Source organism: Mauremys reevesii, linkage group 4 (genome assembly GCF_016161935.1).
Source record: "Mauremys reevesii isolate NIE-2019 linkage group 4, ASM1616193v1, whole genome shotgun sequence".
NCBI classification, from domain to species: domain Eukaryota; kingdom Metazoa; phylum Chordata; order Testudines; family Geoemydidae; genus Mauremys; species Mauremys reevesii.
This window is the reverse complement of record NC_052626.1, coordinates 26,614,474-26,895,472: the sequence shown is the minus strand read 5'-3', so window position 1 is coordinate 26,895,472 and position 280,999 is coordinate 26,614,474. Positions and strand designations below refer to the sequence as shown.

The 280,999-nt window shown below is 40.7% G+C and overlaps 5 protein-coding genes and 2 long non-coding RNA genes across 12 annotated transcripts; 4 read left to right on the top strand and 3 right to left on the bottom strand.

Annotated features, from left to right (window-relative positions):
• Window positions 1–7,861: 7,861 nt before the first annotated feature.
• BDKRB1 (bradykinin receptor B1) lies at window positions 7,862–8,748 on the top strand (the record flags this gene model as incomplete). The annotated part of the gene is given in 6 exon segments (XM_039534116.1): window positions 7,862–7,950; window positions 7,952–8,082; window positions 8,085–8,191; window positions 8,194–8,285; window positions 8,287–8,462; window positions 8,465–8,748. Coding segments are annotated over 6 exon segments (879 nt in total), but the record flags the coding sequence as incomplete, so codon positions are not given.
• Window positions 8,749–17,613: 8,865 nt separating this feature from the next.
• On the bottom strand, window positions 17,614–24,806 carry LOC120405223. Its single transcript, XR_005598446.1, has 3 exons — window positions 24,679–24,806; window positions 23,639–23,700; window positions 17,614–17,931 (listed from the first exon to the last, which is right to left on the bottom strand). It is a non-coding gene; the product is annotated as an uncharacterized LOC120405223 (long non-coding RNA).
• A 22,805-nt stretch (window positions 24,807–47,611) lies between these two features.
• ATG2B (autophagy related 2B) lies at window positions 47,612–125,710 on the bottom strand. 3 transcript variants are annotated; one of them, XM_039534227.1, is made up of 42 exons: window positions 125,203–125,710; window positions 120,058–120,220; window positions 114,627–114,779; window positions 113,773–113,875; window positions 111,880–112,042; window positions 111,165–111,344; window positions 106,715–106,811; window positions 105,397–105,579; window positions 104,279–104,433; window positions 103,334–103,448; window positions 102,531–102,792; window positions 98,155–98,305; window positions 97,334–97,426; window positions 96,951–97,139; window positions 96,062–96,335; window positions 95,389–95,491; window positions 93,730–93,922; window positions 93,457–93,599; window positions 90,190–90,347; window positions 89,741–89,913; window positions 89,199–89,349; window positions 88,150–88,349; window positions 82,623–82,703; window positions 80,631–80,737; window positions 80,311–80,403; window positions 75,682–75,752; window positions 73,261–73,337; window positions 72,753–72,923; window positions 71,988–72,129; window positions 70,925–71,127; window positions 69,160–69,386; window positions 68,434–68,542; window positions 66,204–66,398; window positions 65,490–65,591; window positions 63,811–63,889; window positions 58,701–58,905; window positions 57,643–57,712; window positions 56,930–57,012; window positions 55,214–55,335; window positions 54,928–55,082; window positions 53,137–53,286; window positions 47,612–51,731 (listed from the first exon to the last, which is right to left on the bottom strand). In XM_039534227.1, exons 1-42 carry the CDS (start codon window positions 125,362–125,364, stop codon window positions 51,501–51,503), a joined length of 6,237 nt encoding a protein of 2,078 aa, XP_039390161.1. In that variant the 5' UTR covers window positions 125,365–125,710; the 3' UTR covers window positions 47,612–51,500. The 3 variants fall into 3 exon arrangements, with proteins under 3 accessions (XP_039390161.1, XP_039390163.1, XP_039390162.1); XM_039534229.1 differs by having other exon boundaries at window positions 58,701–58,815; XM_039534228.1 differs by having other exon boundaries at window positions 89,199–89,346.
• A 49-nt stretch (window positions 125,711–125,759) lies between these two features.
• On the top strand, window positions 125,760–131,190 carry LOC120403294 (GSK3B interacting protein). 2 transcript variants are annotated; one of them, XM_039534233.1, is made up of 3 exons: window positions 125,760–125,910; window positions 126,868–127,126; window positions 128,924–131,190. In XM_039534233.1, exons 2-3 carry the CDS (start codon window positions 126,869–126,871, stop codon window positions 129,083–129,085), a joined length of 420 nt encoding a protein of 139 aa, XP_039390167.1. In that variant the 5' UTR covers window positions 125,760–125,910; window position 126,868; the 3' UTR covers window positions 129,086–131,190. The 2 variants fall into 2 exon arrangements, with proteins under 2 accessions (XP_039390167.1, XP_039390168.1); XM_039534234.1 differs by lacking the exon at window positions 125,760–125,910 and adding an exon at window positions 125,956–126,232.
• A 3,092-nt stretch (window positions 131,191–134,282) lies between these two features.
• On the top strand, window positions 134,283–182,282 carry AK7 (adenylate kinase 7). 2 transcript variants are annotated; one of them, XM_039534231.1, is made up of 18 exons: window positions 134,283–134,427; window positions 136,044–136,232; window positions 138,335–138,443; window positions 140,137–140,231; window positions 140,867–140,977; window positions 150,083–150,166; window positions 154,357–154,445; window positions 155,030–155,120; window positions 155,944–156,021; window positions 157,186–157,335; window positions 160,373–160,501; window positions 162,309–162,453; window positions 164,113–164,241; window positions 166,574–166,642; window positions 168,378–168,575; window positions 173,982–174,202; window positions 178,625–178,783; window positions 181,200–182,282. In XM_039534231.1, exons 1-18 carry the CDS (start codon window positions 134,320–134,322, stop codon window positions 181,236–181,238), a joined length of 2,193 nt encoding a protein of 730 aa, XP_039390165.1. In that variant the 5' UTR covers window positions 134,283–134,319; the 3' UTR covers window positions 181,239–182,282. The 2 variants fall into 2 exon arrangements, with proteins under 2 accessions (XP_039390165.1, XP_039390166.1); XM_039534232.1 differs by having other exon boundaries at window positions 134,317–134,427; window positions 136,016–136,232.
• A 5,857-nt stretch (window positions 182,283–188,139) lies between these two features.
• Window positions 188,140–273,190, top strand: PAPOLA (poly(A) polymerase alpha). Of its 2 annotated transcripts, none has more exons than XM_039535221.1 (22): window positions 188,140–188,673; window positions 214,341–214,514; window positions 216,667–216,733; window positions 218,205–218,286; window positions 218,837–218,946; window positions 219,341–219,394; window positions 220,959–221,070; window positions 224,544–224,633; window positions 224,737–224,875; window positions 227,021–227,093; window positions 228,724–228,844; window positions 229,819–229,903; window positions 235,017–235,070; window positions 235,956–236,075; window positions 249,393–249,502; window positions 255,468–255,589; window positions 258,000–258,142; window positions 259,267–259,364; window positions 260,383–260,603; window positions 264,325–264,387; window positions 265,954–266,031; window positions 271,011–273,190. In XM_039535221.1, the coding sequence occupies exons 1-22, from the start codon at window positions 188,666–188,668 to the stop codon at window positions 271,104–271,106; spliced, it is 2,220 nt and encodes a 739-aa protein (XP_039391155.1). In that variant the 5' UTR covers window positions 188,140–188,665; the 3' UTR covers window positions 271,107–273,190. The 2 variants fall into 2 exon arrangements, with proteins under 2 accessions (XP_039391155.1, XP_039391154.1); XM_039535220.1 differs by having other exon boundaries at window positions 188,148–188,673; window positions 259,264–259,364.
• LOC120403709 lies at window positions 232,974–233,492 on the bottom strand. Its single transcript, XR_005597688.1, has 3 exons — window positions 233,458–233,492; window positions 233,274–233,341; window positions 232,974–233,047 (listed from the first exon to the last, which is right to left on the bottom strand). It is a non-coding gene; the product is annotated as an uncharacterized LOC120403709 (long non-coding RNA).
• Window positions 273,191–280,999: the final 7,809 nt, after the last annotated feature.

Sequence of the window (280,999 nt, the reverse complement as noted above, 5' to 3'; positions counted from 1 at the left end):
AATCTCTGCCTCAGTCTCTGATTACAGACAATTCTTGAGCCAAAGCTGCTCCATGGGAACGAAGCATTGGTGTTGGGCTGGGGTCCCTGAAAGAAGGCATTGCCTGCATGCTATTTGACCACCTCTGTTCCAGGACTTGGGGATGTATTATAAATAAAGCAAATTACATTTAGAATACATCCAGCCTCCATGTCACTGATTTCTTCTCCAGTAGGAAGCTAACCTATAAGGCCCTCACATCTGCTAAAGATTAGCAGAGGAGTGATACTGGTGTCAGAACAGGACCAGGATTTAAATAGAAGGAGCATGTCACAGGCACTTCATCAACTACCCACTGACCAGTAATGTCTAGTCTGCTTTCGTGGTCCCCAGCCACCAACAAATACAGTCTATTTCTTTTCCACCACATGTATCTTTAATCCTCTGTTTTCAAACAGGGCAGGGCATAGTACATATACACAGGAGAAGCCACCTTCCACCCAGCTTCTCTCTCCACCCGGCTCAACCTCTGAGCTCTCTGTTCTTCCCAAATATATATCCGCCCAGTTACTGAACCAATTACCTCATTAATCCAACAGTTACCACCAAGGATTAGTAATCCCCACTAGAAACAGGTTAATTGGCTCCAGTTGTGCCTGTAGCCTTCTCCATGCTACAGCTAGCTCTCTGTCACAGCGTAACACGCTGAATGTTTCCATTGAGGGAGAAAGAGGTTAAAGGGGGCTTGGTTTGCCACTCCTGCCCATGCACAGGAAGATGAGGGACTTGTCCCACTGAAAGGGCAGGATCACTGAGCCCCCCTGGGCTCCCTTTACACTGTACCGCTGTGACCAGTCTGCACTTTAACCAGCACACATACAGGTAGGGACACACCCAGCTGCAGTTACATACACACAGGTTCTTTACACAGCCCCTGCATGGAAAGGCACAGCTAAGGCACCTCCCAGTTCCTAAGCATGCACCCCGCTCTGGAGTATAAACCCCAAATTATACCATCTTGTGCTGCACAGAAAACTGTACAGCGTAAGCTATGAAATTTGCCCCCTCCCTCAATGTGGAGAAAGATATGCAACAGCTTTCCACTGCAAGTTATGATTTCCATAGTCACTGGCTTTAGACAAAGCAAAAAAATGTATTAACTACAAAAGATGGATGTTAAGTGATTATAAGGGATAGCAAACAGATCAAAGCAGATTACCTGCAAATAAACAAAACACACAAACTAAGCTTAATATACTGAAAAGATTGAATATGAGTAGCAAATTCTCACCCTGAATGATGATTCAAGCAGGCTGCAGAGATTCTTAAGGGCCAAGCTTCAGTAATTTACAGGTTGGAATCCCCAGGTGTTTCATTCACAGTCTAAAAGTCCCTTTAGCCTGGGTCCAGCACTTCCCCCTAGTACAATCTTTGTTCCTCGGGTGTTTTTAGGAATCTCTTTGGGCAAGGAGTCAGTGACGAACCTTTGCATATGGTGGGAACCATTTGTTTCCAAGCTTGGTTCCCATGCCAGTCAGTGGAAAAACACAGGTATCCCAAGATGGAATCCAGCACCAGGTGACCTGATCACATGGCCCTGTAGTGTCATAGCAGCCATGAGACAGAGACTGTTTCTAGCATCTTCAGGAAGGCTCCCCAGTGGGAGATAAACTTCTAAGGCCTGTAGTTTTTTTCCTAATGGCTCATTAATCTGAATGGGCCCTTCCCAGACAGCCATCTAGATTGACAGTCTTTTGCCTAGTGGGTGTTCTTTATCAATAACTCCAAATCTTGGGCCATAATTATTCTGTGGGGTGCGCTGCTATCAAAGCAGAATTTTCCTCATCCTTGAGCCCCAGCTTCCCTCCACAAGTGGACACGGATTGTCCCCCTCAGCCAATGCAAGCAAAGCTTCACTGTTTGTGCACTAGCATTGAAGAGGTGATTTGGAGTTTTCCGATGGAGTCTCACATCATTGCAGATATGTAGATGACCCACACAGCTGAATGTCCATGACAAGTTAGAATTGCCAGAGAGCTGTATAGATGCTCTCAATGCTCTTACACTGTGAACTGCTAAAGCACAAGCCTTATATCTTCACTAAGAGAATGGAGCTGAGGAAAAGAAAAATCCCTTAATTCCAGAGCAATTTTTCTGAATGTGCATAGCCTATGTCCAGTGAAATTGACAACAGAGAAACTGGCTCATCACAAGAACGGTTTGAACTTTCTCTAGCTGCTGTCTTCATAGGTCATTTTACCAACTATTTTCAGATTTGAAACCTCAACTAAGGTAACATGAAGGACAAGGTCCAATATGTCTATTCATTTCAAAATCTTGTCTTCTATATACTTATGGTTAATTTCTTTGATCTGTAAAAACTTGGTAGTTCATGATCGGAAATGTATATATAGGCCTTGTGTGCTTGGGTTGATCTGCAAATCTTTACTCTCAAGGGTATATCTTATTTCTGAGTTTACGTTCAGATTGTGAGTATCTCAGAGATCAGACCCTATTTGGGTATTTCCAAGCACCCAGCCCAAAATGGGCACTACCCCAATAACTACTTGTGACATTCTATGCCTTGGGGGAGCATCCTGGAACCCCCATATTCCTCATTTTATATAATTGTGATCTTACATAAAAAGCATGTCTTGTAAGGTATCAGGAGAAAGGTTATGATTGGATGAAAGTCATTTCTCTATCCATGTGTGTATATCACCAATGCATGTGAAGTTATGAGAATTGTGCAACTTGCAGCATGTTGCACTAAAACATGCTGCAAGTTGGGGAATCAAACAGCTCCCCAGGGATCACAGCAAGGAAAGTAGCCAACACCCAGGTGGGGTATCAATCAACCCATCAACAGCCATTGTCCAGCAAGGGAGCTATGATGCAGTGACTCACCTGCATGAGGCCACACCAGAGGAATTGCTCAGCCTTGCCTAGAGACTCAGCAAGGCCCACCCAGACATGCCTGGACTGGTGTTTTCCAAGCACACGTCTATAAAACAGACAGAGTGAACACATACTGGGCCCGTCTCCTGCCCCCACCTATGCTGCAAGCAACTAAGACACTGAGAAGAAGAAAAGACTCCAACAGAGGAGATTTCACCCTTGAAATCTGGGCCACTCTGTATACTAAGGACTGCAGCATCCAGTGGCTGAGAAAAACTGCTTAATCTAGTTGTTGCCCAGTCTACTAGGGTTGAGAGTTTAGACTGCACAGCTATATTTTTTTTCTTTTGGTAACTAACACTGACTTTTTGTCTATCACTTAATATCAATTAAAATCTGTCTTTTATAGTCAATAAATTTGTTTAACTCTTTATCTTTACCAGTGAGTTTGTATGAAGTGTGTGGCAAATCTCAGGTCTTGCAAAGGCTGGTGTACGTCCACTTTCCATCGCTGAAGTGGTGAACCGATTAATAAATCTGCATTGCTTGTCTTAAGCAGTGCAAGACGGTATATTCCTGAGGTACAATGCTGGGAGGATTTGACTCTGGTGCCTTTCTCTGTGTGATTCATGAGTGGCTCTGGGAGCATTCATGCAATCTAGCTGGGTGTGGGGCTCCCCATGCTGTTGTGCTGAGTGATCACAGTGCTTGGTGGGGTTTGCTGCTGGTCACTAGCCAGGCTGGAGAGAGTTCAGGGGGCACAGCGGTCTCACAGTCCCAGGCTACACGCCGGGGGAATCCTGTCACAATATTAACTTCACTGTATATGGAATTTCACTAGAACTGAGATCACAATAGGCAGATTCCACTGTAACATGATGCACAAAGGAGGCAGTTATGGAATGTGTTCAACTCACTGATTAAAAACTACTCCTCTGATCTGTGGTCAGCCAGTGATAAATATTTAAAATTACTCACAGAAGAAAGAAAAACTGCCTTGGGCGAAATAAAATAAAAAGGAATTTAGCTGAAAATGTATTTCATTTTCAGTGAAACATATGGAGTTTTAAACCTTATACTGTATAAATGCTGTAGCAGTGCTAATCCTAGGAGCTGTTTGCAGGCTCTGGGGAATCTGAGGTGCTTTCCTTGATTCCACAGAGCCTTTAGAAAGTGCATAGGCCTCCAATTGATAGTGGGATAGGACATCAATTGTAGCTGTGGTTCAAACTCAGGTTGTAACAGAAAATTACTTTCCTGCAGTTATTTTCAGTAGTCCATAGTAAATGAATGTGAGGTTTCAGCTCACGTGTAAAAGACACTAGCATGATTAGCACTAATTGGTACCAACCACTGGTCAGAAAACAAGGGAGGAGGGAAAACGAGCAAATGATTTTTATCTATTTTTTAGTCAAATTGTTTCAGTGAAAATTTTGCAACTTTTTGTGAGCTTTTCCACAATTCTCCCCTACTCAATTTTTCTTATAAATTCATTTTGACAAATTTTCAGACCATCTCTGTGGTACCCTTGTTTGCTGTCATGAAAGGAAGAATGGCCAGTGGTTAGGCTGGGGAAAACCCAGGTTCAGTTCAGTGCCACAAGTGGCCTGCCTCTGTGCCACAGTCTCTCTGACCCTCATTTCCCCATCTATTAGCACTTCCCCACCTCACAGGGTGTTGTGGGAACAACTACATTAGAGATTGTGAGGATGACAGGGGGCCATATAAATATCTTAGATGTACAATAGCCCCTCAATACCATCTCTCTGTGGTTTAAAGATGAGCCCCCAGGCAGAAGGGACATCGCTAAAACAATAGCAGCAGAAAGCTTATATTAAGATTGGCTGACTGTGACAGGTTTTTGGTTTTTTTTTTGGAGATCATATGCTGTGACTGTGTAGGAAGCAGACAAATATTTCTTTGCCTCACCATAAAATCTGCAAACTCTTGTCCTATAGAACAGTTCTGAGGCTAGATTGCTGTAATAGGACTTTGAGATTAGATAACTATAATAAGACTCCTAGAAAACGAATGACAACACAATGGAGCTGCCTGGTTATGAAGCAAAATTTCATGAGGGGTGCACGTAGCACCCCTGCTCTAGGTTCTACACTGGCTGTCAGTAAGTTGCTAGGTGGAGATAAAGGTATTGCCACTGGTAAAAGGGCTAAATGGTTTGGAACTCAATTACTTGAGAGATTGCCTCTCTCCCAGTGTCATACCACCAGAGCTGAGATTAGAGCCCTGCAACCCAACCCAAACCCCATGAGATGAGACTGCAAGTGTCAGGTCGAGGTGGGAAAACAACAGGACCCTCTCACAATGAATCAACTCTCCAAGTCCTGCCCGTGGGGGTGGCACCATAGGGGCTGTATGCCCTGCTTCCCCTGCCAGCAGCACCTCACTGTGCTGTGTGCGCAGCAGAGTGAGTGTGCCAAGCAGTACCAGATTTACAACTGTTCCAGTGGCTCCATGGAGCCAGGCCCATGTTCAGAAGGACCCCCTGCCTGCTTCACTTGCACTGCGTCCCGAGACCCCACTGGCTCCCCCTGCCCACCACTTGCTCTTCTCGGCCTGCCCGCTGGCTGGCCAAGGGCTCCTGTCCACTCCCTGGCACCTCTGGCTCCTGGCAGTCTCTGCTTCTCACCACCTGTGGGACCCCACCTGTCTCCCCAGAGCTGAGCCACCTGGGACTGGTGCAGAAGCCTGGCCAGTCTCAGGCAGGTGGGGGCGGGAGGGGGGAGACTGTGGCAAGCTTGCTGGGCTCCTCCAGGCAAGTGCGTCTTGAGGGAGTCCGGCTGGGGCAGGTCCTGGCCTGGCTGATCGCACCACTTCCGAGGGGCTGGAGAGATTCCTGGCCCTGGGACCAGCCCTGGCTGCATTGCCAGCTCAGCCCAGCACACACAGTCACCTCCCAGCAGGGCTAGTGAGTGTGGCCGGGAGACAGGGCTTGGGGGAGTGGGTCTGTGCGGAGTATGGGGGGTGCTGGGTTGTGGAGGGGTGGAGAGGATCTGTGTGTGTTGAGGCATTAGGGAGAGGGGGTTCTGTGTGGTGGGGCTGTGGCAGGGATGGTGTGAAGGGCGCTGTGCATTTGTGGGTGGGTCTGGGGGGGCCTCTGGCCATAGGGAGTCAGGGGGCATTCGGCGGAGCTGCATAGTGTGGCATGGGCCTGTCCCCAAGGGGAAGGGACATCCTGGCAGCACAGTGCCAGGCAGGCCCCTGTGTGTCTGGCAACTCCCAGTTTGTAAATAGTGCCCCTGCACTGGGCAGAGCAGGACTTGCCATGCCATGTCATGCCATGGCCCACTGCCTCTGGCTGGCCCCTTGCTCTGGGGACTGACCTCCCTACACCATGCTCCATTGCTTCCATGGGGGCCCACAAATATGTTTGGTGCCGGGCCCACAAAAGGTTAATCCAGCCCTGGTGCCAAGGAGTCGCAGCATGCACCTGGCATGGCAGGAGGTGATGGACAGCAGGAGTGGGGCATGCAGCCAGGCTGATCCCATGGGCAGAAGGAGACATCAGCACTAACTCAGGTTCAAGGGGAAGGGTCGAGATCAGGTCAGTTACTGACTCTATCCTCTTGGATTCAAGGTGGATGGGCTTGGGTCTGGGTTGGGCCTAAAAATTAGAGCAGATCGAGATGACCAGAGGCCCTTGAGCAGCAGGTGCCTCTACATAAATGGGAGGAGCCTGCTGGCAAACAATCTGCATGGGATCATATCCTGTCTCTTGCTCCTTGGTCCTCCAGAGCTTATAGACATGGTGCACAGTCCATCATCCTAAGTTCCGACTGTTTGAGGAGGGAGTAGGAAGGAGTTTGGAGGGAGAGTTATGATGTCACTAAACCTAGCAGAGATATCCTGCCCAAAATATGTTCAGCACAGGAATGGATCAGGGTAAGGGAAGCAGAAAAGGGTGGCTGTAGGTCATTATAGCGCATCCCTATCTCCTGGGAAAAATTGGGAGGTCTACCTGGCCCGTAGAGTAAATTACTGCAGCTTTAGGGCTGCTCTAGCATACACTTGGCTACTATTGCAACTAAGACCAGCCTGAATGCAGTTGTCAACTGACCACTCCCCCATCTCCCTGGACCATGCTGGTGGTTGTGGGGGCAATACAGAACCAGTTGCACTGGCTCATCCAAGGAATCCCCTTTGCATGTGACATTCCCTGATGGGGAGATCTGCTGTTTTCAGGGCCCCTTGGCACTTCTAAAGTGGCTGCATCTCAGCAAGATGCAAAATTGTGCCCACTTTCCAGAGCAGGATGAGGCACATTGGTAGGGCAAGGTGGGTTGGGCTTAACTCCAGGAAACTTGTGTGGGGAAGCCCAGTACTGTAGTTAGAGCTTAGGCTCCAGGGTCACCAAGCTAGCTCCTTCCTTATTAAAAATTTAAAAAAAGAAGCCCATCTGTATATATCTGTCAGCACAGAGACAGACTCTGCTAAACCTCAGCACGGTTTGTAGCAATTAGGCATCTACTAATGGCATTCATTGAGCCCCCCTTACGTCCTAATCAGGGGGTGGATATTTCTGTGGTTCATTGCCACATCTATTCCTGCCCTCAGCCTGGGAGGGCTGTGTGTTATGACACATACTAAATGGGCCCTTTCCTTCTGTTGGGTGCTTGGAAACAATGTCAGTTTAAAGAGGAAATAGCAGAGACTGGGGAGGGAGTTTAGCTTGTGTTAGTACTAGGCATATGATCTCTGACTCACACAGATGTAGCTTATAAAAACTGGATGACCTGGAAGGAATTTTTAGTAGAAAATAAGCCATCACGAATCACTACTTGGAGAACATTTTCAGAGTTCCCTGCCTGTAGGTGACCCCATCCCTTTTTCTTCTTTCAAAGCACAGTTCTACTCAAGTATGTCAATGACATTCATATTTACTTCAGAGTAATACAAATGGCACAAGTGCTCCATCAGACCTTCATTTCCTCAAGCCAGAGTGAAAATGAGAGCAATTTAACACTGTCCAGATTTAGAGTGGTGGGATGTTGTGTATTGTATAGTATCACCGTACATTGACACAGTCTGTCGTGCAGGTGTTCTTTAAATGTTGTGGCATTTCTGTGTATTTGCTTCATAAGGGTGCTAAAATCTACCTTCTAAATCTAGCAGCTGCTGATGTGGTCTTCCTTGTGAACCTCCCTTTCTGGGATCAGACCATCAGAAATAAATACAACCGGCCATGTGGTACTTCCTTTGTCATAGCACCAAACATCTATTAAGATGAACACATACACCAGCATCTTCATTAGTGGCAATCAGCATGGATTGCTATTTAGTTTTCGTTCAGACCCTGATAAGCAGAGGGAAACTAAAAGTAATGCTCAGGCTAAAGCAATCTGTCTGCTGGCCTGGGTCTCTAGAAGTCTGAGCATCCCAACATTTATGTTTTGGTCTGAAATATCCACAAGACTTGAATATCTTCTCTTGCACCCTAGTCTTCCCCAGCAAACTGTGGAAAACAACTGCTCACCTGACATTAAACCTCATGGGGTTTGCTTTGCCATCTATAGCAATCATCTTTAACTGCCACATCGTTCATCCTCTATGAGAAAACACAAGAGGTCAAGGGACCGCAAGGACACAACAGCCACCATGTTGATCTTCACAGTTGTGCTTACATTTCTTTTCTGCTGGACCATCACATTTTTGTTTTCTTATTGAGGAATGGAAGCTGACAAGGGCTGTTCCTGAGACAAGTTGTTCAATTTTGGCTCCTAATTTTCTCCTGCTTCCACCAAGAGTTGCCTTAAACCTGTGATTTATGTATTTGTTGGGAAGTACTGCAGGGAGAAGGTTTTAAAAAAGTTTCTATATAATTTATTCCCACCTGATGTCCTTGAAAAGGCCTAGCACCTCGAGAGAAATCTTCATATTTTACATCCAGCTTGAAATAAGTTATCTTAACACAAGAATTCTGTTTCATTTTGATGTCACATTTCTCAGATATTAAAGAGATTAACATTAATTACTCAGGATTAGCTCAGCCTGTAAATACTTAATGCATATTTAACTAGAATAAATCCTGTTGGTTAATTATTTCTCCATGGTTTTTCAACTGCTATGCTATGTGTCCAAATGAACAAACACCGAATTTTCACCCACTATAGATGATTAACACAGTGTCATCCAAGAGAAACTCTTATGCCACAGCTATTGGAAGGATGCTTTAAAATCTGCTCTGGTTACGAAACCCAGCACAGCCTCTGCAACTGAGTAGTTAGCTCACAGGAAGACAAAAATTACAGAATTTAGCTATCAAACACAGGTAGATAGCAAAGAGGGAAGTTTCAAGAGTTGATGAGGAGCCCATCAAGTTGTCATGCATGAAAGTTAAGATGCCATTTACACTGTACCACAGCAAAAAAAAGTAGTTCGTCCTTATGTCACATTCTGCTTGGATAGCTTCTTATAGAGACCTTGGAAAAACACCATTGATCTAAACTGGTTCATTTATCAGTAATAGGAAAGGAAAATCCCTCAAATTGGAAATCAGAACAATAGTCTCCCTATGAAAAATTACCAAAGGGTTAAAAACCGTACTGCATCATGTCTATTGACCATTTGGTAGAGTTCAGTGTTAACCACTGTATACACCTGAACTGCAGTGTGTGAAACTGTACAATGCTTACAAACAGGTAGATGTAAATATGGAGTCGATCCACAGATGGTATATATCTGTGTAGCTCCAAGGAATTATGACAGTTTACACCAGCTAAGGATGTGGCTCTGTTATTTTTAATCTTTGCTATTTTTACTAATAGTCTTAGTGATGTAATGTTTGACAGTTGTTTCTAATATCTTTGATACATAAATATTGTACACTACAGGAAAGTGTTCCATAAGGGGAGCACACCTGACTTGTTTAAAGAAAAAACCACACACACACAAATGGCCTTTTTGGGGGCCAATCTTACACAGATGTAGGCTGAGATTTTCAAAGTGAACTCAATGGGCTGGGAACCTAATTCACTTAGACTCTCTTGGAAATCCTAGCCTTAAACATTTGATTATGTAACTTGACTCCAGTAGCTGAATAACTCTACTCCAGCAAGTAGTCACACTTGCTTCATTGGGGCTACTCAGGTGAGTAGTTTTTTACATTATTTGCAATGTTGCAAAGATGAACTGTGCTGTTAAAGAGAATCTCTGACCAGATCCTCAGCTGATGTAAATCAGGGGAACTCATGCTGGTCCATGGAGCTATGTTTCTATGCACCAGCTGAAGATCACACTCTAGTACTTTGCTAATATGACCAAGAACTCCATTCAAAGGCTTGGCAGCTAGACAAGGATTCTTTTGATTTTTCTCCAAAGTCTAGATGAAGTAATCTGTACCTGTTGCCTGTGTTTCCATAATAGTTTACTGTATTCTTAATATCTGGTAAAGACACCCAGAGCTCTGGATACGCACTTTTATTTTTGTTGGTGTGAATCAAAATTAAAATTTATTTTGTCTCATTCTTTCTCTATGCTCCCTGTCTATTGCATTTGTTATGTCATATACTTTGACTGTTGGTTCTGTGGGGGAAAAGGGCAGTTTTGTGTTTGTACAGCACCTAGTACAATAGGGCCCTAGTCTACAATTGGAGTCCCTAGCTGTTACCACACTAAATAGTAATTATATCCCAAATCGGCACTGGGCAGCAGGGAAATTTCTCTTCAGTCATGTACCCCTGTAGGACAGGCATAAGCTGACAAATATAAATGGTTTTATACAGTACTTAGTGGAGTCTCAGACCAATAAATTTAATCCCCAATACCAATGAGAGCAAAGCAAAGCATTTATTTATAAATGCATAAAGCAGATGTAAAAGTCTCTGGCTTCTGGCTCCTATTTCTGCTTGCATTACAGATCATAGAATATTATGGTTGGAAGGGAGCTCAGGAGGTCATCTAATCCAACCCCCTGCTCAAAGCAGGACCAATCCCCAACTAAATCATCCCAGCCAGGGCTTTGTCAAGCCTGACCTTAAAAACCTTTAAGGAAGGAGATTCCACCACCTCCCCAGGTAACCCATTCCAGTGCTTCACCACCCACCTAGTGAAATAGTCGTCCCCCCCGCCCCCCAATATCCAACCTAAACCTCCCCCACTGCAACTTGAGACCATTACTCCTTGTTCTGTCATCTACTGAGAACAGTCTAGATACATCCTCTTTGGAACCCCCCTCTTGTAGTTGAAAGCAGCTATCAAATCCCCCCTCATTCTTCTCTTCTGCAGACTAAACAATCCCAGTTCCCTCAGCCTCTCCTCATAAGTCATGTGCTCCAGCCCCCTGATCATTTTTGTTGCTCTCCGCTGGACTCTTTCCAATTTTTCCATCCTTCTTGTAGTGTGGGGCCCCAAACTGGACACAGTACTCCAGAGGAGGCCTCACCAATGTTGAATAATGGGGAATGATCACGTCCCTCGATCTGCTGACAATGCCCCTACTTATACAGGGCAAAATGCCATTAGCCTTTTTGGCAACAAGGGCACACTGTTGACTCATATCCAGCTTCTCATCCACTGTAACCCCTAGGTACTTTTCCGCAGAACTGCTCCCTAGCCACTCGGTCCCTAGTCTGTAGCAGCGCATGGGATTCTTCCATCCTAAGTACAGGACTCTGATGAGGTTCAAAAAGGCCAAGTGCAGATTTCTTTTGGCCCAATCCTCTAATTTGTCTAGGTCCCTCTGTATGCTATCCCTACCTTCCAGCGTATCTACCACTCCTCCCAGTTTAGTGTCATCTGCAAAGTTGCTGAGGGTGCAGTCCACACCATCCTCCAGATCATGAATGAAGATATTGAACAAGACTGGCCCCAGGACCCACCCTTGGGGCACTCCGTTTGATACTGGCTCCCAACTACACATGGAGCCATTGATCACTAGCCATTGAGCCCAACGATCTAGCCAGCTTTTTATCCACCTTTAGTCCATTCATCCAGCTCATACTCCTTTAACTTGCTGGCAAGAATACTGTGGAAAACTGTATCAAAAGCTTTGCTAAAGTCAAGGAATAACACATCCACTGCTTTCCCCTCATCCACAGAGCCAGTTATCTTGTCATAGCAGGCAGTTAGGTTAGTCAGGCATGACTTGCCCTTGGTGAATCCATGCTGACTGTTCCTGATCACTTTCCTCTCCTCTAAGTGCTTCAGAATTGATTCCTTGAGGACCTGCTCCATGATTTTTCTAGGGACTGAGACTGACTGGCCTGTAGTTCCCTGGATCCTTCTCCTTTTTTAAAGATGGGCACTACATTAGCCTTTTTCCAGTCATCTGGGACCTCCCTGGATCGCCATGAGTTTTCCACAATAATGGCCAATGGCTCTGCAATCACATCCGCCAACTCCTTTGGCACCCTCGGATGCAGCGCATCTGGCCCCATAGATTTGTGTTCGTCCAGCATTTCTAAATAGTTCTGAACCACTTCTTTCTCCACAGAGGGCTGGTCACCTCCTCCCCATGCTGTGCTGCCCAGTGCAGTATTCTGGGAGCTGACCTTGTTCATGAAGACAGAGGCAAAAAAGCACTGAGTACATTAGCTTTTTCCACATCCTCTGTCACTAGGTTAGCATCCTCATTCAGTAAGGGGCCCACACTTTCCTTGACTGTCTTCTTATTGCTAACATACCTGAAGAAACTCTTCTTGTTACTCTTAACATCCCTTGCTAGCTGCAACTCCAAGTATGATTTGGCTTTCCTGATTTCACTCCTGCATGCCTGAGCAATATTTTTATACTCCTCCCTGGTCGTTTGTCCAAGCTTTCACTTCTTGTAAGCTTTTTGTGTGTTTAAGAACAGCAAGGATTTCACTGTTAAGCCAGCTGGTCTCCTGTCATATTTACTATTCTTTCTACACATCAGGATAGTTTGTTCCTGCAACCTCAATAAGGATTCTTTAAAATACAGCCAGCTCTCCTGGACTCCTTTCCCCCTCATGTTATTCTCCCAGGGGATCCTGCCCATCAGTTCCCTGAGGGAGTCAAAGTCTCCTTTTCTGAAGTCCAGGGTCCATATTCTGCTGCTCTTCTTTCTTCCTTGTGCCAGCAGGGCTGGCTTTAGGCCAATTCCCGGGAATCAGGGCCCCCACGCTCGCATCTAAGAGGGCTCCACGCCTTAGGTACCTTTTTATTTTCTTTTTTAAACTCACCCAGCACCCGTGGTGGGGGGTCTGGGTCTTCAGCAGCATTTTGGTGGTGGGGGATCCTTCAGTGACGAAGACCCAGAGTAGATCCCCCCCCGCCCCAGAAGTGCCGCTGAAGCCCTGGACTGCCACCAGGTATTCGAATTGGGCCCTGCAGTTCATAAAGCCAGCCCTGTGTGTCAGGATCCTGAACTTGACCATCTCATGGACACTGCCTCCCAGGTTCCCATCCACTTTTGCTTCCCTTACTAATTCTTCCCTGTTTGTAAGCAGGTCAAGAAGAGCTCTGCCACTAGTTGGTTCCTCCAGCACTCGTGCCAGGAAATTGTCCCCTACACTTTCCACTTGCACTGTAATAGCATAGATTACAGAAACTTTGATGATTAGCCTTGAAGAACTCAGTTAAATATTTTAACAACGTTAAGTTCTATGATAGGAAAGGCATGGAAAATAAATATGAAAGTGTGATAGGCTGCCTGTAATAGTGCCATCATGGGAAGGAGTCTTTACTTGAAATGTGCATGTGTGGGGAACAGCACAGGAGTAAAGAAAGAAGGTGGGAGGAGATTGTTGTGCTCTGTGCAAGACCTATAGAAATCACAAGCCTTAAGACACAGATCTTTGAGAACCACCAATGTTTAGAGGATATTACTGTAAATCTACAGCATCTGTTCCATCAGTCACCAGGTCATCCCATCATCTCCAGAGCTAAATTCTTGGTCTGGAAGAAGCTCATAAGTACTGCCAGCCATGAACGTTCAAAGATGAGGCGTTAGGTCCAAAAATAATTTTAAAATGGGATTTGGCACTGGCTGACCACAAATCAGAGGAGTAGTTTTTAAATCAGTGAGTTGAACACATTCCATAAACTACCTCCTTTGCACATCTCTGTCCCATGAATATTTGAGATGTCAAAAATTTTCCCTAATCCCAAAATGGGGATGAAAAGTCAAAATCTCATTAATATCCATGAACCAAAAAAAATAAAAATTAAAAAAAAAAGGAGGTCTAATTTGCCTTAAATTTCTAAACAAGAAGTCATGTTCAACTTCCAGAAAACTGGAAGATTTTATTTTGAAAAACATCAAAACAAAAGGTTTCTGGAATTCTGAAACTTTTGACATTGTTTCAAGTTGGGAAATTCATTGAACCCGAGACTGCTCCACAACAGATTTTGTTTTGACAAATTGGCATTTTTTCCAACAAAAGAACGATTGGTCAAAAGATTCCTGACCAGCTCTAGTGATGAGCAGAAATGAGCTGAAAGTACCCCTCATCCTCCTACCCAAAATTGCTCTCTTGATAAAAGACTAAAGACCAGATCCTCAGCTGATATAAATCAAGTTGAAGTTAGTTGACCTATAGCTATATGCAATCAATCAAGGACCTGGCCCTTACAGCAGAGATAATGGACATGATTTCCACTCCATTGTACGATTTTTTTAGATTGACTTCAATGGAGTCAATAGAGTTGCAACAACATAAACCTGGTGTAACAGAATGGAGAATCAGGGCCTGTGTATTTTGCTAGGCTTATTTAACTATAAAGGGCCTAGATAAAAATGGCCTTCTGGGAACAGTACTGTTGACACAGAGCATAAAAATGCCAGTGAGTGATATGTTTTCACTAAAACTATAAAGAAATAGAACCTTTATTCATTTTCTGTTGGGAAAGGGAAAAAATTCAATTAGCATAAGTTTTGAAAAGAGCTGTTGGAAAAGAACTCAAGATCTGATACTTGACTCAAAAAGCCTGGGATGTCTAAGACCAAGACAGGTGTAAAAATCAATGGAGAGAACTTCAGACTCTGTGGTTAGACCCCTGACCTTGAACATCGTGGCATAGCCTCAGAAAACCACACTGTTGCCAGCACTGTTTTAGCCTTATCTTTTGGTTCAATGCCAGCATGCAGAAGCCCATTCCAGGAAGGTCTGTTGCAAAATACACGTGTATGTATACAAAATATTATAATGTTGAGAATATGACCTGCCAAGGCCAACTTTGGTGTGGCCAGTGGGAACTAATACAATTTTGTCACAGGGGTCCCGGAAGTCATGGATTCAGTGACTTCCAAAGACCTCCATGACTACAGCCTGCAGCAGCTGGGAACTGCAGGGTGCCACTGCCTCCCACGGTGTCAGGGAGCTATGGTGTACCCACCGCGCGCACACACACACACACACCCCCACACACAAACACCCCCCACCCGAGGCAGGGAACTGGGGGAGCCCCGCGGCTCTGAGCCATGGGTGGATTGGCACCCTGGATTCCAAGCCAGCCCCACAGCTGCCCAATGGCTTCCCACTTTGTCATGGATATATTTTTAGTAAAATTCAGGGACATGTCATGGACTTCTGTGAATTTCTCTTTATTGCCCAGGACCTGTCCCTGACTTTTAATAAAATATCACTGACAAAATCTTAGTCAATTATAAATTAAAATCTCCACTATGTTTTAAGCACCGCTGAGTGTAAAAAGGGAGGAAATCTATTCAAATGGCCAAAATTATTTTGGAGGAAAAGGAGCTGAGCTTAAGGGGGATCATTCCTCTCCCTCTTGCCCCACACATTTGGGACTGAATGGATGCAGAGGAACACACAGAGGCAAAATGGGGAACCATATGATTGGAGGAGAGCCACTTTGCATAGCACCATCAAGGAGATACCCATGCAAGTCAATATTCTCCTTGTCAGCATTAATTCCTTTGGGTGATTGCTCTGCATCTTCTTCTTGGGCACACTGGGAGCAGGAAGATGGGCTGGGCAGCAGATGGCGACCATACTGCCAACAAGAATATTACCATGGAGTGAGGTGAGAGATTGGCCATCTGCATGAATCTCCTAGCACTCTGCAGAAGGCCTGAGCTCCATTATGTTTACCTGCAGATCTCAGAATATACACAAAGTTGACGAGTCAAGCTCGGTGGGAAGGCAAACCCCACAGCTCTAGCTGCTATGTGCCTTAGACGGTTGAAGTTATTTTAGGATTTTTCCATAGTAAGCCATGACCTGGTCCTAAATGAACACTAGCCAACAACTCACCAGGCAAGAGCAGAGCAGATCAGTTCAAAGCATGGCTTTGCACTGGCATGTGGTAGAGCAGAAGTTCAGAACAAATTCCTCCTATGTAAGATTATGGAGGAAAAAAAGGGGGACCATCTTTGGTTTAGCAGCTACTGCCACAGCAGTCAGACAGAGAAAGGTCTCTTATCTAGCCATACTTCCTGGCAAGAACAGTCAAGGCTTTCTGCCAGTATGACAGATAAGGGAATTGCCTGGAGCAGAAAATTATTAACAGCAAAAGATTTAGTAGTGATACGAAAGGATTTTGAGCTGTTCTATTTTGTTTCTTAAGAGAAACACTGAGGATATTGCTTTGCCATCAACTGAAAATAGGGGAAGAACTGAAATAAATACATTGCTAAGAAATGGAGTAGCAATATTAAGGCACATAAGTTCATAAGCATAAAGAAATAAGGAAATTGTTTATAGTTTAAAAAGTTTGGTAATTTAAGTGTGTGTACACAATGTGGGCACACAGCCAAGGACAGTGAGAGAGCAGTTTTAAGCAGTTTGGCCAATGGCTAGGGTATTGGTAGCAGATATGGACAGAGGCCAGGTAAAAGTCACTCCAAAACTGAAGGAAGGGGTCAGTCAGGCACGTTCAGTCCAAAACTAGGTGAGGGTCTCCATACCATACTAGTAAACATCCCCTAATACTAAAACTTGTTGTGTAACAGATTTAACTGACAGCCAGAGTTAGCAGTTGTGATTCTGGTCCATACTTATAGACCAGAGGGTGGAAAGATGGTTGGAGGATAGATATGCTAATGATCTGATAGGATTGGGAAACAAGCCAAACAGGACAAAAACTGTATAAAAGGCAGACAGACAAGTTAGGAGCAGGAGACGGAGAAGTCAGAAGAAGGAAGCAGAAGCACTGTTGGGACAGAGCAGAAGGATTCTTAAGGCTAGTCTACACTACTGTGCTACACCTATGCAGCCGCACCAATGTGGCTGCGCCACTGTCGTGCGTCTGGTGAAGATGCACAATTACTCCACCTCAACAAGTGGTGGAAGCTATGCTGGAAGGAAAGTGTTTCCTGCAAATATAGTGCAGTGTAGACCCTGCTCTAAGTCTATTTAGCCAACGTTGCTCAAGGGGGGGTGGCTTTTTCACACCCCTGATCGAGGTAGCTTGCATCAACTTAAGCAGTAGTGTAGACAACCCCTTACACAGAGCCAAAGAAAAGGTGAATACGGAGAGTAAGCATGCTAGTTATGGTATATAGAATATAGGATAGAAATAGAGTTAATAAATGTGTGTGCCTGGATCAACAAAGATGAGTGTCTGTGGTGTGTATGTACAAAGTGTAGAGTTTATTAAGATGGCTGTCAGTGTCCTGCACATGATGGATCACCATGTGCAGAACCTAACCACTTAAGCCATTCATCCGTGTGACATTACAGTATTGAGTACTTTAGCTTGTATGCCTGTGCTAAGGGATTTATGGTTTGTTTTTGTTTTGTTTTTTTAATTGAGGTTTAGATTAATTGGGTTCAGAAAGACTGGATACACTACGTAAAGAGAACACTGTTTTGGAAAAGTGTCAATCCTTTGAGCAGAAGGCTGGATCTGCGTTCTCCCAGGGGTGAACAGATCTAATCTGTTCTGGGGGAATTTCCTGAAGGGCATAGGGAAGTCCTGGGTAAACTCTGGCAATTCTACTAGGGCCGGCCCCCTCCTTTCACCTTACAGGAACAGCTTATTGTGTCAACACCTTGGGAACCTGGGATCCCCAAGTCTGTTCTTGGGTTAACAGTGTGGGGGGGTGCGCGCACGTAGACAGGGGCAGATGGCAGCAGAATCCCTACAGCCAGTCCTGAGGATGCTCTTCATGACCTGAAATCAAAAGGAGCTGATGAAGTAAAGCAAGATTAATAAAGGAAGGGGATCCTCAGGGCTTCCATTAGACACAGAGGAAGCCCTGGGAGCAGGAGGGAAACCTCTGTCCTCTAATCAATGCATTTTACTATAAAGGTGTATGGTAGATTGGGAGTTTCCTCTCAACCCAAAATTCAGGGCACTTCTTCACTAAACTGTCTCTGTGAATCAAGATTAACAGTGCAAGTGCCCAGTCATGCATGAAAGATGCACATTTCACTTGCATTCATGACCTTGTTCACCAAGGCTTAATATTCTTTTCTTATGCATACATGTGATGCATCCAGCTCATCAACCTGAGGGGACAGAGTAGTGGTCTAACCATCAATTGTATAACACAATAGCCAGAGTTCCTTGAGTCAGAAGCTCAAATCCTAGCAGTACCAATTCAGCTCTTCAGCCTTCTGAGTTAAATTGAGAACTGTTGTATTTGTACCAAGCAGAGATGAAAATAGACACAAGGGAAGTGGATTTAAAACACAGCTGTCCCTGTGCTGCCTTTATTGCTCTGGCAGCCAAATAGAAACCAAAATCAAAGTGGGAATTTGCACTGAGGAGGGCAAATACAGATATTTAAAGGGACAGGACATCACAGGAACCATCCTGTTTAGAGGAGCCTCTTCTGGGTGAAAGGAGAAAGGATAGTCTGGTGATTAGGGCACTACCTGGGACTTGGGAGTTTAAGTTCTCTGCTCATCTAGAGTTTCCTGTGTGACCTTAGACAAGCCATTAGTCTCTCCTGCCTCATCTGTGAAATGGGGATAACAGCCCTTTCCTACCTCACCGGGTTATGACACTAAATTCATTAAAGCCTTGAGGTGCTCAGATACAACAGCAGTGGGGAGGAGAGAGGTCATGTAAGGACCTCAGATCTAAAATGCAGAGCTGGTTGGAACATTCAACAAACTGAATTTTTTTTCTTCAAATTATGCTGTTTCAGAAGCCTTTGTTGAAGTGGATTTTGGGTCCATGCAAAGAGTTGCAAAACAGATCCTCCCGTGGTGGCTCGGGCACTAGCCTGATACATGATGAAATTCAGGTTCAAGTCCCTGCTCTGTCTGAATCAGTGATCTGGGATGAAAACTCTGAACCAGATAGAGGAGGGACTTCAGTTTGGGTTTCCCAAGGCCCAGTGCCACACATGCCCACTCTGGCATTTTGACACTTCTCCCTGAATTGAAAACCTCATGTTTCAATTCAAAAACAGGCATTGACAATTTCATGTTGGTGAAAATATTTGAAGGGTTTTGCTTGCATTCCAATTTGGAATGAAAACAAGTCTCAAGACTTCAGAAGTTTCCACCAAACAGAGCTGTTGTCCCCTGGTCAGCACTACTCCTTGGCTAAGATTTCCCTTCACTGTCATACAACATACAGACTACACTGGTTTGCTGTTGCCTCCTCCGAGAAAGAGGCTGCATTTCCATTGGTGATGAATGTATATAGATTGTGAAGCACTGCAGATGGCATACAGGCAAAAATATGAGCCATACCAAAGTGTTCCTGAGTTGGTACTCACAGAATAATCATCTACTTGGATCAGCACATCCATCTTTTTAATCTCAGGCTGATGACTAGGATCTGAGTAGAGGGTAGGTAGAGTTATTGAGGTATGGTTCCAATCTCTGATCCTGGTGGCACAGTCCCCTGTGTATATTCTGTTTGGTTTATAACTGTGGTGTTTAATTATTGGTAAAGTAACCGTATGCCCTAGTTTTATCAGGTCTCTGAATCCTGTAGCAGGATTCAGATGTTTGAATGCACTTGTCAATCTTAATGAAGGTAGAAGAGAAATTAGGTCATTTTCATATTCTTTGTTTGCTGAAAACTTTCTGATCCTTCTATCATTTTAGAAATTCTCATTTTAATGAAAACTGGTAGATTGTACTCAAGACAAACTGATTAATTAGTTTTTCAGTCTCCTCTGAAACTGAAAGATAGCAAGATGCAGCATGTGCTTAAGTGAATAAATACAGTTAGACATACTTGGCTCTTTCATCCAGAAGATAAACAATCATCAGCTTTGTGGAACCATCATACCACAATTTATTACTGTGTTTTTTTATCATTAGTTACTATATTGCTTGCCATAGGATAACAACCCACAGTACTGAGTGCTAAATCACTGCTTTCCCTTTCCTTACCTAATTGACAAATGTATACCACTTTTAGGTTTGCTAATCCGACAGTTTGTATTGGAGAGAGGCTTTTTAGTACTCAGCTCATCCTTGTTAATGAGTCACTATCACACTTCCACATGTGACAGAACAAGCCACAGACCGAGAAATTCTCTGGTGCAACAAGATTGTTATTTTATCATGCAAGCCAAAAATAAAGCAGGTCCTGCTAATATGCTAACTAGCTCTAGCAATCTTCTCACTATGTGTTCCTAGTTTTACACAGAATCCAAAGATTTCACATTCTAGACGTGCAAAGAATTAAGTCACTCAATCAAAAGCTCCCACAAAGGGGGAGGCTTTTCCTTTGTAATGTGATTGTGTACGACAGCTTGTTCAATGGGGTGGAGCCGATTAGTTAGGCATGGGTTATGAATTACTGCAAGCAGCTATGAAATGAACTGTAAATCATGATATCCCAAGTACTGTTCAAGGGATTTTGACAGGTTTACGACACTTTGGAATATTAAAAGTATTTTTTTAAAAAAACCTTGTATTGAATTTCACAATTTATGCAGCTTTTTTACTTTTTGCATTTTACTCAGCTGGTTCTGTTTCACTTTGGTTATAGTTCTCATGCACTGGCAAAAAGCTGCCATGTTTGGGTTGCAGAAACTGCACATTGAAATCAAGTCTTTCACTGAAGCTTCAAGCAAATGCAATAAAATCATTTACCAAAACTTCACGTTATAAGATCCTGTTGTCACTTGCTTAGAACTTTACCAAACTGTTTCACATGGAAAGTTTCAGCCCAAGAGTTTGCCTCAGGCTGAATTTTACTGGAACACTTCAAACAGAAATGATTTATCTGTTTCCAAGAATGAGACTATAGACAAATATGTTTTGCACATGTTGAAAAGGTCACCAAGTTTTTGTTTTTTTAAGAACCTCTAGATTCATAGATTCCAAGGCCAAAAGGGACCATTGTGATCATCTAGTCTAATACAGACCATAGAACTTCCCCAAAACAATTCCTAGAGCATAGCTTCTAGAAAAACACATCCAATATGGATTTAAATTGTCAGTGATAAAGAATCTAGTTCCCTGTGCTTCGGAGCAGTGACGGGAAATTTGTCATGGGATGGCGTTTGTTTCAGGGATGTGTCTTTTGCCATCCTCATGGAAAACTGCCTAAAGTTAGTGGGGGACAAGGGGGAATCAGTTTGCACATGGGCAATAGAAACTTGCTAGAGCTTCACAGCTAAATTTCTTTAAGAGTCATCTGTAGTGAGCATACTGCAGCCCTGGCTGTGCAGGATTTTCCCTGCAACTGCAGCCCTGTGGGTTGCTGTGGGCCAGGCCTGCATGAGGCACTGAAATTGAGAATAGGGAGCTAATTTCCTGCATGTTCTCAGTGACCATCCAGACACCGTAGGGGAGGGAAGCTGCCTGATTTGAGTGCAGAGGTGACAAAAGCTGAACCTGGCAAAGGAGTAGATTCAGAGAAAGAGAAAACAGAAACTCTGACTGGAGGTTGGCACGCATAGGGAGAAAGGGACTGGAGCTGGGGTAGAGTGGGACTGGTAACTGAGGCAGAGACCTGGACATGTCAACTGGAAGCTGGGGAGGGAGACTGAGATGAGAAGCCTGAGGAGTGCAGTCTGGGACTAGCTAGGTGAAAAGAATGGGACTAGGGCAAGGAGCCAGAGCTGGGGAAGAAATAAGATTAGGACATGTTAGAGAGGATAGAGCAGAAGGGGTCAAGCTTGGGGGGAAATGAACGGAAGAATCCCAACCCAGGCAACCTCAGTGTTGACATTTCCCAACTTTGAACACCTGTTTTTTTTCAAAGCTTAATATGTTATTTAAATGTAGTTAGTATGCTTAGATACAAGTTTGGGGGACTAAACTGCAGTGCTTGTTGGTGTCCCATTAACAATCTCTGGTTTTTCTTGTAGAAAGAGAAACTGCAGCATTATTTAGGGCAAATGTTTTCAGAGTCAAATATGTCAAGTTCACATTTGCAACATTCTGAGCTTGAAGTCTTCTGCCCTTTACATTATGAACTGATATTAAATCCATCTATTTTCAGTAATTACATTACACATCAATTCTAGAAAATGTGCTTACAGTTACTTACACCAATTCCAGACCAATATTGAGCTATACCAAGCTAGATGGGATCATTCACAGTCACACCATTTATTTCACAAATAGAGCCGCTTTGTCTGTTTATCTACAAGCAGACTCTAGCATAAGAATTTGTTCTCTGTTTGAACTTATCAGTGAATGTTTTCTATAAACATTTGCAGCCTACTGCCTGCTGATGAATGACTAACCTAAGACAGTTGCTTTGAGTATTTGCAGTTGACAATTTATACTGTGTTTAGTCACCTAAGGCACATGGTTTCATTTTGTTCACTGGTTGGGTGACTCAGATCCACAAAGAGTTTGCTGACTGGCTACATGAACACTTTTAAAGTGAATATGTATCCTCATGTATAATTGTACAAGGCACTGGTAAGATTGTGCACAATCCTAGTCACGCATGTTCAAGAAAGATGAATTCAAACTGGAACAGGCACAGAGAAAAGTTACCAAAAATGACCAGGGGAACAGAGAACCTGTCTTACAAGAGGAGACAAAGATTTTGGCTTGGTTAGCCTAGAAAAACAAAAATTGAGAGGCACTATGATTGTTTCCTGTAACTCTATTATATGGGTAAACACAAGGGATGGTGAAAAGTTATTTAAACTAAAGGACGATACTGGCACAAGAACAAATGCGTATAAACTGGCCATGAACAAATTCAAGTGGGAAATCAGAAGAAGGTGTCTAACCATGAAAGGGGTGAGGTTCTGGAAAAGCTTTCCAATGGGAGTTTGTGGGGCGGGGGCTAACAACTTAATTAGTTTTAAGAAAGTGGAACAAATTTATGGGTGGGATTGTATGATGGGGTTACTTGGTGTGGGGGCTGGGCTTGATAGCCCTGAGGGATCCTACTGGTGTATTATGTTCCTAAAATCTCATGCTTCAAAGTATCAACCAGTCAACTGCAGGGGGTGGGAAATTCCCCCTTCCCTGCCCCCCACCAGGGTCAAAGAGAGGTAGTTTCTCAGGTTCTGCTAGCTATCATGGGCTTACTACCAGTAATGTTTATCCCATTGCATCTTCAAACATGTCTTGGAAGAAAATGATGTTGTTCCATATGGGGTTTTGCCACAATATCCTTTCGCTATTCATCTCTAATTTATAGCATCTGGTTTTCTGGCCTTCTGTGAGCAGAAGAGAAAACACTTGGTGACAAGTGATGGCTCAATGTCCCATTAATATCAGCTCTAAGCCTTATTAAAAAACCCAAATACTGCTGTTTTGGACAGCTCTAGAAGTCATACTACAATAGCCCTGTTGTGATAAGATATGGACCATTACCACTTTTGATAATATAGTATTCTGTAACATGGATTCCAATCTGATCCAGCTCCATAAGGAATGAATATTATTCCCATCTTTGGTGATCTATGTGAAATGATGTGATTACTACTTACTGTGTGTAGAGAACTCAGATGAATAGTCCCTGCCCCAACGATCATATAACCTGGATTAGAAACTACAGATAAAACACACCACAAGGTCAAATGACCAAGCAGTTCTCAGGCCAGGTATATACAATACCAATCACTGTGGTGGCTTTTGTGGTCTCAGCAGTGAAGTCAAGTACGGAATAGGTGCAGAAGACACCACTAGAGATTGTCCCTCTGGGTCAGGATTAATACACATTGGCAGAGCACCATAGGGAAGCTTTTAGGGCCAGTTCAAGTACATCGGGAATCCTGGAGACCTACTCAGCTGAAGGCCCCTCTCACATGTAATCAGTCACTTAGAATAGGTCTATACAGCAATCAGGTGTGATTCAAGTTCACACAGAGGACTCAAAATAGCTTGAGCAATGATAGTGTAGCTGCAACACCACCATGGACTAACTGCCGGACTACAACTCTACACAGGACCCTCAAACACCTGTGCTGCCACCGACACACTGCTATTGTTACCCTAAGTAGCTTTGGCCTAGGGCAGGAGTTGGCAACCTTTCAGAAGTGGTGTGCCAAGTCTTCATTTATTCACTCTAATTTAAGGTTTCATGTGCCAGTCATACATTTTAACATTTTTAGAAGGTCTCTTTGTAAAGTCTATAATATATAACTAAACTATTGTTGTATGTAAAGTAACTAAGGTTTTTAAAATGTTTAAGAAGCTTCATTTAAAATTAAATTAAAATGCAGAACCCCCCGGACCAGTGGTCAGGACCTGGGCAGCGTGAGTGCCACTGAAAATCAGCTCGTGTGCTGCCTTCGGTGCACGTGCCATAGGTTGCCTACCCCTGGCCTAGAGTGACCAGATGTCCCATTTTGGGGGATTTTCTCTTATTGATGCCTCTTACCCTTCATCCCCCATCCCATTTTTTCCCCACAGTTGCTATCTGGTAACCCTACTTTGACCTAGCTAGATCAAAGCTAGCTCAGGGTACGACTACATGAGCTGCAATCACACCTCTGATACCCTTAGTTATCCCTCAAACCATACTTACAATTAAGATAGAGGGGTGCAAAGGCTCAGACAGGCAGCAGCATCCATGCAGTGGCCAAAGAGCTGAACAGACAATCAGGGGCAGCAGTACCATATAGGTTACAGTATCTGGGTCCTGGAAGCCTGCTAGAGGCAGACTAGAGAGGAGAGGACTAAGGTTGCCACTTGTCCAAGTTTTCCCAGGATCATTCTTTTTTGAGGTAGCTGTTGCAGGAGATCTGTAAGTGTGCTTGTGGCACACAAGCTCCTTAGCAAAGGATCCCCTATTCTTTGCAGGCAACTCACCTCAGACCTGACTAACTCACTACACTAAACTAAAGATCTTAGAATATTTATCCACAAAGAGCAACATATCAGGTAGCTACAGAAAACTTGCAACTTGTCAAGAGTCATAATCTTTGTGAGGTGTGTGTATATGGGTAATATTTATAGAATAGTGTCTCTCTCTATATATATAGAAAGTACACTTTATGGACTTGGTGTAAAAGTTAGTCACCAGGGATTAATGTTTCTCAGCAATGGCCCATGCAGGCAGGGGGGAATTACCACCCTGCTGGGTTTAGCCAGTGATACAACCCAAGGATCAATTGTATAGCCTTTCACAATACCAAGACTTCCAATGGGAAACCATCGGAGACAACTGCAAACAATCAAAGCTATCTGAAGATTAAAAAGGAACATTACAGCAAGACAGGGGTTAGCTTTGTCTGCGACTAGAAACAAAAGGCTGTTTTCAGTATAACGAAGAGGGAGAGAAGCCACACTGCATCCATTCATTAAGGAAACCCTTTGTGGAGCTGGAGTGTTTTGATGAACATTTGTATCCTGGTTCTTGGGAAGCCAGTTAGCTCTGCAACAGATTGAGTTTCGGGGGAGGAAACTTATATTAACTAGGAAAGATAGCTATTGATAAATGTAGACCCAGGTTCACATTTTGTAATTTTGTTTTGTATTGTAACCATTTGTGTCCATCACTTTCTCTCATTTCTAATTAAATCTACTGGATTTATTATAAGTACTCACAAGTGGTGTGTGGTCTGCAGGAATGGAGGTGTCACAGAGCACACCACTCATCTGGTGCTTCCTCTTGCTCACTCTGGTGGATTTGCTTTTGATGTTAACACTCCTTCCTGTGGTTGCACATTGTCACACCATCTTACTCTCTCTCAGGTCTGCAGCTTCCAGGAACCCCAGCAGCCTTTTCATGACTCAGCTCTCTGGATAAGTCACTCAGTGTTTTCCCCCTTCTGGGGTATATCAAAGTCTTTCCTTCAGCAGCATTAGGTAATCTTCCCATTCACTGCCTCAGTGGCTGATAAGGGAACCCAGGCCTCCCCTCTGCTCTAGACACCAGTCCAGGGACCCTACTCCCAGCAGTTCTAGGCTTTCCTCTCCCACCCCTTACTGCTCCTTCCCTGGACTGCTAACTATAACTCCTGGTTTCCCCCCTTACTCTGGGTGTACTAGCTCCAAACCCTCCTCCTCCAAGGTGATGGCAACCTCCATACCCCTACAGCCTACAAACAGGCCTGCCTTTTTTCCAATGAGAAGTTACCTTTTCCCAGGAGCAGCAGCCCCTGGGTATTGCCAGATTCCCAGTTTTATGGACCCTGTTTACTCCTGCACAGCTGAATCTGCTTGCAATTAATTCCCTGCTCCCTGGCTCTTCCTCCAGGTGCAGCATGTGGAGTTAATAGAGTACTTGGCCACCACAACCTCTTCTAGCCCTGTGTGGAGGTTTAAGGTAAAACTGGGGTATGCTGCACCTTTAGGGACAGAAGATCTGGAATTTCTGATTAGCTAGGGTCAGGGGCTGGATATCATAGGATGAAAACTTCAAAGGGACTCTGGGATCACGCTGCACTTATTGTTAACCTGCAAGGTGAAGCCAGGGCTGGTATAGCCCAGAGGAGAATGCTTGAGTGGATGAAAGGCTGGTGGTGTTAGAGAGAAGACACACAGCTGGCACAGGCAGGGGGTTGCACAGTGACTCACAACCCTGGGTACCCTGAGACCCATCACAGTGTTCAGTGCATACTACCAGCTGCCCAGTTTGATGGGCTTGGGATCAGCCCAGATGTCCTGTTTTTTTTCTACCTCAGAGGTATCAGTCTTGGAACCTGACACCCCCTTCCACTCACCAACACTGCCCTGGCAGTCCTGTCTCAGCAAGAATTATGAGGGAGGAGAAAAGAACAACATGACTTTGCTGGGCCAGGACCGAGTATCTCCCCTGATCAACAGGCACAACTTGTTTGCCCCCCTTCTTGTTTGCTTTGGAGGAGTGAGGAGCAGAGCTGGAAAGTTTCCCCTGACAGTCAGGCTTTACAGTCCTGAAGAAGCTGGGGGATGGATAGGGTGAAGCACAGATTCTCTTCTTCTGCTGAAAGAAGAGGGACAACTCCTCTTCCTCATCCCTGGGTGGCTTGGCAACCCTCTCCTGTTCCAGTCTACTTTAACCACACCTGACAGCTTCATGCCAGAGGACTAGGCTTAGTAAGCCAGGTGGGGAATACCTGCATTGCCACCTTCTCTCCCAAAAGACACCCACCTCTTTCCACCCTTGAAGCCATGAATATACAACTCCCATTGGCCACCTCTGCATTTCCCACAATAAATCAAATTATTTCGATTCCCAATCACTTCTGTCCATTCAAGCCAATCCCTGTTGTCTCCCCAGAAGAGATTCCAGCCTCCCTCAGTTCTGGCCCCAAACCTAATCCATTATTCCCACCCCTACTACATCACACTTTTTTTGTAGGACATGGCTGCTGCTACCTTCTTCTGCATTCCAGGGGCCCTCTATCTCCAAAACCCCCATTCTGAGCTAGATCCCCCTCCTTATCATTCCCTCAACCTGTGTCAATGGTGGTGGCTTCACTTACTTCACTCTTCCTTCTCCTGCTGAGAAACAGCTGGCGATGCTTGAGCTGACCAGCTCAGTCCCTCCCTCTATGCCTGTTAAAGGAGCAGCAGGGTTTGCCTGCTCCCCTTTCCCCACAACCTAGGTCTGCCTTCTTGTGGGCTACTTCTCAACTAAGGGTCTCCTGCCACCACCGGCCTCATGGTCTCCTTGACTTGGGCCCGGGAGCTTGCCCTGCACCCAGCAGCACTGTTGTTGCTCTGTGAAGAAAGGGCTCCAGGCCTAGCAGGCAGCACTAACTCTATTTCCTGAATTGTTAAAACATAGAAACATAAAATGAAATATCAAAGCAGCAGCAGCTGCTGCCGACTAGCATTCAGATGCAGAGAGCTAATTGTCTCACAGATGGCTAGAGCAGCAGCAAATGTTTGTGCTTGTGTGTCAGCTGTGTCTGCCTCCCCCACTGGGCAGGAATCTGCCAGTTCCTCTTCACACTATCAGAAAGCCTCAATACTGAATTGTACAATGCTGATAGGCTTTGAGGGGAGGGATAGCTCAGTGGTTTGAGCATTGGCCTGCTAAACCCAGGCTTGTGAGCTCAATCCTTGAGGGGGCCACTTAGGGATCTGGGGTAAAAATCAGTACTTGGTCCTGCTAATGAAGGCAGGGGGCTGGACTCAATGACCTTTCAGGGTTATTCCAGCTCTGTGAGATAGGTGTATCTCCATCTACTTATATTTTATTATTTTGGTGCCATTTGCATTGCTGCCAGGAGGTATTTGGACCAGGTTCATTGTACTAGTGCTTATCCAGTGACAATATTTATTCCCATGCAGTTGATGGCATTCTGCACCCATGGTCTGGAATTCACACATTAGTATGCAATAGCTGTGATGTGACCCACAGGGACAGGATAGCATAGTATTCAAGTGCTGAAACACCACAGGGTAGGACAAGAGGATGTAAGTGCAACTAAAATAACAAAGATATTGTCTTCCCTAGGTGCAAACAAAGAAGAGGTAACACTCTCAGTCACTAGGGAAAGGAGAAACACAGCAATGTTCCAACCACTTCAGCGGTGACCCTGACCTGCTCCAAATGGAGCTCTGCATAGGGCCAGTCTTGAAATATGGTAGATGAGATGTAAGGCCCCAAAAAGTAGCGAGATGGAACATAAAAACAACCATAGTGGGTCAGACCAAAGGTCCATCTAACCCAGTATCCTGTCTTCCGACAGTGGCCAATACCAGGTTCCCCAGAGGGAATGAACAGAACAGGCAATCGTCAAGTGGTCCATTCCCTGTCACCCATTCCCAGCTTGTGGCAAACAGGCTAGGGACACCATCCATGCCCATCCTGGCTAATAGCCATTGATGAACCTGTCTTCCATGAATTTATCTAGGTCTTTTCTGAACCATGTTATAGTCTTGGCCTTCACAACATCCTCTGGCAGAGTTCCACAGGTTGACTGTGCATTGTGTGAAGAAATACTTCCTTTTGTTCGTTTTAAACCTGCTTCCTATTAGTTTCATTTGGTGATCCTTAGTTCCTGTGTTATGAGGAGTAAATAACACTTCCTTATTTACTTTCTCCACACCAGTCATGATTTTATAGACCTTTATCATACACTTAGTCATCTCTTTTCCAAGCTGAAATGTCCCAGTCTTATTAATATCTCCTCATATGGAAGCTGTTCCATACCCTTCATCATTTTTGTTGCACTTCTTTGCCTTTTCCAATTGTAATATGTCTTTTTGAGATGGGGCGACCACATCTGTGTGCAGTGTTCAAGATGTGGGCATACCATGGATTTATATAGAGGTAATACGATATTTTCTATCTTATTATCTGTCCCTTTCTTAACGATTCCCAACATTCTGGTCGCTTTTTTTCCCTGCCACTGCACATTGAGTGGATGTTTTCAGAGAACTATCCGCAATGACTCCAAGATCCCTTCCTTGAGTGGTAGCAGCTAATTTAGACCCTTCATTTTATATGTATAGTTGGGATTATGTTTTCCAATGTGCATTACTTTGCAATTATCAAAATTGAATTTCATCTGCCATTTTGTTGCCCAGTCACCCAGTTTGGTGAGATCCCTTTGTAACTCTTCATAATTTGCTTTGGACTTAACTATCTTGAGTAGTTTTGTATCTACTCATTACACAAATTTTGCCACCTCAAAAGGTGGAGGTGCAGGGGGAATGGAGGTATGGGGGGAAGAGGTACAGTGTGTGCATGCTGATGTAGGAGAATGAAAGCTATCTACACAATTCTGTGAAGGATGGGGACAAGCTCAGACAGTAACAAAACTAAAGGATCTATTTCCCCCTCCCCAACACATGTTTGAAATACCATTGATGTGAGTGGTAGGAATGCAGTTTTATCAAGGATATTTATGCAGAGCTTTGTGGTCACTGAATTCACTTGAAACTATTTTGTGTTACTATTACTAAATAGATAGCATGTCTGAGGGCAATATTTTAGTTACTTAACTTACATTTTTATATCAAAGGATATATATTGTTCCACAATCTCTGTTCCCAGCCAAATGGTAGGGGAATATATTAGCAAATGCTTATTCAATGGTAATCACCTGAGATCGACATAATGATTCTTCAGTTTCTTGCAGCTTGCTGTTAAGTGATGGGCTCCTGGGTCTGTTCCCCTCTAAGTGTACATCTACACTGCAATGAAAAACACATGGCACCAAGTCTCAGAGCCCAGGTCAATTGACTCAGGCTGATAGGGCTTGGGTTGTAGAACTAAAAATTGCAGTGAAGATGGTCAGATTTGGGCTGGAGCCCAGGGTCTGAGAGCTCCTCTTCGCCTCTCCCATCAACCGCAGTGTGGTGTTTCAGATTCAGAGCCCCGGCTTCAGCCAGAGCCCCAATGTCCACACTGCAAATTTTTAGCCCCGCAGCCCAAGCCTTGCAAGCCCAAGTCAGCTGACCTGGGCCAGCCACAGCAACAGGTCTTTTCTTGCAGTGTAGATGTACCTTTGAGGGAAATGCTAGGGTTGAAGAATGCTCAGGAAAGGAAAGATGGTTCAGTGGTTAGGGCAGTAGTATAAGACTGGGGAGACCTGGTTTCAAGTCCCTGTGCTACCGCGGGCATCCTGTGATAGAATCCTTGTGGAATTCATGTAGCATCTCAGATCCCCAGCTGTAAAACTGAGATAACAGCACTGCTGGGGTGTTGAGGGTACATCTATCAAAAATTGTGATGTGCTCTCATAATGTACTGGGGGCCATAGACAGTACAGACAGCAGTGTAATGCAAAAAAAAAAGGCAGAGCCATGTGCAGAGATGACAATAAAATGGCCACGGTGACTGATATGAGAGTAAGCCAATGAGCAGGGGCAGCTCTAGACATTTCGCCGCCCCAAGCACGGCGGCATGCCGCGGGGGGCGCTCTGCCAGTCGCCGGTCCCGTGGCTCCGGTGGACCTCCCACAGGCGTGCCTGCAGAGGGTCCGCTGGTCCCGCGGCTCCACCAAAGCTGCGGGACCAGCAGACGCTCCACAGGCACACCTGCGGGAGGTCCACCGGAGCCGCGGGACCAGCGGACCCTCCGCAGGCAAGCCGCCGAAAGCTGCCTGCCTGCCACCCTCCCGGTGACCGGCAGAGCACACCCCCCGCAGCATGCTGCCCTAAGCACGCGCTTGGCGTGCTGGGGCCTGGAGCCGCCCCTGCCAATGAGGTTGCTTCAATTGCAGCAGCTCCCTGTTGAAGCACTGGCTAAAGCCTATTCCTTTTAACAGCATTTGGAACCAAAAGGGCCCAATCCTCAGCTGCTGTCAATCAATCTAGCTGAACTGACTTCACTGGAGCTATGCTCACTTACACCAGCGAGGAGCTAGCCCAACACATTTGCTCTTAACCAGGGCTGAATGTCAGTCCATCTTTAAATCAACTGATCAGCAACACCCTTGGAAAGTAAAGTGATTTAATTTCAGCCCTAGGCCCTCTTCCCACCGATTATTTTCCACAACGTGCCTTCTCTGAGGTAGGCTCTTCTACAGCCTAAACTGCAGTTACTGGTGCTGCAAGCCCAGCACAGAAAGTGCTATAAATGCTTAGGGCCCAAGTTTCCCCTCACCCTGGTTTCCCACAAGTGTGACTCCATAGCCTGTAATGAAGCTACTCCAGATGTACACGGGTGCAAGCAATTGAAGAATCAGGCCCATTGCACTGATCTCAGCTGCAGAAGTGTTTTCACTTTGCCATTTTTTTTATACATTGAGTTTGTTACCTGGCTGCTTCCCAGCCTTCCAGGGTAGTTAAAAAACTAGACACACTTTTTGCTGCCTTGCCTGCGAAAGAAGAAAGGTGAGGTCTCTACACATTGAAATATATCACCCAATAGTGCTTGACAATGAAGGGCTCGTTGTCAGATCTATCCAACTCCAAACAAAACTGGCTGACCAGTCCACCATTTTTAACTCTCCCCACACCTAAGGCTCCACTGCTGCATCTCCTCCATAAGACTAGAAGGCAGGTTATAAAGCCTTGCTGTGATGAATAAAAGAGAGTACATGGCAGCAGTCACAGATTGTGTCTCATGATGAAAGAGCAATCATATTTATATTCTCTGTATTGTTGCATCTCACTAAGCAAAGGGAAACAAGACTTGCTTTACTCAAGTGGATTCACTTTGATGAGAATGGAACTGTCCTCAAAATGCACTCAAAGTGAGGACTCACAGGCACCTGGCTGAATTGTGTTGGGACACTCTTGGGAACCAAAAATTGAAGCATAGGGACCTTCTATTGGCACAAGAGTTTCAACTGCTTTGTGGAGGACTTCCACACAGACAGCAACAATATATCTTCAATGAAGACATGGCAAGTGGCGGTGCGAGTCTATAGCACACCGGTTTGCTGCGTGCTGACTGGCCCTGGGGACTCTGCTACCACACACACTAGAAGTTCCACAGTGCACTTTGAAACAATAGTATGTCAAAGAATATTATGGAACATTTAGTGGATGGTAGCAGGGCCTCAAGGCCGCTTCACGTACGGCAAGCTGGTGTGCTGTAGAGTCAGAGCCCAGATTGCTGTAGAGTAAGCCTCCATGTAGACAAGCCCTTATCTTGGATTAAAGGAAAATAATAAAACCAAGACAGAACTAAGCTGAAGTCTCTATGAAAGAGCACAGTGAGAGTCTAACACATCAACATTACCTTTTACTGGCATGATTGTACAATTTTGTGTAGACCCTGTGCAAAGGGTGGATCAAGTGTTTGTGCTGCAGTTACTCTAGAATTTACAACAGGGTCATCTGACTCCAAAACAAAAAGGTGCAGGACATGGGGAAAAAGTCATAATAGTTTCATACATGATATGGGATTTGGCTAAGAAAAGGGAGTGTCGCTTTCCTCATTTGGGGTCAAAGACTAGAATACACCATGCAGCAGATCCATCAGAAAGCTGTTAGGCACAAAACTGCGTGGCACAAATAGGCAGGTTCTTTTCACACATCTGTTCTTCTACTTTGTGCTCATAAAGGAAAGTTCTGTTCACTCATTCAATATCTCAGTTATTAAACATGGCATATGGACATCCAGGACCCCTCATCAGCATAGTTGGAAATCATCTCCTCCCAGGAGCATGTCTGTAAGGTTAATGTTTGAGAAGTCTGATGGCTTCATAGTTTCAGGAGCTCAAAGCTCCATCCTGGTGGGCGTGGAGGATGAAAAGCTGTTGCTATTCCAGCCCATACCTGTGTAAAATTTGGGAGGGGGGCAGTATTCACATTTATTTGTACTGTGTTAGTGCCTAGGACTCAGGAAACCAAGATTTAATTTCCTATTCTGCCACATACTTCTTGTGGGACCTTGGGCAAGCCATTTACTCGGTGTCTCAGTTCCCCATCTTTGAATGGGGATAATAGCACTGCCCTACCTCAAAGATATTCCAGTAATGAAGGCCATGAAACTAAGTACCTAAGATATGCCAAACTCCCCTCTATCCCCCACCCCACCCCGCTCCCCCACTGAAGTGAGAAATTCATTATGGTGGGCACTATATGCAGGCATAGTAAGAAGTAGTCCCTGCTACCAAGAGCAGGTAAAATTTGTCTAAAACCGACAATCCAGAGAAAAAGGAGGGAGGAAGGATGGTCCAGTGGTTAGCGCATTAGCTTGAGACTTGCGAGACCTGGGTTTTACACCCTCTTCTACCACACAGGGCCGGCTCCAGGCACCAGCATCCCAAGCAGGTGCTTGGGGCGGCAATCTGCAAGGGGCGGCAGTCCCTGTGTTTTTGCCCCCAAGCAGCACGCTGAATTGCCGCCGCGGACGGCAGGGGGCACATGCGTTTCCACGGCGGTGGCAATTCAGTTGCAGCTTCAGCTGCTGAAGACAGATGCTGCCTCCGAATTGCTGCCACCGCAGAAACGCGCGTGCCACCCTAACGGCACACAGACTGCCCCTGCCTTCTGCGGCAGCAATTCGGCGCGCTGCTTGGGGCAGCAAAAACAGTACAGCCGGCCCTGCTACCACAGAACTCCTGTGTGACCTTGGGCAAATAACTTAGTCTCTTTGTGTCTCAGCTCCCCTCTATGAAATGGAAACAATGGAACTTCCCTACCCCCTCACATGGGTGCTATGAGGATAGATGTATTAATAATAATTAACAATGTTAATAATTAAGGGACTCTGGCTTTGTGTGGGGACAGACGATTTTCACTCTACTGTTTAGGTTTCTGCCAGTAGTGAGTGATATATACTTCTCCACTCTTTGGTGTCTTACTGGCATAGATGTTCTCTGCCTGCGATACTGAGGTGCCTAGTGTTCTAGCAATATCTAAGCAGATGTACCCCAAAATTCAGACTGATCTATAAACCTATTTTGTGAACAAATCTGATCTCCCATGCAACATACAGAATGTATTAATATGGTGCATTTGGCTATGGGGTAGGAGACTAAAAGCTAGTTAACATTTCTGCCAGGGGATTTATTTAGATCATTCGTCCAAATTATGCAGGGTTCTAACTAAGCAGCTGAAACACCAGGTTGAGGCCACCAGTACTGTGGAAAGGGATTGGGAATTGGACACCTTCATAGCCTGTATGGCTGCTCTTGTGCCACCCTGGGAGCACATACCAGCTGTACTGCCAATAGAGGGGGACTCCCTGAATGGCATGCAGGACTGTGGATCCTGTGCTGCAACTGCATGGTCCCCAGTGTAGAGAACATGCCTGGAAGAAACAGGAAGTGTCTGGGGCATGGCTATGCCCATGTAATCCCTCACTGGTGGAGTATCCCCTTGGGAAACTGCGAGTAAATTATAGCAGACTTGAGGCTGCTCTAACTTTTGCTAGGGGATGGCCCACTCCCTGATGAGCCTCTGAATCTGGGGTGACATGGGACTCGGGATGCCAGTTAGACAAGCAGTAGCTATAACTAGACACATCTAATGATGGATTCAGAGTTTCCATGATTTTAAACAAAACACAGTCTCAGTGTTGCCAGTTCTTCAAGGCTCATGCTATTTGGTTCTTAAAGCCTGGACTGCTGGAATCAGGAGGTTGCATGAGAACCAGCTTTCATTCAGACAAAGAATTTTCTAAATCTCATGGTTGTGAAGAGAAACTTGAGAATGTGAGATGAGCGCAGCCTGAAGGCTCAGAAATCAGAAGGGAGTAAAAGAAAACACAACTGTTATTTAAAAATAAAAACACACAATGTTTAAGTTCATCTCATGATTTGGGGGCCCTGATTTGTGAGTTTTGAATGTTTGGGATGGAAAATACTGAAGTCTGGATGCATTTTGTTTGATATAAGGAAGTTGTACAGAAGCATATAAGGTCTTTCAGAATGGTGCAACTATTTGACCAAGAAACAGTAACTGATCGCCCTCTACTGGAAAACTTGAATTACTTCTCTTTAATAGTACATCTTAATGCCTAAGCCACCATAATATCCTTCTAAGATCACTTTAGTAGGTTTTCCTCTCTTATACTTATGCTGTCAATACAAACATTGCTGAGTTTATACCAGGCGTTGTGCAATTAGTCATCTATTAAATCAATTGATAGATATGGTAACATTCTCTTTACATGAAAAAAAGCTGAGAAGATTAATCTCATTTCTTAAAGCAGCCCATGTCCTAGAATACCTTATTAGGTTGAAACATCAACACTGCAGTGAATTCCATGCATTAGCTGCAGTTCGTTAAGGCCTCGGTTAGGCAATCCTTCCCTATTCAGAAAAGCAGTTCAGTGTATTCATCATCATCGGAAATCCCTTGAAGTCAAGGATGATTTTCTTTCATGGATTGCCCATTTCAAAGTATCTGTGGGGCTGCTGATGGATGATAAGGCCTATTCTGGAGCTACAGACTCCACCACATTGCAGAGGTGTGTTTCCAAACAGAGCAGGTGACCCTGGGGTATTGGTTCAGGCCATAGCATGCTCTTTCTGTCGCTTCTGTTTTTCCATTACATGTAGTTGCATCTGATTCTCAAAGTGCTGAGTTCTCTGCCTCAGCCTCCATTGTTGTCGGTCCTGGGTTATACAATCTCATGTTGATTTCAATGTTGCATTTCCTCATATTAGCCTTGAGGACATCTCTGTAGTGTTTTCTGCTCTCCTCTGGCGCATTTGCCTTGGCTGAGTTGGGAGTAGAAGACTTGTTTTGGCAGTCTGGAATCATCTGGACAGCATGGCCTGCCCAGCAAAGTTGACAAAAAATAATCATTGCCTTGATGCTCATAATACTGGCTTGTGAGAGGATGCTGATGTTAGTGCATCCATCATCCCATTTGTGTAAAAGAATCTTACGTGTACTACACTGATGATACTTCTCCTGCGCCTTAAGCTTTCTCCTATATGTTGTCCACCTTTCAGCCCCATACAGTAGGGTGGGGATCACAACAGCTTTATAGACCATGAGTTTGGTTTTGATCCTGATGTTACTATCTTAAAACACCCTCTTTCTCAGAAGACCAAAAGCTCCGTTTGTACATTTGAGCTGGTACTGGATTTTTTCCATCAATATCAACTGTCTGTGAGAGGTGGCTTCCAACATATGGGAAGTGAGCAACATTTTCTAGTGGGTTATCATGGATCTGTATTGCTGGTGCTGAGAATTGTGCACCAGGACCTTTGCCTTCTGGATGTTAAGTGTCAGTTCTGTTTTCTGGTCTGCTTCAGCAAAGATGTTGATGATTGCCTGAAGATCTGTTTCTGAGTGAGCACATGCTACAGCGTCATCAGCATACTGGAGCTCAATGACTGAAGTTGGCGATGCTTTGATTCTGGCTTAGAAGCAGCCAAGGTTGAACAGCTTGACATGCATTCAGTAGATTAGCTGAACTCCTATCAGGATCTTAGGGCTTGTCTACACTACAAGCCAGATCGACAGACAACGATCGATCCAGCAGGGGTAGATTTATCATGTTTAGTATAGACATAATAAATCGACCGCCAATCGCTCTAGCGTCAACTCTGGTACTCCATCTCAATGAGAAGCGTAAGGGGAATCGACGGGAGAGCATCTCCCATCAACATGCCGCAGTGAAGACACCGCGGTTGTGACGTTATTGATATAAATTGGGACCATATAGAACATGGGTTGCAACCAAGGTCCTGCAGTGGCACCAAATCTTAGATAAAGGGGGTCATCTAAGGTGTCTAAGACCAGATTATGGATTGCTGATTATAATTATGCTGTCTATATGTCTGTATCATTTTTAGTTGAAGTTATGAATGTTGGCTCTATGCTGTCAGTATTTCAAGTTGGTGCTGTGCTTCTGGGGGAAGCCTCCCAGACAAGCTGGTGTTAGCTCTGCCTAGCCTGTTTGATGGCCCATTAAAGGCCATCGGCTACACAATGGACCCATGGAGAGAAGGCAGACACGCCTTGTGACTCAGCAAAGTATGCAGGGACTGGCTCATGTGACTCCAGGCTCCATTTTGCTGTAAAATTCCACAGTGAAGACAAAGGGATTCTTACACCTGGAAAAGTCTATATAAGCCTAATGCCTCATCTCCATCTTGTCTTCAATCCTGCTTCTGACCTCTGGAGGAACTTTGCTACAAACTGAAGCTCTACACCAGGGACTGAGGACCCATCCCAGCGGGGGATGCATTCCAGAGACTTAAATTGAACCTGCAGTTTACTCCAGCACTGCTGCAAGCCTGAACTAAGAACTTTGCCATTACTGTATGTAATTGATTCCATTTAACCAATTCTACCTCTCTTCTCTACCTTTTTCCCTTTGTAAATAAACCTTTAGATTTTAGATTCTAAAGGATTGGCAACAGCGTGATTTGTGGGTAAGATCTGATGTGTATATTGACCTGGGTCTGGGGCTTGGTCCTTTGGGATCAAGGGAACCTTTTTCTTTTATTGGGGTGTTGGTTTTCATAACCATTTATCCCCAGGACGAGTGCACTGGTGGTGATACTGGGAGACTGGAGTGTCTAAGGAAATTGCTTGTGTGACTTGTGGTTAGCCAGTGGGGTGAGACCAAAGTCCGTTTTGTCTGGCTGGTTTGGTTTGCCTTAGAGGTGGAAAAACCCCAGCCTAGGGCTGTGACTGCCCTGTTTGAGCAATTGGTCCTGATTTGGCACTCTCAGTTGGGTCCCGCCAGAATCGCTCCGTCACAGCGGTAAATAGATCTAAGTACGTCGACTTCAACTACGTTATTCATGTAGCTGAGGTTGCGTAACTTAGATCGACATCCCCCCCCCCACCGTAGTGTAGACTGTCCCTTAGTGATCAAATAGAGCATCACAGCAAGGGAGACAAAGATGAGCATGCAACAATGACACAGCCCTCCTTGACACCTGTCTTAATCTTAAAAGGGGCCGCAGTAGATCTATTACAGAGGATTACCACTTGCATATCATCATGAAGAAGACAAAGAATGGTAACAAATTTCAGTGGACATTCATACTTCAGAAGGATTCTCCACAACACTTCCCTGTTAATGGAGTCAAAGTCTTTTGTCAGATCAATGAATGCCAGGTATAGTGGTCTGTGTTGTTGACTACATTTTTCCTGCAGATGGTGAGCAGTGAAGATCATGTCAATAGTGCCTCTAGATTAGTGTTTCCCAAACTTGGAATGCCGCTTGTGTACGGAAAGCCCCTGGCAGGCTGGGCCAGTTTGTTTACCTGCCCTGTCCGCAGGTCTAGCTGATCGCGGCTTCCACTGGCCGCGGTTCGCTGCTCTAGGCCAATCTGAGCTGCTGGAAGCGGTGCGGGTCGAGAGATGTACTGGCCGCCACTTCCAGAAGCTCCCATTGGCCTTGAGCAGCGAACCGTGGCCAGTGGGATAGAATCATAGAAATGATCATAGAATCATAGAAATGTAGGGCTGGAAGGAATCTTGAGAAGTCATCAAGTCCAGTCCCCTAAGATGTGGAAAGACCAAGTAAACCTAGACTATCCCTGACAGGTGTTTGTCCAACCTGTTTTTAAAAACTTCCAATAATGGGGATTCCCCACCATCCCTTGGAAGCCTCTCCAGTGCTTAACTACCCTTATAATTAGAAAGTTTTTCCTAATATCTAACCTAAATCCCCCTTGCTGCAGAATAAGCCCATTACTTCTTATCCTACCATCAGTGGACATTGAGAACAGTTGATCAGTCCTCTTTATAGCAGCCCTCAATGTATTTGAAGACTGTTATGTCCTCCCAGTCTCCTTTTCTCAAGACTAAACCTGCTCAGTTATTTTAACTTTTCCCCATAAATCAGGTTTTCTAAACTTTTATCTTTTGGGGTGGGGGGGGTCTCCTCTGGACTCTCTCTAATTTGTCCACATCTTTCCTAAAGTGTGGCATCTAGAACTAGACACAGTACTCCAGCTGAGGCCACACCAGTGCTGAGTAGAGTCAGACAATTACCTCCTGATTCTTACATACAACACTCCTAATACACCCAGGAAAGATGCATCACATTCTTGACTCATATTCAATCTGTGATCCATTATAACCCCCAGATTCTTTGGGGGGAGAAAACAAAAAGACTGTTCATCTGTATTCATCAGACTTACTGGCCATTTTGGTAACTACCTAAATATGTTTTAACAGCTATTCTTAGGACTTCACACTTCATAGAAGGAAGCATCAATAAAAATCCTGGCAGAGGACAGTGAGAGAAAGGGTTATGATGAAAACAGCATTTGAAAACCTTCTCTTTTTATGTCAGTATGGATCTTCACATTAAATGGTACAAGAGGCTTTAGGGGATGATGTAAAGGCAGTAATGGTTAATGTAGGGGGACGTGCTCCTCTGTAATTGCCTCCTGTCACTTCTGTAGTGTGCTGAGGGATAGTCCAAAGAGACAGGGCCCAGTTTATATTTCCATGTCCGCAGAGTTCCTCAAACTTTGGGGACATTTTTTTGAAAGAATTGTCAAAGAGCATTGCATGAACACAGAATGTCCTCAGAGGCGCATCGCCTCTGGTATTGAGAAAAGGATCTACCTGGTACTAAATTACAGGTCTGAGGCAAGAACAGTAACAAAATAAAGCAACGCTCCGGGATGACGTTAGCCACAGATAGCCAGATTCAGCCCTAGAGTAAAAGGGTGCAGCTCGATTTATTATTGATGGTATTGCCAAGGTGCCTAAGTGGCATGGACCAGGACCCCATTGTGCAAGATGCTGTACAGGCGTAGAACAAAAAGACAGGTCTTGTGCCAAAGACCGTACAATCTAAGTAATGAAGTCAATGTAGTTGCACATCTCTTTACATCAGATGCATTTGGCCCATTGACTTCTTGATCCTAAGGAGGCTGTAGTATTAGCACTCAGAGATAGCAGTAGCGAATAGCAAATGAGAAAAGGTTCAGCATCACTTACAAAGTATTAAAGAACAGTGAAAAGCCCAGCAGAAATTGAGCTAATAGCACCTATTGGAGGCCTTGAGCTAAAAAATGATTTGAGGTCATGAGATGAACTGATTATTTTAGTCCTCGAAATTATGCCATTGGGTAGATAGGGACGTGCCATGTTAGTGCTGAAGCATTTTGTATTGTTCAGTAGTTCCAGGAAATCCTGGCCCATGTATGGAAGAGTTAAACATTACCAAAAAGGTACATGACACTAGGAGCTACATTTCCTAATAAAGCAGGAAGTATGTATAAAAGAAACAGGGCTTTTGAATATGCATGAAGTCTCTTTAAATAGTATTTATTACTCATGGATCGCCATCCTCAGGCATGGCCCTGTACTACTATTATTATTTATTGTGTATTCTGGTAGCACCTAGGAGCCCTAATAATGGACCAGGACCCCACTGTGCTAGGTGCTGTACAAACAGAACACAAAGATGATCGCTGCCCCAAAGAGCTTGAAAAAAGTGGTCTGAAAAAAGTGGGGGGAGGGGTCTATCATAACCTGGGAGCAGGAGCAGCAGCAGCAGGTAAGGCCATGCTTAAAGAGTGCTTCTCAGTGACCTGGCTTATTTATTTATTTATTGCTGAATCTGCAACCCCTTGCAGACTCTTCTCTTTGCACCCTGGAGCTAATGATTTAAGTATAAACACAAGGCTGGTACAATTAGTCACTACATTTCTCCTTACAACTTTGCCATGTCTAATAGATTGTTGATCAGTCCCCTGTCCCTTCCATTCAGATTACCTGGTGCTCAGCTTTTCCTGACTTTTTACCAGCTGGGGTCCAGTCCATTACATAAAGTACTGGCCATGCCAGAACACAGATGTAGCAATCCCCTCGTTTGTCCATCCCATCACTTTATAAACACAGCCTTGACACACACCATTTCTCTGTGGGTCACTGTTTTCCCTCCAAATGTTCAGTCTCCTCTTTGGCACAGCATGTTCAGAACATACCAAGTTTCTGCTGCTCAAGGGCCTTAAAGCACTGGAGTCAGTATGATGCAGTGGATAGAGCACTAGCTTGGAAAGAGAACTGGCTTCTATTCCCAGCTCTGCAACTGGCCTGCTGGTTGGACAAGTCACTTACCTTCATTTTTTCCCCATCTGTAAAATGGGGACAATGATATTTATCTCATTTGTGAAGTGCTTTGAGATCTACAGGTGAAAAGTGCTATATGAGAGCTAGGTGTTATTGTTATAAGAATGGATCTAGGTACAGAATAAGCTTCACACACACTTTCTTCACCATGCCTTCTGTAGTTTGTCAAAATCAGAGTTAAAATAAAGCATCTCTTCATCACCTTGTCCAATCTTTTTTCACTCTTAATTAAAGTAGACAACCCGCCAACCTTAAGCATATTCTCACCAGCAACCACACACTACACCATAGCAACTCTAACTCAGCAACCAATTCATGCAACAATCCTTGGTGCCAACTCTGTCCACATATCTACACCAGCAACACCATCACAGGACCTAACCAGATCAGCTACATCACTGGTTCATTCACCTGCACTTCCACCAATGTTATATACGTCATCATGTGCCAGGAATGCCCCTCTGCTATGTACATCGGCCAAACTGGACAGTCCCTATGTAAAAGGATAAATGGACACAAGTTGGACATTAGGAATGGCAATATACAAAAACCTGTAGGAGAACACTTCAACCTTCCTGGCCACACAATAGCAGATTTTAAGGTAGCTATCCTACAGCAAAAAAAATTTCAGGACCAGACTTCAAAGAGAAACTGCTGAGCTTCAGCTCATTTGACTGTGGATGGCTAGCCAGCCAATTACAAAAGCAGTTTCTCCTCCCTTGGTGTTCACACTTCAACTGCTAGAAGAGGGCCTCATCCTCCCTGATTGAACTAACCTCGTTATCTCCAGACTGATTCTGGCCTGCATATTTATATCTGCCTCTGGAAATTTCCATTACATGTGTCTGATGAAGTGGGCATTCACCCACAAAAGCTTGTGCTCCAATACGTCTGTTAGTCTATAAGGTGCCACAGGACTCTTTGTTGCTTTTTACAGATCCAGACTCACATGGCTACCCCTCTGATACTCTTCACAACTTGCTTCTTACCATCAGTGTGCACCCTGCTCACTAACCTCTGGGCTACTGTACACTTCCACATAATACAAACATAATCAGCCTTTGGAAAATGGAGTGTGAATTTTTATTTCTTTTCTGCAACAATCTGCTCGCTCGTTCATGACTTAGGAAGAGACCAATATCAGAAGTCTTTTACAGGGGGTATATCCAACACTCTGACACTCACTGGGATACAGTAGTTTGGCTAATTTTTATTTGCTATGCAGTCTGCATGTGTGAGTGTACATACACTTATTGCTTGATGAAATATTCCTGATGAAATCTTCATAGACTGTACACTTGTCAAGGCAGTCAGGATGGGTAAATTTTTTCAAAACAGCCCCTATGACTTAGGAGTCTAAGTCTCATTGACACTTAGTGGGGCTCCTAAGTGACTTAGGGCCAGATTTTCAAAAGTATTTAAGTAACTAAAGATGTGGATAGGTGTCTAATGGGATTTTCAAAATCCCCCCAAGGCAACCCCCCAGACGCCTACATAGCTTTGAAAATCTTGCCAATACTACTAGGCCCCTTAAGGTACTATCATTGTTCAGGACATATTTATAAGCTCAGGAGCAGCTAGAGGTTTTTTGGAAGGCTTCTATACTCACCATTCTCCACCAGATGCAGAAGTATCATATAAAATGATGGGAATCCTTTAAAAAAATAGTCTTAGTGATTTGCTCACAACAGAGGCAAAGGCTAAGGCAGTGGTGCCCAAACTTTTCCTGTCGCGCCCCTCTTGCCACTAATGGAATCTGTCCACACCACCCCCTCTGTTACAGCACAGCCAAGTTTCTTCAGCAGGGGAGCTTGGGCTGAAGGCAGAGCTGGGGGCAGAACTGGGGATGGGGGAAAGAGATGGGGCTAGTGGTGGAGCTGGCCTGGGAGTGGAGATGGAATGAGGGCAGAACTGGGCTGGGGGCAGAGCAGAGGCGAAGTGGAGCAGGTCCACGCTGAGATCGCTGTCGGTGCCAAGGTTAAAAGAGTCGCCGGTGCTGAGGCTGGTACTGGCAATGGTGCTGCAGCTGATGGCGTTGGCGTGTGGGTAGGCGCCGAGGCGAACTGTGAGGTTGACAGCGGGACAAATGTGGCTGAGGCCACGAAAACTCTGCAGAGTGGTGCCCTTGGATCTCTCCCTGGCACTGGTGAAAGGCCCCGGGGGTTCAAAATGGTCACTGTGACAGATTCTGCCACTGACATGGCCACACCTGGAGCTCTCATGTGTCTCGCCTTGACCTCGCTCATTGGCTCCTACTCCTCCAAGAGCGGTAAGAGTCAGACTCTGACTCCTAGATCTCCAAGACTGAAAAACATGGAGGAGCCGAGCTTCAGGGCATCGAGTGTTGAGAGCTTGGGGAGCGACTAGGCTCTCTGTCCAAGTGGGCTGGTGCCGTAGGATGTGGAGAGGATACCTGGACATCTTTGCTGGCTTCCCTCTTGACTGCACCTGGGAGTGGAGTGGGACTGCCAGCGCCAGAGGTTCCTCCCTCATGGGGAGTGAGAACGGTGCCATAAGGCGCAGCAGATCCCAAGCAGCTTTGAAAGCTTCCAGCATCGAAGGAAGCGGCAGCTGCTGGCCTGTAGGGACCAGTGAACATGGTGGCCCCGGACTCAACTGCCTCGCCTGGGCAGGAGTCGACGCGGTCCTAACGGGATCTTGAGCTATGGCCTGCCTGGGGTCTCATGTCTCTAGATTTAGCTGGAGATCACCAACTGTCCGGCTTCTTTTTCTTCTGAGGCACTGGTGAGTGAGACCGCTGCCTGCTCTCCGATGGGCCTTGGGAGGTGCCGTGCCAGTACTGAGCATCCTAGGATGAGTCCTTTCTCGGCACTTAGCTTGATGATGGTGCCAGGGCACTCCGCATTGACGAGGAAGTGCTAGGAGCTGGGTCCCCTGAGCCCAGGTCCGAATGGGGGTGTAGAGCTACCTCCATGAGGATCACTTTAAGCTGCTGCTCCCTTTCTTTAAGAGTTCTAGGGCAGAACTCACAGCAGATCTCACAGCGAGCCTTTTGATGACCCTCCCCAAGTCATCATAAACACAAGGAGTGTGGATCGCTCTTTGGCATGTGCTTCACACAGACCACACAGTTTTTAAACCCTAGAGACCATGGTATACCATGGCTCCAGGGAGTCAGAAGGAGGGTAGAGACCCTCAACAACTCTAATTACTAACTACTAAGATAAACTAACTATGTACAAACAACTGGAGTTGAACGCGCTTGCTAAAGTTCCAGCCTACCGTCACTGGCGATAAGAAGGAACGGAGGGTGTGGCGGGTTGGTAGGGCTCTATATTGAGCGCCATGAAGGTGCGACTCCTGGGGGTGCCCGGACTGACCTGACAGATGCTGCTATGGGAAAAATCTTCAAGCTACTGTGCACATGCGTGTGCACACACCTGATTGGAATCAACATGAACAAGCATTCAAAGAAGAACTAGACCTACTAAAAAAGTGGAATTAGTATAAACACCCCCACTAGCCTCCCTCTGAAACGGGTTGGGCTTCTTTTGAAAGACAGTGCCACTTTTTTTTTTTCCTCATGAGACTTGGCAACACTCCCAACGTACTGGTCATAGGCTGAACCGCTTAAAACTGCCGTATCAGTCCTTGGGTGTGTGCCAACGTTGCACGCACACTTAAATTACCAAACGTTTAAACTATAAACCACCACCTTACTTCTTTAGTATATGCTTAATTGTTATGCATCTTAATGTTATGGTCTACTGCTGCCACCCCATTTCTTACCACTTTAGTTAATTTTATTCTGGTTTTTCCCCCTATTTTCAACTAATGGTGGCAAAGCAATGTTCTCGGTGCTGTGCTTAACAAAAGAGAGCAGCTCAAAACCCTTCGTATCAGTGGAAGGCTGAGTTATTTTATGATTATTACTATTTACATTATAAAGCGCCAATCCCCAAAGTGGACCCAAGCCTGGGCAAAGGCACCTCCCCTATGGATCAGCACCTTGGGAGAAACCGCAACGATGCCAGAGGGGTAGGTCACCATCAGGTAGGTGGAGAGCTCCAGGAATGGCTCAAGAAGGCCCCCGGTGAATGGGATTCTACACTAATCATGAGAGGCAGGGATAAGTGCCACACCATGAACTGCTCACTGAGATGTATAAACAGGAAAAAGAAAAGGAAGCAAGGCCATTCAAGGTTTCCCAACAAAAACGCCAAGATAATCTGCAGCCCATTGAGGGCTGCTTCATGAGAACCAGGATGGGCATCTGCAGCCCCCTGAATGCTCCTTTGCGAGAATCTGGGTGGATATTTGCAGTCCACCATGGGCTGCTCTGCTAGATCCTGGCTAGACACTCCTTTCTCTGAGCCTCAGATTTTGCGCCTTGGGCAGCTGGACATTACTGACAGTCATATTTTGATGCAACGTGTTTAAAGAGTGATTTTTCTCAATATGTTGGCGTTTGATAGGTGCATCAAATGCACTGAAATCACCCAATCAACAAGTCTATGATGTGGTCTGAAATGGGGGTCACTTCCAAGTCATATAAATGTAAATACATGTTTAAACTCACTTCTCTTTATTTCATTGCGCAAAACCTTTCATTAAAAGGCACCGTCAACTCCATGTCACTATTTTAGAATAACATCTATCTAGATTTCCTGATTTGGAGCCATCTTCTTCTCTGTATAGCTTGAACTTGTCACTTGGCTCAACTTGCAATGGAGGTTGGGGGATAGCATCCTGACTTCCTCCAAGTTCCACAAGGATCAGGTCTTTGGAAAGCCTGACACCTGGAGCTCTCTCCCTGGCAAACAGAGTTCAATCCATAGCATTTACAAATAAGATAATACCACTATTCTCCGTGTGCTATAGACAGAATTAATAGCAAAGCATACAATTAAAGTTACTTACCACTTTCCAAGTGCAAGACCATGTCTTCAGTCACCTCTGCCTTTGCCAAACTAACCATTTGAGCTGAAATTTGTCATGCTGGGTGTCTGCCACAGGTAGATTAAAAAAAAAAAACTTTCAGAAAAACAGCTCAGCTATTTCTGAGAGTGAAAATATGGGGGGGGAGAATATGTTTTGCTCACATTACAAAAAAAGTCTTACATCTGTTTAATTACCTGTGAAACCTTAATTCAGCCCCTTTGTGTATTTGCATTTTGATACAGTCTTTAATGACATGATCTCATACTATTTTTCCATAGGACCCTTGCTGAATGCATCTGGTCTGGGGATAAATCAGGGTTTGTAGTGAAGGAGGCTGTTGTCTGCAGGACCCCACCTCATTTGTTGCACTAGTTGGAAGGTGTGTAGTGAAAGATAGGAGATTGCAGGAAGAGAAAAGGTTGTCTCCTGGATAAGAAAGTTGAATGCCAGCTTGCAGAATTGGATTCTGCCGAAGAGTTCCTGTGTGAAGCTGGGCGAGTCACTTGAATAAAGCTTTTCAGAGCTGGCCACTAACTGCATGAGACAGCTGGGCCAGATTTGCAGAAGTGGTGAGCACTCAGGACTGCAAGTGAGCTGTGCTTTGAACATATGAAGTGCTATAAAAATGCAAAGTACTCTGCGCCTCAGTTCACTAGCTACACAGTGAGGATAATAATACCACAGTGAGGATAATAATACCTCCTACTCACAGTGGTGTGGAGAAGATTAATGTTTGTGAAGCACTTAGATGTTATGGTGAGAGCACTATTAATACAGCCATCAGAAAATTAATAATTTTGTATTCATTCCGTGCAGGATTTGAATGGTGTGTAATAACAAAAACCTGGGGCCAGACATTGAATGTGGAGGATAAAAGTAGTACTGAGTAACTTCCCATTCACCAAATGAGGCAGGAGTTCTATGGGAAAAACAGTATATGGTAAGGTAAGGCTGGTTCATAATGCGTATGTAGAAGAGGGCTGAATTAAGAGGCACAGGCAACCTTAATTCTGACATTTTCTAATTTTTGCTTGACTTTGCAACATTAATACTCGTTTAACACAGATATGCAGCATTAGATTTAAAAAACAACAAAACCAACTTAAGTCAGGTGAAAGGCTAATTGCTTTTACATTTTCTTATAGTTACTTTTAAAAAAAAAAGAGGTCATTTTCTATATTAAATTTATACAGTAGGATTAAAAAACTGACTTGAGGCAGAGTAAGACGTTTATTAAGTATTGATTCCAATCCACAGCTTTTTCCATTAAATATATTTAACAGAACAGCCTATTTGTATGAGGCTTTTACCATTTTAATATACTAAAATATACATCAAGATTGGTGCAGATAAGTTATGATCTAAAAATAGTTCTCAAATATATATGGAGGGCACAAGTACTTTAAGCAAAATAAAGGAAGATTAAATATTTTAATTCCTTTCAAGAGTGGTATTTAACTTCGTAAGATTCGACTGTTTTTACACTAACAAATTATATACAAACAATGCCACAAAACTACTTTACCAGCAAATATGTAAAAAATATACACATACATATACACACAGTTCCTTTTGTGTCTAAGCTGCATTAGGGTGGTTTTTTTAAAGGAAATACAGTGTAAATACATGATAATATTTACATACTAACTGCAATTGTTTTTTTTTAAATTTGTAAACAAGATTCATAGCAAGTTAAAATAGTTGAGAGAAGCATACACTGTGAAGGCTGGAAATGGATGGGACTAGATGAAAAGATGGGTGTAAAATGATTTAATATATACATGTTGAAAAAGCTTGTATTGCTGTGAGAGCTGGGATGGTTTGGAATATACACTTAATCTAAATTAATTGCTGGATTTCACTGCTATTTTACAACAAAAAAAAACAAACAAAATACCCAAAAAACATTTGAATGTATTTAAAATTTGGGTATCACATTTTCAGGGGTCGGGATCAACGCCAGTAACAAAGGAATTTAACTTGTTGATGTCATCCTGCCATTAAATAGCATTTTGCTTTATCAAGAAAACCCATCTCACTAGTGACATTAAACACTGATAAACTGTACAATAGCAAATAACAGATGCAAAAAAAACCCAAAAAAACAAACAAAAAACCCCACCCCACTGTAACTGATCTTTTTAAGTGATGAAAAAAATTAAACATGGACATCCACCAAGTATGTAGTCATTGGCGACATGACTACATGTCCCTAATCTATGTGCAAGTAATTAAAATTGTGTTCTGCTCTGCAGTTTAACAACTGCCAACTAATACCTGAAAGGAAATGAAAGCTGCTTCTGAATGGAGCCAGTTATAGGCTCCTCTTAGTCACAGAAGAGATGTTTATGAAGAAATTTTTAAGAATGATGGAAGTGATCTCTACACCAGGTACTTCCAGGGCACTTGCCACTACAGTGTTAAGAGCCAAGATGCTTAAGGAAATCAAGATAACAGTTTTGAGCCTGTCTCCCTGGATAGCATCAGATTAATCAGTATTGGTTGGTTTTTACACCTTTGTGAATGTGTATAGGGAAGAAAGCAAAATAGAATTGTCTATTTTTTTACACATCTGGACATTATACAGTGTGTTCAGATCTGTTTAAGCTTATTAGGAGTTATGAAAAGCGTTAATAACTATAACAGAATTTGTTACAATGAAGAGCTCAAGTACAATAACTTTATCACAAACCTCATTATGCTAATGGAGATATACAGCACTGGATTTGGAAGTTTGAGTGCCAATTACATACACACAGATGTATAACCCACTATAATCAAAGTTTTAGTTAAACCTTATCCTATGTATTTTGTAAAGTACCCCCCCCCACACACACACACATACACTTGTACTAACAAACAGCACATGTGGTGAATCCCTTTTTCTATCCCCTATACAATTTTCTGATTAAGATCATAGAGTATGCACATCTGCAACACATTTTAAAGAAAGTGTCCTGGTTTAAAGGTTGAATTTATTTATTTATTTTTTATTTAAATTTAAACCTTTCTGTGCAGCTTTTGCAACCTAAACAAAATTCTTCTAGCCTATGAGAACCAAGAAGCTAACCATAAACAGATCAGTTTTACTGAGCAAGTTGAATGAGTTGCAAGCAGTAAACAGACAGCACAAATGGTGAAAAGTGAAGTTTGAAAATTTGAATTATTAAGAGACAATGAAAAAAGGAGCTTATAAAAATATAATAATATACCTTGACAGTGTGGATCTGTGTAGAAATAATATATTCTAAGGGCATCTCCCTGTACACTTTGATTGTGGGGAATCTGTAAATGAAGTAAAACTAAATAGCCATTTCTTTAAATTCAACTGTCAAAAATAGTTTATGTATATGATAAATAGACAGAGCTACACTGTCTATTACAGTATATGCCAATTAACTTGGACATACCTTTACCAGCATGGCTGATATATTGGTATACTAGCCTAATAGTAGCAAATGGTAATGACTGCAGCTACAATATACTACTATAACATAATTCCACTTACGGGGATTCATTCAATCGGTGTCAAGTGATTATGATGCATTTACCCAAGTGTGAAATGCTCACCTGTGATCTTTTAATATAGAAATTACCAAATAATTAGACAAGGAAAAAAATAAACACAACCTCCCGCCCCCCGCCCCAAAAAAAAAACAAAAACAAAAACCAAAGAAAGATGAAGTGAAGCAATTATTCTATTTCAGTACAATAGTTCATGTCATTAAATCTTCACCTTTGGGGGGTGGGGGAGTTAAATGGCACATCCTCTCAGCTATGACAAGATACTTAATTGATACAACCAGTCAGTGACAGGGGTACCCCAATTAAGTGGATTCTAGTATATCTAACAAACCTAGCAGTAAAATGTGCCATTTTTAAAACCATGAACTTGTTTGTAAATAAAATTTTGCTTAAAAAAAAAAAAAGGCAGAATCTGAATTGCTGCTCATGACATTCAGTTAATCAATATTGTATTAAAGGAGTCTGAAATATACCATGCTGTGAGAATGGCAAAAACAATAGTTTGTAACAATGTAATCTTTAAATAAAGGGAAGATTATTAAAATATATTCTGCATATCATTTTAAACTAAATTATGAAATTGTATTTTTTGTACTCTACTTAGGGTACCTCTTACCTACATCAGTTCTGTAACTGCTTTATATTTAAAATATAATTATTTCATGATAGGCATCAGTACATCAGAAGACAAAGAAACTAGTATTTTTCATTTAAAAGGTAGTTTAAACAAAGGTAAGACACACTGCATTTTGTTTTTCTTCCCTTAAAAATTTTCATTAAATGTTGTCCCTTTCAATAATTTGCATAAATTTCTAAATCATAAAGGATAATGCACATTACTGTTTATTCACACTATAAAAAAGCACAATATACAGGCCATATCCTTTAAAGTGCAACACAACAGAACATGTCTGCAACATTCAGGTTCTTCAAACACCCACAGAAGTAGGAATTTGATATTTAGGAGGGACAATTATTGTTCGCAAGCATATGAACACTGAGTGTAATTTCTGAACAGTTACCAAGAGACCGTCTTTGTTTTAAGTGCCACACTAAAAACAATGCTCATGACCCATAAAATTATAACATTCCGTCTGACTTCTTGTCATATAGCTTCCATGTCTGATGTCCAAAACGAAACTCTTTAGTTACTGAAGAGCATCTATGGAGCCCTTTATTGAAGACAGTTCTTTGAGCATGCTCAAGAAAACTTTTAAAATACACACAGTGTCACAAAGGGACTGCTGATTCTAATGGCAAATCAAATGAACCAAGAAAAATATGGTAATTGAAATACAGCAAGCATGTTTCTGACTTGGCAGCAAATGCTCCACTGTGTTTGACACTAGCCACCATATGTTTTGGTAACATGCAGCATGTCCACAAGCAAGTATCAATTTGCTTTTCACTTCTGAACTTTTTGGTTGGATGTTTTGAAATTAAATGGTTTGAAAACCTCCTCGTTCCTGAGATGAGCACAATAAAATGAAATGAGTTCCATCTAAAGCTGCCACTGGGACATAATGCTATGTATTTCCAACATCGTTATGCTCTTGCTGAGTCATATTTAAAATATCAATCCTCCCCAAGGCGCCATTTCTGTGACTCTTCTTGACGCACATCTGGCCGGATTTGGTTTCTCATTCCACCTAAAACATTTGAGGTCGCCTCTGTTGCGACAATGAGCGGTTTCACCACAGCTGGTGGAATTTGGCGGAGGACTCCTCCTACTGCTCCCGTTACCCCTCTGTTCTCATGCTCTCGAGCAGCAGTTTCATATATGGTCTGGGCAGTGTCTGTAATTCCCTTGAGAAATTAAACAAAAAAAAATCAGTTACCTAAGAAGAAAATCCATCCTCTTCACGTTAGGGCTTGTCTACGTGGTGGGGCAATGCACTCTATGGGAGTGTGATTTCTAAAGCACACTAATATGCTGCGCATAAATTGGTCTGTGTAGCCTTGCTGTTGTGCACTAATGGTTCCCTAGTGCACTTTAATGTAGAACTGTTTCAAACAGCACTATGTAAAAGTGCACCAGCAGAGTCTACATGGACCAATTAATATGCACCACATTAGTGTGCTTTAGAACTGAAACCCCCATAGAGTGCATTACCCATTGCGTAGACAAGCCCTAGCTCAGCAGAAAACTATTTGTGTGTATTACATCAACATTTTTACTGTAACTAGACAAGTTTAATGTGGTTGTTTTGATATTTTTCTTATTAAAATCTGATAAACATAGGAAGACTGATTTATATAATTGCTGAGGGGGAACTTCTTGGGCAGTGAAGGTAGCAGGTTTGGGCTATTCCAAAATGATGGAACTCACTGAAACTTCCTCACCTCTATTAGACTCATCTGTCCTCCAACTATTGTTGTCACACAAATGTAACCCCAAATAATGACCAGAATAAAAAAAAAAAAAAGATGGACATTTTTACTAACACACAATAGGTGAAACAAACAACTGAACCGCAATATAACTAACTACAACACAGCTAATAATTCAACCTTTTAACATGCTGCTATGGTAGAGAAAGACAAATTTCACTCGTTTCATTCACAGGCTGCTGCTTAAATCATAAATACCTGAAATTTAATTTTAGATTGTTTTAGATGCCACAAAATAAGAATAACCCCTACGTCCTTCTAAGGTTGTTGATTTTCCACTAGGACAAATCAGCAGAACAATATCAAGGGAGATTAGGCTGGATATTAGGAAAAGGTTTCTAACTATAAGGATAGTTAAACACGGGAACAAGTTACATACTGAGGCTGTGGAATCCTCATCATTGGAGATTTCTAAGAACAGGTTAGACAAACACCTGTCAGGGATGGTTTAGGTATACTTAAATCCTGCCTCAGCTCAGAGAAAAGGAGCAGATGACCTGCTGAGGTCCCTTTCAGCCTCACATTTCTATGATTCCATGAATGCAAATCTGTAGAACACAGATTTTCTATTGACTCAGGTTATAATTCATCTTGTTTGCAAGTTGCCTTGGCCTAATTCTGTTTCTCAGATTTTCCCTGTGTGTGAGGCTTTTATAGGGTTTGGTCTAATGAATTAGATTGTATGTTTCAAACGATCTGACATTTCTCTCCAGCTGAAATTTCAAAATAAGAACTTTTTAATACCATCTTACGTATTTCATATTTTGCTTTAACACGGTTTAATTCCAGTTTGGTCAAAAATAACAGCATTTTTGCATACCTCTTTTACCACACTGTATGCTTTGGCCACACCTTCCCGTAGGTCTACTGGCTGATGAGCTAAGCGATGCTGAGAGAATCGTTTGACCTTTTTTGTCTCAATAAAACTAGGACCTGGGGAGACCATGTCATAAGCAGTTTCTGCAGCTGCCTAGGGATCAGTTCAAATGAAAAAATAAATTAATACATTCTTAATATAGCATTTGATCACATACTTAGCCAAAACAATTTACAAAAATTACAATGATAATCCAGCAGGTACATTTTTTTTAAAGCTATAAAAATGCATTTTACATGCATTCCTCCCTCCTTCAGTTGTTACTACAATACTAGCTAAATACGAGTTAAAAAAGGGCAGACAAACATGGCGTCAGAAGGTTTATATTACACTCCACGTTACATATTAGTAAAACAGTCTCATCACTTTTACACACTGAACCACAACACAAGTAATCAGAAATAACATAATTTATGTTCTGCCTCCTTCCCTCTATCTCAATGTACAGAGATACCATAACATTAAAACCCCTTTTTTATTTTGTTTCACAGTGGAATAATTTTAAATCAAGGTGATTTTAATCACTGACTTAAATGATCATTTAAATAACTTTAAAAAAATGATTTAAATCAGGTTGGGGCTTTGTAAAAATATCTTGAGAATTTATGCCACTGCAATTTTAAATTATCTTATAATAAAAAGCAGCATTTATAATTGAGTTTAATTGTCGCTACTGGTAAGGTTTATATCTTACTTGAATCTTACAAAATGGCAGTAGTTGAAAATTGAAAATTAAGGCTCTGTTCCTAAAACACACAAGCAGGTATGTACCTTTACTCATATGAATAATATCATTGACTTCAATGGGAAATCTCATATGCATAAAGTTAAAAATGTGCGCAGTAAGTATTTGCAGCTTCAGGGGCTAAAATTGTAATTTTAATAAACTCTTTTCTCTTAGGGCATAGAACTGTTTTCATTTCAAAACAAAATTACTTCAGTGTTAACAGCAGAAAGTTATTCTGAGTTTGAAAACATTAATAAAGTTAATGCAAACTTTTATATACACAGGCCAAAATTTTCAGAAGTAGAAGCCCAAAGCTAGGCTTCTAAGCCCATATTTAGGTGCCTACACCGGGATATTCAAAAGCACCTGAGTAACTCAAGAGCACAAGTCCCACTGATTTCAAAACTACAAATCCTAGTGGAAGAGTACAGCTTTGTCCAAGAATTTTGGCTTTTCTGACTCTTGGATGTTCAATAGATCAGAAGAGGGTGTTGGTTGCAAATACAGCATAAGCTGTTTCCTTACAATTCTGTGCTGATTTCACAGTAGGGATGAGCCCCTGGGCTTGTCTCTCTCAGCATGGATGAGCATTTTAAGAATAGAACTTCTTAGTGGAAAAAAATTCCTATGTGACATCTAAAATATGTAATTCTACTAACAAGGACAAAATATCCACTTTCACAATTAAAGACTATAAAATGGGAGGAGGATGGTAAAAAAAAAAGCAACATACATTACAAATCATAACAGAAATTAAAAAATTATTTTTAACTTTTTAAAGCATGATTTTTATCTACCCTGATTTGTTTGCTGTCAATGTTTCCATATTGCAAGTGTTTCAAGTGAAATCAAATAAGACCTGAGTAGAGACCATCTGTTTTCCATTTTTGTACAGCACCCATCACTGTGAGGCCTTGATTCTCAGTGGCGCCTTTGGGGACTACCATAATAATTATTACTAAAAAACCTGTTCTCTTGTCTAACCTCAGATATAATGTAAAATGTACCTGTATGGTTTGAACCATTCTGTTTGTTAGCTCTAAAGCTGCCATTGCAGTGGAAGTACCAAAGGAAGCTGCTCCTCTTTGAAAGCCTCTTACAATACGACCATCCTTTCGGTACTGTTCTATTGGTAACCATACTAAGTCCTTCAGACCTTGAACTGAAATTACAGCCAGAATGCAAAAACACATAACTTGTTATATAAACCTTTATACCTTGGAAAGCTGCTAAATGCTATATTCAGATTATTTTACCAGTGTGATATTTGAACAGCAACAGAACTGAACTCACCTAATTGCACTAATGAATGCATAGGTCCTACTCCTCCCAGGATTCCTGGTAGCTGGTTTTTCTTTATGTCATTAAGCCATTCAGTGATGGCATAAGAGAATAGCTTATCCACACCTAACAAACTGTAACAGACAGAGTTATTAGTACTAATGAAAAGCAATGAGTGGGGTCCCGCAGGGATCAGTTCCGGGTCTGGTTCTGTTAAATATCTTCATCAATGATTTAGATAATGGCATAGAGAGTACACTTATAAAGTTTATGGATGATACCACGCTGGGAGGGGTTGCAAGTGGAGGATAGGATTAAAATTCAAAATGATCTGGACAAACTGGAGAAATGGTCTGAAGTAAACAGGATGAAATTCAATAAGGACAAATACGAAGTACTCCAATTAGGAAGGAACAATCAGATGCACACATACAAAATGGGAAATGACTGCCTATGTAGGAGTACTGCGGAAAAGGGGTCATAGTGGACCACAAGCTAAATATGAATCAACAGCGTAATGCTGTTTCGAAAAAAGCGAACATCATTCTGGGATGTATTAGCAGGAGTGTTGTAAGCAAGACGTGAGAAGTAATTCTTCCACTCTATTCTGTGCTGATTAGGCCTCAACTGGAATATTTTGTCTAGTTCTGGGCACCACGTTTCAGGAAAGATGTGAACAAATTGGAGAAAGTCCAGAGAAGAGCAACAAAAATGATTAAAGGTCTAGAAAACATGACCTCTGAGGGAAGATTGAAAAAATTGGGTTTGTTTAGTCTGGAAAAGAGAAGACAGAGGGGACATGATACCAGTTTTCAAGTACGTAAAAGGTTGTTAGAAGGAGGTGGGAGAAAAATTGTTTTTCTTAACGTCTGAGGATAGGACAAGAAACAACGTGCTTAAATTGCAGCAAGGGAAGTTTAGGTTGGACATTAGGAAAAAATTCCTAACTGTCAGGGTGGTTAAGCACTGAAATAAATTGCCTAGGGAGGTTGTGGAATCTCCATCATTGGAGATTTTTAAGAGCAGGTTAGACAAACACCTGTCAGAAATTATCTAGATAATACTTAGTCCTACCATAAGTGCAGGGGCCTGGACTAGATGACCTCTCAAGGTCCCTTCCAGTCCTATGATTCTATGGCTTAAGGGATGTTTTTTTCTAGTGAATGAGAACAAGAAAAGACATTTAAACACTAAAATAAGGGGGAAAGTGAAGTCTCAAATGCCATACTCACTTACCCCTGGCGAACTGAGGTATTTGATCTTTGTGCTCCCCCCAGTAAAAAAAATATATCTACAATTGCATTCTGGGGTATATTAGTGGAAGAAAACTTGTGGGGAAAATTGATAAAGAAGAAGCACAGCTTCATGTTATTCCCATAGGCTCTGAATCAGGAAAGAACTTAAGTATGTGTTTAATTTTAAAATTTTATGGTCAAATTCAGTACATGGTTAAGAGTTGTTTTGAACAGAGACACTTTCCTGAACTGGAGCCATATTAGACAATTCTCAGTCCTAGTTTGCATGATATTCACACCACAAATGTTTATAAACAAACAGTTTAAGTGCATTAAAAATGAAGTTTCTCCTTATAAAAATCATTGCAGTGTGCTCTGAATTTTAAAAATGCTTAATATGAGAATTTGCTTTTTGCTTGGCATACCCAAGTACTTGCAACATCCACATCCAATTTCCAGAAAAAAAAATCGTATTAAAATTTTGTAAACTCACCCATGTCGATAGCAAAGTCTCTTCAACTTTAACTCTGAGCAGTTTAATTGTGCAAGACCAATCAAAATCCCAGCTAACGTACCCTGAAAATTAAATACTTAGTCAATCTAAAAGTCTATCTGCAATACGCAATCTGAAGTTGGGAAATAAATACTTAAGAACCTTGGATCAAACACAAATTTTATTGAATATATTTTAAATTGCATACACGGAAATAAAACCTACCCCCATAACCCCTATTTATTTTATTACAGCATTTTGAACTATGCTGGATGAAACCTGACATAAGGTGCTTTGGATAAAGAAGCCGCAATACCAACTTAGCAAACTAGTGTAAGGGAAATCTTTGGATGGCACAGCAGTATGGAGGTGTATCAAGGGGTGCACCCAACGGCATAGCTGGAGCTCTAACGCACTTCAAGCATCCTCAGATGGTGGCATGGTCCCTTGAGAGCCATTCCTACTAGGTGAAAGTGGCTGAATAACACTTCCTGTGCTGAATAATGGTGAACCAGACCCAAGGATCTACCCCACTGCTCTCACATAATAGTTCCACGTTATTTAGTTTCACTGAAAGTTTAAATAAGTAATACTCGAGAATTTTCAAGACTACACTGCAGACAGGTAGGTAACACAAAGTATAGTTCCATTCATAGAAAGAAAACACACAAAAACATCAGTTTAATCAGATAGTCTCTGTGTTGTAAACAAACCTGATCCATTGAGACATGTTTGCCATGGTAATCAAGACGTATTGGAACTTCTGATATAAATCGAAATTCTCTGAAATATACAAAGGAAACAATTTATTACAGTGAGAGAAACTGAAACAGGAAATAAATGAAGCCACTCAAAAGGAAAACCAAAGTATGAACCCACAAATAGGTGCATGTCACATTATAATATGATTCTCTTCAGTTTTTTTGTAAGGCATATATCACTATAGTGCACCTTAGACTGTTGTTCTACTCCAAAATGTGAGCATAAAAAGCAATGTAGGGTTCCAAGTTCACTATTTCAATGACTTCCAGATCAAATCTGCTTATTGTAAAAGTTTATGTCATCTTTTTCTAACTATCAGCCCAGCAAATTCATCTTGAGATCAGAAAGTCAAGCTGTATTTCTTCTGAATACCATATCAGCACAATCTTTTCCATGGGCCAATTCTGCCCTTAGTTACACTGGGGCAACTCTACTGTTTTCAATGGCTTTGCACACATGAAAATGAGAGCAGAATTTGGCTCAGGAATCAGAATGTAGTTAACCATTCTGTTGGTGATGCACGTGCTGGAACAGAATCTAGCTCACTCTCCCACAGCTTGGTTCTGCAGTGCTAAAGAAAGTGAAAAGTTAATTGTTGTAAGTAGATATAACTCAATACATAAGGCAGAACTGTTAAATAAGAAGGTGCAATTTCTTCAGTCACTTTTTAGGGCAAAACTACTTTAAAGCTCATCTCATGATATTTTACTATTGTAACCCTCTTCTCTCAGACCCTCCCTTAATTCACAGTCATCCTTGATTGTGTTAATTTTAATTTAGACTCAGCTCTTCAGTGCAGGGACCATTCATACACATGACAGTTTGAAAAAGCTAACAGCAAATTCAATAAATGGTTATTTTTCAATGATACATCATAGTATTATATTTAAGCTCTGGAAGAAAAAAATAATGCCCATTGAGGCTGCACAGAAATTATTGTAATGCCATATTTTATAAAAAGCAATAAAAATGGTAGAATACGTGCACACCTCTTGCAACCAAAATTTACCTGAAAAAGACTGGTTGATCGCTGAAAGATGTCTCTTCATGTGAAAAATGATGGTCCTCTCCATTAACCATATCCACAGAATCAACACTATCATTTTGGCTTGTTTGCTTGTGTACTGAGAAAGAAATGACCGGGCTTGGGTCCTTGAAACTGCTGACATGCTTGGGCAAACTACAGGTTACATCAGCACCAGGAGACTTTTTAACTGAGATAATAAAAATTTACATACAGTAAACAAATAATTCATAGTCTTACACAGTAATTTCAAGCAGCCTGTTAAATAAGTGTTTTGGTTTGGTTTTTTTTGTCTAATGAAACAAATCCATGCTGTTACAGTTAAATGAACTGTGGTGTATAAAAAACGGTTACTCACCTTCTCATAACTGTTGTTCTTTGAGATGTGTTGTTCACGTCCATTCCAATCAGGTGTGCGTGCCACGTGCACTTAGCAGCTCCCGTCGGGTTGGCTTTGGAGCCCCCTGGAGTGGCTCCTTCATGGCACTCAATATATGATCCTGCTGACCTGACCCCTCTTCAGTTCCTTCTTACCAGCTACTCCGACAGAAGGGAAGGAGGGTGGGTATTGGAATGGACGTGAACACCACATCTCGAAGAACAACAGTTATGAGAAGGTGAGTAACCGTTTTTTCTTCTTCAAGTGCTTGTTCACGTCCATTCCAATCAGGTGACTCAAGTGCTACCCTGGAGGTGGGGTCAGAGTTAAGGAATCGCTGACTGGAGCACCACCCTGCCGAATGCTGCATCATCTCTGGCTTGTTGGGTGATAGCATAGCGAGAGGTAAACGTATGCACCAATGACCAAGCTGCTGCCCCGCAGATCTCTTGTATCAGGATCTGGGCCAGGAACACAGCTGACGAGGCTTGTGCCCTTGTTCTTGTGTGGCACTGGAGAAGTCAAGCGGTGCCGTGGGTATGGAGCCAGGGAGCACCAGTGCCGAGGGTCTCTTGTGGTAGAGTCCTTCCTCAGCACTGTGTGGCGTATGGATGCAGAGCACTCCGTATGGATGTGCCCCGTGCCGGGTGCTGGCGGTCCGCAGCCAGCTGTGGGCAGACAGCGGATTCCATTAACAGTTGGTTTAGTCGGAAATCACACTCCTATTTGGTTCTTGGCCGAAAAGCCCGGCAGATTTTGCACTTTTCCATTTGGTGCGCTTCCCCCAGACACTTTAGACAAGAGTCATGGGGGTCACTGCTGGGCATAGGCTTATTACAAGCACTGCAGGGAGCCAGACAGGGGTTAGGGATTGGGAAGAGACCCCCACTCCCAACCTATCTATCTATCTATACTAAATTACTATAATACTAACTATAACTGTAATGGCTAATAGAAGAACACTAAGGGAGCACTTGCTGAGCAAGTGAGCACTGTTCCAATGGTAAGAAGGAACTGAAAGGGGGGTCGGGTTGGCTGGGTCATATATTGAGCGCCATGAAGGCACCACTCCAGGGGGCTCCAGAGCCCTCCGACAACCATGCATGCAGCGCGCACACACCTGATTGGAATTGACGTGAACAAGCATTCGAAGAAGAACACTGGATTTTCACAAGAATAGTAATATTTGTAAAATGTTCCCAATATGTAAAGTTATAAATAATTCTATAGGTAGCTAAAGCTAACAAATAAATCATTAAAAAAAAGTCAGGAGTAAAGATTTATGGTAAAAAGCTCTTGATGAGAGACTGAGTAAAATTCTCAGAATTTCAAGTAAACCTTTGTAATTTCTAAGTATTCGTAGGCTTGCAATAGCATTCATGGAATTTTAAAAGAAACCCTACTGAGAATTACACAGTCTGTATATTTCTGCAAGTTGCACCACAGAAAGTAGGTGATCTAAGATTGTTTACATACTTAGAAGAGAATACAATATAGTCAAAGGTAGAATAATTCTTAATTAAAAAAAATTTATTCTCTCATTTTTGGCCAGGTTTACAATGGATGGAAAGACTACTTTAACTTAATACTAACATTTTACTACTTGTATATAAATTTAGGATATGATTCCTTCTGCAAGAGCTGCATTTAACTTTAAATTAGTAACTATACATACCCTCAGTTTATCCATAGCTCCAACACTTTACACATATATGCTCACAACCTTTCAGAAGCGTTCACTAATATGCTTCAATTTTTGGGTGCCCAACTCGAGAGACATCTTGTGATTGGTTTTCAGAGGTGCTGAGGACCTATGTAGGTATCCAAAAACTGATGAAGAAACAGTTACTTCCTACAACTGTGGTTCTTTGAGATGTGATGCAGATGTGTATTCCACTTAGGTGTGTGCATTCCCAGCACACTGAAGCCAGACACTTTTCCCTAGAAGTACCCATAGAGAGGCAGTGCTCGTGCCTCCCCTGGCTATATGAAGCAGCGCTGCCCCAACCCTCCTCAGTTCCTTCCAACCGAAAGCCCACAGAAGGAGACTCCGATGCAAAGGGGATGGAGGGTGGGTCATGGAATATATGCCCGAATCATATCTCACAGAAACACAGTTACAGTAAGTAATAACTTCTTCTTCGAGTAGATCCAGATGTGCTTTCCACTTAGGTGACTCACAAGCAGTACCCCAATCTGGAGGTGGGGCTCTGAGTCTAAGAAATAGGGACTGTAGGACCACCCTTTGGAGGCCTGCATCCACTCTGGAAGATACAGCAATAGTATAATGGTCCTTAAACAAACATATAGATGACCACCTAGCTGACATACAAATGACCAGTATGGAAACGTTACTGAAGAACACTTTTGCTGTCACTTGCACTCTTGTGGATTGAGCCCATAGCCGCGGAGGAGGTGTAGCCGAAGCTATCTCATACTCAGTCTTGATATAGGATGTTATCCATCTAGAGATGGTCTGTGCAGAGACCACTCACTCTTTCATGCTGTCTGCGTTGATACGAACAGGTGAAGTGAAACACAAAATGGCTTAGGACAGCCTAGATATAAGGCTAGACATCACCTGACATCCAGAGCATGGAGACACTGTTCTTCTGGGTAAGAGCGCAGCTTAGGGAAAAGCCCAGGTAAATACACTGCCTGATTCAGAAGAAACTGACAGATCACCTTGGATAAAACCTTTGGGTGTGGTTGCGCCGTTAACTTGTCCTTAGAGAACTGAGTGTAAGGCAGTTCAGCCATTAGGCCCTGCCCTCTCATACCCTTCTTGCCAAAGTGATGGCTATCAGGAAAGTGGTTTTCTAAGACAGGAGGGGCAGCAGACAGGACACAAGGGGCTCAAATGGAGGGTCCATCAGAGCCACCAAAACAATGTTTAGGTCCCACAAGGGAACCGAATCTGAGACCAGAGAATGCAAGCAGATAAGCCCTTTCAGAAATCTCCTCACCATGGTACTGGAAAAAAATGAATTCCCCTGAATAGGGGGATGAAACACAGATATAGTTGCCAAATAGACTCTCAGCAATCTGAGTGAAAGGTCCAATTTCTGAAGATGTAGCAGATACTCGAGTCTAAGATGTCCTGGATGGCAGCCCTTCTCACTTGGGTCCCATGGGCCAAGGATCACAGTGAGAATCTCTTCCACTTTGCTAAGTAGGCCATCCTAATGGAGGACTTTGTATTGTTGAGTAAGACTTGTTGGATAGCTGCCGAACATTGCTGGAGCACCAACAGAAAAAAATTAGTGGGTGCTTAGCACTCACGGGCAGCCAGCTCCCCGACTCCCATCTCCAGTGCCTCCCACCTGCTGGCAGCCTGCTGATCAACCCCTCCCCCTCCCTACCAGTACCTCCCGCCCACGGCGATCAGCAGGAGGCACTGTGCGGGGAGGAGCGGGGACAGGGCGTGCTCAGGAGTGGGGGCAGAACTGGGCAGGAAGAGGAGGGGCAGGGGTGGACCTGGGGTGGGAAGAGGCAGGGAGGGAGTGGGGGCTTGGAAGAAGGGGCGGGGTCTGGGATGGAGCAGGGGGTTGAACATCCCAGACCCCGCCCCTTCTCCCATCCCAATAGGGCCTGGGCCCTAGTTCCCAGCTTCGGGGCACATGCCAACCCTGGGAGCCATATTGGTCCATTGGCGGCCCTCGGCGCTTGTCAGGTGATGTGGAGTGGGAAGATGGCAATCCCCAACTCGGAATCAGAAGAGCCCTGTGATCTTGGGAACATGGAAGGAGCGATGCCCGAGAGAGTCAATATATGGCCCGATTCATCCAGAACGAGGCAGGAATCGGTGCCCCCAATGAAGGCAGTCCCGTCGGTACCGAGCATGCCAGTGCCATAGGCAGCATCAGTCCTGGTGCAAACAGTGATACTGGAGCACCTGAGTGCATTGACGTTGAGGGTGGTGAAGGCAGGGGAGCCGAAGAGGGTCCCTATACTGATTCCAGTACTGGTTTCATCCCGGATGTGGGAGGGGAGTAACTGGATGTGGTGCTGACAGACACAAAGGTTCAGCAGCTGGCTCCATTGGAGGGGCTATAGGTGGCACACCCCTGGCCATTGGTAAGGGCAGGACTGAAAGGGAGAGGAGATCTGTTGCTGCCTGGTACATTGACACAGCTGGGACCAGCATCTCCGTCATCAGTACTGGACTCAATGGAGGTCAGAACGAGAGTTTCTGCCCTTCCCATTCAGTACCAGAGAAGGGTCCAGAAGTACCCGTACAATCCTGAACACTGGATTCAGTCCCAATCTGGTTTGCACTTTTTCTGGGGGAGGCAGGGGCATCGTCCTGCAACCTGGAGCAGTCCCGATTGATCTTATGAGACCTCTTCCTCAGCACCGATGGAGGAGAACAGCTCAAATAGCTAGGGGAAGGGCCACAGCCATGTGGCACAAGCACCACCCTCTATGGGGACTGGTAGGCAAACATCTCTAACTCCAGCACGCTGAGCGCGCATACACCTAATTGGAATACAACTCTGCATCTACTCGAAGAACACCACAGAATTAGAGAACTCTTCTGAAAGCTTTAGGCTTAATAAATTATGTCTAATATAGTTCTTTAGCAAACAGAATAAATTACGTGTGTGTGTGTGTGTGTATGTGCGCGCGCGCGCGCACACACACACACACACAGAGAAAAAGAAGAAGAGAGAGGGGTAGAGGTGTATTTCCAGCTTACTACACCAATGATAGTACCTTCTGGATCCGGAGTCATTAAAACTTCCACTTCTGTAGAAAGGTTAGTAAAAAAATCCTTCAGGAAAAACAAGGCATCCTAAAATAAAGGAATAACGCAATTACATCAAAGGAAAGAAACAAATCACCTCAACCTAGAGTTCTCTGAAGAAACCATCCTCAATCCTAGATGTTGTGTTTCTGTGGGTACTTGCACATCAATCAAAGGAACAAGAGAATACATTTTAGCATCCAGAGCTCAAGTCCTTTTTTCAGTTGCAACCTAAACCAAACAATACATTGGCCCATATTGTGCAATGGAGAGCCACGGGCAGAAATGTGGGAATCCCCCTTGCATTGCACAGCACGTGGGGCAGCTGCTTTTGCAGTACTGTCCCAATCCCTTTCCTGGGACCCTTCAGAATGTGGTAAAATCATGGTATAGGAATGTTTCAAATGGGGGTCAGGGGGGAGGGATAGCTCAGTGGTTTGAGCATTGGCCTGCTAAACCCAGGGATGTGAGTTCAATCCTTGAGGGGGCCACTTAGGGATCTGGGGCAAAAATCAGTACTTGGTCCTGCTAGTGAAGGCAGGGGGCTGGACTCAATGACTTTTCAAGGTCCCTTTCAGTTCTAGGAGATAGGTATATCTCCAATTATATATATATTTTTAAAAAGCACTTCCATGCTATATTTCTGTTCTTGGTGGATATAGCATGAAACTATTACAGACTATGGCAGGGCAGATTTTAAGAGGCACAAATGTCAGTAAGTTAGGTGTTTATCATCCACTGAAAGCCAATGGAAGGTAGACACCTAAATATCATTTGTACTTTTGAAACTCTCCCCCTCCATAGTCTGCAGAAGTCAGTCAAGGAGAGAATTTCAAAGCCATATTGCTCATTTTTATCAAAACCATGTCATTACACTTCTAAACTTTTAGAACTTCTGGGTTTGGGAGGCCTCACATACAGTGGATACGAAACAAATAAACATCCTGCCTAACGAATAAAAAACATCCTGATAGAACAAATTTCTATCATCTCTTTTCAGTGCTCTCTGCCATTAATGTCCCAAATAGGTGTTAAGGGTAACAAATGGCAAAGAGCTTGTGGTACAGCAGTCTTACTATGTCATGTGCTTCTAACTAAAATATTATTGACTTCTCTTCTTCACATTAGAATTCAACATTATTGGACTTACTTTCAAGCCAATGATAATTTACTGGGATGACAAGCTATACAAGTGTTGCCAAAACCTAAGTGTACTCAAGTCTTTAAAAATTCACTGTTTCAAAAATCACTGAATTTTTCAGAAGTCTCACTGAATGAAGTGCCATCTTTGAGAGCACAGCCATTTCTGCAGATATTACTAGTCTTTAAATTAAAAAGTCTAGTCACTATGTTGGCTGGAGCACTAGATAAGTTCAATTGTTAAAAAGGAGATTTTTCATATAAAACGGACATAGACAAATGTACAAGGAGATACATTTACAGCTGCAGGGAATCCAAAGCTACATAACAGAAGGCAATCAAACCCACAAAAGAATTGCATAAGATGTGTATTCGGAGGTTATGAGTGTAAAAGTTATAGTACTCATATTAAATTTCTCCACACAAGCATTTAGAAATTGTACATTGCCACAATCCAAAGGGCACAATGATGCTTCAACTAACGGACAGTGTCTCTAGCATCACCAACCTGGTCGATATTGAGGCGAAGTGGCATTAGTGATACACGTAAACAACATTCCTGTGGGGATCTGCCAGACTCTGGACGGACATGTAATGCTTTAACTGTTAGCTGCAGAACAAGAATGAGAAAGAAAAACTCAATATATAAAACTCAAACCAAAAACACTGACCAATGAAAAGTGTTCACCTTTCATTCATACTTTGAAATTATTACAACTTCTGTCTTTGTAACATATCTCAATTTGCCAATTACATAGCTAACACAGGATGAGTAACTTATCATGGATTGATGTATGTCTGAAAGTTCACTGGAAAAGGAAAGCTACAAATGAAACAGGTCTCCAAAGCCTCTGACATGAATATACTAGGTGTACATGCCTCCATATGCAGCTGAAATTCAAAGTGTACACATACAAGGTGATGCATACTCAAAACTGAAGATACAGTACAGGTTCAGTAAGCCTGTGTGTGCTAGATCTATTTTAAAATTGCTATAACCTTGAAAAATAGAATAGATAGAATATTATTTGAGATGACCTTTTATACCAAACTCTACCCACAAGAAATTAAGAAAATAGCCTACATTGATATAAAGCTTATGCTATTACAACATTCCATTATCTCATACTTGCTCTTCCGCAATACCAAAGAACCCACACCATTCTCACAATTAAAAGGTTTGGTTACTATAATACCCTATGAATAAGTTTCACAACCTTACCATATTAGAATGTGCTTTTCTGGGCATCTCCTTACTACAGTAGAGATAGAGAAATTTATTCATCTGTGATGTAGCCAAGCGATCTCTGATCTCAAGGTCTTGAACAATAAAAACCTGCCGGGACACTGGCTGCTCCAACAGACTGGATTCACATTCCGGCCCTCCTGGAGGGTATACCTCATGCTGGAATTTCACCTTCGAACAGAAAGGCAAAAGGGGATATTAAGGTTCAATGCATACAAGCCTTTACAATATAACAGTACTGATAAATCTAGGACTTTAAAAATCATGGGTCAGGCTTTAAAATCATGAGATTTTAAAATAACTAAATAAATGGTGGAGGATTGGGGGTCTGATGTCTGCACTCAACAGAAAAGCCTCCTAACCCTGCTTTGTTTGCACATTCATATTTTAGGATGAAGATTCAATCTGAAGCAAATGGAAAATACAAACACAAAAAGAGAGGGAGAGAGAAGAGGTGTTTTCCACCTATTCATCTTGCCAGACTATTATTTTCCTCTCAGTCCTAGGGTGACATTTCCCTCACTGACCGACTGTTCCCCATGTGGTCTCCAGTGACGTTCTGCTTCTGCCCTATCCCAGGAAACTCATGCTCCTGATCCAGTCAACCTCATCCAGCAACTTTCCTTGTCTCTACATACACCCAATTCCTCCATGACTCCAGGTATTATCCCCCCGCAACACTTCGCTAATCTGTTTCCCCCTTACCTGCTGGCAGCCTCCCCTTATTCCTCTCCTCTACTCCTATGATTCGTTAACCCTCAAGTCATCCTCCTCCTTTCCCCCTTGCACACTCAGCAACCTCCCCTCTCTACTATTTAGTGTAGAATAGGACTGCAAGAACAGCAAATGGAACAGTGACCTCTGGTGACCAGCAAGGAGACTGCAGGCAGCTGAGGCCAAATTCCTGAGGTTGCCTGCAGATAGAGCATGATTGTGAGAATATTTAAAAGTGGCCCCAATCCATGACATTCATAATAATATTGTGAGTGTTGGCAATGCAGATATCAGCAAATCATCAACTTCTAAGTCAGGTCATCTGACATTTGAGCACTGTTCAGAATCCTTATATTTTTCACATTATGATCCCATTATTTTCAGATGAATATCTTTGCATCAGCATAGCAACTGATTTATGTCTTTACACTGCACTAAAGAGAGAGGAAAGCCTTAATATGCTGTTAGGATTAATACGTAAAGCATCCACAACAATCTAGAAGTAGCCATTACACTTTGACAGAATCACTGAAATATTCAAGTGGAATCTTTTCTTTTTCCCCTCTTTTTACCATGGCAATGGGTCCCTAGAAAAGGATAAAATAGAAAACCATCATACATTTTGCTGCACATTAACAGTTAATGGGCTGAATTACTTTAAGCAATACAAAATGTACACGGAATTTGAAGGATAGAAGTAATTTGGCTTTACATAAGAGCTTTCATACTCAAGAGGCTTTCCAAAACACTGTAAGAGTGAGAAAATGAAAAATGGTTCCGGCTAGTTTAAAAAATATCCATCCATTTACTTTAAACTTACTTAACCAGTAGCTGTTTGTTAATGATATTTTAATAGTCTCACATTCACCTTTCTAAGTTCCATACTAAAGCTGTGTATATTATTCAAAATAATTAAATTAAATGTAACTTAGCATAATTTGGTTATAGCAGTAATAGACTGTCATGGCAAATGGTATTAATGATGCTGTGAGGTGAGCAAATATTACTGAATATCAAGTTACGGAGTAACCCCAGGCATCTCAGAGCTAATTCCGAGGGAAATATCTGCAATGTCTTGATAACAGCAATTTCAATTTGGAGTAAACAGAAAGAAAAGTTATATCATGATAAAGATAGCAAAAGTGGTGGGAAAAAAGGATTCTGTCAAAATAAAAACACTTTAAGGACTAAAAGCAAATGTTTTAATAACTGTTCAGCCTCCCTCGTTTCAAATATGGCTGCTAAACAAACAAAGTTGCACCATGCCAACCATACAGCCCTGTAAACTCATTTGGTAAAGAAATTCTAAGTCCATCACTCAGCATAACTGTGTTAATGGACTTCTGCATCTAAGTGAGATTAATGCTCATTTTTCCTGGTAAGCCTTCTAGCTTCATGGAGTCAATAGCTCATCATTAGGGTTTATAAAGTCTTTAGAATATGTATTATATATGCCCTTGTGTGTCTGCAGATTTTTCTGTTACTATCTCACCTTGCTTAACTGTATTTCCATTAAGAAGTCTGGGTTCCTTCCTCTTCCCCCACATGTCATACTACGTCCATGTCTTGTTGGTGTGTGAGAAGGAGAACTATGAGGACTACTAAAAGTGGGAGAAAAGGAATATTTTTTCTGAGTTTAAATTGAAAGTCAGCCCATACCATCTCTAACCACACAATCATGCATATTTTACTGGGTTTTACTAAATATTTTCATGGTCAAAAAAAGAAAATTAACACTGAAAAATTGCTGCATTAATGTAAACTAAAAATATTTCTCTCATTTTCACTGTAATAGTTATGCAGCGCTTTAGGCACTGTAAAATATTATAAAACATATACACTGTTTCCACTGAATTACCATTAATAAAATAACTCCTATTGTTATCCAAAAATAATATTCATTCTCCTCCAACCTGCTTAATATCTGCAAAACAGACTCAATTCTCCACAACCACCTTCAACACACTCATCCCCAATTAAACCCACTCCCCGCAGGGAAAGCTTGGGAGAATACATTTGACTTTCAATGTACTCTGTAGGTCAACAAATTTGAACTCATTCAGATCAAGGGGTGGGAGAAATACATTCCAGAATTAAATTGAACAGGATATTCATTATAAAAAGAAAGTACATTAAGTTCATCTAACTCTTCGTTTTGAAATCAAATGCAGTATGTGTGGATCTGAAAAAGAAATACTTAGTTACCTAAAGCACTTACATAAAACTTTTAGCTGGAGAAGTAGTAGGTGCAGTCCCAAAATCCTTTCCTCCATAAAGGTGCCAAATAAGAGAGATTTCCTTCACAACATAGCGAACCAAAGGAATAGGAAAATGTAGCGGGGCTTTGCTCATATCTGTCTTTTTTACAGGCAGGCTGAAATGATTGTCTTTTATCAGGATTGCATCATCAACCATTATTTTCACTACTGGCTCCTCCTCTTTCTCCTAAAAACGTTACACAGGAAAGTGAGTGCAATTCTTAATTTCTTCATTCAGTTGTTTAATTTCTTCAAGATAAACACAGATCAGTGTCCTCTTTGCTTCTATACTATGAAAAATATGGAATACAGCCCCAATAACTGTTCTTGTTTTGGTAGTAACAGGTTATATAGAGAAGCTGTGGAATCCATGCATTTGGGGGATTTTAAAAACAGGTTAAACAAAACACCAATCAGTGGGGGGGAGGGATAGCTCAGTGGTTTGAGCATTAACCTGCTAAACCCAGGATTGTGAGTTCAATCCTTGAGGAGGCCACTTAGGGATCTGGGGCAAAAATTGGTCCTGCTAGTGAAGGCAGGGGGCTGGACTCAATGACCTTTCAAGGTCCCTTCCAGTTCTAGGAGATTGGTATATCTCCAATTATTAAAATTAAATCAGGGATGGTCTAGGTATACTTAATCCTGCCTCAGCACAGAGAGGGTGAGGGGTGGACTAGATCTCCTGAAATCCCTTCTAGTCCTACATTGCTATAAATTATAAAATTGCATGGCCTCAAGACTAAGAACAGCTCTCTCTTGAAAGTTGGCCCCAGTGAGATTACTTTATCTCTCATAGGAGATATCAGGTTAACTGGAAATTGAAAGGAAATAAAATACGACTCTTCATCCAAACTGAAAAAATAAGTCTTAAAACATAAAGAAGTGCTACTATTATGCTAGTACTGCTGGAGATGGGACTTCTGAGGGTTAGCCAAGTGAATGTGGGGCTCAATATCAGAAATCTAGAGTTGACTCTGGTCTGCCTAGATAAAGGCAATCTATCAGTAATAGTTTAGTGGTGATACTATGAGGGAAGAGAAGACCTATTTTTAAGTGTCAATGCTCTGTCTCATAATTTTTTGTGCAGTGGTGAGACAGACACTGGGAGTTAAGAACTGATGTTTTTGCTGCTGCTGTTGCTGTTTACCCACAGAAACTTTTGTGCAAAGTTTGGTATTAGGGTCTATAACAGCAATGGAAAAAGGCTGGCATTCTTTTAAAATTAAACCTTGGATTTTCTGATGAATGGATACAAGACAAATGCTTGCAAGGATAAAATATCTTGGTAAATACTGTACTTTTCTTATAAGCCTTTTCAACTACACTACATGTTATAATTAAAGATTTGTTGAAATGCCAACACAGGAAAAATGCAAATTTGCTACTAGGTGACAATCATAATAGAAGAGGACTAAATACTGTTTATATATATTCTAGTATATCTGTTGTCACTCCTGGGAGGAACAATGCATGACATGAATTCTCAGGTTTATTCTAAAAAATTGCCACATATCTTTTATATGAATGGTGGGACTTCCTCCAAAATGGCAACATTTCAATTATAACAAAATATAAGGAATATTCTCCTCTCCGTATCCCTACTGACCACCCATCAATGTCAGCAGACAGTTGGTAGAAAGTTACAAAATCTAAAGGGACAGGTCTCAAATGTACTTTCCTCAATCTATCTTCCGTCTAGATTTCTTAATATTACGAACTTCTTACAGAAACAACAGCTTTGGGTGCAAAAAGAATGCAGAAGTCATCATTTTCAGTAGGTACGTCTCCCATCGCCTCTTTAATCAGGTGGTGAGTGAATGAAGTGTATGTGGGACTTGGCTCTTGTGAGATGTTCCCACTTTCATCTGGAAACAGGAAGAGATCTGAGCAAGCTGGTTCCTGGGTTTGAGATTTTTCATCCAAGATTCCTGATATAACAAAAAGTCATTTCAATGGAAATATCTTTATAAGATACACACAAGATTAAATGACTGAAATTGTGATATTTAGAATAGTTCAAAAATTAAGTGTTAAAAGAATCGGAAATAAAATATGCATATTATATGGCTAATACATTCCTAACATAAAACAAACCCATCTTTCTAAAATTAATCTACTATTAAGACTCAAAACAATCACAGCACTGATCATCAGCAAAGACTGTATTAATTTTATTATTTTAGTTCACCTTGGTTAAAGAACTCATAGAAACTGTCTGTCTTTACTACCTAATCAAATAACTCGACATGACAGCAATCAATGTCTAATCTTCCATTCCTTAGCAACAGACTTGAGAACATAGCCTCTCATCTTAGCCTCTCATCTTTCCCATCGCATCTTACAATACAATATTCTTAACCAATTTCAAATTGGTATTTAGTTCTTACCATGAAAAAAAGAAAAGAAAAAAAAATCATAGTCCTCTTACATAATCAATTACCTTGTTTTTTCTCCTAATGGTTTCTCCCTAGATGACTCTCTTGAATCTAAATTCTTCCTTTGATACTGTAGACTACTACGCCCATCCTCCTGGACTGCCTCAACTGCTATGAATGACTCTGGTTTCTTACTTGATGTAGTATGTCTTATCCCTTTATGTCTGCCCAGCCCCCTAATGCACTAAGTCCCAAAGAGTTAAATTTGCTGCCTACTGTTCTAACTACCTGCTCTTACTCCATTACATATGTCTGAATTTAACCTTAAGTTGCCACTTCTGCAATATTGGCATTAAGACTGAAATCTGATATAAAATTTTGAAGTGTTAAATGTGATTCTAGGCTTCTTCTACCGTTAGATTGTGGCCTAATGGGGGAAGCAGCTTGATGGGTCTCAATTTCCTCCATAGCATCACTCATCAAATCTCGTAAAATCTGTTGTTCCGCTTCAGCAAGGACTAGTCCTTGGGAAGATGGTTGGCTAGAGGCATCTGCCTACAAACAGAAGAACTATATAAAGTTACAATTATAAAAAAACTGAAGCACTGTGCTTAACAAGTATTTATGAATATGATTTTTGCTTTCATGGTTTGGTATTCCAGTGTAAAACCACAGTGTGGAAGATAATTGCATTTTAAAATAGACATTAAGCTGGGACTATACTCTAGATTACCCAGGCAAAAAGGTTTTAGCAAACTTTTTGAAGGTCTTTAACATCATTGTTGAGCGTGAATATACACTGTATTAGAGAAATGCCTAGGCATCGCAGAGTTTGAAATATATATGCCTGTCCGCCTATGGCTATGTCCTAGAATCTTGTCTTCAAAATGAGAATTAATTATATCAGGATGGTATTTAAAGGATTTTGTACCGTTGAGCTTAAATGTTATGAGTGCCAAGAGGAAAGGAAAAATTATTGCCAAACGCAATTACTGTGAGAACTGCTTCAGAGACATTAAGCCCACACAGTAAGTTAAGTATTTGTGGGAAAAACTCTATAAAAAGTATATATTAATTATTATTACTATAATTATTATTGTGGAAAACACAGCTAATGTGTCAGATTAGGAAATGTGATGGTGGTAATGTTATGTGAGTATTACTTTGCCATTTCATACCTTGGTTTTCCGCTTGACGACCCCAGGTTTAATCTCTGTCTTGCTAGGTGGATGCAAATCGCCATAACTCGCAATATACTGTATAAGATTCATTAGCGCAGCACAAGAGTCTGAGCATGTTCGGATATGGATTACATCACTGGAACTGTGTAGCTCAAAGCGTGGCTTAATCTAGGAAGCAATAACAGATAATGACAGAAATCTATCCAAGATCAATTTAACGTTCCATATGAATAGTATACACAGATTTATTGTTAACTAGATTACTTAGGTGTCTGATCATTCAATATAAAAGCTTTAGAAACAGAGCAATAGTTTATAAACTACTTCGGAACCTGAAATCTCACAATCTGATGATGAGAGAAGGGATGTTTTTAAATTGTTAAGTAGGATTTGACTAAATGCGATTTAAGCTTTTCAAAATGTTTTAAAATCAAAATGCAAAAGATGTATTTTTATCATTTAGGTTTAACATTATTATTTTATTCTTTTTATTTTAAGTACTTACTCTCTCCCCATCAGAACCAGGTTTTACTGCTGTTATGGTCAGTTCCAAGAGTCCCATATCCATAACACGAATATAATCTGAAAGTTAAAATAACTATTTTAAACACTGCCCAACATCAAATGTCATATTAAATTTTGTTGGTTTTTTTAAATCACCAATTATTAATCTCTGTTAAGAAGCACAATGAACTAAATTTTGTTGATTTTGGTCTTGTCAACACATTTTATACTTCTATGTTGCCTTACATCAGAGGAGCTCTCTGGGCTCAATCCTCAGCTGTTTCTAGTTTAAACTTGGTGCAGCAGGGAGAAGAGGAGAATGGTGGCTTTAAGCCACCTTTCCATTTCCCCAGTTCTTGGCCAGATGGGACCAAAACAGGGATTACTCTGCCAGCTAAGAATCAAGTAGAGTACTGCACACCCTGCCTGATCCTGGCCCTTGCCCGTGCGTTATGGAGTAGGGTGCCAACAGGTGGCATAAAACAGTGAGCTGATGGAGCTGAACTGGCTTATCAGTTCTAGGCTAGTGCCCTAACCACTTCCTCAGAAACAGCCCTTTAAAAATCTTAACCCACAAGCAAGGCTCTTCATTTCTGCTTTTTATTTTGTTTAAAATTTCCTGTGAATTTATTGATGTTTATTACAAACTTTCAAAAAATATGGGTGAAAAATCAGCGGAAAATTTTAACTTGTTTTCTGGGTAAATATCAGCATTAATATTGGGGGATAGGAGGACAGAAAAAAAGCAACAAATAGAGAAAAATAAGAATACTTCTGACTTAGATTCCTGCTCCAGAAGGAGAGATGGTGGCTCAGTAACTTGGGTGGCCCAGGTTACTGAGCTGCCACATCTCCTTCCAGAATGGCCCAAAGTGGAAGAGGTGAAGGAGGCAAGGACACCATCTGCTCACCCCTCTTCTGCTTCTGGGCCTGCTCTGAAAGGAGAGATGGTATCACAGTTAACAGGGACGCCCATGTTACCAAGTCACCATCTCTCCTTCTGGAGCAGGAAGCCAGGTATGAAGGGACAAGAGGGTGTCTCCCTTGTTCTGCCCAGGTTACTCAGCTGCCATCTCTCTTTCTGGACTGGGAAGCTGGGTCTGGGGAACTCTGGCACTTCTTTTTTTAGGAATCTAACACTGATGTATACATATGCATGTTCATGCACACGTGTATCTTCCACTACATTACCTTACTTTAACAGAGAGTTTCACATTTATGCTTAGATGTACAGTGTTGTAGCTATGGTGGTCTTAGGATATTTGAGGTGGTGGGGGGGTAATATCTTTTATTGAACCAACTTCAGTTGGAGAGAGAGACAAGCTTTCAAGTTACACAGAGCTCTTCTTTCAGCCAGGGAAAGGTACTAAGAGTGTCACAGCTAAATGCAAGATTGAACTACAGAAGTAGTTAGCATATATTGTAAGAGACCATTCAAGGTGCAGTGGCCAGTTAACACCCGTGTAGTCATTAGACAAAAAGGGGCTTAGTGGGTTATAGACTGCTGTAATAAGCCATAAATCCAATGTCTTGATTACGACCGTGACTTTTAGTGTCTAGCAAAGTTATGAATTTAAGCTGCCAGGCTTGACTTTTGAATATGTTGTGCAGGATGAGGACTGATAGGTCAGATAGAAAGTGATCTCTTTGAGAAAAAAATTCACCCACAGGTGATAGGGTATTTCTGTCTTTTATCATTTTCCTGTGTAAGTTCATTTGAGATTGTAGTGATTATCTAGTTTCACCCACATAATTGTTATTGGGGCATTTAGTGCACTGGATGAGGTATACCACACATAGAAGCCATGGATCTTGAAAGGCATGTTGTGGGGGGATGCTGATCATTGTAGCAACGGAGATATGTCTGTAGGTTTTGTATGTGTACTTGTAGGGTCTGGTGCTGCTTTGAGTTGGTGTCCCCTTGTCTGTGGAGAGCTTGCTTCTGATAATGAACTTGGAGAGGCTGGGGGGGGGGCGTTTGAAGGCCAGAAGAGGGGGTTCAAGAAAGATTTCTTTCAGGATGGGGCCCCTTTGAGTATGGATTTTAGTTGTTTGATGATACCCCATATGGGTTCCAGTGTGGAGTGGTAGGTGACAACTAGCAGTGTGTGGATGGAGGGGGTTTTATTTCTGTATTGAACCAGGTTCCATGGAATAGGCCACCCAAATGCTCCAAGAGAATGTTCTAGAGCATATAAAAAACAACTTTTATTTCCTTGTTCTGTGACATGACCCTGCACATACATTCTTCTGCTATACTACATTACACACTCAAGTCTAACTTGCTGCTCACTGTAAACCCAGCTCTCTTCTCCAGTAGCCTATTGGACTGTTTTTAATATTTCTGTAGATTTCTTTAAATTCTGAAGGCTATATTTATAAGGTTAGCATATGGTTACCATTGCTTCTAAAACACCCTTACCTCTCTGCAGATTCACTGTAACAGCGTTGCACTTGTCAGACAAATGCAAAGCAGCCTCATCCAAGATTATTCTACAGGAGAAAAATAGGGGAAAAAAATGGCCGGTTAAAAACTGTGCACTTCACACTCAAAGTAAATTATATGACATTATGTAAAAAGCCAGAACATATTTAAATCCTAAAGTTTTTACTCTCTATTGTAACAGTTTTTAATAATTATCCTTTCATCTAGCTGTAAGGGCATGGAGATGATTATTGGAGAATAAAATAATTTAATTTTTTACTACCATCAGTTTAACCTTTTGTGCGGTTGTCAATTATCCAGGGCTACATGTAGTCTCCCTAGATCAGAGGTCCCCAAACTGTGGGGCTGGCCCTGTCACCAGCCTCAGCTCAGCTCTGCTCCCGGCTCCGCGCCAGCCCCCAGCCTTGGCCACTGGCTGCAGATCCGTTCCCAGCCTGGGGCTGAGGCCAGGGGCAGAGCTGCACCTGGCCACAGGCCGGCTGCTGGCCCCCACCAGAGGCCCACTCCCGCCTCAAGGCTCACCCCCCACTGCGGCCCCAGCCTCAGCCCCAGTGTCTCTGTCCATGTCAGTCCTGCACCCCACCCCACCCGGAGGGGAGCAACCCTCAAAAGTTTGGGGACTGCTGCCCTAGATCCTTCTGGGAATGATGAGTAGATTCCTTGGAAGGCAGTACAGCTTTCCTTTACCATATGACAGAGGTTTAAAATATTTTTTAACAACATAACATAAAATTTATTTCCAGAATATAGCACTATTACAAGACCATTTAAAAGGATACCACAATAGGAACAGGCTTTAAATCCAATAAAAATACTAAAGAACCAATACTCAAGTAAAAATAGGCGAATAACAATATTAATTTAGGATGAGCTATAATCATTATGTATTTCTTTATCTACTATCCAGCCTGACCTAAACAAATCCTTGTTCTAGAGATCTGAAGATGCCATCACTCAGCAGCCCACACACAAACTCCTGATTTTACAATATTTTTCAAGCGTATTTAAAGGTATCACAACAACAATTAGCAGTGGGACAAACAATCCACTCAAGAACAATGGATTTAAGCCAGGGGTGTCCAAAGGACAACCGCTAACTATCACCGCCAGTGGGGCTTATTTGGGCCCAGCGAGCTATTTAATTGAATAATTCCAAATAAAATATACAAATGGCTGAGCCGCACAACGCTGAGGCTTCACTCAAAAAGCAAAAGCTTCAAAAATTCAAGATGATCACAGTCACAAAAAAAAAAAAAAAAAAAAAAAAAAAAAATTCACACAAAAAAAAAGCCAATGGCAAAAATGGCAGCAAGCAAAGAACGCAAGATGAGTAGAGGAGTGCAAAAGGGGGCCAGGCCCTGCAGGACCAGCTCCGACCACCGCCTGCTGAGCCCTGAGCTTTCCTGCCCCTAGCGCGAGACCGGGGCCCTCCCCCACCCCTCCCCCCGCCCAGCACAGCCTCGCCTCGGCGCCCTCCACTGCCGGAGCCGCACAAGGGGCTGCTGTGAGCTCCTTGGGCAGTGCAGCTGCAGAGGATTTAAGCAAACCCAGGGATTATATCCTGGCAAAGTATAATACATAGCCTGGAATAAATGTAATTCTCCACTCAAGGAGAATATTTTCTCCATAAAAGACAGAAAAAATAGTTACTCACCTTTCTGTAACTGTTGTTCTTTGAGATGTGTTGCTCACATCCATTCCATGTTAGGTGGCGTGCACACGCTGAGTGCACAGTTGATGGAAATTTTTCCCTCAGTGGTATCTGTTGGCCAGGCTCTAGCACCCTCTGGTGCTGAGCATGCATGTGCCGGTATAAGGGGCCTGGCCAGCTCCACACCTTCTCAGTTCCTTCTTACTGGCTAACTCCAAAAGAAGGGGAGGACGATGGGTTGTGGAATGGACACGAGCAACACAACTCGAAGAAAAACACAGAAAAGTTAGTAACCGCTTTTTCTTCAAGTGCTTGCTCGTGTCCATTCCACGTTAGGTGACGCCCAAGCAGTACCTTAAGAGGTGGGCTCAGAGTTCATGGCTATGAGGATTGCAACACTGCTCTACCAAACCCGGAATCATCTTTAGCCTTCTGGGTGATGGCGTAGTGGGATGAAAAAAATATGCACCGACAACCAGGTCGCTGCTCTGCAAATACCTGGATTGGGACCTGGGCCAGAAACGCTGCTGAAGAAGTTTGAGCTCTCGTCGAGTGGGCAGTGCAGATGGCAGGAGATGGAGCACCCACCTGCTCATAGCACAAGCGAATGCAGGAAGTGATCCACGATGAAATTATTTGGGCCAAAACTGGCAGAGCTTTCATTCTGTCTCCTATTGCCACAAAGAACTGCATGGATGTATGGAACGGTTTGGTCCTTTCTATATAGAAGGTCAGGGCATGCCTAATGTCCAATGTGTGGAGACACTGCTCCTCCCTATTCTTATACAGTTTCGGGAAGAATACTGGCAGAAAGATAGCCTGATTACTGTGAAACTGCAATACCTTCAGAAGGAATGCGTGGTGAAGTTGAACCTTGTCCTTAAAGAACACTATATACAGGGTTTCTGACATAAGGGCCCTGATCTCTGAGACCCTCCTGACCAAGGTAATCGCTACCAGGAAGGCAACCTTCCAGGAGAGGTACGACAAGGGGAATGATGCCAACAGCTCAAAGGGAGGGCCTGTGAATCTTGACAGGACCAGGTTTAGGTCTCATGGGGGAATGGGTTCACGAATCTGCAGGTATAGTCTCTCTAAGCCCCTGAGGAAGTGAATGGACATTTTGTGAGAAAAAAAAATGACCTACCATCCACCGGAGGGTGGAAGACTGAGACGGCCGCTAGATGCACCTTAACTCAGTGGTCCCCAACGCGGTGCCCGCGGGTGCCATGGCGCCCGTGGGGGCATCTTAATGCGCCCGCGTCCTGGCCCCCGGGAGAGCACCCGCCGAAATGCCGCCGAATTTCAGCAGCATTTCGGTGGGGACACCTCTCAAGGACGACTCTTGTCGCCGACAAGTGATGTCATCGAGAGGCGTCGCCCCTGAATTTCAGCGGGGACGCCTCCCGCTGACGCCGCTTGCCGTCGACAAGTGACGTCATTGAGAGGCGTCACCCCTGAATTTCGGCGGGGACGCCTCTCGCTGACGCCGCTTGCCGTCCACAAGTGATGTCATCGAGAGGTGTCGCTCCCGAATTTTGGCAGGGATGCCTCTCGATGACGTTGCTTGTCGACGGCAAGTGATGTCATCGAGAGGCGTCGCCGCCGAAATGCTGCCAAAATTTGGCGGCATTTCGGTGGGTGCTCCACCGCCGCAGTGGTCCTTCGGCTGGTGCCCGCCAGCCAAAAAGGTTGGGGATCACTGCCTTAACTGATGAGATGAGTAGGTCCCGATGTTTCAGATGAAGCAGATACTCCAGCACAAACTGGAGAGGTGACCTAGAAGGTGAGAAGCCTCACTGGGACGACCACACGGAGAAATGCTTCCACTTGGCTAGGTAAGTCACTTTAATAGATGGTTTCCTACTACCTAGGAATGCCTGGCAGATTTGCTCCAAACAGGCCAGCTCTGCTGGGTTTAACCATGGAGCTTCCAGGGAGTCAGGTGGAGGGCCTTGAGGTTCGGGTAGAGCAATCAGACATAATCACGCAAGATCAGGTCTGAAGGGGAGGGAGTGGCACTGAGGTCACTATTGACAGGTCTAATAACATTTCGAACCAGTGCTGGCATGACCATGCTAGGGCCACAAGAATAACCTTCTTTCTGTCATGCTTGACTTTGAGTAAGACTGTGCATGAGAGGAATGGGGAGAAAACACATAGAACAGGTGCTTTGTCCAGGGGAGCAGGCATCTGTGAGCAAGCCCGGGCTGCGCCTGCATAGAGATCAAAACTACTGACACTTCCTGTTTTGCCTGGTTGCAAACAGGTCTCTGCAAGCAGGGGAGTCACCTGCTGCTGGAAGATGGTCCTGACTATATCAGGATGAAGGGACCACTCATTGTGAGAGGAGAAAGATTTGCTGAGGTGATCTGCCAGATTGTTCTGAGCTCCTGGAAGGTGAGATTGAGTGCTTTACGCAGAATTCCCATAAGCAAATGGCCTCTTGACACAGGGGGAAGAACATGCCCCTCCCTGCCTGTTGATGTAAAACATGGCTGCCATGTAAGGATTTGCATAACCTTGCCTGCAATCTGGGATAAAAAACATGCTAGGCGGACCCCACCAAGCTCTCTGACATTTATATATAAGGAGAGTTCCTCCTGGGACCACAGACCTTGATTCCTGAGGTGCTCAAGGTGAACCCCCCAACCTAGCTTGGATGTATCCAAGATTAGGGATACTGAGGCATAGGGTTTGACAAAGGCAATCCCAAGCCTACCAACCAGGAGTCCCCTCCATTGATCAAGGGAGGCGAGGAATTGTAAGCACCAACTACAAGGGGCACTAGAGCCAGCCCAATGAACACCATTGAAGGAAAAATCTCCGGCAACTGTGCATGTGGTGTGCCATACCACCTAACATGGAATGGACATGAGCAAGCACTCGAAGAAGAAATAAAGGCTACAATGGTTATGTGAGCTTCCATATTTTAAGAACACTCTAATTTATACCTGAGAGTAGAAGAGGACTTATCCAGTGCAACGTTACTGGAAATGCTGAAAGTTTCAACAGTAAGTAGAGATCTGGTTGGCAAAAACAAAGGCCTAACAACAAAAAAGGAGAAAACATTTTAATACATCCTACATATTTAGAAATGCAACAATGCAATCTTAAAGACTGATCAAGAGAACTATTTTTAGTTATAAATTTTTCTTCAAAACAAGCCTGGACAAATGTGCATTCTGATACGTAAACTGGAGCATTCCTGAAGAGTATCTTATTAAACAGTTACAGTACCATAAGGAGACAAACACACATTCATTTTATTTACCTGTAATCAAGAGCACAACTCCAGAGGTGTATATGAAAAGTTGTAATGGAAGCTGGAGGATTATATCCCAAAACAGGCTCATCAGAAATATTCAAAAAATATAAAATCTACAATCACAAAAATATGATTATGATCTTTCAGTATATGTTATGTTAGTAAACAACATGGATTTTTAAAAGAGATAATCCTTAATACATACTATAACAAAATGTTTGAGAGAGAGGTGAGGGGGAGAAACCCAAAATATTAAGGGGGCATTTACTAAGTAATTGAAAGGAAGGGAGAGTGTTCTATGTAAAAAGGGGAGAATGCGTGAGAAGGAAACCCTCAAACTGTTGAGAATTAGACAGTAGAAATGGAAACCTTTTAATCCAACCCAACAACTACAGAAGTTCATGTTAGTTCCTACATAAGGATTAAGAATTTAAGAACAACCACACTGGATCAGACTAATGGTCCATCTAGTCTAGTAACCTGTCTTCCAACAGTGGCCAATGCCAGATGCTTCAAAAACTATTCAACAGAACAAAGAAATCATCAAGTGATCCATCCCGTCGTTCAGTCCTAGCATCTGGCAGCCAGAGGCTTAGGGACACCCAGAGGATACGGTTGCGTCCCTGACCACCTTGGCTAATAGCCATTTGTGGACCTATCCTCCATGAACTTACGTAATTCTTTTTTGAATCCAGTTATAGTTTGGGCTGCCACAACAGCCCCTGGCAAAGACTTCCACAAGTTCACTGTGCATACTGTGCAGAAGTACTTCTTTTTGTTTGTTTTAAACCTGCTACCTATTAATTTCATTGGGTGACCCCTGGTTCTTGTGTTATGTGAAGGGGTAAATAACACTTCCTTATTCACTTTCTCCACATCATTCATGATTTTATAGACCTCTACCATATCCCCAGAGTAATCTACATTATTCCCTAGAGTCTATTTTTCCCCCCACTAATTTGGTCTGAACCCACTCCTGACAAGTTTTTACTATTAGCAAAATTTTCTCTCTCATCTGATCTTGCCCATCTTTAGTTGAAAGGTCAACATTTCTTGTAATACTATTTGAGTTTACTCCTCTACATGTATTGCTTTCAAGTATTTGTTCTCTCCCTTAATTTAAGCTACAAATGTTACATTTCTTCTAACCTCCCTCATGTATGATACAGTCCATCATTTTCTTTGCAGCTCTTGCCCCCTAGTTTATTGCTATCCTTTTTATAAAGAGGTACTACCCAAAGGTGTTCCAGATAAGGCTCTCACCTCAGTTCTGGGTACTCAGGAATTTTCTCTCTAGTCATGTGTGCTATATCCTGAACCTCTATATTCACACATTTCAATATAGCCTTTTATTCTACTGCAGTCTGGCATTACAGGCTTATATTTAATCAGTCATTCACTCTTGCTCCAAAGTTTTTTATTCCAACTACTACTATTCAAACTAGTTGTGGGAAAGAGATAGGAGAGAAGTGATTTAAGAAATTAAATGAGCAGATGGAAATGAAGACAGTTATAGGGTTGAAGATCTGAAGTGGAGAGAGTCCCTTAATAGCCTTTTTTGTCAGTTGAGAATTATTTATATTATAGGATTCAGAGGTGGACATGAAAGTGGTGAACATAATCAAGCATTGGTGTATTAAGATCTTCTACCTAATAGTGAGAGAGCAGTTTGAGGTCAACATTCTGGATTTCCTAAAGTTGAAAGGGTAGGATTCAGAATGATCATAATAGGGGGAATTGTTGCAAGTGAGATGAGAAATAATGACACAGATAAGGATTTCACAACAAGATCAAACTCTAGCAATGCTCTGGAGGCAAGAGGGGAAAGAATGTCAAAAGGACAGCAATAACACTTCTGAGAACACCGTAAGATAGTGATATTGAGTTAAACACAAAGCCAAAAGAAAGATTTTTCATGAAGGATCAGTTCAAACTTTAAAACAATCAGTAGTAAAACTGAAATTAAGCATGAAATCAAGAAAATTACATTAACCTGACCTGTTCATGCCAGCTTAGACCTGAAGGCAATACTCTGTGCTGGAGAGTGGCTCCTCTCATCCCAACAGCAACTAGAAATTCCTGCATAGAAAAGTTATGCAAATTAGTGTACATTAAATTAGTGTGTATGTTTTGAGATTTGGAACTCTGAACTGTGGGTTTTATCTTGTTCCCACTTAAGTCAACAGCAGGACTCCCACCACCTTCAAGGGGGATGTGATTGGGTCATAAGTCTGAATTCAGAAAGGTACTATTTCAAGAAGATAAACACTATGCATCAATAGTCATGTCCCTGAAATCATGGTTAACACAGTCTAACCCTTTTTGTAAAATAATATTTTATGAATATAATTCAGGGGTGCTGTTCTAAACAGTAATGTGAAGACCAAAATAGGCCAAGAAGCTACACTGTAATGAACAAACAAAACACACAATATTATTTAAAAGGAATAGATTTTTCTAGTTTTAAGTAATAATATAACCACCTATCTGTAAGTACACATAGCATCTTTTGCCCTGAAATATCCCAAGGCACTTTACAGATTATATTCACAGGGATCACTCAAAAACAACTGACATGCAACCACATTTGGGTGGAATCTGGCAGCCATTCTAAGAGGAGAAGCCACGAAGTGACTGACTAACTTTTTGTTTTTGTTTTTTTAATAATGTTCTGCAGTCCTGCCTCTTCTGTTTTGTTGATCATAGGGTCTTTCTGTCTTTTGCTTCAAAAAAGAACTCCTTTGTGCACTGCTTCATCAAAGAGCTTGTTCTCAAAATACTTAGAGAGACAATTAAGTGTTCAGTTTGGCTTTCTAGTCTACAATCCACAAACATCTAGCTATAGTACTGCATGCTGTGGTCTATGCCACAAATCTTTAAAAGTCCAAAGATGCATATGACACGAAAGTTACAGACAGTGAGACCTTATGAAGGATCAATTTTACATCTGATAGCTGTGTCTGAAAAAATAAAATAACCTATCCAGGCCCAGATACAATATGGCTACTATTACCATTAGAGAGGCATATGCTGCCTCATTTTAAACCATACAGCAATTTCTACCCCAAACTCCATGGGCTCCTTGGACAACAGGTCTACTACTTTTGAAGAAATCCATCATTTCAATAACTAAATAGGCAACAACAAAATCACAGGCTGATTTTAACTTGGGCATCAGGTAGAATGTTTTTTATTATCTCTACAATTCTCTTATTTGCTCCCACCCTGACTTAACCATATTTCCTATAACTGGATGGACAGAATTCAGACTTTTTTCTTAGAGGCTGATGGAAAGTACTCACTGTTGTCTCACTTTCCATTTCACCAGCCACTTACTTCAGAAGTCTCTGAATTGCCCTAGGGCAACAGAGCATGAGCTCATACTGGTACAGAGGAAAGAGCTTTTCCTGGTTTCTTCGTCTCCAGGGCTGGAGGCTCAGACTCCTCTACAGATAAGATGATCTGAGGGTACTACATTTTCCCTTTTTTATGAGTGACACAACTTTTCCTCCTTCAGAGAGAGATTAGGTTTATGCAAGCTTTTTGCTAGTTCCCATTTATTCTTAGATTTTGCTGATTCACTGCGGACTGAGAACTGAAGTCAAGTTCTGACCTGAATTTTCCCTTTTCCTCCTTTCTTGTGCTTAATGTTGAACTGGGGAGGGCATAGTGCTCATCGAGCCTGACAACGAGAGGTCACTCCCTACTCTGTGTTGAGAAGATAACCGATTTTTTTTTAAATAACGGAAAGATCTAAATACTTCAACTTCAGTAAAGTATTTGACATGCTATTACAAGGGAAATTATTCGTCAAACTACAGAAGATGGAGATTAGTACAAGAATTCTGAGGTGGGGTGAGGAACTGGCAATGGGTTGTGCTGAAAGGTGAATTCTTCAACTAGAGGGAGTCTACTAATGGGAGTTCCTCAATGAACACTTGGGACCAATCTTATTCAATATTTTTATTAATGGTGATACATAAAATAGTAGTATGCTAGTGAAATTTTCTAATTCAAAAGTTGGGAACCATCATCATTACAGAGAAGGATTAGATTATTATACAGGAAGATCTGGACGACCTTGAAGACTGAAAGGAACAGATATGGGTTGAAATTCAATAGTACAAAGTTCAAGGTCATGTACCTAGAGCCTAATAATAAGAATTTCAGCTATAAATTGGGGGGTTAACAGTTGGAAGTGGCAGAGGAAGAGAGCTGGTTGATCACAGGATGACTCAATGTGCTGTGGCTATGAAAAAAACAAATACTATCCTAAGACTTATCAGGAGAGGCATTTCCAGTAGAAATAAAGTATTAATGCCATTTTATAAGGCACTGGTAAGATCTCATTTGGAATACGGTGTACAATTTTGGCTACCCATGTTCAAGAAAGATTAATTCAATTTACAACAGGTGCAGAGAAGAGCTACTATGATGATCAGAGGAATGGAACACCTATCTTACGAGAGGGGACAAAAAGAGCTTGGCTTGTTTAGCCTAGCAAAATGAAGGCTGGGAAGGGATATGATTGGAGAAGGGGCGGGAGGAGTAAACACCAGCGAGTGTGAATAGCTATTTAAACTAAAGGAGAATCTTGGCACAAGAAGAAATGGATATAAACTGGCCATGAACAAATTCAGGCTGGAAATTAGAAGAGGGCTTCTAACCATCAGAGTGAGGTTCTGGAACAGCCTCCAAATAGCAGTTGTGGGGGTAAACAATTAGTTAATTTAGTTTTCAGAGACAGCTGGATAAATTTCTGAATGAGACTATATGACAGGGTTGCTTGTGATGGGTGGGCGGGGGAGAGGGGGCAACTTTATGTCTGATGTTTCTAAAAATCTCATGCCTCAGGGCTTCAGCTCGTTGCCTGAAGTGGGTCTGGATGGATTCTCTTTTTCCACCAACATATTCTGTGTTTGTGCTCTGAGGGGCACTAAGCATTCTTGTTCTCTCTCTTGGGAGCCTAGTTGGCTGGCTCTTGCTCAGAGTCTAACTGACTGCCATATGTGGGATTGGGAAGGAATTTTTACTCCTTGTCAGATTGGCAATGACCTTGGAGGGTTTTCTCCTTCCACTGCAGTGTAGAGTGTGGGTCACTTAATGGGATTATCTGGGTAATCAACTGCCTGCCATCATAGTGTCCTTGGACATTGGTGCACCTTGGTCCTACTTATTGTCTTCCTGTGGCACATAATAGTTTAGTCTCCTGAGAGCTGTAATACTTTGGTCTAATTTTGGTTTTTAGTTTTAGTGTGCGGGTACTAGGTGGAGTCGGTGGCTTGTGATATACGGGAGGTCAGTGCGACTGGCTGTACCTCATGTTCACCATTTTTACAAGACTATGATAAATGTTGTACAGAGTATGCCTTGTGAGGTATCATTTGGAAACTCATAATATACTGAACATTACTGTCCTGGTAAAATATGTGTATTAACGTTGTATGTAAAGTTAGAAGATTCTACTGTATAACATAACTGTAACATGTTCCAAGTTTAAGAAAAGCAAGCCAAAACCAGTTTTTCAAAAACAAAAGATACCTGGCTGGGGCTCCAGTGTATCAGCATAACCAGATGAACTACATTATAGATCAACACCTAGTTAAATGGCCATTCTTCAGCAGAAGGAAGAGTGTAAGCAAGAACTTTGCATACTGATAATAGAACTGGGGGTTCCAGTGTAAACAGAGTGGCGGTTGCCTGAATCTGAGCTAGAGGTAATCCTCAAAAAGGGGAGAATGGAATAAGAATGGAGGACACACACAACACAAATTACCTCTCGCCCTTCATCTATACTCACGACAGCTACAACATTTGAAAGCCAAAGGAAGCATCATTGAACTGGAGGAGGTGGTGGTCCTGGCTGAAGCAATCCTGCCAGCCTGCTGTAAGCCTTTGATGAAAAAAACTCTTTTTGCTTTTAAGTTCACTTAGCTTGTTAAGTATTAGTTTGCGTCTTATCTTTTTATTTTCTTTGTAACCAATTCTGACTTCTATGCCTTATTACTTGTAATCGCTTAAAATCTTTCTGCAGTTAATAAGCTTGCTTTATTGTTTTATCTAAACCAGTGTGTGTTTGGACTGAAGAGTTGGGAACCTCCACTTGAGATAACAGGGACTGTGCATATCATTTTCTATTGATGAAATGACGGACTTTATAGAAGCTTGAATTGTCCAGTGGGTGCTGGGCAGTACAAGAGGTACATTTCTGGAGGAAGGTCTGGGACTGGGAATTTGCTGCTGTCACCATGTATGTAATTCATGAGTGGCTGGCCAGAGCATTTATGTAATATAGCTGGGAGTGATTTTGCATGCTAGAAGCTGTGTGTGAACTGGCTAGGAGTGGTGGTTCTCACAGCAAAACAGTGTAAAAGGCACTCCAGGCTGGAGTATTGAGAAGACACAGCTGTCCAGCAGTCCAGATTGTACCCCGTAGAATGTTACAATCAGATTAGATGATCTTGTGGCCCATTCTGGCCTTAAACTCTATCTTATGGCTTGCCTTTTCCAGGCAGTGCCCAGTTGAATCTGGAAGAGGGAGACCCCCTATCCCGGTCAGAAGCCACTGTAGCACTTCCAGAAATACGGCTTGGTTGTAGTGGATATCACTAAGGAAAGGCACTTACCCCAGCTGAGGAAGATCAATGGTGGCTAGTGGAGATGCCCTGTAGTTAGAGGCAGTGGCTAAAGGGCATTAGGAAGGTGCACAATGATCTGTTGCATCATTCTGGGGTCCATGAAGAATGGAACTACAGGTCTAGTGGTATCCCTGTTCTGCAGGTTGCCAATGCCCTGGCAAAGCTTGAAGCCATTGAGCTGTTGAGCCCTTGTGATGGTCTGAAGTTGGCTCCCAATGGAGACTCCCTCTTTTTCCATCCCACCTGTGTGCCACTATAAGAGCTGTTGGATTCTGGGTTGGGGGAGCAAAGCAGAGCCAGAGCTCTCATCTTCTGCCCATACCAATGAATGCAGGAGCCAAAGCCAAATGAACTCGTACCAATGCAGACAGTGAGACTGGAAGTAGGCAGGAAAAGGCTGCTCTTTAGGGTAAAAGATAAAATATTTCCCTACCAGGCAAAGCTGCCAATGAACTGAACGCTAAGCTTATAGCTCTTTGTATTTATCCCTGCCTGAGGTGGAGAATCACCTCCACAAATGCATAGCAGAGGTAAAACGGAGCAAAAATTGGGCAAGAAGGCTAACTGGCCAAAAAATACAGATCCTTTAGATAAAAGCAATAGTGATCAGCACAAGGAAGCACATGAAATGTTAGGCTGTTATGTTGGTAAATAACAGACATAACCACAAGTAATACTAAAGTAGTTTTAAAATCTAGTAAAGCATTCAGATTTCAATAGTTATGAGTTTAATAGTTTAAAAATGGACATGGTTCAAAGTTTGTAGTTATTTGTGTTTATCTATGACCTTTAGAAGAAAGTTTGAATTCTTGTAAATGCTTTCAGGTAAATTAGGTGTCTGAAATAATCTAGACAATGCATGAAAGCTCAAAGTTGGAAACACAAACCTTTGTGTTGCTCTCCGATTTATTTGACTGGATTTTCACTGCAACAGACAGCATACTTAAACAGTCCACTCCCACACCATCTGAAGAAGTCCTACTGAGACCATCTTCTTCGGAAAAATAAATGGTAGGTTCTAACCAATGTGGACGCGTTGTGGTAGGCAGTCGTATTTCAGATGGAGGGACAACTCCATCCACCACACCTGTACGGAGATTGTAGCTACGGTTATCCGGTGCAGCAGAGATGTTTGTGATTTAGGTAAAACCATTGGAAATCTGTCTACCCTTACCTGGTGATAAGATAATTTTAAGTCTCCAGCTAATTACCAGCAATTAACTTTGCCATATTATTAGCAAAAACAGAAACGAGAGCTCAGACATGAGTGATAGGAAAGTTTCTGCTGTTGTACATCCTCCGTCCCTAGAAGTTAGTGATTGGGAGGCTGGTGAAGATCATGAGAGACAGTGCCAGATGTATGTCATTCCCCCAACTTAACAGAAGCCCTCACACTGAAATTCCCTTAACCTCATTGCCGCTCATTTGAAGTTATATGAACAGGAAACCTTAAAACTGACAGATACCACTCTCTTCTCCTTGGCTACAATGGAGCTGTCATCCATGGAGACTGTTTGGTCCCTTTAAAATACTTTGCAGTCAGCCAGTAATTTAGCCAGTCAGGAAAGGACCTAAACCTACATTAGGATTTCAAGGAGTGCACGCAGAATTGTACCATGTTGGAATTACATGGAAATTAACAAATGAGAATGACACTTTTTGAAAAAGAGACAATTCCTGCAGATTTGAGAGTTTTGCAGGCCAGCAGTTGCAGAGGTCATTTTAAGCTAGATTGATCCCAAAGCAAACATATTAATTATTGTTGTTTATTATTTGTATTACTATAGTGCCTAGGGACCCTAGTCATGGACCAGAACCCCATTATGCTAAATGCTGTACATAGAATAAAACGACTGTTCCTGCCCCAAAGAGCCTGTATTTAACAATTAATTAATCTTTACCCAAATTTACATCCATTGACATTTTAAGTTCCTACCTTGATGATATAAACTGAGGCTGCTAGAATGAAGACAGATGTAATGTTTGTCTTCAAAACCTTCATATTTAGTCACACAGAATAATGAACCACTGTTGAACTCAAACCAGAATTCACCACGCTTGCCTTCCAGGATATTCCCACCATCCTGCTGAAGAAAGAATCAAGAAACATATCGCCGCTTGTGGAATTATTGTTGCTTAGGACAGTATAATATAACGTGCCACTTGCTACCATATAGCTCTCCTCTCCTTGTATTTAATTTTCCTAACATCAAATTATGAAGTAATAAAAAATGTTTAAACATAGAATCACAGTCAGATGAACCCTTAACCATATCATTAAGACAGTGATACTCTAATATCTGAAAGACACTCATATGACTACTTGTGGAGTCATATTTGCTGTTTGTACAACAAAACTGCTAATAAAGCAATAATACAACAGATAGCACCAAGAGCTCCTGTCAGCTTAACAAGATACATTATGCCTGTAAGTAAACCTAAGACTCAGCACAATATTTTCCATTCCTGATACCTCACCTTTACATCTGTGAATATTGACACTAATCCATGATTAACGTTTAGAAGAACAGAGAGAGAGCTCTGTGTGTTCTTGTTTTGCAATTCAAGCTTTTTCTTCCGGCGTGACCGATAGTTTGGATCAACTGTGGAATAATATTGTAGAGTTTCCTCCTCAGATCCACTCTCATCATCTACAAGAAACAACAACAAAATAACTTCATGTAACAAATACAAAAGTTATCAAAGAAAATTACAAGTTTTTCACCTTTAACAACATTAAATTTCATAGCACTATTTTGGCTAACATTCTAGCCATATCAAAACATTCATTTACACGTTTCTTTGTGGTATATATATAATCACTTTATTTTATATCTTCAAGTCTTCCCTTTTTAAACTTAATAGTCTCAGGCAACTGTATCCATCTTATGCCACTGTTGTTTAAGAGGATTTATAAAATACATTACCATAATGAATTGTAGATTTGAATTGACTAAAGCTGTCTTTACTGAAAGTATTGATCATTTGGCTGGCCACTGACAGTCCAACACCATATGAAATATTCTCAAATGTTTCTACAGGAGATGGAGCTGTGGGTTCCCACAATAATAAATCATTGCTGATCCTAGAAAGAAAAAAAACATTATTGTTGCATTATTAAACATCTGATTATATTCCCACTTGAATTAAAGCTAATTAATGTGCAACAGTCCTGCATGCATCCAATGAAGTGAGTATTCACCCACGAAAGCTCATGCTCCAATAGGTCTGTTAGTCTATAAGGTGCCACAGGACTCTTTGTTGCTTTTACAGATCCAGACTAACATGGCTTTTACAAAAGCAACAAAGAATCCTGTGGCACCTTATAGACTAACAGACGTTTTGCAGCATGAGCTTTCGTGGGTGAATACCCACTTCTTCAGATGCAAGTGGCTTTTACAGATCCAGACTAACATGGCTACCCCTCTGATACCAGTCCTCTAATAGATTTCATACAAAATAGTCTGCAAAAGGATAAGATGAGCTCAAGAGCACAAATCACAGTAACATATATTAGTGAGCAAAGAGATTCTAATAATCTGTTCTTTAGATTTTTTTTACAAAAATATGACTATTATTAATTACATGTCAGGCATTTGATTGTGCAGCACAAATCCTTTACATATGCTAATTCAATGGATATGTCAAAGATAGTTACTCTGGTTGCCTCATGGATGTTAAAGAAATTCACAGGATGCACATTCTAGATTTCTTTGCTTAAGACAGTCTTTTGGGCAATCTGAGTTTAAGTTTTGCTTGAAGTGGAAGTGACTTCCCAAGACTTGTCTTATGAGAGGACTGAAGGGGCATGGAGTGCTTAATTAATGGCTGAGGTGTCATCCAGAGCGCAAAGTCAGGCTTCTGAGGGATAGCTGAGGCTATAAAAAGGACAGGATTTCATATTTTTCGAGGGTAGGGTTAGAGTAATTTAGTGTAAGTACCTGCATATTGATTAGATATTTAATAAAATTTTGGTTTGTGATTTCACTATGTACTTAAGTGTCAATTTCTATATCAACTTCTCTATTCTTTCAAGACGGGTTCAATTTTCCTTGATAATTTTTGTATGTTTTTATATTGTACATTACTGATGCTAAGATTGTAAATAGTGATTTTTTTTTCTCTGCCTTATCAAATCTGTTTTATTTAAAACTAGGGCTGTCAAGCCATTAAAAAAATAAATTGTGATTAATCGCACTGTTCAATAATAATATACCATTTATTTAAATATTTTTGGATGTTTTCTACATTTTCAAATATACTGATTTCAATTACAACACAGAATAACAAAGTGTACATTGCTCACTTTATATTTATTTTTTATTACAACTATTTGCACTGGGAAAAAAGAAATAGTATTTTTCAATTCACCTAATACAATTGTACTTCAATCTCTTTATTATGAAAGTTGAACTTAAAAATGTACAATTATATTAAAAAAAACCCTGCATTCAAAAATAAACCCATGTAAAACTTTAGAGCCTGCAAGTCCACTCAGTCTTACTTCTTGTTCAGCCAATCGCTCAAACAAGTTTGTTTACATTTGCAGGAGATAATACTGCCTGCTTCTTGTTTACAATGTCACCTGAAAGTGAGAATAGGCGTTCTCCTAGCACTGTTGTAACTGGCATCGCAAGATATTTACATGCCAGATGCACTGAAGAGTCATATGTCCCTTCATGCTTCAACCACCATTCCAGGGGACATGCATCCATGCTGATGACGGGTTTTGCTCGATAACAATCCAAAGCAGTGCAGACTGACGCACGTTCATTTTCATTATCTGAGTCAGATGCCACCAGCAGAAAGTTGATTTTCTTTTTTGGTGGTTCGGGTTCTGTAGTTTCCGCATCGGAGTGTTGCTCTTTTAAGACTTCTGAAAGCATGCTTCACACCTTGTTCCTCTCGGATTTTGGAAGGCATTTCACATTCTTAAACCTTAGGTTGAGTGCTGAAGCTATCTTTAGAAATCTCACATTGGTATCGTCTTTGCGTTTTGTCAAAAAGTGTTCTTAAAATGAACAACATGTGCTGGGTCATCATCCAAGACTGCTATAACATAAAATATATGGCAGAATGCAGGTAAAACAGAGCAGGGGATGTACAATTCTCCCCCCAAGGAGTTCAGTTACAAATTTAATTAACATATTTTTTTAATGAGCATCATCAGCATGGAAGCATGTCCTCTGGAATGGTGGCCGAAGCCTGAAGGGTCATACGAATGTTTAGCATATCTGACACGTAAATACCTTGCAATGCCAGCTGCAAAAGTGCCATGCAAACACCTATTCTCACTTTCTGGTGAGGTTGTAAATCAGAAGAGGGCAGCATTATCTCCCATAAATGTAAACAAACTTGTTTGTCTTAGCGATTAGCTGAGTAAGAAGTAGGACTGAGTGGACTTGAAGGCTCTGAAGTTTTGCATATTTTTTTTTACTTCAGTTACATAAACAAACAAACAATCTACATTTGTAAGTTGCACTTTCATGAAAAAGAGATTGCACTACAGTGCTTGTATGAATCAAATTGAAAAATACTATTTCTCTTGTTTATGATTTTTACAGTGCAAATATGTGTAATCAAAAATAATATACACTTTGATTTCAATTACAACTCAGAATACAATGTACGTGAAAATATAGAAAAACATCCAAAATATTTAATACATTTCAATGGGTATTCTATTGTTTAACAGTTTGATTGAAACTGTGATTAATTGTGATTTCTTTAAATTTAATCATATGAGTTAACTGCGATTAATCAACAGCCCTATTTAAAACTACACACACACACACACACACACACAGAGGGAAGGGAAAATAATGTAATTCAACAATTTTTTAAGCGGAATTTGAAGAGGAGTTCAAGTAGACTGTGGCAACTGTAAGATCTTAAAACAAATGTTCATTTGGTGGAAGCAAAAACTTATTTATTTTATTCTAAATAGAAAAGACCTACCAAACTGTTTTGAGTGGCTGGCTGCTCAAATAGGGTCCTGAGAGGAGACTTCATTGAACTTCTGATAATAACTTAGAATAGCATTTATATAGCACTTTACATTGTTATAGAGCTGTTCAAATATTACAGGACAAATTAATTACTGCTGTAGCTACTGACTTAGTTGTTCCTATGACCAATGAATACACTGACCAGAAGTACAGATCATAACCAAGCAAACTAATGCTTATACTCACCTATTGTAAAGTTTCTCATAAAAGCTCTTGTTTGGCAGCGTTAAGTGAACTTTTGGTAACATGAGTTCCAGTACATAATGAGAATTGCTGATTGCTTTATCCTGAAATTCGGTCATCTCAACTGCATCACCTGGCATCACCATCTGAAAATAAAACAAAACATACAATCTCAAATTGTTGAGGGTTACCTGGAACACAAGATGCATATAAACCAGAAAGGCAATATTCATTTGTATCTACAATGATTCTGTAAACAGAAAGATTTTGTTTTACCTCTTCATTTTCAAACATGACCCTACGAGAGGAAAAAGGAGAAGGCTCTGGTCTTCTAAGATCACAGACATCCTTAAGAGAATGAGATCCTCCTTCCTCTTCCTCTTGAAAGTTTCCATCACCCTCTTCTTCTTCAGCTGCTATCCTTTCCAGAATGGAGTGTATAGCCAGTGGGTTTATTTTCAGTACAATCCTGATATTGAAAAAAGCAAGCAAAATAAATTATTAGTGATATATGCTGAGAAATTTTACAGTAGATATCCACTGGAGAGGTATATGTGCCTTTTTTATGAGTTAGCCTGTGAAAATGCATTAATACATATAATATGTATAAACTAATACATTAGATGTTCAAATTAATTGTTACATTGCCTACATGTACTATTGTACATAGAAAGTCATCACATTGTAAACTTTCATCCAAAAAAAGTGTGAGAATCCGTTACATTGTCTGGCATAAATCAATGAAAAACAGGACATTCAGAGTGTGGATTGAAATTGCCTCTTTAATTTATGTAGCTACATAGGTTGGGCCTTTATATTATAGATCGTAGGAACATCTAACCAGGGGTCTCCCAAACATTAAACATCCTTTTATGTGACAGGAACTACAATATCCAGGCTCAAGAAGAGGCGCAGTATTAGCTCAAATTTTCTGGTTTTGCACCAGCATCTTAACAGTTAAAAATTAATTTTGTGTTAGATTTTCACTTGAAGAGTATAATAAATTCAGAGGTATGAGAAAAAGTAAAATGAACATGAACAGTGTAAAGATGGAAGAATTCTTTAAACTTTTACTCAAATCAAAAATTAAAATCAATCATACTGCCAAACATCACACACCTGGCAGTGCCATCATGCATTCCCACAGCTCATCAGGATCCTCACATGTTCAGCTGAGCCAGGGAAAGACAGCAATTATTTGTTATTCAGTTATACAGTTGTGCCTTCTTGCCACATGGGGCTGCTGTGGTACCTGCTGACAAGCAAGCCTCTCTGCCTCCCACTCCCACTGCCCTCTGTGCTGAATCCCAGCCAGGAAGAGACAGTAGCACTGTACCAGCAGCACAAGGCAAGGGGCTCAATACTGACTCCATCTAGCTTGCTAAATCAGGGTGTCTCTTCCCTTCCCCATCACTCACACCTCATGCACCTCAGCAGCCCCAGGCACCACAGTACATACCCATCTCATATGAGTTCTGGTGAAAATGCTCCATGCATCCGAGTAGTGAGTCATCCATCCGCTAGCACCTCCAGTCACCCCATTACCTCCAGGCAACTCCACCAGCAAATCACCCCCACATAACATCTTTGGACTCTCTCACCACCCAGCTTCCTTTTCCCAGACAGCCCCCAGCTTTCTTCCCTTATAATTCTCCATTCACCTAGCTTTTCCCCACCAAAAGTGTAGGAGTTTAGTTATAATTGGCTCATTCCATCCAGAAGTCATATTATCCACTAATAAAGATCTGTGTTATTTCTGCATGTAAGATTTCTTCATCTCTAGGTTCTATTCAATTATAGGGTTCAATAATTACAAACTCTTACTTTGTGCTTGATGTTTAAAGTAGCAGTCTCCCAGACTGTTTGTTTATATTAGTTATTAAAGAAAGTGTTGATTTTTAAAAGAATTATGATGAAAAATTAAAGATATTTTACCGTGGCCAATCAAAGTTGTCAGATGATATCATATCTCCATCTATGCCACTGGACACTTGAAAGAACTTTATTGAAGATTCTGTTTTATCTTCTTCAAATAAGCCTTAAATAAGAGAAAAGTTTGTAGAAAGATCAAAAATACAAGGGCCGGAGTCTGCCTGCAGGTACAGCTGAGCAGAACCCTGCTCCACGATTTTAACAATTTTGAAGCTATTGCTTTTACAGTCTTGATATCTAGCAACACCAGTAAAACACGTCACATTTTAAGTCTCTCTTTTTGTCCTAACAACAACTACAAACTGTATTACCCAGAAAGACTTTACTTTAACTTCAGTAAGCTTTTGCCTGTATTTACTGGTACATTTCAGCTAGAACCAGAAACTTTAATTATATAATGGAACTAAAAACATTAAACACCAAGCTTAATTATCTGGTATTATGATTCAGTTTTGTATCATGCTAAGACATATACGTCGACTTGGGTTGAGGTTCTATCATAGAAATACAGGAAACTGAAGTAACACAGCTAAAATACTCCAAAGTGCAAAATGAAAGTTGTATTCTCAAGAGGGCAAAAGTTCTATTTAAAGTTGCAAGACCTCTTTGTTAACCAAATGATTGTTTGACAATTGAAAAGCATAGTTAGCATTAATATAACATTTGTACTTCTTACCAGCTAGCTCTTTGAAGGTAAGCTCCAGTTTAACTTGTTCTGGAGTTGAACCTCCTATAAACTCAGTCTTGAATTCCATATCTGTAAATTCAAGATGAAGGATTTCTTTCTGAAGTGATTTTTTAAACCATGGTCCTCTTTCCTGATCTGATCGTAGGTCAGGTATAGGGAAGCGAACAGAAAGATCTAATGCTGGTGAAGTGACTTGCACAGAAATTCTACAGTTTGCTGGTGTACGTGAATCATCCAGAAAAACTTCGGTAAACGCTTTGTGCTAGAAAATACAAGGTGAAACGCAAACTAGAGAAGCAGCATTAAAAAAAAAACTTTACTGACTTGATACAATGGTTATAATAGGTAAAGCTGCATTTTTTTATACAATTTCATACAGTCCTATACATGAACTATAAGAGAATCTGGATCAAACATACTTTTTTTTGCTAAGCTATTAGAACAGGTACTGTCAAGCTTCTATATTTAATCAGGATTGAAAAAAATAAAATATTCAGGACAGAGCTATATAGGTATAAAATTTGAACCAGCGGTGCAGGGCTGCTTCTAGATTCCCATTATTGGAAGTTCAAATGGGTATTTTGGGGCCCCGCATTTAAAAAACAAAACAACCTTCCAAGAGGCTAGGGGGTAGTTAGATCCCTGGAAAATCTTGGATTTTAAGAGTTTAAAAAAGTAAAATTTGGCTAATGTGTCGGTATTGATCATTTATAAAAAAAGATGACAACTCTTCAATCTGCCGCTGCTCCACTACTTTACATTGGATGGCTTTGTACATATTCTGGCCAGACAATAATTTTGAGCCCCTTTAAAATGTTCCCTTTGCCTCCTGGTAGCTCCAGGCCTGGCAGCACGCACACAAATTAATTTCACTCACCAGACTAATGTGTTTGTTGTAAGATGTGTACATGTGAGATGCCATCATCTCCACTGTGGTTAGTTTCTGTGGCTGAAGTAAAGAATTTAGTCTGTCCACAATACTGATATCCAGTTCACAAAATACTGGACTTAGCTTGATTTGTAATTCTGCTTTCTGTGGAACAGAGCTCAGTCTTCCTTGACTACCCTACAAAAATAAGTACATCAATATTCTCAATGAAATACTGAAAAATAAGTTACAAAAACAAAGGATGCTTGCAATATACATCTTTCTATGCAACTATCAAGATTAATAAAGTTACCTTTAAAGATTAGAGAAAAAATATTATGCTACAGCATAATGCAACAATGCAGTCAGGTTGTTTTTTTTTTCAACCTTACCTGAGGTCCTCTGTTATCTGAGTGCTTATAATGGAGCTGAAGGCATGAAACGGGATGTGTATCATTTCCTTTTTCAGAATGAAATGTTAGCAGCTTGAAAATAAAAAAATATAATAATTAATAGATGTAAAACAAACAAAAGAACTAGAGAGCAGGAAAAAGCACAGTCCACCTGCCCCAAGCTGCCAGCCAATCCAGTATTCAGCTGCTTGTTTGACAGCCACAGGCCCAATAAAGAACCACAACTTCTGATTCAGACTGGGGAGACTGCCCAGAAAGCCCTGAGCCTCACATACCACATTTGAGGAGACAGATAGGAAATGATCAACAAGCACAGGCGCAGCTGGGAGCAGATGGACTATAGCACCTGAATGACAGCAACTAGGGCCACCATCATGAATCCAGTATCATAGACTCATCTCAATCTGAGTATGAGCAAGGAGGAGTTGGGCCAAGAGCAATCACCTAAGAAAACCTGCCCACTGCCCAATTGGATAGGGTGACAAGCAGCACTTCCTTTGAAATGTTTCAACCTCATTTTCAAAACAGAGTTCCTTTTGCTTCACACACACAAAACATTAGAGAACTCTACAGGCTTGATCCTTTGGTGGCAGGGAAGAGGACACTGTTGATCACTATCTGAGTTTTCAATTAAAATTTAAGACATGTCTTAATGTTACCCAATCACTACAAAAATACAATAAATTAGTAATCTTAACTTTTCCAATTCTAAGAGTAGTGTAGGATTTCCCTTCTGAAAACCTCTCCAGTTAACATTTAAATTGCCCTGGTGCTTGGCTAAGAACAGTATTTTTACTTACCTCTGTATAGTGAGGTTGAATGGAGCAGGAGTCGGTAGAGAAAAGACATTCCAGTAGTTCCATATGCCCAATGGACAAATCTGTGCTGAAGCATCGAGAAGCAGACCTTTGTCTTTGTTCATAAGAGACTTTGATACCAGTACCTATAAATCTGTTATGAGAAATAAAGGTATAAATATGTATAAAATGGATTGCTGTAATCATTTTGAAAATTCAGAAACATCTAGTGTATATATGTGTGTGTGTGTACATATATATTAGGGTTGTCAAGAGATTAAAAAATTAATTATGATTAATCACTCTGTTAAACAATAATAGAATACCATTTATTTAAATATTTTGATGTTTTCCACATTTTCAAATATACTGATTTCAATTACAACAGAGAGTACAAAGTGTACAGTGCTCACTTTATATTTATTTTTATTATAAATATTTGCACTGTAAAAAATGAAAAATCATATTTTTCAATTCACCTAATACAACTACTGTAGTGCAATTTCTAACGTGAAAATTGAATTTACAAATGTAGAATTAGGTGCCAAAAAAAACCTGCATTCAAAAATAAAGCAATGTAAAACTTAACAAGGCCACTCAGTCCTACTTCTTGTACAGCCAATCGCTCAGACAAACAAGTTTGTTTACATTTGCAGGAGATAATACTGCCTGCCTCTTGTTTACGTCGTCACCTGAAAGAGAGAATAGGTGTTCTCCTGGCACTGTTGTAGGTGGCATCGCAAGATATTTACGTGCCAGATGCACTGAAGAGTCGTATGTCCCTTCATGCTTCAACCACCATTGCAGAGGACATATGTCCATGCTGATGACGGGTTCTGCTCGATAACAATCCAAAGCAGTAGAGACTGATGCATGTTCATTTTCATTATCTGAGTCAGATGCCACCAGCAGAAAGCTGATTTTCTTTTTTGGTGGTTCAGGTTCTGTAGTTTCCGCATCGGAGTGTTGCTCTTTTAAGACTTCTGAAAGCATGCTTCACACCTTGTTCCTCTCGGATTTTGGAAAGCACTTCACATTCTTAAACCTTGGGTCAAGTGCTGTAGCTATCTTTAGAAATCTAACATTGGTACCTTCTTTGCATTTTGTCAGATCTGTAGTGAAAGTGTTCTTAAAATGATCAACATGTGCTGGGCCATCATCCAAGACTGATATAACATGAAATATATGGCGGAATGTGCGTAAAACAGAGCAGGGGACATACAATTCTCCCCCCAAGGAGTTCAGTCACAAATTTAATTGACACATTTTTTTTTAACGAGCATCACCAGTATGGAAGCACATCCTCTGGAATGCTGGGCAAGCACTGAAGGGGCATACGAATGTTTAGCATATCTGGCATGTAAATACCTTGCAATGCCAGCTACAAAAGTGCCATGCAAACATCTGTTCTCACTTTCTGGTGACATTGTAAATAAAAAGCGGGCAGCATTATCTCCCATAAATGTAAACAAACTTGTTTGTCTTAGCGATTGGATGAACAAGAAGTAAGACTCAGTGAACCTGTAGGCTCTGAAGTTTTGCACTGTTTTTGTTTTTGAGTGCAGTTATGTAACAAAAAAAAAATCTACATTTGTAAGTTGCACTGTCACAATAAAGAGATTGCACTACAGTACTTGTATGAGGTGAACTGAAAAATACTATTTTTTAATAGTGCAAATATTTGTAATCAATAATAATATAAAGTGACCACTGTACACTTTGTACTCTCTGTTGTAATTGAAATCAATATATTTGAAAATATAGGAATACATCCAAAAATGTTTAATAATTTTCAATCGGTATTCTATTGTTTAACATTGTGATTAAATTTTTTTTTGAGTTAATTGCGATTAATTACTCCTTGGGGAATGCTGCGCAAAAAAATCCTAAATTCTGCACCAAAAAATTCAAAATTCTGCATATTTTATTTGTCAAAATAATGCAATATAATCAAACCAGTTTCATTTATTTTGGTAATTTATTTGAACTACCATACAGGGGGGGAAAAAAAAAAACCACAATAACTGCTCAGCATTTCCTAAACACACAAAAGTTAAGCTGCAAATACCTGGTAGCCAATACACTGCATTCCAGTTATAATCCTGGATTTTCATTTAAATTACATTACTTTTACTGCGGTGTTCTGTAAAGTAAAATGTCGCTTTAAATTACTCAGACTTTCACACAGTTTTGCTAATCATTGTCCTGCTTTTTTTTTTTAAATGGATAAGTAAAATAGATCCTGAGCTGTAATCTAACCACACTCTGCCTCTCTGGCACAGGAAAAAAAGCGAGAAAGCACACAGACCTTCCTAGCTGAGGATTCGGTTACTGTCATTTACAATAAGGCTCTTTTACACCACTCTGGAAAGATAAAAGAGCCTTAATTGACTAAGAATGGGAACTAACTAACAGTGGGAACATTAGCAGCCTACCTTCTTAGTTGTTACATCTCTGCCTCAGGAACAGAGCCTGCTTCATACAGCCCTATGCCTCCAAGCCTGGGATGCAGCAACAGTGAGCGAGAGGGACTGAGTGAGTCTCTCACTCTTTCACACGCAGGCACGTGCCCAGCCCCAGCCCCTTAACATAGGGTTGCCAACTTTCTAAACACAGGAAACCGAACGCCCCTGCCCTGCCCCTTTCTCCAAGGCCCTGCCCCCCGCTCGCTCCATTCCCCCCACCCAGGTCGCTCACTTTTCCGGGCTCTTGGATGAGGCCAGGGATGAAGGGTTTGGGAGGGGACTCCAGGGCTGGGGCCAAAGGCTTGGGGTGCGGGGTCCCAGTGGTGCCTACCGTGGCTCCAAGGAAGTGGCCACCAGAGCCCTGCAGCCTCTAGGCATATGGACGACCATGCGGCTCTGTGCAGTGCTTGCTGCCTTCACAGCGGAAGGCACCGCCCCCCACAGCTCCCACTGGTTGTGGTTCCCGGTCAATGGGAGCTGTGGAGCTCGCACTCGGGGCGGGGGTCCTGGCCGCTCCAGTGCCTAGGGGCTGAAGGGACCTGATGGCTGCTTCCAGTAGCAGTGCGGTGCCAGGGCAGATAGGTAGCCTGCCTCAGCCCTCGCCACACCGCCAACCGGAGCCACCAGGCTCCCTTTTGACTGGGCGTTCAGGTAAAAAAACGGATGCCTGGCAAGCCTACCTTAACGTCTATCCACAGACACATGCACACACACCCAGCCTCCCTTCTCCCCCGAGCAGTGATCTGCTCTTTGCTGCCAGTTGCTCCCAGCAGATGCACCCAGGCTGCCGAGGAAGGGGCATGTGTTCCCCACAGATGTCTTTGCTCCCCCATTTTTCTGCAGGGGAGCCAAGAAATCTGCATAAAATATGAATTCTGTGCCCCTGCAGGGGCGCAGAATTCTCCCAGGAGTAACTTAATCAACAGCCCTAATATGTACATGTATGCTATAAAGAAATAAATTAGTACAGTGATACCCAGACTGAGGCTCAAGAGCTGCAAGTGGCTCTTTAATGTGTCTACTGGGGCTCTTTGCAGCACATGGTATTAAAGCTCTGTGTGATTTAATTATTAATCAATCAAAGATATTAACTAATCAGGATGTTTTTACTACGTTATTAACCAACTGTAGAATACTTGGTCAGGACAGTCATTTTCTTGTGAGAATAATATATATATAATAGTAAATGAAACCATGAATTCACACTACTGTGGCTCTTTTCGGTATCATTAATTGCTAATTTGGCTCTTGAACCACTGAGGTCTGAGTATCACTCCATTAGTACTTATAATAGAATCTGACATTAGGAATCTAGGATAATGGAATCCACCAATTCTGCCTTCAACAGTGACCAATGCCCAATGCTTCAGAGGAACACATAAAACCTCTACAACGCACATACTGTAATTTAGCAATATTATGCCATGGAAAAATTGGTTCCTGACTTCTGGATGATTGTGTTCACTTTTTTATTGTGCCCCAACTGACATCTTATTTTGATTACAAAGAAGAACAAACTCACTCAAAACCACAGACCGCTTGTGTAATAAGGCTGCTCTATAAACTATACCTATTTCTTAAAGACGCTGTATAAAACAGAGAAACATCCTGATTTATGCTCCAGACTGTGTGTGTTTGGCTACAGAACCTGCATCTGTCTTGATCGATCTCGGCATTAAGAGCTTTAGGCTGAGTTGTGCGCACACGGTTCTTTTTATCCTGAGATTTTCCATTTTGGAACTCAAACTGTCCAAAACTATTTTAAACATTTAATGAAAAAACAAACTTCTAGTACTTCAAATAAAGTATGATTTGATTCCAAATATTTATGGACATAAACCTAAGTTGTCAACGCTTATTTAAAAGAACATTTGGTTCTTTATTTGTTGTATTAGTTAATAGGCAAAGTTGTACCTAAGGTGGTCATGAGAACAAGCCTCTGCAAATACTTCTCGGAAGGACAGAAAATCTTCTGTTGAAAACTTAACTGGATCAATCTTTTCTATTCGGGTAAAGAAATCCAGTGCCATTGGTGTCAGCGGGTTAAGGTTCAGTGATGTTTCAGGTGGTGGTAGAGGGTCAATGTGAAGTACAGATACTGAGAAAGTGCCCAGTGCCAGTCTAAAAAGAAGTTCAGGCCTGGATTCATCCACTGAAACAGATCTGGATGGAAGGGCTGAAATACAAAATTAAATTAAATTTCTTACTAAAAGTTAGTTTTTAATAGCAACTTGCACATCTATTACACTTACCAACATAGCCTTAAGAAATGCATAAATGTCAAACTATGAAAACTACGCAAATCACAATAAGGCGAATTTTATACACTGTAATATATTGAGTCTTTGTTTAATTATAGAAGATTTACACTTTGTGTAGAACTACTTTTGTTGACCTTACCTTCCCTTACCTCATTTCTAAATTTGGCCAAATCCCCCACATAAATTAAGAACATCCATGTAAACCTCTCACTTTAAGAGAAAGCAGCTAAGCAGGAATCTGGACAATAGACATGTCATGAAGTGCACCACTCAGCATAACCTTTATAAACTGTACTGTCTAGAGGAAAAGACTACACACTAATTGAAGAAGCAATTAGGGAAAGGTCACATTTTGGTCTTCTGGATTTTGATGCCCTTTTGCCAAGTTTCAGAACAACAATGAAAAATGTCTAACAGTATAAAATGATTAGGAGGTAAATACACGTTTTTACTTACAAGTCCTTCTTAAAGGAGTTTGGTGAACAATACTGGGTGTAAATGATGAACTTCTTGGTGGTAGTGGTGGTTCTTGTTTATTAGGGTCATGAAAATCACCCCACGTTGGCTGAAGCTAAAACACAAATATATCTGATCTCTCATCTGCATAACACAACAGTTCTCAATCTAATGCAAGCAGTAACGTATGACCAAAAGACAGTATGCAAGACCCTTGTATGTATATGCTATCAAAAGTAGTTTTCCAGCTTGTCATTTTCATGGTATATTAATCAATAGTTTGTCTATTGTTTATCTGGATGTCAAGCTACATTCTTTTGCTCTCATGATGATCTTCCCCTTGTATTTCTGAAAGGGAGATAACATTGCCCTCACAACTAACACATGTTCTTCTGTTACCCAAAGGAAACTAGAACTGCTCTCTATGACCTCCATTCAGCAAAGTAATTAAAAGCCTGTGCATAAGAACTGAGTAGGGATGAACATAAACCACAGTAATACTTTGCTGAATTACAGGCTATGACCTTAACTTAGGCAATACCACAACTTTGTGTGCTTTTATTGTGTTCCTGGCCTTCTATATTAAACATTGAAATGTAGCACAAGGGTGTGTCACAAATACTCCACATAAACTTATATACATAGTCTATTTCCTGGTCTTCAAGCCAAACAAATTCATAACTTATGGAAATCCCAGGTTTCATAGCTGCAGCTTGCTGTGGAAATTACCACTGAAAATCTACTTAACTCCTTAATAAAGGAAAGCCAGAAAGTGATTTATGCATTAAGGAACCATACAAATTTGCTAGTTGATAATGCCACTGGAACAGTAGGCTTAATATGTTTCTATTATCTGAGAATTTTTCAATAGGAAGTAGCAATGAGGAATCAGTATGAAAAAAAACTTTTACTCTATGAAGATATTAACTATAAACAATACTATACCACTGTAGCACTCAATGGAGAACCTGCTGGTGTAGTAGTGTATGTACTAGTTAAAGACAGGTCTAGATCCATAGTTGGTGGGTCTCCAAGAGGTGGAAGAGAGGAGAGACTGTGAGACATGTCCATGTCAGCCATTGAGAAGAAAACTTCTTCTTCTAAGGAGAAATTATGTATTATCAATAGGGTTTTTTTCTAATGACAAACATTAACTTTAGTTATAATACACCAAATTAAGCATAGCTGCAGAAACAAAATAGTCGGGATATGACATTAACTAGCTAAAAGTTTATTCACAGCATTTCCTAGTTCACTTATACTGAAGCCCAATAATAACCAAGGGAAAAACATATTTTTCCAAAGAGTGCATGACCAAGGCAACACAAAACACCAAATTCCAGCAATGTTATGAGTATACACATAATAAAAAATGTTTCCATTTATTTTCATGTTCAGGTTAAGACTGCTACAGGTTGCAGTGATTAATTCACACTTCCCATGCTGAATCAGATATGAATAGGCACCTAAAAAAACCAGTAACAAATTATCCATGGGCTCAAAATTAAAAGTAAAGCAGTTCACATTTAATATAAACAATCATAAAATAAATTATATAAGAACAGATAAAATAATAGACTGCTGTAAACCTTTGTTAATGGAGCTGTACTAATCTAAGTATTGGCATCTTTCAGATTCCAGGTTTCTTCTCCATGAAATTCATGTCTTAAATCCAAATACATTCCGCCAGTACATGCATGTTTAAACTACGTTTTATAATAGAAAAACCAAAAGAAAGTTTTATAGTATTCTATATTTCACTTAGTTCCTTCAAACATTAGTTCTGAAAGGGATTTTACAGACCTAGGGTCTGTTTCATTGTGTATTAGCGTCCAGACTATTAAATGCCCCAAATGAACGACTTCAGTCTGGGCTAGTAACGTGAATAGGCCTTGTATCCTGATTTAAGGGTATAATTAGTGGTAGACAATAAATCTATAAAGGTTACTGTTATTTTGCCCTTCTGAAAGATCAAGAGTACTTTAGCACTGTACATTAAAAATTATTTTGCATGATGTTGATACTAGGCTGTCTGACATACTGGCATCATGTCTCATACTCACCACGGCTAGAAGGTGTTCTGGTGGTCTCTGTCTCATAAAAGCTCTGCTCAGATGATGCTACTGCTGACAAAGATTCTTTTCTTAAGTAACGTTTCAGCTCCATCTGAATCCGATACTCGTCCTCCTGTTGCATTGGTCTGCTCTTTCTATCTTTATTTGATAATTCTATCCTGCTGGGGCTCTCTGTATTCAAATAGAGGAAATGGAAACATAATTTGTATTTCCTTTCCATTCCGCAATGGAAAACTACAACAACTAGTCAGAAAACTGGCTGACATTTTATGAACTTATCTTCCATTTTCACTTCTCCAAATACAAACCAGCATGGAAAACTAACTCCTTTTCCTTCTGTATTATTATGCCCAAAACTAAGAGGAAGATTTTGAGGTTATGTAGTCAGAATAGTTACAGATTCTGTTTTTAAAAGTTCTAGTCCATGTTGGCTTTAGAGAATTATGGATCATCTATAAATGACATTATAACACGAATTGGCCCTATTTAATCAATGGAATAGGAAAATATTTTCAACATTCTTCCAAGGATCTTAATATCATTACCTAAATTGACATAGTAATTAAATTTGCAGCATTGGGAATATATCTAGTTATATACTTGATCCAGTAAAATAAGTTTTATTATTTTATACACTAGGATTCCAAAAAGGACTGTACATTTATATGAACAATGGGAGCATCCATAGTTATATTAAGTCTGGTCTACACTACAGGCCTATATCAACATGAAAAATCCACAGCACTAAACTCCCTCCTCCTGTGTAGACAGCGTTATGTTGGCAGAAGAGCTTCTCCCGTTGACATAGCTACCACCTCTTGGGGAGATGGATTAAGCACGCCGAGAGGAGAGCTCTCTCCCATTGGTGTAGAGTGTCTTCATTAAAGCATTACTGTGGTGCAGCTGCATCAGTGCAGCTGGACTTGATGGATCCCACTCTGGTCCAAATCATACCAAACAAAACTGTTTCACTGTTATGTTGTCCTTTTCTCTCTCCACCACTCCTTTTCCCCAGGCATTTGATTGTATTCTCCACCTGTTAGCGCAGCACAAACTAAGATTTCAAGCTCTTTTAAAGAGGCTATTACATATGTGTACACCATATAGAACAATGAAGACTGGAGACCTGATTGGGGCCACTAGGTCTTATCTTTATGCAAATAAATAGATAATTAATATTAATCATTAATCATTAATATTAATTAATGATAATTAATAATCTGGGGACTTATTTATTGTGCAAGCTCTCTTTACTGCTTTCTATCTCATCAAATACACATTTAATATTAACATAACGTTTACTTGCCTGGCCCAGCAATGGCTGCTAACATGTCCAATAGAAGATGTACCTGCCTTGGTGACAGGAATAGGTGTATAGAGTCTATCTCCCCATCTACATCCAACTTTAAAAAAAAAAAATTATAAATTCTTAGAATAAAGACATGCCCATTAAGCTTCCCCAATCAACTATAAGTCACTAGATAGTGTACCGCATCACTCTATAGCAGTGGCTCTCAACCTTTCCAGACTATTGTACCCCTTTCAGAAATCTGATTTGTCTGGCATACCTTCAAGTTTTAACTCACTTAAAAACTATTTGCTTACAAAATCAGACATAAAAATACAAAACACAAAAGCATCAGAGTACACTATTACTGAAAAATGGCTTACTTTCTTATTTTTACCATATAATTATAAAATAAATCAACTGGAATATAAATATTGTACTTACATTTCAGTGTATAATATATAGAGCAGTACTGACTTTGCTAGTGCTTTTTATGTAGCCTGTTGTAAAACTAGGCAAATATCTAGATGCGTTGATGTACACCCAGAAGACCTCTGTGTACCCCCGGGGTACACGTACTCCGGTTGAGAACTACTGCTTTGTAGGGCAAATGAACTAAAGTCCTTATTCTCCTCCTTTCACTCTCTCCTCTGCCACCGCCTCCATGCTGCTTTTAAGTGAAGGTTATATCTGGAAGCTTTGAAGGATATAGTCTTCCTGCAATATCTGGGATTGAACCTTCATATTATTCCAATTGGAAACAGCTTGAAATTTAACTGTACAATTGCTTCCAACTTTGGGTTTCATAGCAGTTCTACGAAACATTGCTACTGTGCCAATGACTATTTATTTTGTTATGCTATACACAAAACAAACAAAACCACTCAAAAGCCATGCACCTTTGGAGGAAAATCCAGGATCATTATTAAGCAGTTAGCAATTTTGTTTCTTTAATACTCTTGCATGTAATTAATGGTATCAAGGCTTATTTTATATACAACATACAGAACAGTAAAACTTGCACCTTATGTGGTACATTTCCTTAAAAATTCAAATACTTTTCACATAAATACTAGCCTATCTATATTATACAAAATTACTTAAATAATGTTGGGTTATATCTAAGATTTATTATAAATTGTAACAGTAACAAAACAAGGAAATTAAACTAGTTCTCTCCAGACCACTAGATAGCACCACAAACTGAGCTTGTTCCCAATGTTTGCTGTAGGATTACCTACAGATTTAGGATCCAATTCTAAAACTCCTTACACTTTCACTTGTTGCTCTACTGTCAAGTGTCATATGTTGGAGAGAAGATTTGCTTCATAAAATCCCTGAGTGCTCTCCTGTTGACTCCTGTACTCCAGCTCAGCGAGAGGCACAGGCAGAGTCGACGGGAGAGCGGCAGCAGTCAACTCACTATAGTGAAGACATCCCGGTAAGTAGAGCTAAGTATGTCACTTAGATCGACCCCACCCCCTCCCAGTGTAGACCAGGCCTAAGGTGTCACAAGGATTCCTCCTTGTTTTTGTGGGGAGTGTGTGCACCAAAGATGTCGGGAGGGGTGGGGGGCTGGATTTCACACCTTCGGAGCTGAAGAACCATAGAGGAAAAGTCTGAAGGTCTGATAGTTACAAACTCACAGTGGATGAATTTAGGGAGACCTGGGACTCAAAGGGCTGTTGGGGTCACCCTGCAAGGAGTAACTAGGCTGGTGAAAGCCAGAACTTTATGCTTGTGGGCAGGCTGCTAGTATTAGGGCTCTGAACCAAAGCAGCACAGCATAAATCAGCTAAGGTAACAAAGCAGGCAGTGACCAAACCCCTTACTGGTCTAGGGGACCCCCAAAACGTTACAACTGGCTCCTACTGCCTTTTCCTTTCCTTGAAAAAACTGGAAAGAAGATTCAAATTATTAAATTGTGCTAGCACTTGAAATTAAATTAAATTCTATTCATTCCTGAGAGGGTTAAAATCTGGATAGATTTAATTTAAACATCTTATTTAATCCTGTATTTAAATAAAGAAGCCAGACAGTACATCAGGAGGAAATCTTGGACTAGACTGTATGTTTTGAAGAAGAAAACCAACTGCACATTCTGTACACTTTTTTCTCTATTTTATCTCTATTAGAAATAGAGAAAAAAGTGTACAGAATGTTCAGTTGGTTTTAATGAATTAATCGATTAATTAATTAAATAATTAATCAAATATTTAATGAATTAATCAAAATCAAAACTGAGCTCACTTTTTAATTTTGCACACCATATACAGGGCTGGCTCCAGCGTTTTTGCCGCCCCAAGCGGCGAAAAAAAATATTAAAAAAATAAAAGCCGCGATCAGCGGCAGCTCTACCACCGCCATTTCGTTCTTCGGCGGCAATTTGGTGGCAGGTCCTTCCATCCGAGAGGAACTGAGGAGTCTGCCGCAAACTGCTGCCGAAGAGCCGGACATGCCACCCCTCTCCGTTGTCCGCCCCAAGCACCTGCTTGCTGCGCTGGTGCCTGGAGCTGGCCCTGACCATGTAACATGTATAGTGTTCACTGACTGGTGTTAAACAAAATGTATTTTGTATACAGTTAATGCAAAAAGATGAAGTTAATATTCCAAGTCAGTAACAGAATGTGATTAGACTTAAAAAATCACAATACCGTTTACCACACCAACTGATTTGCTCAGTGTTTCTCCTACTACAATGCCCAACACTGCACAAAACATGCCAGAAATGTTGCTCTGTGTTCTATTTAAGGCATTGGACAGGTCATCAAACAGAAGTGCAACATAGAGTCCTCTACTCAGATCTTGAACTAAAGAGGTGTTTTTCCTGCCACCTTTAAATAAACGTAATGATTGACAGTAGGAAATTTTTTGATCTTTAAAAGGGTTGCAGAAAAGCACTTAGCTATTAGTAAATCTAGAACTGATAACCATAGAGCTTTTAATATTTTATAATAGTTTGTTTCTGTATTTCACACACTGCATTTTCATGGTTATCTTCCTTTTCAGCAAATGTTGCCACAAGGACTTTATGTCAAGAATTTTTCTTGAATGAAAAAATAGAAAAAAGTTCTAAAAAAACAGCCACCAGCAACTGCAAGATATGTAACAAAGTTCCCCACTGTAGTAGAAACCATATTGAGTAATTTCTGATCTCTGTATTTTATATGTATTCTTTGTTTCAATTAATTGTATTTTCAATTTAAATTTTAAAATAATTTCTATCATTTACCTTGTGCGTCAGGTATCAGAGCACATTATAAACCACAAATGTGAGTACACTTCATTGAAGATGATTTCAGAACCAATTTTATTATTGAAGTTAATAGGAATATTCATGTGAGTAAAGTTTATATTTGCCTAAGTGCTTGTAGGATCAGGGCCTTATATTTTCAATACTTCTGTTTTATCTACAGAAGTTTAGAAAATTCAAATAAAATACCCTACCAGTAGTAGTATTTTCTTTTAAAAAACAGCATTATAATTTAATTCACTGTAAATTTTAATCTAAAATTTCAATAGCATAAATTTTCAAATTAGTTTTACAAAGCAAGCCTCAACCTGATTTAAATCGATAATTTTTTTAAGTCACATTTTTTTTTATTTCAAAATGAGGAGGCTACAATACACAGAGCAAAAAAATAATGGGTAGCAACAGGACTTTTAATGAAAACAAAGCAATTCTCTCAGGAATTACTGCAATACATAGAATTCAAGCTGTCTCTAAGATACACTGCACCTTGTTTAAGAAACAGACATCACTGTATTGTCTGTACTTTGGAAAGTAATTTAAATGAGATCACCAAATGATTTATCATAGCTTCTTTTACATTTTGCTTTGCAAGAATTTGTGAGTAGGGCATGAAAATGGTCAACATGCCTGTCTACCAAAGGCAGCGGGGAGGGATAGCTCAGTGATTTGAGCATTGGCCTGCTAAAACCAGGGTTGTGAGTTCAATCCTTGAGGGGGCCACTTAGAGATCTGGGGCAAAAATCAGTACTTGGTCCTGCTAGTGAAGGCAGGGGGCTGAACTCAATGACCTTTCAGGGTCCCTTCCAGTTCTGAGATAGGTATATCTCCATATGTTATTATTTTAAAATAAGACACCAGCCCCCTCCCCCCCCCAAGCATATTGGGACAAATTCTGCACTAAGTTATGAGTGTGCAGCTCCCCTGATACATGTGCACTTGTGAACAGAGCAAATCTGCCCATGGTGTTTAGACATGCATTTCCATGCATTCCACAATGTATTCTCAGCACTCTAGGACCTTGTTGGTTAAAGAAAAGATGTTCTAACAAGGGATACTGGTTACCTTTAAATGCAGATAATTTAAAATAAAATTAGCAAAAACCAAACCAATTATTTTTCTTTAAAACTCTCAAAATTTTTGCAGTAGGCAAAAACCAAAACCAAATAGCTACTTGACTGTGTCCAGGTAGTTAAAGAATATAAAACTACAGCTAACCTTAGCTCCAGGAAGTACTTCATGTTGCTTTAATGTAAGGCTCAACTTCATTTTACCAATCAGCCTACTAATCTGCACAGGGTCAGAAGGAGCAACTTCTGGCAAGTTTCTGGTTAACTGTGGATGTGGCTCATACACAATTTTTGGGTTCCAGCTAGGGGAAAGCTTTGGTTCCACTGCCTTTAAAATGCAAGGGGAAAAAGAGGCGATTAGCATGCACCATAGTATGTGTCACAAAGTATACATATACAAGTCTGATAAATCTACACTACATCTAAATGACAAACAGTTTCACATAAAAGCAAATTTGACATCTGTATTAACAAACATATTTACTAGCAAATTTTAAATAAACAGGTGTCGAACGGCACTCAGAATCTTAACGCATCAGGAAGTGATGGAATTTTTCTTTGAATAGTAAATTATGGAGAGAAGTCTCTCTCCACAGATTAAGGTTGCTCTTCAGACCTCACCATCTCCACTCTTACATAATATAATATAAGTGTTTGACAAAAAATTCACAAGGGTTGCTGGGCTCAGACGTTTGAGAACCACTAATATAAATGAGTTAAGAGTACAATGAGCTACCTAAACATTGCTCCAAGAAGAGGTTCGAGTCCTTTATACTTCAATATTAGGCTTATATGTATGTAACAATACAATACATTTTATCCTTCATCAACTCTACATATTTATATGATTTATTTATTTTTACCAACTGTGTAGCTGAACACACGGGAGACGACTTTGCTGATGCTGGAAACTCATCCCAGAAGAGAGAAACACCTGAGAGCTGAAGTAACTTGTGAGCAAAAGCTGTGGGCTGATGTACATTAATTCCAGAGCATTCATCAGCAGTTTCATCACAGTACATAGTTCTGGGAGACAAAAACAGGGAAATAAGCATGGTAGGGATGGCATGCACACTTTTACCTTCTATTGTGCCATTTAACCTATAGTTCATGTTTATATATGCTTTCTCTACATAAATTATTTACAAGGACATTGACTGATGTGAAAGGAGAAACCACCACTTTCTGCAAATGGGTGGAAATCTTGAGGTTCTTGCAGGACACTATTAATAACAGTAGAGCTATATGTTTGAAGTCAATGTGTCCTATTATGAGATCCTACTATTTACTGTTTAGTCTTATCTCAAAGTGAAGAAGTTTGCCCTATATTACTGTTTTTGTTTGTTTACATTAAGACATCTGTAACTGCGCTCTAGTCTCATGACTAAAGTATGGTTTTGGAATGGATAAATCTACAACATATGTATTTTATATATAGTCTTAAAGCACTACTTGGATGGAACACTTTCCTTTATGTCAGTCATTTCTGTTTAATAAATTAACAGAACTTAAGTTATGCCTAGGACATGCCCAAAATTCACCCTTCTAAATTTTCTGAAATGAAATTTTATCTATTAAAATACCGCTAAATTGTAAAAATAGAAGAACAGTAGAAATTTTAAGAGATCTAATTTACAATGGGAACACACACATAATTTTATCTTAACTAAAATAACTCAAACAGTACCACTCTGTTATAACACTTGAATTAGATGTTCTCTCTTCAAACAGTTTGTGTAAGGGTAGCTTTTAACGTACAGGGGATTTTTAAGAGGGGACGGGTGGAGTGCAGGGGTTCAGATAGGCATGTCTACTGACAAGTTCTCTCTTGAACTGAACTCAGCAACTGCAACAATGATTTTTTTGTTGTTATTTGTTTAAGAACAAATTATAGTTCATCCACATTTTTGTGTATGTAAAAACATTATTTTGTAGTGATTTTAATATTCTGCAAGATACTTTTGTTTTCATCATGGCACCAACTAAAATGAGCTTATTAGTCAAATAAGCTAAATAAATACCTTAAGAACATCCACAATTCACAAATTTCAATTATTTATACAATTTGCTTTACACTGTATGTGGGTTCTTCTAGCAGGTCATGCAAAAGCTAGAATTCTGCTGATCTGGTACATTAGTACTTTTGCAGGATTAAGGTTTCTTTCCTAAATATAGAATTGTGAGGTCAGGTTTTCAAAAGTGCTCAGCATCCACAACTGGGGCCAGATTTTCTAAAGGATTAAGCTCCAATTCAGTCACCTAAATGGAGTGGCCAATTTAACAATGAGAGTTGTTGGGTGTTGACCATTTAAGAAAATCTAGTCACTCATTTAGGGCATGTCTACACGGAAAAACAAACAAACACACACACACACAAACACACACACACCCTGCAGCAGCAAGTCTCGGAGCCCAGGTCAACTGATTCAGGTTCACAGTGCTCACGCTGCAGTGTTAAAAATTGCAGTATAGATATTTGGACTTGGGTTGAAGCCTGGGTTCTGACACACTGCCCCCTCGCTGGGTTTCAGAACCCAAGCTCCAACCCAAGCCTGAAATCTACAGTGCTATTTTTAACCCTGAAGCACAAGCCTGAAAATTCACTTAAGGCATCAAAAGTTAACCGCATGAATGATTTGGACTTCAGAGCTATACTATGTGAGGGGATGTGTGCCTGTGTGTAAATCTGTGGATATAAAGATAAGAGCCATCCAGTTTCTTTTTTTTTTTAAATGTTGATTTTAAGCAACACTTACTTCTCAATTCGGATTTCAAGTGCAGACCCACTTTTAGAATTTTCCAGCACATGTTCAATTCTCAAAACAGTATCTAAAAAGGTAACTTTCACTCTTCTTAGAACTGAAGCAAGGAAACCAGAAGACAATACAGTTACACCATGACCATTTTAAATCAATAAGACACACTGATGACTTAATATATAAATAAAAAGATCAACTCTTCTTTGTTGACTGAAAGCTAATATTTATTTCATTAGGATTATAAATAACTTTCAATACAATATCACAATTCCAAATGAGAATCTAGTTTTCTATCAGTAAGTCTTAGCTTCTTCCAGTTGGACATTCAAAAATGTAAAGCAATCTGAAGAAGATGCAGTTTTGGCATCCAATGCCGCCCTATGCTAAGTCTGATTCTTCAAATAAAAACATGAACTGTACAGAAGACTGTGCTATCAGGTTTTTCCTCCTGGGGCTACTAACACCAATGCTGATCCAACTGTCACATGATGTGCTAAACCAGCACTGCTAGAACCAAGACATTCTGCCAGTCAGTCCTGTCAATGAAAGGAATTATCCAAATTTATACTGGTATGATTGAGAGAATTTGGCTCTAATGAAGAGCTGAATCAGCACACAGCAGGAACAGTTTTTTGGGGTTTTTTTTTTTGTTTTTTTTTTTACTACTGTGGTTTTACTTCCTGGCTCTCTCCTCCTGTTTTAACTGTTAGAAGGTAGAGTCACTGATAAAAAGTTGAGAGAGAAGAGAAGAAGTTGCAAGGGAGCTCTCATTTTGTAATATCATGACATGGTGTAGACTAACATAATGTAACTTAAGATGTTAATTCACAAGGTGCATAGTAGAGTCATACCTGTTTCAATAGTTTCTGCAAACTTCTCAAGCCCTTCGAAAGGTTGAGACCCTTCTCCTTGTTCATCTGTCAGTTTTTGGCTAAGACATTCTTTTGCAAGTTGCATACTACTGGTCATAAAACTTGACCAATACATAGGCTCTGAACCAGACGCTGTAGAATAAGACAAAATTCTTAAATCCAAAAACCAACAAAACCAAAGCAAACAAATTATATGTTTTGTATATCTAGACAAAGGTCTGGTCTACACAGAAGCTGCACCAGTTTAACTAAAAGTCAAATTTTAAACCAGTAGTTAAAGTGGTGCAAACCCCTGCATGGACACACTCAAATCAATTTAAAAATGGGTTCTTTCTTTTTAGCTTCTATTGGTAAGTTTATAGGTACAAGATAAATCAATACAACCAGTTTAAAACCAGTGTAAGTGGGACCACAGAAGGTTTGGCACTGGTTGAACTAAATCAGTTTTTAAAACAGATTTTTAATTACACTGGTGTGACTTCTGTAGGCAAGACTAGGCCTAGACAAGGCCTAAGAAAAAATGTTGTTCTTTAAATGGAGTTAGCTTCCTTAAGGTAGCTGTAATTGAAGATGACTTCCGGGTATTAGGGAAGAGCATCAATTATTAGTTTGGTTGCTATCATAATGTAAAACGTACTAGACTCTGTCCACATCTATAGGAAGACCATCTCTACCTTGAGGCAGCTAACCAGATTTGAAACATCACTCAACCACTCAGTCCCCATCTAGCCTAGGATTTAAGGTATGATTTTAGCACATTAGCTAGTACATGCTAATAGCATGTTTAAAAAGTCTAGCTAGACCAGGCACAGTGCCCTCAACATGTGCAAAACTGGTCAAGTTAAACACTAAGGGGGAGCCTAGAATTTGACTCGACCAGTTTAGCATGTATTAAAAGCAATGTGTCTCATCTACACTAGACTTTTTAAATGTGCTAACATAACATCTTTAAATCCTAGTCTAGACAAGGCCTTAGACTCTGTTTGACACCTTTACAATCATGTTAGTTGATAGAGGTCAATCCTAGGCCTACTAGCTGCCAGAAAACACAATTGATGGTCATCTCTAACAGCTAACTTGATAATACTCTGACGTTTGCTCATATTAAAAGTGTAGTGTAGACAAGGCACACCAATTAATTAGAGGTAAAAGCTCCACTGCAGACAAGCCCAACTGAGGCTAACACGACAGTAAAGATACTAAACTGCATCCGTGTTAGAACCTCAGTGGTGTTTCAGATGGGATTAGCTACCTCAAGGTAGCTAGTTCTGTTTTTTAAAAATCCCTACACCAGGTATTAATCTTGTGGCTGCAGCTACTTGGTGACAATAGTTCTTTCCTACATGCTCCATTTTTAAACAATTTGTGACAGCAAAGGACAACCATACATTCATGCAAAAAAGTAAAATAAAGCACACTGACAACCGGGGAAAGGAAAAGCATTACCAGTGAAAAATTCCTTCCTGAACCCCACAAAAACAGTGATCAGCTATTTATAAGTAAAGAGCTAGTACAAAGAACTAATTAATAATGTATTACTTTTCACATACTCATTCATAATATTAGACTCCAGCACCAAACTGAAGGCCATTCTTCCTATTTATTACTGCCTATTATTACCATTCTTTTTAAGATAATATCTTCTTAGATGGACATTAGCAAGTAAAATTAGCCTAAGATTTAAGTTCAATTACAATAAGTTAGAATGAAACATAGAACAACAAAAATATATGTGATTTTAAAAGAAACCTATTCATAGGGTAATGGTTCTCAACCAGGGGCATGTGTACCCTGGGGGTACACATAGGTCATCCAGGGGGTACATTAACTCATCTAGATAGTTGCTTAGTTTTACAATAGGCTACATAAAAAGCACTAGTGAAGTCAGTACAAACTAAAATTTCATACAGATAATGACTTGTTTTTACGGTTCTATATACTATACACTGAAATGTAAATACAATTTTTATATTCCAATTAATTTATTTTATAATTATATGGTAAAAAAGAGAAAGTATGCAATTTTTCAGTAATAGTATGCGGTGAGTCTTTTCCATTTTTGTCTGATTTTGTAAGCAAGTATTTCTTAAGTGAACTGAAACTTGGAGGTGCACAAGACAAATCAGACTTCTGAAATGGGTACACTAGTCTGGAAAGTTGAGAGCCACTGTACTAGGGCACAGCACCAAAGGGCTGGTCTACGTGAACACTTAGTTCACAGCAAGCTGGGGTGTAAATCTATCCCGCACTAGGCAACCACGAATTAAGTGTCCTCGCAGACCCTGTTGTCAAGCACTAAAAGCTCCCTAGTGCATACTGATCTACTCCAATTTCAAAGCAGGACAGATCAAACCCACTAGGGAACCTTTGGTGCACAGCAGCAGGCTCCACATGGACAGTGAGCATGTAGCAAATTAGAGTGGAGTAGATTTACACTCAGCTAGTTGCAAACTAAGTGTGTGTGGTAGCCACCAAAATGTGCTTTGTATGCTGGCAGGCCAGATGCCAGGCATTAGCCTAGAACTGACAACCCTGGGGAAACAAGAAACAAGTCACCTGTACGTTAGTTTTGCTCAAAACAGGTGTTAGTCTTATCAGAATGTATTTTGTGTGTTTAGACTATGAAATACTTGTAAGTTGCTACATGCATTAATCTTACTTGCAATGTCTGTATTCCATGCTATAAGAAAATATGTAAGTTTTGCTTTATAACTTTGAAAATGCTTGCTCTGAACTTGTGAATTCAGGCATGGGAATTGTCCAGCTGCCTCCTAGGTCCACCCTGAAAGACACTTAGAATTGGCAGATCACTACAACTCTGTCACTCTAAGGGTTTAGATACTAACTTATTTGTGTGTATATGTTTGCTCGCTCTAACCTGTAAATAATTCATTTCTGTTTCTTAGGGCTTGGCTACACTTGAAAGTTGCAGCGCTGGTGGAGGCTTTCCAGAGCTGCAATTAGTAACCGTCCACACCTGCAAGGCACATCCAGCGCTGCAACTCCCTGGCTGCAGCGCTGGCTGTACACCTGGTCTGCTTGGGGTATAACGAGTGCAGCGCTGGTGATCCAGTGCTGCTCGTCAAGTGTGGCCACACACCAGCGCTGTTATTGGTCTCCAGGGTATAAGGAGATATCCCAGAATGCTTTTAACTAAATTACTCTCTTTGTTTTGTTATGCAGTCTCTCTTTGTTTTGTTGTGAACTCAGAGCTCCGCGGCGCTCCGGAGCACAGGGAGCTGCTTATCTAAAAAACAAACACAGCTCCTGTTTGCTGTGATCAATCTGTACCTGACTGTGAACAATCAAATGAGAAAACCCCCTGCCTGTCTCATTCACAGGGGCTGAGTGTTTGCTTGACGAGGAACAGCAGAGGCAGAGGGGAGAACGGGAGTCCATTGGATGCAGGCTGTTTGCAGTTAAGAGTTAAGATTAAGGGGTCGGGAACATTTTCTGATTTTGCAAGTCAGGAAGCTAACATACAGTGTTGGCTCCAAAAATCCACTCTCTCTCTCTCTCTCCCCCGCTCCCTGTCACACTACACACCACACCACCCCCCCTCTTTGAAAAGCACGTTGCTGCCACTTGAATGCTGGGATAGCTGCCCATAATGCACTGCTCCCAACAGCGCTGCAAATGTAGCCACACTGCAGCGCTGGTAGCTTTGAGTGTGGCCACACACCAGCGCTGTCCCTACACAGCTGCACGACCAGCGCTGTAACTCCCAGCGCTGCAACTTTCAAGTGTAGCCAAGCCCTTAGTTAATAAATCTTGAGAGTTTATTACAGGATTGGCTACAGGCTGTGTCTTTGGTGTAAAATCTAGGGTACCAATTGATCCGGGTAGGTGACTGGTCTCGTGGGACTGGAATCAACCTGAATGTGGTGTGATTTTTGGTGTAAGTGACCATTTATCCATTTATTAAGTCCAGTTTGGCTGGGATGCAAGATAGACTGGAGAGTCTAAGGGGCCTGTCTGTGACTCCATGGTAAGATGGTTATAGATATCCGGAATTCACATTTGTTACTGACTTGGTGAAATTTAATTATAGATCACAGTTTGGGGTGTTTGCCCTGAGGTAAGCACTTATGGTTGTGAGCCACTCTAGACAGCATGACAGTGCTTTTCCGCAAAGAGCTTTAAAGAACGCTGTAGCAGGATGGCTCACCCCTTTAAAGGTTGGAGGCCAGGGGGCAGCCAACCCTAGTTACTAAGGAGGCACATCTGAGCAGGGATCAGCTGATTTCCCTAAAGAGCAGCAAGAAGCTGCAGAGAGGGGATTCTCAGGGAGACCAAAGGTGGAGTACAGAAGCTGCTGGGAGCAAATAGACTCCAGTAGAGAAAGTTGGGGAGTGATACTACAGGCAAGAAAGGCCTGGGAGTGACCTGATAAGGGGTAAACAAATGGACTTGCAAACTTTATTTTAAATGTTTGCTAACTTAAACCAGAACCCAAGAAGGGGTGAAAATGGATACAAGGGTTTGTGAAAAGAACAGGAGTACTTGTGGCACCTTAGAGACTAACAAATTTATTTGAGCATAAGCCTTCGTGGGCTTTGTGAGTTACTGAAGACCTATGAAGGGGGAAACTGAGAGAGAGTGGGGAGCCCACTTGCAGGGCCACCCAGATGCCTCAAGAGGACATATGTGAAGCAGCCACCCAATGACAAACCCATGGGAAACAGTATCACTCTCTCTCCTCATAATAAGTCCATGCCATTGCAGCATCCTCCAGCCATGAGCAGTAATCAGTTCCCATCCAGTCAAGTTCAGCTATCTACTCAAACTGGCCAGTAGGAGCTATTGTATAATCGATAACTAATAAAGCACTCTCTTCCATCCACAATTTAAAGGGCCACCTATACAATACAGCTTGCCCAAATAGCACAAATGAAACAAAATGCAAACTTGCGGTCCTCACATGGCAGCATATCACATTATGAGTAGATCAGTCCCAATTAAGGTCTCTAGAGAATTTTCCTATGACTCAAAAATAAGCAGAAGCAAAAATATGGGAGCATGGCTGTTTGATTATAAAATGTTAGGGACTAAACAGACACTTATGAGGAAACATTTCTTTATTAGTTTCTAAAATTACATCTATGTAAATGTGGAAGCAAAGACACAGAAGTTCAAAATATTATAGACTTAAATGAAGTAAAGTGCTGACCTACTGAAGAATACTTGATAATTATTGTATTCTCTTTTTCTAAGATAGATATGTTAAACAAATAGTGCCCAGGCACAAATTTTTATCCCGTACGTGTAATGTTATAATAAAAATTAAATAAAAAACACAGAACCAGTTGAAGCAAAACTGCCAGTATAATCTCAAACATTTGAACATTAGAATTCACCTAATTTATCAACATAAAACACTGAGCCAAATAAGATAATGCAGTAAACCTACCAAGACGAGGCCTTGGCCTGAAGACCATCTCTAATCCTTTCACTTCTAGTGCACAGTTATCCTGTAGCAATGTCCCCCATGGAACAGACAGAGAAATTGACTGGATAAACCCTTCAGTGACTTCCAGGGGTGCATCTGCTGATTCCAGAATCTCATTAAGACACTAAAAGTAGAGAATCCAAAATTATGTTCATATTAACAGAAGCAAAACATTTAAGATATGTTAAAAGGAATTAAATTAATATATTTAAAAACCTGGAAGTTATCCTCTACTTTGGTTCTGTCAATGATGCATGCTAATTAAACACTAAACTTTTAATCTAATACAGTTCCAGCTGTGGTTTTTCTTATGATCTATACTACTGAACTGTTTGCATAAATTTCCATATGTTGCTAACAGAAATATTATAGTACCGGAGCTTAAAGTGTTACCACAAAAGTAAAAATTAATTACAGTTATAGGAAAGCCCAGAATAGTAAATGGATAAAAACAGTTTGTTCATTGTGACAGGAATCTTTGAATAGGACACAAACCAAACAACTAAATTTGATGTAATGCTCATTGTATACTTGTCTGACTGTGACAACTGAGCCAAAAAGAATTATTTCTATTATACTGCATGTAAAGAGTCTCACTTTAAGATTCAACTTTAACAAGAGTTGAATCAGACCCTGAAACAGTTCTGGAAAGAAACAATTTGATTTATCATATGTATATGACTGATTATAGTTCAATGCAGTTAAACCTGTTTCTCTAATAAAAAATAATGCAGTAACTGTAGACATCAATCAACAATGCAAAATGTTTCAAGCAGCAGAAGTATCAGCAGAAAAATATTAATGTACATTAGTTAAAACTTCTTGCTACCACAAAAATGAGCTATACATTCAAACAGTGCTATTTCACATGTATTTGAGTGATATGTATGGACATTTCTATATATGAATATTAATAAAATCTAGCATATCAAAACAAATTTTGAATAAGTCTGGCCTCAGATCTCTTTTTACAAACTACATATAGGGAAACAGAAAGAAAAATTTATCATCATCTTTCCAACTATTTTAAGCAAACTATAAGAAAAAATACAAGTGTATGTTTATTACAGTTAAACAGCATTAAGAAAAGATAAATATCTGTTTAGCAAGTGATTAAAAAGTATTTAAAATAAAATTGTAAAATTCCACACATCTACAACAACTGCTGGCTTGATCCTACATCACTGAGGAATTTCCACTAGAGTCAATGAAAATTCAGGACATGGAAAGGCTTTGCAGGGTTAACATCAGAAGCAGCAGAGAAATCAATTATTAAGCATATTTATCTATTCAATCACAAATATTGTGGGCTAAATTCTGACCTGCATTAGACAGTGCAACCCTCTTGAGGTCAAAGGAGTTGAACAAGTATAGTGGAGGCCAGAACTTGTCCCTCTGTATACAGTAAACACCAAGACAATGGCGTATATATTATGTATATTAAAATATTTTAAAAAGTTAAATGAAACTAGTAGATGAAAAACAAACAGTTCAAAACAGAACAAAAATGAGAAAATAATTAAGGTTAAAACTACAGCCTCCTTGAGGACATGTAGACAGCAGGTTTAAAGTAACGAAAAAAAAAAAGCAGCTGTAGTACTTTTGCAACACCTGTTTTTGCATTCTTTCTGTCATGCATGAGTGAACCATATCTAAAGAGCATTAGCTACTCACTAATTTATAGGCCAGAAAATACCGCCCAGAAAAAAAAATGTTTCTCCAGACTGGAAAATGAACATTATATGTAGAGTTTACTAACTTTCTTTAGTACAACAAGCACTTTACTAAATTGCAAGGGTTCCTAATGTTTATCTTTCAAGTCTAGTGAAACTAGCAAAGGTTGTTTTAATATCCACTACAGGGCACTGAAATCTTATTAAAACAAAGTCTGCCCACCTATTACACAAAAACAGCTGCCCCACAGGACTAAATGAAGAAATTAATATTTTGCATTTACAGAGTGTCTTTTATCTAGGGCATCTGAAAAGTCCTTTACATAAAACACTTACAACACTCCTTCCATAATATCTATTTTACAGAATAAGACCCCAAGTCTGCAAACACTAACATGCCTGCTTAACTTTACTATTAGCAAAGTTTAGTGGTAGTTTACTAGTAGTAAAGCTAAGCACACATGTTTACAGGATTGAAGGCTTAAACAAACAAACAAACCAAGGCCTACAACCCAGATTTCACATAAAAGAATTCTGGAATCATGGCATCACATTGAAGCCCATGAGACTGACCCATGGCCTTCCTCGCAGTTGAAGGGCAGTTAAGAGTTCTGGGGCCACATATTTACAGATCTCAACAACTCCCTTGAAGAGAGAAGCTTACGACCTTTGTAACAACTAAAAAAGGCATATTCGGATCTGTAATTTGACGCAATATACCACCCAATGTCTAATTTCCCATTCCTGTGCAAAGTGATTGAATAGCTTGCAAAACATCAACTCCAAGAACACCTGACCTCTACTGCTATTTTGGAACCTGCTCAGCTGGACTTTATACCAGAATATGGTACAGAAACAATTTATGTTTTGTTGGTAGTTGGGCAGTCTGTTCATAGCCATGGACAGCTAGCAAACAGTCATATTCATGCTACTAGACCTCCCTAGTATTTCATAGTCAGTCACAAGATATTAGTGACTTGCCTTAGAGGCCATTCAGAGTTATGCAGAGTTACATTAATTAAGATCGCTCCTCAGACTAGACCTAGATAGTTCTGACAGGCAAGCTCCTATGCCTTCCAAACTCTCACCTACGGCATTCCACAGTCCTTTACCCTCTCCTCCACCTAACTCAACGTTTGTATAAACACATATTAAAAGATTGACACTATGCTAACACCATCCAAAGTTACATCTCCATCATAAAAAGTGCAAAAAATGACAAACTACCTATCCTACACATTCTACCTATTCTACACATCCGAAGAAGTGGGTATTCACCCACGAAAGCTCATGCTGCAAAACGTCTGTTAGTCTATAAGGTGCCACCGGATTCTTTGTTGCTTTTACCTATCCTAGTGTCTCAAAGAAATCAGCACATAGATGAAGACCAGGTGACTAAATCCTAATACAGGGGAAACAAATGATGCTATTGAAAAGAGGAAAGTGTCATAGAATAATAGAATATCAGGGTTAGAAGGAACCTCAGGATGTCATCTAGTCCAACTCCATGCTCAAAGCAGGACCAATCCCCAATTAAATCATCTCAGACAGGGCTTTGTCAAGCCTGACCTTAAAAACCTCTAAGGAAGTAGATTCCACTACCTCCCTAGGTAACCCATTCCAGTGCTTCACCACCCTCCTACTGAAAAAGTTTTTCCTAATATCCAACCTAAGCCTCCCCCACTGCAACTTGAGACCATTACTCCTTGTTCTGTCATCTGGTACCACTGAGAACAGTCTAGATCCATCCTCTTTGGAACCCCCTTTCAGTTAGTTGAAAGCAACTATCAAATCCCCTCTCATTCTTCTCTTCTGCAGACTAAACAACCCCAGTTCCCTCAGCCTCTCGTCGTAAGACATATGCTTCAGCCTCCTAATCATTTTTGTTGCCCTCCTCTGGACTCTTTCCAATTTTTCCACATCCTTTTTGTAGTGTGGGGCCCAAAACTGCACACAGTACTCCAGAGGAGGCCTCACCAATGTTGAATACAGGGGAATGATCACATCCCTCGATCTGCTGGCAATGCCCCTACTTATACAGCCCAAAATGCTGTTAGCCTTCTTGGCGACAAGGGCACACTATCGACTCATATCCCGTTTCCTGTCCTCTGTAACCCCTACGTCCTTCTCTGCAGAACTGCTGCCTAACCATTCGGTCTGTAACAGTGCATGGGATTCTTCCGTACTAAGTGCAGGACTCTGCACTTGTCCTTGTTGAACCTCATCAGATTTCTTTTGGCCCAATCCTCTAATTTGTCTAGGTCCCTCTGTATCCTATCCCTACCCTCCAGCGTATCTACCACTCCTCCCAGTTTAGTGTTATCTGCAAACTTGCTGAGGGTGCAGTCCATGCCATTCTCCAGATCATTAATGAAGATATTGAACAAAACCAGCTCCAGGACCGACCTTTGGGGCACTCCGCTTGATGCCAGCTGCCAACTAGACATGAAGCCATTGATCACTCATGGAATGCCATTGAGCCTGACGATCTAGCGAGCTTTCTATCCACCTTGTTCAGTGAAGGTGGATAGAAAACAGTGAACTTGTTTGTTCAGTGAAGAATTGACATCCTATCAGTCAAGCCACATATAGTCAAAATAAAGCTCAGCCTTAAAATCCTCACTGATAATGGAGACCCAAATGTCAACAGCTCCTAGAAATACCTTCTTTTTCTGACAGCTGGCCAAGAGACTGCCAAATATTAATAGATACAGACCCAGCCATAAAGATTCATGTTGTTGTGACTGCCAGGCTGGATTACTGCAAAACTATATCTGGGAATGAATATGCAAGGCCTGAAAAAAATCAATTTGGTTCAGAATGTGGCAGTCCATGGGCTAAACAACACCAGCAGAGCAAGATCCTCCCACTCCCACTGCTTCTGTCATTGACTCACTACCAAATACTGGATCCATTTCTAGGCCAGGGAGCTATTTATTAAAGCTCTCAGTGGTCTGGGTTTGAGCTACCACTTCCCTCTCCACTACCAGGTCCTTCCATGACAGCAGAGCTTCCTCTATTCAAGAACAGTGGAGCTGTCCATAAAGCCACAAAAGAGTTGGAGATGGAACATTTTTATCAATCAGCCCACTGAAAGATGGATCTCCCTTCCGAAGAACTGATTGACCAGCCATGCTCAAGATCCATCTCTTTGCCTTTGCTTTCAAACAACATTTTTAAAAGCACCCAAACCCCACTCAGTGTTACTGCACATGGGGAGGGCAGGAAAACCAACTGCACCAAACTGCCTATTTATTTTATTGCAAGGTGTTCAGACGCTATGGTGACAAGTACAATAGTTCACTAGATAAAATATTAGATTTGACTCTTATTTTTTAAGGCAAAAATGTTATTTAAAAATAAAACAGGTGGCACCGGAGGGAGGGGCTTGGGACTGATCCCTCAGGAGCCGCAGGGGCAGCACCTCTCTTACCCATTTATCCAGAGGGACCTGCGTCAGAGAGCCGGTGCCCTGGTACAGATCCAGGCTGAGCTGCTCCAGACTGAGCTTCTCCTGCAGGAAGTGGCCCAGGTACCTCTGCAGCAGGTACCTGCAGGCCCTTTTCTTGATGGACTCTGAGAAAGGCCAAGGCATGATGGCGGGGGGTTGTCACTAGGCTGGAGCTGCTGGGCTGGAAAGTGGGGGCTAATCGGCTGGGGCGATGGGGGGTGGGGAGCTGCCGGGCTCGAGTCAGCTCTGCTAGGGAAAGGGCTCCCTACGGTCCCCCGACCCCCCACTCGCACCCCGTGGGGCCGGACCCCGCACCCTCAGGGGGAGAAAACAATGACAGGTAGCTCCATCCTCACTGAGCCGTCGCCGCCATCTTCTCGGCGACCTGGGATGCGGGGGGGCGGCTGGTGAGTTCGGGGCTCCACCGCAGGAGCGCGCGCGCGCGCTCTGCCACCTGGCTTCGATCCCCTCAGCGGACCCGCCACCTCCTACGTGCCTCTACTCTCCCCCTTACACCAGAACCGAGCGACAGTGACGCCAGCTGACGTTCAAGCGGAAGTGAAGTCACAGAGAGGGGGCGGAAGTGAAGGGGCGGGCATGAGGCGGAATCGGAGTGGGTGGCTGGCCGGCCCCAAAGTTCCTTCTCAGCGGTCGTAGAAGACGGGCGGGAGGCGCGCTTGTGGTGGACAGGTGACTAGGCTGGTGGGGGAAGGGGTCCTGGCCTGCGGCACGGGGGAGTAGCGGAAGAGGTGGCGGCGGCTCTGGGGCCCGTCCCGCCGCGGTGTTAGGGTTTTTTCCCCGTATTAAGCCCAGGGTGGAGCTAACGAGGCTTCGCTGCACGATTCTCCTGCGCGCCGTGCGGCTGTCACCGTGGTGACTGCGCTGCAGGCCCTTCTCCAGGGAGCGGCGGGGCTGCCTGCTGCGAGCTGCTCTTCTGGGACCGGCCCCTTCTCGTCTCTGCCTCCAGCCCCAGGGAGTTACCAGGGGGAGCGGGGTCGTTCTCGAGCGTGAGGTGCCTTGTGGCACGGGGCGTGCGCGGGTGGTCCCAAGCCCTCTCGGCTGTGGGGTGGGTTACGGTGCTCTGGGAGCTCCCTGCCCCGAGGACAGAATGGGGTTTGCAAAGGGATTCTGCGTTGCTTTTCGTCTTGCATGACTTGCATTTTAGGACTAACGCAGAAAACGTGTCCGTGTGTTCAGCCTTTTTGTGTGTCACCCCATGCTACTGACCTTGGTATTAACAAACAGATACAGAGAGGGGCTGAACGAATTGACTTTCATTACAGGCAAACAGCCAGGTTTAATAAATAGCTCCCTTAAATATTAGTAAAAAGAACAGGAGTACTTGTGGCACCTTAAAGACTAACAAATTTGTTTTAGCATAAGCTTTCGTGAGCTACAGCTCACTTCTTCGGATGCACAGAATGGAACACACAGAGACTTCTCCAATAAAAAAAAAAATCCTGGTTGGTCTGCTAGTAGCCCTACAGGGCCCATATCTTCCTTTGTTTTGCATGACATTGAATATATCTTGAAATAGTTCTTTCTGTTGGAAAAAATCTATTGTTTTATACCATTGATCTTGCATAATAAGCATTTGTGGTCATATAAAATTGACCACAAATAAAACAATGGTGTTTCTGTACACAGAATGGAGACTGATTACAATCCCATGGAGTTGTCCAGTAACACAGGGTTTGAAGAAGATTCTGAATATAAGGACATTGAAGGAACAGATGTGAAGGATATGAGACTAGAGGCAGAAGCTGTTGTGAATGATGTTCTGTTTGCTGTCAGCAACATGTTTGTCTCAAAAAATCTTCCATGTGCAGAGGATGTGGCATATATCAATGTGGAGACAAGGGAGAGAAACAGATATTGCCTGGAGCTCACAGAAGCAGGACTTAGGGTAACTTGTTTATCCTTTATAAAGCTTCTTTGTTTACAATAAATATTAATTGAAAGATATCTAGTAAAAATTTTCAGTTGTCATCAAAGCAGCATAGGCTCTTTTCTTTATTGAATACTTTTAAAACTCTATTTCATACTTCAAAGTTCAGCTTTTTAGGGAACTACTAGTATGCCATTTCAATTAAACACAAAAGGGGAGGATTTTACACACTTGTCTTGCCAAAGTGCATCTTACATGCATGGAAAAATGTTAAATTAGAACTGATGCAGTGACCACTATTTGAAGTAAAGCTCTGTATGTTGTAACACTGTTTATGCCCTGCATAACTGGGGTATAGTATACAATTTTTATTTTTCTGTGCATGGTTTTATCTTGATTCTATGTTTCACTAACACAGGCTGATAACAGTAACTGGTGCTAAAGTTAGGCATTATATAAAGATAAGAAATTTTGGAACTTCTAAAAAAATAAATTTCTGACAATTGGCACAACCCTGGAAACTAAGAAATGAGGTTTGTGGTATCCTTGACATGCGCTCTTAGCGAAAGTAAAGGGTACATTTTTGGCACCCTGTTTAACAAAGTGAGGTAATGCCCATCTTCATCTGTTTTCTCCAATGCCTTTAGTCTAATAACACAACAGAGTTAACCTAGATTATGAAAGCAGAAACATTTACAGAATGATAAAGATAGAAGTAGATAATTGAAATGTTTGGTGTTACAGGTGACTTTTTTTTTTAACTACAGTTCTTCAATCTTATAGTCCACAGTTGTCTGAGAAAAGTGCACTACAATTGCAAAGGCTTTTAAAAAAGTAGATGATATAGTATTGTGCCCACATCAGACTACATTTTATAAAACAGACTACTGTAATCTTTACCTTGTCTATGTCTATAAGAAACTAACTATTGATTTCTATGCATGCATCTCCCTTTCATACTATTTGAATTGCTTGTGCAAATACTTGTGTGGTGAAATGAGAACTTCCAGCCAAATTCAAAAGTAAGCCTCTATATTTAATGTCTTTGGTGCTCAGTTTTATGAGAAAATAATATTGGAAACTCCTTTAGATGATGATGAATTGTTACTAACGTCTTGAATAGGGAAGACAAAGTATAGGCTTTATTGAACCAACTTCTCTTGGTAAAAGAGACAAGCTTTCGAGCTTTCACAGAGCTCTTCTCTTCTTCAGGGCTTGTCTACACTTGAAGTGCTACAGTGGCACCGCTATAGGGTTTCAAATGTAGATACTACCTATGTTGATGGGAGGGGTTCTCCGTCAACATAAGTGATCCACCTCTCTGAGAGGTTGTAATTAGGTTGACAGAAGAATCCTTCTGTCAACCTAGTACTTTCTACATCGGGGCTAGGTCAGCTTAACTACATTTTTCACACCCCTGAGAGACATAGATTTGTCAACCTAACTTTTTAGTGTAGACCAGGCCTGAGTGTCAGTTAAATACACTTCACCTTGAATGGTCTCCTATGTGTTAACTATTTATGCCAGACGGTCTGTTCCATCTTGTATTTAGCTGTGACACTGAGTACCTTTTGAGACCTGAAGGGGAGCTTTGTGTAAGCTCAAAAGCTTGTCTCTTTCACCAACAAAAGATATTACTTCATCACCTTGACTGTGATATCCTGGGACCAACATGATTACAACAACACTACAAAGTATAGGTTTGTTGTGTCTGGAAATACTTCTGTGTAGTGTACTAATGTGACTAATTTTGTGATTTTTATGGTTCCCATGATGAAATGACTAACCACAAAAAAATTGATCTCTTTGCAACAGGTGGTGGGTTATGCTTTTGACCAGGCTGATGATGGCTTACAAACTGCGTATCATGAGACTGTCTACTCTTTATTGGACTCTCTTAGCCCAGCATATCGTGAAGCTTTTGGAAATGCACTGCTACAGAGACTGGAAGCTTTGAAAAGGGATGGGCAATCATGATTCAGTCTGCAGGAACAAGCACATGTTGGGAAATGATTAATGATAGTGGGAATTCTTAGTATGAGTTACTGAGATCTTGCTTTCAGATGTAGTCAAAAACATACATCGAGCTTCATTTCTTGCCTGAACATCTAGGTTCCTTACAATAGTACTGACTCGTAAAATAACAGTGTTGCTATGGCTCTGCTTTGTCCACAAGGCTACTTTAAGCTATCTTGGTGGACTATAGAAGTAGTACCTTTTTTGTTTAACTCTGCTATAGATCATCAGTTGAAAGTGACTTGCTTTCTACAGCATTTGAAGAAATTTGATCTCTTTGCAAAGCAATATGATCCAATATTTTATTCTAAGAAATATCTTAATTGGTACTGTGGAAATCTTGAATGACATGTATGGAAGTAGTAATACTTTCTTAATGTGTCTATCTGTAAATTTTAACTCTGCTCCTTAAAACCAAATTTTAACTACTTGCTCTAGCTAAATTAATGGGAACTACTTTAGTCCACTTAGAGGATATCTTTTTCAGCTCAATTTTTTTGTATGCAATCCTGAAAACTCTCTGCTTCATTCACAAAATATGCACCTCACAATATCGTATATCATTTGAACATTGCTTATTCCGGGCTTGTCGGTACTTAAAATTCTCCAGCCGTGCTGATGTAGCTGTGCCCCTGTAGCACTTCAGAATCTCCTGCTGGAAATCCACCTCCCCAAGAGGTGACAGCTAAGTTGCCGGAAGAATTCGTCCATTGATCTAGCGTTGTCTACACAGGGACTTAGGTCAGCTTTAATGTGCTACTCAGGGGTGTAGATTTTTTCATAGCCCTGACCAACATAGTTAAATTGACCTGATTTCTAGTTTAGACCAGACCTTAGTGTCCTTGTTGAGTTAAAAGCAATGTTCAGTATTATTCAACATACCCTTGTCTGCAGCAACCAGTAAACAAAAGATAACCGTTGGCATATGAATGTATCATCTAAATTTGCAAACGCGCTAAGCACAGAAGTAAAGTAGGAAGAACAGGTGACATTTTTTTCTTAAATATAGACCATACTAATATAACTTTGGGAGGGTGAGGAAGACATTTTAGCCTGTTTACTATTCTAAATGTTTGTTTACATGATGTACAGAATATACTCAAGTATTTTTGCTTCAGTCTTTACTTTTTACAGTGCAGTGCTTAGGTATTCCTGTAAGGCTGCCCTTTTCCTCAATTGTACAGTGTCCTGTCCTAAAGAACAGTAAGTATATAATGTCAATGCAGTGTATTGGTTTGAAACCCAAGGCTGTAGGAAACATTCAGAGATTGATATTGAATTGGGAGACAGTTATGTATTTTCTATTTTATAAAAAAATACAAAGCGCTTTATAAATTTATTGTGCTACTTTAAGTTTTCAAATGTGTGGAAGAGACTTTTTGAAAAGTATTCAGTTGGTTTAAAGCACCAGTACTATTGAACTAACATTATATGATCAAACACTTTTTTGCATTCTTATACCATTCAATATTTATGCATCCTTGTTTATGTAATTCTGCCTTTATTCTCCTAAGTTTCATGCTAGAAACAAAGTAAATGTGAATCCAAAGAGAAGGCTAGATCATCAGCTGTTGTAAATAAACATGATCCACTGACATCAACAGAGCTAGACTAATTGACACCAGCTGAGGATCAGTTGCATTAATTTGTGGGACCAGTTAACAAGTTGAGCATTTATTATAGTTTTGTGGCAATGATGCTGTAATTATGACTGAGAAGGCACATACAGTCAAAACTTCTGTTTTCAAGTGTAATATTTTTGTTTTATTATCTTCTTAGGTTGAAACATTTCATGTTAATCTTCTGTCCTAAAGTTTAATATATTTTGGTTAAAAGTATTTTCATGCTCTAAGAAAATTGTTCAACCCCTCCCCGCCCCCAGTTTTGTGGCGTGTGCTTTAATCCTCTATGAGGAAAATGTACTTTGCCAAGCTTATATCTGAATATCTACCCCTGTAACAATGCACCTGTTATTTCAATGACTAGACACTTGAATAAATGCACAAACTTATGTATGATCAGCTTTTTATTCTCATCCCCCAAAATAAATTGAAAATGTATACCTATATCTTTCCAAACTTGCAAGTCTCAGACACACAAGTCACGTAAACACATGGTAGCTTAAACAATACTTTTGGCTGCAGTATACAAATATATAAGAACATTTAAAATTGGCATGTTGAATAGTAATACAGATCAATGTAAAAAAGGGATGGAGATTAAGTACTTAAGAAACATTAGTGAACAACTTCAAGGGTAGTTATTACATTATAGTAACTTTTCACTTAACTTGAATATGCCTGTGGCTGACAAAGAATATTTTGAAGCACTTAAAGCTTTACAACAGAAATTAAGAAGCCTTTAACAGAAGGCATAAACTTGGGGGAAGGCTGCATAAGCCACAGATCTCACTTGCTTCCCTAGAAATAATTGACTACACTATAACTTGAAAATGAAAAGGGATTCCAGTAATGCACTTAGTGGGGTTGGGTATGCTTGTAACATGTGGGAATGCTCTTAAATAGTTATACTAGAAAATACTGCTTGTGTGAAAAGGCTCAGTTGAAATGCCAATTAACAGTAGACCTTTTCAGTGCAATTCCTTACTTGGTTGCTTTATATCACATACCTGTCTGAATCCTTGATCCTGTGCTGCTGGGCATCTGAGAAGGCCATAGATCTGTGAATGGATATACATTTCATAAGGATGAGAATGGATAGGCTTTCAATTAAATAAAAATGGGAAGGGACAGCAAAACACAACCTTGGACAGTATGAAAAGTCTCAAAGATTAGCACTGTTTAATCACTTCGTATTCTCTTAATAAGAGTCTCAAACAGCTGCCTGCTCTAAGGATGTCTGGTAACATTTTGAAGAATGGAGTTGACCTCAATTCTGCCAAAGATTTTGTGTCATGCTGAAGAAAGTTCTATGTACTTAGAGCTCTGAATTGGGGATATATCAGGAAGAGAGCCTGCTCCTGTTCAGAGTACTGTTGGAATGCAAATGTAAAATAGGATAAGATGAATTCATCTTTGTCTAAACAACAGTATCAGTCTTTATCTGCTATTGCTGACTATCACTGTGCTTATATCTACTGCATGATCTAAAAGTTACTATGCATACCTGAAGGTTGTCTTTCAGGTATTAGCTTGCATACTACAATTTAAAAAATACTAAATGCTTTTTTAAACAGTATTTCTCAAGATTCAGCTGCAACCGCCTAATAAGATCAATGGAAGTTGTATGCTAAAGCTCATATCATACATTAACAGTGCAGTCAAGTGTTTGCATTGTTAAGTTAGGTATATACCATATCATTTTGCTTAGCTCAGCAAATGAAACTGCAAAAAGGTCAGATGCTGTTCTCATTGTAAAAATACAGGGGTTAGTGCTGGGACATTTTAGGGACATTGATCCTTCTTAAAAAAATGGCTGTCTCTATAGCAACTTTTTGCTATAAATTGAGGATGGCTCAGTTTGAAGGGGGGAGCATAGATCAGCATTTATGTTGCATTCCCCCTCAGTACCTTGTCCGAGCTCGGAAAGCTAATGATCCAACCAGCAGACTAAATTTTTGGTGATGAATCCTGGTCACATGCCACTAGAGGCACGTGCATGTGCCAAGAAGAAGTTTGGAAGTGACAAAGAGAAAGACCTGGATGGATTGGTTGCTCACAGAACTATGAGCTGCAGCTGTGAAAAAGGCTAATGCATTTAGCATGCTTTAGGTGAGGTATTTCCAGCAGAGAGAGGGAAGTGATGGTACCATTATACAAGATAGGGGTGAGATGTCCTCTGGAATACTGTGTGCAATTCTGGTCTCCAATGTTTCAGAAAGATTAATTCAGACTGGAACAGGTACAGAGGAGGGCTACTATGATGATGTGAGGAATGGAAAACCTACCTTATGAAAGGAGACTCAAAGAGCTTGGCTTGTTTAGCCCAACCAAAAGAAATTTGAGGGGAGAGATGATAGGGGTTAATTAACATAAATGCTCAATATGTTCTTGTTTCTTCTCAAAGTGTTGGTACATATATACAGTGATAACTATTGCTCAGTGGTGCATGAAGGTGCAGATCATGCACTATAGAGAATGTGAACCATGAACAAATCAACAACTGTAAAATGTCTCTCTTGGACATACATATTTATGATTTTAAGGTTGAAGGGACCTCAAGCGGTCGCATAGACCATCCCCTGTCCTAAAGGAGGACCACATATTCGTCTGACCATTACTTCTGAAAGGTAATGGTAGTAACCAATTGTCTGGTAGGTAAAGCTGCTCTGGGCTTATCACTGTTCCTCTTCTCCCCTTTTTTCTTAGGATGGAGGTGTGTAAAAAGTGCAGGGCTGAGGAACTTCTGGCCAGCCTTTATCTTTCACTTAATTCATCTGCAAATTTGCACATGCTAGAACCTTAATTTTTCAAACATTAGTCTTATGAGCAACTAGTTTTATGAACTGTTTTCCCCAACTTGAAAAAAAAATCATATAATAAAAGTGATAACCTAATGCTTTCAGTGTAATGGAAACTGCTTTCCAGTTTGAGGATAAGCAGCAAGCAATATAGTGCCCTATACTGCAACTCTGGTACTGTAATCTACTGTAACTGTGAGATACTCAATTTTATGAACTTCACGCCCCAGCTATTTCATAAAATAGGGGTGCTACCATATTAGTGAAAATGCCTATGAACTACTGACTCTCTTATTTAAAAAGCACACAAATCCCTGTGAATATAAATGCCTCCTCCCTCACCTAACTCAGATCAGAATTGTGCAAGTACCTTACCTACCTGGAACCATACAGTACAACCAACTCTAGATTACAGCATGTGCTATTTTAAAAAGTCAAACTGCCTCTATCATGAGTCTCTCCCTTCTTGTTCCTGAACCGCCTCCGCTATCGCTGTCTCCTCCTCTGTCGCTGTAGATCTTTGTCCCTCTTGTAGGGGACGGTTATAGGTTCCTGTCCCTTTCCCGTCTCTTGGACTCGGTCTCTGCCTCCCCGGTATCGGTCTCGCTCCCGGCTTTTCCCCAGACAGCGGGAGCCTCCCTTCCCCCGAAGCGGCCTGACACCAGCCTCGCCCCCTGCCCGCGCCTTGGGCCAACCCCGTGGCTGCCCGCCCTGGTGCCTGGGCTGCCGCTTGGCTTGGTCGCTTAGCAACGGCGCGGCTTCTCCGGCGAGCGCCATGGCGGCGGAGGAGGAGGAGGTGGTGGCCGCGGCCGAAGTGGCCATTCGCAGCCAGAGGGTCTTTCTAAACCATTTGGACTCCTACAGCGGCAGCAGCATCGGGAAGGTGACCGCGGGGTGGGGGTCCCTGGGAGGGGGCTGGGCCGCAGGATCTCTCCGAGCTGGGATACGGCGCCACCCCCACGGGGGTGAGCAACCTGCTGGGGTGCGGCAGATGCCAGAGCCAGGACTAGAGAGCGCCCCAGCCCAAGGTGCTAGCCATCACCAAGAGCACCGTCTCCCTGGCAATACTCCTCCTGGAGCCACATGCTGATGCCAGGGCACCTTTGCCAGCCCACATGTTTCCCTGGGCACCCCCAATAGAAAGGCACACACTGAGCTAAGATGCAGGCAACATCACCAGGACCATAGGATCTCTTTAATACCCCCATCATCAGCAAACGCTTGCTGGGCTACAAGGCTATAAGCACTATGGGGTGCTCCCCGCCAGGCCTCCCAAATGGGAACCATATGCTGAGGTGCAAGGTTAATAGATTTACTTAGTCTTAAAATCTCTCCTGTGCCCAGTGGCACATAGAGCAACCCATTTTTCCCAGCAAGATGTTTGACTCCATCGTAAGGTGTCTCCATGATGGCAGCTTCCTTTTCAATGGTACTAGGATAAGTCATTCTTTGCCCTCTACACCTTCCTAACTTTTTATTGTGCGTATATATTTTGCAACATTTCTGTACCCCCAAAAGCACCTGGTAACTCTAGGAAGAGAAGGTGTGTGGTTGACTGGTCAGTTTGTAACGCTGAGGTTCTACTTAGCGTTTCTCAAATGCATGCGGCCATCAGGGGCTTTTCTTGTGACCACAGCCTCCTGGGCAGTGGTTGGGGGGGATAAAGCAGTGGTTCCTCCCCCAGGGTCACCAGCAGGTATTGGACCTTGCTACACCACCCCCGAGACACAAATGGTGGAGGAGTAGGCAGCTAGTGAGTTCCCCACCTTCCTGGGGACAGTAGGGTTTGGCTCCAGTCCTGGGGTGGCGGGCAGCAGGCTCTGGCCATGGAGCTCCAAATCCCAGCTGCGGGGTCATCCACCACATTATGCTGGTGGATGACCCCGCCTGGCCCTGCCTCCGCCTGGCCCATCATGCATCTCCCCGTCTCCCAGTTCCCCCCATCGACCTCCCCATCCAAGACTTAATTTGTCCCTGAGCTTGCCAGGACTGAATAAGTCTGCTGCTGTGAAAAATTATATTTATGTTTGTTAATATCATTTTTCACAGCAGCAGACTTACTAAGCAGATCTTAAAGCAGATCTTTTTAAAAAATCAAAAGAAACAAAATAAGACAAGAACCTTCGAGCACCTTATTTGTGTTTCTATTCTCGCCCAGTAAAGAATAGAGACAACTGTACATTATTTTTATTATTGAGTCTGCAAAAAAATTCAATAAATTACAATGATTTGGACATGTGTATGTGCGTATTTATTTATTTTCCCCAAAGTTAATTAAGAATTTTAAGAAAAATTGTCAGTGTGGCCACCAGCAAGAGTTGGTCGCTGCACTCTGAGGCCACCAAAATTTTTGTTATGAGAACCCCTGTATCTAATGTACCTGAAATAAACACACATTGTGCATTGATATTGAAGAGGAAAATTGTTTACAAGGTGTACAGATATTAAACTGAGTCTCCTTTTATTTATAGATCATTTTTTCTGTATTGTGTGTTGTAGTATTTATCTAACTGTGTTGTTGGAGCATCACTTGAAGAGGTGGGAGAGGAAGAGGAAGAAGAAGAAGTTGAAATTATGTCAGCTATAGATGTTACTCTCAGTAAACCAAAGGAGGGAGCCTACCAAATAGTGGGGACTCTTTCTAAGGCACAGAGTATGAAACCAGATTTTGCTCAGGAAACTTACACAGTGAGTAACAGTCTTGTTAAATTATCAGTAAATCAATATTTGTCTTTTTAGTTCACCTTTAAGACAAACTTTGGATTACTCTAAACCATAAAAAAAAAATACAAATAATATATATCGTAGACATGTGGGTATGATTTATATATTTCTAAAATTATTTTCTACATGTTCTTTCAGAAGTACTACATTTGTATTTTATTTTCCTTCGTCCCTGTACAGGCTCTTTCTAGGTGATCTCATCAACTCACAGAGGGCCTGATCCACAGAACATTGAAATTAATGGAAAGACTCACATTGATTTAAGTGTGCTTTGGATCAGGTCCACAATGGATAGACTGACATCTGTATGCTGAGGACTCAACTCTCTACTTTTCTACTCCTAGCTTGTCTTTCTGCATCCAATCAGATATCTCAGCCTCTCTGTCTGACACCTCCTTCTGTATGTCTCACCATCACCTTAACCTTAGCATGGCCAAAACTGAACTCCTTGTCTTCCCTCCCTACTCCTTTATCCGTTTCTTTATATTTCCTGGAAATGATGTGTTTGTTTATGATGGGAGCAATGTGAGATGTATGATGGCCTTAAGTATTCACTGAAGCCAAGATTTCAGCAGTGACTTGTTATTCTGGGTGCCTCAATAGCTGAGTGCCCAACTTGAGACATCTAAATGACCAGATTTTGAGAACATGGATGCTTGTCACTTTTGGAAAATAAGGCCCCTTTAAGGTGTTTTTTCATATGTGGATCTCAAAATATTTTTAAAAGTTAGTAAACATTATTAGCCCCGCTTTACATTTGGCCTAATTAAATAGAAACATCTGAAACTGTGCTATAAAATTTATTGTGGCCTAGTGGACAATAAGAGTCTGTGACAGGGTGCTGGCCATGAAGTGCTTAATCAGCCCCCTGCCATGCCAGCCCCAATCAAGGGGAATAGATTGGGGCTGGGTGAATAGCCCTACCTGCTTGGCAACTAGAACAGCAGCTAGCCTAATTAGCCAGGGGCTATAAAGGCTGTGTGAGGGGGAGGCCAGAGGCTGAGAGGGACTGGTGGCTTTGGTCTGTTGCTGGCTGTAAAACCCTGTACATAGCTAGTATGTTGGTGGTGGGAAAGAACTATAAATAAAATAAAATGCCTGGATGATTGTATTGACCTGCAGCATCCCTGATTGGTTTTGGTCAGGGCAGCAGGGGCAGAAGCAAAAGAGGCCCAGCTGTGCCTCACTATAGGGTCTGTCTCCTCAGTAGGCTGACTTCTGCTCTTAGTTCTACCATGCATTTCCTACGGAATCTTTGGAAAGTTACTAAAGCTCTTGTTCCTAGATTTGGTCCTGATCCATCAAACTGCTCCTTGACAAACCCTGTACCCACACAGAGTATCTTGCAGGACTGGGGCCTGAATGTGCTTTAGCTAGGCAGATAGAGGGTCTTGAACCTTACACATTTTACAGAAATGCTGTGTTACCTTTTTTACAAAAAAGGTGCAATTTTTTCAACTTTAATATAAAAAGGTTATCTTTTTCATTTTTATTTTTCTGGAATTACAAAGAGGATAAAAATCAGCTTTTTAGTGGTTGCAACTTTATTTAGGGAGAAACTATCTCTTCTTTATAAAACAACACCCAATTGCAGAACTAGGTCTGGAACATTAGTCCTCCAGTTATAGAATCAAAGGTCTTTACAACCTGAAGAAGAACAGGATGATTTCTGTTGGCTGTCAACTAGCCAAACTGTTAATAGAAACAACACACAGGTCTTGGTCCTGCTTCCAGTGAAGTCAATGATGCTGGGAAGGAGGTGTGCTTGGAGAAGGGGGCAGGAAGAGGAGAGGCAGAGGTGGAGCGTGGGCAGGAAGAGATAGGGTGGGGCCTTGGGGAGAAAAAAGTGGAGTGGGGGCTGGGGCTGAGTGGGGAGCTTGGGGGTCTGTGAAAAAAATCAAAATGGGGGTCCTCAAGTTGCTAAAGTTTGAGAACTGCTGCTCTACAGCAATCTGCCCCCTAGATTTGCAGTAGGGAAGTGAAAGTTAAAAGAAAAAAGAATTTTGGGCAGGGGAACTCATTCTCTCTATAAAAGATTATGGGATTGTTGGGTTTTTTCTCTCCAGATCTCTACTCGAGAAGAACTCCTAGGTCACCTACTTGAGTGTGATGTCATTATTTATAACATCACTGAAGATGCAAATCAAATTGAAGAAGCTTCTTGGGCCGCTTCTGGTTAGTATAATCAATAACTGAACAGAAAACTGCCTGCTATGCAGCAATCAGAATTTGCAACAGATAATTAGTCAAATAAATTGAGATTTGTTATTTGCTATGATATGAAACCAGGTTCGTAAATGAAAGAACAGTATGGGGAAAGAGTGAACTTTAATTACTGCAACATGCATTGGGTAGGACACATTTGTACTTCAAAGGAGTCAGTAAACTTTTGATCAAGTAACAAGATAATGGCAGCCAAAAATAAATACAAATGTATTTTAAAGGGAAAGATTAAATCAATGTACATTTTATTCTCAACGAACAGGGTAGCATATTTGTGACACTAAGTATAAAACTCCATCAAATCAGAATTCTCCATTCACCCTACTGGTCATATTTTGCTTTGCTCTCTTTTGACAAGATATCTCAAACCTCATTATCAGAAAGATAGCATCCTTTCCATTTCAGGCTTGTTTGTTTCCTAACAGCAAAGAAAGCATCTTCCACCAAGATCTTTACAACATCTGGATCACATATTAATTTGGATATGAAATTAAAATGTGAAACTGTTAAATTCTGTTTACAGTACAATGCATCCTTTATAAATACTGCTCATGTATAACTTTGTTTTGGACTCTGTGGGGACACTGCAATGCAGCAAGTAGAGGGTCTGAAAAGAGGTGAGAGGGTAAGGCACAGGAAGAAATCTGCAGCTGTTTAGATCCTCCCATCCTCCTCTCATCTGGGCTGGTTAAGGGGCCATGGTGCCTTCTCTACCTCTTGAGCTGGAATAGCCTCCATGGAATGGCTCCGTAGGCACTCCATGATCTGAAAGGGGACATTTATTTCCTCGAAACAACTGCCTACTCCCCAGCTAATCTATTTTGGTTGGTAGCTGGGTGGAAGATTTGCCCCTTTGCAATTCATATCAAAATCAAGATTCAGTATTTTGCAAAAACAACGAGGAAAAGCTTATGCCTAAATAAATCTGTTAGTCTTTAAGGTGCCACCGGACTCCTCGTTGTTTTTGTGGATACAGACTAACATGGCTACCCCCGATACTTGACACCATGCAAGGCACTGAGTATTTTGCAAAACATTTCAACTATATTTTGACTTAAAACTTCAGTAGAACCATTATGACCCACCACTGACAATGAAACCCACGTTAGCTGCTTTACAAAAGATTCCTGCAGTGAAAATAAGAGGGTATACATACAGCATTTAACACAAATTATACTTACATGTTTACAGTATATATATATATGTCATATCATAGTTATTTGAGTGGAAAACAAATAAACCTTAACCCTAATTATATTATTTAGCTCTGGATTAAAATAAGGGGGCTGCATTATTGAAATAATTCTATAATGTTTCTATTCTAACCATGAAAACAATACATATTTTAGTTTGCTATCAAGATAGCAGTGATTTATCTTTATTGACAAGTGATTTTTTTTCACAGCATATAGTTTAAGGGAAGAGATGATAATTCCTGGCAGTTTAATCCTATGATATTAGCTTAATTTGCTAAGCAATAAGAATATATGTTTAATATGAAACTTAATGAAAGTTATTTGAGGAAAAAAGTTATGTCACATTGAACATTGTAGTAACTGTTTTTATGGAACCTTTTAACTTGAAAACAATACAATAGAAGTAATGCTGCTTACAGTAAAATAAGCACTTTGCTTTGATTTTACAGCACTACATGGAGAGGTACTACATTTTGAGAAACCAAAGTTATTTATCTTAGTTTCAACAATAATGACATGGGCACGAAGCAAACCTCTTGACCCAGTAAGTAGTAATCATTTTTGCTGAATATTCTCTTTTCTGTTAAATATTTTTAGCATGTACCCTAGTTGTAATGAACATCAACATCAAGCAACCTTATTTTCACTGTTGATTTTTGCACCTGTGTTATTGACTACAAAACTTTGAGTTTATATATATATATATATATATATATATATATATACACACATATAGTAAATTAATTAAATAAGACTATTCATGTGTGTGTGGAGTTAGATGTAAAATTTACAGGATTGGAACCATAGATAACTGGGTATTGCATTTTGTAACATCTTTTTGAAATTCACAAATTTAAAGTCTTTCTGAAGCTGTATATGTTAATGATGTGAGGAGCAAACGTCAAGATTTTGTTATGCTTGTTTTCCTTTTAATTTTAAATAGTTTTGATACATTTACATTTTAAAAGCGTTGATCATTTGATTTTTTTTCTCTGCAAAGACTTTGAGAGTTTCTTTTTTATACATGTTTAAAAATGGAGGCTTTTTATATACAATCTAAATTGAATTTAAAATCACTGTTTACTTTTAAAAAATATCTTGGTTTAAGCCAAGTAGAACTTTTTAAATGTTTTTTTCAGAAAAGTAAGACATTTTTCTTAGAGTTTTTTTCCTCTATAGGATGATTCAGAAATTCCTTTTACTGAAGAAGATTATCGCAGAAGAAAACCTCACCCTAACTTTATGGACCATATAAATGCTGAAAAAGTGATTATCAAACTTGGAAAAACAGTAAGTACAGTATCTCAGAATAACCTATTTGAACGCAGTTCTTTTTTACTTAAACTGAAGAATTATATCATCTTAATAATATAAATTGTCCACAATGTTTAACAGATTTCTGCAAGTATATTAATCCTTGATAAATGTGAATAGCTGCCAGTGGTAATAATGTGAAATGTGTAAAAATACTGAGAAGGGAATTAACCCTTTAGAGATTTAAATGTGTGTTTATTTTGTATTAACCTATTTCCACTACAAATTCATGCTTTTTTACTTAATGAATAAATCCTACTTATTTCATAAGATATATGTTCATGTATTTGTTATATTAGAAATAGAATTGGAGCTTGGGGCTTTTATGGGGAAAAAACAAGGATGCTGAATGATGAAGGACGGGTGGGGGAAAAAAGGGAATTTAGTATGTGTAATTTGAAAAGAAGAACAGCAGCAAATAAATTCTGGTTAGTTACTAAGTTATTGTTACATCTAATTTAAATACTTTTGAAGGTTCTCAGATAGATACTGTGGCGATGGGGCACATAAATTCTGAGCAGTGAGTACCTAGATAGACCCTGATCTTGCAATATACTGTGTGTTGCCAGACTGCTGTGTCTGCATGGAGCCCCACTGGCTTGTGTGTACTCCATTGCAGAATCAGGGCCACAGACTCATCCCAAACACCTAGTGTTCATATCATCACTCTGATCACTTTGCGTGTATGTTATATCTATTTCCCCTCACCCTTCATCAGTCTTCGTCTTTTTTAGATTGCTAAGCTCCTTGGGGAAGACACTGTCTCTCCATGTTTGGTCACTATTGCCATACAAATAATAATAGCGGCAGTGCAATTCCTGCTCTCCTACCTCATACTGAATTCCTTAGAGCATTGTAGAGGTTAGAGCAGAAAACTGGAAACCAGGAAATGTAAGTGTGTACTCTAGGGAAAACCACGCACTCTGTGTAGATCTGGCCTTGCAAGGTGCTCAGAGCCTCCAAGGAGTATTTAGGTTAGGGCACCATGAGACATGAAAGCACTCATCTCTTTGTAGGGGGAACTCAGTATCTTACAGAGTTAGTCTGTACATAAGCTTGGACATCAGTCAGTCTAGTTTCGGGGGGGGGGGGATGAGGACCTCACCAAAAATGAATATTTTTACTCTGAATTAAATGTAGCACCCCTTGTTCTATATGGCATACAGATAATGACAATGGAAATCATACTTGGTTCTCATATGGTTAATGACAATACAGAACATTAGCCATGGCATGACGAGACGATCAACAATGTTGTATAAAGTGACCTGGCAAGCCAAAAAAATTGCCTTTACTTCCCTGATATGTATGTTGTGAAATTTCCCTCACAGCACAGTATTACCCATTATGGGGGACGAGGTTACACCTGAACTCCAAAGTGTCTGACGTTGGCCCTTATGAGAAAAAAAAATACTGGAATAGATGGACCACTGGTCTGAATCTGTGTGGCCATTCCTATGTGCTAAATCTCTGCCTAACCAGGCTATTAAAGGTGTTAGTATATAATTACCTTTTAAATAGGGGCATGCATCATAGAAGAAGGTTGGAAAAGCTTTCTTGTGGCATTATTATTTTGCAGCAATAGGAAAACTTTCTTGTTAATTAGTCTGAAAAATAGCCACATGAAATCTCTTTGTCTTTGTTGTGACAACATTCATCTTTGGATATTCAATACAAAGAACAAGACAAATACTAACACATAAATGGTTTACAATGGCTAGAATGTGACATCTAGTGGTTTTAATGAATATTGCAAAAGAAGTTGAAGAGCACTATTTGTCAGTCAGTGACTAGACCTGTTAGACCTGCAATAGAGGTCTTCCTACGGGATGGGGAGCAGGCAGATATCGGACACAGTGTTGGTCTATAATACTTTAAATGCTTTTTATTGATTATAAAACAAACCTTACTTACTTTACATTTGTATTTTGTAAGTTTGCATTTGTACACATTGTATTGCTAGTACAGTTTTATTGTTAATCTTAGACACACCAAATAGATTGACATTAGAGACTTTAAGGCTTGGGCTTGTTTTAATTGGAGTTTTACACTTTTCATTTTTTGTTTCACTAATGTGCCAAATTTGTGTGTTACACGTGTCTGTATAGCCCCCAAAATTTTACGCAAAGCTGACATTTTTCCTTGTAATGTCTTAATATTAAATGAGTTTAAAACTTCAGCTTCTGCACCAATACTACCTACGATATATTTTCCTATACTTTTAAAATTTTATATAGTTCCGTTTCCCCATTGTTGTTTCCACGCTTGTAATAGAGGCAAGGCATATGGCATACACTCCGGATGTTGTGATCTAACCAGATTGTTTGATTTACAATAGTTGGGCCTTTGATTACTTTTTTTTTTTAATATGGGTGCTCATCTGCCATGATTTTTGGTGCAATCTTGTTTACTGGTATTTGATTAATAAACAAAAAATACTTATTTCCCAAAATATATTTTCCCATTTTTTTTAAAAGCAACTTAATCTTATTATGGAAAGATTTGCCATTACACCATATTTTCATAATTTAAGAGCCATTGACTTATTTTATTTTACATGAGTATTAGCCAATTTTTGTTTATTAGTCACATGTCGGGTGACTACATCAAATTTTAAACTTTAAAAGGTACAGTTCAGAGTACTTATATTTAGATTCTTCTTATTATAACTAAATTTAAACATTAGGCGACCTTCCCCTCTTAGTATGTACAAATACCTGTATTGCTTTTTTAAATGTTTTGGCTTTAGATATTTATATGTCACATTTTTGCCATCTTTCCACCATATTTTAAATTTTACTTTAAAAGGTTTCTTTTTGTTTTTTTACACATCTGGTTTTGTTTGGTTCTGTTTTTTTATTCTGTTCCAGGAATAGTTGAATGTATTATTTCCTTTGATTCATACCTTCATTTTAGAGGTGCTTCCATATGTATATTTATGTACCCTGAAATGTGTTCAAATACACTGCTACCTCGCTATAATGCCACCCAATATAACACGAATTTGGATATAACGCAGTAAAGCAGTGCTCTGGGGGTGGGGGGGCTGCGCACTGTGGTGGGCCAAAGCAAGTTCAATATAACACGGTTTCACCTATAACATGGTAAGATGTTTTGGCTCCCAAGGACAGCGTTATATCGAGGTAGAGGTGTATTCAAAAAACATAAAAGCCAGAAACCATATTTTTACCCTTTTTGAATTATGAGGATTCTTAATATTGAAGCCATGGCTATTATTCCATAGGAATAATGTCCGATGCTTTTGGCCTTATTATTTTAAATACTTACACTAACCTTTATTTTTTTTCCCTAAAATATAACATACACAATTTTTGCAAAGCAAAGCAAGCATAAGCAATTAGCCAATTACAAAAAATTGTAGCACCTTATTTACATTTTAAATTCAGGGTCCATACAGGATAATTTTTGGTGCAATTGGGCATTCCTTTTTCTTTGATTTTTCATAATTCACTGTTCTGAGCCACACAAGAATTTACATACATACATCAATCATGGCACTTTGTCCCCCACAATTTTAACACATGCTTCAATTTTACCACATTCTGCTTTATTTTTAAATTTATACATTGGGAAACGTCTTTACCCACACATCCTGTTGGTCCAGTATAATTTTCTCCACTGTCTCTGCAGCATATATTCTTGGAATGCACCCTACAGTAAGGACGCTTTCTGTCCAGCCAGGCACACGCCACAGAACTTCATTACTTAAATACAAAACTAACCGATTCCTCTTCAAAAGAGGAGTCCCTAGTATTACTGGCTCAGCCGCCTGATCTGAAGCATTTGTTTTTTTACAACAAAAATCCCCCACTCTCTCTCTGGGTATAGCTATTTCTACTGAATGATACATTTTTTCCTGTTACTCCTTCCCCAATAAAGGAGGCTGCTGTAACGATCTGACACATATCAAGTCAAATTACAACTTTTATTTACAATATTTACACCAGCCCCACTATCCAATAGGGCATTTTGGGATTCATTATCTCCCACAATGACAGTTGTCCGAGGCCTCCCATTTGAATTCCATTTTAATCTAGTTACTATTTCTCACTCCTGAGGGCTCATTTTCAGTGAGAGCAACTTGTCATCGGGGCATTCCTATAGAGCAAGTTTCTCTGAACCTTCAGCTTGCATGCCTGCAACCTTTTTCTGCTCCTTAAACATTTCTTCTTTCATCCTTTGCATTTCTTTGATCAATTTATTAGTATGTTTCCCATTCCAAATATTCATATCCCTTCAATTTTAAATATCTTCAAGCGATATTCCGAATTACATCTACTTCCTTTTAGGGTTTATTTTGATTATTCCACCCTCTACCTTCTTGGAGTGGGGTGTTTTGTCCTCTACCACAGCCACTTCTGTTTTTTACGGTATCCTGATTTATAAGCACTTTCATCTGAATATGTTATTGCTTCAACAAAAGGTATGCTGAGTTTCAATCCTTTTACCTGGCTTCACCCTTTCATCATCCATTGGCATACTATTCAGTGCTCCAGTGCATCTATAACAGTTAACCTCTCATCCTGGGCTGCTTTAAAAATCCTTTAAACATCATTTCAAAATTCCCTCTGATTCAAATCAACTGCTATCAAAGAATCAGCTGTGACATGTCTGGCAACCTTCGCCCTGGGATTAGTCACCGGTTGTATTTCTTCAACCAATAATCCCAATGTTATTCTCCTTAACAGGTAATCCCTGGGTGAATTTCCAGGCTTCATGTAATCTGCATTGGATAACACCTTGATGGGTCTTTGACCTATCTCTTTCCCTAACAGCATAATAAATCGTGGTATCAGTTGGTGTGCTTCTGGCTGCCTGTCCAAAGCATTTTTCACTCACTCAATCTACTGCCTGTCTAATCTCTCCAGTGGTAGCTGCCCTGATTAACCTATAAGATTTAATCATTTTTCAGTTCTGTTCCTCCTAACTCTGCCCACTGTACTAGCCAATTTTTTTTATATTTACTGGGCCTAATGACCCTTACCATCAACTGTCAGTCTGACGACCTCTGACGACCTTGCAGGAATTATTTGCATCTGCTCTGACTATCTCCCCTGCTGCATTCTTAGTGGTTGATCTCCATTTTATCACTGCTATAGACTTTTCTGGTTTAGGCTCTCCTGGCCAGTTTCTTATTTCTTTCCTCGACTTAGTATAAGGCCCCTCTCGAGGTTGGTCAGATTCCCTTCTCTCTTGACCCCCTCGCACATCCTCTCCATACCAAATATCATTGGAATCCAAATCTCTCTTTTGACACACAGCTGGGGCTTGCCGCTCCTGTATTTTCACGTGCTTTTTCAATGCTGCTGTATAGTTTTCTTGCACCAACTGTGAGATACGCTTGCGATCTTCTCTCTTTTCCTTAGAGGAATTTTGAATTAGCTGTTTCATTTCTATCACTTGATGTTCTAATTTATTTTTGTCTGCTTTAATCTTTTCCCAATCTATCATTCTTTTCTCCAATTTCCTATTTTGTTTCTCCATTTGTTCTAACTGAGTTTGCATTATCTGTGCCCACCTCACTTCCTGCTTCAAATGTTCCTGGCAAGTTTTAAAATTCTCTTGTAATGTTTGTAACTCTGCACGGACTTCCCCCTTACATGCAATTGCCTTTTTTACAGCTTGCCACAACAGCCATACTATGGCTGTTTGCTTTTTCTGGCATTAGGCTTGTACAGCTGTACATATTTCTCAAACATGTTTTCTATGGTATCAAATATTACATCCGGTTCCATTGCACCTTCCATCCAAGGGCACGTCCCAAATGCAATAATCTCCTTCTCTAACAGAGAAGGGGCTTTAACTTTAGTCCACAGGGGTGCCTCTTCTGTCCCTTTACTTCTCTTCCAAAAGAGTGTTTTAAACATTATTACAATAACATCACACAGTATGTTCCCACGGGTATTTTTTCCCCTTACAAATTTCACAAAAAAGGAGTCACCCTTATTAATCTTAAATAAGGACTCCCCCAACACTGTAAGACCCTGTCTTGAAATCCAGCAATCCTTAATATCTCTCCCCCCCACATTCTGCACCACATGTTAGATCTGCAATAGAGGTCTCCCTATGGGATGGGGAGCAGGCAAATACTGGACACAGTGTTGGTATATAATACTCTAAATGCTCTTTATTTATTACAAAACAAACCTTACTCACTCCACATTCAACCCCCCAAATATACTATACCAGAGTCCAAAGGTCAGAATGGTCCCGATGATCAGTTGAGATTTCTTCCGATCATAAGATGCGAGGAGCCAGCGAAAACCACATCTATATCCACACGAGGCTCTGGATCAATAAACAACTCCGATTTGCAGAAATCATAGGCAACCATTTATAGTCCATTTCATCACGTCATTGGTTCTTTGCCTGTGTTTACTAGGCCTTCTACCCACACAATTCCAAAGAGATAATCCTGGGTGGGCTTGCCATGATCCAAGGAACGCCATTTCCTCCAATTTGTATATTTTATACAATTTTATATCAGTCCAGCTGGTGTTGTTTCTTTTTATGCTGATTCTCCATCTTTTTCTCAGAACATAACAAGATTGTTTTTGCACAAATAGTTCTAGACCTTAAGTTCTTGCTTCGGTTGCCAACTGCAACACACATATTCATGTCAAGCACGTGTTATTCATACCAGCCTTAGTGACCTATAACATATTACATAATATATGAATCACAATGTATACAAAGCTCTGAGCCTGTATTGGTGGGTCCCATGCTTAAAGGCAGATTCAGTGGCCTCAGAAGCTTGCTAAGGCCCTCAATGTAGCCTCGTTTTCTGAGTGTAGTGGCCAGGGTCACAGCCTACTGAACTACTTTCATCACAGGGTAGTATGGGAGATGGGAAGGGAGGATACCCCACAGTCTCTGTTGCTCCTTTGAGCTAGTAGGTGCAGTTTGGCCTCCTGGCTGGACAGAGGCCTGCTTCCCCTCTCAAGGGGATCTCTGTAGAGCATGGGAAGGGAATCCAGCCCCATCCCCCCCTACTTCGGGTTCCAGCCCAGGGACCCTAATGGTAGCAGCTGTTGGCAGATTCCCCATCACCACTGGAGCTGCTTCGATTCCTTGGGCCACTTCACCCTTACCTCAGGCTTCAGCAATGCTTCCTCTCTTCTAGCTTCTTTCACCAGGGCTCCCCGTGGGAACTGGAAGGAGAGCTTTTAAGCAGTATGAATGGGATCTTGATTGGTTCCAGTTGTCTAACGGCCTTAACAGATTAACTGGCACCAGGTGTCCCAATTGGCCTGGAGCAGCCCCTTTTGGCTATCTAGGGAACAGGGACCTGCTCATCCTGAGGCTGATACACCTGCCTTCCCCCACTCTCTTATCTCCTTCTGGTTTGAGTCCGTCACTACATATATATATATCCCAACAGATCTACATTGCAAGATTACAGCTTGATGTAAAATGTTAATACAAATTTTATAGTAACAATCGTGGGTAATAGATTCTCGTGCACATGACTTATGGCACTAAAAGGATACTTTTAGAAGTCCTGAATCCTTTCAAAGGCCCATTAGCTCATATTTCAATGGTCTACGGTAAATATTCCATCTTTAATCTCCCCTGCTTCTAATCTTCTTATTCCAGTGATTATTAAAAAGCTATTGGAGTCAACTGATCTGAGAAATATTTCCTGTTTGTCACTGTAAACTTTTAATTATTTAAATATGTAAACCAGGTTCCCTTTATGTAATATTTGTCTATAAAATTAAAGATTGACTGACAGTGGTCTTAGTTATATGCTTCTGAAATGCTGTAAAAGTGTTTTCAAGAGGTACATTATCCTCATAGTGAAAAAAATAGACTGTCACTTCTGCTTCTATTCCGTTAGTAATGATTGCAGGCTATTTTATAGTCACATAGGCTAGGTCTACACTGGGGGGGAATTGACCTAAGATACGCAACTTCAGCTACGCAAATAGCGTAGCTGAAGTTGGCATATCTTAGGTCAATTTACCTGGCCATGAGGATGGCGGCGAGTCGACCGCCGCCGCTCCCCCATTGACTCTGCTTCTCGCTGCGGTGGAGTTCCGGAGTCGACAGCAAAGCAATCAGTGATCAATTTTATTGTGTCTACACTAGACACGATAAATCGATCCCCAATAGATCGATCACTACCCGCCGATTCGGCAGGTAGTGTAGACATGCCCATAGATAGGATGTCTAGGATATTCACAGCATGAAGATGACTAAGAATGATTTTGTTTCTCCTGGAAATTTTTAAAACTTATCTTAGTTTAAAGGAAACACTTGAAAGTCCTCACTATTAAGAGAACCTTCATCTTTCTCTTGCTCCTAATGTATTTATGGAACCTATTTCCTTTAATGTTCCTTGTGATGTGTAACTCATTTTGTACTTTAGCCATTCTGATTTTGTCCCTGCATACTTTGCACTATTCTTTTGTATTCATCCTTAGCAATTTGTCCATGTTACCACTTTCAGTAGAATTGCTTTTGATTTTTCAGGTCCTGAAAGATGCTGGATGGGAATGTAACAATTTAGTCTCTTGAAAGAAGTTCTCTCAAAAAAGTGGATATAGTATGTTGATAAAATACTTAATTCCCCTCTCTCCTCATCCTCTGTATTCAAAAGAAGAGCTGCATTTAGATCATTTTCATGCAGATTTAATTAGGACCAGTGGCCTGTCTGTTCTTGATGAATCTCACTTGGATTCAGGATACTTTGGGGAATGGTAGTTCCTAGCCTGCTTGTTAGTTTCACTATTGGTTTCTGCTGGCAGTATTAGCAAAAGGCCTATTTCCCCATTAGTAGTTATGTAGGAATTCATCTCACTTCCGTGTTGAAGTGATGTAAGTGAACTATTCCATATATAGAATTAAAGTGCAATTTCACGGTAAGTCAACAAAATTTAATTTATAACATAGAAGCAGCAAAGTATTCACCCACGAAAGCTCATGCTGCAAAACGTCTGTTAGTCTATAAGGTGCCACAGGATTCTTTGCTGCTTCTACAGAACCCGACTAACACAGCTACCCCTCTGATAATTTATAACATAGTGTTTTTTAAAACTTTCCTGTTTTACTCCACAGAACAAAAACAAATTTTCAACCTATGTTGTTGCTTCAGGACTTCAGTATGGAGCTGAAGAAGGAATATTTCACTGCTTTTTTAAGGTAGACGTTTTCAGTTCTGGTGAAGTTTAGTTTAATATTGCACAGTTCTTAAAGGTAAATTGAAAAGGAATTTAACAACAGCAGTATTACTGTATGCTGAATATCTCTACTAACAGGGCAGAGGACCTGTTCCAATGCCTCTTTAAGTCCATTCCCATGGCCTGCACCTAAAAGTTATATCAGCATACCTGTTTCAACTAGGAATGTGAAAAAAATACACACACTAGCTAGCATAGTTATTTTGGCAAAACCCCCATTAGAGAGACAACTATACCGATAGCAAAGTACTTCTGTTGACATAACTAATGTTGTTTGTGATGATGGTATTACTATGCTGGAGTAACTCTTCATTCTGACAGTACATGCTGTGTCTACACTGGGGGTCTATACTGGCATAGCTATGCCAATATGGAATCATAGAAATTCAAGACTAGAAGGGACCTTGAGAGGTTATCTAGTCCAGCCCCCTGTGCTGAGGCAGGACCAAGTAAATCTAGACCATCCCTGACAGGTGTTTATCTAAACTGTTCTTAAAAACCTCCATGGACTAGGATTCCACAGCCTCCCTTGAAACCTATTCCAGTATTTAACTATCCTTATAGTTAGAAAGTTTTTCTTAATAACTAACTCAAATCTCACCTGCTGCAGATTAAGCCCATTACTTCTTGTCTGACCTTCAATGGACATGGAGAACATCTGACTAGCATCCTCTTTATAAAACCCCTTAACATATTTGAAGACTGTTATCAGGTCCAGCCTCAGTCTTCTTTTCTCAAAACTAATATACCCATTTTTTTTAACCTTTCCACACGTCAGTTTTTCTATACCTTTTTTCATTTTTGTTGCCCTCCTCTGTGTCCCTTCCAGCAGATAGGGGATCTTGGGGGACAATTACCACACGGGTGGGGTGCAAAATAAACTTTATTAAGAAAATGCAAAAACAGGGAAAATTCAATAGTGAGGGGTATGGGGTTTGTTAAGGTAGACAATTGGGGAGGGGTTTCTTTTGGTGAACAGTATAGGGGGTTTCAATAGTGGGGTACAATACAGTTGATAAACAATTAACACTGAAGTATAAAAGTAACAGGTAGCTAACAATTTCTATGTAAAAAGGTGTGTCACAGCAGCATATAACCAAGTTAACAGTTATGGAAAAATATGTTAAATAACAAACAATTTTAGGTAAAAATGTGTCACAATGGGGTAAATGTAGAATGTGTGGTGTATCAGAGAGAAAAAGGTAACCAATGGGGTTTTATGCTAGATTGGGATGGGGGAAGAGAAGCACGTGGTGGAGCAGAGGGAGATTTAAACTTAGAGAGACACAGAGAACAGAGAGACTGTAAGGAGTCAGAGGGACACAGAGAAGCTGGGGGGTGGGGGGTTGCAGTGGAAAGACAGACTTAACCACAATTATACAAAACACAGCAAAATCTTATCTATGATCTAACTTAACCAAGACTACACAAATTAGCGAGTAACAAAACACAATGCAACAATTCTCTAAGCCTAACTTACAGAGTATAATGCTAAACCTAACTTAACCTAATGAGTGCACCTTATACTAGGGGTGGTTCTCCAAGGGTGTGGCTGCAGCAGTGGAGCAACTGCAAGTGAGCTGCCCAGGATAGAATCCAGGGAGGCACAGGTTTATTTCTAGCAGCAAAGGAGCTGCAGAACCAGAAACAGATTACAGATGCAGACCAAGGAGTTAACTTGGGTCTGTCTGTTGGGGAAAGAAAGCCAGCAGCTAGAACAGGGTGGGTCTGCAAGAGAGAGTTCTTACCAATCCCCAGGACAACAGCAGAGGCAGAAGCAGGCACAGCAGCAGCATCAGAGGACGCAGAGAGGACTCAATTTGCTCACAATAATCAGGAGATCTCCAGGCAAAATTCGTTGTTCGTGGGAGGGGAGTTTAAAAACGGGGGTATGCTCAAAAACAAACGAGAGCGGGGAGAGGGCCTCCCAAAGACCCCTAGCTGATCAGACCAGGTGGCAAAGCAAGGACCTTCTCCGAGGTCTGATTAGAAAATGTCTGGTTATATAGGCAGACTTAGGCAGTTTCCCACCAGTAACTTTGATAGGTTCCCCTTCTTAGAGGGGAGGAGAGAAAGCAGGGGAAAGACTTCAGGTGTGCACAGACGTGTCTGGGCTAGTTCTAAGTCACAGGCATGACTTACATGCTCAGCTATGTGGCCATATAAGGTCTTGCATTCTTGGGCAGAGCCCCCTACACCGAGCCCAGGTCTGAACAAAGGAGGCAGAGGCCCACCCCCACCTGAGCAGAGCAATGGCTCCGGTTAGTCTGCAAAGGCCATTCCACTGAGCAGGGCCAGGCTATGACTTTTGCTAGCCCCATGGCCGGGAGGGGCGGCCACACGGAGAGGAAAACAAAAAAGGAATGCAGCAGGGAGGCAGCTGTAACAGACACTCTGAACTCTCTCTAATTTGTCCACATCTTTCTGAAAGTGTGGTGCCCAAAACCAGATCCAGCTGAGGCCTCATCACTGCCAAATACAGCAGGACAATTACCTCTAGTATCTTACATACAATGCTCCTGTTATCCCAGAATATTAGCTTATTTTGCAACTGAATCACATTGTTGGCTCATATTCAATTTGTGATCCGCTATAGCCCCCAGACCCTTTTGAGCAGTACTACTGTCTAGCCCAGGGATCAGCAACCTTTCAGAAGTGGTGTGCCGAATCTTCATTTATTCACTCTAATTTAAGGTTTCACATGCCATTAATACATTTTAACATTTTTAGAAGGTCTCTTTCTATAAGTCTATAATATATAACTAAACTATTGTTGTATGTAAAGTAAATAAGGTTTTTAAAATGTTTAAGAAGCTTCATTTAAAATTAAATTAAAATGCAGAGCCCCCCGGACCAGTGGCCAGGACCCGGGCAGTGTGCGTGCCACTGAAAATCAGCTCGCGTGCCGACTTCGGCACTCGTGCCATAGGTTGCCTACCCCTGATCTAGCCAGTTATTCCCCATTTTGTATTTGTACAGCTGATTTTTCCTTCTTAAGTGGAGTACTTTGCACTTGTCTTTATTGAATTTCAACTTGTTGATTTCAGACCAGTTCTCTAATTTGTCAAGGTCTTTCTGAATTCTAATCATGTCCTAAAAAGGGTCAGCAAGCCCTCCCAGCTTGGTGCCACCTTCAACTTTTATATGTGTACTCTACACTCCATTATCAAAGTCATTAATTAACATTGAATAGTATCAGATGCAGGATAGACCCCCGTAGGACCCCACTAGATACACCATCCCAGTTTGACAGCAAACCATTGATAATTACTCTTTGAGTATGGTATTTCTATCAGTTATATACCCACCTTATTGTAATTCCATCTGGACCACATCTCCCTTGTTTGCTTATGAGATTGTCATGTGGGGCTGTGTCAAAAGCCTTACTAAAATCAAGATATATCAGTTCTACAGCTTCCCCCCATCCAGTATGCCAGTAACCCTGTAAAAAAGGAAATTGGGTTGCTGCTTGAGAACCTATTAGAGACTGCCATTAAATAATTGTCTGACCCCGCCCTCTAATTTCCCACAACTGTGACTATTTCAATCGATAGCAAAAGAAAAAATGCTTAAAATAAACATTGATATTATTCCTTGAAATTATATATTTTAAAAAATCAAATTCTGCCCAGCCAATAAATACAGCTATGCCAGCGTAGGCTCTGTAGTGTGGACATGGCCACATTGAGTCACTTAGCAGATTTTTAGTTTAAAACATATTCAGTTATTCAACAGTTTTTTAACTATATCCCAGTATATTCTATGTTGGTAAGGGCATATCTATCATGGAGCCTCAATGGAGTATGCAGCCTGCCTGTTGGGGATTAGGTAAACAATGTTTTTTTCAGTATAGTGTGATTTTTTTCCCCAAAAGCTTTCTTTATTTCTATTTTCATTTTATATCCTTTGGGATATAAAATAATAATAATAAAGCTTTTCCCAAACTGAGCAGTTTTGTCAAAAATGCCACTATCTTTGTAGGCTGACAGTCAGCAGCTCGCAGAATTGATTACTCAGCTGCGGCTCATACTCACATCCAAGAAACTGAACATTAAAATCCAGTATGTACCTAGTTTCACCAACCATACATATATTCCTTTTTGCAACTCTAATTAAATATAACTCTCCTGCTTCATTTGTATTTATTTTCAGACAGCTTGGCTTGGTGAGACTCCTGCAATACCAGTTTTTGGTGATGGAAACAATTTTCTTCCAACCATTCATGTTGTTGATTTAGCAGCGTAAGTATGCTTTTTAGGGATGGCCATCCCTGGAAATGCTTAGTATCCATATATGTACCAAAACCATACCTACCAATGGAGATTTCAGACAGCTGCTACCATATTTAAAAAAAAAATTTTTTTAAATGGACTACAGTTGACTTTGGCACATCATTTTCAAGCAAATGGAGATTTAAATATTTCCAACATGAAATAGGCCTTTTGGAAGTAATAACTTACAGTCAGATTAAAGACATGCTTTCAAGAAATTCCTAGAAGTGCCATGTCCAGAACATAGTACCAGTAAACCAAATGGAACCACATCACAGTTTTTGAAACCAGAATAGAAAGGACAAGTAGCAGCTTGGTGTATATTTTCTAGAGACATTGTTCCATATTCCTGAAATGTCTTGGCCAAACTGAGATACCTAATTATGTTATCTTATGAATAAAAATCAACATGAAAATAGCATGCTTTGGAATATTCACCTTCACAATTTCCTCATGCCTTTTGCCTTGGGGTTGCTTCTATATTATATTTCATGTTAAAAACATAATATTTTTCCTTCCACTAATGGACTTTGATTGCATTTGCTATATTGCAGGGTGTTACAAAACATAGCTGACCATAGGCCAAGGACTCACTACATTGTGGCAGTGGATGAATCTATACATACTCTTCAGGCCATAGTTAAGGTAAAACAGTTTAAGATTTTGTTTCTTTGTCTAGGTATTTTTTTAGTCTTGTAAATCCTTAGTCTTCACTCTGTTAAAAGTCCCTGAATCTTCCGTGAATTATTCTGTACAACAATTTTATAAAAACTAGTCTTGAAATCCTATAGTGTGTACTTCTTTTAAACAAAATGCAAAATGTGGGCCCAGTCTTGCAGTCCATATTCAGGCAAAATTATTAGTTTCAAAAGGGGTTTTGCCTGTGATAAAGGGCTGATGGGTTAGACTTTGTTTTCATCCAGTTCATATATACTGTAATTAGGCAGTCAGTGTCTTTTTTTAAATTCTTTTTCCCGTTGAATTGTAGGAATATAGTTTGTTCCTTTGTTTAATCACATGCCTTGAAGCAAAATCCAGCAAAGTAACCTGGAAGCTGCTGTGAAGTAGCAATCTGGTGATTTTAACTCTCTATTATTTAAAAGTGCTTTCGAAGTAATTGGCAATTTATTTGCCTACTGACATTGAAAATTGAACATACTGGGACAGAGATTCTCAGATGGTAATCCATGGACTACAGAGACTTTGATGGTAGTCTGCAGAATGAAATATTTTGAGAATCATGTAGTGAGAGTGTTGGGAAAGAAAGCAGGTCCATGACTGGCTCTTGGCTTTACGACATGGTCCATAAAATAGAAACACTTTTTTAGTATACATCCCAGCAGAGGTATTCTACCATGTCTCTAAACTTAAACTAGTACACACATGTTCTTCAGATTGCTGTGCAAGTCAAAAGTATGGATTAGATGAATACCCAATTTAATATGTGTACAATATTGTTTTCTGACAGTGCATTAGCAAAAATGTTGGACCAGGAAAAATCCAAAAGATTCCAAGAGAAAATGCTTTCTTAAGCAAAGACTTAACGGTTAGTATTTTGTTTCCTTTTTTGAATATATTCAAGGAAGGGATGTGAGATGAAAATATAAATATAAATACCATGCAATGTACTCTTTTCTTATTGTTTACATCAGCACAAAGATATGACACAAAAATTATGTCAACAAAATACATGAACTATATTTAGATAAATAAAGTAAATGAAGAAGCAGCTTATAAACCACATTACAGAGAATTATGAGGAGTTTTTGCTAGTATGTAGAGCCTGATCCTGAGGCTCTCCAGTGACGTATTGGAGTTGATGTGAGTTGAGGATGCTGAGCACCTCACAGGAGGCCTGCACAGAGGAAATAAGATGTAAATAGTGAGCTACGAATTTTTTTATTCTGATTAGTCAATGAGATGTGGCAGATGTGAATTGTTTCTGTATTCTTGCAAGCAGCTTGGAGTAAACAAGGTATGAATTGTCAAAGGCACTTTAGAATGTGTCCCTTTAATATTTCCGTGCACGAATAATTGGGTGAATATGGCCTGTGCTATACAGGTCCTTCTAGCCTTAAAATCTATGAATAAGAATAGATTCAGGAGTTGAGAGATGGAATTAATGACTGCTGCTTCACTGGTTACAGTAACAAAATGCCCACAGATGGTAGTCTTCGCAGCATGGAGTTAGGTCTGGGAGAGAGACTATCAAGATAAAAATCATAATTGTTTCCTTAACTCTTTGTCATTAATAACAAACTAGATTATTAAAACTAAAATAAATTTTAAATTTGAATTATTTTCTTTAGGCCTGAATCATAGCCCACTAAAGTCAATGGGAGTCATTCCATTGACTTCAGTGCACTTTGGATTAGGGGCCTTTGTTTACTTTTTGCCCTTCACTGTGCTTAGAAAATTAAAGTTCCACTTTCTGGTTTTCATGCACGAGCATAAGCCAGTGGTATAGTGGCTGGATTTCCAATACTTCATGGGAATAGTTAAATGAAAAATAAAACCTGTTTTCTTTTAAGTTGTTAAATAATCTTGAAAATATTAATTTTTGGTTTTGTAAAGCAGCCCCCTTGCCCCCAACCTCCTCCATTTTTTTTTTAAATAAGACCTACATCTTGGGGTTAGGCTACTTGGGAGTGTCCCTTTAATATCAAACAGGGAACTCTCTGTGCAATTAAATGTACTTTTGCTCCTTTAGCAAACACATTTGGATATGTTACTTGTGAACCTGCGGATGGAAGCTGTATTCTTGAAGGAGAACTTCAACATTAAGTGGGTTGCTCAGACAGGACTGGTGGAGAATATTGGGCAAGTCCTCAAAGAATACAAGCAAAGTCGGGGATTACTGGTAATTATTTCCTAGATGCTGTTTTGAAGTGCTCTGATATTTTTCTAAGAGGAGTGTATAAATATACAGTAAGTGACAATATTTGCAATGCTGTTAAGAGATGCAAAATAAACGGACAAATACAATATATTTGGGAACTGAAAGAAGGACTGAAGAACTAAGGAGAAGAAATACTTTTCCTGTTGTCCCTAGAAATGAAATCCTGCAGGTGAAATAAGCAGAGGGCTGTGGCTCTGGAATTAGCTCTCTCATGTAATATACCATAATCTCATAGTGTCCAATGAGGCGTCAGCAGCAAATGCTGTTGTCAAGGCAACTTTCTTTAAAACAGAATCAGTATCAGGGTGATCTCTATCCTTGAGGGCTCTGAGATCATAGAATCATAGAATATCAGGGTTGGAAGGGACCTCAGGAGGTCATCTAGTCCAACCCCCTACTCAAAGCATGATCAATCCCCAACTAAATCATTCCAGCCAGGGCTTTGTCAAGCTGGGCCTTAAAAATCTCTAAGGAAGGAGATTCCACCACCTCCCTAAGTAATCCATTCCAGTGCTTCACCACCCTTCTAGTGAAAAAGTTTTTCCTAATATCCACCCTAGACCTCCCTCACTGCAACTTGAGACCATTACTCCTTGTTCTGTCATCTGCTACCACTGAGAACAATCTAGATCCATCCTCTTTGGAACCCTCTTTCAGGTAGTTGAAAGCAGCTACCAAATCCCCTCTCATTCTTCTCTTCTGCAGATTAAATAATCCCAGTTCCTTCAGCCTCTCCTCATAAATCATGTGCTCCAGCCCCCTAATCATTTTTGTTGCCCTTTGCTGGACTCTTTCCAATTTTTCCACATCCTTCTTGTAGTGTGGGGCCCAAAACTGGACACAGTACTCCAGATAAGGCCTTACCAATGCCGAATAGAGGGGAATGATTACGTCCCTCGATCTGCTGGCAATGCCCCTACTTATACAGCCCAAAATGTCATTAGCCTTCTTGGCAACAAGGGCACACTGTTAACTCATATCCAGCTTCTTGTCCACTGTAAAACCCCTAGGTCCTTTTCTGCAGAACTGCTGCCTAGCCACTCAGTCCCTAGTCTGTAGCAGCGCATGGGATTCTTCCGTCCTAAATTCAGGACTCTACACTTGTCCTTGCTGAACCTCATCAGATTTCTTTTGGCCCAATCCTCTAATTTGTCTAGGTCCCTCTGTATCCTATCCCTACCCTCCAGCATATTTACCACTCCTCCCAGTTTAGTGCTATCTGCAAACTTGCTGAGGGTGCAGTCCATGCCATCCTCCAGATCATTAATGAAGATACTGAACAAAACCAGCACCAGGACCGACCGTTGGGGCATTCCGCTTGATACCGGTTGCCAACGAGACATGGAGCCATTGATCACTACCTATTGAGCCCGATGGTCTAGCCAGCTTTCTATCCACCTTATAGTCCATTCATCCAGCTCATACTTTTTTAACTTGCTGGCAAGAATACTGTGGGAGACAGTATCAAAAGCTTTGCTAAAGTCAAGGAATAATACATCCACTGTTTTCCCCTCATGCACAGAGCCAGTTCTCTCGTCATAGAAGGCAATTAGGTTAGTCAGGCATGACTTGCCCTTGGTGAATACATGCTAACTGTTCCTGATCACTTTCCTCTCCTCAAAGTGCTTCAAAATTGATTCCTTGAAGACCTGCTCCATGATTTTTCCAGGGACTGAGGTGAGGCTGACTGGCCTGTAGTTCCCCAGATCCTCCTCCTTCCCTTTTTTAAAGATGGGCACTACATTAGCCTTTTTCAGGTCATCCGGAACCTCTCCTGATCACCATGAGTTTTCAAAGATAATGGCCAATGGCTCTGCAATCACATCAGCCAACTCCTTTAGCACTCTCGGATGCAGTGCATCCGGCACCCTGGACTTGTGCTTGTCCAGATTTTCTAAATAGTGCTGAACCACTTCTTTCTCCACAGAGAGATGCAGGGCATCTCTCTCTTGATCTCCAGTCAGGAGAGAGATGCCCTGCAAATCATGTAGTTGCTAGGGACACCCTGAAGGAGTCTGAGGAGACCTCACAGTCTTTTTTGAGAGTGGCCTCCATTTTTCTATCCATGAGGACCTTAGGTTAGAACTTTGCTTCTGAACCATATCTTTAGTTAGATATACTACAGCTGCATCAACCTTCGATATCTCAGTAACTGGGACTTTTGGTTCCTGGATCCTGTAGAACCCAAGATCAGTTCTGTCAGTGTGCTTACCTTTGTCTGGCTCGTCCAATTCATCCCTAAGGACTTCCTCAAAGGAGGAGTGTAGGGGAATGAGGGCCTCTGGGGAGAATTGCCTGCCTGACTCATAGCGCTGGGACCTAACAGAATTGGGGATAGAAGGCTGAGTGCAGGCTGGGCACACATCACTGTCTGCTGAGCCTGGGAAGGCAGTCTCACAGATGGAGCACCATTTGGATTTCATTTGTTGATTTTTAGGGTGCTTTGCCATATCCAGAAGGTGCAGAAGAGCTGGCAGTATGCACTGCAGCTCAGGCTCCAGGGGGTTCCAAAACCCTGCTAAAAAACTGGCCAATGTGGGAAGAGAGACTGGGAGGCCGATTGCTGCTCACCACTGCCCCAAATTTTGACACTCTCCCCCCCACCCCCCAAACCGTAGGCAGATGTCAATGTGGGAGCTTTAAAAACCGCTGTCCACACATGTGAGAGTCAGAGAAACTGGAGGAAAGCAGGAGCTGAGGGAGCATGGCCAGACCATGGCCAGACCAAGTGGCTCCAAAACTCTGATCCATCTCTGTGAGCTGCAGAGAGAGGAGAGCTGCCCAGATGTCAAGAAATTGTAGGAGACACTGAGCTCCAAAAATAGGAGGACATCCAAGGGCAGAATTTGTACACTGAAAATTCATCTAAAATAGGTATCCAATTTTATGTTAATTTGTTTGTTCATATATTTTCTACTGGTCCTAGGGGAAAGACCAGTCATTTAAAACAAAAATCACACGCCTTGCTTAATTCCTTTTTATCTTCATTTTCTTTCAGCCAGTCAAAATTTGTGTTCTTGGTCCTCCTGCAGTTGGGAAATCTACCATTGCTGAAGAACTCTGCAAACACTACAGGCTACATCACATTAAAATAAAGGATGTAATTTCTGAAGCAATAGAAAATCTGGTACGTGGTTAACTCTTCTTTAGGATTTATTATTTTGGTTTTCATACTTTTAAAATGTAAAATGTTGGAAATCATTTAAGAATTAGTTAGAAAACTGTGATTTAGAAGTTGAAGAATGACCATAGGAAATAACCTTCTTCTAGTAGAATGCAATGAGGAATTAAAAATATCCTAACTCCATTGTAGATGCCCAACTGTGGCTGTTTCCATTTTTCAGTATCTGCAAAAGCCAAAACATATTTTATTTAACCTAGGCTGTAAAGGCATGATCTTGTGACATGCTGAGTACTGAGCACTCCTTATTTTAACTGATTGTAATTAGTGAAGATGGCTCAGCACCTCACAGCTTAGGGCCTTAGATGAGCTGCATATCTATATAATAAGATTCCAGGATTGCCACTCTGTGTGTCTTATGTTCTTATGTTTGTCACTCTGAAGCCTAAAATGTCTGAGTCAGTGTGACACTAGAAAAAGCTACAAGTACAGTTGAAAGCTCTTTTTGTTCAGAATATCACCCGGTTCAATCATCACTAGGATTCGGAGACTGTTACCGTCTATTTTTTAAGTTCTCGGCCATTTTGACTTTATGAGTTACACCCGTATTGTGTACACCTATAGTAAGGAATGTATCTATGCCATGCCAAGGGTCCTAGACCGTTGTGATATCAGCCCAATCACCACCCTTAGTCTACAGTTATTTTGCATGCAAAAATTTCATTGGTTGTATGAAGGAGTCTGCACAACTCCCCCTACACATAACACAGCCTCCCCTCCACAACACAACCAGCATACACAAAACCCCAAATACACATAGACTGTAACTGTGGCACATTCCCTTCATTTGCTACCCACACAAATCCACATAACACTCCCCACACACAAATCAACACAATCAGCCACACAACACAATCAGCACACACAGTAACCCCAAACATCACTCTTAAGCCTAGAATGTCTGTTGAATCAATATGAAGCAATGGAAACAGCTACAAGCATGGTTGAGAGTGCTTTTTGTTTAAAATATCACCAGATTCAATCATCATTTGGATTCATGGCCTGTTACCATCTACCTGTTAAGTTCTGAGCCATTATTGGCTTTTTTACATACATAACTTTGTTGCCGGCTCAAAGGGCCCGAGGCGGAGCAACAGCGGGGGTTCGTTGCCCGGTGTGCGTCGCACTAATTAACACACCAGGGTGGAGAAGCAAACCACGTTTATTTGAGCTCAAAAAAGGTGCCAGGGAGAAAAAGCATTCTCAAATCCTGCACAGGCGGGTCCCAGTATTTATACCCCCCTTGTTTGTGTAAGCCTTTTGTTTGGTTTTCCCCCTCACCCCTCCCTTCCCAACAGCAGTTACTTTAAACATTACATTTCAGCGTGTTAGAAAAGTTCCCATTCGCATATTTATCTATGGCCTTCACAGCACAAACACATGCAGATTTTCCTCCCCTTTCTCCCCCTCCTCCCCACCACTTTTTGCTGTTTCAAACTGTCCTGCAGCTGCAAGCTGAGACAGCTGACAGTTACAAATTTTGCTTGCTGTCTGTTAGCATCTTAGGCTGGTTAAAGTTCACAGCATGGAAGACCTTTGGTTCACTCAGGCCTTCAGTCACAACTTTGGTTTATTTAGGCCCAGTGACACCAACAACTTTATGAATTACACCTGTGTGACAGCACAGGCTTTCAGCTACTAGTCTGAAACTAAGATGCAGACAGTGGCCCAAATGTTGTCCATAATTATACCTGTCTAATACCAAAGGCAGAATTTAGCCAAACTATTTTTGAACCTTTTTTTTTGTATATAGGAGAAAATTATTGCTCCTAAAGAAACAGTGGAAACTGAAGAGGTGGGTGAGGAGGGAGAAGATGAAGAAGAAGAAGAAGGGGACAGTATAGAAGAGGCACAAGAACTCTTAGATGGAGTCAAAGAAAACATGGAGCAGAATGGAGGTAAGGCATGAAAGGATTGATAATGGAAGCCTGGATTTTAGTTAATAGATGTAACTTTTATACAAATGAAAAATCAGGAAATTGATTTGTGCCTGTTCCTTTAGACCATATAGCTCCCATTGAAGGCAAGGGTCATGCCCCTTTTTGCAGCGTTGTGAACCTTAACCTCACTTACCTTTGTGCAATTCCACTGAAATGATTGGGGTTCTATGAGAGTAATGGGGCAGAATTTGACCTAACGTGCCTGTTAAAAGTCATATACATTTTTAAACACTGGAAAGCTATTATAATAGTAGCAATTCTTTCTTGATGTTTTTATTGTTTTCCATTTAAATTTTTATGCAGCCCTTTTGACACTACAAACTGACATTTTACTTACAGCTCTATATTCAGTCTCTCTAGATTCTTGGTGAGAATATTTTCGAATTAATTATATCATGCTTACCTTTCAGATGTGAGAGCCTAATTAATGTCGCTTAAAATAAAAAGCTAGCCAGGTCTTACTGGGGTTCTTGATTGCAACTAACCTTGGGGGAAAAAAAAATTAACTTTTTGTTCTTTGTTTCTCCCACCCTTTGGTGAAGAGTAAATAATGCTTTCCCGTGTTTGTAAAATACTTTAAGGCCTGTGAATGGAAAAAGTGCCATATAAGTGTTTTAATTATTATTTGTGGCTAATGTCATGTGTGCTTTTGGCCTTGTTCTTCTTAACACTACTGAGGTCTGCAATGATTTCACATAAAAAAGCACTATATGATGCATCCTTTGCCTAATTAATGCATGCTTTGTCTGCAAAGTCATAGCTCACCCAAGGAGCGCATTAATGAACGCTGCTGCTTCATCTCTTGTGTGGCTTTACTTTATTGTTAAGACAATGAAACCTTTTACAATCAAAATATTTTGATTACAGTGGCTTATATGTATTTAATTAAGACTTTTTAAAAATGAAGCAAAGGGAAGGGGAGGGAGTTGGAGTCATGATTACAGAAGAAGTAAGAATCTGAGTTTTATTCCCAGGACATTGGGGTTTTATTGTAACGTTTATTCAGTGACCTGGGCCAAAGCACTAAAACTACTTTGGGCCTCAGTTTACCCATCTGAGTGAGCATAATACCTGTCTCACATGGGTTTTGCTAAGTGTTTTAATAACAAATTGAATATGTGTTTGTAAATCTGTTTGAGGCCCTTAGTAAAATCCAACATTTTGCAAGCTTAACTGTTCTGCTACATTCCTCTCTCTAAATGTTTTTTTGTTTTGTCAAGTAAACTCAGAAATTAATTCTAGATGCTTCAGGAGACACTGCAAGTCTCTGGGGGTTACCAGTATGTTATAGTACTATGTCTCATTTATTTATATTACTCCTTTGATCTCAGGATAATAATTAAACTCGTCAAACATAAACAGTTTTATGAAATAAGTCTTTCATTTTATACCTGATAATTTTGTGGTACTCTGAAGCATATCAATACATATTACCATAGGTGATTTGGAGCAGTTATCAAATAGTGATCTCAAGCAGATAATTAGGCATTCTAAGATCTTAACTCTAAGACTCTCTGACAAGTGTATAAAAATGTTAGTAAAATCTTTCAGATGTTCATCTTCCACATAAACCATACATAGGTTAACTCTATTTGAATGCATATGTTACATTTTCAGGTCGTCTAGATGATCAGTATGTGATTAAATTCATGAAAGAAAAGCTAAAGTCTATGCCTTGCAAGAATCAAGGATATATTTTGGATGGGTTTCCAAAGACCTATGACCAGGCAAAAGATCTATTTAATCGTAAGTTACAGAGTTCTGCTGTATTTGTTGTGTATGTATGAAAAGGGCAAACAAAGTGCCAATCTATAAAAAGGGAAATAAGGACAACCCAGGGAATTACAGACCAGTCAGCTTAACTTCTGTACCCAGAAAGATAATGGAGCAAATAATTAAACAATCAGTTTGCAAACATCTAGAAGATAATAAGGTGATAAGTACCAGTCAGCATAGAATTGTCAAAAACAAATCATGTCAAACCAACTTGATAGCTTTATTTAACAGGGTAACGAGCCTCGTTGATGGGAGGAAGCAGTAGACATGGTATATTTTGACTTTAGTAAAGCTTTTGATACCGTCTCACATGACGTTCTCATAAACTAACTAGGGAAATACAACCTAGATGGAGCTGCTATAAGGTAGGTGCAAAAGTGGTTGGAAAACCGTTCCCAGAGAGTAGTTATCAGTGGATCACAGTCATGCTGGAAGGGCATAATGAGTGGGGTCCCCCCAGGGATCAGTTCTGGGTCTGGTTCTGTTCAATATCTTCATCAATTATTTAGATAATGTCATAGAGAGTACACATATAAAGTTTGTGGACAATACCAAGCTGAGAGGGGTTGCAACCGCTTTGGAGGATAGGATTAAAATTCAAAATGATCTGGACAAACTGGAGAAATGGTCTGAAGTTTGGCGGGGAGAGATAGCTCAGTGGTTTGAGCATTGGCCTGCTAAGCCCAGGGTTGTGAGTTCAATCCTTGAGGGGGCCACTTAGGGATCTGGGGCAAAATCAGTATTTGGTCCTGCTAGTGAAGGCAGGGGGCTGGACTTGATGACCTTTCAAGGTCCCTTCCAGTTCTAGGAGATAGGATATCTCCATTAATTTATTTTATAAGTAAATAGGATGAAATTCAATAAGAACAAATGGAAAGTACTCCATTGTTCCTTTCTAAATCAGTTGCACACATACAAAATGGGAATGACAGCCTAGGACAGGGTCGGCAACCTTTGGCACGCGGCTCGCCAGGGTGGGCTGGTTTGTTTACCTGCTGCATCCGCAGGTTCGGCCTATCGCGGCTCCCACTGGCCGCGGTTTGCCGTCCCAGGCCAATGGGGGCGGTGGGAAGCAGCAGCTAGCACATCCCTCGGCCTGCGATTAAATTGGCTTAAATTGCAGCAAGGGTGGTTTAGGTTGGACATTAGGAAAAACTTCCTAACTGGTTAAGCACTGGAATAAATTACCTAGGGAGATTGTGGAATCTCCATCATTGGAGATTTTTAAGAGCAGGTTAGACAAAAACCTGTCAGGAATTGTCTAGATAATACTTAGTCATGCCATGAGTACAGGGGACTGTAATAGATGACCTCTCAAGGTCCCTTCCAGTTCTGTGATTCTGTGCATAGTATTATTATTTGTTATATGTTCACCACCAGCACTGTGCTGATTGCTGTATAGGACACAAATATAAAAACAGCCCCTTTCCCAAAAAGCTTACAATTGAAGGATTGTACATCACTTCATTTTAGTTAAGGAAGACAGTGTTTTCAAAATATCCATCCTGGCAAATAAATGAATAAATAAATATACAACATGGAGGGCTCAGTCCATCTGTGTGCTGAGCTAATGTATAGTGGTTGGGGGGAAATAGTATAGGAGCCTATTCCACCTATGTAAAAATTCCACAGGACTGCTTTAAGAAAAGAGTCCAGCTAATGGGCCAGCCCAGATCTTCAGTTGATGTAAATCAGCATAACTCCACTGAAAATCACTGTAGTCAATGGAGATATGTGATTTACACAAGTTGAGGATCTTTCCCCAAGTCTCTACGCAAGCATTGTCTACACATTAGGAGACATGTCCACCCCAGCCCCCCAAAACAGCTAGTATATATTCTCTTGCCAGCAGCAGGAGTTGGCCAGAAGATGGTGGGTGTGCATGCTGCTCTTGCACAGAGAAGTAGAAGTGTGTCTCATAGCAGAATCCTGCAGTGACTGGCAGGATTTCTGTCAGAAGATGTTCATATACCGTAGCTATGTGCAAAATATACAGAGAAAGAGAGAGAGAGAGAGAATGCACCAAGCTATTTTAAACAATAGAACTCTTTTGACTCTTCTGAATCAAGAAGATCTATCATAATTCGTGCTTCTTATTTAGAAGTATCTAAACTTTTTTTCTGAATTATTTACCCACCTATCTCAAATGGTGCTGTCAGGATTCATTAATTTGCGTCATTTGACCATATAAAGAACAGGTACTACATAAGGGACAGATAATGTTACTAGAACCTCTTTAATTAACGTTAGTAATATGATTTCTTCAGGTGTTAGTGTTAATTATATTGTACTTTTATTTTAGTTGAAGATGATGTGGAAGAAGAAGAGACAAGAAGCAAAGTGCCTCGATATGATAAATTAATCATTCCTGGTAAGTTTACTATACTACAAAGGACAGAGTTTTAAAAGAATACTCTCACCATTAACAAGCAGTCTTTCTGGTGCTGGATTTAAGCATATAATGGCCCTAATCTCATTGGAACAAAGATTTGGTCCAGACCTCTAGACAGACAGCAACAGATGATGAAGCACTAATTTCTGAATCAAGCAGCTTCTTCTAGTCATAAACTGAGACACTTGCAGTCCACATTTTTAAAGTGAAAACACAAGTAAATCATTGTAATCATTGTGATGCCCAGTGCTGACCCCGGCAACAGGATCTGCAGGGGAGGTCTAAAAACACAGCTGTTCCAAGAAAAGAAGAGTGACTATATGAGAGAAGGTTGCACTCTCAACCCATGGCTGTGCTGAGCTGGGAAGCATTTTTGTTAATTTTCTGAGTTTTACTAACTGTTATGCTGTACCTGGTTCTATACATTTCTCCCTGAGAAAAGAGAAGTGACTGCCTGACTTTGCTGAACTGCGTCACCAATTTACAATAGGATGTATAAAATTAGATAAATTTGTCCTTATTTCCTTTGACTTTAATGGCAGTTTTATCTGAGGCTTAGGGCTTGTCTACACTGGCAATTTACAGCGCTGCAACTTTCTCGCTCAAGGGTGTGAAAAAACACCCCCCTGAGCACAGCAAGTTTCAGCGCTGTAAAGCACCAGTGTAGACAGTGCACAAGCCATGTTAAAGCGCTGCCCTAAGTCTACACTAGCAACTTATGTTGGTATAACTATTTTGCTCAAGGGCATGGAAAATCCACACTCCTAGCAACCCAGGTATACTGATTACCTCCTGGTGTAGACAGCGTGATGTCAATGGGAGGGCTTCTCCTGTCAACGTAGCTACTGCCTCTCAGGGAGGTGGATTATCTGCACCGACAGGAGAAGCCAACCTGTCAGCGTAGGTAGCATTTTCACTGAAGCTGAATAAAGATATGAATAAAGATTTTTATTTTATAAAGAATAAAAATTTGAGACTGTTAAACTAATACAAAGTAAAATGTTTTCACATGCCCTTCCAGTATTTTTCCCTGCCACTGTACTACAGATAACAGTGATACTAAATTATATTGCATCTGGCATATTTTATTTTTATGTACTGCTTGGGTGCATGATAGTTTACTTAACCCAAGCATAGGTACATTTATTTATGAGATTAGAAATTCCAGTCTATAGTAATCCAGTCCTTGAGGTCTTTTGAATAGATGAGTTGTTGAGTTCTCCAGTCCTATTTACTACATTGACCACACAATTCACAAAGATCTTTTCAGATTTTACTATTTCAAACATTTTGACTGTTGTGTATAGTAGCTTTCTTTGCAGCTTTAGGACTAGATTCTGCCACTGTTACTCATTTTGAGTAGTCCCTTACTCTGCAAATAGTCCCAATGAGTTCAATAAGTAAGGGTGGTAGGATGTGATCCATAGTTTGGAGTTAAACTTTATAGTTTTTAACTGAGATAACTTTGGCACATCAGGGTTCTTTCCAAAGCACTTGTGTTTACTGTTAAATATTGGTGAATTGCTACAGGTGTACAGTTGGAAACAGAGCATTCTGTAATGTCATTTTGTATGGAGAGATTTAAAGATTTGACATCTGTTTCTATTCACTAGTAATTTGGAATTTGTTATTCATAGATGATAAATAGTGATAGCAGAAAAATAAAACAAAAATTATGACGTATCTAACTCTCAAAAATGTGTTTTTCCCACAGAATATGTTATTTCGTTGAATGCCTCAGATGAATTCCTAAAAAACCGAGTAATGAATCTTCCAGAGAGTGTTGTAGCTGGAACTCATTATACTCAGGACCGGTTCTTGAGAACTCTCAGTCTCTTCAGGGAGTTAAATACTGAAGATGAGACTGTTCTCAACTATTTTGATGAACTTGAAATACATCCACAGTTTATTGGTATGGAATAAAAGCAAACTTTTATATAAACCATTAGAAACATAGTATATTTTTCTTCCATGGAAATAATACAATATTTTTACAAAGATAAAATGGCATATTTTAATGGTCACTGGAGTACAAATCTAAGAACGTGCTTGCACTACTGTAGGAGTGTTTGTTTACTCTTATAATTTGGGGAAATGTACATCTAACTGCCATTGGCTCATACAATGTACCCATTTTAAAGGTCCACTTTTGGAGGCTAAGTGAACTATCCTTTTATAATGAGAACACAGAGACCCCACTATTGATGGTCTGGTGAATTAGTACAGTAATATCCAGTCCTTGATTTTCAATAGCATGGCTCCCAATAAACCTTTTCCTCAGCTTTGTTCTCACAAGTCATGATTATATATAAATGATCTGCAACAGACAAAGCATGAAGATGGCTAGGGCGCTGGGGAGGGAAATCTTGTAATACTTCTGACTGACTATGACATAAAGAATTTTTGAACTTCCTCCTCCCCCCCCCCACAAAATTCTTCCAATATACCATCCACAAAACCTGATCACTGGAACTCTTGGGGTTGGTGAATCTAGCCTGATTATTTAGAAACAAAGTGAGAGCTGGATGCCAACATTGCTTAAAGAAGCTATTTTCAGCCTGTGCACAAAAAAGCTATACCTTGTTATGGATAATCACACTAATTATCACCCCCTGTCTTGAATGTCCCTTTTGTGGACTCAGATTATGAGAACGTTATGGTGAAACAATACTGGTGATACCTGGAGCCTCCAGATGTTTTTTTCTTCCATTCAGTCCTCGAGGAAACCATCTACAGACCTCTCGAGGTCCCTTCCAGTTCTATGATTCTATAAATATGGTACAGAGATTGTGCTACTTGTATTGGTAGAAAAGCTTCTGGCAATGGACAAAGACCATGTGTCCATGTTGATCCTTTCAGATCTGTCACACTGACCATGAAGTGTAGTTGACATATTTTTGGATCTTTGAAAGCATAGGTGGAGTTGCTCATGAGGGATTCCATTCCTTTTTTCCCCTAAGAAGTCTCAGAGGGTAATATTAGGTAATTTTTTGTGTGTCCTGAGGGTTCTTGTGTTGTATTTCAGAATCATCAATTCTATTGTCCCTCCCATTCAAAGTGTATAGGAGGGCACATGGGGAAATAAAATATTTGAGCTCTGGTGCCTCTAGTATGCATATGCAACTGGCTTCACAACATTCCTTATCAGATCCAGATGGTGAAGTTGATTGACTTACCTCAATGTCTTGCTAAAGTGGGGGTTGGATGCAGATTAGCTAGCTAAGGGTATGTCTACACTGGCAAGTTTCTGTGCAATAAGTTATACCACTTTTATTAAAGCGCTGGAATTAAACTGCTATTGCGTGTCCACACTGTGCTCCTTGTGACGATGGAGTGCATCCACATTAGCAGCTCTTGCAAGGGCAAAGAGAGCAGTGCATTGTAGTAGCTATCCCACTGTGCAACTGACCGCAGGGTGCTTTGGGAAGGGTTTGCAATGCCTCATGGGGCAGGCACAAGCATCACATGATGCAGGTTTACCAATCCCATTGTTCTATGGGCATCTTACTACATTGCCAGCTGCTTTTCAACTGAAACTAGCTAGTGCCAAAGGAGGCATCCTGCTTTGTCTGGTGGTGCTTCTTACAGGGACATCACACCCATGTTTCACAGTCTTCACCAGCTTCCAGCTGATTTCCATATGCAATTTAAGATTTTGACTTTCATCTTGAAAGCATCAAGCTTAGGTCCTGGTTATCTTCAAAACTGCTTCAATCCTTGAGGCTGCAATCAACTAAAGTGTGCAAGTTACAGCTTTCTGGTGCAAAAAGATGACTTATGGCAAGAATAACTTCAGTGAGGGCTCTTTAGCTTTGCGACTCACTTCTCTCCATCCTACCTCATAGAATCATGGGTTGGAAGGGACCACACAGGTCATCTAGTCTAACCCCCTGCCAAGATGCAGGATTTGCTGTGACTAAACCACCCAAGACAGATGGCTATCCAGCCTCCTTTTGAAAACCTCCAGTGAAGGAGCTTCCACAACCTCCCTAGGTAGTCTGTTCCACTGTCCTACTGTTCTTACAGTTAGGAAGTTTTTCCTGAGATTTACTCTAAATCTCATGCCCCAGTAGAGCCCAGATTTAATGACCTGCAGATCAAACAGAAAACCTTATTGTTTTCTCACACTTCTTCTGCAGGAAGCTGATTGGGTGTACTGGGTTTAGTGGGAATGTAACAAGGTAGGGCTTGCCCCATGGGCTGAAGAGCCTGGGGCTAACCCAACTCTGAATACAGCATAAACTTCACCTGACAGGAATCAGGTGATTCCAGTATAAAAGGAGCAGGAAGTTGCAATGAATGGGGAAATTTTCAAAAAGTTGTTGTAGAGCGTGTAGAAAGTGTACTAGGCAGGGAGGCCAGTCCAAGCAGAGGAGGGATAGTAAAGGGCTCAGGTAGGAAGGCCAAGGAAGAAGAGGAGAAACCTTGGGCTGTGTGGACTTGTGAAGGGACTTTGTTTTGGGGTTTTGAGTTTTATCATGTATTCTATATTAATAAACCTAGTCCCCAAGGAGGGATATCTTTTGACTAAGAAAAAGCCTGAAGTGAAATTCACGTTAATAGTCCAGGATGGGAAACTGAGGCAGGCTGCCTGTAATTTGACTCTAGGCCATGAGAGAGTTTATGGGAGGTGACTGACCCAATCACAAGGAAGATATAATTTTGTTGTGGAGTAGGGAATTCTTTCTGATGTGTGTCTTTTTCTTAATATTGATCCAAATATTTGAATTTTATGATTTTACTATCATCAAGGATTTTAGAAGACTGTCAGCTATTAAAAATGTGGCCTTCTGAGCTGGCTTTTTTATGTCTGCACTGTGGTTTAAACACAGTGCAGACATAAAGTATCAAGTTGTCTGGATTCTTCTCTCTGCACAAGTTGTGTAAAGCACTTAACTTCTGTCTGCTTTGCCATCTGCAAATCGGGGATAACTCAGGAAGCTGGGGAGGCTTAGTCAGTGGCTGAGATCACTGATAAAAGATCTTTTATTCAATGAAAAGCAATGTTACCCTTTTAACAGCGCTTGCCTTTTAAGACCTCAGTTGTGGGCTCCCCAGTTTTTGTGACCCCTTAAGGGTGTGCCTGCACAGGCTAGGGCAATGATCCTCCCAGCCCCTGTTGAAGGACTTGGGGTTGCAGGGCTCATGCTAGCCCTCTAAAAATAGCTGTGTAGATGGTGCTTGAAGTTGCAGCTTGGGCTGAGCTCAGGCTCTGAAGCCTTGAGAGGGTGGTGGGCTTCTATTTTTAGAGCACTGCATGAGCCCCACAAGCTAGAGTCTGCTTACCTGGACTCAGAGGCTCACTGCTGTGGGCTATGCAGATGTATCCTCTGTGTCAGTGTTAATCTCAGCTCTTATTTAAAAAGACAAGTATATTTCTGAGGCTAAGTTAAGTATGACTTCTGTAGCATTTGTATTGCAGTCTTAACAGTTCACCATTTGAGAAAAATCTTTGCGGAGAAATACTTAGATACCATGCTGATAGAGGTCTTAGAAATACTTTAGAACAGGGGTCGGCAGCCTTTCAGAAGCGGTGTGCCAAGTCTTCATTTATTCACTCTAATTTAAGGTTTTGCGTGCCGGTAATATATGTTAATGTTTTTAGAAGGTCTCTTTCTATAAGTCTATAATATATAATTAAACTATTGTTGTATGTAAAGTAAATAAGTTTTTTTAAATGTTTAAGAAGCTTCATTTAAAATTAAATTAAAATGCAAAGCCCCCTGGACCAGTGGCCAAGACCTGGGCATGTGAGTGCCACTGAAAATCAGCTCGCGTGCCACAGGTTGCCTACCCCTGCTTTAGAAGGATAGATGAATAGCAGAACTGGAGACCATGTGATACTGAAGTTTCTATCCATGGTTATTACTACAGTATTGTTGTTAGGGGTCCTGTGGGGAAAAATAGTATGTGATCATCTAATTAAAGACTGTCATCATTCATATACACAAGCGGTAAATTAAGATTGTAGACAACTTTAGTTCTGGAGTTTCTTTACTTTGTAAATTTAGTATTTTAATTTTTTTTAAATGTAATTTATTATTTAAAAAACTGAAAAAGGAGAAATTCCATCCTGTGGTATCATATTGACCCAATCCTGGGTCATCAGCAGGGTTTGGACCTCTAGATCAGGGGTGAAGAGCCCTCTATCAGTTGAGGTAATAGAGTAACTGTTAGCAGTAGTATGCTCTTATCTTCTATATGGACTAGCCAATAGATGGGGATGAGACGCACACATTTTGCTTGTAGGTCTGACAGCAGAGGAAAGCAGAGACTCAGGACTCCTGGGTTCCATTCCAGGTTCTGGATGTATTCTAGTATTTATAAACCCTCGTGCCCCTGGCTTGTCCTTCTTACCCTCCCCTTGCTCCTATCCAAACCCTTCCCAGTTCCTTTGCACCAGCCCTCATCCCCTTCTGTGCTTATTTAATACCTCCCCATAAAAAAAAACCCTGCTTGCCTGGACCCTCCAGCTCCTGCAACCCACTCTCCTCCCTGCTTCTATTCACCTCCTGCCACTCCTTCTGCCTCCTGGCCCTCACCCCCTTGCATTCATGTCAGGCTCCTCTATGTTGCCTGGGCACCAATAGAGGCAGTGTTGAGAGCACAGAGACAGTCACCCTGCTCTCAGGGCCAGTGTCCACTGCCACACCAACCCCAGCAGAGTGGAAGAGCAATTATAAGGCACCTTGCTCAGTCTCTGTGGCCTTGTTGCAGCATACACAATGAATCACTCTATGGGGATTGTGCATGTACAGTCTACTCACAGATAGGATCTGTGTGGGGATGGCATCTTTGAGAACTTAGATGCCAAACTTGTTAACAAGTCTCTCCTAAATCTGAACTGCATTTTTCCCTCCGAGTCTCATCACTTGGCCAAATATGGATGAACTTTTGCAGGGAAGTAAAACGCACATTCCTGACAGCAGACCATCCCCTTGCCAAATTTCAAGCCCTTGCTCCAAAGTATGGAGGTGCTAGAGTTTCTCAACAAAACGGTTGTAAGAATTTGTTTAATAGTGGGCAAAACAATATTTTTTTCCTATCTCATTCTCAGAAATGAGTCATTTTAGCTGAAATGTTATGTGTCAGCCCGAGCAGACACCTAGCATAGAAAACTTCAGCCAAGATGGTTAAAGTTTGACACAGTTTACAACCAGTTTACAACCAGCTGAAAACAGGTTCTTTATAATGGAAAGTGTTGGCCAACCTTAACTAATATATCAAATATACTGTAAAGGTCTCACAGTAATAACTGAATTCCCTTTCCCCCGTAATTAATGAGGATACTTATGTTCTTTGTTCTTATGTTTAAAAGATGTAGCAAAGTTTGAGGATCCTGAGAACAGATTTATTGTAAAAGAGATCATCAAAGAAATTGGAGAACTTCGAAATTATGGTTTGACAGATGAAGAAAAGGAAGAACTAGAATGCAAAGCAGCCGAGGCACGCCTTGCCAAAGAAGCAGAAGAAAATGCTGAACAGGAGCGTAAAGAAGCTGAGGAAAGGGCTGAAAAGTTGGCAAACTGGGAAGAGTGGGTAAGTTAAAGTTCTGCACAAACCTAGTTATATACCTGTTTTAGAAAATAGCAATTATGGGACCTCCAGCATCTTATCATTTGACGTCCTTATACAAAAATGTTTGGCTTGGGCATACATGTGATGGATGGGTCAGAGCTATGCAGTGTCGTTCCATTTCAAAAGCATGGTATATGCTCTGTAGTTTCCTATATCAAGTTGCATATTTGTTTTCATATTTCCTTCATAGGATGTATTTTGAGACCCTCGTTAAAGAATTCAAATATTAATAAAGTTACAAGAGAAGCTTTTGTGTGTCGTTACCAACATACCCTTAAAACAAGTTTGGTGACCTTCCTCCTCCTAATGCCCTATAAATGTCCAGTGAGATTTCAGATATTGATTGGAACATTCCAGAGGAAGAAACTGAAGAAAAAGGGCTTTATTAGCCCTTACACAAGTGTGCCACAGTGAGTTACACCATCACCTTACCCCTCCTCTGGGGATTCTGCCACAGATGGGCAAAATCTACTGTACCATTGGAGCTGCACTAGATGAAGCTTTCAAGGAGATGCACTGAATCAACATCTCCTGTGTGCATTGTCCATGCTCCCTTTTTGGTTAGCTTTGCTCACTCAGTAGGCATAAAGATTCCAGCTATCTTGTGCTGCTATAAATGGTCTCCACATGGACTTTCTGGGTGGTTCTGCAAGTTTCAGCCATTGAAAGTGGCAGAACCCAGGAGAGCCCAAAGATTCCCTCTTACCAACTTTTCAGTCACCTCATTGAGCCTGTGAAATCAAAATTAATTACCATTATGTTGTTTCTTGCAGATGCTGAAATGAACTGACAAAACTGAATTAAAATAGTATTTCCTTTTATTAGTTTTGAATTTGAGACCTTGTAATTTAATTCTCTCCCCTCTGTAGTGTACCTACTGTAGTATCCCCTTTTCGGTCCATCCAGCCTTTTTTCCTCTTTTTTTTTTTTTTTTTTTTGCCTACTACATGCAATAAGCAAGGAACAGCAGTTACCTTAGTCCTTCTTTCCCCTTTATTTTCCTAGCAAGATGGAATGAAGCAGGCAAGGAAGATGAAACAAAAGGAGAAAATGAGGGCAAATAAAGTGTTTGGGGAAAGAAAAGAAGAGAGCAAGGGTCAAAAAGGGCAGCATCAAAGAGAACAATTCCTCCCTTCTGGCCTCATTAGACTGAATACCAGAGGCAGTTCACCACTTTTCAGAGGTTGCGTGATTGGCTAACCATTGAGTAACCTCTTCTCTCAGAAGATGGGTATTCATGCTAGTGTTAAGACTCTTTTCTTCCCTCTCCCTATGTTGACTGACTTTGTTGGTCCCTTCTGAGGGCAGGTCTACACTATGGGGTTAAGTTGACCTAAATTACGCAACTCCAGCTACGTGAATAACGTAGCTGGAGTTGACGTAGCTTAGGTCGACTTATTGCAGTGTCTACACCGTGCTGGGTCAATGGGAGAAACTCTCCTGTCAACTTATCTTATGCTTCTCATTCTGGTGGCGTACCAGAGTCTACTGGAGAGCGATCTGCGGTCGATTTAGCAGGTCTTCACTAGAGACGCTAAATCAACTCCTGGTGATCACCATAGTGTCGATCCATGGTAAGTGTAGGCATGCCCTAACAGCACACTCTGCTCAGCTGCTTCAAGTGCTCCAGTGTAGCAGTTCCCCCGAATGGGAGACAGTAGATCAGCTCTGGCCAGGCATATTCTCCAGCTCTCTGTTTTGTAGGCTTTGTATTTGGTGCCCTTGATTTAATCTCCATCCATTGAAGACTTTCCTCTTCCAGAAGACTGCACACTTTCCTTCTTGGAGGAATTCTTTTCCCTATCCCACAGAACTTGAAAGATCCTGCTATAATCGCTTTCCTCACCACTAAACTTTTAGCAGGTCTTGGCTTTTGCCTTTTTCCCTTTCCTGTCCTGCCTTATCTGCATAATCTTGGATGCCACCATTTCAGGCTGAGGTGTCCATTTGGGCACTCTGTTAGTGCTTGAATGCACTGGAGTTACTGGTAATATGCTTAGCTCTTCTTGCCTGGGAACCATGACTAGCTCAACACAGTATCTTAGTCCAGTGTGACAAACTAGCTACAGTGGCATATGTAAACTGGCAAGGGGCACTCACAGCCCTCAGCTCCTGTCAGAAGCCTTCTGCTTTTGTGTTTAGGCAGAATCCCATATTGTTTTCCTTATAGCAATCATTGTCAGGGGCAAGAAGAATGTCTCAGAAGTTGGACTTAGCAAAGCATCCCATTTTTTGAAACGATGTTTGCATCCCCAGCACGCTGCAGTTGAAGTATCTGCGAATTTTGATATCTTATTAGAGACGAACCAGTTGAATAAATGCCCCAGATTTTGGCAAATTACCTAGAATATCCGAGGATTGGAGCATGGAGCTGAGCTGCTCCTGACCCACCCATTCTTCAGATTCCCAAGATACTATGGAAAATCAGGCAGGATGTGATTTTGTTTTTGCCCAGCTGTCTTTCATTCTCCGACATCATGAGTGGGCTGTCTTTATTTATAGAACATAACTTTCAGACAAGATCTTTAAATCTAACCCAAAGATCCATTCAATACTGCAGTCCAGACCATCTAACAGCCTATAAAGATAAGCATCTCTGATAGCTATAGAATGGCTTTTCAGTGGACAGTGTAAAGTATGTGTTGCAATCAGAAGTCCACTTCTAGTACATACTATGGAATCAGGGATGGCTTCCCTAGTAGGTATTAGAGAATCACATTGACATTTATTCCTGTTTACTTCAGCACACTCTCGGGTTTTGGTTGGTAGGATTCACAAAAGGTCTTAAGGTGAATAACCTGTAAGTGCATGCCCCAGCAATTTTTTTGGTCCTCTGTAGAGTCGGGATATTATATCCCAGAAAGCAGCTCTTATATTTTTTTATAACTTAAATACAGGCCAATAATTCCACAGTGGGTCCTTTTTCATTTTTGAATGTGCTTATGAATCTTTGAAAGAGAGTGCCCCAAAACTACTCACTTTTAATGTAGCATTTGTAGTTGCTGTAACTCTAGTTTGAAATATAGGAGCACCAAGAAGAGCCCTTGCTATCTCTCCCCACATCTACATTTTTTTTTCAGGATTAAGCAGTGTTTTGCTTTCTCCTAGAGTTTATCTAAAAGCATAATGTCGACTCTGATGTTAATGAACCCACTGTCTTATCTATGCACGGTCTAAAGGCTTCAACCACTCAGGAGTGAAAACTCCACACTGAATATAAAGTGAGTGATCAAGTGTAACCTATATAATACAAAAGCACTTTGGAAATCTAAATAACTATCCATCTGTTCTAAGGACAATAACAAGAAGAAGGCTATATCCAAGACCTCCATTTCCCTCTGGGTAAAGGTTCACATGCTATCTATGTCCATGCTCACAAACCATATCCACAGTTTGTCAAATGTCACTTCTGAGCTATTACAGGCAAGGTGGGTGAGGTGATATATTAGTGGACCAACTTCTGTTGGTGAAAGACAAGCTTTCAAGCTTACACAGAGCTCTTTTGTGACCCAAAGAGTCTGCGTAGGCTTGAAAGCGTGTCTCTTTCACCAAAAGGAGTTGGTGCACTAAAAGGTATTCTCACCCACTTTGTCTCTCTCATATGCTGGGACCAACACTGCTGCAAAACGGCAAACTCCATGTGACTTGGAAAGCTGAAGTATCTGCTTCTTTGATTTGGAAGGCAGCCACCTAGACCTCCTCTCACCCATTCAGCAGCCACTATTGTTTGAACGTAACTCTTGCACCAGTTTTTTAATGTGAAAGAGCTGTCCGCTGAGTTCTCCAGAGTTTGTACTGTTTACTATATCCACCAATAACCCAGGTTACTGCTGGGAAAGGAAATACTATAACAAACTTAAGGCTAACTTCAGCAGCTATAGAAGGTGCAACTCCATTGGCACTTAAAAAAAAATTGTATGAGCTGTTCTGTAGAACCAATCCAGTAAGATCAAAGGGTTCTCTGTGAAGTTCAAAACAGTGCCCAAAAAGGGCTCAAGAAGTTTCTGGCACATGCAAAAATAACTGGGTTTTTTTTTTTACTGGGACTTGCAAACATTTTCACCTTTTGGCAATAGGAGCAATGGAAAACATCTTCAGACTCAGCCAATCTTAGATGATAGAGAGGAAAATCAAAAGAAACAGTAGAAGAGAGATGGTCTCATTCTTCACTGGACCTAGTCCTTTTCTTCTCTCTTCCTTCCCTCCCACCCTTACACCCCATCCTTCAAAAGCCAGAACCAGAGGTAGAAATCATTCATACATTTTAAAGAAATGACCAGTATTTCTAACTGATCATGTTTTTCCTACAAGCCACCATTCTAGATTTTGGCAAATGCTATTTAATAGAAGATTGAAATTTTTTAAAATTATTATTACTTCTAGAATAAACGTCTAGAGGAAGTGAAGAGGCAGGAACAAGAATTACTTGAAGCCCAGTCCATTCCTCTAAGGAACTACTTAATGAAGAATGTCATGCCAACACTTATGCAAGGGCTGAATGAATGTTGCAAGATCAGGCCTGATGATCCAGTTGACTTCCTGGTAATATAATTATGATGTTTTCTCAGATGCCTTTGACATGGCCCAAAGGAAAAATGCACTAAAACAGTAGCATCTCTTTGATAGCAAAGGCTTATGAAATCAAAGAAAGAGCCCAGTTTCTCTTCCAATTGACATCACTGGCAAATTCCCATTAACTTAAACGGCAGCAGAAGCAGGCCCAAACTCAAATTGCTACTGTTCAGGAGACCAAGAGTTGTTATGAAAAGTAGAGTATACAGAAACCTAATCTTTTTGGACTGGATTAACACCTTAGAAATAGCCCAAGTAAGGGATGGAATGTAGCTGCACTGCCCAGGAGTATGATAGGGACTATCACAATTTGGTCCTGACTCACCCTCTGTGCCAGCTGAGCTGCACTGGCTGATATACTGGGATGGGAGGTTGGGCCTCTACTGCCTTCAAACTCCCCACCCACCACACAGGATCTCCAAAGCAGGTTGCTCACACAGGGAAATAAGGAGGCACCTTAACACCCTGCACAAACACACAGCCTAGCTCCCAAGTGAGCCATAAAAGAGGATGAGAGAATTACTGCCATCCTGGTGATCTTACCTAATTTTCCTGTAAAACCATAAATAAAAAATATTTGCATGGAGGAAAGGGGAAATATTAACAGCTGCTTTCTCTACGGGCTTGTCTACACTTAAGAGCGCTGCAGCTGCACCCTTGTAATACTATGGCCTTGGCTACACTTGCGAGTTACAGCGCAATAAAGCAGCCCTGGGCACCCTTGCTCACTCCCCATCCACACTGGCAAGGCATGTAGAGCACCCTGACTCTGCAGCTACAGTGCTGCTGGTGCTCCACCTCGGCGAGTGGAATAACGTTTGCTGCGCCCCCACTGGAACGCCGTGGCGCCAGTGTGAACAAGGTGTTACTGCATTCTGATCAGCCTCCGGAAATGTCCCATAATCCCCTTAAGTCAAGTGGCCACTCTTGTCATTGTTGTGAAATTGGCTGCAGGAATGCGGAAATGCCCTTTCAAAGCTCCGTTTTGGAGAAGCCGGCTGCTTATCAGCTCCAAGAAAAGCAAACATTTACTGTTTGCTTTGAGTGAGTGAGAGAGAGGCAGGGGAGCAGAGATAGGAGTCTGAACTTACAAGACAGCATGCTGACACACTCTCAGCACCCCAAACACACACACTCTTCCCCCACATATACACTCCCCCTTTCCCCCCCTTTGAAAAGCACATTGCAGTCACTTGCATGCTAGGATAGCTGCCCATAATGCAATGCTCCCAATGACGCTGCAAGTGCCGCAAATGTGGCCACGCCAGTGCGCTTGATGCTGTCAGTGTGGACAGACTGCAGCGCTTTCCCTACTGTGCTGTACAAAGGTGGGTTGAACTCACAGCACTCTACATCTGCAAGTGTAACCATGCCCTTACGCTATGTCTACACTAGAGAGGTTGCATTGGTACAGCTGCACCACTGTAAGCTCGCTGGTGTAGCCACTCTATGCCTTAGGGTACATCCACACTACCTGCCCGACTGGCGAGTAGCGATCGATCTATTGGGGATCGATTTATCGCACCTCATCTAGACGCGATAAATCGATCCCCGCCGTGCTCCCCGTCGATTCCGGAACTCCACCAGGGCGAGAGGCGGAAGCGGAGTCGATGGGGGAGCCACGGCCGTCGATCTCGCGCTGTGAGGACGGGAGGTAAGTCGAAATAAGATACGTTGACTTCAGCTACGCTGTTCTCGTAGCTGAAGTTGCGTATCATACATCGATCCCCCCCTAGTGTAGACCAGCCCTTAGTGAAGCTATATTGAAGGGAGAAGCCCTCCTATCAATACAGCACTGTCTATACTGGGAGTTTGGTCAGTATAACTGCATCACTCAGGGGTGTGCATTTTTCACACTCCTAAGTGACGTTTTGTGCTACTGTATGACAAGAGTTCCATTTTGTGCTACTGTGGGCAGTATATAATGTCCTTACATTGTTGCTCACTGCCCAGTGATGTACAGAACCAGAATGATATGCATCTATAGGGAGCAGGGAGGGCTCTCAGTCTATTAACATCTTAGCAAGAATTATGATCTTCATTAAGGAAAAAAATGAGGAGATAAGATGTACGCATTCCTGGATTTTTATCTTTATGGGGAAGGACAATGTGGCCTCAGTAATAGGTGGTACAATCTTTGTTTGCTTGAAGTAATTGTACACTTTGTGTAAGGAAGGTGATAGTATTAAAAAATGTCTTATAGAAATTGATGGCATATCTATCAGGGCTTACAGCTTTACCATCTTGGAGCTATATAATAGCTGCTTGGATTTTGTTTAAAGTGGTGTCATCCCCTAAACTTCTGTTAATTTGGCGAAGTTTAAAATTGAATACTTAGAGTCTGTAACACTGTTGACTTTACTTTTTGTCAATCTTTTGTCTATAGGCAGAATATCTGTTCAAGAACAATCCTGAAATGGAATGAAAGAGTACTGACAGATGTAAAACCCCAACACATCATCACACTAATGAAAAGGCAGAACATTTCTAAAATGAATTTTACAAAAAAATTGATTACATTGAAACTATTTTATTTATATTTCTTTGCGTAGTTTTCACTTTGATTTCTGACATATTACTTTTATAGCTCATAGTACAGTAGATAGCTTTGCACTCCACTAAATACTCTGTTTATGACCACATCTTAATTTATGCACATATACATCAGACTATTTATGCATATACCTATTTGAAATTGTGGTCCAAAAGAACCCACACCCTATCATCATGGAAGGGCAGCAGTGTTCCTTGCCTCCCATTCTCTAGTGCAGTTGACATGATTAGCACCACTAGCAAATTATTTTCTGGTTCTATAGCACAATGGAAGAAAGGAACAAGGCTAGGGGATTCTTTCCCTGAGTCTTTGAAAAGGGGGCAGCTGCTGCTACTGATAAAAGGAAAGAAACAGGAGGATCAAGGACTATCTTTCTACTACTCTCCAAGTGTAAAGCTTTTTCCTCTCCTCTGCTCATTAGGAGACTATAAGGCACTAGAAAGGCTTTCAGTCCAGGGGTTTTGAGCACCCTACATGAGGCATAGTGTGCAAGGGGTAATTCTGACCTGGGCTTCACTCCATCTGCCTGTTACACAAGAGCAGACAGACAGTGGAGCACAAAGTGCTGCCATTCTGTACCAGATGTAGAAGCATACCAATCAACTAAAGTGACTGGGTAAATGCCTGGTGATCCAATCTGGATCTGCCCTTAATTTTCAGTGTTGTTTTGGTATTATCAATATTCGGTTTAATAGTCAAAGGATAGTCAATATTTCTGTACCATTGAAGTTTATTGCATTGCTTTAAGATTCCCATAGTGGCAGTTCTTGAAGGAGAATCTAAAGAGTTCCTGGGTTGGTCACAGTTAGTTTCTCAACAATAGTTGGATGGCTTTCATTTGGTTATTTTGATTTTGTATTGACCTAATGTATATTGTCAAAGAAAAGGCCAAATAAACCATCTATCTTGAGCTGATGAGGTTTCGATAGAATTAATCTTCACATATTTTTTATTATAGAAAACGTAACACAATATAATCCCCAAACAGAAAGCATGCCTATGAGGGCTGTTTGAAAAGAAAAAGAGAAACAAAAACATCTAACATTTCTAAAAAGGATGATGACCTATTAATACTACATATAATAACTGCAAAATATTTTATTTTTAATATAGGACTTTATTAATTCTGTGTCCCCATTCAAACACACAAAACCCTTCTTCTGCATGCTACATATCAGTGGTTTCCCCAGGAATTGAAATTAGGGGGGGCGTTCGAATTTACAGGGAGGGGTGTCAGGACCGATGAGATATATAAAAGAGATATGAATAAAGTAAATGTTTTGTTAGGATAATGCAAATTTAACATAAGGATAATGCAAGTTACACCAAAACATATAACAGGCCTTGATTTCTAAAAACATTTTTAAAAAAAATGTATTTAATTTAAACTGACTTTTGAAAAGTAAGCCATCATGGGATAAGAGGGAAGTCTTCTCATGGATCAATAACTGGTTAAAAGATGGGAAACAAAGGGTAGGAATAAATTATCAGTTTTCAGAATGGAGAGAGAGAAATAGTGGTATCCCTGAGGTGTTGGTACCAGGACCATTGCTGTTCAACATACTCATAAATGATCTGGAAAAATGGGTAAATAGTGAGGTGGCAAAATTTGCAGATGATACAAAACTATTCAAGATAGTTAAGTCCCAGGCAGACTGCGAAGTGTTACAAAGGGATCACAAAACTGGGTGACTGGGCAACAAAAATGGCAGATGAAATTTAATGTTGATAAATGCAAAGTAATGCACATTGGAAAACAATCTCAACTATACATACAAAATGAAGGAGTCTGAATTAGCTGTTAACACTCAAGAAAGAGATCTTGGAGTCATTGTGAATAGTTCTCTGAAAACATCCAGTGAATGTGCAGCAGCAGTCAATGATTCCAACATTCTGTTTGCCTTTTTAAAAAGAACAGGAGCACTTGTGGCACCTTAGAGACTAACAAATTTATTTGAGCATAAGCTTTTGTGAGCTCCAGCCCACTTCATCAGATGTAGCCCACAGGTACACTGTCCCCACAGCAGGACTAAGCAATTTGGACCTGATTATCAGTGATTTCAGCTGCAGTGGTCACTTAACAGAACAAAAGACTATCTATGGAGCCTAATCAGCTCTGTCTTTAAACAGTGGAGAGGGACAGGTCCCCAACCTCTCTTTTGATGCCCTCAATCAGGACAGGCTAAGTACAGTTCTACTGACCTTTACTCATACAATAAGAACAGCAACATTTCATCCCCCCCCGCCCTCTGCGCATTCAAGTGACTTGTAACCCAACCCCAGCCAAAATCTATCACTTGGGCAACACAGCTCTGTTTGCTGGATACCTAGGTAGATTAGGTGTGAATCTAAATACAATCTGGTCCTGAAGCCTTTCGCCCCAGCCCCCAGCTCATCACTAGCTGTCAGGGAGAGCTCATTTAGACTTTGCTTACAAATCATCATTTAGAATTATTAGGTTGGCCAACATCACCGAAATGAATGCACTGACATTGTCATAAAAACAACAGCTGTATAAGGAAGCTAGTCTATGTTCATACTTTTCAAATCTATTATACTTTCAGATACACATATTTTATCATACACTGTATATGCTTTTAAAGTATTAATGTTTCAATTTCAATTCAAATTTCCAAACAGTCACTAAATTGGCATGTTTCAGAGTAGCAGTCGTGTTAGTCTGTATCCGCAAAAAGAACAGGAATCCTTGTGGCACCTTAGAGACTAACAAATGTATTTGAGCATAAGCTTTTCTGGGCCCACTTCATCGGATGCATAGAATGGAACTTACAGTGATGAGATTTAAATTTTATTAGAGAATATTTAAAATAAACGATACAAAGTGTTTGAAGCGTCAGTTATTGTGTCATTGGGGGTAACATACAGGTTGTGGGGGGATGTTAGCGTTTTGGTGTTAGGCAGCATATACATACACACAGTCTGTCATGTCCCCAATGCGGGGTATACGGTGGGTGAGTTCAAGGTACAGCCAGTAAGCAGTCAGGGTACATCACTCATACAAACGGGTTACAGATAGTCATGGGCATGAATAAGCGGGCTGAATAATGGGGTTGGGACGACCCTCACATGGTGGAGTATGGTTTGGTGGGTTCAGGGCTTAGGGGATAGAGTCCGACGGGGGGGTCCACGGGTCTCATCCCCCCTTCGTGTGCACAGCGTCACGCCCGCTCACTCCTGGTATTGGCGGTGGCCGGTGATGTGCTCCATGTAAATGTCTCTGGACCAGAGAATAGTGTCCGAGACCATTAGGCGTCTCATGAGTTGCGCGTAGCGACGGCCCACCCCACAGGTCCGAAGCACACGTTCATTGCAAGGGTCCCAGGCGCCCAGGGCCCCCACGATCAGGGCGTCGGTGCAGACCTCATAGCCCTTTGACCGCAGGGTGTCCGCCAAGGGGGCGTATTTTTCAAGCTTGCGGGCTCGGGCCTCGCGGAAGGCCGGGGTCCTGTTTTCTAATGGGATCGTCACGTCGACGAGGATTTTCTTTTTCCGAACCTCGTCCGTGACGACGATGTCCGGGTGCAGCGGGCTGTCGGTGCCGGGAATGGCGCGATTGACAGCGATCTTTCCCAGGTGCGGGGCGATGGCCTTCACCAGGCGGTCCTGGACGGCGTTGTGGCGCAGCTGCCAGGCTCTGGCGTGGGGCTTGCAGCTGCATAGGACATGGGGCAAGGTCTCCATGGCGTACCCACACTTCCGGCAGCGTTTGTCGGGGTTCCCGTGGCAGACAGCTCCGTTGAGAGGGACACAGTTCAGCCGGGCGCGGTGTATGAACCGCCAGTCGGCGAATCGGGTGAAGCTGCCTGCGGGGAGGAAGTGGTTGCTGGAGTCCCACTTGCTGGTCACCTCGAAGGCCTTGCCCTGGTCAGGTTTTTTCCTCAGGGTGTCCACGTAGAGCGCGTGGACGGCGGCTTGATCTGAGCTCAAAGAGCCGATACATACAGAGAACATGAAAAGGGGAGTTGCCCAACCAACTCTAAGAGGCTAATTAATTAAGATGCGCTATTGTCACCTGGAGAAAAAAAAAGCTTTTGTAGTGATAATCAAGATAGCCCATTTAAGACAGTTTGATAAGAAGGTGTGAGGATACTTAAAATGGGGAAATAGATTCAATGTGTGTAATGGCTCAGCCATTCCCAGTCTCTAAATTGATTGTATCTAGTTTGCACATTAATTCAAGTTCAGCAGTTTCTCCTTGGAGTCTGTTTTTGAAGCTTTTCTGTTGCAAAATTACCACCTTTAAATCTGTTACTGAATGGCCAGAGAGGCTGAAGTGTTCTCCTACTGTTTTTTGAATGTTATGATTCCTGATGTCAGGTTTGTGTCCATTTATTCTTTTGCGTAGAGACTGTCCGGTTTGGCCAATGTACATGGCAGATGATCACATATATCACATTGGTAGATATGCAGGTGAACAAGCCCTTGATGACGTGGCTGATTAGGTCCTATTATGGTGTCACTTGAATAGATATGTGGACAGAGCTGGAATCGGGCTTTGTTGCAAGGATAGGTTCCTGGGTTAGTGTTTTTGTTCTGTGATGTGTGGTTGCTGGTGACTATTTGCTTCAAGTTGGGGGACTGTCTGTAAGCAAGGACAGGCCTGTCTCCCAAGATCTGTGAGAGTGAGGGCTCATCTTTCAGAATAGGTTGTAGCTCTTTGAGGATGCGCTGGAGAGGTTTTAGTTGGGGGCTGAAGGTAACAGCTAGTGGCATTCTGTTATTTTCTATGTTGGGCCTGTCTTGTAGAAGGTGACTTCTGGGTACTCTTCTGGCTCTGTCAATCTGTTTTTTCACTTCAGCAGGTGGGTATTGTAGTTTTAAGAACACTTGATAGAGATCTTGTAGGTGTTTGTCTCTGTCTGAGGGATTGGAGCAAATGCGGTTGTATCTTAGAGCTTGGCTGTAGACAATGGATCATGTGGTGTCCTGGATGGAAGCTGGAGGCATGTAGGTAAGTATAGCGGTCAGTAGGTTTCCGGTATAGGGTGGTGTTTATGTGACCATCGCTTATTAGCACAGTAGTGTCCAGGAAATGGACCGCTTGTGTGGATTGGTCTAGGCTGAGGTTGATGGTGAGATGGAAATTGTTGAAATCATGGTGGAATTCCTCAAGGGCTTCTTTTCCATGGGTCCAGATGATGATGATGTCATCAATGTAGCGCAAGTAGAGTAGGGGCGTTAGGGGACGAGAACTAAGGAAGCGTTGTTCTAAATCAGCCATAAAAATGTTGGCATACTGTGGGGCCATGCGGGTACCCATAGCAGTGCCACTGACTTGAAGGTATATATTGTCCCCAAATGTGAAATAATTGTGGGTGAGGACAAAGTTGCAAAGTTCAGCCACCAGGTTTGGCATGTAACTAGTTCACAAAACTGGGGGGGGGGGGTGTTGGGGAAATTCAGGGGGGGTGTAGGGAAATCACTGCTACATATCTTGCACAAGATCATGTGGCAAATCAGTGACAGAGCCAGGAACAATGTGTGTATTCTAACCAGATAAACGTTTTGTGGATCTAAAAATCCCATTGACAGATCATCCAATTATTCACTTGGGATTCATTTGGAGACAATTTTAAAAGTATCTCTTATTTAATAAGTCTTTAGCACCATTCAAACAATCTCATAATGTGAGACACCTGTGTTTGATAGGAAACTTGATCAAAAGTGGATTTTGGTTTGGTCTTTACTACCTGCTGGATTGGCGGGTAGTGATCAATTCATTGCGTCTCGTGTAGATGCAATAAATCGATCCGCGAATCGATGCCCGTACTCCGCCTCAGCAGGAGTAAGCAGCGTCGATGGGGGAGCCACGGCAGTCGACTCGCTGCCATGAGGACTTCAGCTACACGAATAGCATAGCTGAAGTTGTGTATCTTAGATCAATCCCCCCTCCCAGTGTAGACCAGCCCTGAGAGTGATTTTTCTTCCCAACAGAAACTCTACTGCATAAATCCCTACAGAGACTAAGCGTTGATTTGGACAATAAACTGAATTTTCTTTCTTCCTTATGCAGTCCACACTTATTAGGATTTGTTTATGCAAATAAAATAAAGTTTCACACCACACCACTAAATTCTGTATTAACCTGACTGCTGTTGAAACGTTAGCCATCTAGGAGGGAATTTTTTTAAAAAATGAGAGAACTCAATCCTTCAACTTTCCAAGGTACAAAAACGGACTTCATTGCAACATATGCGCGGTGGGCCTTCCATACGGCATGACCATAAAAACTTTGCTCTGGATGGCGTACAAAAAGAGAAACCGAGTAGTCTGAGCACCGGCATGAGAAGCAGGATGGCTGTCCGGAGTCCTCGTTTTGAATCAGACAATGACTCCCCCTCTGTGGCTTTGCCTTGTTTACCTATGTGTAAAGCGTGTCGCGTCAGGGCGTCACCTGCTCACTCCCCAGAGAGGAGAGGAGTCCCGTGGGTGTGCAGCCTCGGGTGCTACGAGGCGGGAAGGCGGGCTGTTGTGTCAATCCCGACACGCTGCAGGGGGAGCGCGAGGCACAGACTCTGCTACCCGGAGCTGACTGCAGCTCTGCCAATCACCCGGGCCCAGGGAGCTCGCCTGCAACGGGCTCTCTGGAAGCCCGTTCTCTCCACGCCGAGCGCTCTCCGAGCCCCGTGGTCAGGGGGAGGCTGCCCGGCCACCGTCACGCAGGGAGGCACTGCGCCGCTCCGCAACAGCACAGGCTCCTCCCTGAGGGGGCTTCCCTGCCTCGCGGGGCGGGGGCCACACTGTCCTCAAAGGGAACAGAACGACAGGCTCCCCGGGAGCTCCCCCGCGGAATCGCCCACAAAGCTGCGTTCTCTGCCTCTTCTGCGCGTGCGCGTCTCCTTCCCCTTCCTGGCGGCCGTTAGAACTTTGTTTTCAAAACCCACCGCCGCTCTCCTTGCCTAGAACTACAAATCCCGTGTTGCCGGCCAGCCGCGCGTGTAGTGGGCATGCGCCGGCGGCTCTGCGTGTCGTGCGTACGAGGGGGGCGCGTCGTTGCGTAGGCCCCCGTTCTAGAACGTTGCTGTGGTAGCGCCCGGGCGCCATGTTAGGAGGAGGCCGGAGGGAAAGAGGAAGGAGAAGCGGCGGCGGCAGCAGCAGCAGCAGCGGCGGCTCGGCCCAGCGAACAGCTCCCTCCTCCCTCTAGGGCCCTACTCCGGCCCATATCATGCTCACGGCTTCCGCTTCCCGGCGGGACGAGTAACCGGTCCGGAGGCGGCAGCGGGGGAGGAGGAGGGGGACGAAGAAGAGGCGGCGGCAGCGGGGGAGCCGGAGAGACGATGCCGTTGTAAGTTGGAACCCGGCAGGGTGTCTCGAAGGCTTGGGCCTTGTTTCCCCTTAGCCTTCTCCTTCAGCTCGGGGGCTGGCTCGCTCCCCCAAGCCCTTCCTCTACGTAGCGGGACTTCGGGCTTCCCCCTTTCCCAGGCCACAAGACTCTTCCGGTGCCGCAGCCTGAGGGGCCGCGGATTCGCAGCTTCCCGGGCTTCGCTCCCTTTGGCCTTTGATCTTTCCGAGCCCCCTTATGATAGGATGGGAGGGCTGAAGGAGCCGTGCAGCACCGGCCCCCTGGCAGACTCTGGAAGAGCCCGTACATCGTTCTGCTAGGGCTCCCTGTAGCCGGCCTCCTTTCCACTGTGAGGGGCCGCGCGGCCTCCGTGCTCAGGCAACCGCGCGGCGGGGGCCGCACGCCTGCCTTCCTCCCCCGCACACAATGAGGAGGTAAGCGCGGCCTTCAGGGAGCCTCTTCCACAGAAGCGATGCACGTGGAAGGGCTGCCCTTTTACCTCCATTTCTAATGTGTGCTTCCTTCGGACTAAGCCGGTGTCCTGCAAATGTTTCCCTAATCCCTTTACTAGACTGGAAAAAGGCTGTTCAGTTCAGATTACTCTGTAAACCAATGACATTAGCGCCCCCTGCCCTGTGGAAGCTAGTAGCTAGTAGTCCATCGTACTCTTCTCTCTCTTTTCCCACCACCATTCCAGCTCTGAAAAACAGTGGGGTTTTGCATCTCTTGGCTACAGTTCTTTGGAACAACTAGGACTGGTGCTCTGGGTAGCTCTTTCTTTGCAGCAGGTTTGGCAGCCTTGCTTAATGATTGGACAGTGTAAGAGACAGATGAAGTTTTGCATTCCTTTGTTTCCTTTTAGTAGTTTGAAGGTTCTTGTTTGGCATAGGCCCATTACAGTTGTCTAAATTCAGTGGATACCTCAATATGGGTGGCTAATTAAATATTTTTGAAAGATCAGGCATGTTGGTTTACACAAGATTTTTTTGATAGTATTGAGGAAAGACATGATTCAGATTTCAATAAGGAACAACATGCACTGTCTTTTTAAATCCCAAGATTGTTTTTTTTCAAAAGAGCAACACTGTATTCCTGTGACATTAATTTGATTGTAGTAACATGTAAAGACCCCAGTCAGGAGATCCCACTGTGCTAAGCACTATACAAATGTTAGTTTTATTATTTACTTGTATTATGGTAGTGCCTAAGAGCCCCAGTTGTAGACCAGAACCCGCCCTTGTGCACAATGAACAAACACAACATAATATACATACAATCCATGTCCCACAGAGCTTGAAGTCATCTAGGATTTTGACAGCATAAAAATGAAGGGATGTTCAGTGAGGAAACAGAACACACCAAGGCTATTTTTTTTTTACTATTTGAGTGGCGTGGATATACATTTTTTGAGTTAATATTCAGTGTTTTTCATTACTATCATTGTGATAAGAGTGGCTGAATATATTTGGTTGGAGGTGTACATTATAAGATTTTTTTTGCAAGGCTTTTATAAAAAGACTGCGAAAAAGCATGGGTCTCATATACAGTAGATAATTCCATAGTGGGTTTTATATCTCGAGAAAATGAAATTAAGGTGAGTAATTCTTTTTGTACCTACTTTTCCATTTGTGGCTCCATTCTAAAGTTGCACCATTGCACATGTAGGCCTGTGAGTAGGTGAGTCCCAAACTCTTTCACATATAGTACAAATTTGAAATTATATACATTATTAGGTTATTACCATGTTTTTTTATTTATAGGGTTTAACTCTGATATTGTAAAGTCTTTTCCAGATTGAACTTGTCATACAGATTTCCATCCTGAGAACTTTTTTGAAATAGAAAATGAAGGAATTTAATTTATTGCATGGTACAGTTGGACTGTTGTAATACATTATTTTATAGTTTGTTTAGGAAGTGTTAGTAATTTTACAAATCATAATTTTAAAAACTTGCACTGTTGATCTCTTAAATGAATTTGCTACTCTATCTAATTAGAAAAAACTGACAAGTTTTATTCATTAAAAATCCCTGTAGTGGTTGGTGCTTTGTATGACTGTGGAATTACTGGGAATTTAAAATTCATTAGACAGCCATGACTCCAAACAAACTGGTACAATATAAGCAATCAATAATGTTAGTTAATCTCTGAATTTATAAAGTGGTACCTCTGACTTCTTTTAGGTCAGTAGTGGCATTAGTTAAAATCTCTCACTATTTTGAAAACTTAGCATGCTACTTTCCCCTTGATACTTATGCTTTCCTCCTGTTGAATGCAAATAGGCATTAACCTTCATGCCAAGTGGAAAATAAAATGTTTACTTGCATTTAACATTAGTAGATTTCTTACACACACACATACATCACTGTCTCAGTCACTGCTACTCAGTCCATTTTAGAAAAACAACAAGGAGTCTGGTGGCATCTTAAAGACTAACAGATTTATTTGGGCGTAAGCTTTTGTGGGTAAAAAACCTCACTTCTGCATTGAAGTGAGGTTTTTACCCACAAAAGCTTACGCCCAAATAAATCTGTTAGTCTTTAAGGTGCCACCGGACTCTTAGTCTGTAACCACAAAAACAACAAACACAGCTACCCTCTGTTACTTGTCAGCATGTGTAGGTAGAGTCACCCTAACTTTTCTATGAACTTCTTGTAGATCTTCTTTTAGTTTTGCATGATAGCGCCTGGAGACCCCAATCAGGATTTTGCTTCCATTCCATGAAACCCTATACAACCAGACACAAGACTTTCCTTTGCCCCAAGAATTATCACTCTTTCAATTGAGAACATACAAAAGCGTGTAATACTAAAAAAACCAAAATTCAGTCAACAAAAACTCAACATAAAGAATGTTAGGAGTCTGACACATTTTTATTTTAAGGCATTCTCAAACACCAAGATACAAACTGGGATTCTGTTTGCAATACTATTAGCTGAAAGTTATATAGCCTCTTTGATTTGATGATCCAGCCTCATAAGCATTTAATTAAGCCTCACAAACACTTGTGTTTTAGGGATATATGGCTGTCACTTAATCCATCACTTTTGTGATACTGTTTCTGGGGTGGAAGGTGAAAGCTGTTTAAAGGAATGTGTTCAACTTAAATTTTGTTGAGAGCTTTTATAAAACTGAAGAGAGTTAGCTGTTTCCCCAATTAAAAAAAATATTATAATGCTATTTACAAACATGAGTGCCTCTGGATTGTCTGAAATGGAAACATTGGGACAGTAAGAACCTGAAACTGACTGTAAACTGGAGACAGGCTCCCTTAGGGCTGGCCTGCACAGAGAAATTGCAGTATAAAAATGCTTCTAAATTGATTTAAATTGCTGCAATCTCTGGGTGTCGAGTTGGCCTCATTTTTATTATCCTTAATGAGAAATACAAAGAGTGAATGGACTGTGAATAATGGCTATTAAACTGGATTTGTAGAATTCTTTCACTTTTAATAATATAAGTTGGCCTGTGAATGTTTACATGATCAAAAAAGTTGTCAAAAATATGTTTTTATTGTAATAAATAAAATCACCAGAAGTAGACAAAAAGACAGAAAAATAGATGGGGGAGGAATGGCTCAGTGGTTTGAGCATTGGCCTGCTAAACCCAGGGTTGTGAATTCAATCCTTGAGGGGGACACGTAGTGATCTGGGGCAAAAATCAGTACTTAGTCCTGCTAGTGAAGGCAGGGGGCTGGACTCAATGACCTTTCAAGGTCCCTTCCAGTTCTAGGAGATAAGTATATCTCCAGTTGTTGTTGTTGTTGTTTATTTTTATTTTACATTGGGCCATCTATGTGGTCACTCTTAGCTACTGAGAGTGCTATAAAAATGCAAATATATACTGTTCACATGTACATGTTCTTTGCTGTCAATGTGAGCTCCATTTTGGGTTGAGGGCAGTGGCTGACCCTTCGGTTGCGTCAGACTTCACCTGATTCAAGTTGTGAGTTTTGGAATTAAATTATTTGTACTTAAACTCAACTTTATTAATTAATCCTCATTTCATATTTCCAGAAATCTAAGGTTTTTATGCCACTTGGGTCACTATAATATCTAGCTACCTAAAACACAAGATAATTTCTAAACCACTCAGGTACAAAAAAGTATAGTTCTGTGGTGGTTTTTACTTTAAAAAAAAATAAAAAAAATGCAAGAGCTTGTAATTATGATATAAGTAAGTTGAGGTCACATTCAAACTAGTTTGAATTTATTGGGTGTGGAAGAATTTTGCATTTGTGAATGGGCTGAAATCAGTGTTTTATGAATGATGTATGTGTGCTGGAGAGAAATAAGTGTACTTACCAGTTTTGTCTTTATGCAGTTGCTTGTTTCTGTTCCAGTGTCTTAACTCAATGGGCAAGCTTTATTTCTCAAGAATAAAATTTAAAAATCAGTTGTTCATCATTATCTTCCTAGTCTCTGTATTGAGGATTATGCCATAGTCACAGTGCAGATCAATTGCACTAGCAATGTGATTCTTCCCCCCCCACCCCCCACCAGTTTTCTTCTTTTTTCCTTCTTAATATATCAATTTCAGTCCTGTAGTAACTTTTTAATATGGTAATGTTAAGTGGAATTCTCAAATCCTGTGTAACAGTGCCAAGTGGGAAATAGTGTTCCGAAGAACATAATGTTTTAAAATCAGGTTTCTAGTCCTTATTTTCCAAAGATAATCTTGTGTGTCTGAAGTAAAATACTGTTGCAGTATCTCTTGCTAAGTCCTTCTAATGCTGCATACTCCAATTTATGAGTTGGACTTGTAGAGCTTCTATCCACCTCAGTTCTACTACAGCTATCACCTTTTAGCAAACAGAAAGCATTCTCCAATGCTCTGCCACTTGTATATGGACACTAACCCAGTGATTGTCTCTAAGCTAATATGATACTGTCATTTTGATTCAGATGACACATGCAGAGTTCCCTAGAAGTTTGACAGATTTTTTTTGCTCTGGAGCTTATAACAGTGCTCTTAGCAGGAATGCAACCTGGTATCTTGTAATGGGGGTGATAAATACCCCAAAACTTGGTTATTGCAGTGTTAAGGCTGCCCAGTGGGGCCTTGTACCATTCCAGAATATAGTGTGGCTAAATGTAAACATCTGAAAACTAGGGCATGACCACACCTGCAGTGCAACTTTAATTCTGCCTACTTCCACCAGGAGCTGGTAAAAGCCACTGGGAATGGTTCAGTAAAGGTGATGAAAAAGTTTGCAAATCACCAAGGGAAGTGGTAGGTTTTTCCATCATTTGGTATCATCAAATCAGGATTGGATATGTTACTGGAAGATGCCTTAGTCAATCACAAATTACAAGGCTCAATATAGGAGTCACTTTAAAATCTATGAATCTACAGTAAGTAGATATGAAGAAAGACTCAAAGAATGTGCTGTTGTGTTGTGTTCCACAGCTTTGAATTCCAGCATTTATCTGCATGCACTCCAGCTGTGTTCACTGTGTTAGGTATAGCTGTATTGATTGTTGGAGGGATAAGTTGAAGCATCTTGGCATGTGCGTGTATACCTCAAGAGATAAAGTATGCCTCACTTCCCAACTGAATTTTTAAAATTTGTATCAGTAAGGGTGCACAAACATGGTAGTGTTTTTTGACGGGATTGTCAGTAGCCTGATTGCATATGTGACAGTAGTCTCCAGGGCTTAGTTAAGGGTAATGTCTCAGAAGGAATCTTCAGTGAAAGGGTGTGAAGGGTTGGTAACACTGAAGTCTGAGGTTGTTTGTGTGGAATAAGTCATTCTTTGAGTGCAGGGTACGTATAGGTAGCTTCTGTTTGCTTCACCTCACCTAAACATGAAGATTTGGCTTAACAAAGAGAAGGGTTAGACTTTGTCCTACAGTGCTCATGTGCTCTGTTCCCAAAGTCTTCTGCAGTATCTGTGAGGATAGAGTGGTAGTACATGTGGTGTTGGCATTTTGGGGCATCGCTTAAAGTGTTATGAGAAAGAGTAAATAACACGTCCTTATTTACTTTCTCCACACCTGTCATGATTTTATAGGTCTCTATCATATTCCCCCTTAGTGGTCTCTTTTCAAAGCTGAAAAGTCTTATTAATCTCTCCTCATATGGTAGCTGTTCCATACTCCTAATCATTTTTGTTGCCCTTTTCTGAACCTTTTCCAATTCCGATATATCTTTTTTGAGATGGGGCAACCACATCTGCATACAGTATTCGAGATATGGGCATACCATGGATTTATATAGAGGCGATATGTTTTCTGTCTTATCTGTCCCTTTCTTAATAATTCCCAATGTTCTGTTCGCTTTTTTGAGTGCTGTGGCACATTGAGTAGATGTTTTTAGAGAACTGTCCACAATGACTCCGAGATCTTTCTTGAGTGCTAACAACTAATTTAGACCCCCAACATTTTATATGTATAGTTGGGATTATGTTTTCCAATGTGCATTACTTTGCATTTATCAACACTGAATTTCATCTGCCGTTTTATTGCCTAGTCACCCAGTTTTATGAGATCCTTTTGTAGCTCTTCGCAGTCTGCTTGGGACTTACTGTATATACTCGTTCATAAGCTGAATTTTTTTAGTAAAAAAGAGCAGCACCAGAGAAGGGGGTTGGCTTATGAACGGGTATAAACAGACCCTCCCCCCAACAGAGGGAGCAAGGAGAGACAGCACAGCCAGCAGAGCCAGAAGGGAAGATGCGGGGCCAGAGTCCCTCCACTCCGGGGCTGGCAGGCTGCAGCCATGCTGCTCGGCCCCGCCCCCCCAAAGCCGGCTGTAGCCGCACCTGCCGGAGCACGCTGCAGCTGTGCCACCTGGCCCAGCCCACTGGAACATGCTGTGGCCGCTCTGCCTGGTCTGGCCAGCCGGAGCAGCTCCAGCCAGGTCAGAGCCATCCTCCCCAGATGAAGTTGGAAGGGATGGTATGGTAAGAGTGTGGAGGTCCCGGGCTAGGGGTGGGGTCATGTGGGGGGTGGTCACAGGGGTTACTCCCCTGACTTGCAGCTTCTCTCCCCCCCACCCCTGAAAAAAAAATCCCCACCAGTTGCTGGCCCGGCCTGTCAGGGTAAGCAGCTCGCGTGCCAGGACACTTTGTTTACTTAGGTTTACCTCCATGCCTGTGGACACTCGAGGTAAACAAACCATCTCTGTCCACCAGCGGCTTATCCTGACGGCCCGGGAGCCAAAGTTTGCTAACCCCTGAATTATAGGGTTGGCTTATGAACGGGTTATAAAAATTTTCCATTTTTACTTATCCATCTGGTGGGGATGTCGGCTTATAAACGAGCCAGCTCATGATCGAGTATATACAGTAACTATCTTGAGTAGTTTTGTATCATCTGCAAATTTTGCCACCTCATTGTTTACCCCTTTTTCCACATAGTTTATGAATATGTTGAATAGGACTGGTCCCAGTACAGACCCTGGGGGACAACACTATTTACCTCTCTCGATTCTGAAAACTGACCAGTTATTCCTACCCTCTGTTTCCTATTTTTTAACCAGTTACCAATACATGCAAGGACCTTCCCTCTTATTCCATGACAACTTACTTTCCTTAAGAGTCTTTGGTGAGCGATCTTGTCAAAGGCATTCTGAAAATCTAAGTACGCTATATCCACTGTATCCCCTTGGCCCACATCTTTGGGGGTTGGGGAGTATAAACAAACAATTATAGTAGATTGGTGAGGCATGATTTCCCTTTACAAAAACCATGTTGACTCTTCCCCAACAAATTTAAGTTAATCTATGTGTTTGACAGTTTTGTTATTTACTATAGTTTCAACAGTTTGCCCGGTACTGAAGTCAGGCTTACTGGCCTGTAATTGCCAGGATCACCTCTGGAGCTCTTTTTAAAAATTGGCGTCACATTAGCAATCCTCCAGTCATTTGGTACAGAAGCTGATTTAAATGATAGTTACAAACTACATTTAGTAGTCCTGCAATTTCACATTTGAGTTCCTTCAGAATTCTTGGGTCGATGCCATCTGGTCCTGGTGACTTACTACAATTTAGTTTATCAATTTGTTCCAAAACCTCCTCCGACACCTCAATCTGGGGCAGTTCCTCAGATTTGTCACCTAAAAAGAATGGCTCAGGTTTGGGAATTTCCCTCATATCTTCAGCCGTGAAGACCAATGCAAAGAATTCATTTAGTTTTTCTGCAATGGACTTATTGTCCTTGAGTGCTCCTTTAGCATCTCAATTGTGCAGTGGTCCCACTATTTGTTTAGCAGGCTTCCTAATTCTGATGTACTTATATATAAATTTTTTGTTTCCTATTACTTTGTGAGGTGTTGACTAGCTGTTCTTCAAAAAAATGTTGGCCTTCCTGATTATATTTTTACACTTCATTTGCCAGAGTTTATGCTCCTTTCTATTTTCCTGACTAGGATTTAACTTCCACTTTTTAAAGGATGCCTTTTTGTCTCTCACAGAACCTTAAGCATAAGAGGCCCAGAGAGGTGTGCAGTAACCTAGTCATCTCAGTGAGATGTTCTCAGCTGAATAGGAACACACACTGGAGGAAATGCACCCTGAAACAATAGCTCTGAGACATGTGAACTGCTCCATTCATTTCAGAGGGTGTTCTCATCATTCCTCCTTTGGGCATTTAGTATCCCAGCTAATGCAGGGAGAAGGTCTATAACCCTCCAGATCCTAGCTAACACACAAGGGAGCAAGGATTCCCCAGAAAACCAGAGCCCCCAGGATACTAGCTCGCACAGGGGGGAGGGTCCTCGCTCTCCCCCAGTCACTGCTGCCTCATTCCCCCACCCTGTGAATGAGGCGAGACCCTCTGTGGTCACTTCCCTGAGGGATGTGGCTGTGAATGGGAGGTATCTTTCCCCAATGCCCAGTCAGGAAAAATAGAGTGGGGCTGAGGAAGGGGTGGTGACTTCGGCCTGGTCTACACTACGCATTTAAACCGGTTTTAGGAGCATTAAACCGATTTAATGCCACACCCGTCCACACTGAGGCCCTTTATATCGATATAAAGGGCTCTTTAAATCGATTTCTGTACTCCTCCCTAACGAGAGGAGTAGCGCTAATATCGGAATTGCCATATCGGATTAGGGTTAGTGTGGCCGCAAATCGACGGTATTGGCCTCCGGGTGGTATCCCACAGTGCACCACTGACCGCTCTGGACAGCAATCTGAACTCTGATGCAGTGGCCAGGTAGACAGGAAAAGCCCCACGAACTTTTGAATATTTCCTGTTTGCCCAGCGTGGAGCTCCGATCAGCACGGGTGGCGATGCAGTCCGAAATCAAAATCCAAAAAGAACTCCAGCATGGACCGTATGGATGTGATCGCTGTAAGGGCAGGCAAATCTGTTCTATCTGAGCTCCGATACAGAAGACGAAATGCCAAAGCATTTTTAAAAAATCTCCAGACAGACGCCATAGCAGGGACTCAGCGCACTGCTGCGTGATAAGCGTAACGGAAAGCCAAAGAATCAAATGGACGCTCATGGAGGGAGGGAGCGGGGACGGACTCAAGCTATCCCACAGTTCCTGCAGTCCCCGAAAAGCATTTGCATTCTTGGCTGAGCTCCAAATGCCTCTAGTGTCAAACACATTGTCCGCGGTGGTTCAGGGCATAGCTCATCAATTTACCCCACCCCCAGAAGTAAAAGGGGAAAAAATCCTCTCTTGACTCTTTTAAATGTCACCCTATCTGATAGACGCAATTCTGCAGTAGCGAGCTGCTGTATCCTCTCCCCCCCTCCTTGGTGGCTGATGGTGCAATATGGCTGATATCCATTGTCATCATCAGCCTTGTGGCAGAGGGTGCAGTGCAGTAGGATTGCGCTCCCATCCTCATCATCAGCCTTGTGGCAGATTGTATAGTACAGAAGGACTGGTATCTGTCCTCATCATCAGCCCATAAGTAGACGGCCTGCTAACCGTCTTCATCATAGCAACAGGGGGCTGAGCTCCATCAGCCCCCGCCCTTCATGTGTAAAGAAAAGATTCTGTACTGCCTGGACTATCATAGCAGGGTGCTGGGCTCCTGTCCCCCACACTGCTTAATGTCCTGTCTGGATTATCATAGCAGCTGGAGGCTGCCTTCTTCCCCTTATTTTATCTCACTAACAAGTCACTGTTTCTTATTCCTGCATTCTTTATTACTTCATCACGCAAGTGGGGGGACACTGCAACGGTAGCCCAGGAAGGCTGGGGGAGGAGGGAATCAACAGGTGGAGTTGTTGCAGGGGCACCCCCTGTGAATGGCATGCAGCTCATCATTCCTGGGGGATCTGACACAGAATGGCTGTGCTCTCTGGTTCTCTGATACACTGGATCTCTAGTACACTTGCCCCATGTTCTAGGCAGGACTGATTCTATTTTTTGATACCATAAAGGAGGAATTGACTCAGGAAGTCATTCCCAATTTTGGCTTTTGCGCCCCCGTCCGATCTCAGCCAGGGGCACCTATGACAGCAGCAGAGAGTACAGCACAGAAGGACTGGTAACTGTCGTCATTGCCAGTTTACAATGGCAAGGTAGACGGTACAGAATGGCTGGTAACCATCTCTGCTTTCATGCAAAAGCAAGTGAATGCTGCTGTGTAGCGCTGCTGAATCGCCTCTGTCAGCGGCATATAGTACACATACGGTGACAGTGACAAACGGCAAAACAGGCTGCATGGTTGCCATGCTATGGTGTCTGCCAGGGAAATCCAGGGAAAAAGGGCGCGAAATGATTGTTTGCCGTTGCTTTCCCGGAGGAAGGAGTGACTGACGACATTTACCCAGAACCACCCGCGGCAATGTTTTTTGCCCCATCAGGCACTGGGATCTCAACCCGGAATTCCAAGGGGCGGGGAAGACTCCGGGAACTATGGGATAGCTGCAGAATAGCTACCCACAGTGCAACGCTCCAGAAATCGATGCTAGCCTCGGACCGCGGACGCACACCACCGAATTAATGTGCTTAGTGTGGCCACGCGCACTCGATTTTATACAATCTGTTTTACAAAACCGGTTTATGTAAATTCGGAATAGTCCCGTAGTGTAGACGTACCCTTCAAATGGGAGGGGAGAATGTGGAGGTGATAGGCCTCCTGCGCCGAATCCCCAGCTACACCATTTCCTCCCTCCTGGCTTGAAAATATTATGAGCAGCTCATGTTAAGAGGATCTGTGTATGAGGAACTGTTTGACCAGCCAACCCAACAGCTTGCTTTCCTTTGATCACCATTAGTCCCCTTGTTCAAGAAGCATGATTACGTTATTCTAACTGCTTACAAGAGTCTTTCTTCTTCCCTCTATTCAATTAATGCTAATTTCCTTGGCAGTACTTAAGTAAAATCTGAGTCTGCATATGGTTTTTAGAACACTTGAAAAATTCTTCTCTAAATGCAGGCAGAGAGCAAGGAATATGCGCAAGACAACTTTTCTGAAAGCTGCTAAGGATAGCTCCCAGCACATGCATGCAGCTCAGGTTCAATAACCACAGCATATCACCTTGGGCCACCAAAAGTGTAGCAGGTGCCATACACTAAATAAATCCAAAGCAATTGAGTTCTGTTTTGGGAGGATGAGAACCATAATTGGAGCCTCAGGTGTGCAGCCAAAAAAATACATGATTTTGTAAAATATTGGTTTTGGGGTTTTTTGTTTGTTTTTTTTTACAGCGGAGGCTGTATTTTAGATGTTTGGACCATTAGCTCTGCTCACTATCATCATGAGGCACAGCAAATTTCAAGACTATGCATCAATGTGTGGGTTTTAAGGCACCATGAATAATCCACCTTTAAACAGAAAGTGATGCTGCACCATAACTTTAGCAGAGTTGTTGTTCTACTATAATTATGGAGGCGCAGACAGCAGCTCCATGGTTAAGGCTGCACAGGATTTTCCTTTTCATGGGACTTTGAGTGTTTTTCTCTACAGATTTACTTTTTTGTTAAATATTTTAAAATTACAAATCAGCTTCTTTTTGAATTTTATAAAGTTAATTTTATCTAGTTAAATTAGCATGGCTTTTTAAAAAGACGACTTGAAGTCTCTCCTATTTTTGAGCTGCCTTTATGAAAAATCAGTGGACAGAGTCCTGAAATTCCTCACACAAGCAAGCAAGAATATCACACTTTTTAGTAAACGGGGGTATTGAATAAGGCATTAAGTACATGAATTGTTAGAGAATGTCAGCTAATAATTGCATTTTTCATTGAGTTAATAACAGAAGGATTTTAACTATATTAAAATGATGCTCATGTGGATTTCTGTTTCCTGTTTTTTACAGTTTTTAATTGGATATTTGCTTTTAGCCATCTCACTACTCTTAGTATGTGTCTGAATGTTGTATAGGTAATACAGTGTACTCATCATAAAAGGATTACTTTTACTTATGTAGCACTGTAAGTGGAAGGCATGTCACAAGCATAAAATAAGAGAGGAACCCTATCCCAGAGAGGTTACAAACTTGTTGATACATGTAACACAATGAATGAAAACAGTCCCAATGGAAGGATGGACTAATGGTGTGAGCAAATATGCCTGAGAATATTTTGTTTTAACTAGGGCTGATGAGCCATTTAAAAAATTAATCTCGATTAATCACACTGTTTAACAATAATAGAATACCATTTATTTCAATATTTTTGGATGTTTTCTACATTTTCAAATATACTGATTTCAGTTACAACAGAATACAAAGTGTACAATGCTCACTTTATATTTATTTTTATTACAAATAATATTTCTTTTGTTTTTTACAGTTCAAATATTTTTCAATTCACCTAATACAAGTGCTGTAGTGCAATCTCTTTATCATGAAAGTTGAACTTACAAATATAGAATTATGTACAAAAAAATAACTGCACTCAAAAATAAAACAATGTAAAATTTTAGAGCCTCCAAGTCCACTCAGTTGTACTTCTTGTTCAGCCAATCGCTCCAACAAGTTTGTTTATATTTGCAGGAGATAATGCTGGACACTTCTTGTTCACAATGTCACCTGAAAGTGAGAACAGGCTTTCGAATGGCACTGTTGTAGCAGGTATCGCAAGATATTTACATGCCAGATGCACTAAAGATTCATATGTCCCTACATGCTTCAACCACCATTCCGGAGGACATGCGTCCATATTGATGACGGGTTCTGCTCGATAACAATATAAAGCAGTGTGAACCGACGCATGACGCATGTTCATTTTCATTATCAGAGTCAGATGCCGCCAGCAGAAATCTGATTTTCATGGTGGTTCAGGTTCTGTAATTTCTGCATCTGAGGGCATGTCTACAGTTTTTGTGCTGTAAGTTTCACCGGTGATAGGGAACCCATGAAAGCAAAGCACTGGTTTGTGTACTCACTCAATTCCTCAGGTGTAAGAGAGTGTTTAGACTACCAGCACTTCTATCACTGAGAGCAGCGCTGTAGGGCAGCTGTCCCACAGTGCAGCTCTCTGGATAGGTCTTTTGGGAAGGGGGGTGAGCGGAAGGCATTCTGGGTCCCAGCTCAGTGCCTCGTGCTGCCCTGCTTCATGTCTGAGGAGCCCCATTACTTTCTTGTTTCTTCCGTGGCATCTTTTTGAAAAACCCTGATGTCTGGCTGCGTTCCCTGCCACATCTACAAACAAATGGAAAGGGAGCTTCAAACTTCCTGGGGCTTACAGGAGGAGGGGCGGACGTGGGCGCATCAGAGCAGCGGAGATGCTGGACAGAGTGGTCGCTTTTGGAAATGTGGGATATCCTCCAGAGGCCAAAAGATGTTTACGCTGCTAGAACGTGTCTTCACTTTCACAGCAGCGCAAAAAGAACAGTGGTAAGAGCTGTATGCTTCTTGTGAAGGTGGTTTTCTTTTTGCAGTGAAACTTCTGAGTCATGAACAAGTGTAGATGCTCCCATGGTTTTAGCGCAAAAAAGGGGCTTTTTGCACTTTAAATGGTAAGTGTAGACATACCCTGAGTGTTGCTCTTTTAAGACTTCTGAAAGCATGCTCCACACCTTGTCCCCCTCAGATTTTGGAAGGCACTTCAGATTCTTAAACCTTGGGTTAGGTTTAGGTGAAGCTATCTTTAGAAATCTCACATTGGTACTTTCTTTGTGTTTTGTCAAATCTACAGCGAAAGTGGTCTTAAAATGAACAACATATGCTGAGTCATCATCCAAAACTACTATAACATGAAATATATGGCAGAATGTGGGTATAACAGTCGACCTACAGTTCTCCTCCCAGGAGTTCATTCACAAATTTAATCAATGCATTATTTTTTTAACGAGCATCATCAGCATAGTCCTCTGGAATGGTGGCCGAAGCATGAAGGGACATATGAATGTTTAGCATATCTGGCATGTAAATACCTTAAAATGCCGGCTACAAAAGTCCCATGTGAACGCCTGTTCTCACTTTCAGGTGACTTTGTGAAGGAGAAGCGGGCAGCATTATCTCCTGCAAATGCAAACAAACTTGTTTGAGCAATTGGCTGAACAAGAAGTATGACTGAGTGGACTTGTAGGCTCTAAAGTTTTACAATGTTTTCTTTTTTAGTGCAGTTATGTAACTGGAAAAAAATCTACATTTGTAAGTTGCTTGCAAGATAAAGAGATTGCAATACAGTACTTATGTGAGATGAGCTGAAAAATGCTATTTCTTTTTATCATTTTTACAGTGCAAATATTTGTAATAAAAATAATACAAAGTGAGCACTGTATACTTTGTATTCTGTGTTGTAAAATGAAATAATATATTTGAAAATGTAGAAGAACATCCAAAAATATTTATTAAAGTTCAATTGGTATTCTGTTTAACAGTGTGATTAAAACTGGGATTAATGGCGATTTAATTTTAATTGCGATTAATTTTTTTGAGTTAACTGTGATTGACAGCCCTAGTTTTAACAAATTTCTGGTTGCAGTCATTTGAGCTGTTGTGCTAACACTAGCTTTTATTTAACTTCATTATGATTGGGCGTGAGAGTGGAACTTAGGGCTGCTTGAGTAGAGTTCAGTGGCAGAATTTGTTAATAAAATCATAGAAATTTTGGGGTGGAAGGTACCTTGAGAGGTGGTCAAGTCCAGCTCCCTGCGCTGAGGGTGGACCAAGTACATACTGTGCTTATTATCAGTTGAAGCATGATATGTAATAAGGCTTCAGTGTTTCGGTTGCTTGAAAATAATGAAGACTAGAAAATAGGTAATATGCCTAATGTTTGATTTGCACAGAAGTTCCATCAGAAGTTCCCTTTTCAGAGCAAGTGCATTTATATGGATGACACTCAGTAGTGTAATGGTTAAAATGAACCCTTAAGCCTTTATACATGTTTAATACTCTATGGAAAATAATCAATATAGGACTGATCCTGAAAGCTGGGCTGCATGCTCTTTATGGTGGGAACCCTGTACATGTATTTCCATTATTACTTTGATAGCACTTCCTGGAGCTATAAAATAAGATATACAAGAAGCTTCATTTCTTTCCACTCTGCAGCTTTTTCACTGGGCTTGTGGGGAGACATGGCACTACTTATTATGGCTTTTCCTTTAAATCCAAGATCTACTGGTACTGTGCCGGGGTGCCTGGGATGGACCACACTGAGAGTGCCACCTCAGGGCAGACTGTGAAAAACAGGGAAGACAGTCCCCCAAAATTGGTGGTTTATTCTATGATTAGATTCACCAAACTAGTAGCAAAAGAGCTTCTGTAGCACCACACTGGTTAACAGGAAGCCCAAGAGCCAGTCTACACTGGCAATGTTAAAGCACTGCCATGGCAGCGCTTTAACAGGGCTTATGTGGCGTAGCTCCTAGCGCTGGGGCACTTTCTACACTGACACATTACAGCGCTGAAACTTGCTGCACTCGGGGGTGTTTTTTCACACCCCTGAGCAAGAAAGGTGCAGCGCTGTAAAGTGCCAGTGTAGACAAGCCCTAACTCAGTCCCCTTTAGGCATTCCAGCACTTGGCTCCCATCCAGACAAACAAGTCTGTCATGAGAAGTTACTGAAAATTCAGTTCACCATATTGAGATTCTACTAATTCCAAAGGATCGGACACTTACCCCCAGGTCAATATATATTTCAGATCTTACCCAAATATCACGCCGTCAGCCAATCATAAGTAAACTAAAGATTCTTTAAGAAAAGAATAGAGATATAAATGATTAATAGATCATAAACATACAAATGATTAGATCAGGTTTATAACAGTGATATAGACTGCTAGCTTGCAAAAGTGTCTCTGGTAACTTCCTAAAGATTGGAAAGTCCTCGGTCCATAGTTAAAATACTCCTTTTAGTTGTAAATCTGCAGTCCAGAGCATTAGAGCAGGAATGAGGCAAAATGGAGATGTCTCAGGTATCTTTTATATCATTTCCCACATGTATGGAAATTTACTGTCCCAAACAAAGTTCACAGTCGGTGTGTATGGACAGTTACTGATGAAAATGGAGTCCGAGGTCACACATCCACATCACATGAGGAGGGTTACAGTAGAATCTTAGGGCTTGTCTACACTAGCACTTTACAGCGCTGCAACTTTCTCGCTTACGGGTGTGAAAAAACACCCCCTTGAGCACAGCAGGTTTAGCGCTGTAAAGCGCCGGTATAGATAGCGCACCAACGCTAGGAGAGCTTTCTCCTAGCACTCTGCCACGACTACACAAGCCACGTTATTATGTTGCCAGTGTAGACTAGCCCTTAGAGTTAAGGAAGGTAACTCTGAACGAAGTTATGGTTGCTCTTTCAGAAGTTTACAACTGAACATTGACTTGATACAGGTTTGAAACTTTACTTAGTAGAAGAATGGTACTCCTTTTTTGTTTCTTTATTTTGTTTTTTGTTTTTAATAGTTTGTGTTTAATAGTACTGTACTGTATTTGCTTTTTTTTATTTTGGTCTTTGCTGCTGCCTGATTGTGTACTTTCCAGTTCCAAATGAGATATGCGGTTGACTGGTGAGTTCGTCACTCTGGTGTTCCTAACTTTGAGGTTCTATAGTATCTGGGTTGGAGGTGTTTCTTCTGTGGCCCATTGTGAGAGTTAAGTATCCTTAATGGGCCCTGAACACACAGCTGACTAATCCTGATGGAAATCTGGCTGGGGGAGGTCACCCAGGAATACAACACATGTTTAAAAGATACAAGTACATAGCTAATATTCATAACAGATACAAAGATGCATGCATATAAACAAGGTAATAATCATACTTGGAAAATCACAACTTTTTCCATAGATACCTCACATTACATATTTTGTACAAAATTTATTACAGTTTTGTAACAATGGTAACTATTAGTGTAACTATTTTTTTTGTACAACATAGCAGTATGCATATAGATGGGGACAGATACTCTGATCCACCAGCTTTGTGACATTGCTTTTGAAGAGAGAGATCTTTCTCAGGCTATGGCTACACTATGCAGCTTTTAGCGACGTGGCTGTGCCGCTACAGCCGTGCAGCTAAAAGCCGCACAGTGTAGCTGCTGTTTGTTCGCAGGAGAACATGCCTGTGGACCGGCACTTTTCGTTGGTAAAGCTTTTATCTTTTGGGGGAGAGTGATGGGAAGGAAGGTATAACACCCCTGCATGACAGATATAGTGCCAGTGTGCCAGCTGATGTAGTGCCAGTGTACACATACCCTCAGTCATACTACTGTCAATATAATGCAGCCTAGAATTTCATATGCAGCTTTATGTACAGAATATTCAACTTGGTTTGATTGTACTGAGCCCTAAAAATCAAGCCAAGTTTAAAAAAAAAATTCAATAGTTTTAAAGGTATTTTACAATTATATGGCCCAGTAGTGTAAACCACAATAGTTATGGCTGTAAATTGAATGAATTTTTCAACTTGCTGTCTTCAGACATTCAAATCAGGTCCAAAAATTGTTCTGTGCTGTAACTTACCCCTCTCCTCCATTCCCCTCCCCCCCGCCCCCACCTCCTCAAAAAAGGGTCAGAGACATCTTTTATTAGAGACCAAATTTAGACAAAACAAAGTTGAGGTGGTGGGCAAAATAAAAAATTTACCTTTTTTTGCTATATGACGTATAATGAAGGCTTTAAAAAAACAAAAACCTTTAAGTAGGCATGCTTTGTCTAGTCTGGAAGACTTTACAATGACTAGCACTAGTAAAATGGTGACATCACAGTTGAGAAGAGTGAAAGTTGAGAAGGGAGTTTTAGTCACTGTTTAAAACTCTTGCTTTTTGTTAATGCATAACTTCAGTGGCTAATATGTTGGATGAAGGATATACTGCCCCATCAATCAGAGAACTAACTCTGAAACACATGCTCCCACCTCTTTTCCCTCTACCCCCCTCAACCCCTCTCCCAAGGGAAAAAAAATTCAAAGATTTTATGAGGAGAACCAGGGAAAACCAGAGTTGATGTTCTGCTTGGGTTTTTAACCACATCAAGAACATGTATATACACGGGGAGTACAATGAAGAGGGATGACCATTTTACATCATAAAGAAGGAAAATGCAACACAAACCAATTTTTGTCAAGTCGTCTTAGCTTTTAGCCATGATTCTGTGTTTCTTGACATTTGGTGTTTCATTTCTCAACATTAATATTGCATTTACATTTGTTGTATTTTATGAGATTTTTTCAATAAACTAATAATTGCTGTTGAAGCTAGTAAAATTCTGGATCTGTTTGTCTTGACAGCTTGTGAACCACAAAAACTCAGGAAGGCATACCCCTTAAGCCTGTGTGGGAATAGTATGGGAATAGTAGGGGCTTGTCTACACTTGAAATGCTGCTGTGGCACAGATGTGCCTCTATAGTCATGTAGTGTACCATTTGTTTTTCCTAAAATGACTTAACACAAAAGTGCTCCAAGTGGCTTGTAAAAATGGTAAATATCATTTGGAATAGCCTAAATTTCAGCCTGAAATATTTTGATCTAATTGAGGGGACAGAATTGTTGGTATGGTTCAACTAGTTCTTCCATTACAGCCCTACAGTTCACCTTCAGCCTTCTGAAATCTCTTGGAATTCACTGCTTCTGGAAGCTCTGCTGGGAACTGTGGCATAGGTACCTAGAGGAAATTGTGACTGAGGCTATGTTTACCTTCCACTTATGTCAGCAAAATTTATGTTGTTCGGGTGTAAATATTCCACCCCTTTAGCGACACAAGTTATGCGGGCATAATCTCTAGTGTGCACAGCTGTGTTGGCAGGAGAGCTCTCTGCCATTGGCATAGAGCAGCTACATGAGAAATTTTACAGCAGTGCAGCTGCATTGGTACAGCTCTCTAGTGTAGACATAGCCTGAGATTGTTTAGAGTAGCGCTCCTGTTGATGCAGGGTAGACATGCAAAAATTCTTAAAATTAATTCAGCATGTTTAGTGTGGACAAACTGAGCTTTTTGCGTTTACATGAATTTAGTAGCAGATCACTTACAAACTGTTGACTTCTCTAGTGGAGGCAAGGCCATAGGGTTTTCTTTAGTATTTATTGTCATAGTATTTAAACATTTCCTATAAACTAAATCAGCATGGTGAAAATCCCTAGTGAACACTGAGTTTTCTGCTCCTGCTATGCTCCTGCGAGAGACTGCTTGCAGAGTATTAATCATCTTGCCAGTTATGGTAGAAATGTTTTACTGAAGAGGAGGGTCTTTCAGCATGCCCTGAAATTAATTACGATTTGGATTAAACTTATTGCTGAAAGTTTACTGTTACTAATACTGTCCCAACTAAGACAAGTCATGATAGTAAAAGGTAATTAGGCTAGGACAGTTTCCTGGGAGATGTCCCACTAAAGTTCTCCTGATTAAATGTGTCCCAGATAAGAACAATATATTGTAATATTTGATGTTTATGCACCAGTTTCTGCAGTGGAGGAAAGCAGCTAACTAGAACATCAGATGTAACAGTTGTGGAGAGCTGGGGGATTGTACGGTACCCCTGGAGCAGGTTCCTGTTCTTCCAAAATGCATGATAGGCTCTTCCCTGTCCATACAGAAAGGACAGGGCTTTACTTTTTTTTTAAATGTCTTGTGGGGAAAATAATAAAATTCATGCAAGAAACTGCATGGAACTCAAATTTATATAATTTAAGAATGAAGGCCAGAGCCATTCTTGCCTACAAGACTTTAACCTTGACTTCAGTGAGCATCTGATGCCAGATCTGATGAGCAGACTGCTAAGCCATTCTCTGCATCAGAGCCTAAATGCACCATTAGTCTGTAGATCAAATACTAAGCTTGAAAAACGTACCCAGTACTTACTAGTCCAGGCAATAAATCTAATTATCAGCAAAACTTTGCCAGTTTCACCAAATCACATGCCCCTTGCTTGTCAGGTACCTCTTGTGACTAAAGATCCTGATCTCCTCTGAGTTTGAACTTGGAGCTTCCAATTAAGGCTACTTCTCCCACCCACAAACGCCAAGTAAAACAATTTATGCTGCCCTTCTCAATGCTGGCAATTTCTCATTAACAGTCAGTTATGCTAACTCCACAGTGGGGTTGCATGAGGACTGCTACACAGAGAGCCCTTTACTGTCATAGTGACTAAGGTTTCCTGCCTCTTGGACTGGTCTCCAGCCTACCTGAAAAAGGGAGCAGGGAGCTGAGAAGCAGGGATGCTGCAGCCAATCTGAAGACCAACAGCAGTGGGACTCCTGCCTGCATCACTACGACAACATAAGAATGAGACCAGTGGTGCACGTAGCCCAATATTTTGTCTGACAGTGGCCAGTGCCAGATGCTTCAGAGGGAATGAACAGAACAAGGGGATTATGGAGTGATACATCCCCTATTGTCCACTTCCAGGTCCTGGCAGTTCAGAGGTTTAGGGACACCTAAAGCATGGGTTGAGTCTCTGACTACCATGGCTAATGGCCATCAATGGATTTATCCTCTATGAACTTAATTCTTTTTTGAACCCCATTACATTTTTGGTCTTCAAATAATCTTCTGGCAACGAGGTCCACAAACTGACTGCATTGTATGAAGTAGCACATCCTTTTTGTTTGTTTTAAACCTGCTGCCTATTAATTTCGTTGGGTGACCCCTGATTCTTGTGTTATGAGAAGGGGTAAATAACACTTCTCTCTTCACTTTCTCCACACATTCATGATTTTATGGACCCCTATCATATGCTCTTTTTTTTAAGTTGAACAATCCCAGTCTTTTTAATCTCTTCTCATATGGAAGCTGTTCCATACCCCTAATCATTTTTGTTGCCCTTCTCTGTACCTTTTTCAATTTTAATACATTTTTGGGATGGGGCAGCCAGAACTGCACACAGTATTCAAGATGTGGGACTACCAGGGATTTATGTAGTGGTATTATGATATTTTGTCATATTTTTCTCTCCCTTTTCTAATGGTTCCTAACATTGTTAGTTTTCTTGATTGCTGCTGCACATTGAGTAGTTGTTTTCTGACAACTATCCTTGATTATTCCAAGACTTCTTTCGTGTCTGGTAACGGCTAATTTAGACCCCATGATTGTGTGTGTGTGTGTGTGTGTATATATATATATATGTGTGTGTGTATATATATGTGTGTGTATATATGTTTTCCAATTTGAGTTACTTTACTCTTATCAACACTGAATTTCATCTGTAATTTTTTTGTTATCTGGTCACCCAGTTTCATGAGATTGGTTTGTGTAACTCTTCTCCGTCAGCTTTGGACTTAACTCTCTTGAGTAATTTTGTATTGTCTGCAAACTTTGCTACCTCACTCTTTACCCCCCTTTTCCAGGTCATTTATGAATATGTTGGACAGTCCTAGTCCCAGTACAGATCCTTGTGGGAATCGTGCTACAGTATTCCTACTTTCCATTGTGAAAACTAATGGTTTATTCCTACTATTTGTTTCTTATCTTATAACCAGTTACTGATCCATGAGAGGACCGTCTCTTAGCCCATGACTGATTACTTTGCTAAAGAGATTTTTGGTGTGTAACCTTGTCAAAGCTTTCTGAAAGTTCAAGTATGCTATTTTAGCTGGATCATCCTTTTCCAAAGGCTTGTTGAATCCCTCAAATAATTCTAATAGATTGGTGAGGCATGATTTCCCTTTACAAAAGCTGTGTTGACTCTTCCCCAATGTAAGATGCTCCTCTGTGTCTGATAATTCTGTTCTTTACTATAGGTTCAACAAATTTGCCTGGTACTGAAGTTAGTCTTAGTGGCCTGTAGCTGCCAGGATCGCCTTTGCAACATTTTTTAAAAATAGGTGTTGCATTAGCTATCCTCGAGTCATCTGGTAAAGATGATGATTTAGGAGAGGACTTTTGTGTGTGGAGGTCCTCTGCTAACAGTACCCACTCCAAGCAGACTCAGGCTTTTTTCCTGCTACTGTTTCTAGCCCCTGTTATAATTCTTCATGCCTCCTTTTCGCCTGCATGCACCGCTGTTTGTTCTTTGTTCTCCTCGTCCTCCAACCTATCAATACTTATTTTTTTTAAACTTATTTTATATTTATAAAATTAGAAATTGTGGCTGCAAATGATTTTGGAATGTTATCACAAAGGGATATTTTAAGTGGCAGCAAAAACTTTTGGCTGGTTGTAGGGTTGTGCGTGGTGGCGTAGATTGAAAATCCTTGTTTGAAACTGTAGACGAAGCAAATAGTCCTATTTGAAAATTCTATATGCATATGTGAGTAAACTTTCAATGCTCATAATTTCAAATCCACAAACAGTTTCCTTCAGGGTGGACTTCTTAGATTTCAGTGAGATCCCTACAAATCAATTTTGATCAAACTTGTGGTTATTGTCTGGTTATGCATGTGTGAAACATTTGATGAAGCTGTTTGAGTTCTACCTTTATAACAACAATTCTCAAACATAGCTTACTGTTTCAAAAATTAACTTGTGCTGAAATGAACCATGGAAAACTTTCAGTGCAAACATTCATTTCTCAAGTTATGAGCAATTGGAAAAGGAGGGAACGCGAGGGCTGGGCTGCAAGGGAAAACATATTGCAACTTAACTTGAGTGGATGCTGTCAATTTTGTTGTAATATAAGCCAGAAGAAGTTAATTAGATCTAGAGAAATTTGATGGCTAAATACTTAACAAAAATATTAGTTTACCTCTTGTAGCCTGTCAACTTTTGTGGCTTCTAAATAAGTCTGTAGTCTGCTGTTGACCTGCTGTTTGTCTTGCTCATCAGGGTGGATTTGATTTAAATCATGATTTAAGTAACTAGTCAGGAAGACTCAATTTAATCATGGATTTCTACCTAAAAGTGCATTCTTGCTGGTTGTTATAACCTTAATACATATTCTTCACAACTCAGAGATAGCTGTAGGTTTCATTTTTAGAAGGTACACACTATATATTTTTAAACAGTGATTTTATTTTGAAAACTTTTCAGATTAGTTTTGCAGCTGTATCAGGAAATGAATGATTGGTGAATGAAATAACCAAAGGTAAATGAAGCAGATAGTTCAAGTCCAACCACTTAAATATCTCCAATTCAACAGGTTAATCATTAATATTTGGAGGATTTTTTTGCCATTCTGTATTAGGAAGAGAACATCACCAGACAGACATTTAAATTGTTTTATTTAACTAAAACAACAACATTATGTATTCTGGATTTTTTTCTTCAACAGAAAACATAAAATATTTTAACAAAACAAGCATATTAACTTTTTTATTTAGTTAATCATTCAAGTTTTTTAAAATCAGATTTGTTTTTGTTAAAATTGTTTAAAATAGTTAAATGAAATATTAAAAAAACACACAAAAATTAAAATAGACTGTCAGCCAGGTCAACATGAGAAACTTAAAATATTGGCTTCTGCAGCTAAATCAGTCATCTTCACCTCCATTTTCCTGTTTGTTCATAATCTGGAAAAGAAAACCAAGCTTTCCTGCTTTTCCAGGTCCCAAACTATTTCTCAGTTTGGAGTGAATTAATCCAAAGGAAGAAAATATTCTCTCTACACTGGCAGAAGAAGCTACTGCTGTTAAAAGCAGGGCTTTGGAGCAGAGCCTGGAGCTAGAGTGGAGCCAGAGCATGGCTCCAAAAGCCCTGGTTAAAAGTGAGATTATCACTTCAACAGTCTCTGAATCCAAGTGTTTAAGTGACTTCCACCAGTTCACTGTGTGACTTTCTTTAAAACATCATCAGCAAACAGATATTTTCTTGAATGATTCTTATTCCCAAACTGGATCTCTTATTCCCAAACTGCTGCAATTTCAGGTTTTCCCTTCTAGTGAGAGAATAGTATGGTAGATCTCAAATCAATGAAGGCTACACTCGGACCTCAAGACGTCTGGAATATGCTGCTCAAAAAGTTTCACTTTTGTTTCTACTACCTGTCCCTCCCTTCTCACATTTATCTCCAGACGACTTCTCCTTGTCCAGATATTCCGCCCCCAACAATCTTCTGTTCGTTGAACTTTTTGAAACTTTGCACTTTTAGAGAGAGGTAAGGGATTGACTCTGCGTACACAAATTTGCAGAGGGACAGTAGGGTTGAGGTCTGTTATTTCTCACCTCTAAATATTTATTTGCTGTTAACAAGCATGTTATCTTTGGAGACACAAATCCATAGTTTGAGAACTGCAAAAGTAAGCATCTCTGGGGGTATCTTCTAGACTGAGTACTGAGTCCCATTGAGTAGATAGAAAGATTAACCTAAATAATCTATTCAGAAGCCCCTGGAACTCCATCAGATTGGATCCCTAATCCATGAACTATTGGAACTCATTTACAAAACTTTTCTTAAACATTACATGAATATATTGTCTCATACTGTAGAATTAGAAGTTATAATCCCTATTCCATGATGAGATATCTTTGAGCTATACTGTATCTTATCTAAAACTAGCTTTAGATAGGTTTTTCTTGAAAAAGCATTTTATCAAAAAAAATCTGATTTTAAATTTTAAAAATCCAATTTTTTTAACAAGATTGATTTTTATCCACCTTGTTGCTCATATATGTTCCTGAGAATAATCTTTTAGTCAAAACATCTTTTCACTGCTCATTGTTCTGTTCTTTAGATATGACAGTTTTGGGTCAAAAATATTAATTCTGTTCACTAATTTTAATCTGAGTGACTATTGTCTTCATATGAACGTCAATCATCTGTGCTCAAAAGTGGTTATATATTTCAGGATTTTCTTTATAGGTCAATTACCAAACAATTTCTGTATTATGTAATAAAACTTGATCATCTTTTAAAATAATAAACTGTTCCACATAATCAGTTCAAATTTTATTAATTGGTTCTTGATTTTGTTTTGTAGATTTCTTTTGAAGTTGTATTTTTTTCCTGTTTCTGAAGTACATGGTTGACCACATTTGCCCTCATTTGCTTATCTGAAAACTGTTCCTGATGGCAAATTTCTCTTTCTTAACATCATTGAGGCCTTGTCCATGCACACAAATTGCACCAGTTTAATTACAATTGTTTTAAAATCAATTTAATTATACTGGTGGACATGTGCATTGGTTTTCAACTAGTTTATATTGATTTCAAAAGTACTTTACTTTTAAAGTATTTAGGGAGCAGATCTGACTAAAGTGACAATTTATAGTAACTTTTCACAGTAAATAATCACTCCTTGATCAAGAGTAGATAAAAATAATTACATAAACTCACCTTAAAGTGACAACTTAATCTGGTTATGGGGTCTAATGGTTGCAAATAAGATTTATCCTGATTTTTCCTTGATCTGTCTTTGTGCTGATTATTCGATGATGAAAGAAAATAGAATTTGTCATGTGTCTGACAGTAATTTTATCTAATTATCTTTTAGTCCAGTTACAACCCAGGGATCACAACAAACACAGCAACTACAGAAGCATTATGGCATTACCTCACCTATCAGTTTGGCTTCCCCCAAGGAGATTGACTGTATACTTACCCAGAAATTAATTGATACCCTAAAGCCCTTTGGTGTGTTTGAAGAAGAGGAGGAACTGCAGCGCAGGTGAGTGAATGCTAGTGAAAAATCATATTTAAATTCAGTTTTCAAAATTAACAACATTATTGGAAGAGTCTGGACTCTTTCTCCTCAACAGTAGGAATCAGTGAAAAATCCCTCAGAATGCAGAGCTCTAACAGTTTTTTAATGTCCATAAGTTAAGGCTAGTATTTGGGAGTGTTAGTTTATGTATTCCCTCTTCTAGTATTACTCCCATTTACTTTCCTCTATACCAGGGGGTAGGCAGCCTATGGCACATGTGCCAAAGGCGGCACACGAGCTGATTTTCAGTGGCACTTGCACTGCCCGGGTCCTGGGGGGCTCTGCGTTTTAATTTAATTTTAAATGAAGGTTCTTAAACATTTTAAAAACCTTATTTACTTTACATACAACACTAGTTAAGTTATATATTATAGACTTGTAGAAAGAGACCTTCTAAAAACATAAAAATATATTACAGTAACTCCTCACTTAAAGTCGTCCCGGTTAACGTTGTTTCATTGTTACGTTGCTGATCAATTGGGGTACATGCTTGTTTAAAGTTGTGCAATGCTCCCTTCTAGTTGTTTGGCAGCCACCTGCTTTGTCCACTGCTTCCAGGAAGAGCAGCCCATTGCAGCTAGCTGGTGGGGGCTTGTAACCAGGGTGGACCGGCAGCCCCCCTATCAACTCCCCCTGTCAGTTCCTCGCTCCCCTAAGTTCCCTGTGCTGTAGCCGTCCAGCAGGCTAGCAATTGCAGGCTAGCAATTGGTAGTTCAGTAGTCCCTCCCCCCCACTGCCATGTACTGCTCCCACCCTCTGCCTTGGAGCTGCTCCCAGAGACTCCTACTTGCTGTGCAGGGGGGAAGAAAAGGGGGGCTAATGTCAGGGTGTCCCCCTCCATTCTGCTCCTGCACCACACTTACCCCTTCTCCGTAAAGAGCAGGGAGGACGGAGAGAGACAGAGAACGCCTGGGGCAGCAGCTGCTATCTCAACTTCCTGATCCACTTAAAAGACAATGTACTTAAGAGTGGGTCACCTTACTTAAAGGGGCAGTATGCATCTCTCTCTCTCTCCCCCACACACAAGGTGTGTGTCTGTCTCTGTCTGCTAACCTCCTTCCCTCCCTCGTGTTCGTGCTGCCTTGTGTGAGAGGCTACATTAACAACAGCTGTGGGGAGGGAGGGATAGTTCAGTGGTTTGAGTATTCGCCTGCTAAATCCTGGGTTGTGAGTTCAATCCTTGAGGGGGCCACTTAGAGATCTGGGGCAAAGTCAGTACTTGGTTCTGCTAGTGAAAGCAGGGGGCTGGACTCAATGACCTTTCAGGGTCCCTTCCAGTTCTAAGAGATAGGTATATCTCCATAATGTATATAACTGTGTGTTAACCCTTGAGGGCTCAGCCGAGTGCTAGTTCATCATTTAGCAGTAAGGCATTCCTTCCTCTTCCATCCTCTAACTTCACTACCTCAACCAAGCTTCACAATCATCATAGCTGTGAAGAGTATTAAATTTTGTTTAAAACGTACACTGTGTGTATATCTATATAATATATAGTTTTTTGTCTGGTGAAAAAAATGTCCCTGGAACCTAACACACACACACTCTCACATTAATTCTTATAGGGAAATCGGATTCACTTAACATTGTTTCAATTAAAGTCACATTTTTCAGGGACATAACTACAACGTTAAGCGAGGAGTTACTGTACTGGCACGCGGAACCTTAAATTAAAGTGAATAAATGAAGACTCGGCATACCACTTCTGAAAGGCTGCCTACCCCTGGTCTATACATCTCCTGTTAAAACTTTCTGAAACTTATGTCTTTCTACTGTTCATTACTGCAGGAAATGTGAACCTGAGCAAATGATAGAAAGTTCACATCTTTGGGATGCACACACTTAAAAATCTGTGTACAGTTCATTCATATGTGTATCCCAAAGAGCCCTTATTGGCTCAAATTACTGAAATATTTGTTTGTTCAACTAGAGTAACAAAAATTGTGGAAATAGTTGCAGAATGTATTCAATTCTGTAGCTGTATTAAAACAGATAAGATTTGCTGTTAACTTCCAATGTACCCTATTTACCTTTTTATGTAATGGTGATCAAAATCTTAGTAAAGCTCATTAGTTTGCTGTAATTTTATTGTTTGTGAATTCTGATATTGTATCAACAGGATTCTAATTTTGGGAAAGTTAAATAATCTGGTAAAGGAATGGATACAGGAAATCAGTGAAATCAAGGTATGGATGTATTTTCCTTGTAGAGTTACTTTTATTAAAATTTCTTGCATACAAGATAATTCCAGCATGTATTCCTAGTTCAAGAGATGTATTTCACTTATCTCACTAGAAAATAAAAGTAAGATTAATATTCTTGATTTCACTTCTAGTAAACACATACTAGATAGGTGTGCAAGACTGAAACTTCTGTGTTAATGGATGTTGAGAGATTTTAGCTGCTGCTTAATTTTCAAATCGGAGGGGGGAGCTATTCATTTCAAGTGGAATTGGAATTTATTACATATTCTTATTAAAAACTGAATTTTAACTTCATGCTTAAAATTATCAACACACTTTTTATCTGATCATTTGAACTGGTGGTTGGGAGTAATAAAGTTCTTTTGAGACTGAGATAAATATATATTGTGATAGAGCAAAATATAAGATCTTATAGTTTACATTGAGCTATTTTAACTTTTCCTATGAAGTCTAACTCTTCAGAACTTACTTAAATTGGCACCTAATTACAATTTTCAATGTTACTTTCTTAGTGCAGTAATGGTTTTTTAATTTTTTTTAAAATGCTCTTTGAAATTGTCAGGCCATACTTTTTAAGCTACTCTCATTTTCTAGTTCTTAGAGATACGAACTTGAAAATCACATTTCTGTTTGAATTTTTACATAATATATTTAAGACCAAAGATGACTATAACTAAAAGCCTTTTTTCAGCTTACTTTGTGTGTAATTGATTTTACTGTTTTCTCTGTATAGTTGGTTTTCCTTATGTGAATGTCTACTCAAACATTAAACAGAAGAGGAAAACCCTTAAAATAAAAGTGAAAAATGAATGTAAAACCAAAATTGACAAGTGGGGCTTAGGTTGCATGGATTTGGTAGTTTTTAATATTATACTTGCCCATCTTGTTGATGATTTTTGTCTTGGATACATTTATATTTAGCAAGTTTCTTAGAAGTAAATCACAGTTGAAAGAAATAACTGTATAATATTATAAACATAATTAATGGTTCCATGCATACTAGATCAGATACACCTTAGTTTTTATGCAATAGACTGAGTTCCTGTCTCTTGGATGTGCTAAATATGTTACTGCAGCAAGCTTAAGCAGAACACTGTGTCCACAAACCATCTTTCGACCGTTGATTCGCAAGTAATAGAATGGTGACAACTAGCATCATCGAATTTCTAGCACTATAGTATATATTTGTCACATCATACATGGTTCCTGAGTATCAAATTAGTACCTCTGTCTTCCACCAAATTCCATTATTGTGACCTAGTGTTGATAATTGGGTAACTTCTAGCTATTGGTGTATTTATTTAAAATGAGAACAAACAGGAATGAGCTTTAATATATGCAATTTAACATCTATTTTCTTTGTTTGCATTGTTATGTTTTCTCTTGTAACTTTTGTCCATTGTCTGAATGTCCTTTGCTTATACAATAACTAGTTGTATATTTGCTCCATTAGAATCTTCCACAATCCGTAATAGAAAATGTTGGAGGAAAAATTTTTACGTTTGGATCGTACCGACTAGGGGTGCACACAAAAGGTAAAATTTACCTTGCTGCTTATGGAACAAAATTATATATTTGACCAATGAAGTATTTATAAAATGTCATATGTAAGACATTAGAAAAGTTACTTTGGTTTTGAAGTATCATGTGGCCATGGTAAGTATATGATTTCATTTGATGCCTTGAGTCAGTTCAAAGTAAGATCCTGGAACCCTTTCTGTTCAAGGTCTGGGAGGTAAAAGGGCTAAGTTACAAAGAGATGCACATAATTTTGTTGTATGAGGAATGAGTATATCTGGATTCTCAGGACTTTAATGTACAGTTACTGAAAACTGTTGTAAACCTCCCTTACCAAAGAGAGATATGTAGGTATTTTCAATGTGTCCAGTGGTTGTAAAGACACATTAATTGATCCTTTTGGAGCGCATCTTGAAATATCTTGTACTTAGATTATAGCTATATGAAGGATAACTATTGCATTTTCCTTTGTTGATAGAATGTTATGTTGTAGGCTATTGCTGGTATTCTCTATGTATTTGTATAGAGTGTCTGTAGCCTCATGGTGTTTATGAACATGTGTTTTAGGAGCTGATATTGATGCATTATGTGTTGCACCAAGGCATGTTGACAGGAGTGACTTTTTCACCTCATTTTATGAAAAACTGAAACTACAGGAAGAAGTAAAAGACTTAAGGGTATGTTGGTCCTCTACCAAAGGGTTGTTTGGACACAAATGATGATGTAAAATTAGTGAACAGAAAAAATACAGAATAAATAAGTAAAGCAAAAGTGGTTTACATCTATTAAGAGTGGGAAAGACTGCCGTCAAATCCCACAGGATTCACACCATGATTTTAGTTGACATAAACTGAAAATAGCTATAACTTATCTATTAAAATGGTAGCATCTAACTTTTACTGTGTATTAAGATTTATGTCAGTTACTTCTATTTATTGCAATCATTTTGAGTCTGAAGGAGAAGAAATTTCAATATAAATTCTAATGTTGTAGTAATTTAAATTTGTCATTGTGTTATTTGTGGATACTCTTTTCCATGTTGAAAATAATACCGAACATTTATTTTTCCAGGCTGTTGAAGAGGCGTTTGTCCCAGTTATCAAACTGTGTTTTGATGGGATAGAGGTAAGGTTTAGCCAGCTGTCTTTGAGTCTTGTTTTACTATAGTCATAATCAAAACATTAACACTTCTAGGGTTCCCCGTGATGTGTGTGTGTAATTCCTATTAGTTATATGTCAAGGCGACTGCTTGTGTGAACTGCCAATCACACAAGGCTGCCTTTTGAATGTTGCAAGTATTAGTACTAATAGAGTACTTTTTTGTCTGCAAGTCAATGACAAATTCTTATGGTGGTTTTTTTTAACAAGTACTAGCAAAAATTAACACTTAATTATCCAGTCTTCAAGCTCAAAATTACTTCAAAAATTAAATCTCTTGGTAAAAGAGAACAAGGTGGTCCTTTTGGCCCAATATTTTCAAACTCCATTTAACATCTCTGACTAACAACACTGCCACGTTCTGTCTTCGCCTTGGTCTTTTGGCTTCTCCCTTTCTGCTTACCTACTTCAATGAAACACAACTTTTTGCAAGTGGTGGTTGCCTTTTTTTAGGCCTCTTAACAGAGATGGTGGGAGTTTCCAGAAATTCATTGTCTTTCAGCACTATTCCTTACAAATTACAGGACTTTTTTTTTTTTTTTGTTAGGGGATGTTGTATGGACACAAGCAATTGGACTCAAGATAAGATTTATTAAAAACAGAGAAAATAGTAAAAGATAGTTTGCTAGATTTATATCTAGATTTACATTTTAGGTATGGTATTTTCAGCTTAGTTACTGAAAAAACAAAAATGAGTGGCTTACATCTCTTAAAAGTAGTCTCCTCTCTGACCACCTATCAACCCATTAGCTTCCTTTGTTGATAATATGCCAACTCTCTGCCTCCAGAGATCTCTTATCAAATCCCTTTGACTGGGTTAGGTTATCCACTGGCAGATAGTTTAGGAGGTTCAGAATCCTTTGCATGGGAATACTCTCTCATCTTTTGCTCTTTTGAATCACAACTCCTCCCCCTGCCCCCAGGTTTAGCTTGGAGTTATGCTCCCTCATCCTGTATCCCTTCTAGTCAGGTCTCTCTCCTACCCCTTGTTATGAGTACAGGAAGAGAATGATTGCCTCCTCCTACAGCTGGGAAGATTTTCCAAAACAGCATCTGTAAAGAAATACAAAAGCCAGAGACAACAGTAGGAGTGTCAATACCAGTGCCCCAACCTGCAGCAGCTATTGGGGTCCCTGACTCACAATCCCAACTCTCAATGCAAGTTCAGTGCCAGGCAAATTATTCACTTCTTTTCTGCAATTCAATGGTATTTGCAAGGAAAATTGTCTCAGACCGATTTCCCTATTCAATCTCAGGTTAGATGAATTGGGTCTTTTCTTGCATCCTAGAGTTGACTTAGAGGTAATATCACAGGAAGCAGGGCGGATGCTAAGAGCATTTCTTTAACATTTATTAGTGGTAAAGGCATTCAGGCTTAGGCCATTTAGTTTGTGGAAAGAGATTAGTTACCGTAAAGGGAATAAGTGTTTTTTTTGTCATGATAGAAAACTTGATTAAAATAATTCACTAAATAACTTGATTGAGGGTTAAAAGTCAATTTTTGTTTTTTTCTGTGGATTTTTTTTTTTAGATTGATATTTTGTTTGCAAGATTAGCACTGCAGACTATTCCTGAGGATTTGGACCTTCGAGATGATAGCCTACTTAAAAATTTAGACATTAGATGCATACGAAGTCTTAACGGTATGTATAAAACTGTGGATTTTTGAGTATCAGTTTCTCTGTCAAGTTAGTGTCTAATAGGGTGTGGGGGAGAGAGGCAGTACAATAGGTATGTAGCTGAGTTGCAAAGTTTAAGTGAACTCCTGGTGGCTCAACTTGCCTACATTTAAAGTAACTTGTGCAAGGCAATACTATGATATGGCATATTGAAAAATTGGCTGTTCTTTCTGTTAGATTCTTATGCCTCCTTGTCAAATCACATCTTAAACGTCGAAGCCTAGAAACTTCAAATTGGGTTGGTTGTGGAGGTCTCACCTAGAGCACTAGTCACTTATTCATGAAATATATATATAAGCAGTCTCTTCCATGGCAAATTAGGAATGTCAAAACACTACTGATTTGTGGCCTACCTAGTATCAGGATTACTTGCTAGGTGCTGTCAGACCCTCAATAAATTTGGCAAGTTTTTATAGTTCATCTAACTTCTGAGGTGTGAAATAAGCATTTTCATGACATATCCAAATGTAAGTGTAGATGAAAATTGCATTTTTATATAATGCAACTCTGTACCCGGGATCACATGTTTTGTCACAAACTAGGCATAAAATCTGAAGCAAGGGCTCTTTGGTTTCTGTGGCAAATAGGAACTTCTGACTGCTTCAAATAAATTTAAAAAAATAGGCATTTTATTAGGTTAAATATGGAATAAAAATGTAATCAGGACAGTATTCCTTGTTTTATTAAAGTCAGTTTTATTTGGCCTTCAAATTTTCAGCACCATTGTGCCTTCTGCTTGTGTGAAATGTCTTGTTAAGGGGCCTTGAACTCCTGGCTCCCACCAACTAGCTGTCTCCCTGAGTTTAACAGCAATAGTTGCCACCATACATTAACTAGAGGAGTTTAGCTAAAATTGATGAAGCAGTTAAAGTTAGTACTATAATGCATCCGTAAGCTTCAGAGTTGGTACTCCACTGAGTTAATGGTATACGCCTCTACCCCGATATAACGCGGGTTCACATATAATACGGTAAAGCTCTGACACACTGCTCTGAGCAGTGTGTTAAGAGTGTCGGGCCAGGCCAGGGCCGAGGGGTTTGATAAGGGCCAGAGGGTCTCAGGGGCGATCAGGGGCTTCACTCCCCCAGGGTCTGGGGGGAAGGAGCTGTGGGGAGGGCACTTTTGGGGATCCCTCAGTCCCAGAGTGCCCCTGGGGATTAGCGGGGGAGGGGGCTTGGTAGAAGGGATTCCCCCCCCCGCACTCACCAGCAGCGGTGGAAGTGGAGCAGCCCGTCCCCAGCCTGCTCCACTCTGCCGGCTCCCAGCCCCAGCACTCTGTTTCCCGCCGCAGGTGAGTACGTGGGGTGGGGGTGTCCTTTCTCCCTGCACTCACCGGCGGCAGGAAGCAGAGCGCCATGGCTGGGAGCTGGCAGAGTGGATTGGGCTGGGGGCCGCCTCGCTCCACTTCCCGCCGGGCAGGTGAGTGCAGAACCTTTCCCCAGCTGCTCCCCAGCAACATAGCTGGTGCTGGGGCAAGGAAAGCAGCGCGGGCTGGGGCCACATAGCTCCGCTTCCCACCACAGATGTTGGGGGTGGCATCCTTTCCCCAACCTCCCCGCACTCGCCCATGGCGGGAAGCAGAGCGCCACGGCTGGGAGCTGGTGGAGTGGAGTGGAGTGGACTGGGGCCGTGCTGCTCTGCTTCCCACCGCTGCCGGTGAGTGCCTGTCGGTGGTGGGGTAGATAGAGGTCAGAGCAGTCGGGGACAGGGGGGTTGGGTAGGGGTGAGGTCCTGGGGTGATTAGGGAGGGAGGCGGTCAGGGAACAAGGAAGAGTGGGGGGCAAAGCAAGTTCGATATAACATGGTCTCACCTATAACGTGAGATTTTTTTTGTCTCCCGAGGACCGCGTTATATCGGGGTAGAGGTGTTGTTTATATCTCTCAGAGCTGTTGTTTGAGGCTGTTCCTTTGCAAACTCACCACTGCAATGGTTCATGTTTGGAAGATTTCACAACCATGAGGGCTATAAGCTTAATTTTTCAACATGATTGTTTATATTCTGCAGTCCAATTTTATGTCAAATTCCATAGCAATGAAATTGCTTAAAAATCTGATCCTAGTTATAAGAAGTCAGTGTGTAACATCGCTGCTCTTCATATTTCTGTTGTGTTTGTATACTGCTGTTATGCAGGTACCTCCCTTTTTTGTATGTTTTAATTTTTATTAGGGCTGTCAAGCCATTAAAAAAATTAATCGTGCAATAAATCGCACTGTTAACAATAGAATACCATTTATTTAAATATTTTTATTTTTAACGTTTTCAAATATATTGGTTTAAATTACAACACAGAGTACAATGTGTACAGTGCTCGCTTTATATTTTTATTACAAATATTTGCACTGTAAAAATCAAAATAGTATTTTTTCAATTCACCTAATACAAGTAATGTAGTACAATCTTTGTCATGAAAGTTGAACTTACTTTTTATACATAATTCTATATTTGTAACTGCATTCAAAAATAAAATAATGTAAAACTTTAGAGCTTAAGTCCACTCAGTCCTATTTCTTGTTCAGCCAGTTGCTCAGACAAACAAGTTTGTTTGCATTTGCAGGAGATAATGCTGCCTGCTTCTTGTTCACAAATGTCACCATAAAACGAGAACAGGCGTTTACATGGAGTTCTGTAGCCGGCATTGCAAGGTATATACGTGCCAGATACGGTAAACATTTGTATGTCCCTTCATGCTTATCTGTCACGTAAATACCTTGCAATGCCAGCTACGGAACTCCCATGCGAACACCTGTTCTCACTTTATGGTGACATTTGTGAACAAGAAGCAGGCAGCATTATCTCCTGCAAATGCAAACAAACTTGTTTGTCTGAGCGATTGGCTGAAGAAGAAGTAGGAATGAGTAGACTGGTACTCTCTAAAGTTATATAATTTGTTTTTGAGTGCCGTTACATAACAAAAAGAAATCTACATTTGTAAGTTGCACTTTCACCATAGAGATTGCACTCAGTACTTGCATGAGGTGAATTGAATAACTTTTGTTGTTTTTACAGTACATATATTTGTAATAAAAAATAATATAAAGTGAGCACTGTACACTTTGTATTCTGGGTTGTAATTGAAATCAATATATTTGAAAATGTAAAAAAAAATCCAAAATATTTAATAAATTTCAGTTGGTATTCTATTGTTTAAAAGTGATTACAACTGTGATTAATTGCATGAATTAACTGTGATTAATTGACAGTCCTAATTTTTATATGAATTATCCTTTCTTCCCCAAAATGCTGCTGCTGTACACCATAATAAAAAGCATGTGGAAATGTATTAAAAGCAAACACCCTTTTCACATTCAAAACATAAGTGAGCCAAGTGTGAAACATAATTTCTTGTTGTGCTAATCTTTAGTAGATTTGAAGGTGGAGTGAGGGCAGATTCTTTATCGTTAACCATTGGAGGTAACAGATGCTTTTTGTTGGCCAGGTTGCAGGGTAACCGATGAAATTTTACATCTAGTACCAAACATCGACAACTTCAGGTTAACACTGAGAGCTATCAAACTGTGGGCAAAACGTAAGTTTAGTCTCAGAAAACAGGTTCTCAATAAATTCTTATCAGCGATGACTGATGATGATGACTAATTCTCTTCTGTCTTTTTTTTCCCCTGCATCAACAGGCCACAACATCTATTCCAATATACTAGGTTTCCTTGGTGGTGTTTCCTGGGCAATGTTAGTAGCAAGAACTTGCCAGCTTTATCCAAATGCAATAGCATCAACTCTTGTACATAAATTTTTCTTGGTATTTTCTAAATGGTATGTTTTAATTTTAGATTACACTAAAATAAAATTGTTTGTAGACACTGAATTTTAGTCTTGTTTCTATGGCATTTCTTCAGCTGGTATCAGGTTAAGTTGGTAGTTTACAAAGTATATTGCTGTCTCTGTTTTAGTGAGTTGTGTTATATGGTGAGGTAGAAAACATAGCCTTTTGTTAAAGGTTATATGACATACTACACCTCTACCCCGATATAACGCGGGTTTGCATACAACGCGGTAAAGCTCTGACACGCTGCCCTGAGGGCCGAGGGGTTGGATAAGGGCCAGAGGGTCTCGGGGGCAGTCAGGCTCCCCCCCAGAGTCTAGGAGATAGGAGCTGGGGGGGGGCAATTTTGGGGACCCCGCAGTCCCAGACTGGCCCGGGGGATTAGTGGGGGGCTGGGAGCAGCTCGCTCCGCTTCCCTCACCCCGTCCCCAGCCGTGTCGCTTGTGGGGAGGGGCTTGGGGAAAGGGACTCCCCGCACTCACCGGCAACAGCCGCATCCCTCCACTTCCCAGTGCCGGTGAGTGCAGAGGGCGTCTTTTCCCCAACTTCCCCACACTCACTGGCAGCGGAGGGGAGGGGGCAGGCGGGGGCAAGTTGGATAGGGCAGGGGGCAGGTCTCTTGGATCAAACAGGTCTCACCTTTTTCGTTTTGGGTTTTTTTATATCCAAGGACAGCAGTACTCTTTTAAGCTTTAAGAAAAAAACCAAAAACAAAAAAAAAAAAAAAAAAGGTTTTTTACTGGTTTTTTTTTAAATGGGTTTTAAAAAACTGGGGAACTCTCAGGACCTCTGTCTTTTTTGTTTGCATTGTCCTAAATCCCAAAAATCCAAAAATGATGAAAAAATTGTCTCAAGAATTACATATATGAAAGAAGTTGTATGCAAGGGGTTGTAAATTAAATTGCACAAAAAAAAAATTTTGTAAAGATGTACACAGAGAATAGTTGAACAAGAGGATTCAATCTGTAATTGTATCTGTAACTTTGAGCTATGTGGTCCCTCATGTGAGATGTTGAGGGAAACTTTCTAAAATCCTTGTACCAAATGATAACTAGATACTAAGTTCAGCATGTCTGCTTTAACTTGCTAACATGAAGACCATTATTACAGTTCACTTTTTCTGAAAGTCCAGTGGCTTCATAGGGTCTGATGGCCCTGTATTTGTAGGGGTTTGATTTGTAAGTAGCAAGTTGTTGACCTCATGTCACACGATGCTGATTCAGCATATTGATTGAAACTCCCTGTTTATGGGGTACTGTACACTCAAAGCATATGCATTGCCAGTTTTATGTGAGGACTTTAAAAACTGTTAATCATGTGCATTGCCCAAGAGCATAATGCACAAGTATTGAGAAACCCCATTGCGGGTAACTGTCATTTTTATAATACTAATTTTAAAAAAACCTAATTGGTGGCTATTGGACTATTAAATGTACTTCTTAATTAGCGGTGCTGTATAGGGTTAAGGGCATTTTGAAGAGAAGAAGTGTTGCATTTCGTTTAGAAAGCGTTTCATTCGGCATGCTTTTTCTTTAATAATCTGGATGGAAAAACCTTTTAAAATTGAGTGCATGTAGTTCATAATAAGTAATCATACAGCAATGTACTGTAGTCACAACTTATAGTTTCTTCTCTAGATTGTCGATGAACAGAACTAGCACGAATACAGAATTAGTAGTACATCTTTTCAGAGGTGATTCTTTCAGTAATTCAGCCAGAGGTTATGCATCTATTACAAGAGTGGTCAAGGTTCTGTGGCCTGCAGTGTGCAGGAGGTCATACTAAATGATCAGGATGGTCCTTTCTGACCTTAAAGTCTGAGTATATTTGAAGAGCAATTTAAAGAAGTTTGCTTTACAGCTACTTGTTTGTTTCATTCCCTTAATTAAGAGGCACAGAAAGCGCTTTGTGCTGATGTGTTGGAGCAAATTGTTATAAATCCACATAAAGTCTTTAGCTCAGCAACTGAAAACCGACAGTAGACTGACTTGACTTCAAGGGGGAAAAAAAAAATCATCTGATGCTGTGCCAGGAGGGCAAAATGAAGAAGAATCACATTCAAACGTATTGTATGTTTTACAAAATAAGTCGTCATATCCATTAGTCTTATTCAGTGCTACAATCTTTTTAAACAGGGAATGGCCAAATCCAGTGCTATTGAAACAGCCAGAAGAATGCAATCTTAATTTGCCTGTATGGGACCCAAGGGTTAGTGTATTATTTTTTCCCCCTATAAATTACATTGTACAGTAGAGTAAAATCAACTGCTTAAAGAAACCCAGGGAAACTTTATTTTTAGATTATAAATGAACTTAATGTGTGGATATTACATTTTCTTTTTGGTAACTTCATCTATAATTCTTCTATATTGCGCAGAACATAATGAGTTTACATTCTGTAAACTACATTTAAACTCCAGATTTCTCACTCACTATACTTCTTGTCCAACTTCAGCAGTAAGTGATCTAAATAAATGCTTGCTAAATGCTCCCTGTACAATTTTTATATAAATAGATGCATACACTAACGCAATTTGTTAGAACATTGATCACACTTCTTCACGACATTTCACTTTCTGGGTGATTAACTTATTTTCAAAATTGTATTTTAACTGCTGTGGTGTATTTGTTGTAAATTTTGCAATAATATGTCCTTTGTGGTTTGGACCAGAGGGGAATATAAATATTAAAAAACAAAATAAAACTAACTTTTGCCTTTCTTTCAGTTACCATAATTTTGACCTCTCTACTTCGTAGCATCTCCATCATTTATATTTTTCACTTTTAAAAGATGAAAAACATGCAAGGACTCAAAATAACATCCTATGTTAAACATAAAACTATTATTATTTAAGGTGTAAATAGGTGGTATTGTCAAACGGGAAATGTACTATTTCACCAATCGTGAAATGTTCTTAGGGTGGGTGGACCAGTGTGAGCACAATAGACTTGAAGACTGTACTGCATGACCTATGTTTTTAAAATATATTTTCCGCTTTGACAAAAGTCTACATTTAAATAGCGTCTGGGTTGTGATATAAAGTAAGGTTAAAACAATGTTCTTAAGTCACCCTATTGTTCCTGTTGTAGGGGTTTGAGGTCAGTGTGTGATGTTACGAACCATATGCCCTGTAGTAGCTAAACAAAACAGGGTAAGTTAAGGACAGGGTTTCAACCTTAACTTTAAATTTACAACCTGACAAAACACAAGATCACTAGATTAACGTTATTTAAATGTAGTTTTGTCTTTGCTGTTTCCTTCTTTTATTTCCCCATTTGCTGGTTTTTAATAAAGGATATATTAACACAAGTGCTGCTTCTCTCAAGATGCACAGAGCCTTTCCTCTTAGACTGGCTCTTTATTTTCAATAGTGTTATAGGAATAAATCATACATCATATTTCAAAGGGTTTCAAGACAGCTGTTTCTCTGAAGGTGTCCAAGGTGCTCAAGTGGTAACGAGGTACTCGTGTTTCAGTATGATCACAGCTTCCATTGCAGATGTAATAATAAATTCACCACTGATCTATTTCAGTTGGTGTTTTTTATCTTTAAAAACTACCCAGTATTGACAGTGAGGCATGCTGATAGTTTATGATCTTCCCTGTTCCATTTGAGTTTGGAATAACTTCCACAATATAGTTTACCTGTAGGAATATGCAGACAAGATGTTATCCTTGAGTATTCTCAACTTCTGTTCACAGTTGTTCAGTCTAATTTGTATACTAAGATCTCATTTGTTACGTTGGAATTTAAGATTCATTTTAGCAAAGAGAGAATTCCAAATTTTTTTATTTTGTGTGTGCTTGAAGAAAACTGATTGGCTGTTGTTATATATAGGTAAATCCCAGTGATAGGTACCATCTTATGCCTATAATTACACCAGCATACCCACAGCAGAACTCTACCTACAATGTGTCCGTTTCTACACGGATGGTCATGGTTGAGGAGTTTAAACAAGGTAAGTATTATCTTATGCTCTTATATATTCCAAAAGACTTTAAAATAATTCCATCATAGGCACAACATTGTTTTAGAATAATTAGTTAACAACAGGCATCCTTCCTAAAGCAACTGATTCAGTCAGTCATCTTTGCTTCATATTTTGTCTGTAACTTTGAAATTTAATAGAATATTTATAAAAATTCCTATTTCTTCCTTCCAGAAATTGATCATTATTAATTGGAAAGTAGCATTCTCTGTAAGTGGGAATCATAGCCTGACAATTGATTCTTTCTAGGCTGTTTCAGTGGTCTTACATTCTGCATTACCATGTGGAAGACTGCAGTGCAATTCTGTCATCTTTGCTGGCAGGTGCTAGTGGTGCTAAAGAGGCAGTATGCATAGCTCTTTAAGAAAATTGGGAAAATAGTACCTTGCCTTAATTGAGTTAAACCTTCTGACAGACAAAGGACATTTACTGAGACAGTCTTGGCCAGACGATGCCTTGATGCACGTGGGGAAATACTGATAATTCTCATCAGGGTGTTGTGCTCACTCTCCCATTTCTAACAGTCATCTGTCGCAACACGTAACCCTCCTCCCGAAGAGGATTTAAGCCCTATAAGGAAAACGTTTTCCTCCTTCCTGGGTTTAGCACATTTCCTCTACGGCATGTTCAGCCTTATTCCAAGAAAGTGAACAAGAACCAGGAGAGAATAAAATTCTCTGGTGGTGTAGTAGAGCTTTGCAATACAATAGTCTGGTCCAATTAATCTTGTAAGAAAAATTTTAACAACACACACTGAGTAGCTGATTACCATACATACAAAATATCACTGGGAGCAAAGTTTGTTGGAAGAGAAGACCATTGGATTAAAAAAGAGCAAATTAGCAGTTAGCTTGAAATAACCGTTTAGTTTATGGACTGTTTTTGTGGATACTTGGTGTGGATCAACTGTGTGAAAAAGATTTAAATGTGTTTTTATAATTCAGGTCTTGCTATCACAGATGAAATTTTGCTGAGTAAGGCAGAGTGGTCCAAACTTTTTGAAGCTCCAAACTTCTTTCAAAAGTACAAGTATGTATTTTATGGCATGGCAGACGTTTAAGTTTTTTATCATTTACAAAACAAAATTAATGGTATTTTATAGACAGGCACTTGCATCAGTAGCATTAAGTATGGTTGAACACTTCCATTAGAAACCTTTAAAGTGTTATCTTTTTAAAACAAAAGAAAAAAACTGGAAGTTCTCCATTTTGTTGGAGGGTATTTCTCCTGGTTAATTTCGAGATCAGTTTTGCCTTTCTTTCTTATCAACAATTAAAGTAATTTAAATAACATGATTATACTGCTTTTTTCTTTTCCATAGTATAATTGATCACCACCCTGATAGACCATGATCAGATACGCAGAATGTTACTGGAGAGCTATAGAATTACTATGTTAAAACTAGGATACTTGAGTTAGAAGTTGGTTTGACCAATTGCTGAAATGTTCTAAGTGGTGGTAATGAGCTACTATTGTCGATAGATTCCCAAAATCAAGTAAAGTAAAATGAAGTCTGCCTCTCCACAAACAAAATATTTTTTTGAGGAAATTAGCCCTGGAAAGTAGATATTTAAGACTGTTACACTAGAAAGATGCATTTCTTTTACTATAATCGTAAACAACATAAATTTTAATAATACAATATATCCTTTAATATATCTGGCAGCTCAATGGACTGTAAAGTTTTTACTAGTTTTTCCTCAATAAGAAATAAAGCTGATCAAGGCTTCAGAATATATTAATCCTTATTGCAGCTAGTTTATTTCTAACTGCCGTGTAATGTCTTTACATTAGGGAAAAGACTTGCAGAATTTTTACCCTTAAACATTTATTTTTAAGAGAAATCTAGGAAATGAATTCTTGAGGCTTAACAGACATTTTAAGGGTTCCTACTGGTATGTTGTGGTTGTAGGGGAGAAGCTTGTTTAAATGTATACTGGATTTGCTGAAAAATGTAATTTATAATAAATACAGATTATTAAACTATATGGACTACATTTTATTTGCCCTCAATTTTGTTGGAGACCCACTTTTGGAGTTAAGATTAAATATTTTCTGCAATTCTGTTCCTGTTTTGGGTGGTTATGTATTAATCAAACAAGATTGAAATATACAGTTTTCCCCCATTAAAAAAAGACTGATGACCATCATAATGTGTCTGTGTTTTGTTTCTGTATCTTTTGCATGATAAAAGTTTTAAAACACCTGAACAGCTTTTATGTTGTATCTTGGAGAATCAGTTTGAAACCTTTTAATGGATTTCATTAAGGTGATTTCATTTTTTTATAACGTGAATTTTTGATTGCACTCTGTTAGCACTACCCTCTAAAAAGGCTGAAAGTACACCCCTTTGCAGTTTGCCAAATGCTCTCTCCTGGTTTTGAAAGTAACAGACGCTAACAGGACTGAGTTCACTTGAAATAAGACCCATTTAATATAGTTTTATATCCTGGCATGTGCACCAGCATCAGTAATTACAGCAGCACAGAAATGGACGTAGTCACTGCAATCAGTGAATGCACGAGCTTTGTAGGTTCTACTTAAAAAGACTGACTTTCCAATTTCTTGACTATGGAGTGGTACACGAAAGCCTATTAATATTCAGAATTGGGAGGACTTTGAAAGTAATAATTACAATGTATAGAAGAGATTTATTGGTCTTCTAAAACTTTGATTAATCAGTTTTAATAACTCTAAATACAAATGCATTATCAGTAATAATAATAAGAAACTTGGGCTACTTTGGCCAAACCTTTTGATCTGAAAACTAGATTTTTTTTTTCCAACCTTGTTTTTATCCTTGTACGGTTCAAACCTCTTATTGCTGAAACTTAAACGTTTGGTGCTGTACAAGACACAAGATGACATGGTTCCTGCCTTGAAGTTCACCTTTTAAAATAATTTAGCAAACCTGTTTGACTCTTACCCATAAATGCATAGATTTAAATACGTGCATCACTATTAATGAGAATTGCCTTGGTAAACAATACATCAGCAGCGGAATAGACAGTTAATTTCTCCCAAATGAATTTTTAATTTAAGTGAATTCCAAATAGTCTTAGAGAACTTTGGGGGTTACTGTATCCTGAATTGCAGGGGATTCGAAATAGAAAAGATTGTCTGATTTGTCTGAATAGTTGACAAAACTCGCTTCAAATTTGAGAGGCCAGAGCTCAGGCTGTTTGCACTTGTTACTGTTTCCATTTTCTAGATGGGAGAACTGTGTTAAGGAGACAACAGAAAACATCACATCTGGACTGTGTGCCTGTACAAAAATTAACAAAGTTACCAGCATGGTGTAACATCTGACTGTAGTTACATGACAAAGGGAAATGGTTTGGACTCTTTCCATATTAGAGTTTAAAAATAAAAAGTGTATGGTAATAAAATACTCTCCATATACAATGACTTTAAACACATTGTACAAACTTCAGTAAACATTATCAGTTGTAATAAATATAGAAAACTTTAAAGAGGTACTTTACTTATTAATGTATCTTGTGCACATAATAAGACTTACATTTATTGACTAAATATAACTAAACCTAGATTTGGAGAAACCTTATTTAAAGTGGTCAAGTCCGGATGGGTACCCTCAATTGTTCATTACAATATTTTTTCCAAAATATTCTGAATAAAAGAGGCACAATAGGATGTATGGCTTTTGGCTCTTTATGTGATTATGGATATTAAAAATGGGGTGCAGTTCACTAAATTTTCATTCAGTAGTCTTGATTTTAAAAAAATTGTTCAGGAAGAGGCATAATGCAGGAAAACGCAAATGTTTCTGAAAGGAATATACTGTACTTCCCAATAGTGGTCACACTGTTAAAAAATTATTGTAATAGCTGGATTAGTATTTTCTTCTGACCTCATGGTAAAGCAACAAAGATATTGTAAAGTTAAAAGAATTATGTAAGAATATCAATTATAATAAGATGTTATTTGCTATTAGTCATAGGACCCATGACAGCTTTTAAGGTCCAATGTTTTGTGAAGCACCAGTGGCTAGAAACTAATACTCTCTCACTGGAAAGCTGGAAATACTGGATATCCTGTGATGAAATTATTTCTCACCCTGCTATGCAACACAAAATCCTACCTTAATCACATCATCTGGTTATCTTGATTTTTCCCTTCTCCTCAATTCCAACCTGCGTTCACTGACTCTGTCTAAACAAAGATTGTTAATAGACTTGAGTTTATTTAAAATTTGGATTTCAGTAACTATGGTTTAATTGTTTGAGATTTATAATCAGAATATGAAGCATCCTTCACTAACCAGGCAAGGATTTTAGATTTATCAAGCCACTTTCATAGAGTTGTTCTTAAAGGCCTTTAAAGCTCCTTTAAAGAGCAGCTTTCAACAAACCACTAGAAAATGAGTGTTTTTAAATACCTGGAAATATGTCCACTTCACTATAAAAATCTTTTACGAGTAAGGTTCATTTCCCATTGTGAGAGATCCTGTTGGTGTGTCAAGTAGAACAATTTAAAAAATATAGTATTCATTAAGGGGAGTTGGTATTAAAATTACATAACAGTATAAAGTCAGATAATATAGTAGTAATATTTAAAAGAACCTCATTTTCTGCTTCAGGTGCATGATTTTTTGTGCAGTAACTGCTGAATTCATGGAATAGCACTCTGGAAAGAATCAGTTACTGTCTGTAACTGACACTGCACATTTCTAAGTAGTGTTTTAGTTCTGTGGAATTTAAATGGCTTAGTGTTTACTCACAAGTACATTCATAAAAACGGATAAAATTGCTTATTAAGACAGAACATTTCTTAGCATCAAGTGCTTCATGATAATACTAACATAACCAAATGAATCTTAAAGTAAAATTTCATTTTAGCCACTTTAAAAAGAGAATAAATTTCTTCCTCCATTCCCCCCTTTCATTTCTTAAAGTACAAGCCTTTGAATTGTATTAGTCCAGAATACTTTTAGCCCATTTTCCCCCTTAGACCAATCAATATGCATGCACATACCTTACATTGATCTGTTGGTTTTGAGTTACTTTTATAGTGACTTGTAGACTGACCTCGCAATTTTCTGGACAGTCTTATTTATCCACTGACTTAAAAAAATAAAATAAAAAAAAATCAGTATGTTTAACCTTGAAATATACTATGATATAGCCCCTAATCTTCCTGTCTTTAAAAAATTAGGCCCCAATCCGGAAAAGATTTAAGTATGCATTAATTTTACACAGTGTGAGTAAATTTATACACTGAATAGGTTTGCATGTCTAAATCTTTGCAGGTTCAGGTCTTAGGCATGTAGGATGGAGCTTCTGAGATCATTTTACAAGATCTTTAAATTATTATTCCATTAATCTTTTAAAAAAAAAAAACAACCAAAATTTAATTCAATCCTTGTCTTTAAATGAAGTTCCCTTGACCATCCACCTCCCTTGAGCTTAACTCTTCTAGTTCTTCCTTCATTAAAAATATTTTGGAGTTTTATGCAGTTAGAGATTTTTGACTCAATATATTGAAAACCTGTAAAGATTATTCTAGAGTAAATCCTGAAATCTCAGATTAATGGGGAGAGGAAAGACTCTTTAGGAAGCTTCAGGAAAAATTGTTTGGAAAAACTCTTAAAGTTGACATTACTTACTACATTTCATGGCTATATTTACCTTTTTGATAAAATACTCAAACCAGTGTATCAAATCAGTCATCTAGCTATGTCTTGAGAAATAAGGTAATTGTGACTAAAACATCAGACTTCCCTATGGCTGCACTCTGAATATTTGTTTTTTATTTTTATTTCTTTCGCTTGCACAAAGTGAGTAGCCTTCTGCAATTCACAATTTAAGTCATAGTCTCACTTAGTTGAGATTCTGGCTTAAGTGCTACTGTATTTCCATGCATTTATTACCCTTTTGTTGATATTAATGCAGCTGTGGACATCAATGTGAGTTGAAATTTTTTTGGAAAAAAATCTAATACCGGACTCCTCTGCAGCCTCTTGTAGATTGTTTAAGCTCTTTATTATAAGGTGCATATTATTTTTAATTGTTTGTTTTAGTCTTCTGTCTGGGTTTGTAGCTTAAACTAATAAGGATGTTAATAACTGTGAATGTCCAGTGTCAGACATACATAGAATAGCCTGTTGTCTTTATCTCCAAAGGCATTACATTGTACTTCTAGCAAGTGCACCAACAGAAAAACAGCGACTAGAATGGTGAGTATCATGCATGCTGTTTTTTTTTTTAATTCCCCAAATTTCAAAATAATTTTATCCAACCAACCTGGGATGTAAATGAACAAGTAATACATATTTTACAAAAAAAAAAGTGAAGATTCTGTGTTCCAGAATTAAATAGATGCAGACAGTTAATTTTATTGCTCATCTTTCATTAATCCAGAGATTCATTAAGGAAACAGAATGAAGGAGAATATTATTGGCTGCAGTACTCTATTTAAAAGAACCTGCAAAGGTTTAAAAAGATATTACCTTGAGTTTTATGATGTATGGAGAAGGCCTGAATAGCTAGATATCATTCCCTTTCCCCTGGTTTTTATTTGGGGCTCTCAGATATTGGAGTTCTCTCACCTTAGTTGAAGCGGCAGAGGTGTTGAATCTTCAACAAATATATCTTTTTCTCACATGTTTAGGCATTAGAGTAAAATAGCTGTTTAAAAACAAACAAACAAACCTTCATTTGAATATAAATTAATTCCTCTCTCAATTTGCTGCCTTCGGCCTTTCGTGGCTAGGGTAATATTTGATTTCTGAAGACTTACCAATGCATAGTATTTTAATTACTACACCCAGCAAAATCTTTCATTGTTAGTGTCATTTTGGGCACAGGCAGTTTGGACAAGGTCATCATAACTTCAAGATAAGATGATGTGGAATTCCACTGAAAAAAGCTGCGTGGCTTTGTTGGAAAGTAATATTAGAATATTGGTCTGAGTGAGCTTGTCTGGCCGGGTAGTTAGTTAGTTGATATTTCCAGATATTGGTATAACCAGAACAATTTGTTTTTTTTCCTTCCAGAAGTGTGTAGTTGTATTTCAGGTATTTTTAAATTGCCACTTATTAGTAAGTTTTTTATTCATTCAGGGTGGGCTTGGTGGAGTCAAAAATCCGTATTCTAGTTGGAAGCTTGGAAAAGAATGAGTTCATTACACTGGCTCACGTGAATCCTCAGTCATTCCCAGCACCCAAGGAGAATCCTGACAAGTAAGCCAAATCCTCGCTCCTTAATGCAATAATTGAAGGACATTTTATGCAGATAACTGTAAATTTACAATTTACGTTATTCAAATCTTTTACTGAAATGGATGAACATTTAATTGAAAGTAAAGTTGACTAATGACTTGAGTTGTCAGCAATTATTCCCTTTAAGTGAAAATCACTTGGCTTGCATACAGATACTTTTGTAGCAGTAGGAATACCTTAATGGAGTGATACAACTTGCTAATTAGCACAGTATGTACTGTGCAAAGTTGCCATAATACTAACCTGGGTATTCCCCTCTTGTGCTGCAATTGTCTGGGTGACTATTACCAAAGTCTGTTATGCTTTTATTAGTAGCAAGGAGAGTCAAGCAAGAATCGCAGACTCAGTCTCTTATTGATTTCATTATCAGTCTAAAACAGTTTAGTTAGATTTGGAGTTTTGAAATACATCTATAGCTAATAGTTTTTGTGCTTTAACTTGCCAGTGATTAATGTTTTAGGAAACACTAATGTCTGGTACCTGAAGGAAGAAAGCAAGTGCATGTTTCAAAACTGACATTAGGATGTTTGGCGAGTTCTGGTTCTATTATTTTGCTTTCCAGACTGTTAGGACTGTATTTTGGGGGTTGTTTTGTGTTTGTTTTTTGGCCAGAAAACTGCACTTGACTTGGTGTTTTCTATGTATCAGTTGCCATAGCCAGATTAGTGAGAGGTTATTTATCAAGTCTGAGGTTGGGAAATAATTTTTTGTGAACAGTTCTAACGTGTATTTTTGCAGGTGTAACATTTTGACTTCTGAGTTGTCTGTAGCGTGTAAAGCATTTTCATATTGAATTTAGCTTTAAAATCAATGCTCATTTCATTATGAAATATCTACAGAAAGTCCATGTGACCTTCTGCATAGGCTATTCAGCAAGGCAGTGCTGCTTCTTGGATTGGGCCCATTGGTGGCTGCTATAAGCATAATTTAGTTACATGCCCAAAAAGTGAATTTGGGCAAGAGTATTTATAGCTCTGTCTAAAATAAGAAATTACTAGATTTAAAAAAAAATTGTGATTAATCGCCCGATTAAACAATAATAGAATACCATTTCTTTAAATAGTTTGGGTGTTTTCTACATTTTCAAATATTTTATTTCAATTACGACATAGCATACAAAGTGTACAGTGCTCACTTTATTTTTTTATTACAAACATTTGCACTAGAAAAAACTTCAATTCACCTTATTTGAAGTACTGTAGTACAATCTCTTTACCACGAAAGTTGAATTTACAAATGTAAAATTATGTAAAAAAGAATAACTGCACTTAGCAATAAAACAATGTAAAACTTTAGAGCCTACAAGTCCACTCACAAATTCACTTGTTTACATTGGTGGAGATATATTACATTTTTGTTTAGATAATGCTTGGTCAACTGGAAACTACCTGTTTACACAAGTCCAGAAACAGGAATCAGAGAGGAATCATATGATCATATATCATGAGGGACTGCATCATGATCATCCATCTAGCTCTCTTGCCCTGCCTCCTGCTCCATTAGCCCTGCCCCATGCTTCTCCCCCCCCCATCCCTGCCCCATGCCCCCCCCCCAGCGGCCTGAGGAAAACACAACCCCCACCCCCAATCAAAAAAAAATCCGAGAAAAATTCCGAGCATAGCTGAACCAGGAGCAGCAGCTGGAAAAAGCATGCCAGCTCTGGAAAAGGTCAAAATTATATAATTACCACATACCATTGATCCATTAATACACCTATTATGTATTACCCTATTAACCTATTGTATCCTCCTCCATCATCATATCCATCTTAGTCTTAAAGTTTACTTATCAGTCATGGAGGTCCGTTTCTCACTTCTTTCGCCCCACTTGCCTGTCCAGTAAGCCTGATAGTTAGAAACCCTTCCTTTTAATTAATTTAAACTAATTAATTTCTTAATATTCCTCCTTTATTATGTCCCATATTAGTCCTCATTAGCTCCACATTAGCTCTGGAAATCCTTCCTCTCCTTCCTTTGATTTATGATATATTCCTCTTATCCTTCTTATCTTTCTTATCCCTTCAAACAACTTAAGAAAACAAAAAACTCTCCTCAGACCTCTTTCCTCCATTCTCCTTCTCATTCTAGTGGCCCTTCTACCCTTCCTTCTTTTCTTTTTTGGTTCTTTCTCATCCTTGACCAAAAAAAACTGCACCAAATAAACAAAAAATCAGTCTCACCAACGGAGGTATAAACGCCTTATACCTTACCTCCCTCCTAGAAATACCTACCCTAATGCATCCCAATACCGCATTTGCTTTCTTAACGGCCACATCACATTGCCTGCTCATGGTCATCCATCGATATCACCCAGGACTCCTAGGTCCCTCTCTCCCTCCTCCTCCAACAACTGCGCCCCTTCCGTATATAAAATAAATAAAAAATTAGTTAGTCATCCTAAATGCATAACCACACTTTCACTACATTGAATCCTGTTACTAATACTCCAGCAGCTTAGTCAGGTCAATCCTCCCTGGAGGGAGGATCCCGATCCTTTTTCCTGGCAATACCTCTCAACTTGGTGTCGGAAGTTGGAACAAGAGGAAACAGTGGGGCGAAGGACCTCCATGACTTTAAGACTAAGCTTGATAAGTTTATGGAGGAGATGGTACTCAGACAAATACCTTGTTTACAATAGGTTAGATAATGCTGCCACACTGGTAAATAGTACAATGGGTCAATGATATGTTATTCTTAACCTTTTTCCAGAGGGTATGGCATGACATTGTTGTAGCCAGCATCGCAAGATATTTGTGCCAGATGTGCTAAATATTTATATGCCCTTTCATGCTTCGACCACCATTCCAGAGGACATATGTCCATGCTGATGACAGGTTCTGCTCAATAATGATCCAAAGCGGTGGGGACCGACCCATGTTTATTTTCGTCGTCTGCGTCAGATGCAGAAAGTTGATTCTCGGTGGTTCAGGTTTTGTAGCTTCCGCATCAGAGTGTTGCTCTGTTAAGACTTCTGACAGCATGCTCCACACTTCATTCCTCTCAGATTTTGGAAGGCACTAAAGATTCTTAAATCTTGTGTCTAGTGCTGTGGCTATTTTTAGAAATCTCAGATTGGTACCTTCTTTGCGTTTTGTGAAATCTGTCGTGAAAGTGTTCTTAAATTGAACAGCATATGCTGGGTCATCATCAGAGACTGCTGTAAGGTGGAATATGGGTAAAACCACAGAGCAGGAGACATACAATATTATCTCTTCCCCGCTCCCCCTGAGTTCAGTCACAAACCTCCAAGGCTCAAGTAGTGTTTCTAGTTTTTGCAGTTTTTCAAAATCCTTATGAGTCAGCACTGATAGATTGTGCTTTTGAAGAGCTAATGTGGATGTGATAGCGGCTTTATTGCAAAGCCAGCGCTGAATCGTAGCCAATGTGGAGTTCCGTCTGGTTGAAATATCTTGTACAAGAGGCTCTTGTTTCTGTCCATTTGCATCTTGTTGTATTCCTAACTCTGTACTGTTATCTGGAATGTGTTTGAAATGGCCCACAAGTTTTCTGCATTTTACCAGGATTTTTCAAAACCACCATCACTGAGTGCTACTGTAATTGATCGCTGCAGACTGTGATCAGTGCATATCGTGTTCAAAAGGCAAGTGACTGGCAGCTGCTACCATTTTACATGCACTGTCAGTACTAATTGTTACCTTCTCCTGAATATTCCATTCTTTCGCAACATCCATGAAATGCTCTGCACATGCTTCAGCATAATGTTTCTCTTCAGTATGAGTTACTGTTACAGCAAACAACTGTAGTGTCCAGGCAGCATCAATAAGGTGTGCCATGACATCAAGGTAGTTGATTGCTCCAGGATGTCCAGTGATCACCAGTCAAAGCAACACCCTGTGCATTTTTCTGAAGCTCCAACTGTGTAGTCTTCTCGTTGTCATATAGGTCATTTATTTGTGATGCAATGGTTCCTCAGGAGGGCAAGGTGTATGACTGATTGGAAGATGCAATTTGAATAATATCTCTTAGCCCTCTGACGTTTACAATGTTGAGTGGTCTGCAGTCCATAGCTATCCACTTTGCAATAGTATTGGTTAAGGTGTTGTACTGTGTTTAATCCATGGGCTTGTAGCGATCCTGAAACTCAGTAATTGTACTCTGTTGTGGTTGGCTGGATTCATTTGCTGGTGGTGTGTTATCTGTAGCACAAGATCCAGAAGAAAAAGCATGCTTATAACGTAGATGGTACTGCAGACTTGAAGTGCTTCTGTGGTATTGGGATTCATCTGTAGGTATTTCATGGCTAAGTCTTTTTAGACAAAAAAGCATCTGGAAGTATTTTAAACATAAACTTCCCATTCAAAAGACCTGAACTGTTGCTGCTTTGCTCCATTAACTTTTTCTGATATTTAATCACTCCAGATCATGAAAACACAGTAGAACTGTATCGATGTCTGGAATAATTCAATAAATTCTTTTATATAATCAATATATTTATGTCCTGTTCAAAAGAGTCCTTGCCATGGATATGGAAAGATTTTTACCTCAGGATTAACATTCAGTAGGGGAGTGAATTGTGCCAGGAGGCTTTTTTTTTCTCTTGCTGCTGCTGGGTTAGCCTTTTGTATACTATTTTGTATGTGTCTTTAAAGGAGTCTTGGCTTTTTGAAGGGGTAAGATTTTTTTTGTTTTTTTTTAATCTCAAAGTCAGTGCTCTGGAGATGAGAGAGGTGAGAGTTATGCAGGAGAAAGGTGAATTCTTGATGCTGCTCCGGTTGGGTTGGGTTTCTGAGCTCACTAGGTTCACCTCCTGTCCGAAGAGAGTTTCATCTTAGAAATCTGCATTCAGTGTTGGAGGAGGATAGGGGAGGGGGGGAAGTAACCAAAGACTTGTGCAGGAGGAGGGCCTGGGAGGACGGGGTCACAACGGGGAAGAGCTCACAATAACTTGTGCAGGAGGAGGCTGAGGGAGTGTCTTGCGATAGCAGAAGCAGTGTAAGACCTTGCGGTGCCTCTTAGCACCTCCCTTACCCAGCCCCTTTCCGCCCTTACCGCGACCAGACATACTGTAAACAATCAGCTCACACCACCACTGCTGTGCTTCTTGCTGCTGCTTCTGGAAAGGTAGCTTCTGGTACTGGGCTTGCCTCCTTTTACTGAGCTAGGTGGGCTCCCTTCAGCTGAGTGAGCCCTTGTTTGCAAGGGAGGGTGGGTTTTACCTCAGGGACTCATCATACTACAGGGGAGGAGAGGCTGGTGCAAGGAGGCTGAGCTCACCAGGCCAATGTTCTCTATGAGGTACTCCCGGAGTGAGTGGCCGGCTAGGGGCTATGGGGCACGACTCGGGAGTTGGTCCCACAAGTGAGGAGCCAGCTGGGCACAGTAGGGCGCCGGGCTAGCTAGGGTGACAATATGTCCCGTTTTGGCCGGGACAGTTCTCTTTCTCAGCTCTGTCCTGGCCATCCATACTTTTTCACCTAAACTGTGCGTTTGCCCTGGCTTCAAGGCAGAGCAGAGCGTGACAGCTTCTGCACGAGGGCCATCTGAAGGCAGCACTGCCCGCCAGCAGGAAAGCGGAGAAATTTGCTGCTGGTGGGCAGTGCTGGCTTCAGAGCTGACCCCTGGGTGGCGCAGAGCTGGCCGAGGGAAGGAGCGGGGAGGGAATCCTCCTCAGCCAGAGGAGGTGCAGAGCTGGGGAGGCAGGGATTCAGCCCCAACTGCAGGCAGCACGGAGCTCAGCAGGCATGGGGGGTGAGGGTCAGCTCCTGAGCTCGGGTGGGGCTCAGCCCCAGCTGCAGGCGGCTCGGGTGGGGGGGTGTCGGTTCCGGAGTTCTGGGGGCATGAGGCTCGGGAGTGGAGGTCAGCCCCAGCTGTGGACAACACAGGGCTGTTGGGGGGGAAGACTCCACCATGGGCAGTGCGGAGCTCGGGGGCGGGGAGGCTCAGGCTCAATCCCAGCCCCAGACAGCTTCAGATGCCATGGGGCTCAGGAGGGGGGTGAGTTCCCAAACTTGGAGAGGCAGGATCATCCCCAGCTGCGGGTGGCATGGGGGCTGGGGGGAGAGACCCCGCTGTGGGCAGTGCAGAGCTCAGGGGGACTCCACCTCGGATGCGGGTGGCAAAGGGTTGGTGGAGGCATGGGGCAGGTGGCTGGGGCGAGCCCTGCAAGTGCGGGGGCGGCTCAGGTGAGCCCCTGGCCGTCCTGTTTTTATTTTTAAAAAATACTTCTCTGCTGGAGCTGGCATGAGAACCATGTCTGTCTTTCTGTAGCCTCTTCTCTTTCCACCCGCCCTCTGGTGGTGGCTTGCGTTACTGCGCCTGACCTGAGGTAGTTTCTTCAGAGCAGCTGATGCTGCCCCCCCCACCATTGCCTGCGATTAACGCACGTTTGAAAAGATGAACATGTTATTTATGCTGTGTGTTAATCTTACGTGTTAATGGCAGTTAACTGACAGCCCTAGAAATTACCTGTTTAAAGTAGTTACTAATAGATCCTCTTGAAACAGGGCTGAAAATGGTCTGACTAATGCTCTAAACGTGTCAAAATCATTTTCACTTACAAAAAGCATATTTGAAATTAGTTTTGCTCTGCCTGCACTAAGGCCATGTCCACACTACAAACGTATGTCGACTCAAGTTATGTCTGCATACAGCCTCCCAGTGAGTACGTCACTTGTGCACATGCATACTTGGCTCTTTGTGTTGGCAGTGCATGTACTCTCCAGGAATGTTTGTTTTGATGCAGAGTGTAGTGCATTATGGATAGGTATCCCATTGTGCAACCTGCCATCATCCAGTGCACTGTCCTTTGGGAAAATTTGGCAATGCATGGTAGGGCCAAAACAAATCACCCAAGGGGTGACTGGGAGCAAGGGGTCAACTTCCCAGTTTGTAGCTGTGTCCATCCTATAATGTTATCTGTATCCAATAGGTTTTTTTTTTACCTTTTTTCAAAATCTCACAAACCTGCATGGCCCTCCTCCTTGTCCACTATCTCTGACAGAAGCATAGAGCCTGCACAACTCTTCATTATCATCGTGAGCGTTGCAAGCACAGGGCGCACGATCCTGGAGTATTTGCAGAGCTTCAAGAAGAACTCAATCAGCGGGGATCATGACATTTCCTTGGAGACCGATTGCTATAGGGCATAGTGATAATCAATTCAAGATTGTTGATGGAGTTCATGGAGCAGCTGTAGTTGGTGGAGCACTGTTTCTGGGTCTGAGAAACAAGCACTGGTTGGTGGGATGGCATCATAATGCAGATTTGGGATGAAAAGCAATGGCTGCAAAACTTTTGGATGCACAAGGCCACATTCCAAAATCTGTTTGCTAAGCTCGCCCCAGCCTCTCAGTACAGGGACATGAAAATGAGAGCTGTACTGACAGTGGAGAAGTGAGTGGCACATTTCCACAGTGTGATTGCAAAGTCAGTTTGCTAATGGTCAGTCAGGAATCAATTTGGGGTCAGGAAATCAACTGGAGAGGCCATTGGGGCAAATGTGAAGAGGCATGAATCACTTCCTACTACGCAGGACTGTGGCTCTGAGCAATGTGCAGGACATAGGAGGATCTACAGCAGTTGGGTTCGTGAGCTGCGGTTGGGCAGTAGACAGCAGACAGCCATTTTGGCGCCAGACCACCTTGCCACTGAGTACATCAAGCGAAAGGGCTACTCTTCTATGGTTGTGCAAGCATTGCTTGATCACTGGGGATGCCTCACTGACGTCAGTGTGGACTGGTCAGGAAAGGTGCATGGTGTGCTCTCATCCTCAAGAATAGGGGACTGTTCAGAAAGCTACAAGCGAAGACTTTCTTTCCCAGCTGGTGGATTAGCACTGGGAATATTGAAATGCCAGTAGTGATCATGGGGACCCAGCCTACCCCTGGCTCATGAAGCAATATGCTGGCCACCTCGACAGCACCAAGGAACAGTTCAACTACTGGTTCAGCCGATGGAGAGTGACAGCTCAGTGTGCTTTTGAAGGGTCGCTGGTGGTGTTTACTCACAAGATTGGATCTCCGTGAGAAAAATATCCCAGTGATTATAGCTGCGTGCTATGTCCTGCATAATACATGTGAAGCAAAGGGGGAGAAGTTGCCATCCAGATGGAGGGCAGAGTGAAGAGGCTGCCTGCTGAATTTGAACAGCCGGGTACAAGGACTATTATAAGAGCTTAGTGCAGTGCTGTATGGCTCATGGAGGCTTTGAAAGACCAATTTAACAGTGAGAGAGTAGTGTTGGTATGTTCTACCTGGCCCCTGCCCTTTTGTGGCCTGGTAGGAATTGTGTGGTGATTGCTGTACATGTAGGAATGTAACATTATCAGTGAACCTATTTGTTTTGTTTGTGACTGACCCTCTGAGTTGTATGACACTGTGCAGATAATTGATTTCTTTCAGAACTGCTCAGCTCTCAGTAGCATATGATGTGAACTTATAAAGATTATTAATAGAATTTTATTCTGTAACAAAATTGGTGCCAAAAAAACCCCATGCAATTTAAAAACAAATATATTAAAAACTTAATAAAGCTCAATGAATCAGCCAGATTTCTTCAAGTGATAGTCCCTATATGTATTCCAAACGTGGTTGCACATGCACCAGAGCCAGAAGGTTTTCCCTACCAGTGTCGGTTGACCCACACATACGTCGTGCATCTCCTTATGTTCAGTCAAGGGCATAATAGGCCATGCGAGTTGACACCTCTTCAGTTCTCTATTACTGCTACATGGCCTGAGTCAGAAGCCCTGTTCCTTTGCGCTCTTAGGTTTTACTAAGAGTGACTTCTTCCGTTGTGTATAGTAGTTCATAGTTCTTTGCAGTTCTTCTCGTAGTTAGTAGTTGTAGCGTTAGTAGTAGTTAGTGGTAAGTTAGCTAGTCATCCCCATTCAGAGACAGCCCCTTCCCTTGGGGATTATGCCCGTGTCCCAGGGTTCAAGAACTCTATATCCTGCCTGCGCTCCTTCTCTGAGCAACGAGCACCAGAGGAGTGTCTGTTGCCTCAGCGAGACTCAGATCATGGCACGGTGTTCGATCTGCAAGTTGTTTCTGCTTCGTACCTGAGAAGCTCGAGATCTCCACTGAACTTATGAAAGGGAAAGAATTCATGTCCACTACAGCTATATATACACCAACCAAGGCTTTCATGTGTCTGTATATATGAAGCTTGTGATTCTTTAATGTCCCGTGGGGTGGAGTGGTAAGGGTAGTGCTGCAAACTATGATGCCACATGGAATGTGGGGGGAAGGGGTTATTGGGATTTCCTGATATTGAGTTCTCAATGGGTTGCAGGGGGAGACAAGCCCAGGACTGTTGAATCTGCAGGTTCACCAGTGTCTATAGCATCTGTTTGCTGCCTGAGAAGCCCCATTGTGGCCTGGTGCATCTCTTCCTTTTCCTGCTGGGACTCCTGGACCTTTCTCCTCTCCATTTGTTCCTTCTCCAGGCTGTCCTCAGTGTTCATTCTCCAGGTCCTGTGTTCATTGTCCCTTGTGGTACTGGCTTGCAGGATCTCATTGAACATGTCATCCTGAATCCTCTTTTCTCCTCCTCTTCCTTATCTGGTTCAGGAGTTCCACAAGTGTGGAGGGGGAGACCCTGAAGGCCACAAAGACAGCAGAAGATGAAACAAAGCGGTACCATTGTTAGTGTATTCACTACAGAAAGCAAAACTTAAGATGCTGAACTCACTCCTCTTGCTTCCCTAAAGTTTTAAGCACTAGATTTTCACTTCTGTTTGGGACTGCGTGTGCACGGCACCAGTCACTGCACTAGCCATGGTGAGTATGGCTGCCAGAGGTTGGGGAAATGAGGGAATTGCTTGGTTGCATGATTCTAGTAGCAGAAGGCAATGGCACTGAATACTGGCACCATTTTCCACAGGTGGTGGTGATTTTAGCTGATATCTAACTCCTGAGGGTAACAAAGGCAGAGACAGCACTGCTGCTGCTGGTGTCCCGAAGCTTCCCAGGTCTATATGCTGGTAGCCTGTGTACTACAGTGGTGCCTCCTGAAGTTATTACTGAGTGGTGTATGAAAGTAATACATGGAGCAAGAAATAAGGCAGCCATCCCTCTAAACCTTTTGGCAGAGGATTAAAGAATATCTCCATGGAAGTTTCATTGAGATCTCTCAGGAGCATTCAGAGGACATCCCTGTGTATATAAACAAACTGCCCTGCATGGCATGCCCCTCCACCAACTCTACAGGGGTGTGAAAAAGCTGAGAGCAACTCTACCCCTCTTGGTTGAACCACTACTACTTCTAGCATAAGGAAATGAATGAATAGTCAAAATACTGTGCTCTGCTACTTTGGGGGTGCCATCCATGTAATTGAAAATTTATCTGCATACTTTTACCTAAGATTCCTTCCGTGCATTGGGCTTCCCTGTGCTTGACTGGCTGGTCTGTGATGGTCTGTCAGAATCTGGCTTGCTGTACAGCTGGAGCCCCCAGTCACCTGTTCCCCATAAACCTCCCGCTATCGTACCTTCCTTACTATTCACGGCAGGGGCTTGTCACTCAGGCTTCTTGGAGATATCCACGGTGCTGTGGGTGGAATCTCTGCAGAGTATGGCATGCAGCTCTTTGTAAAAGCAGCAGGTCTGCAGCTTGGCACCAGCTGGATTATTGATCTCCCTGGCCACCTGGTATGCCTGCCGCAGCTCCTTCTGTGCAGCACTGCTGCTGGTCACTGTCGTACTTCTTTTCTTGCATCCACTGAGCAATCTGCTCGTTAATGTCAACATTTCTATGGCTGTTTTGTGGCCTCTCCTCCCCACAGGCCCAGGAGATCCAATAACTCCTGTCTACTCCAGGCCGGGCCATGTCAGAAGCATGTAGCCAGCGTGGTCAGCTAGGCAGCTCCACAAACAGTGGAGAGCTGCTAGGTGTGCAAGTAGGGAAAGGAATATCAAAAATTTGCAGGGATTTAAAGGGGAGGGAACTTCTGGTTTCCATGACCCCTGGGCAGTGGAGTTCACAATGGTGACCAGAGCAGTTAGTGTGGGTCATTCTGAGACAGTTTGGGCCAACATAACGAGTGCTGGTTTGACATAACGAATGCTGTGTCTACACTCGCCCTGTGTTGACCTACTGTGTTGAGTTACTGCTGACAAACTTTTCTACCAGTGGATTAATTTCCAAGTGTAAACAAAGTTTATACATGTGAGTAGGTCCCTACCAAATTAACGGTCCATTTTGGTCAATTTCTCGGTCATAGGATTTTGAAAATTGCAAATTTAATGATTTCAGTTATTTAAATTTGAAATTTTATGGTGCAACTGTAGGGGTCCTGACCCAAAAAAAGGAGTTGTAGGGGGTTGGCAAAGATATCGTAGGAGGGGTGGTGGTACTGCTACCCTTATTTCTGTCTGTGCTGCTGGTTGTGGCGCTGGCTTCAGAGCTGAGCAGCTGGAGAGGAAGCTGCTGGCTGGGAACGCAGCTCTGAAGGCAGAGCCACCACCAGCAGCCGCGCAGAAGGATGGCATGATATGGTATGGTACAGAGCTGGGCCCTCAGTCAGCAGCCGCCACTCCCTAGCTGCCCAACTCTGAAGGCTGCAGTGCGGAAGGGTGGCATGGTATGGTATTGCCACCCTTACTTCTATGCTGCTGCTGGCAGGGCACTCCCTTCAGAGCTGGGTTCCTGGCCAATAGCCGTTGCTCTCCGGCCACATAGCTCTGAAGACAGCGCAGAAGTAAGGGTAACGATACAGTGACCCCCCCCACACACACACACCCCTCCCTTTTGGGTCAGGACCCCCAATTTGAGACGTGCTGGTCTCCCCTGTGAAATCTGTATAGTATAGGGTAAAAGCACACAAAAGACCTGATTTCACAGTGGGAGACCAGATTTCATGGCCGTGAATTTAGTAGGGCCCTAAATATGAGCCACAACTTTCAAACCTGGATTCCTAACATTTTGCCCCTAAATTCATTTGAAATCAATTGGATCTGGCCTTGCTCTGAACCAGTCTTTATCAGTCTGCCGGTGTCTCTTTCTAGATTTCATACTTGACAAAGTAAAGAGACTTCTTGAAGTGATGGGGAGTCTTCTAAGACTAGTTCAGTTTACAAATTTCCAGGCTATCCAAATGTATTACACTTTATAGTCAACCCTCAGGGATATTTCAGTACCTTAAAAATCAAAGCATTATACCATATTCAAAGAATTCTATACAGCATATTTAATAAATTTCTATTACAAATTTGGATGTGGAAACATCATTGAAAATGTGACTTATCTTGTACATTGGTCAATTCGTATCTGTATTACTCTTTTTTAATTTGTCTTTTAGGTCTGATGTCAGGTTTGGAAGAGCAGTCCCTGCATTTTTTTTTTTTTTTTGTTAAATAGTTTAGACCCATATCATTTGAGGATTGTAATGACTAATCACGCTACCAAGAGTGGGAGAATATATATAAGCAGTGCTTGAAAAGGGGTTACTTAGGGCATGTGTACACTATACAGCCATGTCACTGCAGCACATGTAGTGAAGACGTTCTATGCCAATGGGAGAGCTCTCTCGTAAGCCTTAAAAAACCACCCCAGTGACTGGCAAAAGATGTGCGCTTATGCCTGTGTGACTTCTGTCGCTCTGGGGGGTGGAATATTCATACCCCTGAGCAACATAAATTTTGCAAACATAAGTGGTAGTGTAGATGTAGCCTTACTTGTAACTGTAGTTCTTTGAAAAGATTGCAGATAGACCCATGACAGCGCCTTCCTTCTCTGGAATTTAAGCTCTTTAAACATTAATGGGGAAAAAAATGAGGACAGTTGGACCCAAGGTCCTTTATCTACCTTTACTTCGATGTGTGGATCCACACAAGTGCATGCATTGCTCCTAACGGTTGCCCTTTATTAGAGGATTCTGAGCTTACATGCCAAAGCATGTAGTGAAAATCTTAAGTGATAATCTGTGTAGGCAAACAATTAAAGGCAAGTAACTTGTCTTGTTAAGTCTGAAGTCTTTTGTGTAAACAGATGAAACTTGAAACTGGAAAAAGCAAGTCTTAAGTGTTTTGTAGTAGCCTTATGCCTTTTAAAATATGGTTAATGACACTGATTAGTAGCTAGTATGAAATTGACCTCTTTGTTTTCTGTTACGGTTTAGTAGAAGTTCTCAATAGTTGGATCTCAGTTGGATCTCTGGGTACTTTAATCTTATTTCATGCCAGTTGAGCTAAAATGTAACCAACCACATTATCAAATTTTGCAGCAGTGTTACAAACCACATCATCTGAGTATTAAATTAAGTAACTTAAATTCATTCTTTCTTCCAATATTACACGATTCTTTTTATAACACTTTTCAGGGAAGAATTTCGTACAATGTGGGTAATTGGTTTAGTGTTTAAGAAGACAGAAAATTCTGAAAATCTGAGTGTTGATCTTACATACGACATCCAGTCTTTCACTGACACAGGTAAGCTTAGCTTCTCTAAAATCTTGAAATTGATTTATTTGTATTGAATGTATGATTATATGGCCTTTGTTTAAAAGTATTCTACCATGGGTCTAGGTGGAAGGATATAATATCGGTATTTTTCTTGCTTATTTGATGTATAGAAAATTAGTAGCAAAACTTTTGTTTGAATGGCTGCAGTATGTTAATTCTGGAGACATTTGGCAGGACAATCAACTAGACACCTTTACATTTGGGACATAACTGACCAATTTGGTCATAAGAATTTAAATTTTTCAGAAACTGTACCTCATTTAAGGCATAATTTGCAACATTTTTTCACTGAGAAAGGTAAAACTTGTATTAAATGATACCTATAAGTTTTTAAATGTTTCTTATTCAACATAGTAAATTACATGGCCTTAAGTGGTAGTGTAAACATTTATACTTACTTAGGTCATGTGTGTTGATTATGTTACAATCTAATGGAAAATGTATATTTCAGTCTAAATCTTTTCCCATGTTTATATCTGTTATTGAAAACCTAGAACCTAGGCAATATACCTTGTGCATTGCTGCAGTTAATCCAATATGTTGGAGCTCATACTAACTATTAAGTTGAATTCATTCCTAGTGTTGTATGATTATATTCAGAGATGTTACACAACACAAAAATAAACAAGTCATGCTAACTTCACAATCTATTTAAATTGCTTTTAACAAACCAAAAAGGACAACATTGGTGGAAATTTGCAACATTAACATCTGGAGAGTAAAATTTAAGAATATGGCAGTGGTCTGTGGAAGAGTGATTAGATGTATTGACAGTGTTATTTTGAAGCAATATGACAACGATTTAAGTATAGTTTCACTACTTCCATAGTGTGTGCGATAAAGCATTTCTTAACAAACCTCTGTCTATGGAGTCCCAAGTTGAGGCTTATTTAGTGAATACTATGAATTTGGCATACAGTAATATAGTCACAGTGAGTGTTAAATATAAAATGTGGAAAAGTATCTTAAACTGGACTAAAGTAATGTAATGAAGTTGCCTTAAATGGGGGAGGGAGAGAAACCACACTCCCAACATGAAATGCAAGATTCAGACATTTGTAAATGGACCTGGATGTTTCTCCCAGTCCAACATAAAAATGTTTAAAATCTCTAGTTTAAACATTAAACTAGTTTGATTTGAGATATTTGTGTAATGACTTGCGTTCTGTCATCCCTTAATTACTCTTCTTTGTTTCCCTGTCCTTCCCCCTTTAAAAAAAAAATCACTTTTATTTAGATTTCATACATTTTTTGAAGGGAGTTTTTCGAAAATCTTGGTGCTTCTATGTGCAGGTAACATCTGTTCTCAATCAAAAGGAAATTGCTTTCGCTCTCGCAAAACAGTGAATATAACCTACTTGATTAAAGATAGCGAATGCTACACTTGTTTGATTTGACTAGAGAATGTAGACAGGCTGATTAGCGCTCGTCCTACTTTGTGTTTTTAATTTTCTTGCTTTACAATCTAAAATCTAATCTAAAAGCTCTGCCCTCAACTGGAATGGCAAATATGCTCGTTACAAATAGATCCTAAATTCTTATCTCTATGAAAACAGCATTCAAGACTTATGTTTCTGAATGGTCTCTGAATATCTATGTTGTCAAACACGGAGGTCTATATGTAGAATTTATAGTCTGTATCCAAACCAAAACTTTTAGTTAGAGTTTTAACAAATACCTCCAAAAATGTTCCTTTCCGAGGTATGGAGAATCTTAACCAGATGTTAATTTGGAAATGAACAGCAAAGAGATTCATCCAGCTCCCCATTGCTATATAATCTTTCAGTGCTTACTTTCAGTACTCATCCCACCTGACATACACTACCAATTTCAGCTTTGAATTTACTCCTTTCTTATTATCTGTTGGTAATATGCTATTGGGTGTATATTGATTTTATATAACTTTTAAATTATTTTTGATAGGAATACAGACTAAAGATACATTCTTCTTCAAATGTTCACTCATGTTGATTCCATTCTAGGTGCATGTGCACCCACATGCACAGTTGTCAGAGACTTTTGCCTTAACAGTATCTGTAGGGTTGGCTGTGGCACCCCCTTGAGTGCCGCACTCATGTGTCAGTATGTCAGGCACCACCGGCCCTAAGCCCTCTCTCAGTTCCTTCTTACTGTGCATGGTAGTTGCTCGGCGCGCCTCTCTCCCTTGCATCGCAAATGATCAGTGGTTTCTTTCCCTTTCGAACTTCGTGTTCCATCTATAAATAGTTTTGTTTTATTTTAGATTAGTTAGTAAGTAGCTGTTAAGTACTGTAGTTAGTTAAGGTTCCATCAGGGACTTTGCCCCAGGCAGGACATGCCCCGGTCGCCGAGTTTTAAGCCCTGCACCGACTGTAATAGGCCTATGCCTGTTAGTGACCTGCATGGTAGCTGTCTGAAGTGCCTGGGGGAATCCCACGTTAAAAGTGTCGCATCTGTAAGAACTTTTGTCCCAGGACACAGAAAGAACGTGACATTTGCTTGAGGGCCCTCCTCCTGGAGGCTGTTCTTTGGCCAGCCTCGGAGCCGGCCAGGCCGGCTCCAACGCCCAACACTTTGGCCTCAGTGCGTAGCACACCCCCATCACTAGACTCTACCGCACACCAATCCCCTTCGCTGGTGCCCAAGAAGACGACCAAGAAGTGGGACCTGGCTCCAAGCAAGATGGACCAAGGGGCATTGTGCAAAGGACCCTGCCAGAGCCACCTACCCACACCAGAGCTGAAAGGAGGCACGTCCCCAAGGGGACCTCCTACACCCCTAAGGGATCTGCCACCGACTTAAGGGAGTGGTAGGGGATCCGGACTGATGTCAGAGTCAACGCCTTCCCAGTGCCCAGAGAGCAAAGGACTCGCCCACCGCAGCCAGCACCGCGTCAGCAATGAAACCAGCAAAGGCTCCCTATAAAGGCAAGCCAGCCGTGAAAGCCTCCCTTTCTCCCGTCTTCCCCAGACGACGACATCATTACTGAGCCTAATGTTAAGATTGTGTGACATTTTGTTATAATCCACTGTCTTTGGTTGCTTATAACTTTGCCACACAACCATTTTTGCTGGAACTTTCTATGCTTGCTCTCTGCCTCTTTGCTTAAACTAGCTTCCAGCTATTTCCAGGAATGAGGTTAGAGGGAAATAGGTACGTTTTGCAGTGTTTAGTGTATATATAAAATATTTGAAGAGCTCAGGATTTGGAATTGAAATTTGTGAGGGACATAGTCGTGGTGTCGGGAGGTCCTTTTTGCTTTTCCTATGAAAATATACCTACATATGTCCAAGTTATAAGCCACTAAAAATTGCTATTTGCATATGCTCAGAGCTTGTTAGGGACTTCTGCTGAACCTCTGAAGATTCCATCTGCACTGAGCATCATCCACCCCAGTGAATTTCCCTAGTGCCAGCCTCATTATGCATGTTCCTAAGCACAGCTAGAGATCCTTATGGACAGGATGATGAAGCAATAGTAGCAACAACTGCGGCAGTCACACCTTTACCTAGGTGAAAAATTACTTTAATATATGCCTTCTCTTAGGCTAAAGAAGAGCTCAGTTTTCCCCTCCTCTACTAAAAGCAGAGAAAGAGCTCCTCTCCTCCTCCCAGGTTTGGAAGAGCAGTACGCCTTTGCAGCTCCCTCACCTACTTAACTGCTCCCACTTGTGTTTTATCTGCTTTGATCAGTTGGGAACATAAGAACAGCCATACTGGGTCAGACCAAAGGTCCATCTAGCCCAGTATCCTGTCTTCTGACAGTGGCCAATGCCAGGTGCCCCAGAGGGAATGAACTGAACAAGTAATCATCAGGTGATCCGTCCCCTGTTACCCATTCCCAGCTTCTGGCAAATAGAGGCTAGAGACACCATCCCTGCCCGTACGGGCTAATAGCCATTGATGGACCTATCCTTCATGAACTTATCTAGTTCTCGTCTCTCTTCCATGGACTGGTGTTAGTAATTCAGTGCACTTCTCAGCACTTGTTATGCAAGATGTAATAACCTTACCCTAGAGGCAGGGAAAATGTCATTCCTTCCAATTGATGAGGTAACAGCAGGGTTGCAAAAGTTCACTTCTAGTAAAACAGTAGACTCCAGAAGCCAGATTCTGTACTACACCTCACAGGAGGAGAGTGGGAGGAGGCAAATGGCTGTAGGCAAACTTTGTCTCCTAGAATCTGGGCTACTTCAGGGACCAGTGCAGCCCTTGGAATGAGATAGGGTGCATATATTAGAACCATTCTTACACAACAGCATTTGGGCTTCTCCATAGCCAAGAATTAGTGGAGCACTACAGCCATCTCCTTCAGTATGCAACTTTAATTCAGCCCCTTTATAAATATCCATTTTAATATTGTGACCATGTAATTAAAGTATTTGTTCTACAGGACCCTTCCCTTATTGAATGCATAAGATGGACAGTCAGTAAGGTAGATGATTGGAAGAGTAGAGAGAGGATCTCATGTTTAAGATCCTGATTTGGGTACACTTCAGAAAATACACTGAGTGGCAAGTGTGGGGGATACCCGGGCCTGCCCACTACTCAAGGTCCTAGGCCAAGGACCTTGTAGGGGGCAGCCATGTACCACATCCCCTCCAACTCTTCAGTACATTTCCCTATACCACTTTCCCATGGTTCCAGAACATTCTTCACCCTTGCCTCAGGACCTCAGCATGCCAGTCCTAGCAGCTTGCCAGGAGCTCCTCTGGCTCCCCTGTTCCTGTCCAGCACTGCTCTGTCCAAGGTGCTAGCTTCCTTCTGCCTGCAAGGCACTCAGTCCCTCCTTCCTTGAGTTCCAGGGAGTAACTGACCCTGCTCTGGCCTGCTGCTTGTTTTATATGAGCCTGCTGGGCCTTGATTTGGCGGCTTCTCCCAGTCTCTCTTTTATTGGCTGCTTCCTGCACAGTCTCTGTAGGGCTTTATTAACCCCTTCCATACCAGTGTAAGGTGGCCACCCCATCGCAGCCTTCTTCCTCAGGAATGAATCCTTCTGTCAGGTTTGCTCCCTCTGTCTTGGGGTTGAGGAAGATGAGGTGCATTGATGAGATGGAACAAGATGAGAGCTCTGGGATGCATTGAGCTGGGATGAGACTTTACAGGGAAAAAATGTCTAGACTCTTTTGAGATATTTTTAAAAAATGGGTGTCTTATTTCATCCCTTCATTATTTTGTCCATCAATTAGGCCTACTATCTGCTATAACAATTTTGGTCCATTAGTTTCGGGACCGATATCTCTTGTTTATTAAGTTCAACCTCAGCACAGTCCTTGAATCATGTCAGTAGGCCTCTTTTTGTTTGGACTAATTCAGTCTGTCTGTTTTCTTGCACTTGTTCATAGCATTCATTACTGAAAACAGCTTGACCTATTTTCCATAGCTAATTCCCAAACAGGCAAAAATTTATTATTGTGACATCTTATGAACTTTCACATACTTTTTACAGTTGAAGTTACAATAAGGGTAAATTTTTAGGCCCAATAATCACAGCAGCACCTAATGGCCCTGCTCATGTATCAAGGCCATCAGTGTCAGGCACTGATACAAACTCAATAACATGAAGAGCAAAATGTGTCTTAACTTTAATTTATATCAAGTTAGATGAGAACCTTTTGACTCTACTTGATTCCATCTTTGAATTTATTCTTCCATAAATATACTAAGGGGCTCGCATACTTTTTAAAATACTTTTTCAGTCCCATATTTCAGAGAGGAAATTTACATTTTAATGGATTTTCCTTTTTTTAAAAATAAGCAAACTCAGATACTTTACTTTCTTATTAGATGTGATGCAACTGTCAGTGCAGGAGGAAGGGCTGTTCGTTTTTTCTCAAGACTGAGGAAATATTAGCCTTATTGTTGAGTGATACTCTGGAATGCCAATCCTTTCTTCCAGTAACTGCATTTTCCACAATGTTTCAATATGTCGTCTTATTCTTCTAATTGTGTAGTTTATAGGCAAGCAATAAACAGCAAGATGTTTGAGATGGATATGAAAATTGCTGCAATGCATGTAAAACGAAAGCAACTTCATCAACTACTACCTAATCATGTGCTTCAGAAAAAGAAAAAGGTAAACCTACAAATTACTGACAAACATAACTAATGTTATAATATAATTAATTACATTATAATTTAGTGATTCCCAAAGGTCTTTGGTGTGCTAACAAAATAACTAAAACCCACTTTAAAAGGGCAGTTTTACTTGTCACCTACACAAACTTTCTAACCTATTTGGTGCAACAGTAGTGATATCCTGATATGCACTGATAGTTCCCAGTTGCGTTAATACTGTATTATTTGTACATGTGTTTCATGCATGCCTCTCTTTCTACCTCCTGAAAATATCTGCTTCTGATTTCATCTCTTCTCCTTAAAATCATGCAGGTGTGACATAATTTTTGTTGGAAATACTAGACTAAACAGATTTTTAAGTTTGATTAATTTAGAGCAGTGTTTCTCAAACTTAGGATACCACTTGTGTAGGGAAAGCCCCTGGGGGGCCGGGCCGGTTTGTTTACCTGCCATGTCCGCAGGTCTGGCCGATCACAGCTCCCACTGGCTGTGGTTCACTGCTCCAGGCCAATGGGAGCTGCTGGAAGCAGCGTGGGCAGAGGGATGTGCTGGCTGTCGCTTCCAACAGCTTCCATTGGCCTGCAGTGGCGAACCGCAGCCAGTGGAAGCTGCGATTGGCTGGACCTGTGGACGCAGCAGGTAAAGAAACCGGCCCGGCCCGCCAGGGGCTTTCCCTACTCAAGCGATGTCCCAAGTTTGGGAAACACTGATTTAGAGAATTCAAAGCTATTTTGCTAGTGTAATTTGGAAGCCAAGTTAAGGAAATATTTACAACACAGCACTTTTGTGATTAACAAAGGTTATCTGATGCACATAAATTTAAGAATTTGGTTTGTTTTCTAACATCTCCTTGTGGTACTAATAGTTTTGAGATTTTATGGCCTACACACAATTACTAAAGAAATTGTATGACCTCTCTTATGACTCAGTAGAATGTTGAATGCTTTGCTGCTTTGTATGCTTTGAACATTTGTAGCTAACATACACATATTTGTTCGTATAACTAATGCTGTGGGTTAGAGAATGCTTTCAGCAGTTAATGTGACTGACTATGCTCTGGCCTAAAACTTGAAAAGGGTCTCCACTTGACAGTTTTTTCTGTCATTAGATATAACCTTTTACTCCTGGATGGGAAAGATTTAAATGACAGTTAATGAATCTTGAAAATTGGCTGCTATACTTGTACAGCAAATTTTTAGTAAGGGGCTGTTTTCTATCTAAAGTTGTTTTCCCCTTAAATGCATGGCAGGCCTATGTGATCATATATGAGAAGAAGGGCAGCCTGCAAAACAGCATTTCATGAAGGGCAGCAGCAATTTAAGATCAAGCTATTTGGTTAGTTTGAGCATGATTAATTGCCACAGGAAAGAGTGTTTATGGGCCAAGTAAGTAATGCAAAAAGTCCCTGCCTCACTGTTTGACTGTAGTCTGAGAGCAATCGTATATTAAAGCTGACTTGTAAAAAATAAGTCTTTTTGGAAACATGCATGTCATGGTTATGTATTGCTGTTTTCTTGTCTGCATGCATATAAATAGCTCAGTATAAGATTAGTATCCTTTAAAACCATTGTCACCATTTAAAAATCTCTCTAAATTGTGTAGCAAAGTTTGCACATGGTAGACTGAAACACATCCAGTAGGAATCTAGTTGGTTGGTAGCTTGTCTCCAACATTAGCCAATGCTGGCTGCTTCAGAGGAAAATATAAACCTCACACAATGCATCTGATTAGGCAGTTCTGGAGCATGAACAGAAACTTGGTGATCAGCATGAGGATTGATAGCCTTGTTGATAGATAAAAATGACCCAGACCACAGGTCAGCTTCCTAATTTCTTTGAGTTCTTGATACAGTACACTTGTATTGATTGAAACTGAGATATTATCATTCCACAAAATCAAAGAAACTTGAAATGAAGCTGGAATTCTAGACACATAGGTAGTACAGGAGAAATTGGTCTTGTATGTTACATTATCTGGGCGCAAATGATGGATCATTCAAGTTCTGGCCTTAATTTTGAACATAGGAATTAAGTGGTTCTGGTAGCAGGCCAGTAGAACCTTTGCATGTAGAAAAGTCTGAGAACTCTGCACATCTCTATTTTGTATGACTTTTAGAAGCCTTTGTATTTGAGATTCAAGCCACTCGGTGTAGTTAGTTTTGGTTTGCTTCTTTGGTGTCTTCTAGAACTTATCAATGCTATTTTTCTCTAAAAATGCTCTTTATCTATGCAACTGATGTCAAGACAATTAACCTTAAATTTTTTTAGATATTGTCAATTTGAGCTCAAGCTAATTGATTTCCACAAAATTATCAGTATAATTGAAATACTGCTTCATTGACTTTCAACTGATTCTCAGTCCTTAATGGGATAAGTAACACCTGTGATTTATTGTCTGATTGATTGTAGCATTCAACAGAAGGGGTCAGACTGACAGTCCTGAATGACAGCAGCTTAGACTTATCTATGGACAGTGATAACAGCACGTCTGTGCCTTCTCCTACTAGTGCTATGAAGACAAGTCCATTGAACAGTTCTGGAAGCTCTCAGGGGTAATGATTTTAATTTTAACCTTTGATATTCAAGTTTATGATACTCTAAAAGTTACATCTGTTGGAGAACGTGTTTACTGTGTATATTGCCAGAGGGCATATTATCATCGTTTATCTCAGACTTAACTGGGGGGGATATCACTGCACTATGTCTTCATTGTCCACAGCTAATAAAAACCTTTTTCATTTGCTCTGTTAGATTCCATTTCTAATGATACACTTTTCCAGTCTCTTGCTTTCTTTGTTTGACAACATGGTCACTTTCATATCCTTATGTTAATTTGCAAAATATCTGATAAAAATGTGGACTCTCTACAGCTATGCAATATACAAATTAAATTATAAAACATTGAGTATGATTTAGAAAAAAAGTAGCTAGCTTTTCTTAATGCCTGTGACAGCTGCTCTTTAATCATTCTCATTTGTTAAACTATTCCCAGGATTTTTACATTACTTAGCACTCTTCTTGAAGGGGGGCGGGGGAGCGGAAGGGAAAGAAAGTGTACAGTTAAGCATACTGTCATGGTTCTCAGGGCTGAAATCTAATGTAGCCTGCATTTTGTTTTTTAACACATCATGCCCCCATCTTTTTTGATATAACAAAATCTATTATAATGCGAAAACCAAGGCTGCAATCCTGCTAAATTCCAATTTCTTGATTAGGCAATCCATGGACTGAGTTTGTAATGGTGATGTGCATGTGATATTATGGGATATTAGCACATGCTTATCATGCCAGCCTTCTCCACTTGGCTTGCTCTATTGTGAAGATAAAGGAGATGATAGGTTTTTAAAAAAATATATTTTTTTCTTCCCTTTCAAATAGCTTTAAAAACTTTATTGAAACTTGGATTATTTCATATAAAATTAATCTTCTCCTGTAGTATTTCACGTAGTGCAAGTTTATAACAGTAATGTTGCTAACACTGTTTTGCTTATCTTCACATTATATTTCATATTATTTGGCCTTTTCTAACATTGTAGTGATGATGCTGTTGGCTAAATCATGTCAGTGCAAATCTTTGGCAGTGCAGATGCTATATCATGAAAGGCGAATAGTATGATACCATATGCATATTTTACTTGTCAGTGTTATCCATTTTGCCTTTTCAATGTTTTAGCAGAAGCAGTCCTGCTCCAGCTGTAACAGCAGCATCCGTGACCAACATACAGGCTTCTGAAGTCACTGTGCCACCAACCATTTCCAGTGAAAGCTCAGGGGGTAGGGAAAATTCCATACTATATTGTTAGTATTCATTTCTAGAGAGTATCTTACTAAAGATGTATCATCATAATTTGGAAGATCTAAATTTACTGCATGTTGTATCCTTATCTCATTGAACTGATTTACACATTAACCATGTCCTGTAGGATTCAGGATATTTTGATATAATGATCAAAATAGCCATAATATACTCGTATTTCAGTTATCTACATTTGTCAGTTGCAAATCCTCTAAAAATGGATATTCATGTTTGCTGTTCATAATAGCGACACAGTTTTGCTCAGGGCAAACCCAGTATAGATGATGGCTGTGCTCCCAGTTAGGCCAATGAAGGAGAGAGTGGCTAGGTACTGGCTAAAGCCCTAACAGTGCCACTTTCTTAGGTGCTTCTACTCCCTAGTACAATTAAAACTTGAATGAGGATGACCTGACTTCACCACTTTGTCCTCTGTCATATAAATCACTGTTGCCTCCAATGTAAGCAACCGTGTCTTTAGCCAGTGCTAGAGATGGTCAGGGGTGACACTACTCTGGATTTTGGAAAAAGATCTAAACAAAAACAGTCCTGATTTGCTAATTCACTCATCTCAATCAGCTATGTGGTGTGACCCATTCATGCTGATGAGCAATCACTATTATAATTTTGTACTTAGCTTGTCATTCTAAACATGCCCAGAGGGCTACACCAACTGCATATGTGCAACCATCTTTAGTTATCAGATTGAGGCAGCTAATTAGTTTACTGCATGTGATACAACACTGAGAGAAAGGGGCATTTTTTCTCATGAAGGCCTACTCGTAATGTTCTTACACAACAGAGACCTTCCAGTCTCCTTTAAGATTTTCTCCAAACTCAGATACAGTAAACTGCAGAATGTTCAATTTATCTAGTTAGACTGATAGTCCAAATTTTAATTATTCTTTGATTTTAAACCTGTGCTTTCAGGTAGTCTGTGTTGCAAATTTAAATGTAAATGCTGAAACTATTTTAAAATGTATCCTATTTATTTCATAGGTACTTCAAGTGAAAGCATTCCTCAAACTGCCACACAGCCAGCCATTTCTCCACCACCAAAGCCTACCATCTCTAGAGTTGTTTCCTCAACACGTCTGGCAAACCAATCACCAAGACCATCAGGGAACACTGCAACAAAAATACCTAGCCCTGTCGTAGGGGTGAAGAGGACATCTTCCCCTCATAAAGAAGAGTCTCCCAAGAAAATAAAAACAGAAGAGGTATTTTATCCTTGGTTGTAATTGTATCCACGCATAAGAAATTAGTAGTATTGTTGCCAGCTCAGAGAGTTGGTACATGTGGTACTGCAGTGAGACATCTTGTTAAATTGTGTGTCTTTCTGCTCTGGCTGGATAACCCTTAATAAGAACATGTAAAATAAATCAGTTCTGTTAAGTGTCAGTAGGCCATCTTTATGGTGTTAGTGTTAAATGAACTTTAAGAACTTGTTTCATACATGTACTTTATGCTAATGTATTTCAAGGCACTTCACAATAAAAACAGAACCAAGGGTCAAGGATAGAAGTTAATCAAGTTGAATCAGTTGAATCTGGCCCTGCATTTTGCGATTTTTGTCAATAGTGAGTTGCAGATTTGAATTGTGATAACTTAAAAGCATACTCAGTCTTGAGTTCATTTTTTTATTACCCATTACACTGGCTTTATATGATCGGTCAAAATGTATTTAGCTTATTTCTGGAATTTGACAGAAAATAGTTCAACAAAATCTTTTAAAAAAAGATAAGCAACATTGACATAAAAGGAATTACCTAAAAAAGTTCCTAGTAAATTTTCTTCCTTAATTACTTTGTTTAAAGTTTAAATAATAAACTGAACTTTGTAATGCAACTATCACTTTTATTGACTATTATTCTTAATTGTTAAGTCAGTAGGTTAAAATGTACTTATGAATGCATGAGCAAACACACTTTTGTTGTTTCCAAAGTGTGAGAGAGACTTTCTAAATTTTTAGGAGTGCAGTTATCAAGAGTGTTAACATCCTGTTTACTGCCTATTTTAAGAATTAAGGCAGAGATTTTCAGAGAGTCTAAGGGAGTTAGCTCTGCATTTCAGTGAGATTTGGATGCCTATACCTGCTTGGGTCCTTTGAAAATCTCCGTGTAAGGAAATAAATATTTAAGGACAAAAGAAATTTAAATGTGATGATGTTGTGCAAGATTTCACTCATTTTAAAGTCTGTTTTTTTAAAACTTTGCGTGGGGCTTCAACGCTACGGCAAAGGGCACCAAATATAACTGAATAATTTAGTCAATAGAATACATTTGTATGTTAAAGGTGTTATCTGCATAAATTTGGGGTGTCCCCATTGCTTACAAGTGGCAGAGCTATGAGTGAAGTCATCCCATGCAATTGCTAATAAGTCTCTTATGCTATACCTTCGCACATGCTATATATGTGACATATTTTACAGAAAATGTTTTTCAAACATTTTATTTATTTGAGGAAGAAGTATCAACAGTAGTTTTATCTCCCTCTACCTGTTAACCAGACTGCCTTTACCATGACTCTAATTATACAGGACCTTGGGAAAGAACTTCAGAAATTGCAGGTCTTATGAGACTTTCCAGGTCTAGGAGCAAATTCTGTACCCCCATTGAAAGTGGAGAATTATACCTTTCCATTGGGGTATAGTATTCATTAGCCTCAATGACTTGGGTTAGAACTGTAAACCTCTCACTGGTCTGCAGTTGAATGATTTATCTGTACTTCACCTCGGACATTTATGTTTTATGGGGAGATTACATTGTAAAGAAGAGAAAGGAAGACCCAGGGAATTATAGACCAGTCATCGTAACTTCCATATCCAGAAAGATGAAAGAACAAATAATTAAACAATCAATTTCTAAGCACTTGGAGGATAATAGGGTGATAAGTAATAGCCAACATAGATTTGGTAAGAGAAATTAGGCTGGTTCAGCAAGATTGATTTTCTTTGATACAGTTACTGGCCTAGTGGATGGGAGGGGAAGCTGTACATGTGATACATCTTGATTTTAATAAGGCTGTTGACACAGTCCCACATGACATTCTCATAAGCAAACTAGAGAAATATGGTCTAGATCAGGGGTTCTCAAGGCTCCCCAACATTCTATAAAAACTCCACGGCCCATCTGAGCCACTATAACTGGTTTTCTGCATATAAAAGCCAGGGCCAGCATTAGGCAAGCAGGGCAATTGCCTGAGGCTCTATGCCACAGGGGCCCTCGTGAAGCTAAATTGCTCAGTCTTTGGCTTCAGTGTGTCTAACACTGGCCCTGCTTGGAGGACCCCGTGAAACCTGTTTATGGCCCCCCCAGGGGCCCCCCGGACCCGTAGTTGAGAACCACTGGTCTAGATGAAATTTCTGTAAGGTGGATACACAAGAGGAAAAACTATATTCAGAGTAGTTATCAATGGTTTGTTGTCAAACAGGGAAGGCATTTCAAGTGGTGTCTTGCAGGAGTCTGTTCTGGGTCTGGTACTATTCAATATTTTCATTAACAATTTGGAAGATGGAGTGAAGAGTACACATTTTCAGATGTCGCCAAACTGCAGAGGGGTTACAAACACTTTTGAGGATGGGATTAAAGTTCAAAAAGATATTGACAGATTGGAGACTTGGTCTGAAATCAACAAGATGAAATTCAATAAAGACGAGTGTGAAGTACTGCACTCTAGGAAGGAAAAATTAAATGCACAAATATGAAATGAGGAATAACTGGCTTGGCAGTGATACTGCAGTAAAGGGTCGGGTGATAGAGTGGATCACAAATTGCATGAGTAAACAATGTGCTAGTGCAGGGGTAGGCGACTTATGGCACGCGTGCTGAAGGCGGCACACAAGCTGATTTTCAGTGGCACTCTCACTGCCCGGGTCCTGGCCACCAGTCCAGCGGGGATCTGCATTTTAATTTAATTTTAAATGAAGCTTCTTAAACATTTAAAAAAACCTTATTTACTTTACATATAGTTTAGTTATTTATTATAGACATAGAAAGAGACCTTCTAAAAATGTATTACTGGCATGTGAAACCTTAAATTAGAGTGAATAAATGAAGACTTGGCACACCACTTCTGAAAGGTTGCCGACCCCTGTGCTAGTGCAAAAAGGGCAACTGTCATTCAGTGATGTATTAACAGGAGTGGCAGATGAAAGACATGGGAGGTAATTGTTCTGCTCTAGTTGGCACTGGTGAGGCCTGAAGTGGAGTGCTGTGTTCAGTTTTGGGCACCACAATTGAAGAAAGATGTGGACAAATCAGAGAGAGTTTAGAGAACAATAATAATGACAAGGGGTTTAGAAAGCATGACTCAGGAAGGGAATGTCTAGAGAAGGGAAGATTGAGGGGGAAACAAGTCTTCAAATAAGTAAAAAGTTTTCATGACAAGGACAGTGGTTAATTGTTCTCCTTGTCCATTGAGGGTAGGACAAAAAGTAATTGGCTTAATTTACAGCAAGAAAGAGTTAGGTGAGATATTAGGAAAAACGTTCTAGCTATAAGAATAGTTAAGGAATGGAACAGGTTGCCAAGAGAGGTTGTGGAATGTCGATAATTACAGGTTTTTAAGAGCAGGCCAGATAAACATCTGTCAGGCAGTCCTAGGTATGCATAATCCTGCCTCAGTGTAAGGGAGTGGACTAGATGTTCTTGGGAAGGGGCATGGAGACCTTGATAGTCACAGAATCCGAAATCAACAGTAGTGAAACCAGAATTGTTTGAAGCCAGAAATTTCTTAGGTCATTTGTTATACTCCAAACAATAACACACATACTAAATACATTCCACACTCTGTCCTTAAGAACACACAATTTTACCACTGGTGTTTGTAAATTCTGCTTGTGAAACTGGTTTATCTTGAGTTCCATTAAAAGTTTTCTTCTTGTCACTTTATTTTTCTGCCTATTTTAATGTACTTTACTAAAAGTTTTTGTTTTAACAGGATGAAATAAATGAAGATGCTAGTTGTCTTGATATGAGTGATCATGATAAAATGGAAACTAAGGTATATATGACTCTTACATTTTTAAACAGAGTGGAATATATTGTGTTGTCCATACAAGTTAGACTATGCATATTTCTAGCTATTGCGGTTAGTGTTGGCAGTTGGTGTTGTGCATGCTTCTTCCGTAAGGCAGTGTTCATTTAAAAGGTCCTGGGCTGCTTGCAAGCAAGTGCTGATATTGCACTAATTTTCAATTCCATTATATTCTTAATATTCCACTTTAGACTAAGTTAAATTCAAACACCTTTCAGTTATGACTGAAAACTCTGCTACTGCAATACAAATAATAACTCATTACACCACCTAGCCCTAAAACTCCCTCTTGCATTTTGTTCCATTTAATTCTGACATGACAGTACATGTTGATTTTCTTTCAGATGCCAGTGTTGCTTAGTCTAGCGGTATTAGGACTAGCTGGTTCCATGGTTCTGTGCCAACAACTGGCTGTACACAGTGTAATTTGTGACTTCAAGCTGGAATTTTAAAAATGTTTTGCATCATAAATGGAACAGACAGTATAGGTGGCATGTGTGCTTTACTTGATTTACAACCAGACTCCCATATAATCCACAGTAAACTAGTCTAAACTCTGTTTCTTGGCCCCTGCGTTCCATTGGCAATCTTATATGTCAAATCGGCGGTTCTTCAGATGCTTCATTTAAAGTGAAAAATCGAGGTCATTAATGAATTAAATAATTGGTACAGAAGACTGTTTTGATAGTAAATTGAAATTAATTTATTCTGTCCTCAAATTTTCTTTTAACATGCTGAAGATTTTTACTGACTATGTATAACTGTACCGTAAGATACCAGGCTGGATAGGGAATTATTAGAACTTTGCACAATAGTTTGGGGTTGAGGTGAAAGCATATTGGCTGGTATTACTGCTACTATGGAAACTAACATCTCTATTTTTCAGAGGTATCCCATTGAGGACGTTTCACATCTCAGAGCTATTATTTCAGCCTGTTTGCAGTATTATCTTCCAAAGTCTGCAATGTTTTACATTTGGTTCATGTTTTTAAAGTTTTCTCTTCAATGGAATAGGGCTAGAGCAAAGAATGGAATCTGCAGCAAATGCTGTGACTTTACACATTCCTATGCTTAGATATGCTAAACAGAATCTGAAAAAAATAAAATCCTTAACATTTTATTTTGAGTTGGACCAAAAAAATGTGGAGATAATTTCTTGTTTAAAGATTTCCACCCACATGGATCCAAATGTGAAAGATTCCTGGAAAAGTTGTAAGTGACAAATCAGGAACTGTGTAAATTAGGCAAGCTACAGGGCATTCTAACAGGTAACCAATGAATTTTTTGTTGTACAAAAATGTTGTGTGATGCACTGGATAGTCATATCTGCTTCTGTGTAATATGCATATGCCTGATCCTGCATTGAGATGTACACAGACAGATACTTGTACCAGTGCAGAGCCACTCTGGTTTTGGTGAAGACTGCCTGTGTGCAGCTCATTCTGGGATACATTGGGCTATATTAGAATGTTGTTTGTGTAGCTTCTAAGGGATATATACAAGCAGTTAATTTTTTTATTATTTTTTTTAAAGGAACAACTTGATGCGGAAGCAAATATTTCTTCTCAAACAGAAACTGTTCAGACAGTGGCATCTCTGCAAGCTCCTCAGGTATTGACATTAAAGAAGTGTTATATTGTGAATATTCTAATCATGATGACCTAATACTGAGATTACAGTAAATGCAAATGTTAAAAATAATGACCAGAAGAACCTCTACAGGATCTGTGCCTAGGTTTTCTCTACCCCTAGGTGACTGTGGGCGAGACTCATTATGGCTTTTTGATGTTTTCGTAGCACCAGAAGTTGATGTATCTCCTGCTCCTGCATTTGCACCACGTAGTACAGGAGATCTTTCTTCACTATAAAGTAAGGTCCTGGACCCCGGACCTTCCCCTCCACTGGTATCCTATCTATCTCAGCCACCTCTTTCCTGACGTTATCATATCTAGGGTCCTCCGCCTGGTCCTGCCTGAAAGTCTCTCTCCCGAGACTAACTTGCCCAAGCTCCCAGGGGCTGGCTTCTGCTTCTTCCAGTGTCTCGCCACCGTCATGGCTGGGGCCAGCCTCCGCTCACCTTCCGTGGTGGTAGTTTCTCCGATGGCTGCTCATGTCCATCTGCCTACTAGGGCGGTCTTCTGGCCCTGGGTCAGGATCCGGGTTCCCAAAGCTTTCGCAGCCTTCCTCTTTTTTTTGTCTTCCGGGTCTTTTGGGGGCCTGAGAATAGATCCTGAGAAATCTCAGTGAATATTGGGGGTTGACATTCCCCCAGCGATGAGTTGCTGCCATCAGGGTCTCCACCTCCCTGCAGCCTCTCCAGGGGGGAGTAAATTATCAAATCCTGGATAGTCCCTCCCAATGACTAAAGGATATGGGAGTTTAGGAACTACACCCATTCTCACCTCAATGGGGTTCCCCTGAACCTCTATCTCCACTGGGATGGTGGGATAATGGCTCGTGGCCTCATGCACACGTGTCACTGCTATGCATTTGGCTTGTAGCAGCTGGATACTTTTTACCAGCTCACCCGATATAAGGGTGATAGCACTCCCCGAGTCCACAAGCGCTGTAGTCTCTGCTCCATTTGTCTTCACCGGCCTGGTGTAGTTATGCAGGGCTAATGCAATGCCTGCAAGGTGGATAAGGGAGCACGGGACCTCCCAATCCCCCAAGTTGCATTGCATAGGCTCCTCAATGCTGGGACATTGTGCTGCTGTGTGTCCCCACTCCACACATGCATAACATCTATAATTGTTTCTAATCACTCCCCTATCACAGAGGTTAGTGGGTTTAGTCCCAGGGTTCCCCCTACTCAGGCCAATCCCTTCCTTCTTGGGTCCCCATTGGTTTTCACACACCCTCCCCACCCCCAAAAACTTAGGACTCCCCAGAGGTTTGGCTGTTCCACCTTCCGGGGTTGGAGTCGGGTGCTTGCTTCGAAAGGGGCTTTCCTTGAGTAGTCGTGTCAATTCTCTGGCTGTCATGCATCTTTCTACCAGCATGATCATCTCGTCATATATGGATGAATCGTTCTGGCCTACCCATTTGCAGAGATCTGGTGGCATCCTCGCATGTAATATCCATGACCAGGGTCTCCAAAATCTCCTCTGGGCTGCACACCTCGCGCTGTAACCACTTCCGTGCAAGGTGTATGAGGTTGACTAGTTGGGACTTCGGGGGTTTGTTCTCCTGGTACGTCCACTCAATGAACCTCTGGGCCCATACTGCTGCTGTCACTTCTGATCGTGCTAGGATCTCTGCCTTCAGCCGGGTATAGTCAGTGGCATCCGTGGCAGGCAAATCAAAGTAGGCCTTCTGGGCCTCTCTGCACAAAAAAGAGACGAGATTGCTGGCCCACTGGGGCCACGTCTCACACTGAGCAGTCCTTTCGAATGAGAGGAGATATGCTTCTATGTCATATGGGGAGGAATAGCTCAGTGGTTTGAGCATTGGTCTGCTAAACCCAGGGGTGTGAGTTCAATCCTTGAGGGGGCTATTTAGGGAACTGGGGTAAAAATCTGTCTGGGGATTGGTCCTGCTTTTAGCAGGGGGGTTAGACTAGATCAGGGGTCGGCAACCTTTCAGAAGTGGTGTGCCAAGTCTTCATTTATTCACTCTAAGGTTTCGCGTGCCAGTCATACATTTTAACATTTTTAGAAGGTCTCTTTCTATAAGTCTGTAATATATAACTAAGCTATTGTTGTACGTAGAGTAAATAAGGTTTTTAAAATGTTTAAGAAGCTTCATTTAAAATTAAATTAAAATGCAGAGCCCCCCGAACCGGTGGCCAGGACCCGGGCCGTGTGAGTGCCACTGAAAATGAGCTTGTGTGCCGCCTTTGGCACGCATGCCAGAGGTTGCCTACCCCTGGACTAGATGATCTCCTGAGGTCCCTTTCAACCCTGATATTCTATGATCTATGATCTTCTATGATCTATGTCAGCAAAGAAATATATAATGGAACATTTTCATATAGATATCTGTATAGCAGGTTGCTTGTGCTTACTTCACAACATTCACATCTTACATATGTATTTTATTTCTTAGTGCCTGTGTTGCTAGTTAGAAAAGCTGGACTGACTCTTGTCTTTTCTCAGTTGTGCCCTTAATATTTATTTGACAGAACAACATTTAAAGTATGGCTCACTTTTTTTCTTTGTTCTTCCCTTTATGATGTAATCTAAGAGGGGGAGGACTTCTAACAAGTCACTTAAATAATTCCTATTCAGAGACAGCTGCTCTCAAATATATGTTAAATAGAGAACTTCACATATTATACTACCTGCATGTTGCTTCTCAGTAGATACCCTGAAAAGAATGAGTCTTCAACTATACAGCTATCTAGCAACATAATTAAGTTTTTTTTCCTTTGAAATTCCATATTATTTGTAACATTTCTAAAACAAGGCTTAGTCTACACTGGGGTTTTAATGCACTATTAGTACTCCATTAATGTAGCTGCACCATTGCAAACCTCTTGTAGACACGTACTTGTTTAAATAGCTGCACTGCTGCATAGGTCACTTAACTTGATTTGAAATGAGGTAAGCAGTAAACAAATTATGTAGGTGCCAAGATGGTTTATGACAAACTAGGTTTCATGTATTGTATATGCTCAGCAAAAAAGATAAAATAGTTTGCTTCACAGAAATCAGCATCTTTATAGCTCACTTAGTAACAAATATTGAAATAAACAAAAGTTTTCAGTTGTCCAAGACCTATGTTCTTTATTAAGTTTCCCTAGTTCTGACATCCCAGAAAATGATTTGTTGCAATCATGGCAGAGATGCAGTTTGGATGTTGCAATATTCTGGTGGGCTTTATCTAGGTCTATAGTGGGCAACCTGCGGCCCATCAGGGTAATCTGCTGGCGGGCCGCGAGACAGTTTGTTCACGTTGACCATCCGCAGGCACGGCTGTCCATAGCATCCAGTGGCCGTGGTTCGCGGCCAATGAGACCTGCAGGAAGTGGCATGAGCCGCAGGCACAAGCTGGCCGCAGCTTCCCGCATCTCCCATTGGCCGGGAATGGCAAACCGCGGCCACTGGGAGCTGTGGGCGGCTGCGTCTGTGGATGATCAATGTGAACAAACTGTCTCGCGGCCCACCAGCAGATTACCCTGACGGGCCATGGGTCCCACCACGGATCTAGGTCTTGCTGCATCTGTCACCATATTTCCCAGTTTTATCTGCTTTGCACAGAGTAAGTCATAGAAGCGTGCTCCTGCTTATTCCTGACAATTCAAACGCTCTAGAAAGTTTGGCTAACATGAGCCAGAAAATAGGAGTAAACTGAGGGAAAAGCACAAGAAAATGTTTCAAGTGAATAAAGATACAACAGCTATTGTGTACTGTCTGAGCTCTGCTTCTGTTATACTCACTGCCGTATCTATCACTATTACCTCAGTTCATTTATAGGGGAAGGTCAGTAAACACAGTAGTCATCGTACCGTGCACCGTTTTTCCCTGTGCACAGAAAAACTTGTGTGAATTTTGACCATCCGTACATATAAGAGAAACTTTCCTAATAAACTCTGAAAAGCAGTACAAAATAATTTGAGCACCATGATGTCTAAAGTGATATGATCAGGAGAGGGGCAACTAAAAATTATTTTAAATAAAAATTTGACAATTAAGTATAGACAATACAGGGTTTCTTAAGCATATTGGTAAATTATATCCTTTTTGTTCATAATAAATCTTTGGATTCCTGTGTTCTTTGTTTTGCTCCCTTGTTTTGTTTTATACTAATGAGTCGTGCTGCATTAGTTTTAACTTTCTTTAATATTTTTTAAAAAAAAATTCCACAAATGAGGAGAAGCCAGCTTAGTTCATCTTTTTCTTTGAGTCCAGTTTTGAGCGTTATAAATTTTCTTAATGCCATCAAACAGTATTATACTATTTGCTGTTCTTTAATATGGAAAGCCTAACTGATGTTAGGCAGTGGTTGGCAGTGCAAATTTTTTAAATATAGACACAATATAATCAATTCAAATTTTTAGATGTAAACAGTATTTAAATTCTTACTCGCAGTTTGAGCATTGATTTTTCAAGTGTGCGGTTTAGTTTGGTTTCATGAACAAACTACAAAATCCTGTAACTTTATCAGTATCAGCAGTGTAGAATCCTATTTATGAAATAGGAAATTATGATAAATAGGTTCCAGTTGTACTTCGTTGTGCCTCCACAAGGGGGGAATCTCAGATATCAAATAGTTTAAAGTCATCCTAAAGAAGAAGAAAAATTCAGATAGCATTTGTAGGACTCGTGCAATAAACCTATGTGTGGGAGTTTTTCAAGTATGTTGTTGTTGAGCTCTATTTTTCCTATTTCATCAACTTGTAGAAAACTAAATGCATGCTATGAGAGGGACTATTATAAACATTCTTTCCTTAACTATCACATTTTCTGTTGGCTAATAAAAGTTGTAATTAACACTATTTTTGGTATATATCTCTGAATACCCTATCAAAATATATTACAACATAAACCTTTAAAACCTGGTGCTCAGATATTTGCTTCCTGTTAAACTAATATTTTTGGAGAATTAAAATACATGTAACATTTTTCCTTTTTCCTCTTTCATGTCAGAAAACACCCAGTACAGACCTTTCAGATATCCCTGCTCTCCCTGCAAATCCTATTCCTGTTATCAAGAATTCAATAAAACTGAGATTGAATCGGTAAAAACAACCTCAGGGGTCCATAAACAATATCTGCCAACTCAACCTGTTGTCTTCTAATGCTAAAAAAGGAGAACAGAGGGTGCAAGACTAGAACATGACTGCAAATGGATTTAGGTATATTTTGTGCACTTCCCTGACTGGGCTGTAATCACCACCTCTTTGGAAGTCCAGGTTAGTATGTGAAGCCAGGAGTACTTTTAATGTGTTAGCAACAGTTGCATTAAATATTTCGAAGGATTACTGCCTTTAAAAACAAACATGAACACTATTTGTAGCCATAATTGACATTCTGATTGGATTTATGTTTGATGCATTGTTTGAAAATTTTGAGCTAAAACTGGCATAAGAATCCCTTAAATGCACTTTTATGTACCTTTTTTATTGGAGTATGACTAATTTTAGATATTCAACTGATATTCTTTCATTTTTATTGAAGAGATTCTTCAGTACTAGTAATCTGCGAATTGGATAACATTCTGTGATATACTGTACATTGAAGACAAAGTGTACGGTATATCTAGTTAAATTACCATCAAGCAGCAGTAAACCTTTAAAATAAAATGTCAAATCTTGAGGTTATATGACATATGTTGAGAAAATAATTGGGAAGCATTTGGTATTTGATGGGACATGATTAAGATGTGATCTATTTTTATTTATAGGATTATTTTATGGTGCATACAGATCAGCGATCAAACAGCAAATACACTTTCCTTTGACCTAATCAAACTCCTTACTCCCTTGCTGATCCCCTTGCCATATTTCTTGGAAAAAGCTTTTGTGTTTAATGTTTTTTGCAGCTTGTATGCACAAAATAGGACAAAGGTCAAAAACAATTTTTTTTGTTTGTTTTTTAATAACCTAAACTCATGATATTAGATAAACCCAGTACTTTGGGGCCCAAAGGCACAAACACCAAATTTTGTCCCATGGCTAAAACTTCAGAGTGAATAAACTGTGCCTGTGAAGCATAACACCTGTCTTGATGGCCTTTTGACCACTAAATATAAGATAATTTTTGTACACTCCATAAAAGTCCTGTCTTCATTAAAACATTTCAAATTTTAAATATAAAGGCAAAAAAAATTCCCCAACGATTTTAATCTTTTTTTATTTCTAGATGGCTTATCAAAAATAGTAGTTTTACATACTGAACAACACTGAATTTTTAACAATCATATTTCTAGAAAGCACTTGACATCTAGCAAGCTCTCTTTACTCCTCCTACTTTTTGTTCTGTAGTCCTAGCAAAAAAGGATTAGCAGCAAATCTTTTCTTTAAAAGAACTGAATCTCTCATGATTAAGCAGCAGAACATCAGTGTTTAGGAAACATGAGGGATGTTGGTGATAATACCAGATGTAGATAACAAACTTTGTTATTATTACTTAGTCTGAAATAACTGGGATGGTAAAAATCATCCTTCCCATACTTTCTGATTAGCATGTTTTATGAATTCCTCCTCCCATTGTGCTCCATCCTATTACATGTGCTTCTTTCATGTTAAAATTAAATTACTTACACTCTCTCCCCATATCCTTCTAAATTAATTTTCCAAAGACAGAGTGTAGCTTACTTTTTTTTCTTAGGCTGTGCAGTAACTGAGGTTTTTCTTTTTTGCCATTTGTCTAAGATGTCTAGTATACAATATTTCTCTTTCCCTTGCCCTGTGCAGCCTGCTGTCATCCACCTCGAAAAAGGTTATACTAACAATTGAAGTGTACAAGGTGTCTGTGTATTTTGTGTAGTTATGGAGTTTAGATCGAAATTGCCAGGCACAAATTTAGTTTTGTCATTTTGTTTACACATTGGGAAATCTTTTTTTCATTTTATTAAACATTTCATGTAACTGCACCCAAGTTTTGCCAAGCTGGGAACTTGGAATCTTTCTGTATAGTGACTTTTTAATTCTAGTTTTCATAACCTGGAGATCAGACTGTTGCTTTCGCATGATGTACGTAGTGTCTCATGACTGGAGTTTGCTTTGTTTTATAGTATCTGTACTCCTTGTATTTTTCAAGAGCTATTTTGTAAACAGATGATGTATTTCTCCATTGAAAACACAATAAAAAACAGCACAATCCCACATTTGCCTGACTTTTCTTCAAATGTCCAAAATTGCTTTTCCTGTTTGTTTTTATTCCAGACTTGTCAATTAAATTACTTAATTGTTTCTGCTGATATAGAATGTAATGCTGCCTGATAAGAACAATGCACTTTTAAATGGTCTGGATTTAAAAAATGGCATTTAGCAGCATGCTAAATTTTAGTCTGTTTTTAGAAGAAAAATGTAAATTGCTATTTTGTTGTCACTTTGTTTTAAAAAGAACAAATCAATTTGAATAGCAGCCCGTACTTGTTCCCTGACTTGGGTGCCTGCCTCAAAATCTTAAAGACTGGGGTAGGCAAAACTAGAAAAATAGCATATATAATCAGTTTATGTAGACTATTATTTTTTTTTAAAAACTTGATCTAACTTTTTATCCTCTAAGGCAGTAGTGGGCAACCTGCAGCCCACTAGCCACATGCGGCCCATCAGGGTAATCTGATTGCAGGCCGCAAGACATTTTACTGACGACCATCCACAGGCATGCCCCCCCGCAGCTCCCAGTGGCTGCGGTTCGCTGTTCCTGGCCAATGAGAGCTACAGGAAGCACTGGCCAGCACGCTGATGGGCCCCAGGTTGCCCATCACTGCTCTAAGGTAAAAATATTAATTGAAACAGTTATGGTGTACTCTGTAAAATGCACCAGGCTTCTTGTCTTGGAAGCAGTTCATTATAGGATCAGCAGATGGCACTGTTTCTCTTGTTTTTCTTCCACTGACTCCAGCATGCACTGAAACTACAAATTCAAAAGGTGCCAGTAGCTGTGCATCACTTGATTGATCTTATTAGCTTGCGGGCCCAATCCAGCAAACATTTAGAAATGTGACCTAAAATTGACTTAAATTTGTACTGTTACTACTGTACTTTTAATAAAAATAGCTCCTAATTTCCACAACTAGGTCGCTTTGGGTATGTTAGTTTGAGTTAGGCTTCACTGAACTAGTGATTGTTGGCTAAGATTTTGCTTTTATATTGTGGATCAGTGAGTGCTCTAGACCTCTATTTTACACTCTTTTTCTTATTACACCTTTTGCTCCTCCAAGAGCTGCATAGCATTGCCTCTGGTGGTAAGTGAGCAGTAGCTTTAAGTAGTAATTGGAATATAAAAAGAAAATCACTAAATGTACCCTGAAAAATCTAACTGTTCTTATGCTTCATTTCAAGTGCTATGTTTAAATAATAATAAAAAAAAGGCTGAACAGTTCTACAGCTGAAATAACAAAACAATCTTGCAAGAGAGAGTACACTGGACTTGACATCACTTTAAGCCAAAAGCTAAACTTGTCCATTCTCTCTCATCCCAACTAAATTTAACAGTGAAAGGAAAATAGCTTTTTGGTATGTAAATATTTGTTCCTTTAGTTTATTTTCTTCCATTTACATTCTTGGAAAATATGCGACTACTTATAAAAGAATTCTCATATGTTCAAATGGTCACTACAGCTTACTCATTTTAATTCCTTGGAGTTGTCCACCTGAAAAGCAGCTGTAGTGTTTTACATCTTGTGACCATTACTATAGGTGAATAAACAATTGATTGGAAATCACGGAATTAAGTAAATCTGCACTTCTACACTCTTCCATAAAAATAATAAAGAATATGCCCTGTAGGTGCATGTTTTCAAAGATCCCAATGTTCATGCTATAGAACATAGCAGTAATAGCCATTTTTTATTTAGTTTACTTTAATCATCTTTAACTATTTTTTAATTGTTCACTAGAAACAAAGCATGGATTTGTTTTTGGAGGCAGATGCAATTTCATATGTGTACAAAGGTCAAACTAATATGTGAAATATTGAAACATCAAACATCTGCCAATGTCATCACCAAAAAAAGTTAACTTTGATATCAAACTTCAGAGAGCATGCATTATTATTTAAAAAATAATACAGTGAACTACTGCTGGATGTCCCCTCTGTTTATTTGGATATTTAAACTTTTTTTTAATAAAGTTTAGTCATATTCTGTTTTCACTATATTCTATAATGCAGTTTTTTGGGCCGGGGTAGGAGTTTCACATCTAGAGAATTGGGTCAAGTCACATTCACTAAAATTATTCCACTTGTCTGTGTATACATAAGTCTAGTATTGTAGTCAAATGTTTCTAATTCATCTAAGTGCAAGTAAGAAGCTCCTACATGTGTTTTAATGAAAAACTAACAAAACAAGCTTTAAAGATATTGAATGAGAAAACTAATTCAAATAAAACCACCTCTTGATGGATGGAAAAACTGTGCTTAATGGTATATGCAGATATTCTCAAACTCAGTGTTCCAGTAAATTACTGTTTTAAATAAGAATTTGTACCCAGATGAGACTTTCAGCTGTAATGGAAAAGAATAATAAAGCAAATGCTATTAATGCATGATGGTAAAAATTCAGACTTAGTTGGCTAAGTAAGCTGAATCTTTCTTTTTTTTTTTTTAAACAGAGAAAAATAGCCAGTACTTTTAAACAGCCCCATAATTCCAGTGACCTATACAGACACTGGGCATCTCACAAGCTAGCATATCTTACTTGCCTCTTGCCTCTAATTTGTATGTTTTATTTACAAGCTAGCAATTCTCATTTTATGAATACATTTTACTTTTGTCCTTTTAAAAATAAATTTTCCTGATAAGGCTACTCTGGGTCACATTTTATGTAGTTTAAAAAAAATCTTCAATTGTTTTAATTGATACATAGATTTATTAGAGTTCACTGAAAACAAATTATCTTCATATTATGGTATAAGTTTGCTTCTATAGTAATAATATGCAGTCCTAAGGCATTTAAAACATAAAATACTTTCTTTGCATGAATGGTGAATTATTAAAGTTGAAAGGTATATTAGATCATGTAGCCCTGACTAATATGACAGTTCAATTTGAGCTGCAAAATGAAATCAATTGAGGGAAGTTTCTGGAGTTTGAAGTTGAGGAATATTCTTTAATTGATTTTTTTTTTCAAAATCAGTCAATTTTAGATTGCTTCTAAATTAAGACCTTCGGCATGATAAAATGTGTATTTTTAATACAATTAAACAAAAGCAGTTTTTTATGGATTCAGTTTCTTCTGCTTCAAATACCCTCTTTACAAACTTGCACACTGCATGGTGCCTGGTACTCTTTACCTTCCAGAAATATGGCATGAGCATTGGTCCTTGTTTATGTTCTCTGTCTGCAATGGAGCTGTTAATAAAGAGATTGATGATAAAGTTGTTGAAAAGAGACAGTTAGATGGGACTGCTGCTCATGAGTGACAGAGGGCATGCTCTACCTTCAGAGGCAAGAATGCTGCCCCCAGCAGAGAGCCGGCCATTCCTGGACACTGTGCCAAGACTGTTAGGTGCATGAGGAGAGAAGAATCTTCAGCTTTACTACAGGATTTCTATCAAGCTTTTAACTTTCTGGCATCCATTTTAATTTGGGCTATTTTTCACACACTGGTTTTGATTAGTTTCATGGCATAAGAGAAAGTTCAGTTTGAAATATGACACACATGCCATTCTAAATGTACAATCCTGAAATATTTTTGAGGTTGCTCTGTTAGGACTTTAAGAATTTTCCATTTTGGTCCTGTTCAATGAAGTAAAACTCTGTTCCCTTGTTAAGGCTAAAGCTAACTTTTATGGAAAAATGCATTATTCATGTACTCAATCTAGATATTAGCTTCCTTAGGAATCTCCCTGCCGAGATGTGTCATAAGCTTGATTCAACTCGATGACATGGTTGGAATAAGAGTGGCCTAGAATGATGGATGGATGTGCTCAGTGTCTTAGCCACAGTTTATTGTGAATAATTTTAATCCATCACAATATGAGAATGGCAAGACTGATATAACATTTGTAGTTTGTCCATGTTTGTGCAGCCTTATGTATGTGTACTAATGGTATTTCTAGCTGTTCTTAATCTTCACTCTGAGGAGGGCACAGGCTTTGTGTTTATTCTTGATCAAATTATTCTGACTACTAGAAGTAGTGTGTCTGCTGGGAACATTTTTACAGTATATATTGTAACCATCTGAGGAGAAATCTACTTTCCTTATTTTCAGGAATAATTAGTCTGGGGTTATTATACCCACTTCCAATCTTATTTAGTGTGTTGTCTTTTTTGTTTGCAGGAGGGAGCGTCTTTATATTCTTCTGGTTTTTGTGCCAACCCACTTTGTGCAGTGGAAACTCATTCTTTGAGACAGAATGGCACAGATAACATAAGACAGAAGTATTCTAATGTTATCCTAACAGGAGAGCCTAGCCCTGACTTGGAAAATGTACATTATGATCACACAAAGGGGGCAAAGATTTAGTAGTCTGCTTTAATTAAAAAAAAAATCTGTAAATTCCTACTAAACATGCCCAGAAGTGATTTTTTCCAATTGCATCTTTGTACACTTCTTCCTAACCCACTAACGGTTACAATTTCTACAAAGGGACTGTGTGCATGTAAAGTTTGAAGCATGTACTTTTTTTGATTTATAGGCTGGCAAAAAAAGAATTTACGTTTTTCTCTTTAATCATCAGAAAAATCCTAATTAACGCCTTTTTGCAATAGCTCAATATGACTGAAAGGATTTTGCTCTTAAGTTTCCGTATTTTACATCTTGGCTAGGATCAATCATGTGAAATCTTAGCTCCAAGAGAACATTTCAGAAATCTTTGAGCATGTGAAAACAGGTTTGAGTCCCAAGAATCTCAGCTTACTTACTGAGGTTCTACCAATCACCTGCTATAAGACTAAAGAAACCCAAGAAAATTTTTCTATTGTGGCTATATGATTCTCATTTCTACACTTATCCTTCCTTTGGAGATCTGGGATCTGCATTGTATTCTCCAGTGATGTTGCCCCTAAAATCTATCTAGCCAGAAGTGCACCAGATGTTCTCCCTTTTGCAGATAAAGTCTAAACAGCAAGTTTGGGCTTCTCACCATTGGTTGCTTTTTGAGCAGTGAGAATACTTTGAATTGATTACTGTGGGGTGTATTTAAAAAAAAATAATGAAGCATGAAATTCACAGTTTGAGTCTTTACAGCCACAGCACAAAGTTGCTTTTACTGTCTGGCCCAACAATCATTAAAAGATTAACATAAAATTGAGGATTTTTTTTCTTGAAAATAAGTTTCTAGTTTGGGGTTATTTACGTAAAGCGGGGAATTTATTTACTTATTTGTTTATAACTTTTATGTTTGTGTGTGTTAATTTAGGTTCTGTCACATTGTTTCATTTAGTCATACATATAGTAGGTGCTAAAACTTTGAATCTGGACTCAAACCTCTTGATGTCCAAATATGGGTAATTTTTAATTTCTATAATTTATATTGATACATTTTGTTAAGTGTTTAATTTTATCTATGGGACAGTCAACTAATTGTCAGTATTTTAGCAAAAATTCTATACATTCCTCAGCTGCATCAGCTTTTCTTTGCACAGTGTAAGGCCTTTCCTCTTATGCAGTGTGGTCTATAGAAATGTGTGTAGTCTCTTCAGAAGTAGCTGATTTTTCAAATTCTGTGTGAATAAAAGTTACATTTTTGTTTCAAGGTTCAAAATACGTTGGATGCCATGCCATGCCATGCCTTACATCTGGGGGAAAAAATGACTTTAAATGTATGGGTACTATAAAAATTTAAACATTTCTTTGGATTCCCTACTTTCACTGGAAGCAGCATTTTCTAATGATCCGTGCACAATACTGAGTCAGGAGATGGAGGGGTGGGGGGAATCTAGTCCAGAGATGGGCATGAACATATAAGCTTGACTGGGTCACTTGATCTTTCCTCAGTTTCTCCATCAGTAAAATGAGAATGTTTCAGACCTTCCTCACAGGAATGTTGAGGTCTAATATTTGTGAAGTATTTTGAGAATCTTCATAAGGAAGATGCTGTAAAATTATTATTTGAACCCTACTGTATATGTAATACACACCAGTAGGGGCTCTGTAGTCTTAGATTTACCTGGTTTTGTATCTGTAAATTCAGATGTGTGGCATCTGATATATGAATAATAGGTACATCCTCCCAGAGAAGATAAAAACTGAGATTGGCCAATTCAGTACTGCTTTACCTTGGTGTTTATTAAATCACAGCTCAGCCATATCTCATGGTGGTTTTCTCCTTTCAGGTGAGATCTTGAAGTTAAACTAGAGTTCTTTAGATAGATAACACTAGTTAATTTTTGTTACCACTATAGTCAGTTACCACCTGAACTGTTTAGTCTGATGTTGTATTCCTTCCTTTTGCGTATCTGTAATCTTAAATTTCAGCCTTACTTACTGAGGGTGCTACTGTAATAAAATAATATAGATCTTATCAAGTTAACTATGGCTGGTTTCCCTGTTTAAATCACATTTTTATATTGTGAAACCACATCTAAGAGCAGGTTTTTCCTCATGTTTTCATCAGTGTATAAAAACGTGGGTTTTTTGGCATGGTACAGTACACTAATTGTACTTCTCAGAATTAATTTGGAGTATACCACTATCATGCTTCTAACAAAACAGAGCAGGTGTTGTAGACATATTATATGGTGAGACATACAGTTTTCAGTGTACTGGAGGCAGGGCTTTCTGCTGTATTCCAGATAGTGAACCCACTCTTCCAGCTCCATGAACATCCAGATGGATCTATGATTTCCTTTTTGGTGATGCTTTGTTAAGTTTTTGGTCTGACCTTACAGGGATGGTTGGGGAATTTTTTTTATGCCACACTGTATTAGGACAAGTTTCTATTTACAAGGTATACTCTGTAAACTGAAAGAGGATGGTGGAGGGCTGAAGGGAGTAGAATGTTGTCTTGGTTGTCAAGTAAATGTAACTTTCCTGAAAGTCAAAAATACTGAAGTTTGGGCAGTGTCTGCTAAGTGACTTGAGGATGGCTTCCCATTAGTACAAAACTTTTGCTTGGTGTCATGTTGATCTAGGATCGTGGGGGTATGTCTACACAGCAAAGAAAAACCTGTGGCTGGCCCATGCCTGTTGACTCTGGCTAAGGTGCAGGATTGTTTCATTGCTATGAAGACTTCCTGGCTTGGGACCTGCCCACCCTACAGGGTCCTCAAGTCTGAGTTAGCTGGCATGGGCCAGCCAGGGGTTTCTTTGCTGTGTAGACCTACCCCAAATGACTAGGCAGAAGCAAAACTCAGTCCAGAAACCAGTGAGTTCTAATGCTGAAGTGTCATGCTGTCTGCAGACTCAGGCCTGGTCTACACTGGGAATTTACATCAATATAGCTACGTGTCTCAGGTGTGAAAAATCCATGCCCTTGGGAGACATAGCAATACCAACCTAACTCCCGGTGTAGACAGCAGAATGGTGGAAGAATTCTTTTGATGACCTAGCTACTGTCTGTTGGGGAGGTGGATTGCCTATGCCAATGGGAGTATCTCTCCCATTGGCATGGTACTGTCTACGCTGAAATGCTACAGTGGCTCAGCTATGCCACTATAGCGGTTTAAGTGTAGACAAGCCCTCTGGCAGGTGTTACTGGACATGGTTCACATTTGTACGGTAACTGCTTTAATTTTGGGGAAAGTTTAGTTCTGGAGCACAACTACATCGCAATTTTTTTTAAAAAAATCTGCTATTACGTTTTCAGGCTTTTAACCTGACTGCACTTCAGTTTCCCCATCTGTACCGTAAAGATCATTTTTGATTATGTTGTAGAGCACTTTGAAATCTGTGGACAAAAAGAGCCACGTTGTGTGTTTTTTTTTTACAAAACACAGCAATGAAGAAACAAGAAAATGTGTTGCTATCAACAGATCATCTTACCACTGTTGTGAGTGGGACTACTTCCATGTTATAGAGCTCA

Coding starts and splice junctions, on each gene's coding strand:
- ATG2B (XM_039534227.1), bottom strand. CDS start 125,364: ATGCCTTGGCCTTTCTCAGAGTCCATCAAGAAAAGGGCCTGCAGGTAC. Junction 113,876..114,626: donor TGCAGAAACTATTGAAACAG/GTATGACTCTAC, acceptor TCCTTGCTTCAG/TTCTAAGAAGAGTGAAAGTT. Junction 96,336..96,950: donor ACAACAAACACATTAGTCTG/GTGAGTGAAATT, acceptor TGTATTTTCTAG/CACAAAGCGTTTACCGAAGT.
- LOC120403294 (XM_039534233.1), top strand. CDS start 126,869: ATGGAGACTGATTACAATCCCATGGAGTTGTCCAGTAACACAGGGTTT. Junction 127,127..128,923: donor TCACAGAAGCAGGACTTAGG/GTAACTTGTTTA, acceptor TCTTTGCAACAG/GTGGTGGGTTATGCTTTTGA.
- AK7 (XM_039534231.1), top strand. CDS start 134,320: ATGGCGGCGGAGGAGGAGGAGGTGGTGGCCGCGGCCGAAGTGGCCATT. Junction 138,444..140,136: donor AGCTTCTTGGGCCGCTTCTG/GTTAGTATAATC, acceptor TTGATTTTACAG/CACTACATGGAGAGGTACTA. Junction 154,446..155,029: donor CATGTTGTTGATTTAGCAGC/GTAAGTATGCTT, acceptor GCTATATTGCAG/GGTGTTACAAAACATAGCTG.
- PAPOLA (XM_039535220.1), top strand. Junction 214,515..216,666: donor GAGGAGGAACTGCAGCGCAG/GTGAGTGAATGC, acceptor TTGTATCAACAG/GATTCTAATTTTGGGAAAGT. Junction 259,365..260,382: donor TTCCAGTGAAAGCTCAGGGG/GTAGGGAAAATT, acceptor TTTATTTCATAG/GTACTTCAAGTGAAAGCATT.